The 288358-nt window shown below is 42.4% G+C and overlaps 3 protein-coding genes and 2 long non-coding RNA genes across 14 annotated transcripts in view; all 5 read left to right on the forward strand.

Moving 5' to 3' along the window:
- The first annotated feature begins 14839 nt into the window (after nt 1-14839).
- On the forward strand, nt 14840-22484 carry ZNF774 (zinc finger protein 774). 3 transcript variants are annotated; one of them, XM_027089128.1, is made up of 4 exons: nt 14840-15001; nt 16742-16854; nt 19500-19606; nt 20079-22484. In XM_027089128.1, the coding sequence occupies exons 2-4, from the start codon at nt 16748-16750 to the stop codon at nt 21317-21319; spliced, it is 1455 nt and encodes a 484-aa protein (XP_026944929.1). In that variant the 5' UTR covers nt 14840-15001; nt 16742-16747; the 3' UTR covers nt 21320-22484. The 3 variants fall into 3 exon arrangements, with proteins under 3 accessions (XP_026944929.1, XP_026944928.1, XP_026944931.1); XM_027089127.1 differs by having other exon boundaries at nt 14870-15150; XM_027089130.1 differs by lacking the exons at nt 14840-15001; nt 16742-16854 and adding an exon at nt 17085-17106.
- Nucleotides 22485-23747: 1263 nt separating this feature from the next.
- Nucleotides 23748-39433, forward strand: LOC113610826 (uncharacterized). The gene is made up of 3 exons (XR_003429234.1): nt 23748-25911; nt 38214-38318; nt 39179-39433. It is a non-coding gene; the product is annotated as an uncharacterized LOC113610826 (long non-coding RNA).
- A 67-nt stretch (nt 39434-39500) lies between these two features.
- IQGAP1 (IQ motif containing GTPase activating protein 1) lies at nt 39501-141713 on the forward strand. The gene is made up of 38 exons (XM_027089179.1): nt 39501-39632; nt 41436-41535; nt 75235-75391; nt 76851-76928; nt 81719-81795; nt 87739-87806; nt 88888-89001; nt 89594-89772; nt 90685-90769; nt 95104-95267; nt 96093-96168; nt 96986-97149; nt 97362-97522; nt 99082-99206; nt 101176-101339; nt 108326-108416; nt 108588-108755; nt 109691-109833; nt 114833-115003; nt 115713-115796; nt 115900-115971; nt 116067-116136; nt 116504-116712; nt 117422-117577; nt 117814-117977; nt 118631-118855; nt 122375-122515; nt 122608-122692; nt 123805-124037; nt 124641-124773; nt 125795-125897; nt 126633-126768; nt 127165-127252; nt 129916-130128; nt 131236-131402; nt 133274-133396; nt 137105-137213; nt 139387-141713. The coding sequence occupies exons 1-38, from the start codon at nt 39578-39580 to the stop codon at nt 139498-139500; spliced, it is 4965 nt and encodes a 1654-aa protein (XP_026944980.1). The 5' UTR covers nt 39501-39577; the 3' UTR covers nt 139501-141713.
- A 17667-nt stretch (nt 141714-159380) lies between these two features.
- Nucleotides 159381-261310, forward strand: CRTC3 (CREB regulated transcription coactivator 3). Of its 8 annotated transcripts, none has more exons than XR_003429243.1 (17): nt 159381-159661; nt 167143-167241; nt 219176-219295; nt 226810-226871; nt 228215-228277; nt 230381-230481; nt 237854-237889; nt 240839-240924; nt 242820-242869; nt 248316-248533; nt 248999-249297; nt 253226-253426; nt 253514-253594; nt 255028-255130; nt 259064-259255; nt 260396-260718; nt 261264-261310. XR_003429243.1 is itself a non-coding variant. In XM_027089266.1 (15 exons), exons 1-15 carry the CDS (start codon nt 159530-159532, stop codon nt 258704-258706), a joined length of 1698 nt encoding a protein of 565 aa, XP_026945067.1. In that variant the 5' UTR covers nt 159383-159529; the 3' UTR covers nt 258707-259036. The 8 variants fall into 8 exon arrangements, 5 of the variants coding, with proteins under 5 accessions (XP_026945067.1, XP_026945066.1, XP_026945065.1 ...); XR_003429244.1 differs by lacking the exon at nt 261264-261310 and adding an exon at nt 261204-261222; XR_003429242.1 differs by lacking the exons at nt 259064-259255; nt 260396-260718; nt 261264-261310 and adding exons at nt 255570-257092; nt 258660-259033 and having other exon boundaries at nt 159385-159661.
- A 136-nt stretch (nt 261311-261446) lies between these two features.
- The window catches only part of LOC113610843 (uncharacterized), a 27789-nt gene continuing 877 nt past the window's right edge, over nt 261447-288358 (forward strand). Inside the window, exons 1-5 of the long non-coding RNA XR_003429246.1 lie at nt 261447-265971; nt 269866-269983; nt 275777-275876; nt 286273-286353; nt 287664-288358. The exon at nt 287664-288358 is cut by the window's right edge and continues 670 nt beyond it. This is a non-coding gene — a long non-coding RNA (uncharacterized LOC113610843). The remainder of the gene's footprint in view (nt 265972-269865; nt 269984-275776; nt 275877-286272; nt 286354-287663) is intronic.

Consider the following 288358-nt stretch of genomic DNA (forward strand, 5'->3'; position numbering starts at 1 on the left):
GCCAGCCTGAGATGACAGAGCAGAAAAATAGAAAGAACCTAGGTCTTTGATGACATCAGTAAGCCACTGCTTGTGCCAAACTTGGAGCTTCCTTAAGACCAATGCAAGATCATGTCAGCCCTGGGTAAGGTGAGGTGTATGGTTCAATAAATATGTAGGTTTATTATAATGTCTGTAATGTCAGGATATTATATGAGAATCCAGCTATTACATTTTTCAAGTAAAACCTTATGAATTTGTCACTAAGCATATGAAAAGATATGCAAATTCACCAATAATCCAAATATACACATTAAAACGAAATATCATTATGTGACAATAATATTGGACAAAAAAAAAATGTTGGTAATACCCAGTCTGATGAAGATTCAGAAAAACAAGCACTTTTTTTTTGGCCACACCACACGGCTTGCGGGATCTTAGTTCCCAACCAGGGATTGAACCCCGGGACACAGCAATGAAAGCACCAAGCCCTAACCACTGGGCCACCAAGGAACTCCCAACAAGCACTTTCATAGACAGTTGGTAGAAGTATAAATTGAGCGAGCCTTTGGAATATGATTTAGCAGTATCTATCAATATTTTAAATGGGCAGAACCCTTCAATCAGCTTTGGACTTCTCAGTATCATAGGAAAATATTCATGCATATAAAGACATGTACAAACTGGATGTAATATAAAAAAAACTGGAATCCACCTAAATATTGTTCAATAGTGGAGTGATTACTTTGATTATGATAGAGGCATATTGTTTGATTCTAAGTACAGTCGATTCTCACTATTTACAGTATTAAAAAAGAGACCCAAAATGGAGTTACTTGTGCTAAGTCCAAGTCACCAAGCCAAAACTTAGTACCAAACCTAACTGCAATTTCAGTCTCCCACGGAAATGTCATCTTAACTGGTCAGTCTTAAGAACTTAATTAATTCTTGGAATTTCCTGGTCAACAGTAGTGTGGTAATCTCCTGGTAGACCCCTTCCATCCCCGAGAAAGATAAGGTCATCCACTTTTTTCCTTGTCACTACCCCCTTTTGTCTATAACAACCTTTCTTTTTCAGCAGCTCTTTGGAGCTCCTTTCTGTTTGCTAGATGGGATGCTGCTTGATTCATCCATCATTGAATAAAGCCAATTTGATTTTTAAATTTACTCAATCAGGGCTTCCCTGGTGGCGCAGTGGTTAAGAATCTGCCTGCCAATGCAGGGGACAAGGGTTCAAGCCCTGGTCCGGAAAGTTCCCACACGCCGCAGAGCAAGGAAGCCCATGCGCCACAACTACTGAGCCTGCAATCTAGAGCCCGCGAGTCACAACTACGGAGCCGAAGCCTGCGTGCCTAGAGCCCGTGCTCCGCAACAAGAGAAGCCACCGCAGTGAGAAGCCTGCGCACCGCAACGAAGAGTAGCCCCGCTCGCCGCAACTGGAGAAAGCCTGTGCGCAGCAAGGAAGACCTAATGCAGCCAAAAATAAATAAATTAAAAAAAAAAAAAGATTTACTCAGTCAAATTTTGTTTCTTAACAACAGTCATTATGTTCTAAAAAGCCACTGCAAACACTGAATTAGCAAATATAGAACCATCTCTCCTACCGGAAATACAGGGTTAGGTTCCTTGGAGCCTCTAGTCACAACATTTTCATCAACTAATCAACATATAACCTTGTTTTATGTGTGTTTCTATTTAAAGACACCTTATTAAATATATATTTCTTACAAATAATTGATTGCATAGTCTTTCAATGATTTAGAGGCAGAGCTTTTGAGGCTATTTGAGTTATACGGGCTCCTTTGCCAACGTCCTTGTAAAACAAGCCATTTTCATCAGCATTGTAAACCTGCTCTTCCACATAACCTTTTTGCTGTATAACATTTAGCAGGTTTTTAAAAAATTCTTCCGTAGCCTCCTGATCTGCAGAACTAGCCTTGCCTGTGAATTTAACATTTAGGCAATAGGCAACATGCCCTATTGCCTTTGAAATGTTTCAACCAGCCATCATTTGCTGAAAGGCTTTAACATTTTCCTGATTCAACGTGACTATAAATTTCTTTGTCTTTCAAGCCTCACAACAATGCTGTCAATTATGCTATTTTATTGCTTGTCATCTCATGAATCTATAAATTTAACTACTTGTCTACCTTTTCCATAGCTTCATCACACACTATAAATGCTACTTTAGCACTTTTTGGAGCAGCCTCATGTACAGATTGGCCAAATTCCGCTTCCTTTTTCTAGGTGTAAGGTATTGTTGATTCATTAACACAGACCTCACAGCCAAGGACACTATGACTCATGCCTGAAGGGAGCTTATCTAACCCACATATTTTCTCCATAAGGCACATCCCAGCCTTCTTGATCCTAGGAACACTACATAGCACTATGATTGGGGGCCATTTAAAAAGTGAAATCAACAACAAAAAGCACACACACACACACACACACACACACACACACAAACCTGGCATTAAATAGACCACACAAAGGACACTCGTTTACAGTACGAGAGCTGAAGCTGGAAGGCAGAGCATGGCCTTGTTCAACCTTAGCTGGGAATACGCTCATCAAACGACTCAAATTTTTTGCAGCTCTGCACGTGTCTGCAAATGACCCCATAAGTGCTATGAGTATTGATTTTGGAGTCACAAATAAATTTTCAAGAGTTGGCAAATTTACAAATATGGAATCTGTAGATAATGAGGATGAACTGTACCTATTAAAAAGTATAAGATAGGGACTTCCCTGGCAGTCCAGTGGTTAGGACTCCATGCTTCCACTGAAGGGGGTGCAGGTTCCATCCTTGGTGGGGGAACTAAGATCCTGCATGCTGCACTGGCTCAGCCAAAAAAAATTTTTTTTTGAAAAAAGAATAAGATAGATCAGTTTGTATTTGCATAGCAGGATGCCCATGGTATGTTTTTAAGTGAAAAAAGAGTTTCAGAACAACATGTATAAAGGTGAAAAAAGCAAATGCTTAAAAGGGCCATGCAGGTAATGTAAAATGGTGAGGTGGGCGAGGGGAAGACATCTGGGAAGAGTGGAGACTGGGGAAGAGGAGAGCTCATCCCACCTGCAGGAGGCAGCCCACTGCTCACTGATAGTCAAGTTTTTCCCGGTAGAAGAAGTGTGATGCCTTATCTTCCAGGTTTTCAAGATGTTCATGGGACTTCCCTGGTGGTCCAGTGAGTAGGACTCCTTGCTCCCAATGCAGGGGGCTTGGGTTCAATCCCTGGTCATGGAACTAGATCCCGCATACATGCCACAACCAAGAGTTCACATGCTGCAACTAAGAAGGCTGCATGCCACAAGTAAGACTCGGCCCAGCCTAAACAAATAAATAGAAATAAATCTTAAAAAAAAAAAGAAAGGATTTTCATGAAATATCCCAATTTAAAATGTTGACAACTTATTTCAAATTAAAAAAAATTCTATGTGAGTCAAACAAAACCCATTATAGGCTACATTTGGCCTACAAGCTGCCAGATTGTATTCCCCAGTGTGGGGTAGTATGTATGAGAAAAGTACAGATATAAACAGAAAAAAAGTCTGAAAAGATACACATCCACCAGACCATTCACAGTGGTTACCTCGGGGTAGAGGAAAAGAATAGCGTTGTTGAAGGCAGGGGGTGGGTCTTCATCTTTTCTGTATTGTTTGAGACCTTGGCCATGAAAGTATAGTTATATATTATCTACTTTAAAAGGGAAAAAAGCTCTATGAATTAAAGGGCTGAGTATTTTTCCTGTGGCCCCTGAGGTTGGGCAGTATTAGTGCCCTCTGCCTTAGATTGCAAAGATTGTATCTGTATTTCTAACTTCCCTTTTTTTTTTTTTTCTTCAGTTTCTGGCTGTGCCACACGGCATGTGGCATGTAGTTCCCCAACCAGGGATGGGACCTGCACCCCCCGCCCCCGCACTGGAAGCCCAGAGTCTTAACCAGTGGACCGCCAGGGAAGTGCCTCTAACTTGCTTTTTAAGTTACCATTGTTTTACTTATTTAGAGAATGTTTGTTTTCAAGCAATATAAACCCACTCAAAATAGTTCTGGACCGGGGCTTCCCTGCGGTCCAGTGGTTAAGACTCTGCGCTTCCAATGCAGTGGGGTGCGGTTCCACCCCTGGTCGGGGAACTAAGATCCCACATGCCGGCTGACCAAGAGCAAACAAACAAAAAAACAGCTCTAGACCAAAGGAGGATTTGGTAGGAAGGAGCAATCTGGTAGCATCCCGCGGCAGCAATGAAACCAGGCCCACAGGGGACTAGAAGTAAATGCTAAAAGCCATGTGGCTTGGCCCCAGAGCCAGCCTCCTTGGCCTCCTGAATCTGCTGCTTTCTGATGCTTGATTCATTCTTCTGCTTGGTAAGCCTGCTTCTTCAGCTCACGCCTGGGGTTTCTGTGGCCTCTTGCACCCTCGAGTAGGAGTCTGGTAAGTGGTATTTCTGGGAGAGAGAATTCGACTGTGGCCAGTGAGTTCTTGAGCTGGACCAAATATCCTCTCCCCGTTCAACCACCTGTCAAGGGAAAAATGCGATCTCCTGGTGCATAACTGGCTCCCGGGCCCCACCGCAGCAGGGAGGGCGTGTCTCAGAGATGGAGGGTGTGACCTGGGGAGGGGCCTCAAAAAGCCTCCACAGTTGCAGCTACAAGTTACACGTTTACAGGCCCTATAAATGCTGGATCTGATAGAACATGTTAGTTCATCAGGGAGATAGCAGAGCGAAGTAGCCAAGATCTGGGATTCTGGTAGGGGGACCACCTCTCCCGGTTTCCCCAAAATTTGGGCTTTTAGTTTTAAAACCAGGATAGTTTTTAAGAGTTTTCCAGGATGGGGGATAATCACTCCTCAAACTGGGAAAATTCTAAGCAAATCAGGATGAGTTGTGCCCCCTAGGTTTTGGAGTTAGATTTGGTTTTGAATCCTGGCTCAGCTGCTATAGCTGTGTGACACTGGGCAAGTCATTTTATCTCTTACACCTCAGTTTCTTCCTTGTAAAATGAGAATAATAATATTTCCCACCTCATAGAGTGAGATAAGCACTTAGTGAGCACTCAATAAAGTAGGCAATTAGGTAATCATACACATGATTAAAAAGTAGAAATACTATGAACGGAGAAAAATCTCACTCCCACCTCTATCCCTCAGGACACAGGTCTCCTCCCCAGAAGTAACCACTCTTAACAGTTTCTTGTGTATCCTTCTAGAGATAGTCTGTGAATTATAGGAATATGTATACTGATCTTTTTTTTATTAAAAATATTTATTTTATTTATTAATTTGGTTGTGCCAGGTCTTAGTTGTGGCATGCAAACTCTTAGCTGTGGCATGCATGTGGGATCTAGTTCCCTAACCAGGGATTGAACCTGGGACCCCTGCATTGGGAGCATGGAGTCTTAACCACTGGACCACCAGGGAAGTCCCAACTGATCCTTTTTTAAATATAAATGTTAGTAGACTACACATTCTGTTCTGCTGATAACATTTTTTTTCATGCAATACTCTATCTTGGAAGGCATTCCACACCAGAACATTTAGATCTGCCTCGTTATTTTTAATGATTACATAGTATTTCCTGGTCTGGGGATTTATAATTCCTTTAGCCAATCTCCTACTGATTGACATTGGGGTTGTTTCTAGTCTTTGGTTAATTGAAACATTATGGCAAACAATATAATATTATCTAGTATACACATCTTTGTGCATATTCATAAGTGTGTCTGTAGGATAAATTCCTAGATGTAGAAATACTGGGTCAACGGAGCTATTATTATCTTTAATTATTATTATTACTATTATTAATCTCTAAGAAGTCAGATGTTGGATCCACTCTTCCTTTCTGAAGGCAGATAGTAGCTGTTCACCTAAGCATAAAGAGATCTATATCTGTGCCCTTTGTGAGGAAGAAGTCATTAAGTCCTGGTGCTGACCTCTTGGAAAATTCTAGGATGCCTCTGCTACTTCTCTCCTTTCACACCCTCCTTCTTTCCCTGTTCACAGTGGCACATGACTCCATTCCCACAAAGTTCCTCAATTCCATCCCTCAACTGACACTGAGATGGTGTCTCAGCCTGGGTTCCTTAGAAAACAGGGCCTGAGGCAAAGTTTTTATACCGGCACCTTATGAGGGTGTGTATCCCAGGGAAACAGGGGTGAAGGGGAAAGGGGGTGAAGGAACGAGGAAGAGCAAATAGAAGAGCACGTGTTAGCGCCGTGCTAGCCACTGATTCTGCAAGCACAGTTTGCTTCCTGGGAATCACAGGACATCTTTGAGAAGCCAGGTAAAGCTTCTGCATCTCTGAGCATTCTGTGGGGGGCACCCTGTGGACGAGGGGCAAGGAGGAGGGATAAACTGATCGATAGGCTGCCGTCTCCCACTGGTCAAAGTTTGCCCCTCATTGTGTCAACTCTTCCTCTCTTATGAGTGGAGCTGCACTACTCGGGCAGCCACAGAGAAAGCTAGAACCCAAGACAGCAGGGTCAGGCTCTGTGGCCAGTGCCACTCTGCAGGTGAGTCAGTGTGCATCCGTGGATTCTGAGGTGGTCCACTGGGTCTCTTACATCAGCAGCAGTAGGGAACCCACACGGCAGAGGATAGAAGCATAGATGCTGGTATGAGGCCTGGCATTGTTGTTTCATGCCCTCATGTCACATGAGGAACATGGAACAGCCGCCACAGAGCAAGTCATTCATTGCTAGTGTTCTGGCCAGAAAGCAAGGCAAATGCAGGACTTGTAATGGCACATAAACTGAGTCTGATACAGGTGGGAACATTGCCATATTTCACTGACCCTGGGATGTACATTTATAACCTTTTAGCATCATTGAAATCAGGATGCGTCTTACAATTGACAGCATGTCTGAGTGTAACTAGCAGTTTTGTTCCCTTTCTTGGTAGTACATAAGTGGCAGGTTAGATGGAATACATTAATTTCTTTAGGCTGATGTGTATCAATGCGTCTCTTGATACCCTGGGACCAGAAATGTTCTCACAAAAGAGGCACTCCCACTTCCTATGGGAAAGACCCTTAACAGGGAAGAGCAATTAGCAAATTCATAAATCAGGGATCTCGAATTTCCATTGTCGATTAATAAACTGTCCTTATGGTTAATATGACCATTCGTTGTTTATAGGTATCCGTGCCTGAAAATGTTTGCTTAGGTCAAGTCCGAGCTGTGAAACAGAAGTTCTTTCATGCGTTCATGGTGAGTAATGGCTTTAATGAAGGCAGAACTCCATGCTAAAGATTAATAAATACCTCATTAGCCTTGACAAAAGAAGTGTGACAACATGACTCCACTCTTTTTTTTTAAAAGTGTGTATGCGTGTGTTTAACCATTATGTTCCAGGTGTGTGTTTATATTAACATCCCAAATTGTGATGCTCTAAAGTGTAGTCTTTAGAGACTAAATCCTCACTCCTCAAAGTGCGGTCCCTGAACCAGCAGTACTGGACAACACCCAGGAGATTGCTAGAAATGCAGAATCTCAGGCCCCACTCTGGACCTGCTGAATCCAAATATGTATTTAAAAATAATGCAAGCTCACGGGGACTTCCCTGGTGGTCCAGTGCTTAGGACTCCGCGCTTCCATTGCTGGGAGCCCAGGTTCGATCCCTGACCGGGTAACTAAGATCCCACATGCCGCAACTAAGCCGGCGCACCACAATTAGCGAAGCCCATACACTGCAACTAGAGAAGCCCGCGTGCCGCAGCAAAGACCCAGTGCAGCCAAAATAAACAAATTAATCAATTAAAATAAATAAAATAAAATGCAAGCTCCCACATCAACTGCTGAGTGGATAAACAAAATATGGTGGTATATCCATACCATGGAATATTATTCAGCCATAGAAAGGAATGAAGTACTGATACATGCTGTGATGTGGATAAGCTTTGAAAACGTTATGCTAAGTGAAGGCAGCCAGACACAAAAGGCCACAGATTGTATGATTCCATTCATATGAATGTCCAGGATAGGCAAATCCATAAGACAGAAAGTAGATTAGTGTTTGCTTAGGGAATGAGAGAAAGGAGGCATTGGAAGTTCCTGCTGATGGGTAAGGGGTTTCTTTTGGGGGTGATGGAAATATTTGGGAATTAGGTGGTGGTGATAGTTGCTCAACATTGTGAATATACTAAAAACCACTGAGTTGTACACTTAAATTTTTTGAATATTATGTTACATAAATTTTACCTCCAAAAAGTGTTAAAAATGAAGCCAAATGTAGCACATTGCCTGCAACCTTTTAAAAAAATCATATATTGCTTCCTTTTGTTCGCACAGGATAGGAAAAGAAAATGCTGCTTAAATCATTATGTTAGAAAGAAATGCCATCTGATATTTATTGTTCCCCAAGTAGTACAACTTAGAAACCTTTGGGATTTATTTTGGATCCTCCATGTAAGTGAATGTAAAGTAAAATTCCCCCATAAATAGAGTGCTGTCGTAACGTCATTGAAGGAAAAATGATCAAAATAATAAAAGGTGTTTAAAAATGAAAAAAAAAAAACAAACTCAATCCCCAGGTGATTCATATGCCTGTTCAAGTTTGAAAACATTGCTCTAAATCCCATCTCCTTGACTGCAAGACCTCAGTGTCCTTCCCCACCCTCACCCGGAAAACTCTTCCTTTTTTTCCTCAGAATCCCCAGATGTGGCACTATTTCACTTGTTTTGCGCATCCCACGTCCTCCTCCTTACCCCTGGCCTGTCTGCAACAGCCCTGAGTCAGAGAGCTGCTCCACCAGGCAGCATTACCATCGCCCACGGGTTAGGAGAGGACCGTCCTTGCTCCAGGTCTGGATTGTATGGCTTCTCCTGTGCCCTGAAGAGCACTGCCAGTGGCCAAGGTCAAGGTCAGCCTCTGTGGAACATGGTTCTCTGTTTCTCGGTCTACTGTCATGATGGAGTGGCAGAAAAAATAAGGCAGACACCTCGCTATTCCCTAAATTGTCTTCCTCTCTTCTCCTCCTCCCCAGGCACCTCTGCATCAAAACACTCCTCTCTCCTCCTTCAAATAAAAAAGGAAAAGACACCAGATGCCCACACGCTTAATAAGCAATGGAGTAGGGAAAGAAAGGGAGGAGTCTCCTCTTCTCCCCTGAGATATCTGAACTCTAGCTTCTGCCCAGCTAAAATTTTCTATCTCACACACACACCCACACACACTCTGACATGCAATAAAATATCAACAGTAGTTTTTTAGTGGGTGATAGGATGTCTCTCTTCTTTCTAATTATCTATATTTCTAGTTTTTCAAAAATGAATGAATGCATATTACTTATATACTCATAAAAATAAAGTGTTTTGTTAGAGGAAATAAGAAACTCCCCATGATGATGGAATATGTGTTTTCAACATACATTTTTAAGTAGCGAATTTCTGTCTTGCAAAAATTGGCCTCTGAGGGTAACAAAGCCCTCCTCATACGGTTCACAGTACACAGAAAAGTCTTTTATATGGGATGTAGGGTTACCAGAGACAGGAAATGAGGTTGGTTCCCAGATCTTGGCAGGAGGTGTGGTGGGGAGGCCCTCTAGAAATCTCAGGCTTCCCTCTAAATGAGGACATGCTGAACTCTATCTTCAGTAAAAGAGCGTGTTCGTAAGAGAACTACCCCATTATTACACCAATTGGTGAGAATCCATGCCTGATCCTTTTTATCACGTAGACCTAGGCACTAGATGCTTTGTTTTGAATCTCTAGCAAGGATTTGAATTGGTTAATTATCCTAGAAGTGATTCGGCTTAAAAGGGCTTAAAATTTTTTTACTATTCTTTATTATTAACAAAGTTAATTTAAGTTTCTCATTTTGTTTCTAATTTTATTCCCTTTTATGTGAGTTATCTGAACCTTTTTCACTAAGTTTAAATGGGTCATTCTAAAATATGGCATTAAAAAAATGTGTTCACTGAGGAATATTTAAAATACAGATGAGCAAAAAGTATTTCTATGTTTATGTGTATACACGTGTGTGTGTCTGTGTGTATGTGCGTACAGATGCTTGGATATGTTTTTTAATAGAAATGGTGCATTAGTGGGGAATTTTAAAATTTTGAGTGCCTGAACTGTATCATTCAAACTGGCTTAGTCAAGAAAAGAATATTTATTGACTTGTAAAACAAACCTAAGAAAAGTCAGGGTTATTTCTGGCCTCAGTGACCAAAGACTCAAGTATTCTCGGGGCTGCCTCCTGGCTTCTGCTCTTTGCTTCCCTCTCTCTGCGTTCACCTCATTCTCTCAGACTGCAGTTCGGCTGGTGGGAAACAAGGCTGCCAGTAGCCTGCAGCTTCACCTCTTCCCATTTTCACTTCCAAGAAGGAAAAGGTCTTTTTCCTTTGCTTCTAGCTTAAAAAGTCCCCGGGAAGGTCCCTGATAGGCTCAGCTTGGGTTACTCGCATACTCCCTGACAAATTGTCATGGGCAAGTTGGCCCAGTTCTGTGATTGCCTCAGTGTTGGTCAAGTGCCACCTCTAATCCAAACCCTGTGACAGAGGGACGGTCACGTAATCAGATGGCAGTTCCCATCTGAACCACTGGGTGTTGTTTCCTAAAGAAAGATCGGGTGCTATTGTCCCTAGAAGGATAGTGTGCTAGTAGACAAATGACAGATACTCACTACATACAAATGGGATTATATTTCAGTAACTGTTTTGTGACTCATAAAAAAATTTTCATTTTTCCATGTTCTACAACATAATTTCAATGATGATAGAATATAATGGCAGAATAGTGTTCTATTCTGGAATGCAAACATGACAACTGGAAGTGACCATGAGGACAAGACCCACACACTGAGGTTGGCAGAGCAGGAAGAGAGGACGCCTAGATTCTTGATATCATCTCAGAGTCGCTGCACCAGCGCTACACTTCTTCTTTTTTTTTGGGTTTTGGTTTATTTATTTATTTATTTAGGCCGCACCTCAGGGCATGTGGAACTTCCCTGACCAGGGATGAACTGGCGTCCCCTGCACTGGAAGCACGGAGTCTTAACCACTGGACCGCCAGGGAAGTCCAGCCCTACACTTCTTTTTTTTTTTTAATACATTTATTTATTTATTTATGGCTGCGTTGGGTCTTCGTTGCTGTGCATAGGCTTTCTCTAGTTGCGGCGAGCGGGGGCTACTCTTTGTTGCGGTGCATGGGCTTCTCATTGCGGTGGCTTCTTTTGTTGCAGAGCACGGGCTCTAGGTGCGCGGGCTTCAGTAGTTGTGGCACATGGGCTCAGTAGTTGTGGCTCGCAGGCTCTAGAGCACAGGCTCAGTAGTTGTGGCGCACGGGCTTAGTTCCTGTGCGGCATGTGGGACTTCCCGGACCAGGGCTCGAACCTGTGTCCCCTGCATTGGCAAGCAGATTCTTAACCACTGCACCACCAGGGAAGTCCTACACTTCTTGATACCTGAGAAAAATAACACCTGATTTGGCTAAACCACAGTGGTCAAGTGCTGTTCCCTTTAAATGTACTTCCAGGCAGCCATTAAAAGTAGGCCAGGAAATTTATCATCAGTGAAGGGGGATGGCAGTGATGATAAAAAACCCCAGAGAGGTTGAAAGGGAAACCGAAATAATGGAAAGTACAGCCTATTTTTTTTTTGAACTATTAAAGGAAACTGACCCATAAAGCATCCCTGAGTCAACCTGAGGCAGTTACAGCAGGGTGGAAATGGCAGCCACAGCTGAACTGAGCAGAAAGAGGGTTAGAGGTAGTACCCAAGGCTTCTCTGATGCTAGGTAGCATGAAGGGTTCCAGAAGTCCCTAAGAGCTCCCAGTGAGAGGGATGGAAGTAGCTGAAGCTGGAGCTAGGAAGCATCCCAAAGCGTCACCATATGACCTAAGGCTTCTGGGTAGCAGACAAAGAAGGCACCAGAGAAAAAAGACCACCAGGCTTGAATGGGGAAGGAGGGGATGCGACCAGTACAGAGGCCAGAGCAGAGATCTGGTTAGGCGTGAGCTGCACCTCAAGTGGAGTGAGCAGGAGCTGGTGGAGAAGATCAGCTGGAGAACTAGGGTCCTTTCTCCTTGCACCTAAATAACATCTTGGGAAGGGAGTAAGTGGAGGGAAGACCTTTGGAGGAGACAGCTTTCAGAGGGAATATGAATTTCAAATTGACTAAGATTTACCCAAAAGTAGACTTTTTTTTTTTTAACCCAGAAGAGACTGTTAACTGGTAAGCTGAAGAACTGCCCAGTAAAGAGAATCTCCTGAGAAATCTAAGTTCAATTATAGAGATATTTTTAAAATTTTTGTACATTTGGCTCATAGTGTATGCATTGTGACTCCCCCCAACCCCAAGTTCCCCATACATATAGATCTCTACTATAAGTTTCCTTAAAGAGGTGTCACAGGAGTTTGACATTATGTCACAAGGAAAATGTCCTAAAATCTGCTTTAGACCTGTGGGAGCCAGCTACAATGACTCTTGCTTCCTAGTGTTCATGTCCTTGTGTAGCCCTCTCCCACACTGTACCAGGGTTGGTCTGTGTGACCAAGAGCATACGGCAGAGGGGTGGCGTATCCCTACCAAGATGAGGTTCCTATCTCTCATAGATCACTCACTCTGGGGAAACCAGTTGCCATGTTATAAAGACAGGCCTGCGTGAGGAAACAGTCATATGAGTGATCTTGGAAGCAGGTCTAGCCCCAGTAGGGCCTTCAGATAACTGCAGCCCCAACTGACATCCAGACTGTAACCTCATGAGAGACCCTCAATTAGAGACACTCAGCTAATCTGACTCACAGAAACTGTAAGATAATAAATGTTTGTTGTTTTAAACTACTAAGTTTGGGGGTAATTTGTTATGCAACAAAAGATAACGAATATACTCCCGCTCATAAAAATTTCAGTTATAGCACCTGCCAAAAATCTTTCTCTTTTCATTCTCCAGGAGGTCCTTTCACAGTTTCGCTCCCTCCCCCACTTCCTCCTCTCTGCCACATTCTTTTTTTTTAAAAAATATTTATTTATTTATTTTGGCTTCGGCAGGTCGTAGTTGCGGTACACAGACTTCTTAGTTGTGGCATGCAGACTCCCAGCCGTGGTACACATGCATACAGAATCTAGTTCCCCGACCAAGCATCAAACCCAGGCCCCCTGTATTGGGAACTCGGAGTCTTACCCACTGGACCACTAAGGAAGTTCCTCTCTGCCACACTCTTAAGCACCCAAATCCCAACAGGTTATGGTCCTTAAAAAAAAAAAAAAAAAGTAAAAAAAAATAAATAAAATAAAATAAAGATCAAAACAAAACAAAAACAGGTTATGGTCCTCTCTCCAGGTGGCCACCTGAGGTACATGGTCTTGTTTTCTCTACTGACTTCCTTGTGGAAACCAAGCTTCTCTGCCCCCCTTCCCACCCTTTCCACCTTCTCCCCACACACCTGATAATGGTAAATAAGAGACTGAGGCAAAAGAAATAAGCCAGAGAGAGAGAGAGAGAGAGAAGGGGCAGGTCATAGGCATCAGCCAGACTCTGTGATTCTTCATTCATCTTCCCTCCACATTCCCTGCTGATTGATTGAAGAACTACAGAATCTCCCCTGATGGCAGAATACCAGAAAGATTTCTGAGAGGCCTAGAGATACCTTTGATTCTCTAGGGCCTGAGCTATGTTCCAGTCACATGAGGCCTGGAAACCTCTAGGTTTCCTGGACGTTCCTTGCTGTTCCTGCAAAGCAAGACCAGACATTTGTTTATAGTGGACAGAATTCCCTAAACTGCGATTGTGGTTATCTCACAGATGACTACAATTATATAGCAAATACTGAGACGCCACTGGTTATATAAAAAAAAGAAGAAAAGACAAAATATTACTTCATATTTAGTGTCTTTTATGGTTTATCTCCCCTATTGGACTGTGAGCTTCATGAAAGCAAGGATCACGTGTGATTCCTGTGGGTAACCACAGTGCCCAGAACAGTCTTGAGTACAGAACATTCCCAGTGAATATTTGTTAGAAGATGCACCATACATGTTTGTTGAAGGAATGGTTGAATTGGCATCAAAGGAGTCTAATACATTAGCCCATTGGCTGGTAATTCTAAGCTTTTTACAGTTCATCGCAAAATGTACTTTCCTTTTTTCAGTTGGAGCGAATCAAGAGTAGACAGGCATGTTTTTTTCATTGTGAGGAAAGGCTTTTATTATTTTTTAGGTTCTGCCCCAGCACCCCCGCAAAGAGAGCCAACACTGGCTCTCACGTAAGATCCAGGAGTCTCCGCAGTTTGGAACCCAACACCACATTTCCTAGAATACTTGACGCCCTCGCAGGCCTCCTCTGGCTATAATGGAAAAGGGATATGCCTGGGAACTGTGCTGCTAATAGAAGGAAGCAGAACGTCTGTTTTCCACTAACGGCTCCTGATTGGGGTTTGTTATGCCCAGTCTGAATTGACCTGGAACTTGGCCGCGGCTCTGGCCGCCCCGGGGTAAGGCGGGGGACCCAGCAGAGGCGACTGCACCGCAAGGTTATAGCGCTGAGCTGCTCCACGCTCTGGAAGGTGCCAGAGCGCGGGAGATGCTGTGGTTGGTAAAGGCTGCTCGGCGCTAGTCAGGTGAGGCCTGGAGGTTCGCATCTGCAGATCCATCTTTGGGTGTACAGTCTTTGGATCCTCTTCTCAGCTCTGAAGAGGCGGTTCCAGCGGTCGGGTAGCTCGGGTGAACTGGGTTTAGCCCTTGTCACCGCTCGGAACTGGGTGTCCCGGGACTCCCAGTCCTTTTAGGTCTTGCTCAGGACTACATTTCCCAAAAGGCTCCGCGGTGATTGAAAGCTCTATCAGCCTATGGACGGGGGAGACTTCTCATCCCAGAAACTGAGAAGCCAATGGCAAGAGGACGGGGGCGGTATTTTCCGGCTGCTGGCTGTCTTGTCCAGAGTCCCACCTGTGTCCCCACAGCCCTGTCACGATTCCCAGTCGGGTTCTGGGCGGGACTGCCACGGCGTTGCGGGCCGGGTGCGGCTCGGCGGTGGAGGACTCTCACTTCGTGCTCCATCCCGGGCTGGGCCCCGGGGCGGTGAGTGATCAGGGGAAGGAGACTGCGGCTGCAGCCCGGGCGCCGCTGAGGGGCGTGGATGGGGCTCGCCCGCCGCCCCGGCGTTGTCTCTGCCGGGTCCTCGCGCTCGCCTTTCCGAGCCCGCGGGTCTTGCTGAGGAGTGGGGAGAGGTAGCTGCGCTTTTCTCTGCCGGCGTCGGGATAGCTCATCCTCTTAATTTTTTTGCTCCTCGGTGGTGGTCCTCTGGTTTCAGTTTAGCTTTGCGACCCTTTGACCGCTGCACCTATATTAGGGCCTACAGCACCGCGAGGGAGGAGAATGGGTGTCGGCCCTACCCGTGCGGTCATGTTCCTATTAATAAACCCAGTGAACAAACTAGTGCTTCTCACAATGGCACTTAGTCACAGCACCTCAGCGGTCTAGGGCCTTTGAGGTCTCCTGCATGGGGGGGCAGGAGACCGGGTGGCAGGAGACCGGGTGGGAAACAGGGTTTCTCTAACCTTGGCTGAGAACTCTCCATCCCGCTGTCTCCTGCAGGTGGGCCCTGCTGTTGGGTTTTGTAATGAATGGAGAAATAAAATGTATGCTCAAAACTCATTACAGTTTTCACTTCCTAATGACATTATTTTTGTTTGTTAAGGTTTTAAACCAGAGAGATGAAATGTATTCCCACGGCTTTTAGGCTCCTAAAAACCCAGTACTTTATAAGTGACCAATAGCAATATGTGTGAATGCATAAATGTTTCCATGAAAAGTGTGTGTATTCTAGTAATGCACAGGTGCTCTGATTGGTGAGACAAAAGATGTGAAAGAGTAAAAGTTCCTCACCCCGGTATGATCCATCCTCCACTGAAATGCAGAATTCTTTGTAGAAGGTTCATCTATTCAATCAGCTGGCTGACTATATTTGTTTTTAGTGGAAACTCTTCAAGGGGGAAAACAAACAAAAAAACAAACATTATCCTATATTACTTTGTGACTCCTAATGCCTAACAGAATATTAATTATTGAATAAATTACTGATCCATCCAGTAACCTGACCATCTCCCCCCAAATAATTTTTTCATGATAGTGATGTTAATTTTATTAATGTGTTAATGATTGTTTTCAGCCCCCAAGCATTTTGTTTTGTGCTTATCGCCATTGAATTTCACTTAATTTTACAGCTTATCCATGTTGTTTTTTAAAATCCATGTCTTTTTAAGTCCCATTTCTGACTGCATTAAACCTTGAAATAGAATGATACCTAGGGCAGTTCCTTTTGGGCTTCTGCATAGTTTGTCCCTTGAAGTTGACACTAAATCTACAAGCCAGGAAAAGTCAGCTATTCTCATAACTAATATGAGTCTAATGAAGTCCGCAGTTTCCTACCTAGCTGAGGAAAATGTAGTTGGAGAGAATCCAAAGCTTTCCAGAAATTGAGTTATACCTGTGCACTCTCTCCTCTGTTTATCTTGTCCATCATGGACAATTTGTTCCTCAAAAAGTTAATGTCTCCAAAAGACTGAGCGTTCTGCAGATGTGTTTGGGAGGTCCAGGACTCATTTTGTGATGAGAAAGTTGGCCAAAGGAAAGGTTATGTTAAAACAGAATAAGGAAAGCATCCCTTCTGTGGTTGACAGCATTTACCTCAGAGCTATCTATTCTGGTCAGCGGGTTTTCTTTAGGTATGTTGGGGCCATAGTGGCTGTATTTTGGTTTTGAGACAATGGTGAGAATATCTAAAGAGCTCTTGATGCATACTGAGGTCTCTTGCTGTAGGAACTGATGATGTGGCTGGGGACTTCAGGGACGAGTGGATTACCTGGACACTGCTTAGAGAGTCCTCTTCAGGGATACCACCCAGCACAGTTAGAAGAATGGGCTCTCAAAGGGTAAGGATGCTACTCTCCTTTATCTTAGATATTTTGAGAGGGTTGTTGGTCTCTTAGAGCTTCAGATCTCTGTGAGAGTAATTGTTACCTCCCTGGCAGAAAAAGAATGACTTCCATTTTTATGGCACTTAGTAGTTTGCAGATTTATTTGATATTTATTGTCTTACTGATATCTCACCATAACTCTTTGATATATTTTCATCCCCCTTTTCCAGCTCAGGATCCTGAGACTCAAAAAGTTAAGTGGCAGAGGTGAGAGTTCAACCCAGGTCTTTGTGGAAAAGGGGGAGCTCTCCCCATGGCTTTTTTCCTGTCACTTAAAAAAAAAAAACCCTCCAGTGCTCTTTCTAAAATACTGTGGCAGGACTTCCCTGGCCGTCCAGTGGATAAGACTCCATGCTCCCACTGCAGGGGGCGCCGGTTCAATCCCTGGTTAGGGAACTAAGATCCTGCATGCTGCACCGTGTGGCCAAAAAAAAAAAAACGAAAAAAAGGGGGGAAAAAATACCATGTCAATGCCTTCTCCCTGCTTTACTTCATATCTAATACACAAGTGATACGTACTCACAAAAAAAGGCAAGCAAAATGAAAACAACAGTCATCCATCCCACTGCTGAAGAGTTACGATCCTTCCAGCCATTTTCCTAAGCATATATACAATTAAAAAAAAAAGAAAAGAAAAGAAAAAAATTGGGATCATATTGAATATTCAGTTGTAAATCTTACTTTCTTACACATTGTATTGTGAATATATTTTGACAATAAATATCTGTACATTACTTAAAATAACCACTTAGTATTTTGTTTTATGGAATACAGCAATTACATTAAATTGAACCATATATGTGACCATTTTTTGACCACTTTTTACCTATAAACTGCCAATTTCATATGGCTCAATCAAATGTAATTATTTCTTCGTTGAGGGACATTTAGGTTATTTCAAATTTTCAGCTATATTGTGATGATGATCTCTTAGCTAATTGTCTTTTTGAAAGTATTGTTTATTGAAGCATAATGAGTTAATAATTAGCTAATATATCTTTTGCACAACTTTCTTTCTTTTTCTTTTCTTTTCTTTTTTTTTTTTACTTTTTTTCATTTCCTTAGAATTCCCAGAATTAGAATTGCTGGGTTTGAGAATAGATTTCTAAGGTATTTGGTGTTTTTGAAAAATGCCTTCCAAAAAGATTGAACCAAGCTATTTATTTCTGTTAGCATTGTATGAAAGTGTCCATTTCTTCATATTCTATCATGGTAGGTGTCATAATCTAAGAGTCTGGATAAAATAATAGTGATAGCTAACATTTACTGAGGACTTAATCACTTAATCCTCACGACAACTCTGTAAGGTGGGTTTTATCATTATCCCTAATTTATAGATGAAGACACTGAGACACAGAGTTTAAGTAACTTTCCTGAGGTCACACAGCTAGTAAGAGGCAGAGTTAGGATTCAAATTCAGGCAATATGACTCTTGAGTTTGCACTCTTTACCTCTACACTATATTGCCTAAGTGTATCATTGTTTTAATTTGAATTTCTTTGGTTAATGTTGAGGTTAAAAGTTTTCCATATATTTATAAGCTGCTTGTATTTTTTTCTTTTCTGAATTGCCTATTCATGTTCTTTGTCCATTTTTTTGTTTTTGTTTTTTCTTACAAGTGTTTGTCTTTTTCTCATGGCAATACCGACTGCTGCCCTTCTGGGAAAATTTAAAAAGTAAACATGGGGCTTACCTGGTGGTGCAGTGGTTAAGAATCCGCCTGCCAATGCAGGGGACACGGGTTCATGCCCTGGTCTGGGAAGATCTCACATGCGGCAGAGCAACTAAGCCCGTGCGCCACAACTACTGAGCCTGCGCTCTAGAGCCCGTGAGCCACAACTACTGAAGCCACATGCCTAGAGCCCGTGCTCCACAACAAGAGAAGCTACCACAATGAGAAGCCCGCGCACCGCAGCTAGAGAAAGCCTGCGCGCAGCAAAAAAGACCCAACGCAGCCAAAAATAAATAAATATTTTTAAAATAAATAAATAAAAAGTAAACATTATAGTTATAGTTAACTTCCTTGATTCTTTCTAAGGGGGAGGTCATGGCAGCTTTGTTTTGATAAAATTATATCTCCACATGGGCTTCCCTGGTGGCGCGGTGTTTGAGAGTCTGCCTGCCGATGCAGGGGACACAGGTTCGCGTCCCGGTCCGGGAGGATCCCACATGCCGCGGAGCGGCTGGGCCCGTGAGCCATGGCCGCTGAGCCTGCGGCACGTCCGGAGCCTGTGCTCCACAACGGGAGCGGCCACGTCAGTGAGAGGCCCGCGTACGGAACAAAACAAAACAAAACAAAATTATATCTCCACATGGGTTTAGCCTTGTGCCTTGAGAGATGAGTTATTGTGCTTATTCTAGAATTTCTATCACCCAAGTCTGATTTTTTTTTTTAATGGGAGGAAAAGAGCTTTTTCTCAGCCTCTTGGGGAGAGCACCCTTTTTTATCACTTCATCATGGCTGCCCTTTTAAAGAGACTTAACACACGTTAGAGTTTCCTGGGGTGTTCTACTCCACCTAGGGAAGAAGCGGGGATTGCATTTTGCTCAGGCCTTGTGTGATGGCTCACATTAACATCCTGTGTTCACCTTCCTTATAGGATTTCTAGACCAAGTGCAATCTCCCAGCTAGAGCAGAAGGAAGAGCCATGGGTCCTACCACTCCAAAATTTTGAGACTAGGAAGATCCTGAGGGAAAGTCACACAGGTGAGATGTGTTACCCAGTGGGCAGAAATCTAGCGTTTCAGCCCTTGTTTAAATGAGGAATTTGGAATGCTGCCCTAGACTTTTGTTCTTACTATTAGAAGGTTAAATTTGACTTCCTGGGCAATCAGTCATTGACCAGATAAAGTCTTCATTTTAAGTAAACATTTCACTTTTGTCTAGACTCTAACATCTTTGAAAGGAGTTGCCCAATTTTGACAATATATGGTATACTCTTGATATGAAGGTCCCCTCAAGATTCACCTGACCATCTTAAAATAAAAAGGGATTAGGAATTCATGTTTTCTGTAAGCTCAATGATCTTCAATAAACTTTTCACAAAGTGAAAACGAGAGTAGTCAAACTAAATGTGGTCTGTTGCAAAAACACTAATTTTTATCTTTCTTGCTGCTTTCTGATGATCTTTCCTGATAAGTGATAACTTTATTCTCTGTTACTTCTGTTAATTTTTCAGACTTTAAGAATCAGGTGGTAAAACTCAATCAGGACATTTCTGAAACAGCAGAACAATGTGGAACTTCCTCAGAAAGGGCCAAGAAAGATATTTCTCATACTCCTCATTGGGGAGGAAACTGGGAGAGGGGTCTTGAATTAGAAGGGCAGCATGGAACCCTTCTAGGAAAGGGCCAGCAGGAGCCCTTTTCACAGGAGAAGGAATTAAACAAGCTCCTGGAAGGATATATAGGAAAGAAGCCGATGTGTGCAGAATGTGGAAAAAGCTTTAACCAGAGTTCCTATCTCATAAGACACCTAAGAACCCATACCGGTGAGAGGCCTTATAAATGCATGGAGTGTGGGAAAGGCTTCAAACAGAGTTCAGACCTTGTCACCCACCACAGAACGCACACGGGGGAGAAACCCTACCAATGCCATGGATGTGGGAAAAAATTCAGCGACAGCTCAACCCTCATCAAACATCAGAGAACCCACACAGGTGAGAGACCCCATGAGTGCCCAGAGTGTGGGAAGACTTTCGGACGGAAACCACACCTCATAATGCACCAAAGAACCCACACAGGAGAGAAGCCCTACACGTGCCTCGAGTGTCATAAAAGCTTCAGTCGCAGCTCCAATTTCATCACCCACCAGAGGACCCACACGGGAGTGAAGCCTTACAGGTGTAATGACTGTGGGGAGAGTTTCAGCCAGAGCTCGGATTTGATTAAGCACCAGCGAACCCACACAGGAGAACGGCCCTTTAAGTGCCCGGAGTGCGGGAAGGGCTTTAGAGACAGTTCCCATTTTGTGGCTCACATGAGCACTCACTCAGGAGAAAGGCCGTTCAGTTGTCCTTACTGCCACAAAAGTTTCAGTCAGAGCTCGCATCTGGTCACGCACCAGAGGACACACACAGGTGAGAGGCCTTTTCGGTGTGACAGCTGTGGGAAAGGATTTGCCGACAGCTCTGCCCTCATCAAGCACCAACGGATCCACACAGGAGAAAGACCCTATAAATGTGGCGAGTGTGGGAAGAGCTTCAATCAGAGCTCCCACTTCATTACCCATCAACGAATCCACTTAGGAGACAGACCCTATCGCTGTCCTGAGTGTGCCAAAACCTTCAATCAGCGTTCCCATTTTCTCACACACCAGAGAACACATACGGGAGAAAAACCGTTTCACTGTAGTAAATGTGACAAGAGCTTCCGACAGAAGGCACACCTTTTATGCCATCAGAACACCCATTTGATCTAGGAGATAGTCTTTAATGGTTCTTCTCCTCCCTTTCAAATTTCCATTGCTATTATCTTTAAGCGCTCCAAATAGAGAAAACCTGAAACTGGGTGTCGGCGGCTCAAGTCGGGCCCTGATCTGTTCTCTTTTTCCGTGCTTTAATGGTGAGGATAAACCTACAGGGTCCAAATAATGTTCTAAACACAAAAGGCATTCCTTCAGTGTTTTTGACTGACTCTTGGACAGAAAAATGTGAGTTTAATGCTTGATGCCTGGTTACTAAAAGAGAAGTGAGATAAATGTAGTCACATTCTCATCGTTAATGATTCATATTTGATATCTTATACAAAGCCCTTGATACAATGCCTGGCCTTTAAAAGACACTCAGTACAGGGTTGGTTGCTTTCATCAGCCTTATTACTCAATGAGGAATTTATTATTGCAGCCCCACAAGCCCAGAACTTGCAAGAAATTAGACTGGAACTAGAAGATTCGGGGTGTGAACACATAGATTTAATAAAACAGAAAACACTTTCCTAATCCAGTGCTATGCAGTCACCAGATGTCTCATTGCCATGACAAGGCAGAATTATCATAGAGGATGTCTGCAGTCTTGTGACTTGGAGACTAGAAGAATTTTAGAAGCTCTTTGTACAGCAGTGTATGAGGTACTCCCCCTGGAAGTTTGCTGCCATCTGAGGCATAGAAAATATCCTGTGATGAACAGTCCAGAGGAACCTGGATGAGGACTGTAAAATTCTGGAAGCAAAGTTGCTGAGAATGTTAAATGATATTGCAGGGATCCTTCCTGGCATTTAGCTGAAGGATGTAACCCTTGTTTTGTAATTTGCTGGGTCACTGGCCCTTTAGTTGTAAGTTAAGGCAAGTCTCTGATCCTTTTAGGGTCATTCATTTTATGCACTAGTATAGTCCTCTATTTAATTGAAGAAATGGAGGGAAGGCAGTGTGTTGGAAGGCACACCAACTTCGTTGAAAAGGTGAGGTGTTTGTGTCTTGGCCCCTTGACACTTAATTTGGCCAGACTTTCCCCTTCTCTCAGGCCCTACCTTACTTACCTCACAAGGTTACTGTGAGGATCTGATACATATACACGCACGTGCACACACACGCAAGCACTTTGTTGTTAAACTATAAAGTGTAATACCTGTAAAGTTTAATGTTACGGTATTGTTGCCAGTGTCTTTTCTTCCAAGGAGCTGTGGCTAATGTTTCCGAAGGTGTCCCACTTTCTCTCATATTGAGGGACTTCTTTTTTTACCTATTGAAAACCTAAGGCCTTCAAATGCTCAACTCATTATGTGACTCATTACGGGTCACGTGATGAACTAACGGAAGAGCCAGGATATCTCTGCAGGTCTCCTCTTCAACAACATGGAACAGACCAGCTCTAGGATTTGTTAGAGTGTCTCTGAGACACCACAGGCCTGGAGGACCCATATTATATCCATCAAACCACTCTGAATTTGGAAATGATGGAGGGATGTAGCCTACATGCCCGAGAGCTTTATAGGGTCCTGTGCTGGGGTCCTCGATCCTCATGGCAGATATAAGTGGTTAAGGAGGGAGTTGGGTGTTGAACACTCCAGAGAGAAGAGTGGGGGACTGAAGGTGTTTTCTTTCAAGCTTTCCTGTGTCAATACAGACTAAATTAATACATCAGCCTTGGAACACTAGTTCTCTTCCATTATATGGAGTACCACCTGAGTGCTGTAACTCATGTGGGGATAGAACTCAGCTGATAACCTAAACTCTTTCTTTAATAGGTAATTATCAGAAAAAAAAAAAATCTGGGGCTTCCCTGGTGGCGCAGTGGTTGGGAGTCCGCCTGCCGATGCAGGGGACGCGGGTTTGTGCCCTGGTCCGGGAAGATCCCACATGCCGCGGAGTGGCTGGGCCCGTGAGCCATGGTCACTGGGCCTGTGCGTCCGGAGCCTGTGCTCCTCAGCGGGAGAGGCCACAACAGTGAGAGGCCCGCGTACCGCAAAAAAAAAAAAAAAAAAAAAAAATCTGGTTAATCCAGAGATGTAAATTCTTAAAATGTGAGCCCAGACCAGTAGCATTATCATCACCTGGGAACTTGTTAGAAATGCAAATTCTAAGTCCCCACCCCAGACCTACTGAACTGGAAACTCTAGGGGTGGGGTCCAGCAATATGTGGCTTAATAAGCCCTCCAGGTGATTATAATGCATACCCAAGGTTGAGAACCACTGCTTTAAAAGGTAGCTCTTCTACTAAATGTAGACACAGTACTATTATTGCTCCTACCAAAAATGAACAGTGATTTTGTAATCATCAAATACTCCAGTCAATTTTCACGTTTCCCTAATTATCTTGTGTTTTTTGTTTTTATTTATTTATTTATTGTTTTGGCCTTGCTGCATGGTTTGCGGGATCTCAGTTCCCCGACCAGGAATTGAACCTGGGCCGCTGCAGCGAAAGTGCCGAGTCCTAACCACTGGACCGCCAGGGAATTCCCTGTTTTTATTTTTTAGAGACCAAATAAGGTCTCTACATTCAATTGGTTGATATATTCCTCACAAAATCCTCCCTCTTCTCTCTCTCTCTCACTTTTTCTTGTATTTCATTTGTTGAAAAAAAACCTTGTCCTTTAACTGTCTCCCACAGGTCTGTATTTGGCTAATTCCATCCTATGGGGGTCCTTTAACATGTTCCTCTATCCTCTGCTTTCCTAATATTGGTAGTTGGATCTGTAAACATGATCAGGTTCAGATTGGGGAGAGGGGGGGCAAGAATACTCCATAGTGATCTTATGTAACTTCTATCAAGAGGTACCTGGCGTTTTGTTTTTGTTTTCGTTTTTCTGTCTCTTTTCTTGTAATGTTAGCAGCCATCGATAAGCCCTGATTTCACTTCGGTTTGCCAAATGATGATATTTTAAATCCGTCGCTCCTTCTTCATTTATTAGTTGAAATACTTCTATAAAGAGAACTACCCCTAATCAACTATTTGGTTTTTCCCTGAGGTACAGTTTGTATAGGAACAGCACAACAGCTGCTTGATTAGGACTCCTTTGATTTTTTTTTTTTAATATCACTATATAAATTTTGGCCTCCATGCCTTAGATTTCGGAGTCCCTTCCAGTGAGAGACTCTTCTCTGACAGGACATTTATACATGCATACAACTCAGAATAACTTTTCTCATGGCCTTTGATGTTTTTCTCCTGCCTACCCCTCTCCAGTTTGTCTAGGTTCGCCAGAAAGCATTGTGCTGAAGAGCTCACTAAATACTTGAGTGATTCCTCAGGGATGGACTTGCTAAGTTGCCAATTAATATTTCCCGATACTATCCAGGCCTGAAAACAGGAGAGGAAATTACATTCCCATTAGCTGGGAATGGTTTTACATCCCTTTCATGGTAATATGAGAGTATACCATCTTCATTTATCTTATCTACCCAAGCATTGTTCTAAATCAAATATGATCAGTATGTTAAATAATAACAGCAATAAGGTATAACAATCAGATCAGAAGGTAAGGAAAAAAACTGGCAGGCAGAGGTACGGGGTAATTCATGTGAAATCCAGGGGTACCATCTCTCCAGGGGAGGAAGTGTTTCGGCCTGGGGCGGGGGTACAACAGGGAATGAGAAAGTTCGGACATTCTGAGAATCTGGCACTGGATTAATGTGAAATGTCCTAGAAGAGTGTCCTGCAAGAAGGAGTCAGTTAGAGGACATGGAGGGACACAAAAGCTGCATTATTAGCACAAGCAGGCATAACCCTCACCCCAGCTAGGAATGTGATGTGTGCTCATGGTCTGTGAGCAACCCTAGATTTAGGAGGCAGGGTGTGGAAGCAGCACAGAACCAAGGGTCTGAAGAGCCAGCCTCTGGTTTTGGTGAGGTTATTTACTAGCCATCTGGTTTTGGACAGGTCAGTTGATCATTCTAGGCTTCAGTCTATCTGAGAAATCAGAAAAAACATCTTTGTCTCTAACACTTTACAAATTTGGGGCTCTCACAGACCCTAGGATCGTCCACGTCGAGAGCAAGCGCTTCCACACGGACACCTTCAAGCTCTGAGGGGATAAAAGCAGGTCATCGATAGCCTGGCTCCCTCTCTCTCTCCCACTCCTCGGCCCTCCCCAGGCTCCGGCCCCTCCTATGCAGACTTCCTAGTAGTATTTAACAGACAGCTCACTGGCTTATAACATAAATAGTCTTTTTCTTTCACCCTGTTTCTCATATTGTACAGATGTGTCTACCTTATAAGATGTGAGCTCTTGAGGGGCGATGCATGACTTGCTTTGCGGCTCTGCTACCTGCCCCCTACCCCGCGCCCCCCAGCCATGAGCAGGGAATACTTAAATGATATTGGCGAGAGTCAAGATGACTGACTTTTCATAGTTCCCTTTGTTTCTACCCTATGACTGGGCTTCTTGCACATTCTCCACACCTCCTCTCTCCCTCACTTCAGAATCCACGTCATCACCAAGCCCTATCAGCTTTACCTCCCAGATTCCTCTCAACCCCATCTGTCAGCCGTCCCATCTCCACCACTAAGCTCTTGTCCCAGGGGACCACCATCTCTCGTCTGAATTCCTGCAGTGGCCTCCCAACTGACGTCGCAGGTTTGATTTGATTTTATATTTTTGTTTTTATGTATGTATGTATTATTTATTTATTTATTTTGCGATACGCAGACCTCTCACTGTTGTGGCCTCTCCCGTTGCGGAGCACAGGCTCCGGACGTGCAGGCTCAGCAGCCATGGCTCACGGGCCCAGCCACTCCGCGGCATGTGGGATCTTCCCGGACCGGGGCACGAACCTGTGTCCCCTGCATCGGCAGGCAGACTCTCAACCACTGCGCCACCAGGGAAGCCCTTATCCTCTTTTATTTTCATCAAAGGCTTTACACCTTCCTGATCTTTTCTTGTTTACTTATTTGTTTTGGTAAACTTCACTGGGGGGAGGGAGCCATTTCTCCTATTTGCCATTCTTTCCCTGGCACCTAAAACAGTGCCTGCTATGTAGTAGGTGCTCAGTAAATGTTCATTGGATGAATTAATGAAGGCGTGCTCACAGGCAAGGAACTTGTGCTAGAAAAGCAGCAGTGTGAGACAAAGCGGGACAGGTGAGTGAGGGTCACACCAAGAAGGCTCTTAGTTGCCAAACTGAGTTTGGATATTATTCTCTGGGGAATGGAGTGTCTGTCATTGATGGTTTTCCAGTAGAGGAGAAGCATGGTCAGCATTTGAGGAAGTTTGATTTGGCAGCCATGTGTAAGTCATATTCAAGAGAGAAAAATTAAAGACGTTGCTTCAATCCATGACATAAAGAGCTTAGTGTCTGACCCATAGTGAGTCTCCAATAAATGAATGTTATCACCAAGCACTGTGGCAGGCACTGGGAGATACAGAACAAAAAGGCAAGATCAATAAACCTTTCTACCTCAAAAGAATTCTTCCTAAACCCTAGTGTCACATTCCTTCCCTCCCCTTTTTGTCAAACTTCCATTAATATTAATATATATTATATTCTCAGGGCTGTCATGTCTAGGTTCTTTTAATCAGGCTTCCCACCTCCAGCGTGCCTCTGGCTTGGATTTCACTTTCCCCGTTTCCTGTATTTTGCTGGTGCCAAGTCACGTAGCTTCTGCCTCCACACTGCCCCCACCCCCTTAATTGTAAAAGCACCACGTGCTTTCTGTAAAAATTTCCAAAAAATACAGAAGCGCCCAAAGTAAAAAAATGGAAATGCCTTGTCTTTTCCTCATTCCTTCCCACAACCTCACTCCCCGGATTTCAACTCTGTGATAATCTGGCATCCCAAATCTTGTTCCTAGCTCCTCTTTTCCATCTGCACTCCAGTATCTGAACTAAAGGCATGGTTTTTCCACCTCTTCTCTTTGATTTTTCCCTTCAGTTCAGCTTGAAAAACATTTATTGAGTGCTATGTACCAAGTCCTACACCAGACACTGGAAGTACAAAGACAAAACAGTGAAAGAGGTCCACATTTAAAAAGCTGTTGTACTTGGGCAAGTTACTTACTCTCTTTGACACTTACTTCCTTATCTGTAAAATGAGGATAAGCTCAGTACCTTCTTTATGGGGTTGGATGAGGATTAATGAGATGATACATAGAAAACTCTTTGCATAGTACCTGGTACATTGTATCTGCTCTATAAATGTCAATGACAACAATGATAATGATGATAATCTTTGCCTTGGAGGAGTTTATAGGTTAATGAGGAAACTTGAAGAATAAGAATTACCTAGGTGAAGAAAGATGGGAAAATATTTTTGGAAAAGCAGGGACAAGCAGTTTAAATGAAATTAAAAGGTAAATTTAGAGAGCTGGAAGAATAAAAAGTAACAGCTTGGACTTATCCTCTAAGAATATTTCTCAAAACTACCTGCATTAGTCCTACTCGGGGGTGCTTGTTTAAAATGCAGATTTAGTGGCCCCACCTCCAGCAAATTTGGTAGATTCACACAGTGGAAATGTTGAATACATCAGGACAAATGAACAAGCTACAGTTATAAGCATTAACACAGATACACCTCAATAACACAATATTAAGCACAAAAAATAAGACACAGAAAATACATACAGTAAATGTCAAAATACAACAAAGACTAAAACAGGCAAAACCAAATATTATATTGCTTAAGTAATAAGGACACACAAACTGTAATGAAAAGAAAAGGATTTATTAATATAAAATTCAGGGTAGAGGTTAACTAGAATGGGGAAGAAGATGCTAAGTTTCTATTTCTTAAGCTGGGTGCTGAGCACAGAGTTTCTTTTTATTATAATTCTTTAATATACATTATTTATATACTTTTTATTTACAAGATATTTCACAAGAAAAAAGCAAATAGGAAAACAGAATAGTCTTCCAGAGACTGACCTTTTCCACTTTTTAAAAAAAAAAAAAAATTTATTTATTTATTTGGCTGCGCCAGGTCTTAATTGCCGTGTGCGGCCCTGCGAGATCTTTAGTTGCGGCACGTGGGATCTAGTTCCCTGACCAGGGATTGAACCTGGACCCCCTGCATTGGGAGCACAGAGTCGCAACCACTGGACCACCAGGGAAGTCCCTGACCTTTTCCACTTAAACCTCATAGAGTTGAGTTACAGTAAGAAAGAAGAGAGAAAAAAATAAAAAAAGACCATCCAAAATGCCTGGGTCTGAACAGACACCAGGCCAATCTCCTCCATTTTTTCTCAATCACACACTCACACTTTCTCACTTTTCCTTCAGCTAAAAAACAAACCCTCCCTTTATGTATATCAATTAGTGCAAATGACCGTTCAGAAGATTACAAGCCCACCCTCCTATAAATAGCCAACTTCATACCGCTGTCTGAATGGAGGATGCCCTGCTATATTAATAATGCTCTTGCGAACATCCTTTTTTTTTTCCTCTCAGAAAAAAATGTTTCCACATTTTAGATTATTTCCACAGGGTGTGAACATTTTACAGCTCTCGTTGCTTGCTGCCAAATCATCTTCCGAGTGAACTGTACCAATTTACAATGCTACCAGCAATAAATGACTACCAATTTCACCACACCCTCATCCTCAAAAAACATTTTTGCTAATTTAATAGACATGGTTCTTACATCTTGTTTTAATGTACATTTCTTTATCAGTGAAGTTGAACATCTTTTCCTATGTTAGCTTCTTTATTTCTTCTGTTGTTTGTCATTCTTGTATTTAGGGTATAGGATCAGAATCAAAGAACTCCACTATTTGAGGAAGTTACTTTTTTCCTGCTCCCTTCCCTTCCCCTCCCTGCTTTATTACTTTTTTACTTCATAAATTACACATGTTCATTTTAGAAATATCAGAAAATATAATTAAGCAAACAAGAAAGGTAAAATCACCTATTACCCCACCTTCCAGAGATAATCACTACTGTTTATTGTACATCCTTTTAAACTTTTTCTCTAACAAAGATATTCACAAACACATCACATAACCTTTCTGAGCCTGTTTCCCCATCTATAAAATGAGAATACTTTTCTTCAAGTTGATAATTAAATGAGCTGGTGTATGTGAAAATGATTTATATGCTGCAGGATGTTATATAAATATAAATGGAAGTTGCTGTGCTTATTCCGTAAAATACCCTTTATTCTGCTAAACAGAACGGTGACACTTTGTTCCTTGAATGTAGCCTGCCCTCTCCAGAACATGCTTCTCTCTAGAATGACTTGCTGCCTCAATTCTTCAGACTAAACAAGTATTCACTTATTTTTTTTAATTCAATATGTAAGATATACAAAAGGGGGATTCCCTGGTGGTCCAGTGGTCAGGACTCAGCACTTTCACTGTCATGGGCCAGGGTTCAATCCCTGGTCGGGGAGTTAGGTTCCCACATGCCATGTGGTGTGGACAGAAAAAAAAAAAAAGATATACAAAAGGTATAAAGAGTAGAGCAAGAGCAACCATGTACCTACCATGCAGCTTAAGAAATTTCAAAAAGGAAGGAAAGAAAGAAAAATGATTTTACACTTAAAGTTTACACCAATACACTAAAGTTTCCTGTGAACCCCTCCCCAAATATAGCCCTTCTCCAACCCATATTTCACTCTCCTGAATTTGGTATTTCTCACTCTTATGCCTTTATATTTATTTATGCTTTCTGTCTTTCTGTATATATTTGTATGGAGATATTGATATAGATCCCTAAGCAATGTATAATATTATTTTGCATAAACTTGTTTATATTGTATATGAATGAGTATCAAGGTAAGTATCCTGTACCACCCCAAATATTATGTTTGTGAGATTCATTCATGTTGGCACATATACTTAATTTCCTTGCTTTAATATTCAGTGTATAATCACAGCACAATTCATCTGTTTTCCTGATGATAGCTATTAGGTCATTTCTGGTTTTTGCTGTCACAGGTATTTCTGTGTATTTTGGTACGTCTCCTTGTGTACATAGATAGGAGTTTCTCTGGGTATACATACCTAGAAGTGAAATTCTGAAGTCACAGGGTGAGTGCATCTTTATCTAGATATTGCCAAATTATTCTCCAAAGTGGTCGTACTAATTTCCATTCTCACCAGAAGTATATAAATATTTCCATTACTATTCTTTCTTGTCAATCCTTAGTTTTGTCAGACTTTTGAATTTTTGCAATCTGATGGGTATGAAATAACATTTCATTGTGGTTTTAACATGCATTTCCCTGATTAGTAGGGAAGTTGAACAACTTTTACAGGTTTATTGGCTGTTGAGTGAATTCTATGTTCATAAAGTACCCATTCTTTAGATCCCCTTTAAAACATTCCCTCTCCAGGAAATATTTCTACATCTCCTCCATCAAGCAGATGGGTTCTCCTTTGGATCTCTATAACCCTTTCCATATCTTGGGTTTCACTCACTTTTTATTCCATCTTGTACTCTCATTTGTATACTTGTCTAAAGAGCAGAGACTATGTTTAACTCAACTTTATGACCACGTTAGTACCTAAGTACAACATTTCATAAATCTTTGTTGAATCAAATCATACTCCTTCCCAGCTTATAAAATCTTAGTCTCCTGTTGTCTATAGGGGAGAGTCGAATCTCCTTAGTATAGAATTTAAGACCCTTATGTGGGCTCTGGCAACAACTTTCCTTTCCTGACTCTTCTCCTGGTATGACCCTGCCTTCTGTCCCAGATACTGGGTTCTTTGTCCACAATGAGGTCCCAGTACTCAAATGTTTGGCTTCTCTCCTTGCAGTCAGGATGGCAGGTTGATCCCACCTGTTTTAGCTGCCCATCAGATTATAAGAGAAAATCTAGGGATCCTGAAGTTAGAAGCTTGCTTTTATTAATGAGCAGGGATTTTGCCCTGAATCTGTCATTTGTGTACTAAGAGTTCATACATTTCTTTACCTAGGTGGCTTGGGTTCAAATGAAGAAAACCCAAAGCACTTAACTTCAGCACCTTAGCCTAGAGTCTAGGCCTGGATGCAGCCTGTCCTACCTCTTCAGAGTCAGAGGCATATCACAAACAGAATATGTGAATACATGCCCAACCCACATTGCATTTTCCCAACTGATTCATTTTAATTCAGTAAACACTTATTATTTACCTATTACATCTAGGCTCAGTCCAAGGTGCTAGGGATACAGATATAAACATGACCGTTCTCTCGAGGCGAGGAGCACATAGAGTAGTTGAAGGAGACAGACATAACAGACACATATTTTCAATACAAAGAAGAATATGGGAGCCACAGAAGTGCTATCTTGAGAGTCAAGGAAGACTTCCTGGAGGAGATGTCACTTAGAGCAATTGGTATATGAATGAGTAGATGAATACAAGGCATGATCTTGAAATTAAACTTTCTTTAAGCTTCACGCATGAATTCTGCCACATAAGACACTCTGATTCATGGGATGTTACCAGTGATTCCTGAACTGAATAATGTGATTGGTACTTATGATTTGGAAAGCCCATCTCTGTATTGTGAGGAGGCAGTTCCAACTTGGCCATTTTCCTACCAGACTGGACATGGGTCAGTTAACTGACTGTTGTCTTAGGGAGAAACATGGCTACATATGTGTGTGTCTCTCCCATTTTTTTCCTGTGATAGTTTACATATATTTGGAGTCTCACAGTATTCTACATTGCCCTGTTCTGTAAATACAAATGGTAGTAGAAATGTCCCCAGTTTGCCTGTAATCTCATGAGAGGCCCAGGAAGATTTTTCCATACTCCACTTCTGGAGGAACCCATAGGAAAGTGGCATTCCACAAAGGAGGTGAGCATTCTGCCATCTGCATACCAATCAGAGGGAATGAGGAGTGACAAAGGAAGAGGGTATTTATAATCCCTCTCACCAAAAGGGTCTACCCATTCCCCAACCAAAAATCCGTGGTACCCAAGGAAAGAGAAGGTTATACCCTCTGCAAAGATGGGGTGTCTTTCCAAAGAGGTTCCACTTGGACAATTTTTTTTTAAAAGATTTTTTGATGTGGGCCATTTTTAAAGTCTTTGTTGAATTTGTTACAATATTGCTTCTGTTTTTGGTTTTTTGGCCGCGAGGTATGTGAGATCTTAGCTCCCTGACCAGGGATCGAACCCACACCCCCTGCATTGGAAGGCGAAGTCTTAACCACTGGATCGCCAGGGAAGTCCCCACTTGGACTTTTTGAAGCATCATGTGGCTTCTGCTCTTTGAGGAGGCTGCAGTGAAGTGAGTTAGGAAGTAAGCAGGGCACATACACACATGCACATGCCCCATACACCATACATTTTCACAATTTCCTGACTTTGTTTACATTGTTTCCCCAACTTGTGCTTTCTCATCCTTTCCACTGGCCTTCCCTGGAAGCCTTGCTTACATGACACCTCTTCTAGAAAATCTTCTTATATCACCTAGTAAAAATCAACTGTTCTCTGATCTGTACTCCCTAATCTGTCTTGATGTCTAAAAGTTCCTTGGGAGTGCTTTGCCATGTCTGGGCATCATGTTCTTGGCAAATGGGGCCTCACAAATCTCTCAACTCAGCTCACTAGGTAGCCCCTACCGTGAACAAGGATTGGCACATCAGCGCACAGTAGTGTTCATATACATGGGTTTTTTAAAAAAAATTTTATTGGAATATAGTTGATTTACAATGTTGTGTTAGTTTCTGCTGTACAGCAAAGTGAATCAGTACACATATGCGTATATCCACTCTTTTTTAGATTCTTTTCCCTTATAGATCATTACAGAGTATTGAGTAGAGTTACCTGTGCTGTACAGTAGGTTCTTATTAGTTATCTATTTTATATATAGTATATATGGGTTTTGGGTCAAACGCATTTCGAATCCTGCCTATGTCACTAATTAGGTGTGTAATCTTTGGAAAATTAGTTAACCTTTCTGAGTCTCAGTTTCCTCATCCTTAAATTGGAGAATTCTACTATAGTTGACCCTTGAACAACTCCTAGATTAATCTTCATGTAATATATAGTCAGCCCTCAGTATCCGTGGTTCCTCAGCATCCAGGGATTCAACCAACCACCAGCCATGTAGTCCTGTAGCTACTTCTGCTCAAAAGACTCATTGAATATATGGAGACAGACTTGTCAGAGCGGAGCAGAGTGCCCAGCTAGCTCATAGTTCTTCTAATGCAAAATTTTATCATCAGCATATTTGGCAATACTACCTTTGAACAACCTTATTCCCCTCTCCATACACCCAAATGTCCTAGGACATATGTATTAGTTTTCTATTGAAGTCTGAGCAAGCTTGACTGGATTTTTTGCTCAAGTCTTTTAAGACCAAAGTAAAAACGTTCTCTGAACTGGGCTGTTATCTTGAGGATCTGGGGAAGAATCTGCTCCCAAGCTCATTTAAATTGTTGACAGAGTCAAAGTTCCTTGCATTTGTAGATCTGAAGTCCTTGTTTCCTTGCTGGCTGCTGGTCAGGGGTCACTCTCAGCTCTTCAAGGCTGCTCTCAGGTCCTTTCCATGTGTCCCCCTCCGTCTTTAAAACTGTCAATTGCCCATCAAATCCTTCCTGTACTTTGAGCCTCTTTGACTTCTTCTGCTACCACCTAAAGAAACTCTCTGCTTTTAAAGGGCTCACGTGATTACCTGGATAATCTCCCTACCTTAAGATCAGCTGATTAGTAACCTTAATTACACCAGCAAGAGCCCTTCAAAACATTACCTAGATTAGTGTTTGAATGGATAACCAAGCATGGAATTTTGGGCATCATCTTAAAATTCTGCCTACCCCAGCATAGCTACAACCTCCTGAAAAGCTATCCCTCAAATTAATTCCTTAACATTTGATCTTTAAGAGTGATGAGAAGCTATAACCTCAGATTTTCCAGCCTTTTATAAAAGAGGCTATATGTATCAAAAGCCCTACATGTATTCATACAAGACAAAGAACCAAAGCAGTCCAAAGTGTTGCCATCTGTCCTAAGGAATCCATCCTTCTGGAAATTTTCTATATGAACTATATAAAAAGCAAATCTTAAAACTCCAACAGTAAGGATGCTACATTTGTTAACTATTCACATGGGGTTTATTTACCCAAATTTCTGTCTTTGAGAAGTTAATGATCTCTCTGGGAAGATTGACAGGTAAATAACTAATTGTAATTCTATGAGTTAAGTGCTATAATAGAGCCATATAAAGGTACACACTTCCTGGAATTTAAGATACTTTTGACTGTGTGGTACACCATCAAATTCCAACAGCTTTTTGGGACATTGAGAATATCTTATCAAATGTATATGTTTTAAAAAACTTGATTGACAGTAGCGTACATTTATCACTGGGATTACTTACTAGCCTCTTCTCTAAATCAAAGTTGGAGCCAAGCTTTTTGTGAAGAGTCTAACTCTATTTGGATCCACTTAGCCATTCCTAAAGCATGAATCCGTCATGGATTCCAGCTCTGAAAATTCTCTGATCTTTTCTGAGAAATTAGTTAAATTAACACATCTACAATGACAATTATGGTACTTTCCCAACTACTTCTCTACCTAGCAGCTGGCTAGTTGTTGTTTTTTTTTTTTGCGGTACGCGGGCCTCTCACTGCCGTGGCCTCTCCCGCTGCGGAGCACAGGCTCCGGACGCACGGGCTCCGGACGCACAGGCTCAGCGGCCATGGCTCACGGGCCCAGCCGCTCCGTGGCATGTAGGATCCTCCCGGACCGGAGCACGAACCCGCGTCCCCCTGCATCGGCAGGGGGACTCTCAACCACTGCGCCACCAGGGAAGCCCTGGCTAGTTTCTTTTATTACTGGTTGTAAGACTATCCTGATTTCAGAAGTATTAAAAATGTGAATTGGGACATTTTTTTGGAAGACATATGCTTTTAAGTGTTATGGAAAATAAATGAGGAAGTGGTTAATTTTGCTTGGGGAGGAGGTGACATTTGAGTTGAGTCTGGGAAGTTGAGTAGGAGTTTCCCAGGCAGATAAGAGGCTAAAAGGTATCCCAGGCCAAGAGAAATCTCTATTATGGTGCTTATCTGAAGCTATTCTGTTAATATTGCTCCACTCCCATGAATCTGTAAGTTCGTTGAGGTCATGAACCAATTCTATCTCCAAAGCGACCCATTAGCTCATTATTTTGCCATTTAATTTTTGTTTATTTATTCATTTCATATTTACTAACTTTATTCATATATATACTTACTGACAAAATAATATTTTGAGTAGCTCATTTAGAAAGTTTGGTAAATATAAAGAAGCAAATAAACAAATCCCACACACAAAGCCACAAATCCATTGTAATTCCCCATTTGGAGAAACCACTGTTACTATACTGGTGTATGTGCTTCAAGCCTTTTTTCTATTTATATGTACATCTATATCTATCTATATTTTTAAAGCAAAAGTGATATCATAATATATTTATTAGTTCATAATGTTATTTTCACTTAACCATCACATTTAAAATACTGATCATTGTTTGCCTACCCAGTCTCCCATTGAAGGAAATAATGCCAGCTCACAGTTTTCTATTCTTAACTGATTGATTCCCTGACCCCAGCTAATTGAACTAAAGGATTGGCATCTGATCCAAGAACAGCCCACCTGTAGGTGGTCAGAGACATACTCATGGGGTGGAAAGATGAGCTAATCCAATCAGATGCCACTGGATTATGAAATTGGGCAACTGATATCCTCGATGGAGCTGATGGTGTAAGGATACCATGGCCTTCCACCAAATAGAAGGCAGAGTTGTGAGGGAGCACAAAATATTAGAATGGAGGAAGCTGGTTGTCAAAGAGAGGAGGGTAGATTAGACCTGTGGAGAAGCCGAGATGCCCAGAGGGACAGAGCCATGCCTTCAGGCTTCTGTTAGTCCTGTTTTTTCTTGCTCCAGTTCTAGTCCATATATAGCTTTATTATAAATACCTCCCTTCCAGCCTATTTTCCTCTAGAGGTAAAAAAGTGGGTCTCTGGAATTCCCTGGCTATCCAGTGGTTAGGAGTCCACTCTTCCACTATAGGGGGCACAGGTTCTTTCCCTGGTGGGGGAACTAAGATCCCCCATGCCGTGCGGGGCAGCAAAAAAAAAAAAAAAAAGAAAGAAAAAGAAAAGTGGGTCTCTATTCCTTGTAGCCATTCAAGCCTGACCAGAACCACAAATCATGACTTTTATGGCTGTATAGAATTCCATTGTGTGGAGTTGCCATCACTGAGTAAAAAACAAAGAAACAAAGAAAAACAACCCAGTGGCAGGCATTTAAGACATTTCCAAAGAGCATCTTCATCACTAATTTTTGCACACTAAAAAATAACTTCTTTACGATATATTCCAAGAAGTAAAATTTGTTGTTTGAAGGATGACTGCATAACACAAAGTTGGACTTCAGAAAGGTTATATCAGTTTATAGCCAAACCAGCAGTGCGTGAGAAAGGTTGCTTTTTCACCCCTTTGCCAATAGTATCAATTAAAAAAACAAAAGAAAACATTGCTACTCTGATGTCAGTTATGACCTTAATGTGAATTTCTATGAAACTTGTATTTATTGACCAGGCATGTGGGTTTTGTCACTAGACAGACCTGGGTTTGAGTTCCAGCTCTGCCTCTTGCTGTGTGGCTTCAGTTGAGTTATGTAGTTCTCCATTTTCTCATCTGTAAATTGGAGATAATAATAGTTCTTTGTTGGATTATTATAAGGCTCAGATTAGAAAATAAATACAAAACACAGAGTCCAGTAAAGCCTCAGTACATTTCAGTTATTATAGTTATGAAGAATGACTTAACTTGTGACAATCAGATAAAGCTATTTGAGATATCTGAAACTCAATGGGATATTAGTTTAAATACCTGTTAGAATTGTATGGTTCTAGGAATAAGAAAGAATGCAAGAGCCCATTAGTTTCATAACCTTTATGATTAGAGAGGAAACGCATTTACACATTTGAATTTCATCCATTACAAAGGTCTTTAGAATTAAAATAAAAACATGTATATATCTTAAAAGCCAAGAAATATAAAATAAAATCCAAAGATAAACTGGGTAGGATTTGCAGATTTCTAAGAGTAGTCAGAGGATGAGGTAATGAGTTTTGAAGTCCATAACAGAATTTTAAAAGGGGCTCAAAATATCAGTTGGCATAGTGAGAAGAATGGCTCTGAAAGTCTGTAGCTCCAGAACTTATGTTTGGTAGAAAACCTCTGATCAGGGAATTCACTGGTGGTCCAGCGGTTAGGACTCAGCGCTCTCACTGGTCAGGGAACTGAGATCGCACAAGCCGCTCGGTGTGGAGTGGTGGTGGGGGAATGACACAAACAAACAAAAAAAGTCTGATCAAAAGTAATCTTAATTAACTAGGCTGAAACTGTCTTTCTTAGCAGTTCTGTGTGTTTCAACTCAGAAGCTTTAGAATTAAGCACAAAAAGGCTTTAATGGGGGTAAAAACTATGTGATTAATATGTTGGGGTTTAGAAGAAATATGTGCATATTTCACTTTTTAGGCACTTGCAATGTTTAAGAAAATTTGGCTTATTAGAGTGATGGTCTTATGACTCTTATTTTAAATGTATAATTGAGTTAGTTTTAGACTTAAGGTTTGAGTTGAAATTTTACTGCTTACACATGGAACTGGGTCATCTAAGAAAACTTTAAATTCATTATATTTGTAAGTATATTTGATTTGTAAGGATTACTAAGCCTTGAGAAGATTCTAGGCTAAACACCTGAAGACATTAAAAAGAAAATCTAATAGATTAAGTTTACAGACAATTTTAAATGTCGGAAGATGTTGAATTAACTAAGTTTGTGAATGGGACCAAAAATTATTCTAAGTTTCTGCAAAGTGATTGGTAAAATATGCTAGACTTATAAATAGAATAATAAAATTTGCAAGCTAAACTTAAAAGCTTAAGAAAGAACTAATTTCTGAATTTGTAACAAATCTTTGACCATTTTTTAATGGGGGTGTTTTGTTTTTACAGATTTTCAAGTATTTCACTTTACTATTTTGAAGGAAGAATGGATAAACTGAAAATTGCTAGAGCAAACAGCCTGGAGTCAGGTTGTGAAGTGGCTTATTTGGCATGGTAAGGAATTTGGACCATATCCTGAAGGAAATATTAGGAAAAGACTTTGAAAAGGAAGAACACGACCGTATCTGCACTTTAGAAAGAACACGCGGGTGACTGCAGGGAGTTGTTTGGCAGAGGGAGAACGGAGATGATGTAATCACAGTGGAGACAGACACAAAAGCTAGACACTTCAGTAATAATACCAATTGCATGTAGGGCGTGAGGAACTGAGCACTATTAATAGGATAATAACGGGAACAGGGTCAGTGTTCGACACGTTAACTTTAAAGTGTCTGCGGGATTCACAGGTTTAAAATGTCCATTACACGGCTGAAAATAATGAGTTGGGGCTTCTAGAAAGTCTGGTCTGAGATATATATTTAGGGCTCTTCAGCAGTTTAAGGTGAGCGTGGATAAAGTTATTCAGAAAGAGTGGGCAAAGAAAAAACGGAAGACGGCTGAGGACGGAATTCCATTGAGTACCAATATGTTAAGGGCAGGCCACAAGTTGCAAGGGGAAGACGCATCCCTAAAAGGGGCAAAGAGTCCTCTAAAAAGAAGAACTTGCAAAGAATAGTGGCAAGGAATCTAAGGGAAGGAAGTTTGGACAAACACAATTCTCCTGCTTTAGCATATCCACTTCTCAAATGCTAGCGGGGTTAAGCAGTTCAACTCTGGCGACTGCTGGCGAATCCGGGAGAAGGCTGCGTCCAGATTGCCAGGCTGTGCGGCCCCTTACGGGAGTTTGGGTCCTGCATGTGCCCGCAAGAACACACTGGGCCACTTCAAAAGAGGCCTTTCTTGAGCCCTTTGGTGCAGAAGAGTTTGGCTAGGCAGGCAGGGGAAGGTAAAGTGCCCACGTTTTTTACTCCAAGCTACGGACACTGGCGGTCTTTGCGAAGAGGTGCGAATGGGACGGCCGCCGGCTAGGGCAAGTATCCAGGACCGGGGCGGGTCTTGCCGTCGGGCGGCGCTGACAGCGAGTACAACTGGCGGGCAGGCTCCGCCTTCCTTCTTCCGCCTCCTGAGGGCGTTCCGGGCGCAGGGCGGGGCTAGGGGCGGGGTCAGGAGGCCCAGGCCCCGCCTCCTTCCGTCCGCTGCGGTCGGCGCGGCAGGGCGGGGCCGCTGGGGTGGGGTCTGAGGGTGGGGCCTGCGGCGCGGGGCGGGGCCACAGGGACCGGGGCAGCTCGAGCAGTCTGCAGGGGCTGCAGCCGCCGCCGCCTGCGCTTCCAAGGTTTTGCGGCTTCCTGAGCAGAGACCCGGGCTCGGCCGCCATGTCCGCAGCGGACGAGGTTGACGGACTGGGTGTGGCTCGGCCACACTATGGCTGTGAGTGTGGGCTCCGCGGCACTGGGGTCTCGGGGCGGGCTCGCTGCCTCTGAGGCGCCGTTTTCCCAGGGGCTCGCCGGGCGGGTGGGGCAGGGCTGCTGTGGGCCGCGCGGACCCGGAAGAGCCAGTGCGGCGAGGTGGCGGGCGGCGAGGCCCGCAGCCCTCGCCCTCTCGGTCTCCGAGGCGGCGGGGAGGACCCAGGCGGCCTCCCCGCCTTGTCCCGGGCGCGGCGGCTGGAGGGCCTCACCCAGCGCCTCCCGACTCCCAGCTCGACCGAGATTGGGGAGACGGCCTAGGGTGAGGTGGCAGGAGGACGGTGCAGGGCGTGTCCCGGGGACCGGAGACCCGAGACGCGGGCTCTGTTCGGGCTTCCTGGGAAGGTGCTGCCCGAGTGCTGCCTGCGAGGTAGACCCAGGGTCCAGACCTCCCCGGCCCTAGGCTAGCTGAGAGGTGCGGCCCTGGACAAGTCACTTCAGCTTTCTCGGGCTTAGTTCCCTCGTCAGGATCTCAAAAGTGAAAAAAAAAAAAAAAAAAAAAAACCCAAACCTCTGACTTCCTCATTTTCCGAACCTCATTTTCTGTCCCTGTCCTGGGACATCACTGAACTGCAGGCGGGATAGTTACCACTGGCCAAAGGAGAGTCCTTGAGAGTCTTGAGGTTTTCCGTTTTATTTTATATTCTTGCGAATGATGTTATGTTTTAGGATAATTTCACTGAGCAGTTACATGCGAGGTATTGTGTCACGTTTGTGACATTAAAGATTAGTAAGAGCAGGTCCCGCTTTCAAAGAACGTTTTAATCAGAGAGGCGGGCAGGTGTATTATCTAATGATAATAAGAAGGGATAGAAATAAAGATGCCGTGTGAACTAACTAGGCTTAAACAGTAATGTGGGTGAGAAGGAGGGGCTTGGGGAAGGCAGTAGGAACACAGATAGGACCTTTGATCAGAGCCTTGCAGGATGCTGTGTAGTTTGACAGGGTAGGGTGGGGCAAGAGACAGGACGTGGAGAGAAGAGCAGGAACTAAGGTACTGAAGAGTAGAAGAGCACTGTGTGTGTTGGGAACTGAGTGGTGTGGAGTGCACAGTGGTGGGAGGGGGAGGAGGGAGAGGGAGAAGAGTTACCAAAAGTAGTTGGGGCTAAATTGGGAAAGGCATTGAATGCCAACCGCAGGAGTTAGGAATTTATTCCATATCCTGGGTGCCCATTAAAGGAAGCAGATTGCTTTGAAGTTAATCTTATAGGCTCTTGAGACAGACTGCCTGGATTTGAATCCAGGCCCCATCATTTATTTATTAGCTGTGGGGCAAAGGTCAACCAGCCTCAGTTTCCTCATTTGTAAAACAGGAGTGATAATCACAGGATTGTTGTGGGACTTCCATGAAAGAATGCATGTAAAATGCATAGTACAATTACTGCCACTTAGTTCTCAATGACTGCTGGCTTTAGTGATTCATAAAAGAGTGGGAAAAAAAAGACCATGAACAGCTCTGGATTTAGAGAGAGTTTGGCAGATAGACCAGCACAAATTTGGACCAGAATCTCAAGTCAGTATTTTTCAAGTCACACTGAAATTTAGTACATGTTCATAATATTGTACTTTTAAACAAAGATTAGGATGAATATAGTTGAAACCCCATGGTTCCTGTCTTAGGAAAGTCATTGTATTGATAGTACCACTGGCTGTCCACATGTTACCCTGACTCTCTAGGTGACTAGCAGGAATTTGATGCTATGGCATTCTTTTATCTCTCAGGAAGGGTACAGATTCTTGCGCTTACATTCTTTCTTTCATGTTTTAGCGGTCCTGGATAATGAGAGACTTACTGCAGAGGAGATGGATGAAAGGAGACGTCAGAATGTGGCTTATGAGTACCTTTGTCATTTGGAAGAAGCAAAGAGGTAAAGGTTGGCTGGAGAGAAGATTGGGAGAAGGGAGCTGATCTGGTGTGAACAAAGATAAAGATCTCTGAGTATGTTGTAGGTGTGACTGTGAGAGGCAGGTAGTTTGAAGGAATAAGTAAGTACAGGTAGGATATTTTTTTCATGGGAGCAAGTAGCCTTGATGGCAGTTTATCATGAAACAGTCTGATGGGCACCTACGTATACTGAAAAATTTCCAGATTTGTGTTGTTCAGTTTTATGCTTATGGTGCATGTTTTGGGCACAACCAGCTATAGGGAAGAAAAGCAATTTTAAGGTTTGAAGTTTTTGGCCTTAATATTTCACCAGTTATTCACTGGTTTTGATTTATATATGAATTGGGTCCATTCTCCGCTTGGTAGTGCTCTGGGTATGGGTCCATGCATTTGGCAATATTCAAAGTCTGTTTACCAAAGGCAGCGTCCTCTGCATTCTTTGTGAAGTAAATGTACAACTGCTGTTTTCTTTTTTCAGATGCTCGAAGACCTTGTGGTCTTATTCTTAGAGTGTTGATTTGCTATCAGTAGTTCATTTCTTTTGTTCTGGTGCTTGTGTTTCTTTGCAAAGTCCCAGGGTAGATAGATGTAATTACAGATCATGTATCCTATAAGTGAGCTTTTTTTTTTTTTTTTTTTGCGGTACGTGGGCCTCTCACTGTTGTGGCCTCTCCCGTTGCGGAGCACAGGCTCCGACGCACAGGCCCAGCGGCCATGGCCCACGGGCCCAGCTGCTCCGAGGCATGTGGGATCCTCCCGGACCAGGGCATGAACCCATGTCCCCTACATCGGCAGGTGGACTTTCAACCACTGCACCACCAGGGAAGCCCCCTATGAGTGAGCTTTGGTGGAAAAGGCCAGCAAGGGATAATGAGAGATTTTGTGGTTAAAGTCTAATGAAAATCAAGGATGTTTCAAATGGTGCTAGTAATCAAGAGTGTTTTTTGTCTTGTTTTGTCTTTTTAGTTTTGAAAATCTTAAACGCTACAGGAAAGTCCAGAGAACAATACAATAAACATCCATGTATTCCAAAACTAGCAAATGTTAACCCTTCAGATTTTTTCCCTTTTCTCTCAAAAGACACAGTTGGAGTCCCCTTTGTGCACCTCCCTGGTCCCATTCTCCTTTGCATTCCTGGGGATACCACTAACATGCATTTGGTGCATCTTCTTGAATCCGGGCTTCTTTTCTGAGCTTAAAGCCCTTCCATTAGATTGGGAGAGGGTTGTGAGGAGATTAGTGATGATTTAGGTGGAGAGAATGGTAATAACACTTGTTTTTCTAAATGGAAGTTTAGACCGAAGGAGGTGAATGTGTTAGTAGAAAGGGGGATGTTTCTCATACAAAGTTTGTAAGGATCCCGTGAACAAAAATATTAAGTCCTCTGCTACTTAAATTAGGGACTAGATCTAGTTTTGGAAGGTAAACAATTTGAAAGCTGTAGCTAGTATGAGAGACCATCTTGGGCTCTGTGGAGTCTTGGTGTCTTTGTTGGGGTGACCTAGGGGTGAGAGAAAAGGGCTTCCTCCCCCTGTCAAAAGCTTTTCTGCTTTTAATATTGGGTTTCCGCAGTAAAATTCCCTTTTTTAAAGAGGGTATCTTGGCTAACATCCCCTTGCTACCACTAATTCAGTTTCACTATTATGATTATGATTATGATTATTTTTAATTTGGCCACTCCACATGGCTTGTGGGATCTTAGTTCCATGACCAGAGATCAAGCCCATGCCCTCGGCAGTGAAAGCACAGAGTCCTAACCATTGGACCACCAGGGAATTCCCCAGTTCCACTACTAATCTAGTTCAGCCATCTCATTTCAGTGAGGAAACTGACGCCTGAGTGTCCACAGTCTACTTGTAGTTTTCTTGATTGAAGAATAGTTTTCATCATTTTATATGATGGTTTTTAACCAGGTGTGTACATTAGAATCATCTGGGGAACTTTAAAAAAAAAAAGGCTATCTGAGCCTTACCACAGAGATTCTGGTTCAGTAGATCTAGGCTGGAAGGTCCAGATACCTGTATATTTTAAATGCTTCTAGCGGTTCTGATGGACCCCCCGAGTAGAGAAATGAGATTGAAAACATTTTAGAACTCTACCTTATGCTAGGTTATGATAGCCTGAATAGGATGATGTCCTTTATCACATTTCCTTCTTCAAGCGCTGTACTACAAGAGCACTTCATTTCCATCTACTCCAGAGCATATTCTTTTCTGTCAGGTGTTTTTTTCCCCAGAATAGAAGAATATCCCATTTCCTTTAAAATCCATCCAGGGACCATGATCCCCTGGGACGTTTTTTCGTTGGGTGCTTCTGCATACTTAGGAAGTGACTAAGGCAGTGAGACATTTGTGATAGTCTTTATTTTCCATACTTTTGGTTATAAGGGAGAGCATAATAGCGGCATATTGTCCTAGTACAATCTGCACTTTGGCCTCGCATCAAGGAAATGTGCCTGGTTTATTTTATGGAGGCAATCATATAAAATCTGGATGCAGTGATATTTTTTTTTGTTTTTGTTTAAAGCTTTGATTAGAAAATCAACTTTGGAAGCACCTATTTAGACTTTACAACTAGAGAGGGCTAGGAAAAGAAGCCTGGGAATGTCATACTGAAAAAAGAAGACCGGGGTCCCTCCTGGCCACCTGATGTGGCTGTTGCCACCCCTAAAAAGTGTTCAAGGTGCACCGCAGACAAATCACATGCTCTTCCTTATTAGCTGCGACTTCAGCTCCCAGTGGTGTCTTCTACCCTGGTGAGCTGGGTTGTACCTTGTGTGCTTCTGAGGCCCCTCTTTACCCTCTAGCACAAGTCCATTTTGCCTTTTTGGATTGGCCCCATCCTGCTTCCTTCATAACCTCCACCCCTCCCAAGTTGGAGGAGTCCCAAGGTCTGGAATTTACACCCACTCCAAGGCCAGGAAGAAAGATCGAAGAGATCCAAGGGAGAAAAAGTTCCCCTCTTTAGTTCTATTTATAATACTGCTACTCCTCCCACTAAAAGCTCCACCTTATAGCACAGTGGCCCCATTGTGTATCCTAGGGCACTCGATTTTCTCCTGTACCTGTAACAGCTCTTTTGTGGGAAGAGAGGAGAGTGTGTAGAGAGGGAGAGCATATAAATGTGTGCAGACAGGGAGTATAAGTAAGAGTGTATGTAGAGAAATGAGAATGTGTTGTGAATTTGTGTTTCCCTAAGAGGTTAAGCGGGAAAATTTAGGAGTGATTCTATAAAAGTATGCACTTTGGGAATGCTTGCGAAATAGAAAATATAGAGATTCTGCTTTTCTATATTGTTTGGAGAGTAGTTTAAATATGGAAATTAAGTTATTGGTCTAATGAAGTATCATCTAAGGATTCAGGGTTTTATGCTAAGGGCTGCAGAGCAGACCAAGGACTTTATAAAGCAAGACATCTTAAATTATGTATTTATGCTTAAATGTGGGTTTAGTTTTATCCTTTTGCCTGTTCTGATTGGACTTTACATTTGTTTTGGCTAAAGAGCAGTTGTATAGTAGAGGTAAATAGCATTTTCACTCAGTTGAAAGAGGTGAGGTTTAAATATGTGAGGTATGGTAGGTGCTCAGGTCTTGGACAGGAAGAAGTAATAGAAAGATCAGGGACTGCCCTGGTGGTTAAGAATCCTCCTGCCAATGCAGGGGACACGGGTTTGAGCCCTGGTCTGGGAAGATCCCACATGCTGTGGAGCAACTGAGCCCATGCGCCACAACTACTGAGCCTGCACTCTAGAGCCCGCAAGCCACAACTACTGAAGCCCGCGCACCTAGAGCCCGTGCTCCCCAACAAGAGAAGTCACTGCAATGAGAGGCCTGCGCACTGCAACGAAGAGTAGCCCCTGCTTGCTGCAACTAGAGAAAGCCCAGGAGCAGCAACAAAGAACCAACACAGCCAAAAATAAATAAATAAGTAAATAAAGAAAGAAAGAAAGAAAAGAAAGATTAGAAGGTTCAGGTGAAAAGAACCAAGAAGAGAACATAACAGGCAGGGCAGAAGAGGGCAGTCTGCAGAGGAGGAGAATGTATGAGTAGTACTAGAAATGGGAGAAAATTGAGTTAGGTTAAAGGTCACAGGAGGAAGGTTAATTCTAGCACTCCCTGAGTTTAATTTAGGATTCCTTCTTTCAGAGGCTTGCTGGTATGTCCTTTTGAGCCTGTCATGGGCCACCTTCCTCCTGCTCAGTGTCCATACCCCAGCTCACAGGGCAGGGCACACCCCTCCCCCCACAAGGGGTGGAAAATGAAGCCTGTGGCTGGCTGGAGACTGTCAAAAACCATGTGATGTTAACAAGAGCTTAACACTAAGTAGAGGCACTTTACCTTCTGTAATTTAGGGGAATTGAAAAAGTATCTTGGAAAGAAATCAGCTCTTGAGAACAAATTCTCTTTTGTGCGTATGTCTTTGTTGTTGGCATCGAACATTTTCCAGGATGGGCTCATCAGATCTCCTCTCCTCTAAGTGGAATCAGAATTCCAGTAACATCTGGATATATCTAGGTTGGCACACTGTGATCATGAAAAGAGAAATTAAAGACGTTTAACTAGAAGCTTGCCCACCAGCTTCTAGAATTCTCAAATAATGAAGGAATATCACTAAGAGATTGAGGAGGATCATTTTTAGATTGACCCAAGCTTTCCTTTTGCAGATGAGAAAACTAATCGCTTCATGAGACCCAGTATGATTAAGGGGCCACAAAAAACGTAGCTTTTTAATGGTACTTTGGGACTACAAGCTAGGTGCATTCATGTATTTATGATTATCAAGGAGAAGTATGGGGTGGGATTTATTCTTAACTCTTAAAATGGTGACATAGATGAAAATCTCGTTTTTTTAAAATTTTTGAATTTTATTTTTTTATACAGCAGGTTCTTATAGTCATCCATTTTATACACATCATTGTATACATGTCAATCACAATCTCCCAATTAATCACACCACCACCACCACCCCCTCCCGCTTTCCCCCCTTGGTGTCCATACGCTTGTTCTCTACATCTGTGTCTCAATTTCTGCCCTGCAAACCGGTTCATCTGTACCATTTTTCTGGGTTCCACATATATGCATTAATATATGATATTTGTTTTTCTCTTTCTGACTTACTTCACTCTGTATGACAGTCTCTAGATCCATCCACGTCTCTACAAATGACCCAGTTTCGTTCCTTCTTATGGCTGAGGTATATTCCATTGTATATCTCTACCACATCTTCTTTATCCATTTATCTTTATCCATTCGTCTGTCGATGGGCATTTAGGTTGCTTCCTGGCTATTGTAAATAGTGCTGCAATGAACATTGGGGTGCATGTGTCTTTTTGAATTATGGGTTTCTCTGGGTATATGCCCAGTAGTGGGATTGCTGGGTCATATGGTAGTTCTATTTTTAGTTTTTTAAGGAACCTCCATACTGTTCTCCATAGTGGCTGTATCAATTTACATTCCCACCAACAGTGCAGGAGGGTTCCCTTTTCTCCACACCCTCTCCATTTGTTGTTTGTAGATTTTCTGATGATGCCCAATCTAACTGGTGTGAGGCGATACCTCGTTGTATACCTCATTGATTTGCATTTCTCTAATAATTAGTGATGTTGAGCAGCTTTTCATGTGCTTCTTGGCCATCTGTATGTCTTCTTTGGAGAAATGCCTATTTAGGTCTTCTGCCCATTTTTCGATTGGGTTGTTTGTTTTTTAAATATTGAGCTGCATGAGCTGTTTATATATTTTGGAGATTAATTCTTTGTCCGTTGATTCGTTTGCAAGTATTTTCTCTCATTCTGAGGGTTGTCTTTTCGTCTTATGGTTTCCTTTGCTGTGCAAAAGCTTTTAAGTTTCATTAGGCCCCATTTGTTTATTTTTGTTTTTATTTCCATTACTCTAGGAGGTGGATCAAAAAAGATCTTGCTGTGATTTATGTCAAAGAGTGTTCTGCCTATGTTTTCCTCTAAGAGTTTTATAGTGTCCGGTCTTACATTTAGGTCTCTAATCCATTTTGAGTTTATTTTTGTGTATGAGGTTAGGGAGTGTTCTAATTTCATTCTTTTACATGTAGCTGTCCAGTTTTCCCAGCACCACTTATTGAAGAGACTGTCTTTTCTCCATTGTATATCTTTGCCTCCTTTGTCATAGATTAGTTGACCATAGGTTTGTGGGTTTATATCTGGCTTTCTATCTTGTTCCATTGATCTGTGTTTCTGTTTTCGTGCCAGTACCATATTGTCTTGATTACTGTAGCTTTGTAGTATCGTCTGAAGTCAGGGAATCTGATTCCTCCAGCTCTGCTTTTTTCCCTCAAGACTGCTTTAGCTATTCGGGGTCTTTTGTGTCTCCATACAAATTTTAAGATTTTTTGTTCTAGTACTGTGAAAAATGCCACTGGTAATTTGATAGGAATTGCATTGAATCTGTAGATTGCTTTGGGTAGTATAGTCATTTTCACAATATTGATTCTTCCAAGAACATGGCATATCTCTCCATCTGTTGGTATCATCTTTAATTTCTTTCATCAGTTTCTTATAGTTTTCTGCATACAGGTCTTTTGTCTCCCTAGGTAGGTTTATTCCTAGGTATTTTATTCTTTTTGTTGCAGTGGTAAATGGGAGTGTTTCCTTAATTTTTCTTTCAGAGTTTTCATCATTAGTGTGTAGGAATGCAAGAGATTTCTGTGCATTAATTTTGTATCCTGCAACTTTACCAATTCATTGATTAGTTTTAGTAGTTTTCTGGTGGCATCTTTAGGATTCTCTATTATAGTATCATTTCGTCTGCAAACAGTGACAGTTTTACTTCTTTTCCAATTGTGCTCCTTTATTTCTTTTTCTTCTTTGATTGCTGTGGCTAGGTCTTCCAAAAACTATGTTGAATAATAGAAAATCTCTTTTTTGTGAAACTTAGTACAACTGCCTTGGACAGACTCTATGGTAAGAAGTGGGTTGTCTTTAAAAGTGTTAAAAGTGATTCAAACCAAGAGTGCTTTTTTCATATTATTACAGTGTTACAAATGGGGGGATGTGTTTCTAGCAGCCAGGAAAAGCGACTCTACAGTGTAGCTGAGACACTTAGCAAAATTTACAGCTGAGAAATGTGAGCAGTTTCTGGTATATATTAGGCAGTCAACTAGTTAGTAGCTGCTGTGATAACTAAGAAAAGTCATATTACTGTAATCTCATAACACTTATGATGAAGTCAAACAAATTTTAAAAGCCTGAATAAAACGTCTTTGAAAATCTTGACTGTTGAGATACACAAAGTGAAAAGAACGAGGACTTTCAGTTTTGGCAGCTGCAAGTTCTGATTCTGGTTTTGCAAGTTACTTAACCTTAGGGAGTAGAGCCTAAGCTTGTACTTTACAGAATGGAGATACTGTGCATTTTAGGGAGTTGCTGAGAGGGTTAAGTGCCTGGCACAGTGTCTGAAATACAGTAGGCACTCGATAAATGTATTCTTTATCCTGGTCCTTGGGGCAAAAGCAGATTTAATATGAAGATGAAGAGGCATTCATAAACTTTTCTGGGGAATTTTCTGGGCATTTTCAAGATTCTAAATGTTGGTAGCTCTTAGTTTTTTCACTTCATACTTAAGCTGTTGTCTGAAAGGAAACACCAGAAACAGGATACCTCTAGGGATTGGAGGGTATGAGAAGACTTTTCCTTTTTACTTAATGCTTTTCTGTATATTTTAAATGCTTTTTACAATAATCATGAATTTTATAATAAAAAAGGAATGGATTAAGAAAAAGGAAAAACTTAGTATATAATTTTTAGATAATGATTATCATGAATTTAGATTTTTAAATTGCTGTATTGTCATCTTAATTACTATTTTCAATGGATACATAATGTCCATAATTTATTTAGGCTTATTCCAAAAGTTGTATTGCTTTGATTTCTGGAAAGAGTAAACATTTTCCCATATATTTGTTTACCATCTTTATTTTATGCAAGTTGTTGATGACGTTTGTCTGTCTTCTAGGGTCATGATGTTGACTTTTGTGAGCTCTCTTATAATATGGGTGTCAACCTGTGGTATTGCTACAAACATTTTCTCTTGATTTTCCATTTTATTCTTTCACGGTATGGAAGTTTTAAATTTTATGCAGTTTAAGTGTTAATCTTTCTCTTTGTAATTTCTTCTATCTAGATAGTTTAATTTCTGTAAGGCCTTGCTAAAATTTGAAGTTTTATATTCTGTTAACTTTCCTATGATATAGTTATTTAATTTTTTAAGCGTCTAAGTCTTTAAATTTCATGGTGTTTCTAAATTATTCTGATATTACTTAAAAATAATCTTTTACTACCTATTAGCAACTGACATCTAGGATGTTAAATATTAAATTACATAAAGTTCTGTTTCTAGACTTTTTATTCTTTTATGGTGAACTGTATTTCTTTTTAGGTGGGGGGGTAGGGAGTGCTGTACCATGAAGCCTGTGGGATCTTAGTTCCCGGACCAGGGCTTGAACCTGGGCCCACGGCAATGAAAGCACTTAAAGCACTCTTTTTTTTTTTTTTGTGGTACGTGGGCCTCTCACTGCTGTGGCCTCTCCCATTGCGGAGCACAGGCTCCGAACGCACAGGCCCAGCGGCCATGGCCCATGGGCCCAGCCGCTCCACGGCATGTGGGATCCTCCCGGACCGGGGCACGAACCCGTGTCCCCTGCATTGGCAGGCGGACTCAACCACTGCGCCACCAGGGAAGCCCTAAAGCACTCTTAAAGCTTAGAGTCCTAAGCACTGGCCCACTGGGGAATTCCCTTCATTTTTCTTGAAGAAATGTGTGACTTCATTTTCTTGTACTTATTAATGAGAAACAACATCTGAAACTAGCTTGATTTTTACTTCCATGAAAAGTAACATTTTTAAAATACTTTTTCACAGTTTGAAACTTGTAAAAATTCTTATTTCTAAAAGTTTCCCCATGTTACATATTAGAGTTGATACCGGCTCAGTAATTTAGCCTGTACTGTGGAGACTCTTCTTGATTTATATCTTTTTTTTTAAGGGATTATTAATACTGCTTGACTTTTATTTATTTTTATTTTATTTTTTGACATATCTTTTTTGTTTGTTTACTTTAGCTCTAGGAAGTTGTTATATCTTTAATAATTGGTTCTAATGCAGTAGTTCTGTCTTGGGGGTGCCTGTTGGTAGGTTAGATCTGCACAGTGTTTTATGGCTGATCTTCATTTTGTTTAAGTCAGCTTTCTAGATATGTGTCCTACATATATATCTTCTGTTTGACTAACTTGATTTTCCTCTTTGGTTCTGTTAATGGTAGTTGCTTTGTCTTATTGCAATTTTTATTTTGGACTATTAACTCCTTTTCCCTCTCTATTCTTGTTAATAGATCAAACGGTCTCTGATTAGCTCATGAAGAATAGTGTGACACATACAGGACCCTTTTCAGGTGGAAAAAAGGAGCTTGTAGCCAAGAGAGTTGTTTACTTTACCAATTCCCCTTATTTTCATTAAGTCTTGGAGTGGATGTCACCATAGGAAATCTGTGTTAACTGGATTGTCCACCAGTCAAGATTAGGAAAGTCTGGGTGGGCTAAGTGGACCATCAGTTTGACCTAATCTAGCATATATTTCTTCTAGTCTTAAATGTCAAAGCAACAATTGTTTATATATTTTGATGTTCCTAATTGAAAAAACAGTAAAAATATATTTGAGGGCCTAAGTTGGCATTGTTCTAGGAATGTGATTTTTCTGGCTTTGCGTGATGATCTGTCTCTGATTTCTGTATAATTCCTTCAGTTTCACAGTTTAGCAATGGGGATACCTTTTGGTAGCAGGACCTGTTTTGAACATTTTTAAGCCATGTGGTATTTGATGGACTCAGGGTTGTTTCCAATTGTGGCTGCTAAATAAACCCTTTCACAGGAAGTATTTATGTAAAAAAGTGCTAGTAGGCAAAGAGAGACCATCCGGAAGTGATTCATATGACTGGTGTTGTTTGTTTAATTTGGGACTTGGTTGCCTAGAGACCATATCTTTGAGCAAGCTGAGTGAAGTGCCACATGAATGCAGAGGTCCCATTGCCTACCTGATCAAATCAGGACTGCTGTTTGATTTTTCTTCTGACAGAGCTTCTGGTAATCTCATTGATCCCTGTGCTTTGACAGTGTGTGAATCAAAAAATCTTAAACATATAAATGAAAGATCTGGTTAATGGTTTATGTTGAAGAGAAAGTCTACTTGCTTAAGTTTGAATGTTTAAAAATTTTCTTCCATATAATTGTACATTGGGAAGAATTATTTTTCAATAAGGTATTTTATTATATAAACCTCAATACTTCAAATACCTTTACGCCAGCTAAGAGGAAGCAAAACAAAATAAAACCCCCAAAACCAAAAACCAACCCTGCGATTTGCAAGGACATCATGATATACAATATTACCTGTCTGACCCAAGGTCAGTGTCCTTCCCCTCTCTCCTCCTTCATCATCATCATCATCATCATCAGTACCATTTATTGAGCACTTATCATGTGCTGGGCACTGTGCTAAGCACTTCATATGCATTGTCTAATTAGCTGTTCTTGAAGTCCCATGAGGTGCTTATTCTTATCTACATTTAACAGAAAAGAAAGCAAAGCTCAGAGAGGTTGACTCGTCCATCTCTTAAGTGATAGATCCAGATTTCAGGCTTGGCAAAGACTCCAAAGCCTTTGCTCTTCCCTGGATCAGTCTGTCACTGCAGTACTACTTGTGCTTCTAAAAATAATAACTACAACAACAGTATCTACCAGTAATTAAACAGAACGATGATGTACTTTACATACAACATTATGGTGAGATAGGCATTATTTTTATTTTAAAGAAGGAAAAAAATGAGTTAGTATCACGTGTTTCAAGGTCATGTAACTGTGGAATTCAAGCCCAGGTCTGTGTGACACCGTCACTACTGCTGTCAACCTCTACAGGCACTAAAGGGACAGCATTTAAGTCCAAAGTTAAGTCACCTAGTTCCCAGACATTAAACAATTGCCTAGCTGTCAAGTGGGTGAGGGAATGTGAGCTGTTTCCTGCTTCTAATTGCAGTCTCTTTTACCTGCCAGTCTGCCTATATGAGGACAGTTCTCTGATTTGTCTCATGTATTTAAAAAAAAAAATTTATTTATTATTTATTTGGTTGCACTGGGTCTTAGTTGCGGCACGCGGGCTCCTTTAGTTGCGGTATGCAAACTCTTAGTTGTGGCATGCATGTGGGATCTAGTTCCCTGGCCAGGGATCAATCCTGGGCCCCCTGCATTGGGAGTGCGGAGTCCCAACCACTTCCCTGGAGTGCCACCAGGGAAGTCCCATGTCTCATGTATTTTTGTGTCTAACAAGTTGTTGGACTCTGTCTTACACTTTTTCTTATTCATTGCAGAGCTAAAGATAGTGATAGACATAAATAAGTAACAGTTAACTGATTGATGAAAAATTTGGGCATGAATGCTTACAAGAAATACAGTAAACATAAAATCTAAGTGATTTTTATAGGTGTCTAGAAACATAACTGGTCTGTGATAAATGTGTATATTTAACTTTTTTGACCTAACTCCTCACTAAGAGGTCTCTTGGAGTTGGAAATTGATGCAGTAGAGGTTATATGGTTACATACAGTGACTCTGGGGAGACTAGAGAGTGCCTGGTTGGTTTTCTTCTTTCTAGCACCTATTTTTGATTCAGTTTAGAAAGGCATTCCTTCTTCCCAATTGCTTGTTTTTTCAGTAGTGACCTCATGCAGACAGGAGTGGCATTGGAAATTGCCTTGGATTGTTTGGCAAGAATTGTATTTTTTGGTGTTGTGGGTGGAGGAAAGGCCTGCCTCAAGGCCTTTATTTCTTCCTTATTCTGAATACCTTCCTGTTGACTCATTGGAAATCATAACAAAAAGCAGAAGGAGCATTGGAGAGGCAGCTGCCAGCCCAGGGCTTGGCTTCTGTTGGGGCAGATGTCTGCGGACTGAGAAAACTCTGGCTTTAAGAAAAATTGGGAGACTTTTGTAGTAGAAGGAAATACTATTGTTGTGATAGGTATTTATCCATAAGGTAGAAAGTATCAGCCGGTTGCTAGGAGTCATTAATCAACAACATAAAAAACTAAGGATATTTTCTTCAATAGGATTAATTAGTCTTCCTTTAAAATTGAAGCAGAGGAACTGAAGTGTAAAAAGAGGGAATGGGGCAAAATTAGAAAAGGAAAAATTGAAAAGGAAAAATACCTATGATCATTAAAAATAGAAAAATGATATAAAAATAAATTTAAGGGAATTCCTTGGTGGTCCAGTTGTTAGGACCCCAAGCTTTCACTGCGGAGGGTTTGGGCTCAATCCCTGGTCAGGGAACTAAGATCCCGCAAGCTGAAAGGCGTGGCTGAAAAAAAATTTTTTTTAATAGAAAAAGTCTTGTGTTATAGCAGATCATTTTATTACAAATAACATACATCTCAGATGATCTTTAAAACAGCTAAAAGGAGACAAAAGTTACTTACCACTTACATGACTATTACAACAAAATGTTTTTCTGCCCTGAAGACATATTACTATGTCATTACTTTGGAGAGTGCTTTTTAATCATTGCTAGTTTGAAGAGGTAGTGCTAGACAGTGGCTTGACTTTGGGAGTTTTCCTTTAAAAACTTGAGAATTACCCACAAAAATGTGTTTTAGGTAGATTTGGTCTCAACTTTTAAAACTTTCTCTTAATCATTTAAAAATAGGTAATATATGGATATATGACACTTAATTCAGAGGCTCTGCTAGGATATTCAGTAAAAAAAAAAAAAAAAGAAAAAAAGTCTCCCTAGTCCTGTTTCCCAGGCACCCAGATCTTCCCAGATGGAACCACTGTTATGATTGTATATCCTTCCAGAGTCTGTGCATCTAAATACAAATACCTTTTGTTTCCTCTTATAGAAATGATAGCACTGTACATTCTGCTTTGCATCTTGTAACATGTTCCACATGAATATGTTATAGCGCTTCATTTTTTTTCTTTCACAGTTGCATAGTTTTTCAGTGTATGGGTTTAATCCATCAGTGGACGTTTCCTCCCCACCCCAGCTTCTTCTCTTATTAGTAGTGTTGTAGTTAGCAACTTTGTATGTGTGCCATCTTGCACTTGTGAGTATTTTAGGTTAAATTTCTAAAAGTAGAATTTCTAAGTTAATGGGAATATCTACATTTAGTTTTGATAAATATTGTCAGTTTGCTCTCTTTGGAGGTTGTACCAGTTTATATGTACATCAATGATACATGAGAGGGCTGCTTTCCCTATGATTTCACTGACCTAGAGTATCATAAGTTTTTTTGTCATATTTATGAATTTCATAGGTGAAGATGGTATTTTAATTGTAGTTTCATTTTCAGATTATCTTACTCTGAGTGAAGCCAAGCATCTTTACATATGTTTAAAAGCTATTTGTATTTCCTTCTCTGTCAGCTGTTTTGGCAGAATCCTTTGCTCATTCCCTGTTGTGTTATTGGTCTTACTGATGTAAGAGCTCTTTTTATACTGAGGAGATTGATCCTTTGGATTTATGTGTAGTAAATAATTATTCTAGCTTGTCTTTTAACTTTTGATTTTAAGGTGTTTAAAATAATTTAGAATTTTAAAACATCTGATTTTACTAAATCTTTTATTTTTATTTATTTATTTATTTTATTGGAGTATAATTGCTTTACAATGTTGTGTTAGTTTCTGCTGTACGATGAAGTGAATCAACTATATGTATACCTATATCCCCTCTCTCGGACCTCCCTCCCATCCCACCTATCTAGGTTGTCACAGGGCACCAAGCTGAGCTCCCTGTGCTATACAGCAGGTTCTCACTAGCTATCTATTTTACACATGGTAGTGTATTTATGTCAAACCTAATCTCCCAATTCATCCCAGCCTCCCCTTCCCTACCTATGTCCGCATGTCCGTTCTCTACATCTATGTCTCTATTCCTTTTATTTTTAGCTTTTGGGCTTTGTATCATTTTTAGAGAGTCCTATACTGAGATTATACAAAAACATTCCCCCAGGCTTTCTTCTAGTATTTTTAGGATATAAAGAACTTTAACATTTGACCCTTTGATCCATTTGGAATTTATTTTGGTGTGAAGAGTGAGGTAGAGCTCCTGCTTTATTTTTTTTTCTCTAGTTGGTGTTTGGATAGTATCTTAAATATTGAGCACCAGCAATGGCTCTCTTATGAAATGTGCTCTGGAATTTGCCAAACTCTCTGGTCTATGAACTGAGATTTAATTTTTAATTTTTTATTTTCAGAACAAGGCAGCTTCAACTTCTGAGATTTTTTGAAACATATGGCTTAAATATCCTTTTAGAAAAATTAGCTAGAAGTTTCCAGAGTTCTTTCCTCCTCCCTTCCTCCCTTCCTTCCTTCCTTCCTCCCTCCCTCCTTCCCTCCCTTCTTTCCCTTCCTTCCCTTCCTTCCCTTCCTTTCCTTCCTTTCCTTCCTTCCCTTCCTTTCCTTCCTTCCCTTCCTTCCCTTCCTTCCCTTCCTTTTGGCTGCCCTGGGTCTTAGCTGTGGCACCACGCGGGATCTCTGTTGAGGCATGCAGGATCTCTCTTTTTTTTTTTAGTTGCGGCATGCGGGCTTCTTAGTTGCAGCATGCAGAGTCAGTTGCGGCATGCATGCGGGATCTAGTTCCCTGACCAGGGATCCAACCTAGGCCCCCTGCATTGGGAGTATGGAGTCTTACCCACTGGACCACCAAGGAAGTCCCCAGAGTGCTTTCAAGCAAGTTGTATTATGTTTAAAAGATTAATAGTGTAATGAAGTTGGCATTGAGAAAACAGGTTTTGGATGAACAACTTTGACATATATACTGTGAAGAGATGAATAGACTTGTCAAACTAACAATTTATTCTTTGTGTTAAAGGAGAGTATAGTTTTGAAGAACTTTTGAAAACTGTGTAGCTGACTTCTGTATCACTATTTTTTTTTAAATAAATTTATTTATTTATTTATTTTTGGCTGCATTGGGTCTTCATTGCTGCACACGGGCTTTCTCTAGTTGCAGTGAACAGGGGCTACTCTTCCTTGCGTTGCGCAGGCTTCTCATTGCATGGCTTCTTTTGTTGTGGAGCATGGGCTCTAGGCGCACGGGCTTCAGTAGTTGTGGCTCACAGGCTCTAGGGTGCAGGCTTAGTAGTTGTGGCGCATGGGCTTAGTTGTTAGTTGCTCCATGGCATGTGGGATCTTCCCAGACCAGGGCTCAAACCCATGTCCCCTGCATTGGCAGGTGGATTCTTAACCACTTTTGAGGCATATTCTATTAATTTCCTCTCATTAAGGAGGAAAGCTTTTGGTGGTCAAATATGTTTCAGAAATACTGGATTAAACCAAGGTAAACAGATTATTTAGCTGGTGGACTGTTTAGACTGTCATGGGCTGTAAATTCTGAATCTCCAAGGGAGAGGATAGTGTAAACAATATTCCTCCAATCTAGTTTACTATCAGACTCTTTCCTCACAGGTCGTCTTTCTTAGGACTAGTGTTCCAGGGTATACTTGTTTGGGAGCTCTCTCAGAATATTGGATCTGTGGGACTGTTTCAGCTAAGAATTTGAGACCTGTTCATGGTCAGTTCTTAAATTAACTGTTTTATGTTTTATCTGTAGTTTCTTTCCTTTCTTCATTGAGTTCTCATGTTCTTGGTTGATAGAGCTTAAATTAAAGCCATTATTGTATTAATTGGGTAGGTGTAATTGCTGAACTTCGCCAGTGATCTTTAAGACATTGTGAAGAACAAGAGTGTGTTTTTTTTTTAAAATGGGGGATTGAAAATGTACTAGTTATTAAAAAGGAGAAGATACCACAAATTCTAGTCTAGTGAACTAGTTTCTGGCAAAATTCTGTAGCATGTATTTTGTCAAATAGATGGCTTATGGAGAGAAAAGAAGGGGTGCTTAAGAGTCAACCAGGACTCCCTGAGAAAGGCCCTGTCACAGTAACATCATTGCCTTTTGGACAGACTCACCAGATTGGTGAATCAGAGAAACGGAGTAATGTCTAGATTTCATTAAGGCATTTGAAAGTATGTCTTGTGATACTTTTGCAGACATATTGAATAAATGTGGACTAGACTGTAATGTAATTAAGATTTGTAGCCAGATGAGTAAATCATATTCAAAAAGAGCTGCTAAATGGTGAGTGACTGCTTAATGGGCAAAGGATTCCTTTTTGGGTGGTGACAATTTTCTGGAATTAGATAGTCATGGTGGTTGCACAACATTGTGAATATACTAAAACCCACTGAATTGCTTACTTTAAATATGTTAAAAATGGTGAATTTATGTTACATACATTTTAGCTCAGAAAAAGGAGCTGCTAGAACTTTTTTTTTTTTTTGTGGTACGCAGACCTCTCACTGCTGTGGCCTCTCCCGTTGCGGAGCACAGGCTCCGGACGCGCAGGCTCAGTAGCCACGGGCTGGGTTCACGGGCCCAGCCGCTCCGCGGCATGTGGGATCTTCGCGGACCAGGGCACGAACCTGTGTCCTCTGCATCGGCAGGCGGACTCTCAACCACTGCGCCACCAGGGAAGCCCGAGCTGCTAGATCCTTAATTCAAAGAAAGCTCAGTAGGTCATGTTACAAGTAAAACATTTGTGTTGGGACTTATGCATGCATCAGTGGTATGTTGATCAAATCTTCAGTTGTGTTGCTGGGATGGTTAATACACTGCATGAAAGATTTTGCTTTCAAAATACCTTGAATCTAATGATGATATTTAATAGTGAGAAATGTGTCATCCTGCATTGAGGTTCAAAAAATGGAGTGTCTAAATACAGGATAGAGAGAGAAGTAGCATTAGTAGGGACAGGATTAGTGGGGAAAAAAAACAAAATGAAACAAAACTGAGATGTTTATTAACTCACTAATAGAAATGTGGTATATGCAGCAAAGGAAACGATGGTTCCATTGTCCTCTGTACTGATGAGAGGCTACCTGAAGTTGGTTTTCAGTTCTGGAGGCCATACTTTAAGAGGGACCTTGCTAGTCTAGAGCAGGGATGATAGATATGTGGTGGGCTTCCTTCACACCCATGGCAGGCACTGCTGATAGATCAGAATCCTTACCTGAGGAGCCACTCCAGGCAGTGGGTGTTGGTCCACTAGTTGAGACTTGGTTGTTGCTCCAGGACTAGAGCATGTTGGATGAGCATGTCCAGGATTAAAAAGGGTCTAGAGATTATGAGGTATGAGGAATTATTGAACAGATCATTTAATATGGAAACAAGATTTAGAATATATTGAGACTTCCCTGGTGGCACAGTGGTTAAGAACCCACCTGCCAATCCAGGGGACATGGGTTTGATCCCTGGTCCGGGAAGATCCCACGTGCCGCGGAGCAACTAAGCCTGTGCACCACAAGTACTGAGTCTGCGCTCTAGAGCCCACAAGCCACAACTACTTAGCCCGCGAGCCACAACTGCTGAGCCCGAGTAACACAACTACTGAAGCCTGTGCTCCTAGAGCCCATGCTCCGCAACAAGAGAAGCTACCACAAAGAGAAGCCTCCACGCAGCAAAGAAGAGTAGCCCCCACTCACCGCAAGAGAGAAAGCCCGTGCGCAGCAACGAAAACCCAACGCAAAATAAAATAAATATAAATAAATAAAAATTTTAAAAATTTAGAGAGAATATAGAATCATAGAATCTCAGAAGATCAACCTCTCATCCAGTATAGGAATTTATTCAACTGTTAATATTTTGCCGATATTATTTTAAAATTCCTGAAAAATGGTAAAGGGGTTCAATTTATCATATGTGGTACCAGAGGAACAGAACTAGGCAATGGAAATCTGCTTAATATGAGGAAGAACTTTATAGCAATAAGAGGTTTCCAAAAAAATTCCCCAAAAAACTTGCTTTGAGAAAACCCATGTTGCAGATTTTCAAGCATAGACTGTATAATGGTTAATGGAAGATTATGTTCTAACCTAAGTGCTTTCTCAAGTTACTTAAAATAGTTTTTATTTTCATTTCCTGTTATTAAAAGGTATTTTTATTTTGAATGACTTGATAATATTCCATTGCTCTTTTTTTTTTTCTGACACGGCTAAAAAAGTCGGGAAAAACACCTCCAATACAATAAAACAGGTAGAAATTTTCTGAGCTCCTCCATTGTTCAGGACCCTCTGGTAGAACTGGAGAAGATGTGAAAGTATAACCCAATCCTGCCCTTAGGGGACTTATGGATTAATTGGACAGTCAGGGTATAACCATTTGAAAAGTTACTCACCATCAAAGGATGAAAGATCTAACTAATGTCACAAGGCAATATAGATTGCCAAGGAAATGATGCAAGCAGTTAATGTGTTAAAATTTATCTAAGGGAGAGATTATTTTATGGCTGAGTTTTGCAGTATAGTCTGAAATTATATGGCAGAGAAGGGACAGCATAACTGTATGTATGTTTGTCTTACTTTTTTGTGCTCCTTTAGACAGTCTCTTTAGTGAGACCGTCTTTTTCTACTTGTTGGTGTCTAACAGCAGCTCCTTCCACAGTGCTTTTCACAAAGTAGATGCTCAGGAATATTGTTCTGCTGAATTCGTGAAAAGTTGTGTGGAATGTGGGGGCTGTGGTGGTTAAGAGAACTTCAGTATTGGTGGTGATGAGAATTTAGGGTAATTTCTTTTTCTTTTATTATTTGGCTGTAATTGAGACCAGGACTGTGGTCCTCAAGCAAGAGAGAAAGGATGGTTTGTGTCATTCAGCAGTTATTTATTGAGCACCATGCTTCAAATAGAAATCAGAAAAGGATTCCACCCTTACGTCCTTAAGTAACATTAAGAGGTAAAGAGATACAAAGTGCTGTAAGAAACTCTAGAGGAGGGACTTCCGTGGTGGCACAGTGGTTAAGAATTGGCCTGCCAGTTCAGGGGTCACGGGTTCGATTCCTGGTCCGGGAAGATTCCACATGCCGCGGAGCACCTGAGCCCATGCGCCACAACTACTGAGCCTGTGCTCTAGAGCCCACGACTACTGAGCCCATGTGCTGCAATGAAGAGTAGCCCCGCCTTGCTGCAACTAGAGAAAGCCCATGTGCAGCAACGAAGACCCAACGCAGCTAAAAACAAAACCATTAAAAAGAAAGTCTAGGGGCTTCCCTGGTGGTGCAGTGGTTGAGAGTTCGCCTGCCGATGCAGGGGACACGGCTTTGTGCCCCGGTCCGGGAGGATCCCACATGCCGCGGAGCAACTAAGCCCGTGTGCCATGGCCGCTGAGCCTGTGCGTCTGGAGCCTGTGCTCCACAACGGGACAGGCCACAACAGTGAGAGGCTCGTGTACCGCAAAATAAATAAATAAATAAATAAATTTAAAAAAGAAAGTCTAGAGGAAATTTGGAGGAAGAAGAGATTATTTCCAGTGGTAGATTATGGAAGAGTTCATGGAGGAGGTGCCTTTTGGAAGTAACATTTGAATTGTCAGAGATGGGTGGGGCTGATCAAAAGTTTTATCAACCTTTATTCTTAGTAGGCATCTCCATCCCTAGCTTCCCATATCACAACTTGATGACCTCAATTTTCTCTACAAACTCCCTCCATTTTTCTGGCCCTAACAAATTTATCTCGTTTACCATGCAATGTTGACCTCCTTCCCTGTAGCAACGGGAGAACAATTTTTCTTCTTAAGACTCAGTCTTCTCTCTGTGGTCTGGATCCTACCCCTCCTTGTTTCCTAGGGTTCTTGTCCAGTATTATTTTCTTAACTATAACTTGAGCTGTTTTCTGCCAGTTCTTTCTCTTTCGCACATAAACATCCTCACCCATTCCAGATATACTCCCTCAATCCTAGACCCTGTCTAGGATTATTGTCCCTTCTTTTTTCCTTCAAGGAAAACTTGTCTTTATTCCTTATATACACTTTTAAAATCTTAACTCACATGGATGCGATTCGTGTGCCCTCCTTTCTCCCACTGAAATTTCTCTTGCTCAGGTCACCAGTGACCTAATTGCTATGCCCATTGGAAAATTTTCAGTACTTATTTTACTTAATCTATGCAGCATACGACACTCTTGTCTATTCACTTCATGAGATTTTCTTCCTTTTAACTGGGTATCTTTTTATACTTAAAAATTTTTGACCTGTATCAATATATTGCCGATCTAAGAAAAATTCAGGCAGCTCCTCCTCCAAGAAGCTTACTTGGACACCCACCCTTACCCCAGGTCTGAGTTAGATGCTCCTCTCTTGTGTCTCTATCGTCCCCCCTCCCCTGCCCACGTATCTTTAGTATAGCTTTTCACAATAAATTGTAAGTGCTTTATTTTTTTCTCTTCCCTAATTGACTGAGGCTTGGAGGGCAAGGGCTATATGTCCTTAGTGAGGTTCATACTCAACAGTTAACCCGCCTCCTGATACGTTCTCACTAACGACTAGATCTGAAAATTAACTTTTTGGCATGTTTTCGCTCTACAGCCTCTCCTTGTTCCCCTGGGCTCTGACAGCTGCTGCAGTAGGCAGTGACTCAGAGAAGTGGTTTTTTGCAAAGAAATATGTGCCTGTCTTCCACCTAGTAGAGGACTCTCACCTGTTTTTTTTTTTCCTCAAGAGCTGCCCACAACCAGCAGTGACTAGGCTGAGACTTGAGCTCACTTTGAAGTCTTTTTTTTTTTTTTTTTCCATTTAGTGTTAAAAGGTGTTTCATGCTTCATGATTTATGGTAAAGTAGAGGTGGGTGGGTGTATAGGTTGAACACAGTAATGTTTCACTAGGCTTTGCTTCTGAATACTTGGTCTGGAAGTAAGTTAATCCTATTCACTCAGGGACTTCTTTTTTTTCTTTTTAAATTTCATTGAGGTACCGTTTACATACCATAAAATTCTCTGATTTTCAGTGTATAAGTCAACAATTTTTAGTAAATTTACCAAGTGGTGCAACCATCACCATAGTCTAGTTTCTACCACTCTAATAAGACGAGGGACCCTTTTGAAATATGATAACAATTAAACATTTAATATTGGCAAGTAAACTTGACATACCTTGTCCAGTTCAGCAGAGTGAAATGATTTGTTCAGGGACAGGTCTGTTTTAGGTATCAAGAAACACAGAGGTTAACTAAGTTAACTTAAGACGAAGAAAAAAAAATCCCTTCTGTTTCTCACAATTCCTATAGCTGTTCAGATTGGTTTAATTCATATTCAGAAGTTTCTTTTAAAACAGATACTATCAAGATTTCTCATTTTGCTTGTATGGCTTGGAAGACTAGCGTTTGTCATTTCTTGCCTGGGTTACTGCTGTACTTTCTTTAGTAGCTCTGCACCCCTTAATAGTCCCCCCTCCTAATCCGTTGTGCTTGGAGTGATCTTTTAAATCAGATCTAATCATTTCTTTCCTGTTTGAAATCCAAAAGGTCTGTACCTTCTCTTCCTTTAGCTTGACATGTTCTCCCCCATGCGCGCGCGCGCGCGCGCGCACACATACACACACACACACACGTCCTTCAAGGCATAAATGTCATTTTCTCTGGGAAACCAGTTCTCATTCCCCTCCCTCTTCATATGGTGAGGAATGCTTTATTGAATAATAAAGTCTTTTTTCTCAAGACTTGTTTTTGCCGCACTGTATTGAAATTACTAGGCTGTTTCCAGTGCCTAGATGGTACTCAAATGTGTTAGCGACTTAGTAAAATCCTATTTACAAGGAAAGATGGCCCAACTTGGGAGGTTTTTAGCAGTGAGTAATGCTGACATTCGGCGGGCGTGGGGGTGGGGGCGGCGTTTGCTCTGCAAACTGGGTGTGGTGCCAGCGGAGCTGCTCCTGGAGGAACTGAATCTCAGTGGTTTGGAGTAGTCAGTTCCGGCATTGGTATGTTCCCCTTCTGTATTGCACAGAGCCGGGAAACCACTGAAGTCGTGTGGTCTGCAGGACTTGTTCAGCTGGTTTCACAGACACCTAATTCAGATTCCCACCCTGATTCTTTTCTCCATATGCTCTTGGTCTGGGCTTGTTTTAAGGCTTATCACACTAGAGTTCTCTGAATAGTCATTTTTTGTCTTGCTGAGTGGTGGAATGGGTAGGGTCAAGTATATGCTCTCTTTGACAAATGATATCAATAAGACAAAGTAGATAGGTATTACGCAAGTTACTGGGTGTCAGGCTCTAGAAGTACGTTTATTTCTGGGATCTAGCTGTCCCCCACGCGTACACAAACACGTTGCTACCATTATTTAGAGCCTACTAGTGCTTATACGTTATCTCAGTCTTCACAACAATCTTATGAGAGTAGGTGCTGTTCCTAATCCTGTTTTACAGACAGGAAACTGAAGCTCAAGAGAGGCTAGTTAGGTACGTCATTCTTGCTCATTCTTATTTCCTTCCCTCTTTCTCAAGGAAGAAGTGGGTATGTTCCTTCTCATAGATAACTGCCCATTGTGTTCTTCAGAACCTTCTTTTTTATTCCTTTATTTCTTGTGTCTTTAGTCCCTCTTCCTTATTCTTTTCTTGCAGGGCGCAAATATGTGCCTATTCTTCAGTTATTTAAAAAAAGAGACAGAGACATACCGCCACTTCAGACTAACCCTTTCTTTATCCCCCCAATTTCTCTTCTTCCCTTCTTAGATTTCTTGAAGAAGAACTCTACATTTTCTGTCCCTAGTTCCCTACTTCTAGTGACTTCTCTAGTTATAGTAATCTGATCCTCCTGCCTCATCACTCCACTGAGACTCCCCCCTATTGGGATCCCAGATGACCTTCTTCCTTATTTGCCATATCCTTTTCTCTTTGCCACCCATCTCTCTGCAGCATTTGAAATTGGTGACCTCTCCCAGCTTCCTGAAATTTTTTTCTTCCTTGCTTACCATCACGTGATTCTCTCATAGTTCTCTTTTTACCATAGTAACTGTTCTTTCTCTGTAATATTCGCCTCTTAAGTGTTGGTGTTTTTCCAAGGCACAGTCCTTGAACTTTAAAATTTGTCTCTACAGTCTTTCTCTAGGGAGCTCGTCCACTCCTGTGGTGCCGCTTCTCTTTCTTCTCTCTTTTTTTTTTTTGGCTGCATTGGGTCTTCCTTGCTGTGCATGGGCTTTCTCGAGTTGCGGCAAGAGGGAGGCTACTTTTCATTGTGGTGCGCAGGCTTCTCATTGCAATGGCTTCTCTTGTTGCAGAGCATGGGCTCTAGGCATGCGGGCTTCAGTAGTTGCAGCACACGGGCTCAACAGTTGTGGCACATGGGCTCTAGAGCATGCGGGCTTCAGTAGTTGTGGCTGGTGGGCTCAGTAGTTGTGGTGGCTGGCGGGCTCAGTAGTTGTGGTGCCTGGGCTTAGTTGCTCCATGGCATGTGGGATCTTCCTGGCCCAGGAATCGAACCCATGTCCCCTGCATTGGCAGGCGGATTCTTAACCACTGCGCCACCAGGGAAGTCCTGGTGCCACTTTTCAAATCTGGGTCCCTGGACAAACTTGGTCTCTCTCCTGAGTTTTTCAGACTTGTATTTCCAACAACCGGTAGGATGTCTCTACCTAAATGTATCATTGACCTTTCAAGCTGAACATATTTCAGGCATGAACTTATCATTCTGGCTTGCTTCTTGTGTTCCCAGCCTTGTTTAATGGCATAATCTTTTATTTAGTCATCCATGCCACAAGTCACCAAATCATCTTTTAAAAACAAAACAACCTTTTTCCTTTTACTGAAGTTCTTGCAAGTTTCCTATAGATGGTACGTGTTGCCAGATTTTCTTGTGGAACAGTGTGAGAACGTTGAGTTTCCCCACATACTGGACAATAATAAGTTACTATCATTCTTTTTTATCTTTGCCTTTTTTATCTGCTAGCTGAAAATGGTGTTATTGTTACTTTAATTTGCATTCCTTTGATTAGTAGTGAGATTAAGATTTTTTCCCATAATTGCTGGCTACTTATATTCTTTTGTGAATTGCCTGTTTGTGTTTCTAGTGCATTTTCCTAGGAAAATATTTGTCATTTATTTCAAGCATTAAAATATATATATATGCATCTGAAGATTATGGGAGGGCTTCCCTGGTGGCGCAGTGGTTAAGAATCAGCCTGCCAATGCAGGCGACGTGGGTTCGAGCCCTGGTCCAGGAAGATCCCACATGCCACGGAGCACCTAAGCCCGCGAGCCACAACTACTGAGCCCAGGTGCCACAAATACTGAAGCCTGCGTGCCTAGAGCCCATGCTCCACAACAAGAGAAGCCACCATAATGAGAAGCCCACGCTCCGCAACGAAGAGTAGCCCCCGCTCGCCACAACTAGAGAAAGCCCACGCACAGCAACGAAGACCCAATGCTGCCATAAATAAATAAATAAAGCTTTATTATTTTTTTTAAAAAAATAAAGATTATGGGAGAGGGCACTTCCCTGGCGGTTCAGTGGTTAGGACTCCACGCTTCCAGTGCAGGAGGGGTGGGGGACAAGTTCAATGCCTGGTGGGGGAACTGAGATCCGCATGCCGTGCAGACAAAAAATTTTAAAAATTTTAAAAAATGAAGATTATGAGAGATTATTAGCCCCTTGTTATAGGTTGCAAATTTTCCCTCCAGCTTATCTTTCAAATTTTTTTTTTTTAATTTCCTTGTAGAAGTTCAACTGCTTTTGTGTAGACAGTTTATTTCCCCCTTTTCAAAATGATTTCTGCCTCACAGTCTTGTTTGGAAAGGCCTTTCTCATTTCAAGATTATACAACCATTCATTTATATTTTTTTCCTCCTTTCATTTTTTTATGTTTTAAAATCTCTAATCCACTTGATGTTTAAAGTCAGTAGCAAAATGTGAGGTCAGGAGCTAACTTTGTTTTTCTTTTCTTTTCCAATTGTCTGTTAAACCTCATCTTCCTCAGTGCCCTTCTAACCCCCACTCCCAGCCATCTAACAGATTGTCAAATGGGGTCAATTCTTCCTTTGAAATTACTCATCATTTTTCTTTCTGTTTCTGCCATTGCCCTAGTTGGAGACCTTATTATCTCTCACCTGGATTCCTGAAGTAGTTGCCTAATATTGCTCTGTTGAATCTATCTTCCGTGCTGTTGTCCTAGTTACCATACTAAGTGTCAGATCTGACCAAGCTACTCTTCTATTCAAAAACTTTTGTGGTTCCCATTGCCTGCAGATTAAAATTCTGTTGTTCCAGGTACATCTCCTACTCCTCTACCACAGTGATTTGTCATTCCCTAAATATGCCATTTGTTTTCATGCCTTTTTGCCCTCTTTTTTATGCTGTTCTCCTTTATTTTAAATGTCTTTATTTCCCGTTTTCACCTTTCTAAATACAATTTATCTTAAAAGCCTAGTTCAAATATCATCTACTATTGTAGCTAGTCGTTTAAGCATCTCTGTTCCCAGAGAGTGATCTCCAGGTAGTTAGCGCATTTTATGCCACTGATAAGTGTTGCACAGAGTGAGCCGTTAGAAATGTTTCCTAAATGGATATTTAGCTGTCAGAGTAGATTTTTTTTGGAAAATTGATTTAAAATATGAATAAAACAAAGCTTTATCAAAATACACTAGATATGAAAGCTGTATCAGGACTATTTATAAGAATTATTATGCAATTATATTAAAGATAGACTTTTATATAAGCACTTTTCACACTAATTGTGTCAACTTCAATGTTTAATATTTTATAGGCCTCTCTCTTGGTCCTTGGTAGAGTAAGTGTTGTTAATGAGGTCATGCACTGTGGTTTAGGGTGCTTCAGGAGGCCCAGCTCCAGAACTTGAGCTTTTATTAGTATTAAGGAGGGTAGTAGCTTTTATTATTTTTGAATAAATTGCTGGAATGTAGCACCTCAGTTTGCACTTCAGAATCACACCATCTTGGGTTCAAGTGTGAGCTCAGCCACTTACTAGATGGGTAATCTTGGACAAGTTACTTTACTTTGAGGAGCCCATAGTTTTCTTATATCAGTAAAATAAGAATAGTAATACTACTTACCTTATGGGGTTTTTGCAAGGATCAAGTGAAATAATACATGTAAAGTATTTAACTTAGTATCTGCCAGGTGGTGTTAGAGATTTTTTTTTGGTGTTATTTATAGAAAATGAACCATTCAGATGTTACTGTTTTCCTGTTTAATAGTTGTGTTTCAGATCAGATGTCACTTAAAAAATTTTTTTTTTTTAGTAATTTTCATTTGAGTTAGATTTGTTAAAGCAGTTCTAGGGTTAAACTTGAGGAGGAGAAAATGTTGAAAGTTTAATCCCTTTTTGTGGGAGGAAGGACTAACAACTCTATTCTCCGTTTCCTTCATATAAGAGTTTTGTTGCTGAGTTCTATCTGTGGTCGTGGCTGCGAGACCTGTTCACAGATTGGGTGTGCTGGTCTCACCACTTGGTATAATATTCTCAGAACTTTTTTTTTAAAGTGACTTCTTTGTTAAAACATTTGTACTCGTAGAAACATTCGTACTTGAAAAATTTTAAAACCCCACATTGTTGCCACAGTGATTTTCTGAAACAGATCTGATCAGATCACCTCCCGCTTAAAATCCTTCAGTGTCTCTCATGACAGAAGGAAAGGTTTCTTAGCATGACAAACAGGCCTTGCACCATCCAGCCTGCTCTTTTTTTTCATCTTCACCTCGTACTTTCCCTTCTAGCAATGACAGTGCTGAACTACTGCATAACCCACCATTTTTTCTCGGCCCTCCCTGCCTTTGTACATGGTATTTCTTCTGCTTAGAGGCCTTCTCTGCCTTGGCCATTTGGTGAACTCCTCCTCGTCATTCTTTAAAACCCATTAATATTTGTGGATAATGTGAAGCTGGAAGAGAAGTTGGTATTTTGGGTAACAGAATTAGGATCCCAAAAGGTGTTGACATTTCGGGACAATGGGCTGAATCAAACATGAAGAAACATAGTAGAGATGAGTGCAAATAATGGATCTAATATGGAGCTGTAGAGATCGGGTTTATTAGCAGCTGCATATTTGGGGAAAAAAATACTAAGAATCTCTGTTGAGTGGAAAAGTGTTGTAAAATAATTTAATTGAGGCTTTGTCTGTGGTTTTGGAGTGTTCAGAATGAAGGAGTGATATTCCGGTTCCATTTCAGGCCAGTCAGACCACACCTGGAGCATAGTGTTCAGAGATGAATGAGAAAGATGTGAGGGGCAGGGAGTCATGTCTAACACTAGCAGTGATATCAGCTAACGCTCTGAGCGCTTACTCTATTCCAGGCACTGGTCTTAACTCTTTATGTGTGTTATCTCTTTTAATCCTCACAATCGTCCTGTGAGGTAGGTGCTGTTCTCTTTTCATGAAGAGTACTTGAAGGAAAAGGAATCATTTTACTGACAAAAGTGTCAGCATGTGACTCATCATATGAGGGGAAAGGAGGAAAAGCACAAATTTTTAAATACCCAGCCAAGCACTGTGCTAAGCACTGTATTTCACGTGTAATCTTATTTAATCCTCAACAACAGCCTTATTTGGAAAATATTGTTATTCCCTTCTAACGAATGAAGAAACTGGGTAAGTGACTTGCTGTCTTGATAAGTAACAGGGACAGGATATAAATCCACGTCTTTAAAAGTCCCTGGCCAATACTGGTCACATTATATTTTAATTCCATATGTTGTCTTGCTTCAGAAGGCAGCTTAGGGTGTCAATGGGGAGCTAACTGCTGGCTTAATAAAAACTTTTTGGCTACTAGAATCCTGAGATGAAATGGGTTAACTTGAATGTGTGATTTCCATGTCAGCATCAGTGTTCAGGGTCAGCTTACATCATGATTTGGCCAAGATGTTTTGGAAGCATTCAGGCATTAAAGTGGGGGAGGGAGTGGAAGGTGAGAGGGGAGTGGAGGAGTTGGGGTAGACTGGAAGAGCTTTAATGAGCCTTCCAACTGTGAAGTTCTATGACTATCAAGACAGTTTTAAACATGAGAATTGGTAATATGAGAATTGTGTTGACCAGTGACTTTTCTTTTGTGCATAGATTGATTTATTTGTTAAATTTCTGCTTTACTGAGGTATAAATAGCATGTAAAACTATAGGATATTTAAAATAAGTACTTTGTGGTGATTTGATATATGTATACATTGTGAAAGGATGTAGTTGACATATCCATCACCTCACATGTTTATCTTTTTTTTTTTTTGGTGAGGACATTTAAGTTCTACTCTCTTAACATATTTTAATTATACAATATAATGTTAGCAACTATAGTCACTGGTTTATGTTAGATCCTCAGACCTCATTCATCTTAAAGCTGAAAGTTTGTATCCTTTTACCAACCTCTCCCTAATTTCTCCACACCCTACCTCATGGCAAGCACTAAAGTTTGACTTTTTTTTAAGATTCCACATTTAAGTGATACATACAGTACTTGGTTTTCTTTGTCTGGTTTATTTCACTTGGTATAATGCCCTCAAGGTCCATCCATGTTGTCACAAATGGCAGGATTTCCTTCTTTCTCATGGCTGAATAATATTTCTTTGTAGACATATACCACAACCTCTTTATCCATTCATCCATTCCTGGGTACTTAGTGTTTCCATATCTTGGCTATTGTGAATAATGCTGCGGTGGACATGAGAGTGCAGATTTATATTCGATATCCTGTTTTCATTTCTTTTGACTATACAGTTATCCCTCCATATCTGCAGGTTCAGCATCTGTGGAGTCAATCAACTGTGGATTGAAAATATTTAGGGAAAAAATAATTCCAGAAAGTTCCAAAAAGCAAAACTTGAATTTGCTGCTTGGCAGCAATTATTTACATAACATTTACATTATATAGACAACCATTTATATAGCGTTTACATTGTATTAGATATTATAATAACCTGCAGATGATTTAAAGTATACAGGAGAGTGTGCTTAGGTTGTATGCAAATACGATGACATTTTATGTACAGGATTTGAGCATCCTTGAATTTGGTACCTGTCTACGTGGGTCCTGGAACCAATCCCCTGTTGATACCCAGGGATGTCTGTATACCCAGAAGTGGGATTGCTGGATGATATGGCAGTTCTATTTTTAATTTTTTGAAGAACCTTCATATTGCCTCCATAGTGGCTACACCAATTTATATTCCCACTGTTGGCTGAAAAAAAATGTACAACCTAAAAGTTGAGAATTACGTTTTATTCGGCAGCTTTAATGAGGACTTAAAGCCCAGGAGACAGCCTCTCAGATAGCTCTGAAGGACTGTTCCAAAGAGGTAAGGGAGGAACCAGGATAAATGAGTTTTTTTAAGAAAAAAAAACAAAAAACAAAACCCAAACCAGGTAGTCAGACCATCATAAGATTACTGCTATTAAAACAAAACAAAAAACCCAGACATCTCAAGTTAATGAATTAAGTGCTTTTCTACTTACAGAAAGATGCAAGAGTCTGGGCTTATTGAAATTATTCCTTTGATATTCACCTTATGTAGAGCCAGTATTCTTTTTTTCTCTCTCTTGAATCCTCTCAGGATATACCGTTGGGGCTGGATGTAGAGGTTCATGGCTTGGTGGCAGGCAACCTGTTTTTCTCCATCCTGAATTCCCCTTAGGGTGCACCGTCATGGGCCGCTGCAGTGGCTGATGGCTTGATGGCCTCAACGTTCTTTGTTTTACTGAAGTGGCAGAGGACATTCTTTGTCTACACCACCAATAGTGCACGAGGGTTCCCTTTTCTTCACATCCTCACCAACACTTTCTCTTGTCTTTTTGATAGTAGCCATTCTAACAGGTGTGAGGTGATAGCTCATTGTGGTTTTGATTTGCATTTCCCTGATGATTTAATGATGTTGAGCATCTTTTCAGGTACCTGTTGGCCATTTGTATGTCTTCTTTGGAAAACTATTCAGTTCCTCTGCCCATTTAAAAATTGGATTGTTAGGGGTTTTTTTGCCATTGAGTTGCATGAGTTCTTCATATATTTTGGATTTAACCCCTCATCAGATATATGATTTGCAAATATTTTCTACCATTCCATAGGTTGCCTTTTCATTTTGTTGGTGGTTTCCTTTGCTGTGCAGAGGCTTTTTTTAGTTTGATATAATCGTCCTTGTTTAGTTTTGCTTTTGATGCCTTTGCTTTAGGTGTCAAATCCAAAAAACGCATCTCCAAGACTGATGTCAAGGAGCTTACCCCCTGTGTTTTCTTAAAGGAGTTTATGGTTTCAAGTCTTGCATTCAAGTCTTTAATCCGTTTTGAGTGGATTTTTGTGCCTGGTGTAAGATAAGAATCAATGCATAGATTTATTCTTAAGTGTATTTATAAAGTTAATTTAAATGCTTAAGTTTTATAAGGAGGCTTTGTGTCTGAGTTGAGAATTACTAGTGGTCTTACAGTTAAACTGAAATATTTAAAACCCTATTAAGTGGACAGAACTTGGAGAGATACCAGCCTTTTTCCTGCATGGGATATCTGAAACTTGGTCCTGTTTAGACAGCCCTGTGGAGCTCAGCTCTGTTAGGCTTTGGGGGTGATGTGGTAAGAGCAATAGTGGTTTAGTGAGAAGGATTCTAAATTAGGAATCAGGGCCCTCTTATTGCACCTTTGTCACTAGCTAGCAGGTAACCTTTGATAGGCCTTACTCTTATTTGTAAAATGAGAGAGTTGTACAAATAGGTACAGCCTTTGGGTAAGCTTTTGAGCAATAACATTTTTTGTTTTGGAGTTTCCAAAGGAATTAATTCTAAATAAGGAAGAACATTGTGTACAAAGACGTTCCTTGCAGAATTATTTAATGGTTGAAAACATTTAGAAATGATATAAATGCCCAACATAGGTGACTGATTAGCATTTGGTAGAATTTTAATGTAACTCGAAAGTCTTGAGAAACTGTATAGTAACATGAAAAATATTCATAAAATGTTGAGAAATGTTTTGTAATTTTCCTCAATGGATAGATTTTATATAGAGGGGAAAACCCCAAAGGGATTTGCCCTAGAAGTGCATTCAGTTCCTTTCTCTCACATTTTGTGATGCTGTGAGTTTGTGGCAGAGGGGGAATCTCAGATGGGCTGTAGAGAAGGACAGGAGAATTTGTTGCATCTTCTCAGAATTATAGTAGAATCCAAACTGATGCTGAGATTAAGAATCTAGTAATATAGCATCCTACTTAATGCTGTTAATTTTTCAAGCAGTTTGGTCCTAATTTAACTAACTTTATTCTTATAAACAAACCAGGTGATTCTCTGCTGTGGAGCAGAGCTTAGAATGGAGGGTGAGCCACACAGGGAATTGGAGGGCAGTTTTGGGCTTGCGGCGGTTGTTTAGAGACACTTCTGTGCTTTGCCTGTTTCCTCTAGCTCTCCCTCTCTGCTTATTCCTTTCCACCAGATCACAGGTGGCTTTTCTTCAGGCCTGACACTTGTGTGATATTTAGGGTATTCTACTCCGCTATAGAAAGCTTGTGAGTCTTGTCATCAGTCAGGACTGTTTTATAGCAGTTAGACAAGAGAAGGCGAAGGTAAAGGATTGTGGGAGATGTGGCTGTGGTCCCTCCTTTTACTCTGATTTTAATCCAGTGATCTCAGAGGAGAGGAGAACCTAAACAGCCCTGGTAGCTGGCTCTGATTCAAGCCAAAAGCACTACTGTGTTGTTTATCCACAGTCTTCCCCATTTTGAGAGGAAAATAAGTAACTTTTTCTTCATACTATTATGTGGTAAAGGGATATTTTGGGCTTAAGATTTATTCTAGGTTTGTCCCTGTTAATGAGAACATAAGTTAGACTGTCCCCTGAGAGCAGGGATTGCCAGGAGCTGTTTGCTGTATCCTTTTTAGCAGTAAAATATTGGATGGACGATTACATGAGATGTGTCCTTAGACTACAGCTATTTTCCATACCATTGACCTATGTTCTTTTCCACATTGTCCTATGGTCGTAGGCTCTTGGAGAAGCATAGTTTGGATTTTGTAGCTGCTACAAATTGATATCTAATTTAGTTACTATGGTAACTCTTCTGGAAAATTAATTCGTTTCTTCTTTTTCCCCTTATGACATTTCAGTTCAACTACCTAAAAGAAAAGCCAGAAGAGAAAACTTAATATCATTGGGTGTAGGAAATAACCAGAAAATTCTCTGGCCCATTCATCTATCCAGCTAGTATTTATTTAAGTATCTACTATGTGTCAGACAGTATGCTAGCTGCTTTAGAAGTAGAATAGACTTGAAAGTGAGGTTGAGTTAACTATTCTATAGAACTTGAGAAAAACAGGAACACTGTTGCTTTTCCTTTTTTTTTTTTTTGTGGGAATCTTAGCTCCTGACCACAGATTGAACCCGGGCTCCAGCAGTGAAAGCACTGAGTCCTAACCACTGGACCTCCAGGGAGTTCCCTCATTATTTTTTAAAGATTCTGAGTGGTAATCTCAGTTTGAAAAGATAGAATTAATATAAGAAATTTTATTCTGAATTATAAAACTAATAATTTTAAAAGTATGTAAATTCAAGCTCTATTGTATATCTTTTCAGGCAATTTTATTAATGTAAAGAATTATATAGAAACACACATAAATGGGATTATAAATACATTTATATATTATTTGGTCTATTTTTCTATTGGTATGTTAGAGTTTTCTTATAAATTTTCATGGGTGTGTGTGTGTGTATAAAATATGGCATATTTAAATGTGGCTCAGTTTTATTTGTCTTTTAATTTAAATTTTAGGTATCAATTAACATTATAAATGTTTCATTCTTGTATTGTCCCATTTGGCAGTAAATCTAGCTTTTACTTCAGTCTCCTGTATCTCTGGATTTTTTCTTTCCCCATTTGGCTTTCAAAGATTTATTACTAGGGAAACAGACCAGGCATCATCTAGTGGTCCCCCTCAACCCCTGTAAAGAATGGTAAAGAATTTGGGGATACAGTAGCCTTGTAAAATTTGAGTAGCATACTTATAAATTAGGGGTTTTCAAACCGGGGTCAATGAAATCTCTGAAATTATATATTAAATTTAAGTATATATACATTTTGGGGGGGAAGGATCTGTAGCTTTCCTTAGATAGTCAAACGATTCTGTGATTCAAAAAAAAGTTTAAAACCATTGCCCTAAATGACTTTTTTAGTTAACTACATTTCTGTTGGTAGAAAATACATGCAAATAAACTTGGCTTTGTTTTATCTTGGGATTCCCTGAAATCTTGTGAGAGGTGTCCGAGGGGGACAATATAGTTTTCCGTTACAACTTCCTTTCCCCTCTAAAAAAACACATAAGAATTCACTTTTACTGCTTCCATTGGAGTTTCCTTAAGTATTTTAGGTGAGATGATTGACTATTTTGGAAACCCCAAAACAACTTTAAAATCTGAACCTAGAAATTCACTATGGATGCTGAATTCTCAAACCAGAAAAGAACCTCAGCTGCAAATGTAAGTTTCTGAACAGTTGAGAGATGGTGGCTTCAGTTACAAAAGGTTTTTCTTAGGAGTTCTTAAGGCGCAACTGAAGGAGTAAGGGAGACAGTCTGGGCTGAGGCTCGTGGGGCATTTAGGACCTGGGGAGCCAGCTGGCTCTCTTGCTGCAGGAGAGGAAAGTAGGGTGGAGAAGAGGGTGGCGTTTATACTTGGAAATTTTCCTAAGTTCCCTGCCTCTGAGATCTGACTGGGCCAGAACAAGGATGTGTGTGAAATTGAGTCTTCAAACACTATTGCTTATGTTCAACTTAAACTTTTCCAAGGAGAGTGGAAATTAAGCTTGAAATCTCTGAAGAGGGGAGGGGTTCATACCTTCCCTCTCTTTTGTCATGTCCTCCCTCCTTCTGTGCAGGTGGATGGAAGCATGCCTGGGGGAAGACCTGCCTCCCACCACAGAACTGGAAGAGGGACTTCGGAATGGGGTCTATCTTGCCAAACTAGGAAACTTCTTCTCCCCTAAAGTGGTGTCACTGAAGAAGATCTATGATCGAGAGCAGACCAGATACAAGGTGAGTCCATCCTTGCTTGGTGCTTAAATTTCTGTAAACTTGAGAGAGAAGTTTAGCATACTTTATCCTGTGAAAGAGTTACTGAGAAATATGTGTAAGTGTGTTTGTTCCAACAAAATAAAATACCTGGCAGAGTGGAGAAAATTTAGTGCAAAGTCAAGATACAGTAGTAAAAGAACTTCAGCTGTCCGTATTTCTGGCGCAATTCTAATGAGTAATTTGTATCTAGAAATTTTCATGGTCCTTGATGAATTTTTTATTTCTTAGAAGGTAGAGGAAGTAACTAGGGGAATTACTACTTTAAGTCTAATTTTAACCAAGCTCTGAGATTTGTTGGCAAATTGAAAGCAATAGCAACTTCGGGGGAAGAAAATCACCCCATGATATTAAAGTTTAAGGTAAAACGGGGCAGTGATCCGATTTCAGAAAATTGAGATACGTGATTGATTCTTGTGGCCCAGGGCCCTCAAAAAGAAGACTGCTTTAATTAAGTTGGGATGTTGACAAGGACCGAATTCCCATTGCTCACAGAGTTTCTGTGGGGAGCTTTCCTAAGAGCTCTTATCTGAAAAAAGGATGAGTATAGAAGATAGTGGAAGATTGCAAAACCAAGAGCAAATGTAAGAGGGGTCAACTGTAAGAATTGGGCAAGAGCTCAGAATGAGTTAAGGATGAAGACAGAATCAAAAGAGTTGGTTTTTTTGTTTGGCTTTTTAATATTTAAATTAAAAGGAAAACAAGGAAAGTATAGGTCTTAAGCCAAAATTAACATCCCAAATAGAAACTTTTCTTCATCAAAAAGCAAAGACTTATATGCTGAATTTTAAATAAGTGGTTATTCTGAAGACACCTCCTGAGCTGTTCTGTTGACTCTAAAAAATGTGTGCAGAACAGGCAGACAGAGCAGTCTCCAGCAACAGTAAAGACAATAGCCTACACCTCTAACCGTCTTGAGGGTAAACCTTCCTAAAAAACAACAGGTGTAGAGGTTAAGAGGGGAATGTTTATATGTGTAGTATGAAAATACCTCATTTGGGGAGTATCTTCTACTTGCCAGACACCACACTGAGTGCTTTATGTACATTTTCTTAGTTAATCTTTCCAACAAACATAAAGTAGGTGTTAAAGATGGGGAAACTCAGAATCAGTAGGGTGAAGTGACTTGCCCAGTGTCACCAATAGATAGCCAAGTCAGGAATTGAATCCAACATAATTGAATTCCAAAGACCATGTTCTGCTGAGCACACTGTACACAGGAAGATTCTCCAGATGGTTCTTAACTGAGGAGAGCTGAGATGTGGATTTGGCTTTTGGAGATTAGAATGTGTAATGATACAGACAGACCTTAAGTTTAAGGGGACCATGTAAAGTCTTACAGGGAAACTTTTATTGATACAGAGTATTTAGTATTTGCTTCAATATTGCCAAACAGTGCCTAATGGTCTTTTATTTGTTCTAGGCAACTGGCCTCCATTTTAGACACACTGATAATGTGATTCAGTGGTTGAATGCCATGGGTGAGATTGGATTGCCTAAGGTAATTTATGTGATATTCATTGTTCTGGCTTAGTTCTGGCTGTTTGGCATAACAGTTCTCATTCTACCTGTAAAATTATTCTCAATTGATTCTTTGGTAATATATCTATCTATCTATCTATCTATCTATATTTTAATACTAAAGGATCTCTTCAGTTTGTTTTAGGAAATAGCTTTGTTCTTTTTCTTTTATAGTTCTCATCCCTGCTTCACCTCACCCTAGAGAAATTCCCTATGATGTCAGTTACTTTTACTACACCAAATTATAAACATTATAATTCAGGGCTTCCCTGGCGGTGCAGTGGTTGAGAGTCTGCCTGCCGATGCAGGGGATACGGGTTCGTGCCCCGGTCTGGGAAGATCCCACATGCTGCGGAGTGGCTGGGCCCGCGAGCCATGGCTGCTGAGCCTGCGCGTCCGGAGCCTGTGCTCTGCAACGGGAGAGGCCACAGCAGTGAGAGGCCTGCATACTGCAAAAATAAAAATAAAAAATAAAAATAAAAAAAATTCACATACCATGAGGGAATTCCCTCGTGGTCCAGTGGTTAGGGCTCGGCACTTTCACTGCCAGGGCCTGGGTTCAATCCCTGGTTGGGGAACTAAGATCCTGCAAGCTGAGCAATGTGACTCCCCCCCACAAAACAAACAAATTCATATACCATGAAATTCACCATTTTAAAGAGTACAGTTCAGTGGATTTTATTCACAAAGTTGCTACATTCAGGTTTGACTTTAGGAAACATAAGGAAATATTTTAGAAATGTCATCTTCCAGCTTCAGAATAACCAAATTTGTAGGTAATATGAAGGGTTTATTTTACATTTCAAATTGTAGAGGCAGTATAATGAGATTTACTTCTTTTATCTGGTTTTGGAGGTGGCTGTAGGTTTTTTGTTTTTGTTTTTTTGACAGCTTTATTGAGGTGTAATTGATTACAGAAAAACCATACATATTTAATGTATACAATTTAATGAGTTTGGAATGATAGCTGTAGTTTTGATACGGGAGTGTGCATCCTTGAGTGTTTTGCTCAAGAGTTTATTTAGTGCTTCTCTTAATGAAATTGCCATCTCAAGTGTTGGGCTGCACCTTGCAGGCCTGCAAGCCTTGTAGTTGCCTTGAGAATGAGGGAGGAGTCCGGAGACAGCAACAGAGACATCACTGGTTTATTAGATAGGGGATCTCAGCTGTCCGAGTCAGGGTTCTGGAGTGACACCCTACCGTGGACGGCAGACAGCAGGCAGAACACGGCAGCAGTCTTTGCTACTGGGGGTGGGGATGAGGGGGAGGAGGAGTTTACCAGTTATGGGGGAATTGATGTCAGTTTGGCTCATCAGTTAGTTACCAGGGAAAGCAGCAGAGGGGCATGTCCCTCATAGCCCCTTGGGCAGAGTTTTTCCCTTTGATAAGCTATCATAGTGGAGCCATTCTGATCTAAAGATCACTAACATTTACTGATTAGGCTGTATAATTAAGAGGGAATGTCAGCCATATGAGTAGGGTATAGGTGAAGCAGGGACTGGTTGAGCAGGAGATGTACAGAGAGCAAGAGAATAGCCATCTTGGGTGGCCTGATCATACATCTAGCTACCTAGTCCTACCTTGAATCCGTAGAGGCCCTGATACAGTGTCACTGTTAGAGGCATGGACAGCTTTTTTTCCCCCCTATCCTCTGACCTAAGAATTCTACTTCTAGGAATTTATCCCCACTCCCACCCCACCGGCTCAAAAAAAGAAAGAAAAAATTAGACAAGCACAAAAAATGTATATGTAAGGATTTTTCAGCATTGCATATGATAGAAAAAATTGATAGCAAACCACATATTCCTTCACTCAGGGTATTAATTGTGTTACAGCCAGTCAAATACTAGTGCTGCCGTTGAAAAGGATGATGTCAATCTATATATATATAACCGTGATGTGTTAAGTGAAAAAAAAAACAGGCTACGATTATAAGAGCTTGTGTTCTGGCTAAAATGAGATCACTATTTTTGTCTAAAAATAAAGTGAGTATTCTTGGGAAAAATCTGCAAGGAGAAATAGTTTTCATTTCTGTGTGATGGGGTTAAAGGGTGGTTTTTATTTTCTTTATACGTTTCTGTGGAGTCTAAATTTCTGTAACCAAAGAAAGATTAAAAAGAAATGAGATGTGGAGTATCAGAAAGTGGCTGAAACCACTTGGAAATGAACACTTGGCATTTAGCAGAGTGCTTAGCTCACTGTTGCATACATACCTGTTGAACTGAGTAAATTCAGAGCTAAGTCTTTGCAGACTAGCTTGTGTCCTCTTTTTTTCAGAGCAAAGTGCTGAAGTTCTCTTCCTTGCACTGGTATATTTGAGAATTAAGCCCCACAAATGTCAGGAAATGCAATACGTCAAGTTCTTACAGCTACTGGGCCTTTCTATGCACCTGTAACTTCCTGTTCCTGTTTTTTATATAGTATGCCCAATGGGCAATAACAATTTAACCTCTTTTGAATGGTACTAAGAGCTTTGTTAATATTTGCTATTGCTAATAGTACTGTTACTACAAAATGCCTTTTTAATAATTTAATCTTATTACCTTTTTTGTTTACTAACAGTGGTGCATTGTCCTGGACCACAATCTCAACAAACTGTTGAGGCTATCAGGAACAATAGGATTATTATGGCTATTACCCTTGAAATGTCTGCTCTATATGATTTAAGTCCAGAAGACTTCTGAGTAATGTAGACTAAAGATACTTAGCCTAAAAATGTGTTTTTGCTCATAATATAACATGTGATCGATAATTGACAATAATAGTATTTATTGGGATATCTTCCCTAATCTCTTTATATGGTACATACAAATTATAGCGACTTAATAGGATAATTTTTTGGTTTTTATCCATTTGACTCTTTATTATAATTGGTGCTGTTGGCCAACTCCTACATGAAACATTTTGTTGTTTTGATTTTTAAAATTGTTTTTAATCTGCCTAATAGTCCTCTGTTTTCTTCAATTATTCTGCCTTCTACATCCTAGTGGCAGGCATTCCTTAGGATGCAATTCTTATTTTAGCTACATTCTCTCATTCTCATGGTTTCAGTTGTTTTGAAGACTCTTTGCTATAAGGTAAACACAGTTTCTTCAATTGGCTGCTGGACATTTCCCCTTGGATAGCTTTCTATCTCCTACAGTTTCTCATATGTAAAACTAAACCTACCTTTTCCCGCAAGTGAACCTCCTCTCCTCTGCATAAATGGTACCATGTCATTATGTTCCCAGTCATCCGGTCTCAAAACCTTGGATTTACCTTGGACTCCTAAATGCAGTCATTCCCCAAGCCTTCCTCAGTTATTTGCAATGTCTCTTTTATCTGTTGAAACAACCTCCCAGCCTGCTTTCTCAGCTTCAGTCTCTTCACTATTCGGTGTATCCTGTGTCTTGTCTCCAGTCAGATCTTCCTGAGGTTGTTTTTAGCCTTGGCTCCAAAGCTAGGACTTCTCTAAAGCCTGAATATCAAGTTCAAACTTGTCTGACTTTCAAGGTCCTCATAATCTGCCTCTATCCTCCCTCCCAACCTTATTTTTTTTCTATTGCTTTCTAAAATGTATTCTGTACTGTTTTTGGGAGGGTGACTGACTTTGACCATGATTTTCACCGTTCAGGAGAAGACATTTCAGTCTTAGGAAATGAGCATGGAAAGTTTGAAAAATTATCAAAAAAGACCCCCATTTCTCTTGGGGGTGCACAGTTCTTCCTCATCAGGAGCAATAGGTATTGTGGGGGAAAACAAGCATAAAAACAAGTAATTAAACACAATGTGTTAAGTTCTATAATAGAGTTAGATACAAAGTGCTATAGTACTCTTCTCACTGCCTTTTATTGCTCATCCAGATTCCTCTAATCGCTTCATAATCCAGTCTCACTTCTCTAATCCACTGTTACCCCTTTATTCCTCTAAATTACAGATTGAGTTGTATAGTACCACATTACCATGAGAAAAGGTCTTGAAATTCAAGGCAATTCTCCATCTAAACTTACCCTGTTCCTATCCTACCTCATTCGTTAATTCATCAAACATAGAGAGCTCCCTCCATGACCTTGACTCTGGGCTTAGCGTTGAAGATACAGCAGTGAACAATATAGACCTAGTCCTTGCCTTCATGTGGCTTATAGTCTATTGGAGGAGTCAGACAGATAATTTCAGTGCACATAGTTGATTAATTGTGGTACATGCTACCAAGGAAAACTCCCCATCTCTCTCATTCCCATATACATCCTCTATTCTACCTACTTTATCTGTGTATCTTTCTACTTCCCCCAAGCATTATAACACATTTTAATATTTTGTAGTTTTTTTCAATGTCTAAATGTAGTGATTTTACACATACTGAAGCACTTAGTAAATGTTCATTGTTGAGCTATTATTACTCAATCTAGGCCTGCTAGATAGCAACTAGGAAGATTGCAATCCTTCAGAGCCTCATACACTTGCCACTGATTTAAGCTGGACTGGAACTTGAGTTTTGTTTGCCCATGTCTGTGTCTGCAGTAAGTAACTCACTCTCACATACTTAGTAAAATTCAGTGGGTTGACCCAAATAAGTCTTTTCCAAGTAGTGCTTTTCACTGTGTATTGTATCATTTTGTTCCTTACATTACTTATAATGAAATGTCTGTTCACCCTAATGAGGTTATTTGCCAAATGCTGACAATGTTTTCTAATTGTCCAAAGTTTTACTTGTATTATTCATGATTGTTGAATGATTAAATGAACTCTAGTGGATGGATGCCTTACTCTACTTCTTTTATTTCTCTTTAGATTTTTTATCCGGAAACTACAGACATCTATGATCGAAAGAATATGCCAAGATGTATCTACTGTATCCATGCACTTAGGTAATCAGATTTTCTTGGTAGAATAAGCAGTATATAGATACAGAGAATAGATTGGTAGTTGCCAGAGGCGGGGATTTGGGAGTAGGCGAAATGGGTGAAGGTGGTCAAAAGGTACAAACTTTCAGTTATGAAATAAATAAGTCCTGAGGATGTAATGTACAGCATGGTGACTACAGTTAATGATACTGTATTATGTATTTGAAAGTGGCTAAGAGAGTAGATCTTAAAAGTTCTCATCACAAGAAAAATAATTTGTAACTATGTGTGGTGATGGAAGTTAACTGGACTTACTATGGTGATCATATCATTATGCTGTACACCTGAAACTAATATAATATGTCAGTCATATCTCAATTTTAAAAAAAAGCAGTTTAGGAGTCACATCTGAATTGAGTGTGTAGCTTGTTGTCCAGGGTATGATGAAAAAGTTTTTGCATTTGCTTCAGAATTTTCAAATAGAATAGAGCACTATTATCTTAACAAAATGGTGAGAAACAGCTGTGTTCTTCTAGGGAGAAAGGATTTATTTATTCCTATAATAACAAAAAATCTTCCTCTAAAAACATAATATAATCTTTCATTATTGATCTAGTGTTTCAGTGAACTATGCATTTCTCTTGAGATGTAGTCCCTTTCTTTTAAATTAAAGTCTCTTAAAAATTATTAAAACTATGTACATTTGAAAACTTTTATTGTTTCTCATTTTGTTTCAAGCTGATAAACTGATTTACTAAATACACTGTGTCTTGATACTCTTTGGTAGTACAGTTAAATTTTGGCAACATCTTCAAATAATACCAGCAAATATCAAATGGTTGATTGATAATTTATTAAGTTATCTAGGACCTTGACAAGTCATTTGTTCATTAAGTAATTTTTATGTCAATGCAAAAATAATAAATAGGAACTGAAACAAGGTATAATTTTATCACAGCTTCATAGTAAATTTGGAAGATGACTTAATTTCAGGTCCTCAGCTCTTAGAATGAACGAAGTACTAAATTGGAGGGAAGAGGTGATATGTCTGGATGGAGGATGGGATGGGAGAGGTGTAGGTGCTAGTAGTATAGTACTTCAGAGTGGTGCAAATTTACTTGATGGCCGTAGGCCTAAAGCAGAAGATGATAGAAGTAAGTATGAGAAGGGACATGAGGATGAGATTTTTTTCTTGGGCTGCTCTTCTTATATAGCATCCTGTATGTGTACTTAATAAATGTTAATTATATGTATGAATGTATAATATATACATTGACCCACAAGAAACCTGTTGTCTCCAGTTTCTGGATCAAATGTTTGCCAGATCCTTGGTATCACTGGAATCAGTGTGAAACCCATAAAAGAGAGAATATAACTGAGGACTAATAGATCTCTTGTGTGGACTAATGAATGCATTAACCTCCTTAGAGGGTTCCCTCACTAGGCTCTCTCCCTTCTGATCCATCTGCCATGCTGCTGTCAGAGCTCTTTCCAAAACAGCCCTAATGGTATCAGACGCTTCATAAAATATTTTGAGGCTTCCTTTCTAGCCTCACCTCCAGCCATTCTCTCCTGTGTACCTATGTTCTAGTATTTTCAACAAGCAGGCTATGTACTCTTGCCTTTGGTTTTGCTGTTTCCTGTGCCTGAAATGCCTTTCTTTAAAATTTATTTATTTATTTATTTTTGGCTGCATTGGGTTTTCGTTGCTGTGCGCAGGCTTTCTCTAGTTGCGGCGAGCGGGGGCTACTCTTCATTGCGGTGCGCAGGCTTCTCATTGCGGAGCACGGGCTCTAGGTGCGTGGGCTTCAGTAGTTGTGGCATGTGGGCTCTAGAGCGCAGGCTCAGTAGTTGTGGCGCATGGGCTCAGCTGCTCTGCGGCATGTGGGATCTTCGTGGACCAGGACTCGAACCCGTGTCCCCTGCATTGGCAGGAGGATTCTTAACCACTGTGCCACCAGGGAAGCCCTGAAATGCCTTTTCTCCTTGGTTTAACGTATGCTTTTCTCCAGGTGCCACCTCAGAATGCTACCATTAATATGTTCTCTTACTTTTTCCCTCTCTGGCAGAATTAGCTACTTACCATCTTTGTGCTCCTTTAGCATTTTATAACATACCTCTTACTTCAAGCATAGTGCTTGTTACATTGTACTCTGGTTACTGTTTGTTCTTGTAACTTGCTTTCTTGTGGATTCCTTAGGGACAAGAAGTATTTCCTTTGTTCTTTATCCATGTGTCTTTAGTATCAACACTTAGATGCCTAGCCTATAATCACAATAAATGTGTGTCAAAATTATACATTATAACAAATCTCCCTCTCCCTCCCCCAGCTCAAGGGGGTACTTTCTGTCCTATAAATGAAAAAGGAAATGGTACTTTGTCGAAGGGCTCTTCATGTTTGTCTCTGCTTATCCAATCAAGTTTTAGCTCAGTTCCCACATTCTTGGTGAAGTTTCTCAAATGACCTCAGCTCATTCCTTTTTCTAAACCTCTGGGGGGTTTTTTTGTTTTGTTTTTTTTTTGGTTTAGTTTTGTGTGTGTGATTTTCGTTTTGTTGTTTGTTTGTTATATATTGCTTCTTTCATATCTTTTCTCCCTATTACATTTATTAGCATCTTAGGGACAGAAGTCATGTCTTACTTTTTTTCCCCCTCCAAGGTACATAGCATAACATTGGACAAACAATGGTAAAATGAGAATTTTAAAAAAATTGTTTATGAATAGGTGATATATTGGAGAATTTTCAGAATGTAGCAATTTCAGATGCATATGTCTGAGCCAAAATCAGCTAAATTCTGAGTATTGTGATTGGCTTAGTGTTCTGTGAAGTCTATGTTGATAACCTTGTGAAGGCTGTACCTACAATGGATATCTGAACTTGGCAGGCACAGCAACTAAGCTGGCAGAATTCCTCTCTGCTAGTTCTGTAGCCACTACTCTCTGCAGTGTAACCTGAGTCCCAGGCCCTCAAATTCTCTGAAGAGAGATTGAAGAATTAACTGCCTTTCTAATGATGGAGTCAAAATGAGAAAGGGAGGAAGCCTGCTACTGTTTTCCATTTCTGTTCAATATGCAGTTCGTGCTTAGAAAGTATATATACAGCAGTGTGTTCTGGTTGGTGATTTATGATTTCTTTCCTCCCTTACAGTGTTTTTCCTGAAGGGTATGTAGGAAGTGTTTGTAACTGCTTGAGCCTCTTCTTTACCTTTACACAACAGTGTTCAAGGCAGGTTCCTCACTTCACTTACCTGTATTGGGTGAGGCACTGTTTCCCTTTTGGATCAACAGTGATAGAGAAGCTTTATCTTCTTGTTTTCTCCCTTCCTGCCATCTTTTTTTTTTCTCCCTCAGTCTTGACTGGCATTATTCCAGAGATAGTTACTGTACTTCAGTGAGACTAAATTACTCTTGTAGATTACATTCCACTCTCAGATAAGACCCTAATTCTCCATTATTTCAAATATATTTGTATACTTCCTTTCCATTTCCTCTGATGCTTTATCTTTCTAAGAACTGATTTTGGGATTAAATTGGCCCATAATCCTTTATCCTAAATTCAAAAAAACATGCTGAAAGATCTGAAAAATGAGTTTTGGTTTAGTTCAAACTCCTTTGTTGGCAAGATCTGATCAGTATTAATTGAGATTGCTTAGAATGTTTATCTACTTAATATGATTATTCATATGTCTCTTTGCAGAAAAGTAATGTATTTGATTAGGGGTGCTTCCCCAAGGCTTGTTGGGGGTGTTTTATAATGCTGTTTACACTGTAAAACTTTCTTTCATAGGTTACTCTACAATCAGTAACAGTAATTGGAATCCAGATAGGCTAACACAACCTCCTTTTCCTCATTGCTATAAAGTATATCTTAGATAGGAAAAGAAAAAGAAATCTGAGCTCAATTACAGGCTGACTATTATAGGTACCTAACAGCTTATTTGTAAGCAGACATAGGAGACTAGGAACAAAGATTGAAAGTGGTGTTTATTGTTAGGAGTTTTAAGTTTTAGCTGTGAGGTTAAATACTTTGGATGCTGGATAAGAGGTTCCAAGTGGCCATTATGATTCCATTTAAAACTCCAGCATATCCTTAAAATATTCCTAATAATTAAAATGAGATAAACGAAAGATGATGCCCATCTGTTTTCTGCTTACCACTCCTCTACTTTTTATAGCAGCTAGTGATATCATTGTAACACCTTTAATTTACTGTTGAAAGACATTAAAAGCTAACTCACTGTTCTTGGGGCTGTGAAAGTGACATGCCCAAGCTTTTGTTAAAGTGTGGCAGCCACTTTCTTGTTTTAAAGTAGGAATAAAAGAGGAAGAAATTTCTGGAGAAAAATATTTCTACTAATTTAGAATGCAGATGGAACATTGTGTGGGGAAAGTATATAAGGTAAAATGTGTATAGAAAGTTGTTAGCTGTTTGGCTTTGGAAACTTTATTGAATAGATGTAAAATCTTTGCAGAGAGGAACTTCATGTATTTCCATCTTGAGCATTTTATTCTAAAGAAAAGCCCTTAATCATATACATATGATTTATATTTGCACTTATCTGAGAAAGTGATTAGTTATTGTGGATGTATATATTCTAATGTATTTTTAGAACACTTGATTTTTTTTTTTTTAGATTATGCATTGGGGTTTATTATATGCAGTTTGGGTTCTGATCAGTTCTGTGAATGCAATATGCATGATACATATTTGTATTTGGATAATATTGAGGTTTATAGGTTATCTGCAAAAACTGTAGACTGCTCTATTGAGTTTCTGTGATTTATTTCTTAGATATTTTTTTATTTCCTCCCTTATTGATAGGCTGTCAGTGTCTTGCTCACGTTAATCCCTGTGGAGTGCCCTTCTGATTTCTTCTTCTTTTTCTTTTTTTTAAAAATAAATAAATAAATAATTTATTTATTTATGGCTGCGTTGGGTCTTTGTTGCTGCGCTCGGGCTTTCTCTAATTGCATCGAGCCAGGACTACTCTTCATTGCAGTGCGCAGGCTTCTCATTGCGGTGGCTTCTCTTGTTGCGGAGCACGGGCTCTAGGCGTGTGGGTTTCAGTAGTTGTGGCACGTGGGCTCAGTAGTTGTGCCTCGCGGGCTCTAGAGCGCAGGCTCAGTAGTTGTGGCGCAAAGGCTTAGTTGCTTCATGGCATGTGGGATCTTCCCGGACCAGGGATCAAACCCGTGTCTCCTACATTGGCAGGCAGATTCTTAAACACCGCGCCACCAGGGAAGTCACCCTTCTGATCTCTTCTAATTTATTGATTCTGACCTGCTAGAGCCTTAGAATCCAGTTAATCTAACTCATACAGACTTCCATCCATCTGTGAAATATTGATTAATATTTATTAATATATGCCAGACTCTGGGTAGGCATTGGTAAATAAGACTTTCATTGTCCCTGCCTTCATGGAGCTTAGAGTGTAGGATATTTTTATTTAAAGAGTAAAGATTTATAATATATACTTTATTTAAAACTCTTAAAGTACCTGAATTAAACTTTTCCATCAGTAATATGAATTCAGCTTAAGTAAGATTTGCTGTCTGAATCATTTTTATGAGACTTTTCTAAAATGTCCTGTTACTTAAAACTTACTGATCACAGGAAGGTAAACAGTGAAGAGACTTCACTTATATTTATTATGTTAACATTTATATTAACATCTAATCACACATTGGATTTGTGCTGGAGCTGGGACTTAAACTTGCATCTGCTGATTCCCAGTCCAGTGCTTTTTGCATTACATTATGTGACTTTTTAAGGACCTCCTTGTTATGTAAAACTAAAAAAAGGCTCTGAGGTAAAGTATTGTAACTGCAAAGTGGAATATGGTAGAGTACTGGGAGTCTCTGTGTTCAGAGTGTTTCTGTTCTTTATGCTGATTTTCCCCTTTGAACTTAGAGCAACAGGGAGGTTCAGCTGCGAGGCCTGACTCTTTTGCATATTATATCTTCTAGTTTGTACCTGTTCAAACTAGGCCTGGCTCCTCAGATTCAAGACCTATATGGAAAGGTTGACTTCACAGGTAAGAAGTTACAAACTTGGCAGGAAGTGCTTGATGTATGTGGAAATAACCTGGAGAGTCAACAGTGCAAATCTTAAAGACGTACGGCTTTAAAAACACTGTGCCAACAGAGATTAAAAAAAAGCATGAGTAACCTGCTTCTCCTGCTTCTCCTCTTCTTCCACTAAACTTGGAATTTCAAGCTCTGTTCTCTCAGTTATGACATGGGTATGATTGATAATTCTCAGTTTTCTTATATGTAAGTTAGAAAGAATATTAACATATAGTATGTAAAAAATAATACAATACTAACATGTAACATTAAAGGTTCATGTACAGTGAAAAATCTTTATAACAGTCTTGCCCCTTCCCTTCCAGTGAGCACCAGTTGTAGGCAAGGGAAGGGGAGCGAGATGATACAAAGATGACAATTTACTAATTTTAAAACTTCAGCTTATTTGGGTGGGTGTTTGCTATAGTCAGATGCTTGAAGAGATGGAGGCTTGGGGAGAAAAAGAACAATGGTAATATTGGTTAGGGGTAAGATAGAGTCAAATCTTTTGTAGGCCGGGGAGTTTTAAAAATTGTAAATAAAACTTTTATCTGTGATATTTTTCCTTCCAGAGAAGTTGTTCCCCAGACTTGGGGCAAGGGCCAAACCTTACATGTTGTTTTCTTTATCATTTGGCTTTCTGCCTTAGAAACGAAATTGTGTAATAGTAGCTAGTGATTTGGATTGTAAAGACAGATAACTGGCTTGTGATTCACTTCTTGTTCGAGCTGCCTTTAAAGCTGCTGCATTTGTAAGTTCATTATAGGGAATGCCATAAGTAGCAGTTTGGCAGAACTATTTTCAATAGAGCCAGTCTCATGTTATAGTTATTTCTGATGCTCTTGATAATACTGTGTCTATTGAGTGCATGTTATGTACCGGGTATCATGTTAAGTGCTTTCCATATATTATCTTATTTAAATCCTTCTAACAACCCTAAGAGGTAGACGTCATTTTATCCAATACATTTTGTAGTTGAGGAATGTTTCCTTCTCTGTGTTATGGAAAGGTGCTTAACTTGCTTGTTTGGGTCTTAATTTTTCCCTGTAGAAGAAGAAATCAACAACATGAAGATTGAACTGGAGAAGTATGGGATCCAGATGCCTGCCTTTAGCAAGATCGGGGGCATTCTGGCTAATGAACTGTCAGTGGATGAAGCCGCATGTAAGAAGAGAGGAATTTTGTGGGTTCAAATGGGATTGTTGCTACTACTTTTAATGATTAATACTAAAAAAAAAAAAAAAAAATGATTAATACTATAATGATGGTCTTAGACATTAGGAATTTTGCTAGCAAGTTTAGGTCAGTAGATATAGATTTAAACACTACTATACAGTTATCTATGCTATTGTTATTTGGAAATAAGTGAGTGACTTTGATTAAAATAAAAGCACTAGAAAGTGAATTCTACATTTCAGTGCCTTTTGGAGTTTCTTATTTTCTGATGGTGTTTACGTGATGATTAAGGTGAACATTTCCATAACAAATGCTCAAAGGCTCCTTTCAGAGTCTCTTATGAATATTTCCCTGTTAAGATTTCAGATTCAGCATTCCAGACATGGATCACAGGCCGAGCTGTGGGTTTGTGCATCAGAGGAAAAAGACTGGGCTTAAAGATCTGGGGGTCCTCTAACCCCTCCCTCTATGAAAAGGAGCCTCTTTCTGTGATAGGGGGTTGCAGTGTTTGAATGTGTAATGTATATCCTTTACTTTGTATAACCTTAGTGTTCTGTGTTTTGAATTTTTTTTTTTTTAGTACATGCTGCCGTTATTGCCATTAATGAAGCTATTGACCATAGAATTTCAGCTGACACGTTTGCAGCTTTGAAAAATCCCAATGCCATGCTTGTGAACCTTGAAGAGCCCCTGGCTTCCACTTACCAGGATGTACTTTACCAGGCCAAGCAGGACAAAATGACAAATGCTAAAAACAGGGTAAAAATGGAACATTTGATCTTTCTAACTGATTTATATTCTTTCACTGTTTGATATGACTCCATTTTAAAAATCAGTTTTATCGAGGTATTAATTTACATATAATAAAATTCAACCATTTAAAGTGTACAGTTTGATGGGTTTTGACAAATGTATATGGATGTGTAACCACCCCAAAAGTTCCCACGTCTCCCCTTTGCAGTCAGTCTGTACCTCCTCGTACTCCCCACCCCTGACCCCAGCAACTACCAGTCTGTTTTCGATCACTTTAGTTTATTTTTTTAGAATTCTATATAAGTGAAATGGAGTTACCCAGTATGTAGTCTTTTGGTATTAGATTCTGTTTTGACTTCTGCTTCCTTCTTGAGTTTTGTGCAAACCAGTGACAGGCTCTGCGATCTAGTCCCTGGATGTACCTGTTCTGCTCAGGTCTGAGGCAAGGATGCAGACTCACAAGTGAGCAGGGCAGGGTTCACCAGTGCTTCCTTCTCTTGCCTGACTCTGGAAGAACCCCTGGGCTTGTTATTTACAAGTGGATCTGCATTTTTTTTTTTTTTTTTTTGGCCTCTCCTGTTGTGGAGCACAGGCTCCGGACGCGCAGGCTCAGCGGCCATGGCTCACGGGCCCAGCCGCTCCATGGCATGTGGGATCTTCCCGGACCGGGGCACGAACCTGTGTCCCCTGCATCGGCAGGCGGACTCTCAACCACTGAGCCACGAGGGAAGCCCAGATCTGCTTTTTATGTGTTGAGTTACAGTTGTGTAGCATTCTGCTCTGTTCTTTATTAAGGATTTTAAGCCACACCCTTACTTGCTGTTGGTTCTGTAATGGTGGGGGAGGAGCACAAATATATTTCTGTGGTCTTCTTAGAGACCTGAGCTAATTTAGTTACACTTTCTTATTCATCTTCAGACAGAAAGCTCTGAGAGAGAAAGGGACGTTTATGAGGAGCTGCTCACTCAAGCTGAAATTCAAGGCAATATAAATAAAGTCAACAGTAAGTATGTCCCCACATCAGGCACCTAAAAGAATGTTACAGAATAATGTGGCAGCTGTTGATCTCTTCTTGGACCTATGGCATGGTTTAAGTTTGTTTATTTCAGACATTCATGGGTTTGCTTAGGAACTGTTACTCATTTACTTAAGTCTTTTGTGTTCATACGTCTTCTCTTTGGGCTACCATTGTCCTCAGACAGGCCCCCACTCCTCCATCTATTCATCTACTGTAACTTACAAACTGGATTTTTTGGCTACAGTTTCACTCTTTCACCCTGTGTTAGACACTTAAATCTGAATAGGGATTTCATTTTCCTGTTTTTATTTATTTATTTATTTTTAAATTTAAAAGAACAATTTATTTTTGGCTGCGTTGGGTCTTCGTTGCTGCACATGAGCTTTCTATAGTTGCAGTGAGAGGGGCTACTCTTCATTGCAGTGCACGGGCTTCTCATTGTGGTGGCTTCTTTTATTGCAGAGCACGGACTCTAGGCGCATGGGCTTCAGTAGTTGCAGCACACGGGCTTAGTAGTTGGCGGCATGCGGGCCCTAGAGTACACGGGCTTCAGTAGTTGTGGCATGCAGGCTCACTAGTTGTGGCTCGCAGGCTCAGTAGTTGTGGTGCACGGGCTTAGTTGCTCTGCAGCATGTGGGATCTTCCCGGACCAGGGATCAAACCCGTGTCCCCTGCATTAGCAGGCGGATTCTTTATCACTGCACCACCAAGGAAGTCCCTATTTTCCTATATAGTTTTGTTTTTCTTTTAAAGAGTAATACAAGTTATCCAGAAATAAACAACAAACAAAAAATTAGACCCCATCACCTAGGAAAACCACTCTTGATATTTTTAACATATCCTTCAAAACATATATTTAAACAAAAATGAGACTGTACTGTTCATATTGATTTTGTGTGTGTTGCACACTTTTGAAAAACTAATTTCTTGAAAGTGTCATTTTCATTTTGTTACTCTTCTTCAAAAGAACCTGCATTAGTTCCTTATTACTTGCCAGACAAAAGGCAGATCCCTAGCCTGGTGGAGTTCTTTATGTAGTATTTTATGCATATAACTCTATAGAAACTCATGTGCCTAATTGTCTCCCATATTCATTGTGTTTATTTCATGACTCATGAAAAATGGCTATGGAGTTGTTGAGAACTGGGATTTGATCTCTTGCCCTCGTAGTAATAGCTGTGGGAATTGGGTACGTGTGGCATAGAATCATTATACGAATGATGAGATAATGTATGTCAATTGCCTGGTATTTAGTAAGCAGTCAGTAAACAATATTATTATCACTTTTGTTAATCATGTAATCTCGCCATTGTAATGCCCTCATGCCTCATCTCTTACTTAATCCACATTATACCCATCATTCAAGATTCAGCTCAGTTCTCACCTCAGTGCCCATCCTAGCTCACAATATACTTGCCTTTCACATGTCCTACTGCATTTATATGCTAAACCACACAGTTTTGTTCTTAATTATGTATTGTCTTAATTGCTTGCTTTTTGTTTCTGACATATTTATAAACTTAAAGTAGAGTTTACTTCTGAGTTCTGCTTTTCAAATCCTCATAATTCCTAGAATAGGGTTAGACTCACCAAAAGAACTAAAAAACCTTGCTTGATTCAACCAGACTTGATCTTATCTTGATCAAGATAATAATAATAGTAAAAGTAATCAGTGTCCTCTTTGTTCCTTTGGAGATCCCAGTTTCTCACTTGAACTAATACTCTGAATAACTGGAGTGAATTTATAAGATTCTACCAACTCCATGTGATAGGGAGTTCTAAATCCTGACCAGGAGTCTTTGTATTCTGTTCCATTCTGGCTCATTTAGGATAATAGCTTTCTGAACAGAGTGATAGTTCCATTCACGTATGGGTGATTTGTTGTGCTGTATCTGTATGAATACTACTTAAGTCAGCAAGTATAAACCAGAATGCCCTTGTAGTTAGTTCTCTGTGTGAGAAGAAAGTCCAGCACATTTCCTGCTGCATACACCGCGTAAAATACTCTTTTATTTATTAAGGGATTTTTTCTCTACCATGTTGTCTGGGATTTTTTAGCCTTATAGCCCTACCTGGCTAATTGTATTAGAGTCCGTTATAAACTTATAAGGAGAGAAACATATGTATATATTTTTAAAGTGTTTCATGCATATTGTTCTCATGTGGTCAGAGGAGCAAAATAGTAAAAATTCCCTCAAATAGCTTTCAGTATAGTGAGGAAGGTAAATAGTCAAATGAATAATTTCAGGGCAACTTGGTTAGAACAATACAGTGAGTAATTTCAAGGCAACCAAAGGTGTGTGAAGTACAGTCATAGAATAAAGAAAAGAATGATGACTTTTCCTCGAGGTTTGTATCTGAACCTTCACTGGGGTTCTTAGGGTAGTTAAGAAGGTGAGGATAAGGCAGAATTCCCCATAGGGGGACAAGCTTTTCCTAAATAGTAGAGAAAGTCTGAGACAAGGGAAAGTTGTATGGTAGGAAGATAGAGGGACTTTAGGTCCTGGGAATCATCTTAATGTAATAACAGATAAGATTCTTTCCCTAGGGCTTGAGAAGCCATTCGCGCTGCCCCAGAAGAAAGCTGCAGGCCAGATAGTTAAAAATGAGAAAAAGTTTTTATTTTTTGTTAAGTAGGATAAGGAAAATTAGAGTTAGGTAATTAAAGCATAGTGGGAGAAAGTGTTTAAATAATGTTGTAAACTTTATAGTATTAGTAAATGTTCATTTAAATATTTACATATTTAAGTAGTAAGTTTACATTTCTAGTAAAAGCATAATTGACCAGATGCCTTTGCAGATGGATAGTCTGAGATTCTGCATTGCATACGTAGAGGAAACCTGCTTGTTACCTATATTGCTTTTGTTTTCTGTCCCCCACTACTACAAAAACTTCCTGAAGATGGAGATAACCTGTCTGCTTTGTTCATGGCTGTGTTTGCAGCAGGTGCCTTGGTCTGTATTGTTGAAAAATGCTTGTTTAGTTGGCTAATGGCCACGTAGACCTGCAGCCATGATTCAAGGAGCTGCTCACCTCCTTCGTGTGGTGATCAGTGAGCTGAATTGCAGGGGAATGTTGGGAAGAAGGAGACAGTCTCTTAGGAATCTAACCTTTTCATCCTTTCACCTCTTGGTGTTATTTTTTAGTTCTAGTTTGAGACTTTGTTTTCTCTTGCACTGTTTTGTTTCTTTATAACAGCTTACATTAATTTTCTTTTTGTTTCTTTACTAATGAAAACAGTTAAAATTGATAAATACTGCTATGCCCCAAATATTTTAATTTTTAGTATTTTATTATTGACTTTTTTTTGCTACTTTGGTGGTAAAATCATATGGTCATTCCTGGGTGGGACATGGGAGGGCGAACTCTATATTCTCTTCTAAAATAGGAAAGCTGAAAATAATACAATAATTATGATTTTCCAGTGGCTGTCATTTCTGAAATCAGAAAGTACGATATGTTGACTTTCAACTTAATAATACCTTATTTATTTTACAATATAAAAGTACTTTCATGTATATGATTTTATTTAATCTTATGAGGAGGCTTTCTTTGTTATCATTTTCAGATGAAGGAAAGTCTGCATTTTTACTGTTGGATAATAAAGCCCTTGTGTGACGTCAGGTTCTGTGACTAGAAGTAGAGAATATTGAGGTGGTGTAGAGAGCCCCTTCCACTCCACGCAGTCAGACCAGCCTTGATGTCTAAGCACTGCTTTGGGCAGAGTACATTCACCAGAGTACACCAGGATAATGAAGGGATTCAGAATGATGCTGTATAAGAAATGGTTGGAGGAACTAAGGTTCTTTAGTCAGGAGTAGACAGTCACAGGGAAGGGGGTTGGATGTATTCAAGTATCAACTCTAGGGTGGGAGCTTTAACAATTTTTATAAACAGAATTGTCCAGAGATGTAGTAAATTGCTGTGTGGGATACCTTCTCCTGTATAGTAGTTTAGTCTGGATAATGACTTGGCATTTTAGAGGGAATTTAGGCATGTGTTATTGGTGCCTCTTATATTGCTGCCCATATTGGTGCCAAGCTCTCTGCATCTAGAAGCTTTTTAGGCCTTTTTTAAGGCCTGGGGTGTGGTCCAGGAATCTGTTAAATCTGAACAACCTGGGAACCCCTGGATGTGATGACTTTAAGGTTCTCTTCCAACCCCAAAGTCTAATGCTTCTGTGATACTCCAGAATAAAAGCTATCTAATTATATTTCCCTGATCTGGAACTGGGATTGGTTTTCAGGAAGGAAAAAATATTCTAGGCTATAATGTTAACATAGTTTTTTCTTAAGCATTTGCCTTTTTTCCTCCTCAGTGTTTGCTGCGTTAGCGAATATAGACCTGGCTTTGAAGCAGGGATCTGCACTGGCCTTGTTCAAGATTCTGCAGTCACCAGCGCTGGGCCTTCGAGGACTGCAGCAGCAGAATAGTGACTGGTACCTCAAGCAACTCCTCAGTGATAGACAGCAGAAGAGAGAGGTAAAAGTACCCTGAGTTGCACCTGCAAGAGTTTATATACATCCTTTTGAATCCCATGCTGTTGTGTCAAGGTATATATGGGGCTTTTTTTCCCCCCAATATAACTTTTTCTCCTGCAGATGAATTAGGCTGTTTAATATACTCAGGTAAAGTACACATTGTCTTCAGCTCTCTTTTGCTTTTAGAGTTGTAAATCGTCTTTTAAAATAAACATTGCCCATCCCGGCAAGTGAATCTGACCACCCCTTCACTTGAAGTCCCTTAAATCCCCAACTAAAAGCCATTGGGGAGAACCTGAAATTTTTTATTCTTACTTCAGGAATTTCCACTTTTAAAAAACCATACCTGATGAGTTTCCTCTGGCCAACACTGGGAAAGTACTTAATGTGCAGTAAGAGTAGACTGTGTGGGACTTTATGGTTTTCTTTTTTGAGAACAAATATGAGGGGATTTCTTTTTTTTTTTTTCTTTTTCTGAATAAGGACAAGTATACATTTTACAAATCCTCAGCATTGGCCAGAGAAAGCAGCATTAATGTGCTAATGATTCTACAAACATTTTATCTCAGAACATTTTGATGCTCTTTACAAAATACATTTTTTTAATGTGCTTATATCAGGAGAGTCACTCTACCCGAGATTTGACAAGGGCATTCGGCTCTCGCTCAGGCTGCCGCTTTGGCTGTGTGTAGCCTGAAGCTGTCTCTTATGCCTGTGGCTCTCTGTCCCTAGTGACTGCTGTTGAGATATGAGAACTACAAGGCCGGGAGGCCTAGGCAGGAGTCATCTTTACCTAAGTGTTCTTTGCTTTTCTCATGGTGGTCAGGCTGAGGCCCTGCAGAAGGAGGAGCTACAGTCTGGAGTGGATGCCGCAAACACTGCTGCCCAGCAGTATCAGAGAAGTAAGAGTCCTCTCAGCTGCGTGTCCACTGAGATCCTGAGTAGGGGAGGAAAGTGGCTTTGTGTCATTGAGGGACCTGAGGTTAGATTCTGTCATTCTTCACCCCACCCCAAGGCTACTAGCTGCAGTCAACTACCAGGTACCTTTGGTGGCAGAAGGGTTCCTCCAGTTTTAAAAGTAGAACCGGAGTCAGCGTAGGCTCACTTTGGCTAGGAAGCTCGTGCTTACGTGGTTGGTTAGGGAAGCATCTGGAGGAGACAGGACTAGGGATTGATTGGCAAGATTTGTATGTTGAGAGACAGGAGAGAAGGGTGTTCCTAATATGGGGCAACAGGGGAAGAGGAAGTGTGAGCAGAGGGACAGAAGGTGAAAGATGTATTATGGAACAGTGGGTAGAATAAAATTTTTGTAGATGTTTAAGGCTGAGTTGTGTAAGATAAAGGCTTGGAAAGATTGTGGGAAGCTTTGAATGGCAGCTTAATAAGCTAGTTCTTTGCCAGGCTCCCCTCTGTAGGGGAAGGATGTCTTAGGTAGAGCGTAGTGGTGGCAGGCAGGATGATTTGGAGTGGAAAGAAAAAAGGGGTGAGGAGAAGAGGAGGCTGCTTTTTAGAGACAGATTTATTGAGATGTAGTTCACATACCATGCAGTTCACCCTCATACAAAGGAGGCTGTTTTCTAAAGATGAAAGTTCTACTTCAAACGTCATGGCTAATAGCTTATCCACAGAATATAACTTTCTTCTGTGAAAATTGGCATCTGCTTCCCCTCGGGCCTCTCAAAGCCATCTGCCTTTGTGACCTCCTTGTTTTCTACCCAGGACTGACAGCAGTGGCAGCGATCAATGCTGCAATCCAGAAGGGTGTTGCTGAGAAGACTGTTATGGAGCTAATGAATCCCGAAGCCCAGCTGCCCCAGGTGTTTCCATTTGCTGCCGATCTTTATCAGAAGGAACTGGCTACCCTGCAGCAACAGAGTCCTCAGGTGAGTTAACTGAACCTGTGCTGTTTGTGAGCAAAACAGAGTGGACGTGAATTTAAAATTTAATACACACTTCTTGGTGTAGTTAGGTAGAGGGGTTTTGTTTGTTTGTTTTGTTTTACTGGAAACTTAGTAAAAGTTTTATTAAACTTCTGACCTCCCTTGGTATTCCAGAATGTCTTTCCTTACTCTTTCCCCCCTCGCTTTCTGTACAGCATAGCCTCACCCATCCTGAGCTCTCTGTTGCAGTGGAGATGTTGTCATCGGTGGCCCTAATCAACAGGGCGCTGGAATCCGGAGACATGAATACAGTATGGAAACAGTTGAGCAGTTCAGTTACAGGCCTTACCAATATTGAAGAAGAAAACTGCCAGAGGTGGGTGCCCAGAGTGCTGGGTTGAATCCATTAGGTAGCTGTCACCTCTGTCTTTCGTGTGCCAACACTCTTATTTTCTTTGCAGGCATTGTGACTTCAGTGTGATTGTCTTTTATTTTTTCTATTTTGATACATTTTAGTCTTTACTATGCTGAAGGTTTTGTAGTAAATTACAGATATAACATTCCACTCCTAAATTTATAAGTATGCTTATTTAAAACAATGAGGATATTATATAGCCAAAATAACACTCTTATACCCTGACAAATCAACAGTACTTCTTTAATACTTTCTAAACCTAGTCCATTTTCGTACTTCTTGTTCCAAAACTGTTTGTTTTTTCAGCTGGTTTGTTCAAACCAGGATCCAATCCAGGACCACATGTTAACATCTGATTATTGTGTCCCTTTGGTATCTTTTAATCTAGCATTGTACGTTTCTTTATGACACTGACTTATTAAAGAGATGGGGCCAGTTGTCCTATAAAATGTCCCATCTTCAGTTCTGGTTGCTTCCTAATATTTGGTTTATTCCTGTAAATTGTAAATTAGGTCTAAAGACTTGTCAAGATTCAATTAAATATTTTTGGCGACGTGTGTTTCATATTTTCTCATATCAAGAGGCATATAAAATCTGCTTGTCCCCACCATTGGAGATACTAAGGGACATTAATCCCTCCAATTGCATATTTATTTTTCTCCCTTATCACCAGAACATAATTTTTTTTTTTTAATGTAACTTTTTTTTTTTTTTTGGCTGCCTCGGGTCTTCGTTGCTGCTCGTGGGCTTTTCTCTAGTTGTGGCGAGCGGGGGCTACTCTTCGTTGCGGTGCACAGGCTTCTCTTTGAGGTGGCTTCTCTTGTTGCGGAGCATGGGCTCTAGGCCTGCGGGCTTCAGTAGCTGTGGCTCACAGGCTCTGGAGCCCAGGCTCAGTAGTTGTGGCACACAAGCTTAGTTGCTCCGCGGCATGTGGGATCTTCCCGGACCAGGGCTCGAACCCATGACTCCTGCATTGGCAGGCATATTCTCAACCACTGCACCACCAGGGAATCCCCAGAATATAATCATTTTTGTACCTTTTGCAGCATCAAAATGTCCAGTTCCCCATTAACCATTCATCTAATATTTTTAACCCCAATTGATAATCCTTGCCTAAATCCATATACTTTCAGTAAGAGTTGCTGAATGGTGATTTGTTGATCTGTCATTTCTTCTGTGTTTGTTAGCTGGTGTATGGCCTTGTTTTCTTGTCTTTAGAGGGATTGCTTGAGCTGCTGCCACTGACTCCAGAGTTGGTCTTACTTGGAATTTAGAACATGTAATATAAATAGGCCGTTAAGAATAAGTGATATCCTTGCATTTTTACACTTTGCTCAAGGTAACTCCTCGGTCCCAAAGCTGACCTCTAGAATACATCAAGCTGTTGGGGTTCCTTAGCTATCTCTGTTCCTTGGATCCTTTGCCCCCATGTCTTCTCATTCCTGTCAACCAAAATAATCCTGAAGGTTCCTTTTCTTATGTTGCACTTCATTGTCTCTTTTGTTGGGGGAATGGAGCAGGTATCTCGATGAGCTGATGAAACTGAAAGCTCAAGCAGATGCAGAGAATAATGAATTTATTACGTGGAATGACATCCAAGCTTGTGTGGACCATGTGAATCTTGTGGTGCAGGAGGAACATGAGAGTGAGTAATCTACTTCCCGTCCCCCCAGATAATGTCACAGTTACAGATAATGTGATTCCATGAGCTGGTTCTAAACACTACTCCTGGGAGGATTTTTGGAAATTGGAAAAAAAAAAAAAATCTGTCTCAAAAAGCTACAGTTGTATATTGTTTTCGAAACACCAGGCAACTGCTATGATTAGATAAGTATGTAATAAGAACTAAAATTTTCAGGAGGCGAATTGAACATGATCTGTTATTTTTCAATGCTATTAGAAGAAGTGGTTCTGACACTGACCACCTGGAGTTAGGTCATATTGCACAGATTGAGGGCACAGTCCTCCCCAAGACTCCTCTCACTTTAGACACCAGCCTTAATCTCTGGGGTTCCCAGGTCACCACACTTCTGAAAAACTGGCTATATATTCAGGGGTTCCCGCTATCCCCTCAGGTTCAATAATTGGCTAGAATGACTCACAGAACTCAGGAAAGCACTATACTTACGGTTATAGTTTTATTGTAAAGAATACAAATCAGGATGAGTCAAAAGAAGAGAACAGGAGGGCAATGTCTGGTAGGGTCCCAAATTCAAAGCTTCTGTATCCTCAGGGTGTGTTGCCCTCCTAGCCCATTGATGAGTATCACAACCAGGGAAGCTCACCTGAGCTTTGGATATCCAGAGTTTTTAGTGGGGCTTCGTTCCATACAAATAATGGATTGAATTATGGCCAGCTCTTGGCCAAGTAATTGAATTCAATTTCCAGTCTGCTTCTCCTCCCTGGAATAGCTGGGCTGATATTCTGAGATCACATGGCTCAAAGCCCCAATCTTCTAATCACATGGTTGGTCTTTCCAGCGTGACCAGCCCCTATCCCAAAAGTTTCTAGGGGCCCACCAGCAGTCAGCTGGTTGGCATAAACTCAGGTGTGGTCCTAGGGGCCCACTATGGATAATGAAGATACTCCTATCGCTTGGGAAATTCCAAGGGTTTAGAGCCTCCTTTCCAGAAACCAGGGACAAAGACCAGCCAAATTTTTTATTATACAACAGAGTCTTTACAAAAGTAGTCCAGTTGGATGAGATACCTGAGGAGTGACTATTTCTAGTTTTAATTAGTGTTTCCTGTGAGAAATATTCAGTGATTTAGTGGGAAGAGTCTTCCCTTGGAGTAGGAGACCCTGAGCTTTGATTCTCTGTCTCTTACTTGTTTACTGTGTGGTGTAGGAGAGGAGATTCCTAAGACTCATCTTTTTTTTCTATAAAAATGTTGAACTAGGTGACTTTTTTTTTTTTTAATTTATTTCTTTTTTTGGCTGCGTTGGGTCTTCGTTGGTGTGTGCGGGCTTTCTCTAGTTGCAGCGAGCGGGGCCTACTCTTCGTTGTGGTGCGTGGGCTTCTTACTGCGGTGGCTTCTCTTGTTGCAGAGCATGGGGTCTAGGGGCATGGGCTTCAGTATTTGTGGCATGCGGGCTCAGTAGTTGTGGAACAGGGGCTTAATTGCTCCACGGCATGTGGGATCTTCCTGGACCAGGGTTTGAACCCGTGTCCCCTGCATTGGCAGGCAGATTCTTAACCACTGCGCCACCAGGGAAGTCCCACTAGGTGACTTTTAAGATCCCTTGAACTCTTGACTTTTTGTGAATCAAGAATGGTTTTGATCACACATTGGAGTATACTTGAAAGCTATCCTTTATAAAGCCAGTTTCATCAAAATCCTCATCACTCTTAAGTTAGGGCAAGTAAAAATAAAACAAAAGGACTTGAGATTTCAATAGGAATATGGATATAAGGGAGTTTACTTAGTTGAAAAAAACCACTAAATTTAAAGGAAAAAGATTTAAATGCTGCTTAATATTATGGATGACAAATTGTAGTTTGAATCATGGTAACTCTTGGATAGAGGATTTATGGTCACTTACCATGTTTAAAGACTGTTTTATTTATACAATTTCTTAATCTAAAAAATAACGTTTTGTCCATTCATATTTAGGGATTTTAGCCATTGGTTTAATTAATGAAGCCCTGGATGAAGGTGATGCCCAAAAGACTCTGCAGGCCCTGCAGATTCCTGCAGCTAAACTCGAGGGGGTCCTTGCAGGAGTGGCCCAGCATTACCAAGACATGCTGATCAGAGCAAAGAGAGAGAAAGCCCAGGTGAGTGGCACTAAATTGTTCCTTTTTGTTCCGAGAACTCCATCCCTCCTAGAACGGAGATAGAGGTAGGGGTGTTCTCTCAATGACTATTTCCTGGGCACCCTTAGATTCAGAGCACTGGAGGGACACATAAGAGTCATAGACTCTGCCCTCCTGAAGCTTATACTATTTTACATATTTGGTTTTTTTGTTGTCCTTTGTTGTTATGGTTATAGACACATCTCTTATGTCTCTTTAAAGAAATTCTCTATTGAAATATAAGATCCAGAAAAATGTGTCAGTTATTTAAGTGTATGGTTGTATAAATGTTCAGAAGTGAGCATACCTATGTAATTGGTGCTCGGATTATAAAAAGCATTAACAGAAACCCCCTTATATCCCCTTACATCCTTATTCACCTCCCCACTCCCCAGGAATAAACCACTATCCTGATTTATTCTAGCACATGTCTTTTGGTAAATATATGTATGCATTTCTATTAGGTATACATTTGGAAGTGGAATTTGTGGGTCATAGGGAATACATATGTTAAGCTTTAGTAGGTAGTGCCGTAAAGTTTCTTTTTTTTTAGTTTAAATAATGGCTTTATTGAGATATAATTCACATACCATACAGCTCACTGTTTTGTAGTATACAATTCAGTGGTTTTTTCGTCTATTCACAGAATTGTGCAACCATCACCACAGTCAATTTTAGAACATTTTCATCACCCCCAAAAGAAACCTGTGTAGGTAGTCACTCCTCATTTCTCTCAGTCTCTCCAGTCCTAGGTAACCATCAGTCTACTTTCTGTCTATGGATTTGTCTATTCTGGACATGTCGTATAAATGGAATCATACAACGTGTGGTCCTTTGTGACTGGCTTCTTTCTCTTAGCTTGGTTTATCCAAGCTGTAGCATGTATTAGTATTTTCTTTTTACTGTTGAATAATATTCCATTGTATGGCTGTACCACATTTTATTTATCTGTTCATGAGTCAGTGATCATGTTTCCACTTTGTGGCTATTAGGGATAATGCTGCTATGAATCTGTTCTCCAAAGTAATTGTAATACAAACCCATCTTTTAAAAAGTTTGTCTTGCCTCTCAGCTAGATTGTTGAGGAAATGGATGAGATTTACTCCTTTTTTAGTCCTCTTGCTGAATAGGAAGTTGCCATGTTGCTTTAGGAAGCCCTAAAAGAAATCCTTAATTCAGGGGGTCAGATTCCTTCTGGGAAGCCAAAAGTGGTAAAACAGATCAGGGCTTTTGTGTTAAGGGAGCTATTGTACACCGACAGCCTTGTGGGCTCTAGAAGTTTGGGCTGTGGGGGAGGAGCTGTGGATAATATAATGTTGATAGATCTCCTTTGATTCCATTGTCATGAGAGTAGTTGACATTACTGTGTCCTAAACATATAAGTGTAGCAAGTACCAGGTTCCTTTTAAGAGGGTCATTGCTGGGCTTCCCTGGTGGCGCAGTGGTTGAGAGTCCGCCTGCCGATGCAGGGGACACGGGTTCGTGCCCCGGTCCGGGAGGATCCCACATGGCCGCGGAGTGGCTGGGCCCGTGAGCCATGGCCGCTGAGCCTGCGCGTCCAGAGCCTGTGCTCCACAACGGGAGAGGCCACAATAGTGAGAGGCCCGCGTACAGCAAAAAAAAGAAAAAAAAAGAGGGTCATTGCTATGCATGTCAGTTGATCCTGTGGTGCAGGTTGAATCACAACCCCCATTTTGTAGCGAGGAAATCTAGACAAAAGCATTAACTGATTTTACTTACTCAAGTGAGAAGCGGTTGGCTGTAGGGAAGCTGTAAATAGAGGCCTGTCTTTGATATCAGTTTACTGGATCAGAGCTTCCCAAACTTGACTGATGACTAGAACGCTGGAAAAGTCATTTTAAAAATACAGATTCCTAAGCATTAATTCTATTTCTGCTAATTCAGAATCTCTAACCTGGGGCCTGGCTGCAATGATTCTCTGTAGGCCAGTGGTGGTAGTGTTATTTTTTGCTGCCTTATTAGTCCGAAAGGAGTCTTATATCCGATCCAACTGACAGAGGAATGGGCTTTGAAAGAATAGGCTAGGTCTGAGTCCATGTCTAAAAAAGGAAAGTAGATTGAGGATATAATTTGTACCAGCTCTCACGCATGTGATGGGCCTTACTGCTCCTTTTGTTTGGATCATAGGAGTTAAACTTTTATTAGAGGATGTGACTAGAGTTTGAAGCATTTCCTTTTGCTGTGGAATAACTTTTCAGAGTTCATCAAAGGCAGAGGAAGGGGAGAGTTAGAGGAAAATGTGCTTAACAGTGCCGTGCTCAGATGGGTAGACTATACTTTAGGTGTAATTGTCTTTTTTTAAGCCTCAGCTCAGCTTTAAAGTTCCTCTTGGGAGTAGTTTTAAAAATAATCATCTGAGTTCCAAATTTAGCAAGCAAAAGATCTTAATTTAAATTTGATCTGTTTTTCTTGTAATATCTTTATGTCTGGTTTTGGTATCATAGAATGAATGAATTGGGAAGTGTTCCTTCCTCTTTTATGTTCTAGAAGAATTTGTAGAGGATTGATATTAGTTCTTTAAACATTTGGTAGAATTCACCGTTGAAGCCATATGGTCCTGAATTTTTGGTTTTGTTTTTGTGGGATATGTTTTGATTACTGATTCTATCTCTATATTTTGTTATAGGTCTGTTCAGATTTTCTTCAAGTAAACTGCCTCTTTCTCTTTGCCTTTAGGGAATTCCATTATGCATATATCTTCTCTTTACTCAAATCTGCTGAATCCCTCTAGTGAATTTTTCATTTCAGTTATTATATTTTTCAACTCCATAATTTAATCTGGTTCTTTTTTAAAAAATGTATATTCTCTATTTGGTGAGACATTGTTCTCATACTTCCCTTTAGTTCTTTAGATATGGTTTCCTTTAGTTCTTTGAACATACTGAAGATAGCTGATTTAAGTCTTTGTCTACTAAGTTCAATTTGGACAGTTTCTGTTGTCTGTTTTTTTCCTGTTTGGACCATGCTTTCTTGTTTCTTTGCATGTCTTGTAATTTTTGGTTGAAAGCTGGACATTTTAATAATAATGGGTCAACTTTGGAAATCAGATTCTACCCCCTCCTCAGGGTTTATGGTTGTCCCTGTTTGTTTCTGCTGTTGTTTGTTTAGTGATTTTCAAGTCTGTATTCTTTGTCATGTGTGTCCACTGAAGTCTCTGCTTGGTTAGCTAGTGGTCAGCTAATGATTAGTCAGAAATTTCCTTAAATGCCTAGAACCAATAAAGCTCCCAGCCTTTGCTGAGGGCCTTTGTGTGTGTTGGGGCATGCCCTCGACTCTCAGCCAGGCAGTTTACAATTTTGCTTTACCCTTCACTTCATGCTTGCCCAGAGCCTCAAGGTCACCCAGAGGTCAGAGCTTACAGCCTTATCAGATCTCTTCTGAGCATGTGCATAGCCCATAATGCACTATGACCTTCTAGATTCCCATCCCAGGAATTTGTCAGAGCTTTTCAAAGCTCTCTGTGGACATCTCATTCTCTAGCTTTTCCTTTTAAGCTTTTTGGTTAACCTATTATTTGCCTAAGTTTTTACCCACTGCCCCAGGCATCTGTGATGTGAAGCAGTTACCTCTGTTTTGGACAAATACCCCTGGAGAAAAGGCTGTTTGCACTGGGCAAGCTCTAAGTCAGGTCAAATAAAGACAGCCTAGCTGTGGTCTTCCAGGGAACTACCTAACATGGCAACTAATGACAGTTCTGTGGGAATAGATAGGGCTTTGAAGGAGGTAGGTGTTTATGGGGTGGGGGCGGAGGGGGGTGGGCAGAGCACAAATGGGAATAGGGCAGTTTAAGTGCCATAGGCCTCACTGTTCTTACTGAGAGTCAACTGTTCTTGAATAAACTCTCTCTGATTGCTGCAAGCCTTTGGTTCATTTCTGTAGTTTTGAAAAAGTTGATTCTGATGACTTTTGTCAGTGTTTTTGTTGCTTTTATGTAGGAGTGGATATTCAGAGGTCCTTCCTCTACTGTTTTCACCATTGTCAGTTCTCTCTTCATTTAAATTTAGTGCCTTTGGAATACTTGTTAAAAGTAGATTACTGGTCACTGGGTAGTATTGTTTGAATGCCAAGACAGAGATATCAGGAATTCTCAAGGAACTCATTTTATAATTACAAATATGAATGATTTTTAAGTCTGGATTCTCCTCCCCCACCCCACAGTCTGAGTGTACACAGACAGGCATACATGCATGTAGCTAAAAATCAGCTGGTGTGCACTGACATGGCTGTACCAGTTGTTAGAATATTGAATACTTTTGTTTGGTACATTGCTCCTGTCCCAGGCCTCCCAAATGTGTTCCACCCCCAGTTCTAGCTCTTTCCCTGAACTTCCGCTATGAGCAACTGGAGAATTAACACCTAAACCAGCAAGGGGCCATGAGATCTCTGCTCCACTCTGATTGATCAGTGCTTGTGTTGATAAATATGTTGTATAGATTCATGTGTGTGTGTTTACATGTGTATATGGTAGGTATGGAGTGGTTTATATGTATATATAGCATAGTTTACATATGTGATGAGCGATAAAACATTATATTTATGTTACACATATATGTATCTATAATATGTTACATATATATTATCAGTACATATGTGTAATATTTTATCAATCATGACACACGCATCCATGCCACATATAATAGGAGAGACTTTTAAGGAGGTTTTAAGGGGTGAGAAGTGCCCTTTGCAAGTGTGTGTGTTTGTGCTTTCCGAATATATACACACATGTATGTATGGTAGCCATTCTTTCATCTCTTTTCCCTTTCTTTTCGCCGTGTCTTGTGGCTTCTCCACCTCTTTTACCTCTAGTCATTGCCCACTCGTTTGGTTCTTATCTCTGGTCCCTATCTCTTTACCTCTTCTAAAATGCAGTCAGTGTGCTTCTAAGTGTCAGTCAGAGTTGTTAGGGATGTTATTTCAGTATACTTTATATAGCATTTTCACATTAAATCTATTTTATCTCAGTATTTTCCACAATATGTCGTTTAGGGTTTTAACTCTCTACTGAGTGATTTGAGTTAATCTTTAGAGCAAACTTTAACAGGAGGATGTTGGGTTTTGTCATCTTATTCGATCTAATTGGAGCAGAGAGAGCCTGTTCTTTCCTCACACTGGGATGAGCAGGTGTATGTCACCGATCTTGCCTCCATCAGTCTGGTGAGGGGTATTTCTATATATCATTTTCCCCTGATGTACTGCTCCATTGTTGTTGTTGTTTTTTCCTCCTCTCACACCACAGCTCTGTACCTTGTTTCTTAGGGGGGAGTATGTATGGAAGTGTTTGCTTTAATCCTTCTGCTTTAGTCTGTCCGGGGCAGAGAAGACAGAACTCTGAATGGTCAGAAATCATGATAAGCTGCGCCTTTCTCTGGATGCAAGGAAGGTTGTGCCAAGCCCCCAAGCTTTGCTTACAATAGACTCTGCTCAGAGCCGTCTGACGCATGCATTAGCCTAAAACTGAGCCAGAAGTGGCCTGGTTCTGTGGAAATACTTGCTTTGGGGGTGCAAGGGTTTTTATGCCACTTGTCTTGGAGACTGCACCTTCAGCCGTCTAGCTTATGACTTCTCATTTTAAGTTGTTGCTGACTCATTGTATCGTCTCGTATTGAAACTATTGCTTAGCATTGCCAGTATTTATTCGTATGACTCTAGGGAATTGTGTGTGGCCATTTTCTATTTTCAGTAACAGAAGCTGACCAGTGGTAGAAAAGTGCTAAGTTCTGCAGCTATTAGGTGACTTGTTCTTGCATTCTATTTATCGGGTTACTCTTTTCCTTTCCCAAGACTATGAGCTTCTTAAATTGGGATGGTGCCTCTTATGATTGTAAGTTAAATGATCTTTCTAAAACTCTGAATTACAGAGACATCTTTCGATTTCAGATGCCTTCCTTTGGCCTTACCCTGTCTCCAAGGCGCTTTATAAATTGCAGGGGTTTGTGACTGCTTGGCTCTGCTGAGTGAAATATTGTGTATCTCTCCCCAGTAATGCAGGAGGAAAACCAAGCCTCCTCTAAGGTTTTGCACTTCAACTGCTGGGCCTGCAGAAGGCAGTGAAACTTTCCATTTTGCCCCACAGCCCAGACCCTGCCTCACCTGGCAACACAGTTATAGTTACTGATCCCAGCCGCCTCATTGGTGCCTTGGCAAATTATATTTACATCAAGTAGTCTCGATGGATTTTTGAGCTACTATTTATCCCAATTGCTATTAGCTCAAGCCTCAGGAACAGTTACTTTTGTTGGGTCTGTCAAGATTGCCTCAGACATGACTCTCAACCTGGACACTTTAAAACCTGAGGTGCCTTGTCTAGAAGGAGAAAAAGACTCCACTTCTATTTCACCTCTGTCCCTAGTATTCAGCTCAAACTACACTATGGACTAGAGAGGCTTTTGTTGGCCATGCTGAGAAAACTAATCACCATTTATTATGTTTCTGTGTGAAAATGTGTTTTTAAGTTTCCAACAACTGATATAACTTTCAAGTTTTAGAATATAAGCTGGTGATAAGATTAAATTGCCTATAGTGACTCCTGGCTTCACATGTGATAACATCTTGATAGTCCTAAAAACAGTAGTCATAGAGAATATTAGCTCCCTCTGAATATTGTTGGCAAAGGAGGCTTTCTAAAAAGTACTTCATGTCATGGTGCTTGTCACAGTATTTAAGTCCCTACGCCCCTTCCCAGTTGGGACGTTTTGCCCCTTCTAGCAGCTCTTGTCCTCCTGAACAACTTGAATCCATCTTCTTATATCCATCACCTACATCTGTGATATTTCTCTTGTAACCCTTTACCAGTTTTTTGGTGCCCGGCTTCTTCCAGTTGACTATTCCATGTGTCTTGTATGTTGGAAAGTTCTTCCTCTGTCTCTAATTGAGTCTCAGAAGCCGCCATCATGACATGTACCCTGATTTGATGACTATAGTATTGTTTTGCTTTTAATGGTTTGTAGGAAACCCAGGATGAGTCAGCTGTGTTATGGTTGGATGAAATTCAAGGTGGAATCTGGCAGTCCAACAAAGACACCCAAGAAGCACAAAAGTGTATGTATCAGTTGTTTTATTTCTACTCTGGTGGAAAGTGGGGGTGGCGAGGTACTCCGTATCTTAGAACTCAGCTTGACCAAGATAGAAAGATGTAGGGGGAACAGTTTGCTAGTAGGTGAATCTAGACACCTTCTAAACTATTCCAGTAACAATTCTCTTCTGGGATAGTTGCCTTAGGAATCTTTGCCATTAATGAAGCAGTGGAGAAGGGCAATGTAGGAAAAACACTGAGTGCCCTTCGTTCCCCTGATGTCGGCTTGTATGGCGTCATCCCCGAATGTGGTGAAACTTACCAGAGTGACCTTGCTGAAGCCAAGAAGAAAAAACTGGCAGCAGGTGAGTTTGCGTAAATAAATATGTGCCCTGAAAGTAAGAACTTGAAAATATCACAGGGCAGATGTAGAGCAAAGGGACAAGCTATAGGGAAATTCAGAAGTACAGTATTAGGCTTATTTTAAAGACCCAAGGAGATAATATTCCTATTTTTGAAAATATTCTTTTTCTTCCCCTTGAGGGTGGCTATGTTAATAAAAAGGTCAGTTTTCTGAAAACGTTTATCTTTCATAGGGTGTTAGTAGTTCTGATTACCTAAGCCTGTAGATATTTAAAAGTTTATCTGCAAAAAGAGGGGAATAAAGATAAGAATTTTCATCCCGTTTCATGGCCCTGTTTTTAAAATTAACTAGAGAGGCTGAATGGCTGTAAGTTTTTTATCAGAATAGTTTTCTGACACACAAGGTCTTACTTAGGTATAGGCTTCGGAAGGAACAGAGGCAGTCAAGGTTGATTTCCCCATTTGGACTTCATAGGTATTTTCTTTTTATACTGTGGATATGAAAGAGCTAAATGAGACATTACAAAGTCATAGTTTTAAATTTTTATTTATTTATTTATTTTTTGCGGTACACGGGCCTCTCGCTGCCGTGGCCTGTCCTGTTGCGGAGCACAGGCTCCGGATGCGCAGGCTCAGCAGCCATGGCTCACGGTCCCAGCCACTCCGCGGCATGGGGGATCCTCCCGGACCGGGGCACAAACCCGTGTCCCCTGCATTGGCAGGCGGACTCTCAACCACTGCACCACCAGGGAAGCCCCAAAGTCATAATTTAAGAGGGACTTAGGATCGCTCTTTACTCTCATAGACCCAGGGACAGGTTTTGGAATGGTCTTCATTCAGCTTGTAACCCTTACCAGAACAATCCTGTGGTATCAGACATGTGAATGTGGGGAGTGTGGCTCTGGGTTTCTTTCATCTTTCCTTTATTTTCTGCCAGGAGATTATAACAGCAAGTGGGTGAAGCACTGGGTAAAAGGTGGCTATTATTATTACCACAATCTGAAGACGCTGGCAGGAGGATGGGATGAACCCCCAGACTTTGTGCAGAATTCTATGCAGCTTTCTCGGGAGGAGATCCAGGTAGGTCTCATTTCTTCACAAAAGAAGAAGCTGAGGGAAAGTACCTGTATTTTAGAGGTAATATTACTTAGGAGGAACAGGGCATGTGGTCAGAAGCCCTAGACTAAAATTAAGGCTACATAACAAACTACTTTGGAGTAATTTTTCCAGTGGGAGTGCTTAAGGCCTAAATTAGTAAAACATCTGGATTATAGACCTAAGTCAGATGAATTGTGTGCTTTTTAAAGAAAACTGGATGATCCAGCAAAGAACAAAAAAAGTTGCTCTGACTTCTCATTAAATGCAACTACTCTTACTCTTTCCCAGTGTACATTTTTAATCTCTTTTCTGACTATTCCACAGATTCCAACTGTACTATGTTAGAATATAACCTGCACTTTCACATAAAGTTAGCATTTTTTCTTATAGCAGCTTTTAAAGTGCTTCTTTCTCATCCCGTGTCTTTGCTTATGCTGTTCACTCTTACTAGAATTTCCTCATTCAGCAGTTCCTGAATACCTCCTATATGTACCAGACCCTCTTCTAAACACTGGAGATATAGTCATAAACGAAACAAAGTTCCTGCTGTCGTGAGATGTCCCTCCCCTGCCATCTACATCTGTCAAAATTTTATCCTTCCAGGCACACCCATCTCAAAGTGTCACCTCCTCTACAACGCTTATTAAAATTCCTTTTCCTTCCCCACTCCATCTTCATTTCAAGCCCCCCGCCCATAGTCTTTGTATTCATTTAGAATTTAACCAACTTAGATTTGTTTCAGTCGTGTGTGTACTTACCTTATGCCCACTGTTAGTTTTTAAGGTGAGGTACTAAGTTTGCAGTCCTTGTATGTAATGGCCACTTACTTTGTCCTTGACGGGCTGTTGAGCACTTCCAACGTTACCTGGTGCTAAGCTCGTGGTTATCAAACTGGAGTTGTCTAATGTACATGAAAGGAGAGGGAAATATATTGAGGGAAGTTGTTCAGTAGGCTCCTGTGGGTCATGATTAGACACATGGTTAATACACACAAAGATTCCTAGAGAGAAGGGACAGTAAAGGACTTTTAAAAAGGTTATCTACTTCCATTGGGCTGTTATTCCCAAATCCTGTATAGAAAAAAATGGAATGTTCACATATGTAAAAACTGAAATAGTCCCTTTCTTCAGAACTCACCTATCAGAGGAATGAGTTTCTATCTTGTGTTTATTAAAGTTCTCCTGTGAGGGAAATTATAGTCTCGTACCTTCCCAGTGTTTCATCTTCACTGCTAATGGTTTCACAGGTGATTAAATTTAACTAAGCTCATTGAACTCTCTCTCTGTTGGGCGTTGAGGGGCTATAAAGATGTATCAGAGTCTCTACTTTCCAGTTATTAACAATATTGTGGTAAAAATAGCAGGCACAGAACTGAGTACTGCAATGTAAAACAGAGAGAAATAGATGCTCTAATAACAGTAAAATAGAGGAAATATTAAGGAAGCAGTTAATTCTATCCTGGAGAAAGACAGCGTAGATAACATTTTAGCAGATGAGAAACAGAGGGAAGTCTATTCTGGACAGAAAGGACAGTGTGAGGAAGGACATCGAGGACTGGAGGAACATGGGCCATTTCAGGGAGGACGAGTGGTCCTTTGACTGGCATGCGAAGTGGAGGAGGCAGAGAAGAGAGGCAAGGACCTGACTGGCCACTTGAAGGAAGCCAGGGTGATCTTCCAGCAGAGTGATTTTTAACTCTTTTTGGGTCGTGTACACCTTTGAGAATCTAACTAACCTCCACAGAGACACTCCTACTTGGTGTTTTGTGTATGGACCTAAGATTTTTTTAAAAAATAAATTTATTTTATTTATTTATTTTTGGCTGCATTGGGTCCTCATTGCTGTGCGCAGGCTTTTTCTAGTTGCAGTGAGCGGGGGCTACTCTTCGTTGCAGTGTGGTGGCTTCTCTTGTGGAGCATGGGCTCTAGGCACGTGGGCTCAGTAGTTGTGGCTCACAGGCTCTAGAGCACAGGCTCAGTAGTTGTGACGCACAGGCTTAGTTGCTCCAACAGCATGTGGGATCTTCCCGGACTAGGGCTCAAACCCGTGTCCCCTGCATTGGCAGGCGGATTCTTAACCACTGCCTGCGCCACCAGAGAAGCCCTGGATCTAAGAATTTTTTTTTTTTTTTTACATCTTTATTGGAGTATAATTGCTTTACAATGGTGTGTTAGTTTCTGCTTTATAACAAAGTGAATCAGTTATACATATGTTCCCATATCTCTTCCCTCTTGCGTCTCCCTCCCTCCCACCCTCCCTATCCCACCCCTCTAGGTGGTCACAAACCACCTAGCTGATCTCCCTGTGCTATGCGGCTACTTCCCACTAGCTATCTATTTTACGTTTGGTAGGGTATATATGTCCATGCCACTCTCTCACTTTGTCACAGCTTACCCTTCCCCCTCCCCATATCCTCAAGTCCATTCTCTAGTAGGTCTGTGTCTTTATTCCTGTCTTACCCCTAGGTTCTTCATGATCTTTTTTTTTTGTCTTAGATTCCATATATATGTGTTAGCATATGGTATTTGTTTTTCTCTTTCTGACTTACTTCACTCTGTATGACAGACTCTAGGTCCATCCACCTCACTACAAATAACTCAATTTCGTTTCTTTTTATGGCTGAGTAATATTCCATTGTATATATGTGCCACATCTTTTTTTTTTTCTTTGCGGTACACGGGCCTGTCACTGTTGTGGCCTCTCCCGTTGCAGAGCACAGGCTCCAGACGTGCAGGCTCAGCAGCCATGGCTCACGGGCCCAGCCGCTCCACGGCATGTGGGATCTTCCCAGACCAGGGCACGAACCCGTGTCCCCTGCATTGGCAGGCGGACTCTCAACCACTGCGCCACCAGGGAAGCCTGTGCCACATCTTTATCCATCCATCTGTTGATGGACACTTAGGTTGCTTCCATGTCCTGGCCATTGTAAATAGAGCTGCAGTGAACATTTTGGTACATGACTCTTTTTGAATTATGGTTTTCTCAGGGTATATGCCCAGTAGTGGGATTGCTGGGTCGTATGGTAGTTCTATTTTTAGTTTTTTAAGGAACCTCCTGGTGGCTTTATCAATTTACATTCCCAACAACAGTGCAAGAGTGTTCCCTTTTCTCCACACCCTCTCCAGCATTTATTGTTTCTAGATTTTTTGATGATGACCATTCTGACTGGTGTGAGATGATATCTCATTGTAGTTTTGATTTGCATTTCTCTAATGATGTTGAACATTCTTTCATATGTTTGTTGGCAATCTGTATATCTTCTTTGGAGAAATGTCTGTTTAGGTCTTCTGCCCATTTTTGGATTGGATTGTTTGTTTTTCTGTTATTGAGCTGCATGAGCTGCTTGTAAATTTTGGAGATTAATCCTTTGTCAGTTGCTTCATTTGCAAATATTTTCTCCCATTCTGAGGGTTTTCTTTTGGTCTTGTTTATGGTTTTCTTTGCTGTGCAAAAGCTTTTAAGTTTCATTAGGTCCCATTTGTTTATTTTTGTTTTTATTTCCATTTCTCTAGGAGGTGGGTCAAAAAGGATCTTGCTGTGATTTATGTCATAGAGTGTTCTGCCTATGTTTTCCTCTAAGAGTTTGATAGTGTCTGGCCTTACATTTAGGTCTTTAATCCATTTTGAGTTTATTTTTGTGTATTGGTGTTAGGGAGTGTTCTAATCTCATACTTTTACATGTAGCTTTCCAGTTTTCCCAGCACCACTTATTGAAGAGGCTGTCTTTTCTCCACTGTATATTGTTGCCTCCTTTATCAAAGATAAGGTGACCATAGGTGTGTGGGTGTATCTCTGGGCTTTCTATCCTCTTCCACTGATCTATATTTCTGTTTTTGTGCCAGTACCATACTGTGTTGATTACTGTAGCTTTGTAGTATAGTCTGGAGTCAGGCTCCTGGACCTAAGAATTTTAAACAGAGGAGTGATGTTACCTCACTTCAGCACGTTACCTAACCTCCTACCTCCCTGAAAACAAAACAAAACAAAAAACAGTGACCATCAAATTGGTTCTCCCACTCTCCACTTTCCTCCCTTTCAGTGAATCTGGATTTTCACTGAATCCTTCATCATTTTCTTTTCCCAAAAGAAAAGTCTCTTTTCCCAAACTTATCATTTATCTTGTCTCTTGATTTTATTCTCTCCCAGTTCCTTGCAGACCGTGTACTCCACCTCCTCTCATTTTTTGGATTATTCTAATATGTAACCTAGATCAGTGCTTTCCAGAATTTAGTGCAGTCTTTAACTGCACACGTTGTTGCCCAGGGGAAAAAAAAAATCAAGGCTCTGATACCAAGGATGGGGGGATACATGGTATATCCATATACCATGGATATTAGGTGGGTAACCAGGTGTTCTCACTAACCATTCTCACCACTCCTGCCCTCATTCAAGCCAGGTCCTCTCCCACTTGGATTATACGATAACAGCATCCTAATTCATCCACTCAGGCTAATCTGTCAGCTACTCCGCTAACAGTGCTGCTTTTCTAAAAATAAATCTGATGGCTTTATTCCTGTTTGAAAGTTTTCTGATTCTCCAGTGATTGTAGTAACAGTTCAAACACTCTAGGCTACTTCTCAAGACGATTTGTAGTCTGTCCACTCCCTTGCAGGGCCCTCCTCTGTGTCATTCCAGGGGATCTGGGCCTTGGTGTTGTCACCTGTTACTCTGTCTTCTTGTCAGCAATGACCCCAGATCAGCAAGCACACTTCCTGGCACAGCCAGTGTTAGGTAGGTGAGTAAAGGAAATAACATATTTCCTTTAGGTAAAAGAAGGTGAAGTTTTTGTTTATGACTTTTTGGGGGAATGTGAGGACAACTTGGCCTTGAAAAATAGATCTGAAGTCTGCATTCCCATTTCTTGGCTAAAGATCTAGTATAGCCTTGGAAAGCCTTAAGCATCAGTTTGTGTGATACTGTGTAAAAATTTGTGTCCATTCTCACCTGTGTTTGTCTTCTCATGTGACCATTGCTTTTTCAGAGTTCCATCTCTGGGGTGACTGCTGCGTATAACCGAGAACAGCTTTGGCTGGCCAACGAAGGCTTGATCACCAAGCTGCAGGCTTGCTTCAGGGGATACTTAGTTCGGCAGGAATTCCGATCCAGGATAAATTTCCTAAAGAAACAAATCCCTGCCATCACCTGCATTCAGGTATTTCAGAGCCTATTATGCAGACAGCAAGTGGGCTTCTAGAGCAGGAGTAATAAAAAGTCAGCTCCTACGATCGAATGTCTGAGTATGTCCTCTGTCTTCTGACCTCTTAGTCTTGTCCTTCTTCTGACAAGCACTTCCTCTCCTACCATTGGAATCAATGTGTGCTCATTGCTGTTTAGTGTGGTGAGTTGTCCAGCTCAGTGGCAGTTCTTCTTGGGCACCTCATTGTCTTCTAAGACTGTTCCTTTGTGTCAGATTTGAATATTGAGAGAAGCAACTGCGATTTTGCTTCAATGACAGGGAAGCACAATGTCACAGAAACAATCCTGGGTTAGGAATTATGGCTCCAGCACTGCCAGGTAGTGGTAAACCTCTTCTCTGAGTTTGTGTCCTCATCTATAAATGGGGATACTAATATTTATCTTACCTTCCTCACCTGATTCGTTGTAAGGAGCCTATGAGAGCATCTGTGCAGATGCACTTTAAGGTGTGAAGTGCTGTGCTCACATCAGGGAGGTGGAAGTTAGCCAGTGTGCTCTCCTGGTAGAGGTACAGCCCAGGCCCCTCTTCCCCTGTCACTGGTGGACGTGATCCTTTTTAAAGCTGCATCATGAATTGCACTTGGATGGTATCTCAAGACAGAATCTTTTAACTTCCTCTGACCCTTGGGAAATAATGTGTCGCATGTAATGTTTGATGGTTTCAGTCGCAGTGGCGAGGATACAAGCAGAAGAAGGCGTATCAGGACCGCTTAGCTTACCTGCGCTCCCATAAAGATGAAGTTATAAAGGTGTGTAGCCCAGGCAGGGTTTCTCAGCGTGGGGCGTGAGCATGATATGTGTGGAGATGAAGGGCTCTTCTAATTTCCAGGACCGCCTTTTCCTTTTCCACAGATTCAGTCCTTGGCAAGGATGCATCAAGCTAGAAAGCGCTACAGAGATCGCCTACAGTATTTCCGAGACCATGTGAGTACCCTTGGGTAACAAGGACCAGTAGAGTTAGTTTTGCTGTGTTTGTGGTGGACAGAAGAACAAAGGAATTTCTTTTTTTTGTTCCTTAGATGAACGACATTATCAAAATCCAGGCTTTTATTCGGGCAAACAAAGCTCGTGATGACTACAAGACTCTCAGTGAGTAACTGTGGCTCAGCAGAGGACAGTTGAGGCAGTGGTTGAGAGCCGTCAGGTTCTGAGTATGCTCCACGGATCTCTTTTCTTGTCCTGCAGGCAAGGCTTGGGGGGTAGGGTGCTGTTTGTGACTTAAGCCCCATTGCTCACCTGTGACTTGATGTCTTGTTGCTTGCCGTATTCGCCTTCCACATAACAACATAGCAATAGCATGACTGGGAAGACTGCACTTGGTGGTTGTCTTTGCACATCTCAAAAATAAACAAATATCTTACGTGTGAATAGAGCTTTTTTTTTTAAGACAGTGCTGATGTTTTCCATTTTATTGACGCTTCCATTCCTCGTCTGACACATGCTTTCTTTCTGTCAGTCAATGCTGAGGATCCCCCTATGGTTGTGGTCCGAAAATTTGTCCACCTGCTCGACCAAAGTGACCAGGATTTTCAGGAGGAGCTTGATCTTATGAAGATGAGGGAAGAGGTCATTACCCTCATCCGTTCTAACCAGCAGCTGGAGAATGACCTCAATCTCATGGATATCAAAATTGGACTGCTAGTGAAAAATAAAATTACACTACAGGTATGGTCCAGTGCCAGTAAGGGCCTTGGGGTACATTGTCCTGCTTGGTACCCCTGTCTCTCCCTAGGTGACTTGCAGGGAGGGGGTAGGAGGCTGGCTTTCTTAGCGAACGCCATACATTGTTTTTTTTTAAGTTAAATAAGAAATCAAGTGATTTAATCACAAAATTTTAAATAGAGAAAAGTAGATAAAAACCATCCCATAATTCCACCACCCTAACAATCATTTTATATCCTACATTTTTATTTAATATAGAGGATAAGATACTTTCCATATGTTAAGTCATCATAAATATTATTTTTAGTGGCAGTGTAATAATTTATCAGGAAATAATCTGAGTTACCTCTTTTTTTCTAGACTATTTGACATTTTCAACTTTTATTATTACGGAATAACGCTGCAGTTAATGTTTCAATGTATATGTAGCTTTTATTGTGTTTAAGACTTTGTAAGATAGATTCCTAGAAGTTGGTTTCCTGAATCAATGGACATTTTTATAGATGAGGTTCTTTATAGGAAGGTGGAAGTAGGAATGGATTTGATTGATGTACTGAAAATAAGGTACAGTGTAGTGATTCTAAAATATTTAGGGGATCTGCCAGTGCAGTAGACCTTCATGAAAGTTTTTAGGTGCTAAAAGACCTTTCCATAATGCCCAGAGTTTCATCTTTGAAAGCTTTTTGATTTATGTATATGTGTTTGTTTATAGGACGTGGTTTCCCACAGTAAAAAACTTACCAAAAAAAATAAGGAACAGTTGTCTGATATGATGATGTTAAATAAACAGAAGGGAGGTCTCAAGGCTTTGAGCAAGGAGAAGAGAGAGAAGTTGGAAGCATATCAACACCTGTTTTATTTACTGCAGGTGAGTGGCTCCTGGAATTAGTATTGTAAAATTTAGTTAATTTACTTTTCTCAAGAAAACCTTATGCATAGATCTCTGTGAAAGTCCTTCTGATTTCCACTGAGAGATGAGCAAAGGGCTGTCTTATTTTTCTTTATTACTCAGGTACTTTCTAATCCTTCAAGCTGAAAAATCTTGAATATTTGTGCCAGCCTTCATGTCATCTAGAAATTACTTATCCCTTGCTTTCGTTTCAGACCAACCCCACCTATCTGGCGAAGCTGATTTTTCAGATGCCCCAGAACAAGTCCACCAAGTTCATGGACTCTGTAATCTTCACACTCTACAACTATGCATCCAACCAGCGAGAGGAGTACCTGCTCCTGCGGCTGTTTAAGACAGCACTGCAGGAGGAAATCAAGTACGGACAGATTTCTGCAGGGCATACATGGGACCCCTCCCCACCGTCATAGGTGCTCATAGTTTGAGATTCAGGCCTGCCTGTGCCTTTTCTCAATACTGTGACATGTGTGAGATACTTACTCTAAAGAAGCATTTACCTTTTATAATGTAATAATATAGATTATGCACTCACACAAACTAATTATACTGAAAATACAAATTAATTATATGTTAATTATATATATACTGTATACCAATATGAACTAATAATATATACACAATATAAACTAATATGCTAATTATAAGCTAATATAATAAACACTAATATAAAGTGTCGCTGTTTCTGGGGAGGTGATAGAGATTTGCTAAATTAGTTTTAGGAATATTCTGTATTAAGATAGAATTTTTTAAAAACTGGTCCAAACATGAAGATTTCAGATCTTTAGCTAATGAAGGACCTGATCATGTTCCTATGATTGAGTTTGCAACAACAGCAGGAAGGTGCGGTATTCAGATGAGTGTTGGGGAGTGTTTCTAGAGAAAGAGCTTGTAACTCTTTCCTTCCAACTATCCCATTTCTGTTTTTAGGAGATGGGATCTTTAAGTAGGAAGGATCTTTAGGTTGGTAGATTTGTGATTAGTTTGAACTGAATTTGTATTTATGTTTTATAGGTCAAAAGTAGATCAGATTCAAGAAATTGTGACAGGAAATCCTACAGTTATTAAGATGGTTGTAAGTTTCAACCGTGGGGCCAGGGGCCAGAATGCGCTGAGACAGATCTTGGCCCCGGTGGTTAAGGAGATTATGGATGACAAATCTCTCAATATCAAAACTGACCCTGTGGATATTTACAAATCTTGGGTCAATCAGATGGAGTCTCAGACAGGAGAGGCAAGGTATGGTAACCACAACACCTTTTCTTTCATGTTTTTATTATTTTCTCTCTCTCTTTTTTAAACAGTGAACATTTCTTTGATTTATAAATTAGTAATTGTTTAAATAGGTTTTCCTTAGACACCCCTTCTTTAAGTAGTTGCCTTGGTAATTTATTCACTTATTTAGCAAATATTTATTGAGTACTTACTAAGTGCCAGACACTGTGTTAGATACACCTACAATAATACGATAACGAATGAGACATACAATACTGAATGAAGAAGACATGCTCCCTGTCCTCTGTTCATAGTTTATTGCGTGGGAGAGATGACACACAGGTACATAGAAATAAAGTTGCAAACTGAGGGGAGTTTCGTGATGTTTTGTAGAGAACTGTAATGGAGAATTCAAGAGGGAGCTAACTTAAAGGGGTTAGGGAGAGCCTCCCTGAGAAGGTGAACCATCACATGGTGGAGGCCTGAAGGGTACAGTGGGGCCAGCCTTGCTAGGTGCAGAGCCTTGCTAGGTGCAGAGTCTTCATGTCTGGATGCTGTCAGGTGGAAGGAGCTTGGGAGAGTCTAGGACCTGGAAGGACACTGGGCATCAGCAGAGATGCAGTTGGATGGGAAGACTCACACAGATCAGAGTGAGATCCCTGTGTTTCATTAAAGGGAAGAGGAGCTGGTGTGGGCGAATGATGAGCTGCCCTGGAATACTGAGAGTTGGACTAACTAAATTAACATAATCCAGGAGAGTTCTGTGCCAGGGCGGTAGTTTTCACCACCAGCGTTAACACATCCAAAGGAAAAATGTGTCAGTAGAATATGGGAAATGCTGGGAAAATACAGTTCAGAGGGCCAAAATGTTTAAAATATTTTTATCCAGCTTGGCTGAGGACAGGGGAGGAGTAGCTCTCCATATGATTGCTACTCAGAGTTTGATCTGTGGGCCAGTAACTGTAGATCATCAGTGTCGCTAAACACACTGTTTAGTTCAGCTGACATTTTTTTCCATAGCAAGACTTTCTCAATGAAGGAAGCATCCATTCTGAAGTTGATTACATTCTGGCTCAAGCTCCTTATCCTGTCTTGGACTGGTTGGTGGAATGGTCTACATGTTGAATAATGCTGCTTTCCACGTACCTGGACACCAGGCAAAGGGGGAGGTTACCCTGGATAGAGAACAGAAAATTCTGCTCACTCCTACAAAGGGCTTATCCCCTATTGGGAATCGTGTGGGAACCAACCCTGATTTGGTTCTCTGCTTTGTGTCAGCCTGTCACCCAAGAGTCAGATCGTTACTGGGTGTGATGGAAAATCCATTTTTGTTTTGACCTGCACCAGGCCCAAATCCTGGAATATGGTCAGCCAACTGCAGTAGTTGACTGGGAAGGTTTGACTGAAGCTCAGGGCATCCCTAGATGGGAGCCCCACGGACACAGGCTCAAGGGTACTAAAATACTTCCTCTGCCGGTCCATGAGTTGGTCATTTTTAGATCAAAATTCCAGTAGGTATTTCAAGATTTTTTCTTGTAGGTGCCTATCAGAAACGTGTCTTATTTTGCTTTTCATAAAATGGAAATTGATTTTAACACATTTTTTTTAATGTGGATAACTGGGAGGTGTAGTGGTATGTGGTGGGAGCCCATGCAGCATGTAAGCATCACGGATCCTTGAGCTTCAGCCACGAAACTCATAGCAAACTGGGACGTTGTCCCTCTTGGCAGTGTTCACCTCTAAAATCTTTGAAATTTAATATTCTGTTCTCTGACTACACCCATTTAGTTTAACACTTTCATTCTCTTTGTTCATTGCTACCTTTTTTAAAATGTCATATACGTATACAGTTATATTTTACTGATATAAAAGATGTAAAGTACATAACTTACAAAATATAAATGCCCTTATAAATTCAATACAGCCAATTGTTTGAGACAGAATGCTTTTGTTAATTTTTGCTGAATCTTTGTGTTCATAGTCTACCAGTGTTTGTAATTCAGCCACCATATGACGAATGGAGTTGTGTCCTTATTTGCTGGTATTAGTTTCCTATTGCTCCTGGGATGAACTACCACAAACTTGATGGCTTAAAACAACAGAAATTTATTTTCTCACAGTTTTGGAGGCCAGAAATCCGAAATTGGTATTAAAGGGGTGAAATCAGGGTGTCAGCAGGGCTGTGTTCCCTCCAGAGGCTCTAGTGGAAAATCCATTCCCTGCCTCTTCAGCTTCTGGTGGCTGTTGGCATTCCTGGCCTTGTGGCTGTATCACTCCAGTCTCTGCCTGCCCTCCCCCGTCGCCACATTGCCTCCTCTTTTGTGTGCACCAAATCTCCCTCCGCCTCTCTCTTATTAGGATGCTTGTGATTGGATTTAGGCCACCAAGATAATCATTACTGCTTTTTGACCTCATTGAAAGTACCACACTGGGACCCCTGCAATTCGTTTTTGTCTTTCAGCTCCCTCCTGTCCTTGTTTCCTTCCTGATTAAGCCTAGGCCCAGTGTTCTAGCACATCTACTATTCTCTTGTCAGTTCCTTCTGACTCAGGGCCTTCTCCTGAATGATCTCGTCAGCTCCTCTGTCTTCAGTTCCTATATGTAACTGTCAGCTCCCTCACCAGTACCTAAAGGGTCACCATGTCCCATTGATTGTGTCTCCTTAATATCTGTCAGATCTGTCTCCTTGGTCCCCACTGCTTGCATCCTTGTTCATGCCCTCATCATATTTTTTTTGGGGGGGGGGCCATGCCACGTGGCATGCAAGATCCTATTTCCCCAACCAGGGATCGAACCCACGCCCCCTGCAGTGTAAGCACAGAGTCCTGACCACCAGGGAAGTCCCATGCTCTCATCATTTCTTGATCAGGCTGTAGCACTAGTCTTCTAGCTCTTTCATCTGTGACTGTCCATCTTTAGTTCATTTCTCATGGTGGATCAGAGCAATCCTCCTCAAAATTCAGATCTGTCTCTTAATAGCTCTCTGTGGCTTCTAGGAAAGTCCAGACTTCTTAGCATCATATACAGGGCCCTCCATGATCTGGCCCCTGTTTACTCTTCCACCCTCATTTCTCCTTCCTCTTCCCTTTCTTCGCATTTGACCTTCCTTCCCAGAAGACCTTTCTTCTCCCTTTTTCCTGAGTTCATATGTCCCTTCCTTATGGAAGTCTTCCTTGATTCCTCCAGTCTGAATCGAAGCCTCTTCTCTGCGGCACTGTAGCACTTCTGGTTAGCTTCTTCTTTGTAGTGCAGTGTGTTTACAGATACTTATTTGTGTGTCTCTTCCACCAGACTGTGAGAGACTCGAGAAGCTTTCATGTCTCCAATACCTTTTATCCCAAGTGCCTGGCACATAGTTCAAGGCACCCAATTCACAGTTGAAAACCTGAGCCCCAATTCTGGCCCCACCATTTACCAGCTCTACGAGCACAACAAAATTATCTACTCTCTCTGGGTCTTTCTGTTTATGAAAGACACAGTCTCACCTCAGGCTGTTCCTGGCTGTTGGTCTAACATACATGGGGATAATTTCTGCTTTCCCAGCAAACTACCCTATGATGTGACCCCAGAGCAGGCTCTGGCTCATGAAGAAGTCAGGACACGGTTAGACAACTCCATCAGGAACATGCGGGCCGTGACGGACAAGTTCCTGTCAGCCATCATCAGCTCTGTGGACAAAATCCCGTGAGTGCTGTCAGCTGTGACCCCCTGTTGAGCCCAGAATTAGTGGCCTTCTGCTCCCTGGCCCTTCTCACTACGTTTTGTCCACCCCACAGTTACGGGATGCGCTTCATTGCCAAAGTGCTGAAGGACTCATTACACGAGAAGTTCCCTGATGCTGGTGAAGATGAGCTGCTGAAGGTAAGACTGAAAGCTGGCACATTCTTGCCCTACCAATAATAGCCCTTTGAGGAAAAAGTTTTAAGACTAGGCCTGACCTTAGACTTCCGTTAAGGACCTTAACCTAGATTTTGTCAGTAGCTTGCCGTTGATTGTGAGATTTTGAAAGTGTTTGTAAGTAGTAAATCATACCTCTTTTAGTTCCTATATAGTTCCTGTGTTCTTTGAATGGCACACAGACCTCAAACAAGTAGAGAAGATGGATTTTCCTGTCTTGAGATACATTTCTTTGAGTCCTATCTTTTCGCTGAAGAATTGCTCCCTCTGCTGGTGGCCAGGTGAATGGTAGCAAGCACAGTTGTTTCCACTAAGGCTGTTGCTGATAATTCTTTCTTACTCAGCTATGCTCCCTCCTTTTTTTTTTTCCTTCTTCTTCTTTTTTTTTTTTAATCTGAACGCTTTTTTCTTCTCTCCTAGTTCTGTGCTTTCCTACAGTGAGGCCTCGATTCTAGACTTTCTGTTCAGGTGAATTAATTTTATTTTCTTCTGAATGAAACTCTAGGGGAAATGCTGTGACTGTCCTTGAATTCTTCTGTGGAAGAGATGTGTGTTGAGTGACTTTAATTTCAGAGGCATGAACTTGTGCACCTTTGAAGTCTTCAGCATGAGGATGATGGGGGTTGGACAGGTTATGCTCTGCTAATTAGGTCGTGTTCAAGGATTTATTTTAGCTATGTTCATTAGCTTCTTAAAATGAAAGCCCATCTGCCTGAAAATGAAAAGTGCATGTGGTTGACAGCAGCCTTATTTGCTGCCATGGTATGTGAACAAAGGCTGCCCTAAAATGCTCAGTAACAGACTTTAAGTCTATCATTTTTACCTTCTGAATCTACTCTTTCATTGTCGTGATTTTCAGTTCTGTTCTCATTTTCTTTTTTTCTGCATCCAGCCAAGGGCTGTTTGGTCATTTTAGTTTCAGGCCTTGAGGGAAATTGTGTGTGTGTGTGTGTGTGTGTAGTGTTTAATTTTTTCTCACAGGACCACATTTTCTGGTTTTCTTTGCTAGCAAAGTCATTTATGGCTTACTTGGTGGAATGGTTTTTAACACCCATTTCTTTTTCCTCTGTTCCCAGATTATTGGTAACTTGCTTTACTATCGATACATGAATCCAGCCATTGTTGCTCCTGATGCCTTTGACATCATCGACCTGTCAGCAGGAGGCCAGCTTACCACAGACCAACGCCGAAATCTTGGCTCCATTGCAAAGATGCTTCAGCATGCAGCTTCCAATAAGATGTTTCTGGGAGATAATGCTCACTTAAGCATCATTAACGAATATCTTTCCCAGTCCTACCAGAAATTCAGGTAAGGGGAAAGGGACAAGGTACTTGAAAGATTCTGTGGGCGTGTTTCTAACTCTGAAGGTAAAGACAAGATTAAATACCACACCCAACATTCCCTGGACTGCAGTGTTGTATACATCTCATGTGCTCAGAGCTCCAGGGGATGATGAAGAGGATGTGTGAGCTATTAAAATGTATTCCTATGAAATAGACTGTACTTCACGTAGAAACAATGGTCTGCGTTAGGCACGTGTTACTTTGTAACCAGAGAAGAATTGGAGAGTGCTTTTAATATTTGTAAATTAAACATTCAATTGAGAGTTCGAGTTCGGGACGTTGTCTTAGAAAGTTGGTTCTGCTAACAACGCAGGTGTTTGAGAACTGTTTTAAATTATGGTTGAGCAGTTCTTGTGGGTAGAACTAAAACGAAGTGGAAAGAGAACCAACCAGAACCAAGCCAGTCCCAAGGCTGTCAAGCACAACGAACGTGCAGCAGTTTCTCTAGAATTAACTGTCTTGACTGGCTTCTTTTGAACTCACTGCCCCAGAGGTTTGTGGGATGTCCTTCGTCAACTTCTCACACATGTGTCACTTGTTGGGGCCTGGCTCCTGTGTTTATTTTCAGACGGTTTTTCCAAACTGCTTGTGATGTCCCAGAGCTTCAGGATAAATTTAATGTGGATGAGTACTCTGATTTAGTGACCCTCACCAAACCTGTGATCTACATTTCCATTGGTGAAATCATCAACACCCACACTGTAAGTATTTTTCTTTAATGATTTAATTTCATTGCTCTGTCTTAATTGCCTTCTCCGGCTGCTGCCTGCTATCTCTGGAAGCCAGAGATCTCAGTTTGATCTTACTGACATCACATCTGCCTTGTTGTTTATCTTCCTTTGCTTATTATCCTTAACTTTCTTGAAGTGATCCCCAGGCCACCTGCATCAGAATCATCTGGGCTGGTTATTAAAAATGAAGTTTCCTGAACCCCACCACAGGCCAGCTGAATCAAAATCCCCATGGCTGGACTTCAGAATCTCCATTGTGACCCCTGATATAGTGACTTGATAAAATACTGTTTTTATTGGTCCTTTTTTTTACCCTGGCCCTCTGTCTTACTTTTCTAACATGATCTAGAATACCAGCTTTTTCCTCTGTGTCACCTTTGAGTGATTTTTCCCTTGGGTACTTCTTCCCCCCTCCCCAATTTTTTATAATTCATCCCCCCTTGGGGGCATATAGAACAGGAAATAAGGAAATAAAATGAAATTTCAGGGATTGTCATTTCTGACGACGTCACCTGGGGTAATAGCTTATTAAGGCTTTGCCGAATACCCCTAAAATAATGATAATGTTGATCTGATGCACTTTTTTTCTGAATTAAAAGATATTATATACTGGAAACTTTAAGTAAAAGTATGAATGTGAGTCATTTGAACTGGTTGTAGGGAATATTGATGACTTGGATATTGAAGTCTGTGAGTTTCCTTGTTCTTTCTTATATAGGGTACGTTTAAATCCTTTATATCTGTAAGGTTGAGAGAGTACCAGTATTTCCTCTTCATATGTCGTAACATATGTCATTCATCACAGGCCAATGTGTTGCTTTATATATCATATTGTTTATTTGGGTTAGTTTGTTGAGGATTGGTTTTTCAGTTCTTTGAATATGGGAGTTTTGTTATCTAACCTCTTTTGTGCTGTTAGGCATTGTGGATGGGGACGGGGGCTAGTGGGTTGAGTGTGTAAATGCAATTGATCTCTGGATGTTGGATGCAGCTCCTGTTAGATCACCAGGATGCCATTGCCCCGGAGCACAATGATCCAATCCATGAGCTGCTGGATGACCTTGGCGATGTGCCCACCATCGAGTCCCTAATAGGTAAAGTTCTGACTTAACTGCCCAGAAGCTGAGAGAGGAGATTGGCAGGAGTGCTGTAATTATCACCTCCTCTGTTTCTACACTGTTCAAGCTCTGAATACACATCAGAGAAGAAAACAGATGTGATCCCTATCTGTTAGGAACTGAAGTCCAGTGGAAGAGATCATTTTAAATGCATAGATACATATAATCATGTAACTAGAAATTTATAAGTCCTATAAAGGAAATGAACAGAGTATTTTTTTTGATATTTATTTATTTATTTGGTTGCACTGGGTCTTAGTTGTGGCAGGCAGGCTCCTCAGTTGCGGCAGGCGGGCTCAGTTGTGGCAGGCGGGCTCCTCAGTTGTGGCATGCGAACTCTCAGTTGCAGCATGCATGTGGGATCTAGTTCCCTGACCAGGGATCAAACCTGGGCCCCCTGCATTGGGAGCGTGGAATGTCAACCACTGTGCCACCAGGGAAGTCCCTGAACAGAGTATTTTGAGAGAGAAATGTTACAGTGTTGAAATGATTTCTCAAACATTTGTTAAGTTATTTTATTATGGATCCTTTGCCTTTACCATTTGGCATGATGTTTTATTTCTCAGTAAAAGGTGTCCTCACCACAGTGTACATATAGGCTTATTCAACTACCTTCTTAAACTTGCATTATCTTTTACTTGAATTATTATCTGCTCTCCAATGTCTCCTCTGTTTACGGTATTGATTCTTTCTACCGTCCCAAAACTTTAGGAGAAGGCTCTGGCAATTTAAATGACCCAAATAAGGAGGCACTCGCTAAGACAGAAGTGTCCCTCACACTGACCAACAAGTTTGATGTGCCTGGAGATGAGAATGCAGAAATGGACGCTCGGACCATCTTACTGAAGTGAGTATTGGAAGGAGGAGGAACGGAGTAAGTGTAACCCAGTGATCCCTTCTGTCCCTTGGTCTTGGTGAATGAGTCCTCTTGTTCATCCCTAAAATGATCATCTCAGCCATTTAAGCCTCATATGTTTCCAGTCACCTCATGTATTATACTTGACACAGGGCTTACTTGCCTTATTTGCTAATAAGATGCTGAAATGAATTTGTAGCTTGGAAATCCTAACCTTGGTACTCACTCTGTCATAACTGTGTAAGTAAGCCTGGGACTTTGCGTACCTTGCATTAGGGCTGCCCAGTGGGACTCTGTGAGGTAGTGTTTGCTCTGCTCCTGTTGAGGTCCATTCGAAGGAAGTAGGACACCTGCTAATGTTTAAATGCTTCGCACACCTCCTTTCAGCACAAAACGTTTGATTGTGGATGTCATCCGGTTCCAGCCGGGAGAGACCTTGACTGAAATCCTAGAAACACCAGCCACCAGTGAACAGGTAAAGTTTGGGGGTTTACCAGGTACCACAGTAAGATGCATAGGTGCTCCTGTGATAGGCACGTGACAAGGCTGAGGAGGTGGGACATAGGTGGCGAGAGGTGGTCACTGGAAGGTGGGCCTGGATGTGGTGGCATTTAGGGCTTATTGAGAAAGTTGTTGGTTCCTAAATCCAGAGGTGGTTGTTTCTAGGGCACAGAGCTCACTGGCACTTACATGCAGTCTGTGTGTGTGCTTTAATTTAACCTGAGGCAGAATCAGTGAGTCTGCCCAGTAATTTATTGAATACTATATAGTTAGAATTTTAAGTGCCTTGGTAGATAGGAGAAAAGAATAGAATGTGGCTCCTAAGTTCTGTGAACTTAGTTGGAGATGTGTGACATATGCCCCTGAAACAGTTAGAAAACCACTGAAAATTCACTATGGTTTTGGCCCTAAAAATGCTAGAAATTAAAGCAAGAGTCCAGTGAGCAGCAAAGTATCAGGGAGGTATGGGACTTGAACCAAGCTCACAAAGAACATGCATGTATGACAAGAGGGACGTTCTAGACCGGGGGGTCCCCGTGAACAGAGGCACAAGGGAGGGCAGAGCATGATGTGACCAGACCTACATATCTAGAATGAAGGTGTGGGTGAGGGTGAGTAGTGAGAAATTAAACGTGAGGACAAATTATGTAGAACCCAAAACTTAGGAATTTTGCACCAGAGAGATAGGAGTAAAGGGCCTTTGTAACCTTTGGGACCATTTGACATTGATTAATTTTGCAGTGCTGTCAGAGCAGATGGTAGTTGAGTCATCTGTGTGTGTGACAGGGTTCCAGGTCCAATTGGGTGAGGGGTGGCACGGCAGTGGGGAGGGACGGATGGGTCACGTTTAAGGCTTCTGTTTCATGTTTATAAAATGAGAAAAGTAAGTCAAGTCATTCGTTTTCAATTTTTTGAGCATGGGAATCCTTTTCATTAAGTAACAATGTATTTGGAATCCCAACATATAAAAGAGGTAAAATTGGAGCTACTCTGGCAGCCCCAGGGATGGGCCCTTGGAATCCCACCCTCCAGGACTCGTGGCATCCCTGGGAAACCCTTAAGGCTGCAGGGAGGACTATTTGAAAACCAGTTTTAAATGAATTGTCAGCTTTTAGATGCTGTGACTAATTACTCATTAGTTGTGTGTGATGGGCAGGAAAAGAGGCATAACCAGTAACTGCAACTGGTTAAACTTGGAAGGAAATTTGAAGTAGGGAAGAAGGAACTGGTCTTTACTGAGAATCTGCTATTAGTTTGGTGCTTTCACCTGTGTTCTTTCCTGTAATCCTTGCACTATCCCTATGCGGTGAGTCTTTTCATCCTCCTTTCACAGATGACAAAACTAAGACCCCTAGAGGTTAAATAACTCGCCCAAGATCATTCACTTGTAGTGGCAGAACCAAACTTGAATCGGGTTCTGTCTGACTCCAGTTTATGCTCTTTGCGTTATCTGATGAAGAGTAATTTTGACATTAGAAGAAAAGGGAATATTGGGAAAGGAATTGCTCCAGTTCGGGAAAAATTACAAGTCTGAACTACAAACCTTTCCAAATGTAAACATCCCCAGTACAAAACAGTTCAAAATGTGGTACCAGAGCCTTAGCCATATGCTGGGATCTATCAGCATAGAGGTGATCATTGAAGTTTTGAGAGAGAACACTTACAAAGAAATGACCATGGGCCACTTGGAGGTACCAGCGCATGCTTAGGGCAAAAAGTGCAGAAAAAGTGCAGAGAAGATGATCAAGGCAACAACTAAGAAAAGGCACTGGATTGGGGATGGGCGGAATGGTAACGAGAATTGGTGAGAGAAGCCAGACTGCGAGGAAAGTGCTGAAAGACTGCAACAGCAAGTGTGGATCGTTTGTTGGGTGGGAACATAACAGACAAACGTTGGTTGGTGACTAGGAGACAGAGCAGATATGAGAAGGGTCTCTTTACTGGCGTTTGCAGCGTGTTTGAAAGAGGGGAGGCTTGAGCGTGATTCAGCTGGGACGAGGTAGCAAAAAGGATTAGCAAGAATTTACTGACCACTGGTATTGCATTGGTGTGGTTATAACGTTCATCAAGCCGGGTTTCAAATAAAATTAAATGATTTCCATGTCCCCAGTGTGATAGGGAAAAAACGAGGGATTTTGTACCCAGTGGAGTCCAATCTCCTGTCCAGGAAAGAAGCCCTAAGAAGCCAACATCTGACTTCATAGATGTTTCTCTTCTAGATGAAAAGAGAGCTGTCTCTGCTTCATGCAGTTTCTTTGTCAGTTGTCGGGGGTGGGGGTAAGTTTGTTCCCCTCTATTTCCGGAATAGAGTTGTTTGTTTGTTTTAAATACTTATTTGCTTGCTTGCGTCGGGTCTTAGTTGTGGCAGGCGGGCTCCTTAGTCGTGGCATGCAGGCTCCTTTGCTGCATGCATAAACTGGAGTCAGACAGTTGTGGCATGTGAACTCCTAGTTGCGGCATGCACATGGGGTCTAGTTCCCTGACCAGGGATCGAACCCAGGCCCCCTGCATTGGGAGTGTGGCATCTTAACCACTGCGCCACCAGGGAAGTCCCCCAGAATAGAGTTTGAGAGCTTTATAAATTCAAGTGTGGTTCAGTGTGGAGACCTTGCCACGAACTTCTTTTTCTTACTGTAGGAAGCAGAACACCAGAGGGCCATGCAGAGACGTGCTATCCGTGACGCCAAAACTCCTGACAAGATGAAAAAGTCAAAATCTGCAAAGGAAGACAGCAACCTCACTCTTCAGGAGAAGAAGGAGAAGATCCAGTCAGGCTTGAAGAAGCTAGCAGAGCTTGGCACCGTGGACCCAAAGAACAGATACCAGGAACTGATCAACGACATTGCCAGGGTACGGCATTTGGGGGACAGTGACGGCCTGGCCATGTTTAAAGCTGTCTCAGAGGCTTATGAGGAGACAGTAGCTGTTCCGGTGACAACGTACCTTCAGTTCAGTGTACCTTCAGGAGAGGAGATTAGAGTCCTCTCTTCTGGGGAATCGTTTCTGACTCTTCCAACATGAGGTCCTAGCCTGCCCTTTGATGGCTTATTCCATGGCCTAAATTAAATTAGTAGGGAGAAAACCTTAATTAGAGCTTCCTATGTCTCAGTTTGTCTTTGGCCTTAAAGAATTCCTCCAGATCTTTTTAATGATTACTGTGAAATATAAATTAACATCAAGTTGATCATCAAATCTTGATTTGTGTGAATCTTCTCAAGTAAGGGGCTCTGGCGCAGGCTGAGAAGTTTAGGCATTCTCTGCTGTCGCCCTAAAATCACACCATGCACAACTGCAAGCTTGGTAATTGTGATATTAAAGTTATCTTTTTCTCCCTCTCCTAACAACATATTTAAGAGGTTTAAACCAGCTTTGCAAGTCAATTATGAGAATGTGGAGGTCTGTAAAAGTAACACATTTCCCTGCCTCATTAAATAGAAATGGGGAAAAAAATTGATGTGATCTGAATTTCTTTGTTAATTTTTGAACATAAAATTGCTAACATTTTTAGATACCACATATAAGCAATATCACATGATGTTTGCTTTTCTATGTCTGACTTACTTCACTTAGTATGATGGTCTCTAAGTCCATCCATGTTGCTGCAGGTGGCATTATTTCGTTCTTTTTTATGGGTGAGTGGTGTTCCATTGTATATATGTGCCACATCTTTTTTATCCATTCCTCTGTTGATGGACATCTGGGTTGCTTCCATGTCCTGTCTATTGTAGACGGTGCTGCAGTGAACATTGGGGTGCACGTGTCTTTTTGAATTATGGTTTTCTCCAGATATATGGGCAAAAATCTTTAAAAAATTTCGAGGTGAGTAAGAAAAAAAGAATTGCTGTCTATTAAAAATGTGTGGTCAAGCAAGGCAAAGTTGAGCGCTGCTGGGTTCTAGTGTTAATGATTCAAGAAGCACATGATATTATTTTTGTAATTTTAATAATTATGTCTCAGGATATTCGGAATCAGCGGAGATACCGACAGAGGAGAAAGGCTGAACTGGTGAAACTGCAGCAGACGTACGCTGCTCTGAACTCTAAGGCCACCTTTTATGGAGAGCAGGTGGACTACTATAAAAGCTACATCAAAACCTGCTTGGATAACTTAGCCAGCAAGGGCAAGTGAGTATTTTATTTTGAAGAGTCAATGTCAGGGGAAAAAGAAGTAGAGGCAACTGAAGTGACATAGGAAAATTTTATTTACAACACACTGGATCTATTTATTGCAATAGTCCTTTATTTTTCTTCTCATTGTTTGTGTAATTTCCTAGTCCCATTTGTTATGGTATGGTGTAAATAAATAATGTGTGGAGGATTTCAAGGATGCCTATTTCTAAGCATCCTGTGTTCCAAAATATCTTCTTGGCTCTAGAAATTAAAGAATCTAGGAAAGGGATCATGTAGTGGCCCCCAAACCAGGTTGTGCCTCAAAAATCACTTAAGGAACATCATAAACAATTAGATTCCCTGGCCTCTACACCTCCTGGACACAGCCTCCCAGACCATGACTTTTTTTCAGCTGCCAAGGAAGATCTGATGCAGCCTCCTTGTTGCTGGCCACAAACCATTCAGCGTGCCCATTTTATAGGGAGGGAAATTGAAAATCCAGAGAGGCGACGTGATTAAGCACAGGTTCTGCGTATTAGAAGGGTTAGTTTATTATTTACTCCACACTTTTCATTTTGAGAATTTTGAAACCCCAGAAAGTTTCAGTGAATAGAACAATAAACACCCATATACCTTTCACCTAGATTCACTTGTACTTAACATTTTGTCACATCAGCTTCCCCTCTCTATAGCTTGCTTACTCTTGTGTCTGTGCTTTTCCTCTCCCTCCCTGAAGGCTTCATGGAGTGAGGCAGGGCTGTTGTGAAGTGGTGAAAATCAGGTCCACCTAACCCGTCTTGCAGAGTTGGTGCCTGTGTCCTTTTGAAATGTCCCCATCATTCTTTGAGCACTTCTTGACTTTGTGGCACAAGATGTTTCTGGTTCAATTTGTACTTTTCCCTCCCTGGGCTTGGAATTAGCTATTTCTCCAAGCATCCCTGGTTCCTTTTTTTTTTTTTTTTTTCTCGGTACGCGGGCCTCTCACTGTTGTGGCCTCTCCTGTTGCGGAGCACAGGCTCCGGACGCGCAGGCCCAGCAGCCATGGCCCACGGACCCAGCTGCTCTGCGGCATGTGGGATCCTCCCGGACCGGGGCACGAACCCGTGTCCCCTGCATCGGCAGGCGGACTCTCAACCACTGCGCCACCAGGGAAGCCCCTGTAGGCATGTTTTTGAAGACAGATTTCTAGAAATGTAATTGCTGGGTTAAGATTTTTGTGCAGTTGTGATTTTGATAGATATTTCAGTTGCCAGCCATAGGGATTTATTACCTTTTACACAACTACCAGCTCTTCTGCCCCAGTTCTTGAGACCCTTCCCTTGAGAGTCCCAGATATCATTCTCATTCATCTGTATTCTTCCTTTGCTTACTCTTCTTACCATTTCTCGCCTTGATTATCCCAACAGCCTTCTGACATGTTTCTTTTTCCTTGCTCCCATTCCTCTGTAATTGCTATGCTGGCTTAAATGCTTTTAAAAATTTCGTATTCTAAAATATTTTTATTTTTTCTCTGCACAGCCAAGGGACTTAGAGTGACTCCCTTGGGGTTCAGTACAGTTCCCTCAGGCTGGCATTAGAAGCCCTCACACTTACTTTAGGTGCTTAGGTTCTGAGAGGGACATAGAAGGATTCAGACACTGTCAAATTCATCCTGTGTTCTCAAATGTATAGTTTAAATCAAAGGCAAAAGCAATTTAGTAATGTTTCCCTGTTTTGCAGAGATATTGCTTAGGCGAATCCTAGCATTTATTTGCCATTTTAGAATTGGTTTGTTACTTACGCTTGTGTATGGGAAGTTTGTTTTCTGACCTCATATCCTTGAGTTACCAACAAAGATTCATAGTAGATAGTTACCTATAGAAAATGACATAATGTGATTTTTACAGGGTCTCCAAAAAGCCTAGGGAAATGAAAGGAAAGAAAAGCAAAAAGATTTCTCTAAAATACACGGCAGCAAGACTACATGAAAAAGGAGTTCTTCTGGAAATTGAGGACCTGCAAGTGAATCAGTGAGTATTTGCTTTTTAACTTTGTTTTATATGTTGATTTTTTTATTTGTCATATCTTTATCTTATTGACTTTATTTCTCTTATCTGGATAATCATTTTTATATTTTATATGTGTTTATAGTTGATTAATTAAAATAATTAATTAATTAATTATGTACAGAATTTGGCCTAATACTCAGAGTTAATTTGCCTGTCATAGAAGAGAGGTATTTCTTTTCCTTGTTTGTGGAACATTTGTCTCAGGACATCCTACTTTTCCTCTTTAAAGCAGGAAGCCATTCCTTCCATTTTTTTTTTTTTTCTGTGCCCAAACCAAGGATAAATAAAGAATAACAAGGAGAGGAGTGTACTCTATTCCACTCGAGGCATGAACCAGGGGCTTACCCTCATCTTCTTTTCTGGGAAGCACCAGCTTGCTTTACATGTGGTTCACGGACCTGACCTGACCTGACCATCCTCCCTCAGGTCCTGGCCCAGCTGCCATTAACAAGCATTTTATTGAGTACCTGCTCAGTCAACCCTGTGATCTCAGGCAGCTGAGCTTTCTGTTACTGTGTCTGTTTAAATTTTTTTTTTTAATTTTGCTTCAAAAAACTTTTATATTTTTCTGATTCTAAAATAATATGTATTCACCGTTGAACTTTGAAAATGTGGTAAAGCATAAAGAAAAAGAAAAAGCACCTATAATCCAACAAGCCAAAGATAGCCACTGAAATCATTTTAGTATATTTTCTTCTGTGCCTCTATTCACATAAAGATTATCTATGATTACTTACTTACCTTCCTACTTTTTTTTAACATAAATTGGGATGATACTGTTTATAGTCATGTATCCAGCTTTTTCCTCATAACATTGTGAGCATTTTTCACATAGTTTGAAAGTATCCTTTTTAATGACCACATAATATTCCATATTGTAGTTTTAATTTATCCATTTACCTGTTGTAGAACATTTTAAGTTGATTTTACTTTTTACATTATTACACATGTGATAACACCTTTATATGTACATCTTTGATTCTACCTCAGATTACTAATTTTTTTTTTGTATCATAGATGCCTAAAAATGTAATTTTTGGTCAGAGTATAAAAATATTTTTTTATTGTAAAAAACACAAAACATAAAATTTACCATCTTAACTATTTTTTAATTGTACAGTTCAGTAGTGTTAAGCATATTCACATTGTTGTGCAATCCAGAACCTTTTCATCTTATAAAACTGAAACTATACCCATTAAATAACAACTCCCCATTTCCCCTTCCCCCCCAGCCCCGGGCAACCAGCATTCTCCTCTCTGTTTCCATGAATTTGACTCCCTAGGTGCTTCATATAAGTGGGATCATACAATACTTGTCTTTTTGTGTCTGGCTTCCTTTACTTAGCATGATGTCCTCAGGGTTCATGCATGTTGTAACCTGTGACAGATTTCCTTGCTTTTCAAGGCTGAATAGTTTTCCACTGTGTACATGTACTACATTTTGCTTATTCATTCATCCATTGATGGACATTTGGGTTCCTTCCACTTTCTGCTATTATGAATAATGTTACAATGAACATGGAAGTGTAAATACCTCTTTGAGACCCTGCTTTCAGTTCTTTCTGATGTATGCCCAGAAGTGGGATTGCTGGATCATATGATAATTCTATTTTTAATTTTTTTAGGAACTGCCATACTGTTTTCCATAGCAGTTGAAAAAATTTTTAAATTCATATATATATTTTCTAGCAGTGTCTAAAATGTGTATGAAAGTGCTTACTTACCTCACTACTGCTTTGCCGTCATTGAGTAATAAAACAGTTTTTGATATTTTTGAATTAATAGATTAAAAGGTAGCATTTTAAAATTTTGCACTTTTTAGAATTCTGGTTGAGTTTTTTAGTGTGTGTTTATTTGTTTTTTAATATTTATTTATTTTATTTATTTTTGGCTGTGTTGGGTCTTAGTTGTGGCACACGGGATCTTGCGTTGCTGCGTGTGGGCTCTTGGTTGTGGCGCGAGGGCTTCTCTCTAGTTGCAGCGTGGGGGCTTCTCTCTAGCAGTGGCATGCGGGTTTTCTTTCCCTAGTTGTGGCGCAGGGGCTCTAGAGCACATGGGCTCTGTAGTTTGCGGCACGCAGGCTTGGTTGCCCTGCAGCATGTGGGATCTTAGTTCCCCGACCAAGGATCGAATCCGCTGCATTGGAAGGTAGATTCTTTACCACTGAACCACCAGGGAAGTCCCTGTGTGTGCGTGTTTAAACAGGGCTTATTATCTATGTTTTCTCTGATCATTTTTCCAATTGGGGACCTTGGTCTTTTGAGGTTTTTTTTTAGTTGACCACTTTATGCCATTTTTCAAATCTGTTTTATAATTTATTATCTCCTCCCTTCTTTTTTGTCATTATTTGCCACTACTGTTCAAGTGCCTCCTGTTATTTGACTCTTCTTTTTAATTTGCTACCATGGGCTTAGGAAACAGGTGACAAACCAAACCAGTTAAAATAAAATTATTTATCACATAAAATAAACATCTTTATAAAGGGTCTCCTATTGAGTAAAATGCATGTGTTTTAGTACATGGATTTTGTAACCTCTCGTTTAGCTTCTTAGTGGGTCCTCTTGCATCCTTCATGGTTCTCAGCGCTGTTCACAATAGATCAGTTTGCTCTGTAGTTGAGTTCTGGAAATCTGGGGTGACACACTTTGATCACCTGGGGAACAGCATACTCCAACCTTCTGGTGATTAAAACTTCTGGGCATGTAAGGTGTCCAGAGTGAGTGATACCCTAAATATTTTCAGTAATAGTAGTTTATATTTGATGGTACTCAGTATGTTTATTCTGTAGCACCTACTCCTTTCAGAAAACCTCCTCTCTCGGTTCTTTTCATTCTGACCATCCCCACTCCACCCCCCCTCCCCCGCCTTTTGTTTACTTACCTCTTCCAGTCCTCAGACATGCATGGATTCAAACATGCATCTTTTCCTCCTCCTTCTAGCCCAATGTCCTCTTTATTTTTTTAAACATTTTACTTGCAGAACATAATTAGTTCTCTCATTTACTTTTTTTTTTTTTTTTTTTTTTTTTTTTGGGGGCTGCATTGGGTCTTTGTTGCTGTGCGCGTGGGCTTTCTCTAGTTGTGGCAAGCAGGGCTACTCTTCATTGCGGTGCGCGGGTTTCTCATTGCAGTGGCTTCTCTTGTTGGGGAGCACAGGCTCTAGGTGAGCGGGCTTCGGTAGTTGTGGCACACAGGCTCAGTAGTTGTGGTGCACGGGCTTAGTTGCTCCACGACATGTGGGATCTTCCCAGACCAGGGCTCGAACCCGTGTCCCCTGCAAGTGGATTCTTAACCACTGCACCACCAGGGAAGCCCCCAATTTCCTCTTGATTCTCCTTTTATCATTAGGTTTCAGCAGTAGCCACATGGAAGGCCAACAGGATTCCTGACATCATCCCTTCAGAGGCCATTTGTGGCCTTCCTCAGTGGTTCCTCTTCCAGTGGAAAGCAAATGCTGCCAGGAGAGGCTGCCACCCTTCTCTCCAGATCCCAAAGTAGATGGTACTTAGAGTAGCAATCCCACACTGCTTCACCTGCAGAAGTACTTTGCACCTTTATTTTGTATGCCTTTTCACTCTTGAAGACTTTATTCATCTCCTTTCTGCATTTCACAGAATATTTTTACATGAGAACACGGAAATCATGCCCTTACGATGTTGTGTTTCAACAGGTTTAAAAATGTTATCTTTGAAATCAGTCCAACAGAAGAAGTTGGAGACTTTGAAGTGAAAGCCAAATTCATGGGAGTTCAGATGGAGACGTTTATGTTACATTATCAGGTGGGTTTGCACCAGGTAAAACCGAAAGCCTTGGGTGTGAGGTAGTTGTGTTCTTGTCAGGAGAATGGCTGAAAAGGAGACCCATGTGGGGAAAGCTGCCCACAGTCAGCAGTGAGTGAGCTGAGGAGTTTTGTGTGTCTGATTTGAGCGGTACAGGCTGGAGAGCTTTTGCAGGTGTGTAAATCTTCAGAAAGCATATCTGAAGCTTACACTTAACGTTGCCACTAAATTGAGCTTATACCTCGGGCTTGAACAAAATGCTTAGGTACATATCTTGACAGTACAAAATTATAAACCTTCTCAGTAGCTTGAAATCTTATATATTTTTTTCCCCTCTCATTTTGGTTTGATATAGGGGCTTAAAGGTGTACTTCTGACAAGATGTGTGTAAATTGGATCTTTGTAAAACTGAATCCCATTTTATTTATTTATATATTTTTTGAGGTTTTTTTTTTTAAGAGAAAACAACTTTTTACTGGAATCTGACTTAATAAATAGGGATCACAGACCAAATAACAAACAACAGCGTGAGCTACATCAGAATGAAAAAAGAAATGATGGACCTGGATTTCCAATCTGAATCTATTACGCAATATGATATTTTTTTTCTTGCCATGCCGCATGGCTTGTGGGATCTTAGTTCCCCAACCAGGGATCGAACCCAGGCCCTTGGCAGTTAAAGCACGGAGTCTTAAACACTGGACCACCAGGGAATTCGTCTGAATCCCATTTTAAATTCAAAAAGAATTCTGCAGTGAATCATTTTGTAACATAACTGTCCCTAATTTTTATTTTGAAATCTCTCTCTTTATTGCACTGAAAAATGTCAGGGCATCAGAAGGATTCCTAGGTAATGTCCAGCCTCTGTTAGTTTTATGAACACAGTGCTTCATCGTTGGTACCCACAGAGGGCTGCACTCCGTGAAGCTGGGCAGGGGCCTTTCTCTGAACGTGCATTTGGGCTCTTGCACACATTGATCTCCCTTAAATGGGGGCTCTCCCTCCCAACCCCTTATTCTTCCATCATTTGTTGAGGACTTTCACGTTGTTACAACCCCTAAAGCTTGCCCCACCAGCAAAGCCACAGTTTTTTTCTCCTTCACTTCCATAACCTGTAGAGACAACCCCTGTTCACCACAGGCATTGACTTATTTTCCTCTTAACTTCCAAACTGCAGACTCCTTAAGGACAGCTAGTATTTCTTTGTTTCCTTCTTAGTGACCAGTAGACCCTCAAAACACGTTAACTGTACAGATGTGAAATGATTTTGTGATGCACATAACTAACTCAGGTCCTTACACAGAAAAGATCCTATTATTCCCTCAGTTTTCACCAAGTTCATGTAGGCCGCCCAGTCTGCCTCAGGTAGTGTATTCCTCCATGCACAAATTCATTAAGTGCAGAATGACTGCCAGGTGCAAGGTATTATGTTAGGTGCAGGTGATGCACCAGGGTCCTCGTCCTCATAGAGCTGCTAAGATTTTTCCAAAAGATGAATTGGTTGAACTTTCGGGATCCCTTCAAGCCCTTTGACTCTTGCTTTGTCATCACCACTCTTCCAAAGTTTAGGGGTGCGACCACTCAGATTTCCTCAATTTGTTCTGGACAGTGGAGGGTAGTGGGGAAAGCAGGGGCTTTGCAGTCAGATCCAGATTCACCACATCCAGCTCTGTACTGTCGGGCAGGTCATGTAACATCTCTGAGCCTCAGAAGCCTCATCTTTAAATTTGAGATAATCATACCTGATAGGATTTTTGACAGGACTTGAAAAGACACTATCTAACGTGCTTCTACGTTGTGGAACACATAGTAAACACATAAAAAACATTTAGTCCTCTCTTTCCCCTTGCGTTCAGGGTATAAAAGCTTTGTCATTTGAAATAGAAATTAAGACTCTAGTAGATGGTGTTGAGACATTACTGGCCTTATCTTGTTTTCAGTTGTTAGTATATTTCGTCACGGATTGAAATGCCATCACCTTCTCCAGGTGACACATCACTTAGACGAACTAGGCTGCGGGCAGGCAGTTCCATAGTTGGGGACTTGATTCTCACCCCAGTTCATACCTGGCACACAAGGCATGCCTCATTCCTTCTGGATCCCTCCCTACATTGTGTCCTTCCTTTTCTTGTTCCACAGACCTGATTAACTGTCAGAATGATTTTTTGAACAGGACCTGCTGCAACTACAGTATGAAGGCGTCGCAGTCATGAAATTATTTGATAGAGCGAAGGTAAATGTCAACCTCCTGATCTTCCTTCTCAACAAAAAGTTCTACGGGAAGTAATTGATCATTTGCTGCCAGCCCAGAAGGATGAAGAAAGAAGTACCTCTCGGCTACCTTTCTAGGGGTGCTCCTCTACTCATAGGAAGCAAACACCCAGCCCACACCATTGCCTCAATCTGATACACCCCCAGTGCCACATGTTTAACCCCTCCTGCTCAATGGGACATTTGTTGCCCCTTGTTCGTAGGGAAATTGTATTTCAGGCTTAGTCTGACCCTTCTTATTCCTGCATTTTCTTCTGTCCCTTAGGAAAGAGTGAGAACTCCCCTGAAATCTCTCATGTTGTTACAGTCTTAGAGGTTGCATTACTATATTGTAAGCTTTCGTGTTTGTTTCAATTAGCAATAGGGATGGTGGGATTTGAATTCTTGTTATTTAGAAGTGGAAGCCATTAGCACCGATAACATGCATACATATAAGACACATAATTAAAATGTCAGGTTATCCATAGTTATTAGGTTGTCATTTAAAAGTAAAGTTCCTTATATTTCTGTCTCATCCGTAGAATGGAAGGATACGGGGAGTCATTGGTTCTCTTCCATTCTGTTTTCCTTTATGGGCGGGAGCTAATAGAAGTCACTGTTCTGTGTTCAAAGGAAGCATTTCTAGAAAGAGGGGGATATTGTTTTTAAGTTTCACCATTAAATTTGGGCAGTTCTGTTAGTGTAACTCTCTCCTCAGTGGATGGGAGAGTCCCACTGATAAAATTAAGCTATTTAGGTAAATTCGGAATGGTCTGGGCGCCTGCTCATTTGTGTTATGTTAGTGCAGAGATTGACTAGATTCAGACAGTCCACTCTGTCCCTGTGGCAAAGGAATGGGTAAGCCCTAGCGTAGAATGTAATTGTTTTCAAAACTGTTTTATATCTTAAGAGTGTCTTATTAAAGTGTAGATTTATTTCTTAAAATGTGGGTGATAGGAATTTTAAAGATTTATATAATGCTTCAAAAGCCTTTAGAATACTGTAAGAAAAGGGTTTTTTTTAATTGGCTTATCTGTATATCTGAACTCTTAAAACTTTCTTATAGCTAAAACACTAGGATTTATCTGCAGGGTTGCAGAGAGATAATCTTGCCTTAAATAGACTGAAACAAAAACAAACAAAACCAGCCAACTGATGTTATACTTGATATTAAAATCTATTTTTCCCTATTTCTTTTTCTTTTCTCTTGCTGCCCACACTGTGCCTTTATTTTATGAACTCCAGTTTTTTAATTTAATCACAAACAATCCAATTCTAAACATTGAGCTTAAGAAGCTTTCATTCTTAGATTAAGTCATATGCTTTTAAAAAAAATCTTTTTATTCAGGAAAATATATTGAAATCATGCTACTGAGCCTCTATTTTCTCTGATGTTTTGGTTCAGTATTCTTTTATCGTAAAACATAAACTAACATATAAAAATTTACTGATGTATATTTAAAGCCAATAAACTGTTTCATTAATAACAAATCATGTGATGTGTCCCAATTACAAATGTAAGTGTTGGAAATGTGGATTTCATGACGGACTGTTTACTCAGTCAGGTCCACGGGTGCAAATGTAATAGTTGTAGGAGTCTACACACTCCAGGCAGCCCACAGGCAGGTGAAGAGGTGAGGTGTGGAGTGCCACGGAAGGAGTCTCCACTACCTTCACCTTGTTTTTTGTTGTATTTTGGAAGACAATTTTTTAATAAATATTTTCCTCAGATTAAAAGATGTTATATAAGTAGCATTGCCTCAAAAACTGGGACCAACCAAATTGTCAACCCTTTTACCTTAAAAGATGATACTCATCCCAAATGCATGTCATGCCCCAAAGGCCACATTCATGACAGACAGTGAGCAAAGTTCACAACTCCTTTAACAAAATATGATGTTTCAATTATTTGTAAGGATATAGTTCCCTTAACACAACTTCTAATGCAAAATAGCACAAAATACACTTCAAGAAGTTTGATGGTAACTATGTAGAATGAACCGTGTTAACAGTGTTGAGGATGCCCAGACGAGCTCAAGTCATGGCATTGAAACCTTGTAGCTCTTATTTTAATTTATTAGCTATAGCAATCTCTGTCTCAACTCTCTCCTTCTTTGACGTTCTCTTCAACCAGCCATCGTGACATTTACCATGAATTTCCTCCCTCAAGAATTTGGACTGCCCATCAGATTGTTGCTGCACACAATTTCCTTTGTATCTTTGTATGAAATAAAAGGCCATTTGTTCGTTTTTGTGTTTCTTTTTCTCAGTGTCATTGTTAGCAGTTCCTGCAAAACAGTGTTAACTAGAGTGAGATTTAATAATTGAAAACCACAACAAAAACAACCCCTTCATAGTCTTTTTGAACGAACAAATGCAAGTCAGCTATCTCAAAGCAATTTTTAACTTGTGAGTTTAGCCTTCTTAAATGTAAAATGCTTGAAGTAGCCTCCACATAAAAAGAACTGGGGCGGGGGGTGGGGGGAGGTGGAGAACTAACATAATGTCACTTAGTTTTTTTTTTAATAATCCAGAATTGTTTTTAATCATTATTGGTGGACACTTCAATGTCAGCTAATGGCTGGAAGTTTCAAATTAGAGCAGCATTAAATGTTTTATGACAGTAGCACCCTAGGTCATAGTGTGTCCCTCAGGGGACTTCTATGTTACATACAAGTCACCAGAAAAGACTAGGGGAAGTTGGATATGGAAAAAGTAAACAGCAGCAAAAGGGAGGAAAAATGGTTTCCTTTTAAGTACGGCCCCGGGGGGCACCCTTACTTAACATACAAATTCATATGGAAACATCCTGTTGTGTTTTTGTTTTGTTTTTATTTTTTTGGCTGAGTTGGGTCTTCGTTGCTACGCGTGGGCTTTCTCTAGTTGCAGCGAGCAGGGGCTTCTCTTGTTGCGGAGCACGGGCTCCAGGTGCATGGGCTTCCGTAGCTGTGGCTCACGGGCTGTAGAGCACAGGCTCAGTAGTTGTGGTGCGTGGGCGGCATGTGGGATCTTCCCAGACCAGGGATCAAACCCACGTCTCCTGCATTGGGAGGTGGATTCTTAATCACTGCGCCACCAGGGAAGTCCCATCCTGTTGTGTTTTTAAATTGTGGCCAGACTATATTGGAAAATCAGTGACAATATGAAACAAGGGGGGGAAACGGAATAATTCTAAAGTAAACGTAAGTGCAAAATTGGAGGTGATGGTTTGTGTGCATGGCTGGAGATCCCACAGGCCTCTGAGGAAGAGAGACGTGGTAAGAACCTGGGCTTTCCTGGCAGTGGGCCCTTCTGGAAGTTACCCCTTCGGAGCCTGTGTCCTCATTCCGAAATGGGAAGATGCCATCGAGTATGTGTGTTACTGAAACCTGAAATACACGTTAACAACATGCTCTACATTGTCCTGCAAAGAAATCGAGGGAGTTAGGAAGGTGCTTATCAAGTATAACGATGTTAAGTAAGGAGACCAGGACGAGAGGAAAATAAGAGGAGAAAGGTGGATAGCACCTGGGGTGATGCTCGAAGAGGGTGGCCACCGTGAGGCCTCGCAGAAAGGAGCTGGGGTGCCTCAGCAGTGCTGTAGACGCCTTGTAAACCTGTGTAAACCAAAGAGAATCTGAGAAGAGTACACCCCTCCACACATTTTAAATTTGGCATCCAAATTTTTTGTTTAAATTGTATAAGTGTAATTGCCAACATTGTGAAATTCCAGGTAAAAATTACCTCACTCTTAAAGGTATCCAATGGAACCCCCTATTTTATTTTTTAATACTTGTGTGTTATTATTATTAATTGAAGATAGCACCCCACTGTGTATGAGAAGGAAACTCGTCAGTAGAATACTGCAATGGAACCCCTATTTTAAAAGGCACATGAACAAAGCCCTTCGTCAGTTGGAAACTTGACATCTTTTTTTCTCTTTAAAACTCATGTGTCTAGGGTTTCCCTGGTGGCGCAGTGGTTGAGAGTCCGTCTGCCGATGCAGGGGACACGGGTTCGTGCCCCGGTCCGGGAGGATCCCACATGCCGCAGAGCGGCTGGGCCCGTGAGCCATGGCCGCTGAGCCTGCGCGTCCGGAGCCTGTGTTCCGCAACGGGAGAGGCCACAACAGTGAGAGGCCCGCATACCACAAAAAAAAGTGTCTATTCCACTTCCCTCAGAATTTTATTCTAATGTAATATTTTTAAGCTTAAGTCTTACTTTTTTTTTTTTTTTTGCGGTATTAAGTCTTACTTTTGACCATCCTGTCATTATGTGTAATAAAAAAATGTGGGGCTTCCCTGGTGGCGCAGTGGTTGAGAGTCCGCCTGCCGATGCAGGGGACGCGGGTTCGTGCCCCGGTCCGGGAGGATCCCACATGCCGTGGAGCGGCTGGGCCCGTGAGCCATGGCCGCTGGGCCTGCGCGTCCAGAGCCTGTGCTCCGCAACGGGAGAGGCCACAACAGTGAAAGGCCTGCGTGCGTACCGCAGAAAAAAAAATTAAAATGTTTTTTTTCCTGTGACCATAAGGCTGTTAACTCAATCCAGAAACATACTTTGCATCATAATTATTGTTAATGCATTTTTGATCAAAATAATCTTATATATAATCTTGACAAAGAATTCTAAGACATTTGAAATGTATTTCTTAATAAAGTTCTTAAAGTGAAGGTTTAAAAAACTTATGGATAAGTATTATTACTTGCTATAATGAGATAGGGCTCATGACCAATTCTCTTCCTATTTTTCACTTTTATAAATGTAAGCTTTGAGAACCTTTGCTGTCGTAATAAGTATATGGAATGGAAGGTGTTTTGTGATAATGTCACCCATTTCTTAGGACTCCTTAGTTATAGCTCCCAAATCTCAATGAATTATAATAAAAAATTATCACATGATTAGCATGATTAGGTCCTCTAGTTTTGTTGAAAGCCAAAAAAAAAAAAAAAAAAGTTACCTAGTTTGGAAAATAGTTTATTATCCAGTCTTTAGATCATCCACTTCTTCAGGACTTGGGACTTAGGAAGTAGGCCAGGGGCTTTACTAAGACATCAAATGACTGTGAACTATACTCATAAACCTTCTGACTTAGAGACAACTTATTTAACTTAATATGCTAATGATGCTTTGGGAAAATAGAAATATTTTAATACTCCTTTGGCACTACAATTTTTTAACTTTTATTACAGAAAACGTCTAACGTACAAACAGAAGGAATGGTATAATGAACTCCCACGTGTCCACTGTCTAGCCTTTACAATTACCAATACAGGGTCAAACTCATATCTCTACAGTCACCCACATTCCCTTGGGTTATTTTGACAAATCAGATACAGTATCATTTCAACCACTTTGGTATGTATACGTACCAAATACTTTGGTATGTATCTCTAACACAGCGTTTCTCAATAGGGAGCAATTGTCCCCCCCACCATGAGACATTTGGCAATATTTGGAGATATTTTTTGCTGTCCTTACTAAGGGGGTGCTACTGGCATCTAGTGGGTAGAGGCAAGGGTTCCTGCTAATGCATGTCTTACAATGCAGAGAACAGCCCCATCAACAGAAAACTACCTAGTCCAAAATGTCAGTAGTACCAAGGGTGAGAAATCACACTCTTACACTTAAAAAAAAAAAAATCCCCAAACCATTATCACACCTAAAAAATAAATTTGAAATATCGAATATGCAGTCAGTGTTTACATTTCCCCAGACATCTTAACAATTGCTTAAACATTTCATATATGGGAGTCAGGTGCCAAACAAGATCCCCACATTACATCTATTAGTTGATAGGTCTCTTAAATCCCTTAATCTATGAATTCTCTTTTTTTAAGTCTTGTAATGTATTTGATATTGATCCTATAGAATTTCTATATTCTGGTGTTTCTTATTACATTGTTGTGGGTCGGACTCAGTTTCAACCTTTTGGCAAAAATATTTCAGAATTCCTGTTACAGCACATCAGGGATTTATCTTTTTGAGATGTAAAGTCTGATCATTAGGTTCAAATGTCAGCTTGACCCATTTGTTATAAAGTTTCCCATGAGCTTTTCATCATATATCACATGGATTCGGCAGCCACTGATAATGACTGACTAGATTTTTTATTGCATTAGGGGTTGCAAAATGGTGATATTCTATCATTCCTTCTTCATTTATCAGAATTTTTCTAAAAAGAATGTCCTATCATTAATTATTTGGTTACCTTGAAGACTATACAGGAAAGATAATGAATGCTGTTTCTCTCCCTTTATTTACCAGTTTTCAGAATAAGACTGTTCCCTAACATCTACTAAAGTTGACCAATGAGGTTTTGTTTTTTTCAATCACATGACTCCTAGATTTTTTTAAATAAACATTTATCTATTTATTTATTTATTTATTCATTTTTGGCTGCGAGCAGGGCTACTCTTTGTTGCAGTGCGTGGGCTTCTCACTTGTGGTGGCTTCTCTTGTTGTGGTGCATGGACTCTAGGCATGCAGGCTTCAGTAGTTGTGGCTTGCGGGCTCCAGAGCACGGGCTCTGTAGTTGTGGCGCATGGGCTTAGTTGCTCCATGGCCTGTGGGGTCTTCCCGGACCAGGGCTCGAACCTGTGTTCGAGCATTGGCAGGCAGACTCTCAGCCACTGCGCCAGCAGGGAAGCCCTAGATTTTTGATATATTTGATGTCTTTCAATCCACTCATGGCAGATATACATATATTTTTTTAATTTTTAATTTTTTACATGCTCAAATTGTCCCCTCTTGGGCCAGTAGAAGTACCTTCTAGTGGAGACTCTTGAGTTCTTTTGTCATGACCCCAGTGTTCCAGCCACATCTTGTTATTTTCTCACCACAGAATTCTTTTTTTTTAAATTAACTTTTACTGGAGTACAGTTGCTTTACAATGTTGTGTTAGTTTCTGCTATATAGCAAAATGAATTAGCTATACATATACATACACCCCCTCTTTTTTGGATTTCCTTCCCATTTAGGTCACCACGGTGCACTAAGTAGACTTCCCTGCGCTGTACAGTATGTTTTCATTAGTTGTCTGTTTTATACATAGTATCAATAGTATATGTGTGTCAGTCCCAACTTCCCAATTCCTCCCACCCCCATCACCCCAGAATCAGCTATTTCTCCAAGGAGCCCTTGTTACTTTTAGTGGGAAAGGGTATTTAGAGAACATAGTCTGGGTGCTAGGAGCCCTCATCACTATTAGGTTGGTCATTGTTTCTGAGTGTTTTCAATGGAGATAGTTTTTTAAGAACATTTCCTGAATTCATTATTTTCTTTTAATAAAATGCTTTTATTCTAAAATATGCAGCTCTATGAAAGAAAAAAATAATGATTAGTAGCATTTGCCAGTTCCATGGTGTAAATACCTCCCCATAGCTGATTTCAAGCTTGACGCCATTGGTCACTGAATGTAGAGTTGGGAAAAGATGCTAACCAGCAGCTCTCATGAGCTGGTGCTAAACTACTGATTTTATTCCAAGAATAATAATAGGGAGCAATTGATGGATTTTAAGAAGAGCAAGAAATGATCAGATTTGGTCCTTAGAAATGTGGAGCTGGATGGCGATAAGGAGTCAAAACTCAAGACAGGTTGTGCTAGCTATCTCCTGTTTGTCCCTCCAGATCCACCGTCTACCTTCCATTCTGTGTGCCCTGGGAAGCTGGCCTCATGGACTGCATCAGTGTCTCCCTCCAGCTTCTGGTTGGGTTTGGCCAATGACAGGCACCACAAGGAAAATAAAGGTCTAAAATAAGGTGAGGTTAAGATTTATTCCTCCAGGTCACTGTGAATTGGCTGCCTCTCCCTACCAAAGGCCAGAGCTCCTATCAGGCTGCTCTCTCTAAATAAGTACCTTCTCCCTATTGCAGTAAGCAATCCCTCCCCAATTCCCTTCAGGCCCAGAGTGCTAATGATTCCTGCTATAACTAGACCCGGGAGGTACTGCATTATCCATAAACCCTGCCCTGTTTCTTTATTAACTTTTCTTCAAATTACCAGTTTCAGCGTGCCATTTGTTTCCTGCTGGGACCCTGACTGATACACAAGTTGACCAATTAAGGTCTCAGTTAGAGATTTGGTGGCCTGAATTGGTTGGTGGTTGTTAGGATGAAAAGAGGTAGGTAAATTCTAGAGATATTTAGGAAGCAGAGTTGATTTACTGGATGTTGGAAGAGTGGAGCCTTGTGAAACACTGGGACAACCAGTGCTCTATAGGAAATATTCTATGATCAGGAAAGTTTGGGAAATGCTGTATCCCACCATTCTACTTAGAAGTCAAAACACACATGAATGTATTAAAAAGCTTTGAGGGGACTTCCCTGGTGGTCCAGTGGTTAAGAATCCACCTTCCAATGCAGGGAATGTGGGTTTTATCCCTGGTCAGGAAACTAAGATCCCACATGTCGCGGGGCAACTAAGCCCACACACCACAACTACTGAGCTCGTGTGCTCTGGAGCCCGCCTGCCGCAACTGGAGAAGCCCACACGTTGCAATGAAGATCCCTCACGCCACAATGAAGAACCAGAGCAGCCAAAATTTTAAAAATAAAAATAAGTAAAAATAAAAAAGCTTTCAGAAATCCCACAGTCAAGAGACCAGCTTAACTTTGTGTAGCCTAGCTTTCCCCAAATGTATTTGACTATGCAGTCCCACCCCTCCTACTTTTCAGGAAGCTCCTCTTAGCCATCTCTGACACTCATGTTCCATGGAACACACTCTGTGAAATGCTGGAAAAAGAGGAGACTAGAATAGAACCTGACTTTAAGCTCTCAATAACTGTTAAATATTACTTAGGAAACAAAAAATCAAAAATATGTATTTGTATATCACCTTTGCTAAAGAGTTTTGGATCCCATTCAACAATATGAGTTTGGTGAAATTATTTGTGAAACACTTTTGGCCTTAAATTGCAGTTATTTATTCTAAAATTTGCCCCATTTTCTAGAAAATAAATTTGATATGATTATGTAAAAATGTATGCTTGCTAAACTCACTATATTGCTCACAGTCACTGGCCTTTGTCCCTGGAGAAACACATTCCCAGTTCCTATAGGTACAGAGGCACTGAGATCTGGACGGTGAGGGGAAATCTGGAGGTAGGGGTTGAAAAGGCATACAACTGAAAGGATGATGTAACAGAAATTAAAGGATAATTCCTCTCACAAAAAGCCAACTCAGAAAGACTAGCTTCCAAAAATAAAAAGAACCAGTGCCCAAACACGCTTTTCCACTAAAAGAAACCAGGACTGCTTGGAGAAGTGGCTGGATCTGCGGCTGGGAAGAAAAAGTACAAGATAGCCAGAATATCTTGTTGTGCCCAAAAAGAAAAAAATACTAAAAAATGGATGGGGGCATATTAAAAGGATACAGAAGCCAGCTTAAGGGTTAAAGCTGGGATAATTTAAATATAAAAATAATAATAGTAATGGATTATAACCTAATTGGATAAAATAAGAATTCATGAGCCCATTCTAATATAAACAAATAAATGGGGAAAAGGCAAGAATCATTAATGAGTGCTAGACCTAGTTGGGTGCAAGTTTATTGAGTAACAAAATATTTATGCGGTCTCAGACTGTCTCCCTTCAAGAGTTGTATTGACTACTAATGGAAAAAATAGAAACTTTACAGTGGAGAAACCTGGCAGAGAGCATCTTAACTAAGTGATCCAAACTTAACATCAGTAATAGGACAAGTTGACATCGTGTGCATCCTGATTGATAAACTATGAATGCAACATTGCTCCTGTGCTATTCCTACCAAAAATGCATAATGTGAAACTAACCATGAGGACATACAAGACAAACCCTAACTAAGGGACATTCCACAAAATAACTGGCCTGTAACTTCAAAACTTTTCAGAATCATGAAAGACATACAAAAACTGAACAACTGTTCCAGATTAAAGGATACTAAAGAGACATGACAACTGAATATTGGGAGTTATCCTAGATTTTCTTTTGCCATAATATTATATTGGGACAGTTTGCAAAATATTTAAATAATATCTGCAGATTAGATAACAGTGCTATATCAAAGATTATTTCCTGATTTGGTAATTATACTGTGGTTATGTAAGAGAATACCCTTGTTTTTATGCAATAAACACTGAAATATTTAGGGATAAAGGGGCATCATATCAACTTACTCTCAAATGGTTTAGGAAAAATGAACATATATATAGAAAAAGAAATAATAAAGCAAGTGCAGTAAAATGTTAATATTTGGGAATCTGGGTAAAGAGTATATGGGAATTCTTTACATATCTGCAACTTTTCTGTGAATCTGAAATTATGAAAACATTAAAAGTTAAAAAAAAAAGGAAAAAAAGAAATGAGGATCTTTACCGAAGTGCATCAGGAATTGGCTGCAAGAAATGGAAAACAGACTTCCAGTGATTTAAACAAATAGGGTTATCTTTGTTTCACATAAGTCTAGAAGAAAACAGTTGCAAGTGTTTGTTTAGCTACTCACAATACTAACACTGATCAGGTTGTTTTCTATTTTTCTGAATATTGGATTTGTTTTTATGCTTTCTCTTTTCATGGATGCAAGAAGGCTCCATAGCTCCAGGCAGCATGTCTGTATTCAAAGTATAAAGGAGAAAGGGCTAGCTACAGCTAAATATGTCCCTTTTATCTGAAAACCAAAGTTTTCTGGGAAGCTTTCCAATTGCCTTTTCCTTAAGTCTCAATAACCAAGCTGGTCATGTGGCCAGGCCCATCTGTGAGGGAGCCCTGGAAGTGGCATCTGCCTTTCTGGTCTCTGCGAAAGAAGAGTGGAGGGAGGGTTTGCCATACCAAGAAGTCGATTACTTTCCACTTGAAAACCATAGCCCATAGTAATTCTTTGATTCACTCTGTGATTTCATTCTTAATGGCAGCATTTCTTAAGGTTTGACCCATAAACCACCTATATAAAAATCACCTTCTGTGATTTTGATCTTCTATGGGCCCTGAGCATTCCTGGACATTCTGGCTGGTTATGCCACAAATACAAAGCTCTGATCATTCTTTACTGGGGCACTTCTCAGGGCTGTGTTTGCAGCAAGCAACTTTGAGGGATGAGGCAATGCCTTCTTCTGAATCAAAGAGCAGGTTGGTTCCTCTCTTGTGACAGAAGCCACTGCATGTGTAGGCATCCATCTGGGCCCTTCTGCATCACCCCTGTGGGACTTGGTGTGCAAGAGGAATTGACACAAAAATGATGCTCATGCTGTTTGCTGTGCAGTGTCTCTGACCCAGGCATCTCATGCCTCCTGCCAGCATCCATGAAGTAGTAACAGGTTAATGTACTAGTTTGTAAGTAGGGTAAAATCCCAGCCTGAAAGGGTAAACTCTACCACAGGTAAAGTTAATAAGGAAGCTTGACTATCTCTGTCTGGGCTCTGGGGGGTTGGGGATGGGAAGCCCCTTGAAAAGCCAAAAACTTGGCCCTACATGGGTTTAGGGGCTGAATTTATGGTCTCTATGTAATAAAATTCTCAGGTCTAGTAATTGATTCCCATGCAGCTCATGGGACAAAACAAAACAATATTTGAGTCCTATTTCCACTACCCAGAATCCCCATGGGGTAAGATAATTGAACCTTCCTAAAGATGAAAGCATAGTTAAAAACATTAGGAAACAATCCATCATAAACAAGAGCCAGCAAATACAACAAACAGGATTAGAGCTCCCCAAACTTGAAATAATAGAACTACATGCTGAAAGGAAATATAAAATTAGTATAACTAAAGGCATAAAAGAAGGAATAAAAAGATAAGAAACAGGACTCTGAGTAAAGAGTAGGCAGATTTGAAAAAGAACTAAATGGAATTTGTAGATGGGAAAACAGTCCTTGAGGAAGAAAAAACTCAATGGACAGGTTAAACAGCAGATTAGACATGGCTGAAAAGAGAAGTTAGTAAAGTGAAAGATAGATCTGATGAAATTACTTAGAATGTAGCACACACACACACACAAAAAGAGTAGAAAAATATAAAAGGGAGGTAAAAAGACATGAAGGATAGAATGGAAATGTTTAATATGCATCTAACTGAACTTCTACAGGGAAAGAACAAATATGGAGAAGAAACAATATTTAAAGAGATTTTAGAAAAATTTCTGGAACACTTGGAAGACATGTAGCAGGGTCTTCCAGTTGTTCTTCAGTATCTTTTCTCCTGGCATCTAAAAGTTATGGTCCTCAAAGTGAGGTCCCAGAGCAGGCAGCATCAGCATCACCTGAGAACTTGTTAAAAATGCAAATTCTGGGCTTCCCTGGTGGTGCAGTGGTTGAGAATCCACCTGCCAATGCAGGGGACACGGGTTCGATCCCTGGCCCGGGAAGATCCCACATGCCGCGGAGCAACTAAGCCCGTGCACCACAACTACTGAGCCTGTGCTCTAGAGCCCGTGAGCCACAACTACTGAGCCCACATGCTGCAACTACTGAAGCCCGTGTGCCTAGAGCCCATGTTGTGCAACAAGAGAAGCCACCACAGTGAGAAGCCCACACACCGCAACAAAGGGTAGCCCCCGCTCGCTGCAACTAGAGAAAGCCTGTGTGCAGCAACGAAGATCCAATGCAGCCAAAAATAAATAAATAAATAAATTTATATTAAATAAATGCAAATTCTCCCCACCATCCAAGACATACTGAGTCAGAAACTCAGAGGTTTCTGAGCTCAGAAGAATTTGAGCCTCAGAAGGTGGTCAGCAATCTGTGTTTTAAGAAGCTCCCCAGTGATTCTGATGAATGCTAAAGTTTGAGAACCACTGTTCCATCATAATAGAATCCTGATTTTTAGTTGGACATGTCTACCTTGTATCTAGGTATGGCCATGTAACTAAGTTCTGTTCAATGGAATGGATATAGAAGGAAGTTCATGTAGCAGCTTATGAGAACCTTCCTTAAAGATACAGAATGCATGTGCCCTTCTCCCTTTCTTTTCACCCTCCTGTGTATTGCTGCTTAGCGTGGAGATACTACCATCTTGTATCATGAAGGTGAGGGTGTGAATGGCAGAGCAACAGGATAGTACCTTGACTTTTACACAAGAGAGAAATAAATTTTTGTATTGTCTAAGGTTACTTTTTGGGAGGTTTTCTGTTACAGCTAAATCTAATTCTAAATGATATAGGTATTCAGATTGAAATATACTGAGTTCCAAACAAGATAAACAAAAAATCCATATCTTGACATATTGTTACAAAACTGCAAAGTAACCAAGGAGAGGAGACAGATTGTCTACAAAGGAACAGAAATTAAGCTAAGAGCAACAGCAACAAAAGAGACCAGAAGACCAAAAAAAAAACAACTCTAAGTTCTGAGTTTGACCTGAAAATAACTGATACTCACAGATAACGAGCAATTCTCTTACAATCTTTATTTTTTTATTTTATTTTATTTTTTGGTTGCGTTGGGTCTTTGTTGCTGCACACAGGCTTTCCCTAGTTGCGGTGAGCAGGGGCTACCTTTTGTTGTGGTGCGCGGCCTTCTCATTGCAGTAGCTTCTCTTGTTGCGGAGCATGGCCTCTACAAGCATGGGCTTCAGTAGTTGCAGCACACAGGCTCAGTAGTTGCGGCACGCAGGACCTAGGGCGCGTGGGCTTCAGTAGTTGTGGTGTGTGGGCTCAGTAGTTGTGGTGCACAGACTTAGTTGCTCCATGGCATGTGGGATCTTCCCAGACCAGGGATCGAAACTGTGTCCCCTGCATTGGCAGGCGGATTCTTAACCACTGGGCCACCAGGGAAGTCCTACAATCTCTATGAAAAATGAAGAGGTATGAGAACAACTTAGACAACTAGGGGTCAGAAAACTATAGTCAATGGGCCAAATCTGTCCCACTGTTAAATAAAGTTTCATTAGAATTCAGCCATGTCCATTTATGTATGTGTTGTCTATGGCTGCTTTCATGATACGATGGCAAAGGTGAGTAGTTACAAGGGGACAAGACCAGATGACCTGCAAAACCTAAAATGTTTACTATCTGGCCCTTTACAGCAAAAAGTTTACCAATCCCTGACTTAGACAAATTATACCTCTCAGTGAGTGTGGATTCCCAGTTTCCCTTCTATTCCTCTTAGGGGATGCTCAGATGGCGGTAGCAATGGTCAACAGGCCTGAGGAGCTTCAATTTAAAGCTCCCAGTTTTAAATTCTACTCCTGCCAGAGCTGCCATATCAGCGCTTGGAACCAACTTAGGTTACGGTAGCACATAGGGAAATAATTTTGCCACTCTGCAAGCCAGGTCACTTGGGTCCTGATTCTGGGTCCAGGTTCATGGTCCTGAAATTCTTAGTGTGTCCAAATTATGCAATCTCTCCTTGCCTGTGCCTTTACTTTTAATTTTTTTTTTAAACCCTCCCAGCACTTCTATGTATAACTTTTAAGTTTTGTCCAGCTAGGGGCTTTCCCATAGCAGGCCTAGCCATGCTCCCCTCCCCCCATCCCATGGACCAATGGTAATTGACAAAGCAGAACATAAAAAGCTGAAACCAAAGTGCCTGAGAACCAGGGGAAAGGGGAAAAACTAATAAGAAGCAAGATGATTTACACCAAAGAACTTCAGAAAGAGGACTAGAGGCACCAGAAGAGGGGAAGGATAGAGCTGAAAATACAAATGTTGGTCAAAAGTGTATACGAGGAGCAGTTAGACACACAGATCTCCTCCCCAACTGCTCAAAGCAACCTGATGACTCCTTTCCACCAGGAGTGTAAACAGGAGGTTAACTCTGGGGAAGCAGAGCCAGAGATGTTCTGGACTCAGGGTGAGGCAAAGAAAAAGCTAGAGTGAGGTGCTGTCTGAAAACAGAGAGAGTAACAGCAAGTCAACACATCAAATAGTGAGACCCTTAGCTCTTCTTTTTTCCCACATGACTCTCAGAATGCCAGCAGTTTATTTATACTCCTGGATAGTCAACTGGAAGATTCTTTAGGCGGGAGAAACTGAACTGCCCAAGAGAAAAAACAAAACAAAACAAATTTTAAAAACTCCCCAGGGACTTCCCTGGTGGCGAAGTGGTTAAGAATCCGCCTGCCAATGCAGGGGACACGGGTTCATACCCTGGTCTGGGAAGATCCCACATGCCACAGAGCAACCAAGCCTATGCACCACAGCTGCTGAGCCTGTGCTCTAGAGCCTGCAAGCCACAACTACTGAGCCCACATGCCACAACTACTGAAGCCTATGCGCCTGGAGCCCATGCTCCGCAACAAGAGAAGCCACCACAGTGAGAAGCCCGCACGCTGCAATAAAGAGTGGCCCCCGCTTGCCGCACCTAGAAAAAGCCCATGTACAGCAATGAAGACCCAAAGCAGCCAAAAATAAATAGATAAATATTTTTTAAAAAATAAAAATAATTGATATTTGTACCATCTTTCTTTTTTCTGATTTTACTAGTAATACACACTTGTCTTTAGAATTGCATATAATTTAGAAATGTGTAAAGTAGAAGGTAAGTTTCCCAGTAGTCCCTACATCCCCAAAGACAACTGTTGTTAACCATATCTTGATATGTTTACAAAATTTTTTCTATTTAAGTATAACAGGTACTGGTTTGGTTGCTGTAACAAAGACCAAGATAACAGGGCTTTAAACAAAACCAATGGTTATCTCTCAGTGATGTTATAGTCTAGAAGCAGTTTAGAGCTAACATTGTGGTTCCCCAGGGCTGGGAACCCAGGTGCCTTTGCTACCATCATTCTGTCATTCTCAACACATAGTTTTCATCTAATGGTCTAAGATAGCTGCCCTTGATCTAGTTACGACATCCATATTCCAGCCAGTGAGAAGAAGAGGAAAAAGGCCATTCTCCTTTACATTTAAGGGCATGATCCCAAAGTTGCCTATATTTCTTCTGCTAACATCTGTTGGGTGGAACACAGTCACATGACCATACCTAGTTGCAAGGGAGAATGGGAAATGTAGTCTTTAGCTGACTTTCGCTGGGCAGTGAAGCACCCAGCTAAAGCTCAGTATTTCTTTTAATAAAGGAAGGAGGGAAGAATGAATATTGGGAGACAATCAGCAATCTCTGCTACAGAATATATAAAATATTTATTTAAAAACATTTTAATTTCCAGAAACAAGGAATCTATACATATTTAGTGTCTCTGTCTTAATTATGAATGGAGTCAGGATCACCAGAGGTTTGAGGAAAACCTCTAGATGGAGACCAAAATGAACAAACTGAAAAATAAACTCAGACAAAACAGAGACAGAAAATACAAGGAGTAGAAGAAAATGTAAAAACAGAAATAACCTATAATTAATAGCACACCCATGAAATGAGTACAGGATGCTATTTTTTTTAATTTCAGAAATCAGGAAAGAGCATTCAGAAATTTAAAATACACTAACAGAAATAAAAGTTTAACAGAAGGGTTGAAAGACAAAGTTGAGAAAATTTATCAGGAAATAGAACAACAACAACAAAAGACAGAAATAGAAAATAGGAGAGAAAAGATGAGAAAATTAGAAGAGCAATCTAGGAGATCCATTAACTGACCAACAGAATTTCCAGAAAGAAAGAACATAAAGAAAATAAAGAGAAGAAAATTATCAAAAAGATAAGACAATTTCCCAGAACTAAAGGGCATGAGTGTCCAGGTTCCACACACATACCAAATGCCAGTGCAATGAACAACAAACAACAAAATCCTCACACCAAGGCACGGCATCATAAAATATCAGAACACAAAGTCTTCAGAGAATGGGGGGCGGGGGGGAATGAAAATAAATAAACAATAACAGCCCTCAAAAAAAAAAAAAAACCGAAACAAACAGGTCATCTACAAAGAAAAGGGAAACAGAATGTGAGTGGCCTTCCCAATAGCAACACTGGACATGAGAAAACAGTGAAGCAACGCATTCAAAGAACTAAATGAAAAGGATTTCCGATGAAGAAGAGTATTCTTAGCCAAAACATCAATTAAGTCTGAGGGAAAAATAAAAACATCTGCATACACACAAATTCTCAAGGATTTTATCTTTTATGTATTCTTTCTTTCTCAGGAAACTATTGGAGAATGTCCTCCACTAACATGAAGCAGTACACGGAGCAAGAGGACAACTTGGGACGCAGGAGGCAGAGGTCAGAAGACAGGAGATGAAGGGAGCCCTCAGGATGATGGTGAGGTCAGCCAGCAGATAGCAGTGCAGCAGGCCTGGAGAGCAACCAGTCCAGGATGCAGCAGGAAAGCAAAGTGCTCTAGGAGAGAAGTTCCCCCCCAAAACTGATCATTCATGGGTTCAGTAATGTCTTTCACAGTTCCGGGAACTTTTTAGAAAGAAGACCAGAGGCACCAGAAGAGTGGAGGGACAGGGCTGAAAATCCAAATACTATAAATCAGAGTTTGGGAAAGCATTTCTAATGAGTTGAGAGAAATCTAAGCAAATAAAAAACAAAGGCAGTACTCAGAAAAGTTGTATAAAAATGGAACTATAGTACACTGTGTAAACACTTAATATTGACTTACCAAGAATTATCATATAACTACATTGAAAGAATGGGAGCAGGGAAAATCATATTTTTGTTGGGGGGCACAAAAGAGCCAAAGCATCCTTTCCCATAATAGAAAATGAATAGTCAACATCTAAAACTGAAAAATAATCACAAAACAGCAGGAAAAACTTATTACAGTGGGATTGGGCATTACTTCTTTTTAAAATTGTATGCCTTGTAAAACAATTGTTAAAAAAATCCATATGGGGCTTCCCTGGTGGCGCAGTGGTTGAGAGTCCGCCTGCCGATGCAGGGGACATGGGTTTGTGTCCCGGTCCAGGAAGATCCCACATGCCGCGGAGCGGCTAGGCCCGTGAGCCATGGCCGCTGAGCCTGCGCGTCCGGAGCCTGTGCTCCGCAACGGGAGAGGCCGCAACAGTGAGAGGCCCGCCTACCGCAAAAAAAAAAAAAAAAAAAAAATCCACATGTATTTATTTGATTAAAAAATTAAATAGAAAAAGATTAGATTAACCATAATAAGAATACAAGTAGGATGACTATCTTCCAAATTAGATAACAGAAACATGGAAATAAAAAACAGTCATTCAGTGCAATAGAATTCGATATGATAGATCCTTGCGTTGGTGAATTGGTGGATGAAAATGGAGGATTTAGCTCAACACCCATTCCAGTGTCCTCCTGTGCCTACCTATATTTCAGAAGCTGAAAGGTTACATTTCCTAGATGTTATTGCAGCTAGAATTCTGGATGCAGTTTTGGCACTTCCAAGCCAATTTTCTCTCTTATTGGATTTGTAAGGTGGCAGTGAAGCTGAGACTGTGTATGTGCTGTTTCTATTGGTGAGGACTGTTGGACTTTTCTACAGTGGCTTCTTCTCATATGGTTCAGGAGGTGGCAAGTGTAGTGACAGCTCTCCAATTCAGTAGGTGGCTTCCAGATTTTAGAAGAAGCAGTGGCTCTTTTGGTGCCCTGGTTCTGCAGCATGTCTCTCAAGGTCATTTCTGAAACTTTCAACCTGGAGTCTGCTTCCTCAGCCCTCCAAACAAGTCCTTAAGCCATTTTATACCCTATACCCTTTTATACTTAAACTATCTAGAATGAATTCTGTTCTCTGAAACTGAACCCAATGTAACAGGAAAGCAGAAAATAAAATATAAAGAAAAAGGATGGTAGATAGCACAAAATAAAACAGAAGAAATAAATCCAATTATGCTTAATAAAACAAGCTAACCTCTAGCTAATAGAGATATGTTCTCATATTAAATTTTCTAAAAAAAATCTCAGACATATGAAAACTACAATGAAATACTACACAGTAATTAAAACAAATGAATCAATGCAAATGAATTTCAAAAACAATAGTAAATGAAAAAGGTTGCAAAAGGTTATTCAGCATGATGTTGTTTTTGTAAATTTTAAAGCCAAATTTGGTATTTCATATGCAGTTGGTGGAGCCGTACATCGTATGTAGTAGAAGTGTAAAAACATGAATGTGAGTGATACGTACCAACTTGAGCCCAGTGACAATCTCTAGGGAGAAAGAATAAGGGTCGGGTTTTACTTCTGTCTAATTTTCTATTTCTTTAATAAATACCAAGTAACTGAAGCAAAATGTTTTGATACATTTAATCTTGATAGTGCAGGGAGTAGGTGTCGCTAACATCATTTTCTGCACTCTTCTGCGTGTCCCTAATAGTTCCTAATTTACAAAACGCAGACACACTCTCAGAGCCGTCCAAGACATCTTTGCACACAGCCACATCTATACGGAGAGGAGCTCCTGGGCTGCAGGAGAGGGAGAAAACCGTTGAGGCTGAAAAGCTAGTTATAAACGGGGAGTTGACGTCTGACAAGCTGGAGTCTGCAGAGGCCACGGATGCTCAGAAAGAGCCTGGAAAAAGGGCCAGGGCCGAGGAGCGAGGAGGGTGCCCACGGCTCAAGTTCGGCCAGCTCGGGAGATGGTTTTAGAAACTGAGATCCAGATTTAGTAACTTTTTTCTTGGGTGGGCCTGAGCGGACTGTCAACGACACAAATCCAGGGAGGAAGCGGGCTGGGAGGCGGAGGACGGAGGGCAGACGTTAGGCCCTAGAGTGTGGGAACTGAGGGAGAGGATTGCTCAAGCGTAGGTCGCCCCATTTTCACCCCCTGAAGGAAATCAGCATAACTGGAGGGAAGCCGGGCGAGAAGGATGTTAAAACTGTTCTAAAGTTGTAACGTAAATCCAAAGGCCAGGACGTCCCTACGAGGGAGCGTTTTGGAAAAATGGTACCCTAGCTGCTCCCTCACGTCGGATGCGTTTTGCTCTGCTGACGGGGTTTCCTCAGTGTCTGCGTGGCGGGTCGCGAGCCCGGCTCGGGACGCCGGGGAAAGCCCTCCGGTGGCTGGCGCCGAGCCGGGTCGGGGCCGGGCGGCGGGCGGGCCGCGCCGAGGGCGGGGCCGGGCGCGCGGGGGCGGACCTCGGCGCGCTCCCGGCCGCTCGCTGGCGGTGGGGCCGCGGCGGCTCCTCTGCCGGGTCGCGCCGGAGGACGGGCTTCGGGCGGCGGCCGGGGCGGCCTGCGGACGGACGGGTGGGCCGAGGCGCAGGGCCCGCGCCCGCCGTCTCCCCCTCCTGCCGGCGCCGGGCCCGCGCCATGGCCGCCTCGCCGGGCTCGGGCAGCGCCAACCCGCGGAAGTTCAGTGAGAAGATCGCGCTGCACACGCAGCGGCAGGCCGAGGAGACGCGGGCCTTCGAGCAGCTCATGACCGACCTCACCCTGTCGCGGGTGAGGGCCCGGGCCGGCGCGGGCGGGCGGCCACGGCCGCGGGCGGGCCCCGCGCGGCGGGTGAGAGGTCGCGGGGCCGAGGCGATGGCGGGGCCGGGCGGGGTCGCGCCCGCGGAGTGGAACCCGGGAGCGGGGCCGGCGCGGCCGCGGCCTCGGCGCTTGCCTGCCTTCAGACACCCGCTGGAGGTTTGCTGTCGCCGCGGAGGTGGGAGAGTCGCGGGGCAGTGTGTACGGGGAGATGGGAAGGGGCCGAGCCCGGGAAGGCGGGCCGCCGAGTGAGGGCGGCCTAAGGGGGAGGGTGACCGGGAGCGCGGGGAGGAAATCACAAACAGCTCGGAGGCGGGCGGTGCGGCTTCTGACTGCTCCGAACATCCACCGCCCGCGAGTCCTCCCGGACTGCTCGGCGTGGAGGGCCCGAGGCACCCACCCGCTCCTTCGGGAGAGCACCGCGCACCGGTGAATCCAGGGTCGGCCCCGGGCTGGTTTGGGGTCTGTCTGGGTATCGAGATGTGATTCCATGTCGAGTGTGGGACTTCGCTACTCTTCCTCCATGGAGGTGCTGTATCGGTCCGGTTTACTGACTTCAGCCCCGATGGTTCATGAGAACTGGGAAGGTGTACCGCGTTCCTGGTGACGGAGGAGGGTCCAGGAGGAATAAGGCGCCAGCCTAGACAAACACTCGGCGAGGTTAGGTAACTGTCGAGGGAGGCAGTGGAGGATGGAGAGCCAACAGGAGTGTCCGCGCAGAACTGCAGAGAACGAGGGTCAGCGTGAGCGGGGCAGGCAGGCCTTGAGGATCCTGAATGCTGACCTTGAAGGACCATCAGGAGGATGGGGGAGGATGTACAGAAGCGGGGGCGGGGTTGTGGGCAGCCTGAAGGAGAATTGAGAGGGGAGTCGCAAACTGGTGGTCCCTGGCTCGCTGAGCTACAGACGCGATATTTTTTGGCCATTGGTGCTTGGGAAAACTTCTGGAATCTGTCGCCAGAATTGGGAGATTTTTCATAGAAATCAAAGTTGGAGATTTTAATGTACAGTCAAAATTTCGTTCTTTCTCTCTATTTTAAATATATATATTTATATACATTTAAAATTGGGAGACCCGATAACACTCATCCTGATTTCCCATGTGACAGCTAGCTAGCTGGAGCTGGGTGATGGCTGCCCCCTCAAATGGAGCATGTATTCTCTGGTTGGCCACAGTTCACCCCACAGCCTGTCATGTCCCCCACTCCTGAGGCTAGGTGTCACTTGCCATTTATCATATTTTTGATGGTGTTTTCTTTTAGCGAGGTTAAGGAGAAAGTGAAATATCTCTTGTACTTACATTTCTATCATGATGAGAAGAAATATATATAGATAGTGCTAAACCCTATAGCTCAGATTTTCTTGAGTTTAGCAAGCCTGACCAACTCTGCCCCATATGATAACTCAATTCAGCCACCACTTTTCTCTATTCTAATTGCTATAAAATTATGATGTCATTTTGTCCTTCACCTTGTACAGGGCATTATTTACATGTTAATTCTGCCTGTGTTCTTTTCTACTCTCTACCAATTGCAAGTAAAATAATAAATACTGCTTGGCTCCACTGTGTTCATACACACAAAGGCAAACGATAACACTGAATTTGCCTAGTAATCTTTGCTTATTTAAAATTTTAAGGGTAACTTTCATAATGAAATTATAAAACTGAAACACTTCTTGTAGAGAACTCGTAGATCCCCAAGCATATGTTCCAAGGGTCCAGAGATCTCAGATGGAGAAGAATCTATCCAGTTCATTATTGATAACCAGATGGCAGACATACTGATTTTCCATTACTAGCCCATGGTGGGCATGCTTATAAATGGAACAGACATCGCTAATCAGTCTAGGTACTCTTTCCTTTCTGAGTCTGTTGGGCTTCGACTTTTTCTCCATATAATCAGAGTCAGTCCTTCAGAGTTGGAGTTAAATCCTATTTGTTTAGTTGGTGGGATAGATTAGATTATGGAGAATTTTTCACTCTAGCTTTAGGGGTGCAGCCTTACCTGGAAGCAATGGAAATTTTTTGAGAAGAGAATGCTAGGAGGATCAGTTCAATGGTGGTACCTGGGATGATAAGGAGAGGGAAAAAAATGGAGGCAGATATGCCTGGAAAGAGGCTGTTCCTTTGTTCATTCATTAATTTGTTGGTACTTGAGTCCCCAGTGGGGGTGTAGGGGTGGGGGGAGGTGAAGACGTGGTACCTTGCTTCAAAGATCTTATTAATTTGTTTAGCAAATACTTTTTGAGTCTCTAGTGCGTGCTGGGGGTTCGGATGGACACTGGGGATGTAGTGTCTCGTCATAGATTTTAGGGTTTAATGGAGAAGACATTCATTTGACAAGTCAGGACACATTTTGATGAATAGTACGAAAGGGGAACAGTTGGGAGTGTATGGTAGGGAATCCTCACCTCTTCTAGTGGCATAAAGGGTTAGTAGGAGTGGGGAAGGCATGTGAGGGTATATGCTCGTGTGTTGAGGGAGGGGAGAGTGTTTTAGGCACAGGGGACAGAGGTTCAGCAAGGGGATGAGGAGGGTAATTTGAGATGAGGCATTCATGGGGATTTGGGACTTGATCCTAAGGACAATGGAAAGTCATTGAAGGGGTTGAACCAGGGGAGATTTGCATTTTGAAAGAATGCCTCTAGCTCCAGAACGTAGGATAGATCGGAGGAAGAGGTAGCAGGGAAATGCTTTGGAGTCTAGGAGATGTGATGGTGGTGGCATTGGCAAGGGTGGTAGCCACAGGGAGGCAGAGAGGTGAACAGATTGATACTTAGGAAGTAGAAAGGACCAGACTTGGTGAATGGATGAGGGAGATGAGGGAGAGGGAGGACTCAAGGATGATCCCCAGCTTTCGGACTTGAGCCATTCCAGGGTATCCTCTGCTAAGAGGGAGCGCTGGCAGGAGCAAGGCGGGAGCTGACTCAGTGTCAGGAGATGCTGAGTTTGAGGTGCCTGTGAGGCATTTAAGTAGAGATGGGCCAGCAGATAGTTGTATATGTGGTCCTGGAGCTCAGGAGAGAAGTCTAGGCTAGTGGGAATCTTTGGTGTGTAGCAGCAGGAGTAGATTCTGCTGCCTAGGAAGAATTTCTAGAAAAGATCTTAGAAATTGGTGGCCTAAATTCTAATTTGGCCCTCTGATTTTTTTTTTTTCTTCAATTAGGGCCAACAGTGAATATTGTGATTTTACATTAAAATCTGGACTCTGGCTTCTTTTGAAAAGAGAGATCATCTAACAACACTTACCCTACATTTCCTCATGGCAGCGATTGCCTGGAGTTGAATAGCTGCTGCCCCCCTTAGACAGGGCACGGTGTGTCCTTCAGTTTGCCACAGTCCCCGTCACTCCCTATGGTTTCCTCACAGTGATTCTAGGCTGCTTCGCTTATCTTCCATACCTGGCACCCGTAGGCTTTTGAGTTTGTAACCCCTGCTATACATAGAGTGAAACATGGAAAGGGCCTAGGAGAAGCCCAAGGAGCTCCACCATTTAAAGGGGAGATAGAGGAGGAGGAGCCAGCAAAGAAGACTGAAGAGCAACCAGAGAGGTAGGAGGAGAGCCAGGAGGATTATGGTTAAGAGGAGGGGATGTGGACCAGCCGAACCCCATGCTGCTGACTTGGTCTGATGTGATAAGGACTCGTTCTTTGGTCCAGTCATGTGGAGGTCGTTGGTAACCTTGGTGGGAGCCACCACGTCCACAGTGTGCTGGGTGGAAGGGAGGTTGTGAGGCACTGAGGCCTTGAATAGAGGAAGTGGGACAGGGTTGGGAACTTGTACAAGAAGTTTGGCTTTGAAGGACAACTGGTAATGTGGAGAAACCACACGATCAATAATAGCACATCAACCTGGAGTGTTAATTTTGCTGGAATATTTGGGGAAAACTGTTACTTTTATATTAAAACAAACAATAGATATGTTATGGCATAGTGAGGCCTCAGAGAGGAATAGAGGAGACTAGAAAGATTAGATTTGGGCTGAATATGGAGCGTTATCTCTTTGCCAGCCACTGTGCTGATCACTTTACGTTCATTATCTCATGTAGTTCTCACAGTAACCCTGTGGACTGCGTATCTGGAGCGATCCTCATTTTGCGGGAGAGCAAACAGACTTGAGACATAAGGTTGCATGGCTGGTAAGAGGCAGAGCTGGGGTTTGATTATGGTTGTCACACTGAATGTCTATATGCTGAACTGCTTTTTCTCCCCCATTAGGATATCTAATTGTACCAGTGGCATTTGTTGAAAACGGTTTTCTTTCTCCATTGAATTGCTCTGACATTTTTGTCAAAAATCAACTGGCCATGTATACATCGGTCTATTTTTGGACTCTCTCCTGTTCTATTGATCTGTTCATCTCTCTTTTGAACAACAGCACATTGCCTGGATTACGATAGCTTTATAGTCAGTCTTGAAACAAGGTAACTTAAGTCTTCCACCTTTACCGTTCTTAAAAATTGCTTTGGCTACTCTAGGTCATTCACACAGCTACAGATTTTAGAATTATCAGTTTCTGTGAAAAGGGCTGCTGGGATTGTGTTGACTACTACAACACTTTTTCAAAAAGGAATTAGTGAGACTTAGATCTCATTTCATATAGACATTGGAGAAAATTCCACTAAAAGTGTGTGACTATAGGCTAAAAGTTGCTAACTCAGGGTACTGGGTGAGGCAGGTCAGGAAAATGAGTGGAGGGGCGCGGAATGAGATGGCAAATGGTAGCTGATCTTGGGCCATAGTGGAGGAGTAACAGGGTACAGTGAGGACACGGGCAAACTGGAGAACCCAAGCCCTATCTAAGGGGGCAGGCATTTCTCAGCTCCACACACTGTTGCCATGAAGAATATGGGTTCAGTGTCATTAGATCTTTCAATCAAGACAAGATGGAAATCCAGATGTTTGTGGCTTCTTGCAATTTAAAAATTTAAAACATTGAGTGGGTCAGACAGAACTCTGTAGGCTAACCATGTCCTGTCGCCTGCCAGTCCATGACCTCTGCCTCAGGCTAATCAGCCTTTTGTCCTCATTTTCCTCATCAGTAAGCATGACGGTATTGAAGACAGTCTCTAAGGTTCTTTCTAGCTCAATGGCTCTAAATTTCAAAAGAGAAAAGTGTCAGAATTACTCAAGGGTTTAGGAGGTAGTTGAGGTTATCAACAATAATGATAATATTTTGAGCAGTTGTCCAGACCTGTACACTTTACACACCACTGTCATGTCTGTTCTCTGTTTTAATCCTTCCACCGTCTTTGTGAAGTAGGCAGCAGAATAATCTGTGCAACCACATGGGAGCTCCGGTTTACAAAGTCAGGTCTTCCTGTTCCAAATCCATTGCTCTTTTTACTGTAGCACAACCGTCTCTGAAGACTCCAGAAATGGGCAGTTTGGTAGGGACAGCAGATATGGACGACCGCTAAGAGAGCCTCAAGCTCAGTTGAAGGCAAATCTCTAGCTAGATTTAGAACTTAGCTTGGTTGAAGTGTCAAGGCTTTTGGGTAAGAGTTGAAGCCTTTGTGAGAACTCCCTGCAGGTAGGAACTTTGGCACGTATTCATCTTAGTAAGCTAGCGTCTGGCACAGTACCTGACACACAGTTAAACGTTTTTATGTAAGTGACTAAGTGGATGGATTCATGCAAGAAGGAATCAAAGGCTTTAGATCAAGGGGGCTGAGAATTTTGTCGAGAGACTTTCAAGGATAGAGAGTCAAATGCTTCTGGTTGAGAATGTCAAGATCAAAAGCTGAGACTTTATAACTTAGCTGATAGATGGGAAAAGCTCATCATGGCTTCCTTCTCATATTTGGCTCTCAGATCTGGGTTTTGATTAATAGAGTTTTACTGTGCAGTATGTTTGAGAAATCAAGTACAGTGGGTATAAGGAAGTTAAGGCTGCCAAAGGGTTTTATATGCCTTTAAAACTTCCAAACAGATACAAGTCCTTATCTTTGGAGATGCATATTGAAATATGGAATGCTAGGATGCCTGGATTTCTTTCAGTGGAGTGCAGTGGGTGATGGAGGAGGTAAAGATGAATCAAGATTGGATGTAAGTTGATCATTGTTGGAGCTGGAAGATGAAGAGATGGGGTTTCATTTTACTTGTCTCTATTTTGTACGTATTTGAAAATTTTCATAATAAATGTAAAAACAAAAAATCAGAGCGCTTCATAGGTGCAGCGATGCTTTTGGTCAACCAAACTTCACTTTTCTCTGAGCTTGTGAATAGTATGATCATTGAGGGAGAAATGAAACAAAGGAAAGGTACATGGCAGAAATAAGAATGTGGGTTTTGAGTTAGCCATAGCTCAGCCTCCTCTAGCTGTGTGACCTTGGGCAGGTGTCTGAACTTCCCTGAGTCTGGGTCTCCACGTTCGTAAAAGCAGGATCATGTGGTCTCCCTTGGTGATTGCTGAGAGGGTTAGGGATAAAGTGGGCAGAGCGTCTGAGGACAGCATCTGGCTCATCTTAGGGGCTCATATCTGGTAGTTTTTATTATTATTAGACAAAGACAGAGAGTAATGAAAGGGTAAAAACCTGCCTCGGAGTTCCTATCTACCCTTTCTTCCCTACATGAATTACAAGTGCCAAGGGTTACATAACCACAGAGGTAATTTATTATTTTAGAAGCAGAACTCTTAAAGACCAAATTGGACCACTCTGGGGTTTACAAGAACTGTAACCAGTTTACTGCCTTTTGAAAAATGAAGCAAGGAAGAACTTACAGAAGAAAAGCATATTAAAACAGTGGGATACCATTTTATACCTGTTCAGTTGACCTGCTTCTTTTCCCCAATTAATGGTAATATCCAGTGTTAGTGAGTTTGTGGTCAAACTGTTTTCTCATATATACATTGGTATACTCTCTGGGAAAACATCTTGGCAGTGTGTATGGAGAGCCATCAAAAGGCCCAAACCCAGAGACTTAGGAATCACTCTTTGCAGTGTGTTCTAAGGAAATAATTCAGAAGAAGAAATGTCATATAGCCATTAAAAATGCTTATGTAACGTCATAGAAAAGAGTTATGATGTAAGCATGCAAGATTGTACCTATGTTGTGGTCACCACTGTGCAGTTATTACACATAAATGTAAAAGGAGACTGGAAAAGAGCATGGAGAAGGGAAGATAGTCAGTGTGTTAGAGTCATGGACAGTGGCTTAGTTTTTTTTAAGAAATTCTTTTGTTGCTGTGCCTCCACACACATAACACTCAAAGACCGTGCAAGAGTACCCCACTGTCATGGCTGAGACATTTAGCACAGGGGTAAATTCTTTCCAAAAATAGACTAATCAAAACCCAGAAAGCACTGGAAACCTGAAGGTTTTAAGTAGAGAAGAAACTGAAGCCAAGACTTTCACTCTTGAACCATTTCGCTACACAACACCATACTTTGATGCTTCTTTCAGATCTTTGCTGTCATCTCTCAACAACTTTGAAATGTCTTTGTTCCCAGGTTCAATTTCAGAAGCTTCAGCAACTGCGCCTTACACAGTACCATGGAGGATCCTTACCCAATGTGAGCCAGCTGCGGAGCAGTGCCTCCGAGTTTCAGGTACCTGAGATACTTACTTTCTTTGAGCTGAGTGGAGTGTAAAAAGAGAAGCAAAAATTTTCCTTGAAAAGATTAGATCTTGGCTTCCCTGGTGGCGCAGTGGTCGGGAGTCCACCTGCCAGTGCAGGGGACATGGGTTTGAGCCCTGGTCTGGGAGGATCCCGCATGCCACGGAGCAGCTGAGTCCATGCGCCACAGCTGCTGAGCCTGCGCTGTGGAGCCCACGAGCCACAACTACTGAAGCCCACGTGCTTAGAGCCTGTGCTCCGCGGCAAGAGAGGCCAGCACCATGAGGGGCCCGTGCACTCGCCACAACTAGAGAAAAGCCTGCGTGTAGCAACGAAGACCCAATGCAGCCAAAAATAAAAGAAAAAAAGATTAGATCTTGAAGATAAACTGGGCTTAGATACAGTTCAGTGTTCTTCTGGGAAGTCCATTGTTATTCTTTTTCCTAGTTACTGCAGCATAAGATAGTGTTATTTCACAAATGGTCTAAGGCAGCACTGTCCATTGGAAATATAATGTGAGTCACATATGTCATTTAAACATTTCTAGTAGCCACATTAAAGAAAAAGAAACCAGTATAATTAATTTTAATATTATTTAAATGATTTAAATAATTATTTGACCCAATCTATCCAAAATATTATTGTTTAAACATAGAATCAATATTAAAAAACATTAATGAGATATTTCACATTCTTTTTTTTCAATTAAGTCTTTGAAATCTGGTGTGTATTTTGCACTTAAAGCACATCTTAATTTGTATCAGCCATGTTTCACTACCTTCATGTGGCTAGTTTCTACCATGCTGGACAGGACAAATCTACAGCATAGATAAGTGGTCTGTACTGCACTTATTTTTAAATTTAAAAAAAATTTTTTTTTGGCTGTGTTGGGTCTTCGTTGCTGCGCGTGGGCTTTCTCTAGCTGAGGTGAGCAGGGGCTACTCTTTGTCGAGGTGCGTGGTCTTCTCATTGCAGCAGCTTCTCTTGTTGTGGAGCACAGGCTCTAGATGCATGACCTTCAGTAGTTGCAGTTTGTGGGCTCAGTAGTTGTGGTGCGTGGGCTCAGTAGTTGTGGCTTGCAGGCTCTAGAGCACAGGGTCAGTAGTTGTGGCGCACGGGCTTAGTTGCTCCGTGGCATGTGGGATCTTCCCAGACCAGGGATCGAACCCCTGTCCCCTACATTGGCAGGCGGATTCTTAACCATTGCACCACCAGGGAAGTCCCTATATTGCATTTAGATTAGTGCAGTGTCATAGGGTGCTTTAATCATTCATATTAGTGAAGAGCCTTGTTCAAAACAATGTGGAATTGGTGATTTAGACAGTGGTATATGGTACTGTTTTTAAGATCTGAATTAGATTTAGATATCCTAGTCTTTGAATAATTAGGAGGCTGACATTCTAATTATACAATTTAAGGTTCAGTGTTAAATTTCTTTGTTGTGAAATCTGGTTCACTTTGTTTGATGATGTCCCGTAAAGCAGAAATATTATTTAAATGGATACTTCCATTTGGGAGTGCTAATAGGAACTCTTAAATGTAATGTGATTAGAAAAAGTACTATATGAACATATTTGTACCTTAGTACACTGGAATCTTGTCTTTAATGAGTTTGGAATCTCACTATAATACTGCCTATATTAGAAATCTACCTCTGTAGATCAAACTATCTTACATGTTGGCTATTGGGTCATTCAGTATCCAAATAAAGTAGATCTCTGCTTTATGCTGGATTTCATGCTTCAGAAGATAGAACTTTGTCAAGATATGCTGTGTTTGAAATCCCGATTTTGTGGTACTTTCCTGTCAACTTTAGAGGAATATAGAATGTACTGTAGTGTCCTTTTCCTTGTGTATTGGGGGATGGGATGAAGTGACAGACCCAGGGCTTCCCGGGATTCTTTCTCTGAGTAATTTTTAAACTTTGAAACAATCACAAACTTACAGAAAAGTTGGATGTACAGTAAAAATAACTGTATTTTTACCCTTGAGAATAAGTTGCTGACCTAATGCCCTATCAACCCAAAATACTTCACCGTGTATTTCCTACAAGCAAGGCCGTTGTTCTACATAATCTGAATAGAACCATCAAAATCAGGAAATTAACAGTGATGCATTATTACCATTTGATCCTGAGACCCCATTCAGGTTTCACCAGATGTCCCATTACTGTCCTGTACAGCAAAAGGATCCAGTTCAGAGCACATACATTGTCTTTAGTCTCCTTCAGTCTAGAACAATTTTTCAATCTTTTATTTTTGACATTAAAGAAATTATTTTTGACTTTTGTGACCTTGCCACTTCTAAAGATCACAGGCCAGTTCTTTTTTAGAATATCTCTCTGTTGGGGTTTGTCTGTTTCTTCATGATTGGATTCAGATTACGCATCTTTGGCAGGAATAGCCAAAGGTGGTTCTGTTATTGTATCCCATTAAGTGGGTGATTTTTCATTTTCATGATGTTCACTTTTATCACGTAGTTAAGGTGGTGTCTGTCAGTCTTCTCCACTCTGAAGTTACTCTTCTCCTTTGTAATTAATAGGTATTTTGTGAGGAGATACTTTATCCTGATTCTCATCAAACTTTCAATTTATACATTTATTTATTTATTTCTATATTTGTGGTTTTGTGATTTCTTATTTTTTTCCATGGTTTATAATCTATAACTATTATTGTTATTTTGGTCCTCACATTATCCCTGATTAGGCCAATAGGAGCTCCTTCCCAGGATTCTTGTCAAACAGAAAAAAAGGGAATCCCAGAAGCATAAATTTTTTTTAAGCAAACATTTTTGAAGTGTAATTTATATGCAATACAATTGACCTTCTTTAGATTTACAGGTTATGTTGTATAATTACCACCACAATCAAGATACAGAACAGTTTCATCATCCCCCAGAAGTTCCCTTAATATCCCTTTGTAATCTATTCCCATCCCCTACCTCCAGCCTCTGGAACCACTGATATGTAGTTTTGCCTTTTTCAATGTATCCTATAAACAGAATCAGAAGTAGAGTTCTTCTTTCACTTAGCAATTGCATTTGAGACTCATCCATGTTGTGGCATGTATGAGTTTCCTAGAGCTGCCGTAACAAAGTACCACAAACTGGGTGGCTTACATTTTGAACAGCAGAAATTTATTTTCTCACAGTTCTGAGGCTGGAATTGTGAAATCAAGGTGTCTGTAGGGCCATGCTCTCTGGGAAGAATCCTTCCTCGTCTCTTCCTAGCTTCTCTTGGTTGCCTCCAGTCCTTGGTGTCCCTTGGCTTGTAGCTCCATCATTCTGCTCTCTGCCTCCATTCCATATGACCTTCTTCCCTGTTTGTCTGTGTCCAAATCTCCCCCTTCCTTCTCTTATAAAGACGCCAGTCATTGGATTTAGGGCCCACCCTAATCCAGTATGACCTCATCTTAACTTGTTTACATCTGCAAAGATTCTCTTCCCAAATAAAGTCACATTCATGGGTACTTGGGGTTAGGACTTGAACAAATCTTTTTTGGGGAACATGATTCAACCCACTACGTTGCAGTTATCAGTAGTTGACTCTCTTTATTGCTGAGTAGTATTCCATTGTATGGAGGTACTATAATTGGTTTATTCATTCATCACTTGATGAGCATTTGGATTGTTTCCACCTTTTGACAATTGTGAGTAAAGATATTCACATTCAGTTTTTGTGTAAACACCTAGTAGTGGAACTGCTGGATCAAATGTAAGTGTATATTTAACTTTGTAAGAGACTGCCAAACTGTTTTACAAAGTGGCTATACCATTTCACATTCCAGCAATGTTCCAGTGACTCTGCATTCTCTCCAGCCCTTGGTATTTCATTTCTTTTTTTTAAAATTGTGGTTAAAAAAACACAACATAAAATTTATCATCTTAACCATTTTTTTGGACTTTTTATTTTATTTTGTTTTTTTCACACACACACACTGTATTTTATTTTTATAAGAGATAAATAAACTGACACCAAGCATTGTAAATGGATGACCACAACAAAAACAACAATGATTGCAATTACCAAACACGAAACACATTCATACTATGTCATAATATTGACATTCAGTCCAGTAATCCTCCACTGTAACAGCGCCTTTACTTTGCAGTGAAAATTGATTTGTATATTTTTTGCCTCTGAGTCCTTGTGGGATTATTATTTTTTTTATTCAAACAGAAAGTCACAAATATTATAATCATCCTCATCAGTTCACTCAGTCCCATGTAATTAATTTTCTTTTTCATCTTGATCGTGTGTTAGCACTTTTATGAATTCATCAGTTTTCCATTAGAGTTCTGAAAATGCTTATTCATTCAGTTCAGCAATATAGTCAGTTACCAGAAACCTGTACTTGTCAGAGTCTTTTCCATGAATTCCTTGAAGATGAAACCCTTTTATAGAAACATTTTTGCGAAAGCTTCAGAGTACACCCAGAACTGTCTGTAAATGACAAAAGACTTAAAAATGACCACGGTTAAAGATTTGGTGAAAGTTCATAATAATGCAATTGACAAGGAAATTTAGTTATTTCTGAGATATACATTTTAAAGTAATAACTAGAATTATGACTTATTATACCAGAACATATAAGATTTTTAGAAAGTTCATGTAATGTCTGAAACATTTACATTAACATATTTCCATATAAATAACCCAAAGAAAGTTTAGCATTAGTTGTTTTTTTTGTTTGTTTTTTTATACTGCAGGTTCTTATTAGTCATCAATTTTATACACATCAGTGTATACATGTCAATCCCAATCGCCCAATTCAGCACACCACCATCCCCACCCCACTGCGGTTTTCCCCCCTTGGTGTGCATACGTTTGTTCTCTACATCTGTGTCTCAACTTCTGCCCTGCAAACCAGTTCATCTGTACCATTTTTCTAGGTTCCACATACATGCGTTAATATACGATATTTGTTTTTCTCTTTCTGACTTACTCCATATGACAGTCTCTAGATCCATCCACATCTCAACAAATGACTCAATTTCGTTCCTTTTTATGGCTGAGTGATATTCCATTGTATATATGTACCACAACTTCTTTATTCATTCATCTGTCGATGGGCATTTAGGTTGCTTCCATGACCTGGCTATTGTAAATAGTGCTGCAATGAACATTGGGGTGCATGTGTCTTTTTGAATTATGGTTTTCTCTGGGTATATGCCCAGTAGTGGGATTGCTGGGTCATGTGGTAATTCTATTTTTAGTTTTTTAAGGAACCTCCATACTGTTCTCCATAGTGGCTGTATCAATTTACATTCCCACCAACAGTGCAAGAGGGTTCCCTTTTCTCCACACCCTCTCCAGCATTTGTTGTTTGTAGATTTTCTGATGATGCCCATTCTAACTGGTGTGAGGTGATACCTCATTGTAGTTTTGATTTGAATTTCTCTAATAATTAGCGATGTTGAGCGTCTTTTCATGTGTTTGTTGGCAATCTGTATATCTTCTTTGGAGAAATGTCTATTTAGGTCTTCTGCCCATTTTTGGATTGGGTTGTTTGTTTCTTTAATATTGAGCTACATGAGCTGTTTATATATTTTGGAGATTAATCCATTGTCCGTGGATTCATTTGTGAATATTTTCTCCCATTCTGAGGGTTGTCTTTTCGTCTTATTTATGGTTTCCTTTCCTGTGCAAAAGCTTTTAAGTTTCATTAGGTCCCATTTGTTTATTTTGTTTTTATTTCCCTTACTCTAGGAGGTGGATCAAAAAAGATCGTGCTGTGATTTATGTCAAAGAGTGTTCTTCCTATGTTTTCCTCTAAGAGTTTTAGAGTGTCTGGTCTTACATTTAGGTCTCTAATCCATTTTGAGTTTATTTTTGTGTATGGTGTTAGGAAGTGTTCTAATTTCATTCTTTTACATGTAGCTGTCCAGTTTTCCCAGCACCACTTATTGAAGAGACTGTCTTTTCTCCATTGTATATCTTTGCCTCCTTTGTCATAGATTAGTTGACCATAGGTGTGTGGGTTTATCTCTGGGCTTTCTATCTTGTTCCATTCATCTATGTTTCTGTTTTTGTGCCAGTACCATATTGTCTTGATTACTGTAGCTCTGTAGTATAGTCCGAAGTCAGGGAGTCTGATTCCTCCTGCTCCGTTTTTTTCCCTCAATACTGCTTTGGCTATTGGGGGTCTTTTGGGTCTCCATACAAATTTTAAGATGATTTGTTCTAGTTCCGTAAAAAATGCCATTGGTAATTTGATAGGGATTGCATTGAATCTTTAGATTGCTTTGGGTAGTATAGTCATTTTCACAATATTGAGTCTTCCAATCCAAGAACATGGTATATCTCTCCATCTGTTGGTATCATCTTTAATTTCTTTCATCAGTGTCTTATAGTTTTCTGCATACAGGTCTTTTGTTTCCCTAGGTAGGTTTATTCCTAGGTATTTTATTCTTTTTGTTGCAGTGGTAAATGGGAGTGTTTCCTTAATTTCTCTTCAGATTTTTCATCATTAGTGTATAGGAATGCAAGAGATTTCTGTGCATTAATTTTGTATCCTGCAACTTTACCAAATTCATTGATTAGCTCTAGTAGTTTTCTGGTGGCATTTTTATGATTCTCTATGTATAGTATCATGTCATCTGCAAAAAGTGACAGTTTGACTTCTTCTTTTCCAATTTGTATTCCTTTTATTTCTTTTTCTTCTTTGATTGCTGTGGCTAGGACTTCCAAAACTATGTTGAATAATAGTGGTGAGAGTGGACATCCTTGTGTCGTTCCTGATCTTAGAGGAAATGCTTTCAGTTTTTCACCATTGAGAATGATGTTTGCTGTGGGTTTGTCGTATATGGCCTTTATTAGGTTGAGGTAGTTTCCCTCTATGCCCACTTTCTGGAGAGTTTTTATCATAAATGGGTATTGAATTTTGTCAAAAGCTTTTTCTGCATCTATTGAGATGATCATATGGTTTTTATTCTTCAATTTGTTAATATGGTGTATCACATTAATTGATTTGCATATATTGAAGAATCCTTGCATCCCTGGGATAAATCCCACTTGATCATGGTGTATGATCCTTTTAATGTTTTGCTGGATTCTATTTGCTAGTATTTTGTTGAGGATTTTTGCATCTATATTCATCAGTGATATTGGTCTGTAATTTTCTTTTTTTCTAGTATCTTTGTGTGGTTTTGGTATCAGGGTGATGGTGGCCTCATAGAATGAGTTTGGGAGTGTTCCTTCCTCTGCAATTTTTGGGAAGAGTTTGAGAAGGATGGATGTTAGCTCTTCTCTAAATGTTTGATAGAATTCACCTGTGAAGCCATCTGGTCCTGTGCTTTTGTTTGTTGGAAGATTTTTAATCACAGTTTCAGTTTCATTACTTGTGATTGGTCTGTCCATATTTTCTGTTTCTTCCTGGTTCAGTCTTGGAAGGTTATACCTTTCTAAGAATTTGTCCATTTCTTCCAGGCTGTCCATTTTATTGGCATAGAGTTACTTGTGGTAGCCTCTTAGGATGCTTTGTATTTCTGTGGTGTCTGTTGTAACTTCTCCTTTTTCATTTCTAATCTTATTGATTTTAGTCCTCTCCCTCTTTTTCTTGATGAGTCTGGCTAATGGTTTATCAATTTTGTTTATTTTCTCAAAGAACCAGCTTTTAGTTTTATTGATCTTTGCTATTGTTTTCTTTGTTTCTATTTCATTTATTTCTGCTCTGATCTTTATGATTTCTTTCCTTCTGCTAACTTTGGGTTTTGTTTCTTCTTCTTTCTGTAGTTCTTTTAGGTGTAAGGTTAGATTGTTTACTTGAGATTTTTCTTGTTTCTTGAGGTAGGCTTGTAAACCTCCCTCTTAGAACTGCTTTTGCTGCATCCCATAGGTTTTGTTTTTATTTTGTTTATTTATTTATTTTTTGCGGTACGCGGGCCTCTCACTGTTGTGGCCTCTCCCGTTGCGGAGCACAGGCTCTGGACATGCAAGCTCAGTGGCCATGGCTCACGGGCCTAGCCACTCCGCGGCATGTGGGATCTTCCTGGACCGGGGCACGAACCCGTGTCCCCTGCATCGGCAGGCGGACTCTCAACCACTGCCCCACCAGGGAAGCCCAGAAGGCAGGTTCTTTACCACTGGACCACCAGGGAAGTCCCCTCCATAGATTTTTAGACTCAGCTTTTTGACTTCTACAAAAAGTCGTGTTGGGATTTTAAGTGGGATTTCACTGAATCTGTAATCAGGTTGGGGAGAACTGATGTTTTAATACTGAGTTTTCTAATCCATGAACATGGAACAGAAGCAGAGATTTTTGATTCAAGTTAAGTTGCTTATAATTAGTTATTTAAACACAGTCCACTTCCTTTTATGTTTATAGATCATTTTGGAGTTTACAGAATGTTTTCACAACTCTTATTCTACTTGATCCTTAATACATTAGTTGGTAAGCATAGCACTATATTAATATTGGTTAAAGACCAATTTTCTATCCTAATGGAGGATCTGAAAGTACATTCTTTTCACCTAACCCATTGGGCCCTTATTCAGAGAACACAAACTTACCAGATGAGTAAACCAAAGTAAGCTTTTCAGGCAAACTTCTGATAGTCCTTAGCAACGGACAGGTCATTGGTCAGGGGTGGCTAAGGTTACAGCCCTCCTATTTCTAGGCAGGGCCTGGCCTGTGTACACTGAAGGCAGAGAGAGGAAGTGGCATTATCTTCTTCTCTGAGGGCTAGGGCTGTCTATTCTGGTTAGGGGAGGGCCTGCCGTTCTCCAGTGCGTTGCAGCCTGCGTAACAGCGAGGGCGCCTGTTGGCTGTGCAGCCTGATTGTCAGGCAGCTACAGAGAGAGGGACAGAGGGCATCTCTTTGTATAGTGCTGTCTGGGTACAGTTGTAGCCTTTCACATCCTTCACATAACCTCCCTAGTTCTTTCAAATTATATCACTAAAAACTAATCACACTTTTTTACATTTCTGACTACTACATTTTTTAAAAATTGGGTCATCTTGTTTATAACTGAGAGTTTATAATTTAGGGAGCAATCTGGCGGCCAAAGGGAGAAAGCCCTATTGCAAGCAGAAGGGCTTGGCCAGATGCAAAATGGTGATTTTTCTGAGACCCACCACCAATACAGGTGGGTATAGTGAGGCCCAGAGTTTGCATTGCAAGTATTGTTGGAGAAGCAGAACTTAAAAATCGAGTCTTTGACTCCTAGTTCAATTTTAGTGGCTTTCCTTTGCTGAATTTCCTTTAAAAGTTTTATAAGATTCTTTAAAAAATGACTGGCAGGGAATTCCCTGAGGTCCAGTGGTTAGGACTCCACGCTTTCACTGCCGAGGGTGCGGGTTCTATCTCTGGTCAGGGAACTAAGATCCCGCAAGCTTCACAGTGCAGCCAAAAAAAAAAAAAAAGATTGGCAAGGTACATTGGTTAAATTCAAACAAATGGAAAACAGAAGTAGCAATATTAACCTCAAAATACTGCTGCTAATAATAGCCAACATTTGTTGAGTATGAGCTATGTGTCAGACACTGCATTAAGCTCACTACATAGATTATTTAATTTTCACAAAAACCCATTGGGTATATGTATTTGGTAATTGTCATAGCATTATTTGAGTTGTATGTGATATAATAACATAGCAACAAATTGCAAAAAGCAAAAACTAGTAAAATTAGGAGAATGTGACAGCACAATTGTAGATTTTTAATTCACTATAACAGTTGAGTCAGTACCCAAAATATAGAGTGATATCATTAGCAAATGAGAATTACTATATACAAAATGATTTTTGATAAAAGTCCCTTTTATTTTCTACTCAATATAAAATATGTAAAATCATATATCATTTCTTCAGCCTTCTGCCAGTGAAGCCCTGGTCCTTGAAATACTTTTTTATAATTTTTGTTGAAATATAGTTGATTTACAATGTTATGTTACTTTCAGGTATACAGCAAAGTGATTCATTTACCCATATATAAATATATATATATATATATTCTGTTTTTACATTCTCTTCCCTTATAGGTTATTACAAGATATTGAGTATAGTTCCCTGTGCTCAAAAATTTATTCCTATAATTTTTTTCTCTAAAAAGGTAAGATAACCTTTTTTACATATTCATAGACAAATTTTAAAAACAACATTTTTTTCCTGATTGTAAAAGTGATGCTTATTATAGAAAACAGGTAACATTCCTGTTCACATTTTGGCTGTTTTCTTTCAGTTGTTTTGTTGTGACTGTAAATATTTTTAACAAAATCAACATCATACTGCATGTATAGTTTTGTATCTTTTTGACGTCATGAACACTTTCTTATGTTTAAATGGTCTTCAAAAACATCATTTCTAGTGATTTATGATATTCTATCACATGGATGCACCACAATTTATTGAACTGCTCCCTTATTGTTGGACATTTGGGTTGTTTTCACTATTCATAGGATGTGTGTGTGTGTGTGTGTGTGTGTGTGTGTGTGTGTGTGTTGTATGTATAAATCGATCATATACTAGGCCAAAGAATTTCTCAGTAAGTTAAAAAACTGTTCCACCGTGATAATCCCAAACTCCTCCAATTTCTGTAGTCGAAGTGCATCTCTCAGAGCTCCTCCAGGCCCTTGTCCTTCTCACTGTGGGCTATGGGGCCTGACAAGGGGGAAAGGGCAGCAGAAGCAGGTTTGGATGAAGGGTGGAGATCTGTGCACCCACCACACAGCACAGGGAACACTCTGAACTTCGAGGAACTGAATTCCAAGGTGGTGAGAAGCTTATGTAGTGAAACAAGAGAGGCTGATTCTCACTGAGTATCCTTGCAGATTGTGCAGGGCAGAAAGATGAGATGACAGGGATCTGTCCGTCTTGTACTTCTTTTTTTCTGAAGGAAGAGCTGAGGTTCCTGGATGCTACCTTGTCAGCTTGGAGTTAAATGACCGGCGGGCCTGCAGCCCATCCTCCTACTGAGCGTCCTCAGGCAAACCATGGAATTCTCTAAACCTCATCTGTGAATCATGATAATGACAGTCACTTGATGGGGTTGTTATGAGCATCTAGTGAATGCAGAATAAAATGCAGAAGAGCTTTGGAAACTGTCAAGTGTGAAACAACCATCAGTTATTAACACAAATAGTGCTCAGGAACAATTTTGAAGTCGGAAGTTTGTATTTATCACTTTCTACCTCTATTTTTCCTCTGCTCTTCCCGTTCTCCCGACCCCACCGAAACCTGTGCTGTCCAGTATGGTAGTCACGAGCCAGATTTACATCTTTAATTAAGATGAAATAAAATTAGAGATTCAGTTTCTCACTCACACTAGCCACACTTCAGGTCTCAGTAGGCGCCACGTGGTGGGTGGCTGCTCCTGCGGTTGGCCCTCTTTATGCTGTGCCCGAGTCCCCACTTCAGCCCTGGGTTAAGGCTTCACCTGGCCCTAAAAACCAGGTGCTTTCAGATGATCTTCCCCTCCTTCCTTTCCTTCATCAGTCAGTGAGATTTTTGTGTCTTGGCTAAAGTGCTTGTTTGGATTACAAGAACAGTTTTCTGGGGGAATTCCCTGGCAGTCCAGTGGTTAGGACTCGATGCTTTCACTGCTGAGGGCCCGGGTTCAATCCCTGGTCTGGGAACTAAGATCCTACGAGCCACGCAGTGCGGCCAAAAAAAAAAAAGAAAGAAAAGTATTCTGATTAAATTTCATATAAAAAATTTAAGGATGGACCTAGAGATTATCATATTAAGTGAAGTAAGTCAGACGGAGAAAGAAAAATACCATATGATATCACTTACATGTAGAATCAAAACTATGATACAAATGAACTATTTACAAAACAGAAACAGACTCACAGACTTAGAAAACAAACTTATGGTTACCAAAGGGGAGAGGGAGTGGGGAGGGATAAATTAGGAGTTTGGGATTAGCAGATACAAACTACTATATATAAAATACATAGGGACTTCCCTGGTGGCGCAGTGGTTAAGAATCCACCTGCCAATGCAGGGGACATGGGTTTGAGCCCTGGTCTGGGAAGGTCCCACATGCCTCGGAGCAACTAAGCCCGTGTACCACAGCTCCTGAGCCTGTGCCCTAGAGCTTGTGAACCACAACTACAGAGCCAACGTACCACAACTAAGGAAGCCCGTGTGCTTAGAGCCCATGCTCCGCAACAAGAGAAGCTGCTGCAACTAGAGAAAGCCCATGCGCAGCAACAAAGACCCAACGCAGCGAAAAATAAAAAGATAAGTAAATAAATTTATTTTAAAAATAATAAATAAAATAAAATAGATAAACAACAAGGTCCTACTGTATAGCACAGGGAACTATATTCAGTATCCTGTAATAACCATAATGGAAAAGAATATGAAAAAAATATATATGTGCACATATGTATAACTGAATCACTCTGCTATATACCAGAAACTAACACAACATTGTAAATCACTATATTTCAATAAAAAAAATAAAAAATTTTAGCTTCCACTTCACTACTCTGAAGCACATTTATCAATATTTCAAAAGAGGATGCCTGCAAAATCACGTCTCCAGTTGGCAGAATTCCACACAATAAATGATGGAAGTTAATCTGAAAGGCTGTGAGGAAGGGCTTATCCTTAAATAACTGGATGCACACATACCACACACACACACACACACACACACACACACACACGTGTGTGTGCACACGCAGGTGGACATCTGAATCAGCATACTGACCCTGGGAGGGCTTTGTGTTCTCCTGTTCCTTACTTTGTCTAAGAGAGGATTAACTACTCTTCTTTTTCACTTCTCATTAATTGATAGATAATCAATAAATAAATTCAAAAATTTCTTGAGCACCTACTGTGGTGGCAGAAACATATTTCTGTATGAAGCTGAAGAAAGATGGAAATGAGTAAGTTGGCCCCTCCACAGAAGATTGTGGCCCGGTTAGTCCTTGTTGAACACCCCTCAGCTGTGGTCCTGAAGTCTGGGCAGACTGCATTTGGCCACTGCCCCCATGGAAGTAGGGCTGCTCTGCCTTAAGCCAAGAGTGATCATCATGAAGAAAAAGAAATAAAAGGAATACAAATTGGAAAAGAAGAAGTCAAACTGTCACTTTTTGCAGATGACATGATACTATACATAGAGAATCCTAAAAATGCCACCAGAAAACTACTAGAGCTAATCAGTGAATTTGGTAAAGTTGCAGGATACAAAATTAATGCACAGAAATCTCTTGCATTCCTATGCACTAACAATGAAAGATCAGAAAGAGAAATTAAGGAAACACTCCCATTCACCACTGCAACAAAAAGAATAAAATACCTAGGAATAAACCTACCTAAGGAGGTAAAAGACCTGTACTCAGAAAACTATGAGACACTGATGAAAGAAATTAAAGATGATACAAACAGTTGGAGCAATATACCATGTTCTTGGATTGGAAGACTCAATATTGTGAAAATGACTATACTACCCAAAGCAATCTACAGATTCAGTGCAATCACTATCAAATTACCAGTGGCATTTTTTACAGAACTAGAACAAAAATTCTTAAAGTTTGTATGGAGACACAAAAGACCCCAAATAGCCAAAGCAGTCTTGAGGGTAAAAAACAGAGCTGGAGGAATCAGACTCCCTGACTTCAGACTATACTACAAAGCTACAGTAATCAAGACAATATGATACTGGCATGAAAACACAGATATAGATCAATGGAATAGGATAGAAAGCCCAGAGATAAACCCACGCACCTATGGTCAACTAATCTATGACAAAGGAGGCAAGGATATACAATGGAGAAAAGACAGTCTCTTCAATAAGTGGTGCTGGGAAAACTGGACAGCTACATGTAAAAGAATGAAATTAGAACACTTCCTAACACCATACACAAAAATAAACTCAAAATGGATTAGAGACCTAAATGTAAGACCAGACACTCTAAAACTCTTAGAGGAAAACATAGGAAGAACACTCTTTGACATAAATCACAGCAAGATCTTTTTTGATCCACCTCCTAGAGTAAGGGAAATAAAAACAAAAATAAACAAATGGGACCTAATGAAACTTAAAAGCTTTTGCAAAGCAAAGGAAACTACAATCAAGATGAAAAGACAACCCTCAGAATGGGAGAAAATATTTGCAAATGAATCAATGGACAAAGGATTAATCTCCAAAATGTATAAACAGCTCATACAGCTCAATATTAAAAAAACAAGCAACCCAATCCCAAAATGGGCGGAAAACCTAAATAGACATTTCTCCAAAGAAGACATACAGATGGCCAAGAAGCACATGAAAAGCTGCTCAACGTCACTAATTATTAGAGAAATGCAAATCAAAACTACAATGAGGTATCACCTCACACCAGTTAGAATGGGAATCAATCAGAAAAGCTACAAACAACAAATGCCGGAGACAAATGTGGAGAAAAGGGAAGCCTCTTGCACTGTTGGTGGGAATGTAAATTGATACAGCCACTATGGAGAACAGTACGGAGGTTCCTTAAAAAACTAAAAATAGAATTACCATATGACCCAGCAATCCCACTACTGGGCATATACCCAGAGAAAACCATAATTCAGAAAGACACATGCACCCCAATGTTCATTGCAGAACTATTTACAATAGCCAGGTCATGGAAGCAACCTAAATGCCCATCGACAGATGAATGGATAAAGAAGATGTGGTACATATATGCAATGGAATATTACTCAGCCATAAAAATAGAATGAAATTGGGTCATTTGTTGAGATGTGGATGGATCTAGAGACTGTCATACCGAGTGAAGTAAGTCAGAAAGAGAAAAACAAATATCGTATATTAACGCATATATGTGGAACCTAGGAAAATGGTACAGATGAATCAGTTTGCAGGGGAGAAATGGACACACAGATGTAGAGAACAGACATATGGACACCAAGGAGGGAAAGTGGGCTGGTTGTGGTGATGGGGTGAATTGGGAGATTGGAATTGACCTATACACACTAATATGTATAAAATAGATAACTAACAAGAACCTGCTGTATAAAAAATAAATAAAATTCCAAAATTCCAAAAAAAAAAAAGAGTGATCCTGGAATCTCAGAGACCATCCCAAAATGGTTATGGCTTGGGTCACAGATGAAAGAGTCTCTGCAGAGACCTCAGAACAGCCTCTTGTGCCATCTATTGGTCTTCAGAAATTCCGTCTATCTCTACCTTCAGCTCCCTCCCAGCTCCTCATATTTCCTGACCATCTCTCCTCTAGTTCCCTCTCCTGGAATTTTGGCAGTGACTTGCAAGGTGAACTTGTCCTAAGCCTCTGCTTCCTCTGGGTACCACGCAGGAGGAGGCTGTGGTGTGATGAGGAGTATGGCTTGGGTGTCCGGCTGACCTAGGCTTGAGTCCTGGCTCTATCACTCTTTTGATCTGTGATCCTGGGCTTTGGCTTTCCCTCAACCTCTCTAAGCATTTTTTTGTTTGTTTTTTTGGTATATAAAATAGGGATAATAATAATTATCCATATGATAAACTGAGATAATGGGAGGTATGGAAGCACTGACCAAGGGATTTGGGAGCTGGAGTGAGTTAAGAGAACTAGGGTGTAAAGATAACTGACTCCTTCCCAAGCCACTAACTAAATTCTGTTTATGTATGCTCCTTCATCAGAGTTTGTGGCATAGTCATCTGCTCAAAACTTAAAAGTGAGAGGGAATTTTGTTCCCAAGGTCATAAATCTTAGCCAGCCCTGCTCTTTGATACAGCATGGTCTCTGTCAGCCCCAAAACAATACCCTTTTATCCAAATACTATTAGGTAAAATGAGATAGGGCCGTGACCTTGGGCTTCTGCGTGAGATGTAGAAGACCACATTTGCTAGTTATTTTAGCGTACGTTATTTCCAGGAAAGATTTTCACTGATTACTAATATCTATTTTATGTTATGGCTTAGTTTCTTTTTCAGCGAATGTTATTTTTCTGAATTTGTCCCTAAACTCTATTTAGGAGTCTGTACCTCCCAAACTATGTGCACTTTACAACTGTGATTTTTTTTTTTTTTTTTTTACTATCTATCTCTGTGCTTGATTTGCTCCCTGGTTTACCTTTGATTTTGACTTCCAATGAGATGTTCTTCTCTTCTGCCTAAGGAAACAGTGAGAAGCACAGAAAGTTAGGGGCTTACTTAATAGTTTTGGAATGTGCATCTGTCCCAAAATAGGAACTGTGACCAAGAATATGGTTGTCGTATTTTTAATACAGATTTGAGTAGTCCTTTTTTTCCCTTTTTATCTAACCATACGTGTTGAATAGAAAACTTAAGAGTGAACGAGTAAAGTAGACAACTCATGAATCTCTAGTCATCCAGAATAAAGGCCTTTGATATTATATAAGGGGCAAGGGAACATTGGCTCCACACACTGAATTAGGAACATCTGCATCCATGAGAACTTGAACAAGAGACCTGGAATGTTGCCACTTTCATTCTGCCTTTCACGTGCTCCTAAGTGTTCATGTAATGGAGGGTCAGAAATAGCGTGGATACTCCAAATAGTGCTTTAAAGACTGAACTGTATTACATCAATTTAAATTTTTTATGCCGGAAAAGTAGGAAAAGATGGGAATTTCTCCTGAGAAGTCCATCTATTGGATAAAATCAGAGGTCTGTTGGAAAAGAAATACCACGAGGACTGAAGTGCCAATGGACATTTTGCTTTAGAGTAAAAGCTTTAGCGCAACACAGAGGCTGCATGGTATGATGGCCGAAAGGTAGGACTCTGATTTCAAATCCAGCCTCTGCCACTCTCCAGCCTGGTGACCTGCGACAAGTCACTTACCATCTCAGCCTCAGTTTCCTCACCTGTAAAGTGAGGATGGCAGTAATGCTGATATCAGAGTTTTGTCGTGAGGAATAAGTGAGTTAATATATATAACACTCTTAGAGCAGTGTCTGGCACAAGGTGAGCACGTTGCACGTCTTTCCTCTTGTTATTGGTTTTGTTCCTACCCCACCCCCATCAGGCCGCTACCACCACTCTAATTACTTCTACCAACTCGTCTATGGCTACCTTATGGCCATACTACCTCTCGGGTTTTGGCATCGGCTTGGGTTGAGTTCTAGCTCTGACTATTTAAGTCTAAAAGTCTCCATGTCTGTATTTGTAAAATAGCAGTGTTAATAGTGTGTTTCCCAGGGTCCTGGTGAAGGTGACACCAGGATAGTGCGTGTGGGGCACTGTGCCCCTGCCTGGAGCCATCGGTGCTTGTTGCTGTCTTATCGTTACTGCGGTGTCTCGCAGCCAAGGTGTCACCCACAGAGCACTGGGCTCCGTGGTGAGTTGTGTCAAAAGCAATTTGTTCTTATTAATAAGCTGTCAGTGCTTGAGTATTATTTTTAAAAGGTAATTGGAACTAAGTCAAGGTTATCCCCACATAGCATTGCTGTTGGCTTCTGTATTGAGAAGTGGGCAAGCGCTTGGAGGGTGGGAACACCCCGGGTATACCTGCTGGAACACAGGTCCTGCATTTGAAAGTTGAGTGCTTTGTGTGAGGCAGAAAGCAAGCGTGAGAACCACTGGCCCGGGGGTGCTGGCCTTTCTGCCATAGAGGGTACTGTTCACAGTCTTCCATGTTCATGGCAAACCTCTGTTCCTGTGCTTGTCAGACCAAAGCGCCACCCTCCCCAAACCCAACCATTTTTATCCTGTCCAAGCATATGTAGGTACCAAAGAAATACTTGTTTTTACTCTTAAAATCACTTTCCTTATACATTAAACAGCTACTGTGACTTGCCCTGACTTTACCCATTAATAAATATCTACTGAGTGCCTGTTAAGAGAAAGCTATTATTGGGCTTATGAAGATAACTCAGAGAATGTCCGTTTAAGAAGCTTATAATCAATGAGAGACAGGTTGTGTACACAGAACTGTAGCAGAAAAACATTGGTTCTAGTGTTCTTTTTCCTTTTTAGCTTCCATTTTTAAACTTTTACATTCAGGAAAAGTAATACATTGTTTATAGCTTGGTCCTTAATTCTTTGTTGTTCAGTGTAAAAGTAATACATACTCATTGTATAAAATTTAGAAAATATATAAAAATGAAAAAGGAACAGAAAACATTATCTATATTTCATCAACTAGAAATAACCATTTGAATGTTTTTAGTTATTTTTCATCTTTTATGTGGGTGAAATCATTATCTGTATTTATATCCTTTAAAAAAAATTTAGCCATTATATAATCATTATTTCCCTAAGTTAAGATACTTTATAAGTATAATTTTAATAGTTTAATAATATTTCTTCACATATGACTTATAATTCATAACCACTCTCACTATATGTTGGATATTTTGGTTGATTCTGATTTTTCTTTATTATACATAATATAGTAATAAAATCTTGGTGTGTGAGTCATCTGTATTTCTGAAACATAGATTCTCATAGGTAGAATTATTCAAAGAGTAGAAATATTTGTAATGTTATTAATACATATGGCTTTGTTGCTTTTTGGCAAAGATATTTAACCTAACAAAAATTTTGACTCTGATTTGAATATTTATTGCCTTAGCCTGAATGTTTATTACCTTAGGTCCTTAGCCTTTGCAGATCTAACATCCCAAGTATTGACTATTCAAGAATGACTCCAAAGGAGGGGGTGGAAATATACATATGTGTGTGTGTGTGTGTGTGTGTGTGTGTGTGTGTGTGTGTGTATCTGAATCACTTTGCTGTACACCAGAAACTAGCACAACATTGTAAATCAGCTATACTTTGGTTAAAAAAAAAACTAAAAAAAAAAAGAATGACTCCAAAGTTCATGACATAAGTAGTTTGCATATTTACTGAAGCACAAAATTTAATCACAGGGGCCTTGAGGCTGGTGTACACAGTTGAGTCCCTTGACTAGTGAGTGACCAAGGCTGCCTAGCACATTTCGCTGGGGCTTCATGGTTCTTTCTGCAATACCTCTCATATATTGCTTTAAAAATTAATTTTTTTAAACGTAGAGAACTTTTGTGAACACTGAAAAAGCCATTAATTTATAGTATACAAACATGCATAGAAAATCTGTGACTGTCAGAGAAATGTGACTCAAGAAAAAACAAGTGTGTACAGATATTTTCATATTAGAAAATTGAAGATTTACTATCTAATTGTTTGATAGCTTGTATTAACCTGTCACTTCTAGAAAATAAATACAATTTCATTTTTAGTGCCAGCTGAAGAAATTATTGTCTTTATAATAAGTCATGTGACTTATTATATATATATATAATAAGTATATATATATATCTTTATAATAAAATATGAAAATAAGTACATTAATGAAGTCATCAGACAATGAGCTGCAACAGATATTTCCCCACTTGCATTAATTTTAAAAGAAGCTCTTTGTATTTTGGTGGGAATGTCTTACTCTAGCTAGGAAGGAAAGTGTGTGGAAAACAGTTTAACCAGTGTCTAGGAAGGAGTCAGAGAACACACGAGACATTGCTTAGACCACTCACAAGTTAGTCTCTGTTTCATCTTGTACTTCTAAGTGGAACCACCCACCCTGCCAGCCCCCAGCATCACAGTCTAGAGCAGCCTCCCCGCCTACCCACTTTGTTTGAACTATTCCCCTTGAGGTTGCTTTTTCTTCTTTCGGTGACAGGGAGGTGGTGGTAGCTACAGTTGCTTCCTATCTGGCCCCCCAAATGTTTCTTGCTTTTATTTCACAGTCCCTTGGCAAACTGTCACCCCCAACTTTTCCGATCCTAGGACCTGCCTTTTCTTCCCTCCCCTGATAGGGTCTCAGACATATGTGAAATGGGGCCCCCTCTTTGTTGGGACTCATGTTTCTGCACCTTTCATATAGTGATCTGGCCTTGTGGCCCTGCACAGTATGTTAAAGGACTGGAATCAGTCTGTAACGTGCCGACATCTCCCTAATGATACAGCTGTGGACAGAGATGGAGTCACATCTGTCCGGTTTCTGGCTTCTGGTGTAGCCTTCTTCCCCAGGCTCTGGGGGCCACGTGACCTCTGGCTAGCCAGCCTCTTGCCGTCTCTAAGACCCAGCCGGAGCTGAGCAGACGGACTGAGGCTGCCTCACACTCTGTAATTTGGCTTCAAGTCACCATTGTTGGCCTTGTGCCTCGGTTCTGATAACTGGACTCTTGTCTGGTTCCTGAGTGCCAGAATCCCATGGTAACCTGCCTTGTATCCCTGTGCCTTGTTTTTATCAGCCTCTCTCCCAGGGACTGAAGTCCTGCCCTGCAACAGTGACCGATGCACTTTCCTGATGTCAGCCACCCATTCTGCCTTTCTGGTTGGATTCCAGAGCGCCCTAGATTTCTCATTGTTCTACAGTGCCTACAGTCAGGAAGCCTCTGTTCTGGACACTTATCTCAGCAAATGGCAACTGTGTTCTTCCAGTCACTCAGGCCAAAACCTTGTACTCATCCTTAGCTCCTCCTGTTCTCTCACATCCCACATCTGAACCGTCAGCAAATTCTTGGTTCTACATTAAAAATATAGCCAGACTCTGACTGCCCTGGTCTGAACCAGTGTCTTCTCTGCCCTTCATTCTTACAAAGAGCCTCCTGACTGGTGTGCTGGCTTCTGCCTGATCCCCTTTCAGTTATTCTCAACACTGCCATCTGAGTGATCTTTTAAAAAGATGAGCTAGATTATATCACTTCTCTTTTCAGAATCCTCCCGTGGCTTCCCATCTCACAGTGTAAAACCAAAGTGCAAAGTGCAGTCACTGCCCCATAAGGCCCATTACCTCTCTGCTCTTACCTGCTGCACATCTGTCCAGCACCCTTTCTCGTTCGCTCTGCTCTGGCCTTTTTCTCTGCGCCTTGGACCCTCCCTAGCATCCCGCTGCCAGGAATGCTCTCCCCCCAGAAATCTGAATGGCTTACTTCCTCACTTCTCTTAGCTCTTTATTCAAATATCTCCCTTCAGTGAGGCCTTCCCTCTTTAAAATCATAACCCCTCACCCTCTTCCCTGTTCTATTTTTTTCTCCTTCTCATTATCCAACATACTGTATATTTCTATTTATTTATCTTATTTGTATTCTGTTTCCTCCATTGGAATGTAAGCTCCATGAGGTCAAGGGCACTTTGGTTCACTGTTGTAATTCTAAAGTCTGGAACAGTGCCTAGCCATGGTATGAGTTCATTAAATATTTACTGAATGAATGAATCAGGTAGTCGAATATTTGCCGTGTGTAAGCGCTGTTCCAAGCATTTTATAAGCAGTATCTCATTTAATTCTCACAATAACCTTATGTGATGGTACTTTTGTGAATCCCATTTTGCTGATGAGAGAAGTGAGTCTAATTAGAGACGTTAAGTGACTTGACCAAGAGGATGTGAGCACACACAAATAATTGGATAGGGCAGCATGTTAGAACAAACGTAGACTTTTTTTACTTGACAAATCTGCATTCAAGTCCCAGCTCTGCCAATTATTGGTTGAGTTAAAACCTCTTCAAGCTTTTTTTCTCAGTTATAAAAAATGGACAATGCTTCTACTTCTCAGGTAGAAGGACTGCATGAGATCATGGGTATGTTATTTTCAAACATATTTTCTTGATTGCTGGTAAGGTTGACACTTTTTTCATATATTTATTGGCCATTCAGATGTCTTCTGGGAATTTCCTGTTTATAACCTTTGCCCAGTTTTCCTTCTTTTCCCCTTATCAAGTTGCAGGAGTTCTTTGAATATTAGATATACACATTGTCCTATGTGTTACAAATAATTTTGCTCACACTGTCATTTGTCTTTTGATAATGTTTTTGGAATACTCTTTTATTCATATATAGGAATACGTCAGAGATATTGTAGGTTCAGTTCCAGACCACTGCAATAAAGCAAATATTAATAAAGCACTCACACAAATTGTTTGGTTTCCCAGTGCGTATACAAGTTATGTTTACACTATATTGTAGCCTATTAAGTATAATAGCGTTATGTCTAAAAAAACAATGTACATACCTTCATTAAAAATACTTTATTGCTAAAAAATGCTAACCATCATCTGAGCCTTCAGCAAGTGGTGATCTTTTTGCTGGTGGAGGGTCTCCGTATTGATGGCTGCTGACTGATCAGGGTGGTGGCTGCTGAAGGCTGGGAGGCTGTGACAACTTCTAAGAGAAGACAGCAGTGAAGTTTGCTGCATCAGTTGACTATTCCTTTCCCGAATGATTTCTCTGTAGCAGGCAATGCTGTTTGATAGCGTTTTACCCACAGCAGAACTTTCAGAATTGGAGTCCATCCTCTCAAACTCTGCTGCTGTTTTATTAACTAAGTTTATGTAATATTCCAGATCCTTCATAGTTATTTCAATAATCTTCATAGCATCTTCACCAGGAGTAGATTCCACCTCAAGAAATCCCTTTCTTTGCACATCCATAAGAAGCAACTTATGTTAAAATTTTATCATGAGGTTGCAGCAATTCAGTTACATCTTCAAGCTCCACTTCTAATTCTGGTTCTCTTGCTATTTCCACCATATCTGCAGTTACTTCCTCCACTGAAGTCTTGAATCTCCCAAAGGCATCCATGAGGGTTGGAATCAACTTCTTTTAACATTGATATTTTGACCTCTTCCCATGAATCATGAATATTCTTAATGGCATCTAGAATAGTGAATCCTTTCCAAAAGGTTTTCAATTGACTTTTGTCCAGATCCATTAGAGGAATCACTATCTATGGCAGCTATAGCCTTATGAAGTGTATTTCTTTCTGTTTTTTTCTTTCTTTTGGCCGCACCATGTGCACCATGCGAGATCTTAGTTCCCCAACCAGGGATTGAACCTGTGCCCCCTGCAGTGGAAGCACGGAGTCTTAACCACTGGACCACCAGGGAAGTCCCTGAAGTGCATTTCTTTTTTTCTTTTTTTTTTTTTTTTTGCGGTATGTGGGCCTCTCACTGTTGTGGCCTCTCCCGTTGCGGAGCACAGGCTCTGGACCCGCAGGCTCAACGGCCATGGCTCATGGGCCCAGCCGCTCTGCGGTACATGGGATCGTCCCGGACCGGGGCACAAACCCATGTCCCCTGCATCGGCACGCAGACTCTCATCCACTGTGCCATCAGGGAAGCCCTGAAGTGTATTTCTTAAATAATAAGACTTGAAAATTGAAATTCCTCCTTAATCTATGGGCTGCAGAATGGATGTTGTGTTAGCACGTTCATACCTGCAAACACAACATTAATCTCATTGTACATCTCCATCAAAGCTCTTGGGTGACCATTTACCTTGTCAATGAGCAGTAATATTTTGAATGGAATCTTTTATTTATTTTTTTCTGAGTAGTAGGTCTCAACAGTGGGCTTAAAATATTCAGCAAACATGTTGCCAACAGATGTGATGTCATCCAGGCTTTGTTGTTCCATTTATAGACCACAGGCAGAGTAAATTTAGCATAATTCTTAAGGGCCCTAGGATTTCGAGAATGGTAAATGAACATTGGCTTCAACTTCAAGTCACCAGCAGCATTAGCCCCTAACAAGAAAGTCAGCCTGTCCTTTGAAGCCAAGCATTGATTTCTCTCTAGCTATGAAAGTCCTAGATGGCATCGTCTTCCAATAGAAGGCTGTCCCATCTACACTGAAGATATGTTGTTTGGTGTAGCCACCTTCATTAATTATCTTAGCTTGATCTTCTGGGTAACCTGCTGCAGCTTCTCCATCAACACTTGCTGGCTGCTTCACCTTGCACTTTTATGTTATGGAGGTGGCTTCTTTCTTTAAACCTCATGAACTAACCTCGGCTGGCTTCAAAAGTTTCTTCTGCAGCTTCCTTACCTCTCTCAGCCTTCATAGAATTGAAGAGAGTTAGGGCCTTGCTCTGGTTTAGGCTTCTGCCTAAGGGAATGTTGGGAATGGTTTGATATTCTGTCTAGACCACTGAAACTTTCTCCATATCACATAAGGCTATTTCGTTTTTTATCATCCATGTGTTCACAGGAGTCGCACCTTTAATTTCCTTCAAGAACTTTTCTTTTGCAGTCACAACTTGGCTAACTGGTGCAAGAAACCAAGCTTTTTGCCTTTTCCGGCCTTCATCATGCGTTCCTCACTAAGCTTAAGCATTTCTAGCTCTTGATTTAAAGTGAGAGACATGAGACTCTTCCTTTCACTTGAACACTTAGAGGCCATTGTAGGGTTATTAATTGGCCTAATTTCAATGTTGCTGTGTATCAGGGAATGGGGAGGCTGAGGAGAGGGAGCGAGATGGGGGAACGGCTGGTCAGTGGAGCAGTCAGAACACGCACAACATTTACTGTTTAAGCTTACTGTCTTATATGTGCATGGTCCATGGTACCCCAAAATAATTACAATAGTGACGTCAAAGATCACTGATTACAGATCACTGCAACCCATATAATCATAATGAAAAAGTTTGAAATTGCGAGAATTACCAAAATGTAACACAAAGACACAAGCGAGCAAACGCTGTTGGAAAAATGGCACCAGTAGACTTGCTCAATGCAGGGTTGCCACAAACCTTCAATTTGTAAAAAATGCAATATCCGCGAAGCACAATAAAAGCACGGTGTACCTGTAGTTAGCGGTCAAGTGTTAGTGATTGATCAAGCTAACGAGAATACAGATTTATTCATTCAGCAAGTGCTGACTGAGTGCTAGGACTTTGTGGGATTCAGTTAGGACGGCTCTAAATCCTGCCTTTCAATTTGTGTGACTGGTGGTGGCTCTCAGCTTCGGTTTTAGCAGGTTCTTGAAAGAGAATGTGTTTTCTCAGAGTCAAGTAGACCCAAACATTTCCCAGACCTTGGCCACATAATCAGAAATTTCAAGAGTCTTGAAATTTGTGGGTGTGGCTCTAAATGATCAGGTCTACACTGTCTTCTCCGTGGGCAGAGTCTTCTTTCCCCCTGCAACTCCGCGGCATGAATAGAGCAGATAACGAGGACTTCAGACTTGCCCTGTGGGGTGAGCTCAGGGCAGCGTCAGAAACTAGACGCATAGTTCATATGGTCAAAACCTGGGAGGCTCTTCTGAAATCGTGTGACATAGTATCAGGCCGCCAGCTCTGCAGGTCCTCGAAGGTCAGCATGGTGCAGCAGTGGGGACTGAGGGCAGCAGCCACATACCGCCCACCCCAGCTGCAGGTCTAGGTACGTCTGAATAGTAAATGTCCCGTGAATGAGTCACCAATGCTCCTGGTTTCACCCTCCAGTCCAGGTTTAGTTTGTGGAGACGTCTCATACAAGAACTGTCTTGTGAGCCTCTTGAGGGTTAAACAAATGGGTCTCTCAGAAACCTTTAATAATACAAAAGTCCTTTTTTTGAAAAAAAGCATCTTCAGTAAATCTCTTCCATAAATCTCTACAACCTGCCATCCAGTGCATCAAAATAAACACAATTTTCACGCTCTGTTTTGGTATCTCAGCGTGCGGTCAAGAGTGCAGTCCTTGGAGTCAGTCTGGGAATCTGATTACCAGTTTCTCCACTAACTGTCACTGGGACTTTAGACAAGATCCCTAACCTCTCTGTGCCTCAGTTCACTAGTCTGTGATGTGGCTACTAAGTAGTACCTAAGGGACTTCCCTGGTAGCTCAGTGGTTCAGACTCCGCGCTCCCAGTGCAGGGGCCCGGGTTCGATCCCTGGTCAGGGAACTAGATCCCATGTGCATGCTGCAACTAAGGAGCTGGTGAGCCACAACTAAGGAGCACGGCTGCCGCAACTAAGGAGCCAGCCTGCCACAACCAAGACCTGGCACAACCAAATAAATAAAATAAATATTAAAAAATAACAATAAAATAAAAAAATAGTACCTACTATAACATCGTTGTGAGGATTAAATTAGTTAGTACACGGGTGTCTTTAGAACAATGCCCAACACATAGTCATTGCTCAAGAAATGTTGCAAAGTTCCTGGTACAAACTCTCCTGTTGAGTGAAATACTAGAAGCTAGGCATACCAGCCTTCTAATTTAACTTCAATAAATTGTTGGTATCATTTTTCCCTCTTTCATTGCAAGTACCCTTTCTAGGGCTAGAGAACTAAGAATTTTTGCTGTTTATATAAAGCTGCTTAAATTCTGGACAGGCTAGTTACGTCTTACTCGTTCTTCACTGACTAGATGAAAACACTTTTGTGGAAAGTCTTCATTGGCTTCTCGTGGGATCAGCTAGGCTATGTGTTGATCCCCTGACCCAGTGCAGCTTCTAGGAAAGGTAGAGGGAATATCCATGTAAAGAAGACAGACTTGGGTGGTGTCAGAGCCAGCACCAGGACAGAGCCCAGGTCTCTGGATTTCCTTGCATTTTGATTTCATGTTAAGTTCATACCGTATTAATATGAAATAATCTTCTTACCTTTGTCCTTGTTCCAGCCTCTGACTGCTGAATCATAAAAGAGAGTGAGAAGAGGCACTACATTTAAAGCAGTGATTGTCTCTAACTAAACTTAAATTCTCACACTTTTTGGCAGTAGAAACAACCAAAGTTTTGTTCTGATTTCCTGCAAAGTTTCACAATAGTCAGGAGTCAGAATTGGTCCCTATGTTATGAAACAGCCAGTTTTTATACTTTAGACTTTAAAAATGAAGCTTTAGTTGTTTATGATTACTTTGGATGTTTTCCAGGAGTCAGGATAACATCTGTAGAAGATTCTACACAGGCCTTGATGTCAGGTACCAAGGTGGTTTTCCCATTCAAAGGCAATAGTCTGTGCTTCAAGGAACTCCCTGGGTATAGAAATTGGCTGCCTCAGCAACAGCTAGCTAACTAACAAATTAGCCCTCTTCTGTCTTTACCCCCAGCCTCTTGGGGACGTGACCTCAGAAAGCTCTCCCCTATCCATGTTCTCCTGGAACCTTGGCAGAGACAGTCACCGTGGTAACTACCTTCTTTTATGCTAGTTTGCCTGAGTACAAGGGAAAACACTTCCCCACAGGCGTTAATTATATAGAAGTTTAGCGGTGGTGAGGAGAAGAGTACAGTTACTGAGTACCTGACTATGCTTTGTGAACCCCGTATCATTTAATCCTCTCATTAGCCCTCTGAGATAAGCATTATTATCCCCATCTTACTGACATTTAAACAGTAACCGTACCCAAGGTCACCAAAGTGTTAAGTGTTGGAGTCCGGACTCAAACCCAGGTTTATCTGTCCCAGGCTTTTGCTTTTATTTTGCAAATTAAACAAGTATGGACACACTAAATCAATTCATTTTCAGTTAGGAAAGTGGTTTTTTGTGGGTTTTTTTGCGGTACGCGGGCCTCTCATTGTTGTGGCCTCTCCCGTTGCGGAGCACAGGCTGAGCAGCCATGGCTCACGGGCCCAGCCGCTCCGCGGCATGTTGGATCTTCCTGGACCGGGTCACGAACCCGCATCCGCTGCATCGGCAGGCGGACCCTCAACCACTGCGCCACCAGGGAAGCCCAGGAAAGTGTTTTATTCTTTCTTTTTCTCATCTGGGTAGATGCCTTTTTCTAGTCCCCGGGGGCCAACAGACGCCCATTTCAATGTGACTTTTGCTTGGTTCCTTCTCTTAGGTTATATCTGTTTGTTCACCTGTCAGCCACCTGAGAAGTCTTTTGCCTAGTTTAATCCTACTTTCCGCCCTTCCCTTGACTATCTAGGAAATCTCTCATTGGGTTAGTCTTAAGTCTCCCCTGAACTGAGATTTTCATACTGGAACTTGGTCAGGAAAAGCTAAAACTGGGATGCTAGAGCCACAAAGAAAAAGGCGGCTCAGATAACAAAAAAAAACACAAGACCAAAGGCAAGCAGGGTCCGAAAGATCAGGGAGCTAGTGAGGAAGGGGGGCAGGGGTGGTCAACAAAAGCAGATATGGCCACACAGGTCGTAACTCTTCCCCAGCTGCCGTGGCTGCCACATCTGCCAGGATGCCTATGACCTAAAGAGCTCAGGGACTTGCTGTTGCATTAGAGCCTGTGCTTATCTCTTCTCAGTATCTCTCACCCACCATCTTGTCGTTCATGAAATTGCTCGACATGCTTTCTACCAGTCTGTGCCTGTTGGTCTCTAAGTAGTTTTCAGGGTTAATTTAGAATTAATTAATTTAGAACTATCATTTGAAAGGTTTGAAGCGGCTTATAAATTAAAATGTAACTCAAAATAAAGCAGAGAGAAGGACATTAAAAGGGCAACATTTATGGGAAGCAAAGCATAGCCTTGACTGGGCTTCTGCCAATAAAGGACGGCTCTAATTTGGAACAGAGATCTTTCCATATTGACTGCTTGCCCTGGCAGATGAAGCAGAATTTTTAGAACCAGAACAGACCCTGTAGCTCTTTTGATGCAACACTCTTATGTTATAGGTCAGAAACTTGAAAGCAAGAAAAAGTAGATGATTAGCTTAATGTTTCTCATCTAGTAGGTAGCTGATACCAGAATCAAATTCTTCTTACTTTGTCTAGAGTTTTTTAGCCACTCCATACCATTTGACCAGCACATTTACCCTTTATTTCTGAGTGCAGTGGAAAAGGAAATTTACTCCTTACTTCCTCCCTCCTTCCCTCCCTGCCTTCCTTCCTTCCTTCCAAACAAGATTACTACTGTTAGTATTTTAGTGCTACCACTTCTACCACTGCCTCTCCTGGTGAAAATGTACCGAATTTGTACCAGGCATCAGACACTATTGCTAAGTACTTTGCATACATTGTTTACTCTTCCCGATAACCCCGAAGGTAGGTTCTGTTACTGTCTCTATTTAAGCGGGGGACAGAGGAGGCTAAGAATTACGAAGCTTCCCTAGATCTCACAGCCATAAATGGTAGCACCGGATTTCAAGTCCTGGCTGTTTGATTGTGGAGTTTGTGCTTGTAGCTACTAGCAATCCTTCCGGCAGTTTTTTTATTCTTTTGTTGAATTACTAAAACAGAACTGTTTTCTCTAAATGCAGAAGTTGAAACCTGTTGAGGAAATTCAACCAGAGTATTTTTTGAAGAAAAAAGAAACCATTTCCTGATTTCTTCATTTGTTAACCCTGTGACATCATTAGGGCTGGTACTAGCCGCCCTCTTGCCTTCACACACCAGAATGGAGTGAGATAGTTCTTTAGGAACTTCTGAGGCTGTTTGGATGGCCAGAAGCTCGACCTGCCTCTTTGATTCTCTCTGCCCTACATCCGGCCCTTGAAGCCTTACCATCCCAGCCACTGAGGAAAGGCACATGGCAAAGGCCCCACATTCAGTCCCTGCAGTAACTGTAGACAGTCTTCTCTTGATTCCGATCTGCTTTACTACAGACCCTGTCCTGCCCATTGTCAAAACTTTGGCTCTGAAACCCTGACTTTTAAGCTACCTCTGACCCTTTGGACTTGTTTGTATTTGCCATGGATAGAAAAATCAGGAAATAGGAAATTCACCCAGCAAGGAGATCTTTGGGAGTGTGTTTGTCACTATAAGCAATGATACATAGATTAAAACAGTAATGAGATACCATGGGCAGGAGTGGTTGGCATATGGACTCAGGCTTTAGACAGCTTCGGTTCAAAGCCTGCTTCCACCCTTGCTGAGCTTTGCACTCAAGAACATAAGCTTTCTAAGCCTCAGTTTCCTCATCCATAAGATGGGGATAACATTAATACCATCTCAAAAGGTTGTTGTAAAATTAAATGAGATGATGTATATGAAGCATATAGCACTGTGCCTGGAACATTGTAAATGCCAATAAAGGTTAATTATTATCAAAGTAATAATTTAGCCTTTTTGTTCATTAAATTAGGAAAAAATTTGAGTTAATACTCAATGTTGGTGAGGGGATAATAAAATTTGTTCTTGTATATGTTATTACAGACATTGTAAATCGGTGTACATCATTTTAAAAAAAATTTTATTTATTTCTGGCTGTGTTGGGTCTTCGTTGATGCGTGCGGGCTTTCTCTACTTGTGGTGAGCAGGGGCTACTCTTCGTTGCGTTGTGCAGGCTTCTCATTGCGGTGGCTTCTCTTGTTGCAGAGCACAAGGTCTAGGCACGCGGGCTTCAGTAGTTGTGGCGCACGGGCTTAGTTGCTCCGTGGCATGTGGGATCTTCCCAGACCAGGGATCGAACCCTTGTCCCCTGCATTAGCAGGCAGATTCTTAACCACTGCACCACCAGGGAAGTCCCAGTATATATCTTTTTGAAAGCAGTTTAAGAATATGCATGAAGTGTTAAGATATTCATATTCTTTCATGAATTCTACTTTTGGGACTCTAGCCTAAGAAAGTAATCCAAGGTGTGAAAAGAAAACTTTAGGTCTGATAATGCTGCAGTATTATTTGTCATAGTGAATAACTGACTTGAATAAAATATGATACATCTGCTCAGTATTAAAATTATGAGTTAAAGACTCTGCAGCTACATGGAAAAATACTTGTATTACTATATTAAAGGAACAATTTAAAAGGAGGTACAAAATTGTATGCACTGATGGTTGGAGGAGTATATGAAGTTTCTACACAGCTGCTAGGACATAACTGGTTTTTCCCTAGGGACTTTTTGACACTCCCACTGAGACATTAGTTTTTCTTGTTTTTGTTTTTTTAATGTGGCAAAAAAAAAAAAAAAAGAAAAGTCAAGTAATGACCAAAATACAGAACCGAATCTCGTGTCTGAGTCTTCTCCCTGTTGCCAACCTCTAATCTCAGGCTGAGGGTAAACGATGGAGGATAGTGAGGGTTGAGGCAGGGCTCAGAGATGCTCTGAGGAGTCACTTGTGTCTTACATGGGCTTCTTCTCAGATTCTCAAACTTCTCTTTATAGACCTGGGGAGGGAGGTGGGGAGAGGGGTGTGTGGGCATTAGTGTGATTTCTTATTCTTGACCTCACCACTGTCAGGGACATCCTCAGTGAAGTTCTTAACAGTTTCTTCAGCCACACATACATTATATTGATGTTTTAACACTTCTTTATAGTGATTATTTGGGAGAAGGAGTACTAAATTTTAGAAGTTAACCAAGTAGGCTGTAAATAAATCATTGCCTTTTTTTTTAACTTTTATTTTTAATTTAATTTATTTATTTATTATATTTTTGGCTGCTCCGCAGCAACAGCAGCATGTGGGATCCCAGTTCCCCGACCAGGGATCGAACCCACGCCCCCTGCACTGGAAGGGCAGAGTCTCAACCACTGGACTGCCAGAGAAATCCCAAATCACTGCTTTTTAAAAACTTACAATAGTAATCCATCCTCATACAAGTTCAAACAATCCAGTAATTAATGGGGTACAAAGTAAAAGTCCTGGCAAATGAGAGGTAGGTTAGTGATTAGAAAGAGTCTGGGATGTCTGTGGTCTCTTGTGCACATTACTTGATTATAAAAACAGCAATCTTTACTTTGGCTGATAAAAGTCTCATGTTTCCACAGGATGTAGCAAAACGTTCCCTGACCAAAATGTCTCTGTCAGGAGGGTCTTGTCAAAATGTCCAGCTTGGGAATACAGCTATGAAAAAACATGCACAGGGAACAAAAACACTGAGTGGAAACAGTGCTTGTGTTTGGGTGGTAGGATTATAATTCTACCTCCCCTCTTCTGTGTTCCTAATTTGTCTATAAAGTGGTTATAGTTCTTTTGTAATGAAAGTCCAACTTGACAGATATGTATCAAACACTATCTATGTGCCAGACATTGTGCTTGATGCCAGAGATAGGGCAGTGACCCAGACAGGCATGGTCACTGCTTGGAGAAACTTCAGTCCAGTGGGAAATTGCAAATGATTTTACAAGTCATTGTGAGACCATGTGATAAACCCAGGGCGGAGGGGTTTAGAGAGCGTCTGGAACACATCTGAGGGGTGCCTACCCCAGACTGGGGGTAGGGGGAGCTCCAGGGAAGATTTCCTGGAGGAAGAGATGTCTGAGCTGGGACTTGAGGGCCATGTGACTGAAGGTTGGAGTGGGGAGTGTTCCAAGCAAAAGAAACAGCATCTGGCAAAGCTTGGAGGCGAGAGAAAACGTGTCCTGTTTGAGGAACTGGAGGTTGGTGAGACTGGAGCATAGATTGCATGTGAAGTGGGGGTGGTGAGAGGTGAGACTGGAGGGTAAAACAGGGACCAGATTGCGAAGGATTTTTCTTTCTTTTTAAGGGATTTAGATTTTGTCCTAAGGGCAATGTAAAGATACTGGGGAAATATTTCTTTATTTGCTTGTCTGCTTGCTCACTTATTTATTCTTCCAAATTAATTTTTATGTAAAAGTAATACATGTTTGTTTAAAAAACTCAAATAAAATAGAAGTATATAAAATGAAAAGTAAAAGTCTCCCTTTCTCTCCTTGACACTCTCCCCCAGTCTAATCCCCAGAGGTACTTATTGCCAAGGGTTCCTTTTGCACCCTTCCAGGAGTTTTCTGTGTATATGCAAGCATGTATTGTGTGTGTGTGTGTGTGTGTGTGTGTATATATATATATATATATATATATATATATATATACACTTTATCTTTATACAAATGGAACCATGCCATAATAAATAACTTCCACCTTGAAGGCAAAACTTGAATGTCTTGGACATCATATCCGTACATAAAGATATGTATTCTTTTCAATGGCTGCATGGTATACTTTCACATAGCTATCCCATCATTCACTTAACCAGTCTCTTATTGAGGTCTAGACACCTAGACTGTCTAGTTTTTCACTATTACAAAGCAAACTGCAGTGAACGTTCTTGTTATATGTATCTTTGGGTATTTATGTAAGGGTAATACCTGTAGGATATGTTCCTAGAAGTAAAATAGCTGGGTAAGAGGATGTGTACATTTACAATTAAGGTAGATATTACCGAAATAGTCTCTATAGAGGTAGTTACACTTTCTGCTCCCACCAGCATTTTGAGAGTGTCTGTTTCTTCATATTGTCTGCACCACAGAATATACCTACTTTAAAAAATTGTGGTAAAAAATAAAAAAAAACCATAACATAAAATTTACCATCTTTACCATTTTTAACCATAAGTTCAGTAATGTCAAGTATATTTGCACTGTTGCGCAATCAGTAGCCAGAACTGTTTCATCTTGCAAAATAGAAACTCTGTTCTCATTAAATAACTCCCCATTTTCCTCTCCTCCCAGCCCCTGGTAACCACCATTCTACTTTCTCTCTGTGTGAATTTGACCACTCGAGGTCAAATTAGTGAAGTCTTACAGTATTTGTCTTTTTGTGACTGGCTTATTTTATTTAGCATAATGTCCTCCAGGTTCATCCATGTTGTATCATGTGACAAGATCACCTCCTTTTTACAGGCTGAATAGTATTCCATTGTATGTATATAACACATTTTGTTTACCCATTCATGCAGGGAAGGACACTTGGGTTGCTTCCACATCTTGGCTATTGTGAATAATGCTGCTGTAAACGTAGATGTGCAAATATCTCTTTGAAATCCTACTTTCAGTTCTTTCCAATATACTCTTAGAAGTGGGATTGCTGGATCTTTTGGCAATTCTGTTTTATATTTTGGGGAACAGCCATATGGTTTTCCATACTGTCTATACCATTTTATATTCCCACCAACAGTGTACAGAGTTCTAATTTCTCCATATCCTCTCCAACACTTGTTACATTCTGTGGATTTCACAGTAGCCATCCTAATGTGTGTGAGATGATATCTCATTGTAGTTGATTTGCATTTCTCTAATGAAAAGTGATGTTAAGCATCTTTTCATGTACTTACTGGCCACTTGTATATTATCTTTGGAGAAACATCTATTCAAATTATATCCATCTTTCTAATCTTGGCTAATCTATTGGGTAAGAAATAGCATCTCATTGTTTCAATTGACATTCCTTTAATTATGAGTGAAATTTATTCATTCATTCAACAAATAAATATTGAGCAGCCCCTACTTGTCTGGCACTGTTCTAAGGTGCTAAGGACAATAACACAAAAGACAGGTTGAGCATCTCTATGTTTCTTTGACGGTTTGTATATCCTGTTCTGTAGACTATGTTTTTAAGTCTTTTGCCTGTTTTTCTGTTGAGTACTCTATCCTTTCATTGGTTTTTAAGACTTCTTTATTATGTATTAAGGAAATTGGCTTTTTGTGTATTGGGTTTCTGTTACTGTGTAACAAATTACCATGAGCTTCTGGCTCAAAACCACACGCATTTTATTATCTGACAGTTTCTGTAGGTGGGAAGTCTGGTACGGGTTATCTCGTTTCTCTGCTTCAGCGTCTCACCAGTCTGCAGTGCAGATACTGGATGAGTCTGTGGGCTCATCATAGGCTGAACCAAGAATGCACTTCCCAGCTCCCTTGGGCAGAGTTTATTTCCTTGTGGTTGCAGGACTGAGGCGCCAGTTTCTTGCCTGCGACTCCCCTCAGCTCCTACAGGCCACCCACACTTGCTTGGCACGTGGGCTTCTCCAGCATGGCCATTAATGTCATGGCAGCTTACTTTTTCCAGGCCAGTGAAGAGGAGTCTCTCCAACGCCTCTGCTAGCAAGACAGAGGCTTTCAAATATCAGAACGGAATCACTCCATTGCCATATCCTATTGGTGAGAAAAAAGTCACAGATCCTGCCCACACTTAAGGGCAGGGAATTACACAAAGGCATGAACCAGGAGGTGGCGATCATCAGGAGACACCTTAGAGTCTGTCCACCACAATCTGCCATATATATTCCAAATATTTTCTCCATTTAGTAATTTTTTTTTTGTTTGGGAGTTTTCTGTTCTGATTTTTATGAGGCAAATGTAATGATCTTTTTGTGACTTCCATGTTATAATCTGTATGTTTAGAATCGCCTTTATCATGTCAAGATTTCTCAAACACTCACCCAATTTTTTTAACCCATATTAATACTAATACTCTAATACTGTTATTACTTTGGGATTTATTTTGTCTTGAGCCTTGAGACAGAGATCCCACCCTTTTTCTTCTGTGTCCAACCTGTTGTCTCAGTTCTTGAATAATTCATTTTTTATATGATTCTTTCTGTTTTTTTAAATTAATTAATTTTATTTATTATTTATTTTTGGCTGCACTGGGTCTTCATTGCTGCGTGTGGGCTTTCTCTAGTTGCGGCGAGCGGGGGCTACCCTTCGTTGCGGTGCACGGGCTTCTCATTGTGGTGGCTTTTCTTGTTGCAAAGCATGGGCTCTAGGTGTGCAGGTTTCAGTAGTTGTGGTGCACGGACTTAGTTGCTCTGAGACATGTGGGATCTTCCCGGACCAGGGATTGAACCTGTGTTCCCTGTGTTGGCAGGCGGATTCTTAACCACTGCGCCACCAGGGAAGTCCCTTTCTGTTTGTTTGGTTACATTGATATGGCTGCCCATTTCCTCTGTCCATTTCCATATCAGTGTAGTTACTGTAGCTTTGTAATATGCTCTTCAATTTTAATTTTAGTTGTTTTTTGAATATATATGTATTTATATTCATGTGGTTCAGAATTAAAAATAATCAAGAGTGTGCAGTGAAAATACCCCTTCCATCTCTGTCCTAGTCACCCAGTTCACTCCCTACAGGCAACCCCTGTTATCAAGTTTGTTTATTCTTTCAGGGATATTTTATGCAGTATTAGGAAATGTGAATATATAATTCACTTCACCCCACCCTTTTACCCAGAAGGTAGCTAACCATACACATTCCTGTACATTGCATTTTTCACTAATATATCTTAAAGATCTTTCTATATCAGCTCCCCAAGAGCATCCTTATTCTTATTTTGTTTTGGTTGGTTTGTTTCTGAGTACACAGTATTCTATTGTATGGATTTACCATAATTTGTTCAATTAGTTCTCCAATGATGAACATTTAAGTTACAGACTTTAAAAAAAAGTTACAAACTGAGTTTCAATGAACAACCTTATACACATATAATTTTATACACATGCAAATATAACTGCGAGAAAAATTTCTAGGAGTGGAATTGCTGGGGCAATGAGTATATGCATTTATAGCTTTGATAGGTGTGTCAGTTCACACTCCATAGAAGTTGCACCAGTTTACATCCCTACCTGCCATGTATGAAAGTGCCTGTTTGCCCACATCCTCCCCAGCTCAGTGTTTTGTCAACTGATCTTTGTCAGTCTTATAGATGAAAAATCATGTCTCTGTGTTCTTTTAAGTTACATTTCTCTTACTATGAGTGAGGTACATTTTTTCTTATGTTTATGTATTATGTATTACCTTTACTGTGAACAAGCTGTTCATTTCTTTTGCTCTTAATTCTTTAGGGTGGTTGATCTTTTTCTTATTGACTTTTTAGGAGCTCTTTATATATTAAAAAAGTAGACATTTATCTGTGTTATAAGTTGTAAATATTTTCCCAGTTTGCCGTTTGTCTTTTTTTGTGATGGGATTTTGTTTTTCCATGCAGACATTTACATTTTTTTATGTATCAAACTTTAATGTTTTTCAATGGCTTCTAGGGCTTTGTAAAAAGTCTTCTTCTCTTTGTTTCTTTTAATACTTTGTGCCTTCATCTTTAGATTTAAAATCTTTGATCCATCAGGAGCTTATGCTAACATAGGGTATGCAATGTGAATCTGACTTAATTTTTTTTCAGTTTGCTAGCCAGTTGTCCCAACACTGTTTATTGAATAATCATCTTTTCTCCACTAATTTGAAATGCCACTTTTATCATATACTAAATTCCCACATGTGTTTGCTTATATTTCAAGACTTCCCGTTCTCTTTTATTGATTTATGTGTCTATTCATACACCAGAATCACAATGTTTTAACTGATTACTGTAGCTTTATATTACATTTTAAAATTCTAGTGGGATTTATTCACTCTCAAGCTTCTTTTCAGTGATTTTTCCAAGCTATTCTTGCATAGTTATTTTTCCAGGTGAACTTTAAAATCGGCTTGTTAGGATCTATTTTTAAAAATCCTGTCATTAATGGGTTTTATGTAGTTGAATGATGTGATCAGATTTGTGTTTTAGGAAGATTACTCTGACTGCATTGTGAAAGCTAGATTGGAGGAAACAAGATTAGAGACAAAAAGACCAATTATAAGGCTGTTGCAGTAATTCCGGGGAATGGGTAGATGGGAAATTGAGGATAGTAGTAGGTTTGAGAAATGTTTGGAAGGTCAGAGTGACCAGACATGGAGATGCCTGGGATGGGGAGGGGCTGGTAGGAGGTGCTCAAGGAGGACCCCAAACTTCCAGGGCTTGGCTGTGGGGTGGTGCCATTCCCAGACATTTGAAATACACGAGATAGAGCTGGTATGGGAGGAAGATGGCAGATTCGTTTCTAAACATGCTGGGTTTGAAATGCCTGCCAGGTAGTCCTAGAAGAGTTGTCCAGTGGGCTGTTGAACTACAAGTCTGAAGCTTTGGTGAGAGGTCCCTGCTGAAGATAAAGAGTTATACGACAGAGTCCTGAAGAAGGCCAGCACTTAAAGGATGGTCGGGAAGTTCAGGAGTCAGCACAGAAGACTGGAAAGAAATACCACAGTGGTAGGAAGGAAACTGGAGAGCATGGAGTCGCAGAAGCCAGAAGAAGAACATTTTCAAAAGAGAGTGAATTGTCAGTAATTTCAGATGGTTCTGAGAGGTCAGGTAACTTAAGAGCTGAAAAACGTCCAGTTGCATTTAGTAACAAGGAAAGTCAATGGTTATCTTGGGGAGAGAAGTTTCAGTGTAGTAGAGGGGTCGGGGGCTGAGGGGTGAGTGGGAGTTGAGGAGGTAGTTGAGGCAACTCCTTCATCAGGAAACTTAGCTGTGGAGAAGGGAAGAGACACAGGGGTGAGAGGAGAAGAACAGAGCATTAAGTTCTATTTCAAACACCACCCCCACCCCCCAGGGGAGAGGCTTGGCTGTGGTTAAATGGAGATGAGAGGGAGGCAGTGAAAGGGAAGAGGGTAGTGATCGTAGGCTTTGAGGACCAGGTAATTCTGAGATAGATATAAGGGCTTAGAGAAATTGGCCAAGATGAACTGTCTAGAAGGGAGTGATCCAGTTATAGCCTTGGTATATGTTCTCTGATGGTTTTTACTTTTGTTGAGTTTTCTAATATTTTTGTTTGGCTATTTTTTAAAAATTAATTAATTAATTACTGTATTTATTTTTGGCTGCGTTGGGTCTTTGTTGCTGCGCGCGGACTTTCTCTAGTTGCGGCGAGCGGGGGCTACCCTTTGTTGCGGTGCGCAGGCTTCTCATTGCAGTGGCTTCTCATGTTGCAGAGTGCAGGCTCTAGGTGCATGGGCTGCAATAGTTGTGACACACGGGCTCAGTAGTTGTGGCTCACGGGCTCTAGAGCGCAGGTCCAGTAGTTGTGGCCCACAGGGTTAGTTGCTCTGTGGCATGTGGGATCTCCCAGACCAGGGCTCGAACCCATGTCCCCTGCATTGGCAGGTGGATTCTTAACCACTGCACCACCAGGGAAGTCCCTGTTTGGCTATTTTTATATCTTGAGAATTTAGAGAAAGAACTTCTAAGAAATTGGAAATCAGGTTTAGAAATTTAATTGGCAATTAAGTTAAAAAGGTACAGAACAGTGTATTAGTGTGCTACCATTTGTGTAAAAAAGGGTGGGGGTAGAAATAATATGTATTTGCTGTACATGCATAATCAGTAGTTGGAAGGAGTCACAAGAAACTAATAATGTAATTACCCATTGGGAGGTGGGGACTGGAGAGAGGGGAACAAGGGGTGGAGGTTGTCTCTTCACTGTCCATCTTTTATTTAAGAATGTAAATATATTTCTTATTTAAATAATTTGATCTAAGCGGGTTGGTTGTCTTTAAAAGTAATGGTTCCAGCAGAGCCTGAATTTTCTTAGTTACTGATGGCTCTAAGTGGGGTCCATCTGTTCTTCCATATCTAAGAACCACCAAGAAGCAAGTTCTTGCTTTATGCCTGTGAGGTGTGGACCTTTGCCTTTTCTCAACTCTTCCCCACTGGAGAACAGCAGCGCTGGGGAAGTGGGCAGTCCTAGATTTTGGTTTAGGGAAAAAGACTGTGCCCTGGCCTGGCATGTCCTGGCCCTACTATCCATAGTTCGACTGAGTGGGCTATTAAGGGTTCTGCACCCAATTCCACCATGGGCAGAAGGGGGTTCCCGACACCAACAAGCAATTCTCCTACCATTCAACTCAATTCTGACACCATCTTCCCAGAGACAGCATCAGGTGACACAGGTTAAGGACTCAGTCCTATATAAGACTGCCCCGCCTCTACACTTCAGACACCAGTTACAAGTCTAGGTCCCCGAGTTACCTACAACTTCTGTCCAACTTGGCTGTAAATCGGAGGTTCCCATGACCTCCTCCTCCTTTGGATTCAATTAATTTAATAGAACAGCTCATAGAATTCAGGGAAACATTTACTTACACTTACCAGTTTATTATAAAAGAATATGATAAAGGATACAGATGAACATCCAGATGTAAGAGATGTGTAGGGCAAGGTATGTGGGAAAGGGGCACAGAGCTTCTGTGCCCTCTCCAGGACACACCACTGTCTTCACATCTCCATGTGTTCACCAACCCAGAAGTTCTGCAAACCCTGTCCTCTTGGGTTTTTATGGAGGCTTCATTACAGAAGCATGATTGATTACATCATTGGCCATTGGCGATTGCTTCAACTTCCAGTCCCTCTCCCCTCTCTGGTGGTGCTGAGGGGGACACTAAAAGTTTCGACCCTCTAATCACAGGGTTGGTTCTCCAGACAACCAGCCCCTACTGTTAGGTGTGTTCCAAAAGTCACCTGATCAACATAACAAAAAACACCTTTGCTGCTCTCATCACTTAGGAAATTCCAAAGGAGCTCTGTGCCAGAAATGAGGAGGAAGACCAAATATGTTTTCCTTATTAAAAGTCACAACCCCACAGCTGTAAAGCTGGTCTATAGGGAAGAGAAAGGAGAAAGTGGGCAGTCATCATCCTGACACAGGCAGAAGTCTCCCACTGGTTGTCCCCTTCCCAGCTGTGGCACATCCCACTGACAGTTAATCCTATGACTTGTCAGTCTCTCCATGACCACAAATTATTTCCAGAAACTCCAAAACTTTTCAAAACATATCAAAAATTCCCTAAACACAAACAAGTGAAATACACAGAAAATGAAAAAAAAAATTTTTCTTTAGCATTTCTCAATACGTTTCTTGGTGGCTTTAGAGGAAACATCTGAATTATGGCATTGAGGAACCATTTTACTTTTAATCTCTGTTTTATACTCCATGCGGATTGCACACCTCCACCGTTGGAGCATCAGATGAAATACAGTCACCTCAAAACTTTGAAATCCCACAAAAATAACCAAGTTCACTGATGATAATTTTCCTTATCCATTTTTTAGGGTACCAGGTAAAGTAGTTAGTTAGGGCTGTGTTAATGGTGCCTAATCTGAGAAGCTGAACCATAACATTCTGGCAGTTGAAGCTGATTGATCGCCGTTCCCTTTTCTGGGTTCTCACTGGTGGGTAGATGACTCAGGGAGCCGATGGAGGATCAGATCATTAGCTTTATTACCTTTATTACTAGCTGCTGGGTAGCTCCCAGAGCCCTTTTGGGCGGGGCTCTGGGATCAAAATGGGACATCCCTCCTCACGCCTCCCTCTTCCTGGAAGTGAGGCCACCTGCGTGCCCGCGTAGGCAGGGCTGACCAGGCTTACCTCACCAGTCACAGGCCAGAGCTGGAGAAAGGCCCACCTTCCTTGTAAGGGAGAGACCCTGCCCTACTGTTGGGAACCAAGAAGCTGTTGGTAGCACATTCACCCATCCAAAGGAGGGGCCCGGTTCAGGATGGCAGCTCTCACCAGCTCACGTCTGAGTGGTTGGATTTCTCTCCCCTGTCTGTAGGCAGAGGGGAGCACTTGCAGGTGAGAAGAAAAGACTCCCTCCTTATGAGCCCTGCCAGTTTTTGTATTAGGTGACAAAAGGAATGCCAAACCCACTTAACCTGGAGTCTCCAAACAAGCACCCAGACTCATTTGCAGTTTGAACTCAAATTAAATGGAGAACCTGGTCCCACAGACAAATCCTCCTACTTTTGGTAACTTGGTTCCTCATGGAGAAGAATGACCTTATAATGATGAATTTTTAGAAACCTCTCATCTGGGCAGATTCCCCCAAGAGATTCCCCCAAGGATACTTTACAGCTCAGCCTAAGGGAAGATATACCAGAAGCAGGGCTGTATGAAAAAGGAGTGGCCTGCCTGGGAAAGTCATCGGGTCCCATCTCCTGTGGGGTCTAGTAGAGGCTGGATGGCTGCGGCAAGGGTGCTGCATAGTGGGATTGATAGGCCTGTAAGGGCGTTCCTAACTCTTGTGACTGACTGTATGAATCCAGGAGGAACAGGACACTATGTGTGCCTCTTCATGAGCAAGTAGTCGGGTGAGGAAAAGTACCCAAGGCTCTTTTAAATCAAAAACAGGATGTACATTTCGTTGTCTTTTTTAAAACTCAATATGCTTTGTTTAGAATTGCCATGTGCTGTTATATCTAACTAAATATTCCAGATTATTTTATTCCCTCTAGAAACATTTTCTTTTATGATATACCTTCCTAGTTCCTTTGTGAAATTATACACTTATTTTGTCCTTTAAAGTCATGTGAAGAAAAGTATTTTAGTAATAATTTTTGCAGGCCATATGGTAAAACACTTAGCTTTCATCTCTTTTTTTGCATGTCTGTAAGTTATTGGGTTAAAGCTGAAAAAAAGACACCCTTAATTTACTATAGTGTCACAATTTTAATTTTAAAAAATTAAACTTTTTATTTGAAAATGTAAAATATACCCTAAAGTAGAGAATAGAATAATGAACCCCCTTATACTCATCACCAGTCTTAATATTTTCCAGTTTTATTGAGGTATAATTGACATATAACATTGTATTAGTTTAAGGTATACAACATAATGATTTGCTCTGTGTATATATTGCAAAAAAATGATTACCACAATACACAGGGGAACAAGGTCATGAGGAAAGGCGGGCTTGGTGTGCTGCTGCCATTTCTTCCACCTTCAGTCTCTGCGCCTTTCGCCGAGCTTCCAACAGCACCGTGTTGGGACAGAGCATTCGGAGGTTCACAGCCTCAGTGGTCCGTAGGAGCCGCTATGAGGAGGGTCCAGGGAAGAATTTAGCATTTTCAGTGGAAAACAAGTGGCGGATACTAGCTATGATGACTTTGTACTTTGCGTCTGGATTTACAGCACCTTTCTTTATAGTAAGACACCAACTGCTTAAAAAATAATCCATGAGACAGATATGAAGAGGAGCATTTTGAGATGTGCTGTCTCTTTGAAAAAAGGATCAAACTCTTGAACTCAGCATCCTAGATATGTTTGTAAATAAACTTATGGCATAAATCCTTAATATCTCTTCTCTGAAATATAGAACATGATAATTAAGCATGTGCTTACTTTTATTTGGGTAATATTGCATTATTAGTTTCTTAATTAAATATGTATGTGATTTTTTAAAAAAATGATTACCACAATAAGTCTAGTTAACGTCCATCACCACACACAGTTACACATTTTTTTTTTCATTGATGGGAACTTTTAAGATCTACTATCTTAGCAACTTTCAAATATGTATTATGGTATTATTAGCTCTAGTCACCATGCCATACATTACATCCTCAGAACTTGTTTATCTTAAAACTGGAAGTTTGTGCCTTTTGACTGCCTCCACCCATTTCCCTCAATAATTTTCAACACTTTGTCAATTTTGTTGCATTTATCTCCCTTACTTTTTTTTTTTTAATTCCAAATTACAGATCTCTTTTAAACTCAGTGAAGTATCTTACCAAGTTTAATCAGGGTGGTGTATCTGGCGTGATTCACGATGCAGCGAGACTGAAAGGAGAGGGAAGAAGGGCAGTCCGTGCCTACACATGACTCTTCCTCACCTCTGTCTCATACGGCAGGAAGAGGCAGGTGATGGGGTAAAGCCACGTTCAGGTGCTTTGACTCCTTTCCTACCGGACCTAAAATACCTATCTGACCCCTCTGGCCTCTGAGGACACCATTGGCCTTACTCTACTGGCCAGTTGCTTTCCTGTTTAACCTGCCTCTAGGCCAGGCACCTGCTGCCCTGCCCTGTCACTGCTCAAGTCTTAGCTCACAAAAACCAGTTCCTCCCTTCCACAGTTCCTTTCCATCATTCCATCATCACATAAGAAGCAAATCAGCTTCTTCTGGAGGAAATAAATGGGCAGACCCAATTTACCCAGAACTGATTTCTCTAGTCATGATCATATTAGGAGCCAAAGGGGAGCTGCACTCAACAGAAGGCCTCTCTTTCCACTGAAGACATTGCACCAGGCAGGAAGGCGGGGATGGGAATGGACAGTTTAAAACTTCTACCTCTGTGGGTGCTTGTGTGGTATTTCCTGGAAAGACAGTATAATATGCCTGCAGGGGCCTGGGGTCTGCATTAACCTCTGCCATGCCCATGCCCATCCCTGAGGATTTGAAGTGGAAATTCTTTTTATTATGGAAAATTTTAGCTATCCCCCAAAGTAGAAAGAATAGAATACTAAGCTCCCATATAGCCATCACCAGTTTCAATAATTCTCAACATTTTGTCATTTAAACTTTTTGATCATGCATCCTAGTAGTAAAAAAGAGTTTTGTATCCCCAATCTGGTTACGTTTTTGTTTGTTAGTTATATATACATACCCCTGTACTGTTATATTATTACACAAAAAAAATAGAAAACTGAGTGGTGGAAACAGGGCTTCTAATATCTTCTCTACACCCTATATACATCACACACTCTGCTTATTTAGAAACATAATAATAATTCATCAAACGTGTGTTGGAACCCACTGTCACAGACACCATGTGGGGGCCGAGAGGGAAGGTGCTGGGGCAGAATAACAGGTCTCACCGCTTGCAGTCCGCTAGGTCAGCAGAATGTCACCCACCAACCTCTCCAGGTGAGATGCCTGTGCGAGCCCCACCTGGGATATTGACCTTCTCAACTGCCTCTTCCGGGAACAAGAGCCCCGCTATGAACCCTAAACCCTGCACTCTGGGCATGTTTTATGCTTTGTTGTTATTTCTTATTTTTACAGATTATTCCTCCTGGTCCTCTGAGATAATTTTGACTGCTTTGATTTTTTTTTTTCTGTTTGGACCTTTGCTGCCTTAAAAAACAAACTGTTTTATCAGTCATATTTTAGAGTAATCTTTATCCTTAGTTTATCTTATTAACTTTTCTTCCCTTTTACCTTTCATTTAAAAATAAGGACTAGGAAGGGGCAACACATGGGATACAGATATGGTGACAGGCCATGTCACAGGTTAGAAGGTTTGGGTGCCAGCACCTTCTCTGCTCTGCTCTGCTCTTTGTAGCTTCTTTTCATCCTCACAGCAGGACTCATTTGGTCCTTGGGAGAAGATTGGATCCCAAATTCAGTTGGCAAAAAAGGCATGGTCTCAATGTTAAAAATAAAATAAAAACTACCCACTCAGGTGATTCAGGGGCTCTGAGAGTCAAAGTACCCTGTAAAACTGGACTAAGACCAGCCTGAAGATAGTGTAGCATTGGCCACCTGCTGGGAGAAAAGCCTTACCTTATTCCCAGAAGTTAGGAGCCTTACAGTTTTGTGAACTCAAGATCTAGCCCACTGGCGTGGCTGAGCACCAGCTGCTGCCCAATTTTAACACTGCAGAGGGCAAAGGAAGAGGCTGGGGAGCTGAGGTCAGGGAGGGCTGGCAGAGCGCTGGCACGTCTGATCCTGGAGATTTGTAAAGTATTTTGAATTATATTTTAAGGTTGTTTTGTTTTGTTTTGTTTTGATGGTGATATAATAGAGTCTCTAACCAAGCTATGAAATCCTTTTTATTCTGCTCGTTTTGTAAGGCAGAATTAAAATGCTCCATTTAGCCCCCAGGGAGTGAATTAATAGCCTCTTCTTTGCAGTGGGCAGGTCTTCCTGACTCCCTCCCTCCCTTCATCATGAGAACCAAAGGAAGCCCTGGCTGTGGCTGGAATGATCCTGGAATGTGGCTGGGTTCCCAAGAGAGGCACAGTTGTCCCTTTGTTAGACTCTTTTTTAAAAGAGGGGACCTATAACGTCGTCCATTAACTATAGCCTGCATATAAATAAGAAGCGCTGCAAACTCAGGGAATCTGCCTTCCTGCCCTTTTAAAGTCTCCAGTCTTCCCCCCAGAGAAATGTATTCAGAACCAGGGGTTAGTCTTTCATGATCGAAAGAAGAGCTAAACAGCATTGTGGGCGGGCTGGAGGTCCTGTAGAGCAAATTAGTGAGTGCGAGGGTGACCTCAGAGCCAAGCATTAACACACCACGTCTAGCAGTGCCTTTATGATCTGTTAAACTTCTACCCAGTCTCCTGTTCCACCTCTAGCTCTACTGGGGAGGAGGGAAACAGATGGGAGCTCAAATATATACAGTAATTTAGACAGACACCATGTAGCATTTTAATTCTATAGGAGGAAGCATGGGAAGGTCAATAAATAGCCTTGGGACTTGTAGCTAACCTTTATAAAATATTGTTGGACACTTACCCCAAATGAGACTGTTGGATCCAATATAAAAGATAAGTATGCTGTTTATACTGCAGGATAGCCAGATACCCTAGCAGGGCTCTTACCCTTTAATTGAATCTTGGGTCATCAGTAGATTTATGAGAACATAATAAAATTTTGTCTGGAACATTTCTGGAAAAATATTTTTTATTTTTTCTGTATATGTCAGCAAAAATCCACTTACAATCTCAAAAATAACTGATTTTGTGTGGGTGACTGAGCAAAGGAGGCAAAATGGTGAGGTGAAGAGAACCCTGAAGGAGACTCAGAATCCTGAGTTCAAGTTGCCAGGCTGTGTGACGGTGAGAAAAAATCACTTCATCTCCCTGGGTCCTGGTTTCTCATCTGTAGAAGGAAAGCACGGAGCTGGATTCCATTATGGTCAGCAGTCCTTTTGCTTATCACTCTGATAAGCCAGCAGCCCTGTTCCCTTGTGTTGCTCATCCCCACCTTATTTTCACCTGCTCTGGGCTGAAAAGCCAGGTGGTCCAGTTTATTAGGCTCAGGTAAGGTGTAATGGAGAACCTGAGGGGCTCCCTTCCAAGTGCTCTCCTGGAGGGTTCTGTTTTTGTTGCTTAGAGACTCTCTTTGCTTCCTGGTTTGCTGCTGAGATGGGTGAAGTTGTCACATAAATGACCCCTGGTTCAGGCTAGCACATTGTCCTCATACCGTAAAATAACGGTATCATCACATCCAGTGCAACTCCTGTCAGTATGTGTTTCTAGTATTGACAGTGGTATTCCAGAATAATATCTGTTGCTCTGACAGGATTTTTTTTTCTTGCGCTTTAGTTATCATAATGTCTACAAATGATGCTACTGAGAGTTGTCTTATGTGGAATTGTTTCTGTTTGAGATAGTGATTGGGCATCCCCTTGTAAAGATACTGAGGTTATGGTATTCTGGATCAAGACTTTTCAGAGGAACCATTAATATGCTTAATCTCTGTCCTCTCAAATGTTTTAAATATATTTTTAAAAACTCAGTAGAACTTCTTACAGTGCAGGAATGTACTTGGCCATCCTACTAGCATTTAGAAATCTATATTTCACTTGAGAGAAGTTGCAAATTACATTGCTCCTTTTTTTAATAACATCGTATAGAAATACAGCTGTAAGTAAGAATTGATTTTGCTGCAAGAAAGAAGTGTGGCTTGGTCATTCACATATAAAGAATATGCTATAGCATATATACCTTTAATAATGACAGTCTCCTTGAGTTGGCAATAAGCAGCTCTCCAATTCTCAAACTTCAGCTCATTCCATGACTAAACATGGGCTTAGTAGTAGGAATCTGCTTGTGGTTTGTTAGTCATGTAAGATCTGGGGTTTCTAATTAGCCACAAACTTAATGATCTGCCAGTGATGCGGTACGTCTGCTAAAAGAATCAATGCAAATGTAGGTCACATTGATAGATCAATAGTGTCTAATTAGAGGAAGTAATCTTCCTCCCAGGAAAGGTAAGGAAATCCAGCTGCCACGTTCAGCCATTCACCCCAGGCTGCAGCTTTCACAGGTGATGTGAGGTGACTGCATATGGTGCTGCATGTAAAGACACCTGCGTGAGGTCTCGGTCCTTGGGGGGAGTGCTCTGGGAGTGTGGTCCTGTCTGCCGTTGCCCTGCAAATCCTCAACGCTGCTTCTTTTGGAGGATTCACGTGTCCTGTTTCATCTCGGAAAGAGTTCCGCTATCAGCATTAGCCATGTTGCCCCCGCCCTATCAGCCACCCTAATACCTGGAAACCTGAACCAATTTGCCATCCACGTAGAGGTATTTTCAGAAGCAATCAGGAGCATGCAATTCTGCAAAGCGGGGAGAGCCTGAAACGGGGGCTCTCTGCAAGTGGACATTCAATTCCCAGAAGTACCTTGAACCGCTTTGAATTCGCCTCCTCCCCCCAAAGCCCAGCCACAGAAACTAAGTAAGAATGCCTATGGCTAGCTACTTGCCAACTCAGGAAGCACCTGTACCCTCCCGCCCCGGCCTCATTGTCCTTCACTGTTGAGGTCCGTGGAACCTTGGTGTTTGGCCTGTGCTCCACCTAGTCTACCCTCTCTCAGATTTGGGGACCTAAGCCCAGAATCCACCTTTCCCCTGCCTTGGGTTACCACTCGGTCATTCCTCTCCATGCTCAGGCCCTGGCAATTCAGTCACAATGTGAAACAGAATTCTCTGGCCACCCCTTCACTGCTCAGTTTCCTACTGAGAGCCTCCTGGTGCTAACCCTCACCCCTGCATTACCTCAGGCAGCCAGCGAGGACACTGCCACTCCCCATGTGCGGTTCCCATCCGCTTTCTAGTGCCTGGGGCCCTGCAGTAAGACCAATGCTGGCCCGGGCCTTGAAGCGGTTATTGGACCTCCCATCCCTATGTATTTCAGAATAAAAACTGTTAAGCCTTCCAGAACAAACAAACAAACAAAAAGATAAGGAAATCCAGCTAAATTCTGATTTTTCCCACACTGAATACTTTGAATGTTATTGGACAGTCTCTCAAATAGAGTCTTCCTCTTCTGTGTTGCCCTTTTCTTGCTTGTATCCTAAGAATGTGCTCGGTCTACCTATGGGTAGTCCAGCACCGGATCCCAGATATCAGTGTGGAGGAGCTTCTGTATACGGGTGTGCAGGAGTCCTGTATTCTCTACTTAGTGTCTGGGTCCCACGTTTTCAGATCGGGTGGTGCTTGTCAGAACCTGAGCCTGAGGCCCTCCTTAAAACATGTAGGCACCAATTTGCAGGCTCTTTTGACTTTCCACTTCCCTCGTTGCTCTTCGTGAAAAGCAGGACTCTCCATCTCACTGCAGTCTCTCTGCCATCACTGCCATATCAGTCAGCTTTGCTACAGTACCAACCAATTCAAAAACTCTGGGACTTTCAGCAAACCTTTGTTTTTCACTCATATTCCCTGCTGTGCTCTCCTCCCTGTATCTTCCCCTTCTGCAACTGAGGTTGAAGCAGCATCCGCTCTTTGGGACATGGCATTCTCATGGCAGAAGGAAGGGTGTGAGAGTTTCTGTTTGGACAAGATGTATATCACGTGTGCTCATGATCCATTGATTAAAGCAAGTCACAAAGCCCTGCCAACATTCTTTTTAGGCATTCATCCCAGATTGCAGCTTTCAGAGGTGACATGGCATGGGCAGCAGATGGGTGTGGGAGGCTCAGAATGCTGGAGGATGCCCCTAATGATGATGTCACTCCTGCTGTCCACAGAAGGGCTCTGCAGGGTGGCCTCACCTTTAACAAGATGCTCTCCAGTGTCCCACCACCTGGATATCCATCCTCCTTCTGATGCCCAGTGTATTGGCCTGCTGGACCTTCCCTAATAGAATACCACAGACTGGGTGCCTTAAACAACAGAAATTTATTTTTTCATAGTTCTGGAGGCTGTAAAGTTCAAAATCAAGGTGTTGGTAGTTTGGTTTCTATTGAGGACTCTCTTCCTGGCTTGCAGATGGCTGCCTTCTTGCTTTGTCCTCACATGGCCTTTCATCTGTGTGCGTGTCCTCCTGGTGTCTCTTCCTCTTCTTAAAAGGACACCAGTCCTAAAAAAAAAAAAAAAAAAAAGACACCAGTCCTATGGATTAGATCCTACCTTATGACCTCATTTAACCTTAATTACTTCCTTAAAGACCCCATCTCCAAATACAGTCACATTGGGGATTAGGGCTTTAATGCACAAATTCTGGGGGACACAATTCAGTCTGTAACACCCAGTTTCCTTGGGATAAGGCAGCTTTCACACACATAATTTAATTTCGTTTTCTCAACAAGCCTGTGAGGAAGTTATCAGATGATCATTTCCACTTTACCGATAAGGAAGACAAACGAAGTAACTTGTTAGTAAGTGGAAGATTCTGGACTGAGACTGTTTTCTTTGATTCCAAACCACAAGTTCTTTGAACTGTATAATGGAGTTTTGGCCTTATGAATGTTGGAAATGAAATACTGTACGCTTATTGAATTAATAACTGTAAGGATTACATAATATATGGAAGATTGTTTACAAAATGTTAAGTACGGAAAATAGATCACAAAAATAAATGTGCTATGGGTACCACCATGTAAAAACTATGGATAAAACTTGAAAAGGAACAGAAGAAATGAAGTACTTGACCTTCAGGGTGGTAGGGTTTTATTCCTTTTTTGTATTAAAGTTAGCTTAAGAAATACATTTTTAAATAACAGAATTTTAGCTCTTATCAAGGACGAGATTGGAAGTTGGTGGGAACAGGAGAACTGTGTGTCTGTTTGTCCCTAGCTTTTTGGGATCCAGAGACTTAGGTCAACTACCAAACACCATAGTGTTTAACAGACTCCTTCACTGTGAAACCTCCTCCAGTTCCAGCTTCCTGGGCTGAACTGCTGTAGTTCATTTGATGGGCAAGACCCTGTGAGTTGAGAGGGCTAAAGTCAAATATAGTGTGGAAGAAGATCAGCTACTACAGCGGCAGAGAGTTGAACTTGTGCCACGGTGAGGAAGAGAAGAAAATTTCAAATGTGGCCAGAGATTTCCCCTACACACACACACACACACACACACACACACACACACACACACACACACACACACTGAGTCCGAGTAATAATAGAGGATCTGGGCCAGCAAGGGTTAAGGCAAAACAGGCAAGTGTAAATAGAAAATATATGTGTAGTAGGAAGTTCAGAAGACATTCCAAGAGCTTTCTGCTTTTTGGATCCCTCCCCTTTATTTTTAATTTTATTATTTTGGCCACGCCGTGCGGCATGCGGGATCTCAGTTCCCCTGCAGTGGAAGCACAGAGTCTTAACCACTGCACCGCCGGGGAAGTCCCCTTGGATCCCCTTCTAAAGACCCTCGGTGCCCCTTCTGTAGGCTGGCCTCTGGGAGCTCAGTCTGGCAGTAGTTGTGCTCTACGACTCCTAGAGGAAAATGTTATTTTCAAGTACAGTTAACATTCGTGTGATTTTATTACCAGAGAGTCCTCCCTTTTCTTTTATCCTGGAACAAAGTAATCTGTCTCTTAAAAATTATGTCTGCTGTGTAAGCAGGTCCTGATAAAGTGTGCCTTGGGTATTCACCCTCTTGATTAACAAAGGTGTTTCAACTTATCACTCCCTAGATTAGTGTGCTGTCTTGTCTGAGATCAACATCCATCTTACCTATCACAATGGATGTTTTTCTTCCAGTACCAGAGGTTGTTCCTCAGTAAGATCTCTTTATTTTAGGAGTTAATAGATTTGGATTGTAAAACTAGAGAACTGAGACAGGCTGGGACCTGGGACCCTTTGCTGACAGAACTGTTCAACTAAACTAGTCCAGACATTTTATCAGTCCACTCGGGAGAAATAGGAGTCATTCCCAAATCCGATATAAGAAAATCTGTGTGTTTATAACAAAGAAAAATTAGCGACCAATTCTTAACTAAAAGAAGCTCCCCCAGAAAGACATACTCCGTCAGAGGATTCCTTTCATAGTAAGCTAGGTATTTGACATATGATTCAGTTTACATAAAAGAAAATCTGTTTTCATGTATTTCACAAACATCTCTGGCATAATATTGTATACACATTGCCCCATTATGTGAGGTAGAATGGTCCAGCCTAGGATTTGGTTTTTGCTTGTGACCACCTAGAGGGATGAGATAAAGAGGATGGGAGGGAGACGCAAGAGGAAGGGGATATGGGGATATACGTATGCATATAGCTGATTCACTTTGTAATACAGCAGAAACTAACACAGCACTGTAAAGCAATTATACTCCAACAAAGATGTTAAAAAAAAAAAAAGGTTGCCTTTTATCATGCCAAACTCAAAAATGTTAAGAATGTCACCCAAGCCTCCATTAATAAAAGATTTTGTATTTATTGACCATGGATTTATCTTGAATCTGTTTGTATTTTCATTTGTACCATTTGGGGTATAAATGAGTTGATAATGAGTTGTGTGTTTCCCAGTTGTATTCAGGTAGTATTCTTTTTTCTCGCCTTGACTCAGGGGTCACAAACTCAGATGTCTAACATAAGAAGTCAGCTACTCTCAATTTCAGTCCCCATTGCCAAGTGGGAATTTGGGACCAGTGTGGCCAAGATGTTCAGATTTTTCACTAGAAGCCCCAAACCTGAATTTTTAAACATTGTCGAGTCAATCAAAAATATAAAAAGACACCGTATAGAGCAAGTAGTCCCCAGTCCCCAGGAGGTATCCCATTTTATTTCTGGATGCCACATCTATGTTTCTGAACACTGCACGCTGTAGGTACTCAGTTCGCTTCTGTCTTAAGTACACCTCTTTTATATTTCATGCTTATCTCCTAATTCCTGGGATTTGATGTATGAGTCCATAGTCTCCAAATTGTGACAACTTTTAATATATCATTCTTTCAGCTTTCATCTTCACACACTAAAGACTATTTTAAATTATTCTGTAATGATGTAGAAACAGCTCCATGTGCTGCATTTTATTTACCTTGACTCAAGGCACAGTCATAGACACCAGTAAAATTATAAAGTCAGCCTTGTCATCTGTTGTTGTGATCAGTTGGTGTTCTTGAGGGTGAGTGGCAATGTCACGGTCACAGGCCAACTCTCTCCCTTCTCTCCACAGCCGGCGTTCCACCCAGCTGACAGCGTGCGCGGAACCCGCCACCATGGGCTGGTGGAGAGGCCGTCCCGGACCCGCTTCCACCCCCTCCACCGACGGTCTGGGGACAAGCCAGGACGACAAATATCCTTTTTCATTGTCTGAGGAGAGGATAAGTTTTGAAAGGTTTTCAGGATGTATCTTCCCTGTCATTCCCCTTTGGCCTCAAAATCTTCATTTTATCTGATGAACAGAGGCAAGAAAAATAAGTGAGTTGGAAACCAGAAACATCTCCGCAGGTAAAAATTGGAAGGATCATTGTAGATGTTTACTTTATGAAAGTGTCAATAAAGTTCAGTTTAATGAAGTAACTGAACATAAACAACATGTAATTCAGCCCCACTGCAAGGCCTTCTCAGCATTTTCTTCAGAAATCAGCAGTCAGAATTAAACGTGACTTTGAATCAGGTTAGATAGATTTAATCTGTCCAGCCAAAACAAACAGACAGATAGGTGATTTGTTTTTATTTCTGTTGACCCACTGACCTGCTGCTAGAACTTACAGAAGAAATTTTATATGATTTTCTATTTATGGAGTTTCAAATTCAATAGATGACAACTAAAATATAAAGCTGGTATTTAGGAAAATCTTACGTAGTGATATTCACTCACACCAAATCCTATGCTATTAAGTAGGAAGAAAAAAAGGAGATTGTGAATTCATCTGACAATTTTATTTTTGAGGCCAGAGTGGGGTGTGCTGCTCGGGGTCCAGCATTGTGCTCAGGGCTTTTGGAAACAGACCTGAGCTGGATTTTGTGGGAGGAGGGCCTGAGTTCTCACTTCACTCTTCTCACCCGCAGGGGTGGAGGAAGACGAGAAAGGCGGGGTAAGTCTTACTGCAGAGCTGGATTCCTGGCAGTGATGGTAGAGTTCGCTTCACCAGCCTAGAAACCAGGAAGTGGGGGGAGGACGCTTATGTTTACTGAGCACCTACCCATGCCAGACACTGTGCTGGGCAGTTCATATGTCATTTAGTCCTCAATACTTACTGAGCAGTTTACTTTTTTTAACCCCCATTTTCCAATGAGGAAACTGAGTGTCAGAGTAACTTGCCCAAAATTCCACTGCTGAGGTTGGAGGGGCCCAGATTCAGCCCAGGTCAAGCTGACCCCCCAGCCTGAGCCCCTCCCTCGCTACAGCACTCAGTGGTCCCCAGGACCACACTCAAGAGAGACCCCCTGGGAGGAGTTGCGGGGGGGGGGGGGGGGGGGGGGGGGGGGGTCGCACAGAGGAAACCACTGCTTCTCTTGCCCTTGGGCTTCTTGCAGTTTTCTGTCAATGTGAGGCGAGGGTAATGACCCCAATGAATGTTTACTTCTCCTCTCTTCCACCCCCAGGGACACACCACATTTGGTCCACTGAGATACCTTGACTTCTAATTTTGTGTATCATGTGACCATTATCTGGGAAAATGAAGTTGATAACTAATTTTTCCAAGTTCTTTCTGGGAGGCGAGAATTCTACCATTTAACCACCAATACCCCTCAAATTCCTTTCTGGAATGTGTAGTAACTTTTACATAGAATGCAAAAGGAAAGGAGAATTCAGGCAGTACTTCAGCTCATTCACATGTGTGCGGGTGGAGCAGTTCCTGGAACCATTGTCTAAATTGCTTGGAATTTTCAAGTAAAAGAGTGTTTCTTGATGTAACTAACATTGTATCTTTTTCTAATTTCTCAATTCCCTCTTTCCCTTGTAGGTGTTCTCTCTGAATATTATAATACATATAGATATATTTATAGCTATTTCAAATCCTTTTTGCAGCAAGTATAGTCTAAATATATGCATATACTCACAGCTTTTTAAACTAGAGGACTGTCTAGAAGAGGAGGAGATTGAAGAAAAGCAACGGAGAAAAATGTTCATTCACTTAACAGTTAGTGTTAGGCACCATTTAGACACTATAGATATCATGGGAAACATAACGTAGTCCCTGCCCTCAAGTTGCTTGTAGTTCAGTGGGAGAGGCAGCTGGCCAAGCAAACGGTGTCAGCACAGTGTGGTGAGCTGCAGGTGATGCAGCTTAGGGGCTGTGCAAGCTCAGAGTAGCACAGCCTGCACCAGTCTTGGGGAGATGGAGAAGGCATCCCAGAGGAAAATCTGAGGCTTGAAGGATAGGTAACAAGTGAGGGGATAGCATGTTTATTTATTTAACAGGTATTCACAGAGCCCCTTCTCTGTACAAGGTACTGTTCTAAGCACTGGGGACTCAGAGGTGTATGAGACAGACGTGTCCCTGCCTTCTTGAGTTTACAGTCCTGTGGGAGATGACAGACAACAAACAGGTGAAAAAAAAAAAAAAATTATTAAAGGAAAATAACTTCAGGTGGTTGTGATATGCAGGGAGGAAGACAGCCGGGAGGAGATGTTTCAGGCGGAGTGAACAGCTTGTGCAAAGTGCCGGAGGGAAGACTTCACTGTCTGTTCAGGTGACTCTATCTCTTTTCAGGTAATAAGTCATAGGTTAGAACTTGACTGTGTATATGGGTCAATTCATGAGAGCAGCAGCAAAGCAGATCAACTCCTAAGGGCAGGAGAAGCAAGAACCAAATAAATATACAGATGAATTAAAGTTGTTCATCAGACAGTGCAAGTCTGATTCACCGACCATGAGATGTCTCTCTGAAGCACCTAACGGGGGTCCTGGGACTGACATCTGCTGACTCAAAAGAGTTCTTTAGCGTAGGCCTGCCCATGAATAAACAGAGAGTCTCTTGAAGAATCAAGGGACCTTGAGCTCCTAGTAAAATATAAAAGTGGAATGATTTTATGTCGAAGATATGAATATATTCAGGAGAAGATGGGGAAGAGGGCTGCAATTCCATCTTTCCTTTCCTGGCCTGCATTCATTTGATTTTGCAATAATTTGCTTAAAATGGTTGCCTTTCTCACCGATCTATTACTTCCTTAATGAAGTTTTATTATTCGGAAGTATTAACACCGGTTTGAATCTTTGCTAGAACAAAGAGAAGAAATGTATTCAGAATTTTCTTCTTCCAGCTGTTTCTTGGCTTGGGTGTTATTTTAGAACGCGCACAGTGACTTAGAGAAGGGTTCAGTCCTATGATCTCAAATGAACATTGTTAACAGTGTGGGCACCACAAGCAGCGGAGATCTGGCACAAGGGCATTCCTCCCGTGGTGGGCAGTGGGCAGCCACCGTAGCAGGGAAGGCTGGCACAGTGGGCTCTGGGCTCTGCTGTTGGCATGGCGGCCGCCAGAAGCAGAGACCAGGGCACTGCCCACCTGAGATCTGGCCCAGGACTGTACTCAGGGCAGCAGAGAGGCGCTGCCTGGTCCCCAGCTGGGGGCCTGGGCCTGAGAACTCGGAGGAGAGGCTCTCCTACCTTCCTGCAGCTGCTCATGTCTTCAGCAGCCCTTCTCACTCCTCAAAGGCAGCAAACATGTATCCCAAACACCATCCTGTTGAATTTCTGAGCTATTAACATAAATTTACAGCAAATATAATATTATCTCAGACCTGTGGATAATACATTGAAGAAAAGGGGGACACACTGAAGAATCATAAGAAACGCCTCCCTCTAAAAGAGATGTGTTTTTAGGAAGAAAGAAAAACAAACGTTTAGAAATTTTCTGATTTACATTCCCAACAAGGTTTGAGAGTATATTGTGTCCAGAAAACTAGGGTGAACAGTCACGAAGAGATGCCTTAAGACCTGCCAAAGTTAGGAATGGCTTTCCTCTTTGGAATAGGCCTTGCTTTGATTCTTTTCATACAATGAGATGAAAATTTTAGGATGTCAGTTTATAGAACACTGTTTCTTTGAAATGCACTGCCTATTATATTTGAGAAATGTCGGGTTCTCTGTATCTTCTTGAAGCTTCACAGTTTATATTAGGGGTCTGAGAAGCCTGGCAGTTAAGAAACTTGTCTTTAATCCAGGGTTTCCAAAACTTAGTTGATCACAAAATCCAGTTTTTACCTACCACCCATTAAGGATTTCCATCTTGGAGGATAAGGAAATGCTAGTTTTTAGAGTTTTAAGGGGAAAATAGTCAGACTTCAAAATCCCACATGCCGCCTATTTGTCACTCGCATGCTGAGGTAAACAGGAGGACAGTTTCATACACACAGGGACTCAAAAAAGATCTCACTCATGTACCTCCCTTCATGTTTGACTTTTAGATGTATTCTGGCAGGACATAGTTGGAGGTAAAAGGACAAGAGGAAGTTGAGCGATGGTGAAGACATGGTTGAGAAATTAGGAAGGAACCAAATTGTGGTCAGTTTTATATGTTAAATCTGACCCTGGCACTTGTCTTGGTGGGTGGGTTCTATTAACCCACCAGACCTGGAGTTCACTTACCCCACCAGCTGCGTGGACCATCATGAACCTGCCCCACAAACTCTGTGCCTGGAGGAGCACGGAGTTGCAGAGGGCAGGAGAGAACATGGTCGCCCCTAGGCTGCTCAAGAAGGCAGTTCCTGAGCCCTGCCCTGGGTGCCCTTACCTCATGGGAACAGGAAGCCAAAAGAAGAACCCGGCTGTGCTCACCAGCCACGAGCAGGCAGCACAAGAAAGAGACAGGGTCGGACTTGTTTGGAGCTTCTGAGGCTCAGTGACCCCACCCATGGGGAAATGGGCCAGCAGGTGTCCTGTCATATCAGCAGAAGGGCTACTCCCCTTCCTTTGGGAAAGAGTGTGTGAGAACTTTCCCTCTGACCCTCCCCGAGCTGAGAAGGAGCAGGAGCCCCCTTGTCGATGGACTGAGGCAGGAGCACGAGGGGAAGGATTCTCCGCTACAGAACTGCAGGGACTTGGGGAGAGAGAGCAGCCCGGGATGACTGGCATTTCCACCTGGAGCACCTGGGTGGATGGCACCCTCCATTACATACGATGGACTCCTAGCAAGACGAGCAGGCGAGAGGCAAGATGATGAGTGGGGTTTTAGGTAGAATTTGAGGTACTTTTGGTGGAGAAGCTGAGTAGGCAGTTGGAAATTTGAGCCTGAAGTTCATGAGAACTGTTGGGAGCTGGAGGTATGGATTTATGAGTTACTGGACTGTGGATGATGGATGGAGCCAGAGGCATGGGTGGGACCGACCAAGGTGAGCATGGAAGGCAGGACACTCTTCCCAAAGTGGCTGTGCCCGGAGTCCCCAGCCTCTCGCCCTGCTCCCACTCTACATGGCACGCATGATACTGAGACCCTTCTTCCCATCCTGTCCTTTTGAGAGCAATGTAAGCAGATGTGGGCTGAGAGGCTGTGAGGCCACAGAAACTCTGGACCATCAGGGTTGAAGGCAGAAGAGGAGGAGCCAGAAGAGGAGTGCACAGGGGGATAAATAAAAAGGCCCATTATAATGTGGGATTGTTTGTTTTTGGATTTTTTTTTTTAATGTTGACCATTTATAAAGTCTTCATGGAATTTGCTACAATACTGCCTCCATTCCATGCCTTGGCTCCTTGGCCGGGAGGCATGTGGGATCCCGGCTCCCCAACCAGGGATTGAACCTGCACCCCCTGCGCCAGAAGGCAAAGTCTCAACCACGGGACCGCCAGGGAAGTCCCTGTGGGACTGTTTTTTGACTTAGGCTTAACTAACGTAGTGCTGGGTGAGGAGCTGATGTGGCTTGTTAAAAACCCTGTCACCTCTGCTGCTGTTCTGTTTGTTTGCTGGCAGCTAGCAAGCACTCTAGAAATGTTTGTTGAATTAAATGGTAAATTCAAGTTTGCAAATAAGGTATTTTTTCTGTCTTTAGGATGTTCTTTAGGACATATTAGTGTTGTAGAGTAATTAAAGCCACCTGAACAAAATTTTCTGAAATCTTCAGAAGAACAAATAAACCTTTTGTAGGTTTTCTTCTGTTGAATTTAGCTGTAAGCTATTGACATTAGTGGTTACTAACATTAGTGGTTCTCTTGGTGCCAACAATTGTTGGGTTTTTGAATATCCATTAAGTGAGATGTGAATGGTGAGAACTGGGAGAGCTCAGAGGTCACATCTTTTAACTTTTGAAGCCTCGGCCTACTCATATTAAAATTTCAGGAATTTACTACATTTCCGTGTTGTTAATACACATCAGAAAGGCTAAAATGCTGACTTATACCTCAACATTGAAATAATCGATGTTTGATCATTGCACTGCTATTACACCACTGCATTCTAATTTGTATTACAGGTTCCAGATAAGTGGACTTAAGGACTTTAAGGGTGGCAGTGTCCTGAGGGAAGTGGTAAACTTCTGCTTCTGAAATTTATCTTTTCTGGACAGAGATTCATCAAACTCTGCAGGAAAGAGAAAGGCTCAATGCCTTCTCCCTAATGGCTCTGCCAACTGAGATACTGCTGTGCTTCCTCTCAGAGGGCCTTCTTATTTCTTTATCACCTTTTCCTCTTCTGTCTCCTTCTGCAGTCTGTTCTCATCTGTACTTTGCATACATTAAGCCTAATATTTGGTGTTGAAGAAATGTCTGGTCTCTCTTTTGAAAATAGCTCTGTTTTATTGCCTTGACTAAGATTCAGATTAAGGAAGAAGGTAACTAGACATGACAAAACTAATACACAGGAAGTGAACCTTGTGATCTTAATGCTTCTGGCAAAGGAAATATTTCATGAAGAGTTCATTAGTGCCCATGTTTTACTAATGCCAGATTCTGCCTGTAGGATAGGGTCCTTCTCCGTTGGTTCCCATTTCCTTCTGAGCCCTAGCTCAGAAGCCCTGGCTTCCTTTATACAGAATCATTGAAGATTTTTTAGCAGGAGAATAATATGATTTAAAATGTTTTAAGAAGGCTATTCTATATGTATAATTAACTAAATTAACCAAAACGGCTCTACTGTGCTCAGCATGTATAGTGTAGCATCACATTTGTTTTTCCGTATTTCCATTTCACCTGGAATATGTTCTAAGGCAGGCTAGACCCAGTGAAGAATACAGAAATTATAAAACGGGGCCCCTGACAACCCAAGGAAGTTCACATTTCTCCACAAACCTAATGCCGCTCTCTTTTAGTTATAAGAAACAGAAACCCTCAACTTGGAAAAAAGGAAATTTATTGGCTTATGTCACTAGAAGCCCAAGGGGCTAGATCCAGGGGTTTGTACAATAGCATCGAGATTCGGCATCTGTGAGGGGCTCCCTCTGAATTGACTTCCAGGGAGGGAAACCCAGGTCCATGTGGTCCTCGGGCTCACCACGTCAGCTGGGGGCACTCCTTTTCCCCCTTGTTTGTATCATGAGCCCATCCCTGAACCAGTCGCAGGGGAATAAGTTACCTTGACTGGAAATATTGGGTCTATGTACATTTTGTGGGGCAGGCAGGCCCACACAGAATGACAGCCTTACCAGGTTTCAGATCGGGGTGGAAGCAGTTCTTGAAAGTAAAAGATGTTGGGCAGGCAGAAAAAAAAAAAGAAACACCCCATGTGAATCATGCAGAGATGGCACTGGTTAGAAGATAGAATAGATTTTTCCAGAGGAAGTTGATAAGACAAAGCATGGAGGAAGAGATGTCGGGTGTAGAGATAAAGATAAGAACCAAAAAAGTTGTTGAACTCCCCACGATTCCAGCCTCTTAGTTCTGCTTCAACTTTCCATTCATTATATTTTTCCTTTATTGAAAATTCTACTTTGATGGTAGTACATTTGGAGCTAATTACGCCTCGCAGCCCCTGGATGAGAGTTGGCCAAGGTAAGCAAGCCTTATTTTCAAAGATAGGAGGGGCATGTGCTATTTTTGGATGGTTTCGCTTTATTGTATCCACCTTGAATGTTGTTTTAGAAATTTCTAATCTAAAGCACAGGCTCTTGTTTTCTCTTATAAAACTTAAGTCTTTCCATGTATAATCATAGACTTATATGAAAGTCTAAAATTAAGTTATTTAAATCAATCTAGATCTTCATTTTAAAGACCAAATAGAAACACATTTGGAATACAATTACCAACATACTACTCTGATTTTTTATTCTTATATTTGAATATATAACGTGTCTTGGTAAGCTACTGAAAGAAACATAAGACTTTAGTAAGCTCCTAAAACTAATTTGCATAGTGGATTTGACCAAGGGTCTCCCTGAGTATTTTTGTATATAGAGAATATATACCAAAAAGTTGAGTGTTTTTGAATACTGAGGGTGACAGAATATAAAATTAACTGAAAAGATTGTTACATCCGGTGGATGCATGGTATCATTTTCAGATCACCTAGTCAGATTTAAGAGGCATTTGAAATGTACGTATTGAGAAAATTTAGCTCTCTCGGTTGAGATCTATTCTCCATCCATTCTCGGGGCAAACACTGGCAGCACTTCCTGTGGATAATGTAGTCAGGACCTGGAAAAGGTCGATATGAAGATGAGTGACAGCTGGCCCCTACCTCAAGTAGGTTTTCAGCAGCGCTTAAGAATCTTGGGATCCACAGTTGTAGGATAAGCACAATATTTTATTTTAAATCATAAAAGGATACCTCCAAATTGAGATTCTAAAAATTTGTATTCAAGAAAAATTGTCTTAGGCTTTCCAGAGCGGGAGGATTAGTCAGATTCATAGTTTCATAAACTGGGCTACTGTAACAGTTATATTCCTCTTCATGGGAGTCTGTGTGGGGTTGCAGCATTTCTGCTTCCAGTCCGGCCAGGCACCCACATGCACACACTCCACGCACTCGGGGTATGTGACAAGGGGTAGTTTTTCAACATCTGGAGTAAGACCTCACATCCCCAGAGAGGAACTGGTCATAGATTTGAAACATTTCAAAAGGCATTCAAAGGTGCTTGTTTGACCTTTTTAAAAAAACCAAAAAAAAAAAAACCCAAAAAAACCTTGTTATGTGCCCAGCTATCTCATTTGCTCCTGCTGTTCCCATGGATTTGTGATAGTTTTAATCATGGAAATCAGAAATCACAGGAACTGGAGAGGTCAGCCTTGCAGCTGGGTTAATAGAGGAGCCAGTTCTCAAACCCAGGCCGGAGGTTCTCCTTTGCTCCCCGTGGATTGAACTTCTTTTTCTTTTTATGTTATTCTGGTTTTTAAAGGCAGCAGCCTCCTTGGAAGGAAGAGAAGCACCCTGGGTTCAGGCTAACATCTGCACTTAACAGGTACATGGCTTGTTTTCTAGTAGAAATAAACTTTAAGCCAGTCGCCTTGATTGTCCTGATGTTTTCTAATATATCATCCATTTGCCAGAGTACGTTTACATCAGTTGTGTTTATATGACGTGTTTAAAAAAAAAAAAGGAACCCAAATCTCCCACCAGGTCGTGAACGTCTGCTCAGGACTCTGCAGCAGTGTGAGAACATGAGGTCTGAGTGGATAACAGGGTCTGCCTCTCTTAATCTGTGACCTTGAGCAAGTTATGTAGCTTCCCTATGCCTCAGTTTACTCATCTGGAAAAGGGAGATAACGGTGCCAATATCAAGGGGTGGTTGTGAGGATTAAATAAGATACATAAGGAACTTGGGAATCGTAGGTATTCAATATACATTAGCTATTAAATGATCACTTTGAGCTGGACCCCAGTGGTAAGTGTTCTACACAGGTCATTTTTTTTGATCCTGATAACATTCTACAAGAATGAGTAGTATTTTCTGTTCTAAGAGGTTATAAACGACTTTTCCAAGGCCACTTAGCTAATATGTGATGGAACTGGGATTTAAAAAAAAAAAATTAGTGCAAAATTTTAACATATACAAAAAAGAGTTGGAAAGGAAAATAGTTATAAGAATTCCGTGTGCCCATCCTTCAGCTTCTATTTCTACCCCGCCGTCCCCCACACCCCCATCCCAGCACCGGCCAGATAAAGTATTTCACCTGTAAATATACCTAACAGTATAAGCCTGATAGGAACCTTTTTTAAAAAAACATAACCACAATGCCATTATTACACTTAACAAAATTAACAGTAATTTCTAACATTATTTAATACCCAGTCTGTATTCAGATTTTCCCAGTTGTCTCTCTGCATTTGATTGATATTCTCCTGAGTCTTTTTGAATCTGTAAAGGAGCTAGAATCTGAACCCAGGGCTCTCTGATCCCAGAGTCCACACTCTTCCTGTTTTTCATGTAGGTTCTGAACCGCCTCTCCCTTTGTCTGAACACAACACAGCCATGGTGCACAGTCAAGCCACACGGCTTGGTGGCCACAGGAGGCCATCACCTGGAACAGCCCACAAAGAAGCATTTTAGATTAATTTCAGGTCTCTCACAAGTTCTTTTTATGGCAGACAGTTTGACCCTTGGATGAGATAAGTAACTAATATCTCTTAGAGTCGAAGCTAAATATAAATTGGAGCTGTCTGGGAGAATTCCAGAAATTTGCTATAGTTCAACGGTTCCCAAAATGTTTTGTCTTAAGACTCCTTTGCAACCTTAAAAGCCATTGAGGCCCTCAGTGTTTGTTTGTGTGAGTATATTTGTTTATTTCGCTATTGATATTGGAAATTAAATTGAGAGATTTATAGAAGATACTTATTAAATGCATTTAGAAATAAAATAACAATAATAAACTCATTACATGTCGATAAATATCTTTTTTTAAGAAGCACAGTTATATTTTCTGAAACAAAAAAAATTTACTGAGAAGAGTGGCATTGTTGTACCTTTTACAAATCTCTTGAAGATAGCTCGATTCTCCGCCTGTGCATTCAGCCCGCGGTGACATCACAGGTCACAAGGCTGCTGGAAAACTACTGTGCTCATGAGAGCGAGAGTGAAAGGGCAAAGGACACATTAGGGTTATTTTGAAAGTTGTCTTGACCTTGCATTCTCCCTGGAAGGGTTTGAGAGTCACTGCTATCGGTGATCCTTCGTATAGGAGGAGTTATTCTCAGATGGGGAAAAGCTAGTGCAGCCACAGAGAATATACTGATCACAGCGATCTTCTGAGTTGTGAGGAAAACTGGGAAGTTTCTTAGAGGAAGCCGTGAATCCAGGGTCTGCCTTGTTGAACCAGATCATTATGCCATTAGCTTCAAAGGAAAAGATCATACAAGTACAAATTACAGTCTTTTGGGTATGGGCCATCCTCAGAGGCTGTTACTGATCTAAGGGACTTCAGGTAGGTCCAGACCCCTCAATTTATGGATGATTGCAAATCTGTTATTCTTGCCTTCTTTCCTGTTGGTAATTTTCAGCAAAGAACATTGCATTTTCACTAAGGAAAAATGGATTTTCAGCCAGACTCTCTCCTCCCCCCATTAGGACCAATTCTGACTCTGCTCTTCACACGAGTGCTCTGAGCACCAAGCCCCAGGACCCCTATGGAGGAGGGGGCCAGTCGGCCTGGCCTGCCTCATACATGGGTAAGACATGCAGGCCCGATGCTAACAGCATCTGTGCCTTCTCATTCTGTCCTATGGGAACCGGGAGAGAGAAAAGCTTAAACCGCAAGTGCATTTCCCCGATTCGTGGTCCTCAGGGAAAAACTCCTGGCAGGGGAGATGTGTGTGTGCTCACGATGGAATAAGAATGGAGCTTCTCTCCTGCCTCTTCCTCTGCAAATTCTCTCTTCTTGGCATCTCTTGACCCTCCAGCTTCCTCTACTCCACACTCTTCCATTTTCAGGCCCTCATCATTTTTATAGGGACTCATAACAACTTGCTAACTGGTCTCCTTATTTCCAGTCTTATGTCCTCCCAATCCAGTTTTATGTTGGGTTCTCTGAAAGTCCTTTTTTCCCATCCAGAATCTGGACAAACTGAGAAATAAAAGTAGAAGTGATGGGTGGAGGTAAATACCACCTTTCTTCCTGACAAGAGGAAGTGACTTCTCTCTGTGGGTCTGTGGCTGTTAAGACTGAACCCCAGAGGGAGACTGACTCCCCCAGTGGCCAGCAGCACTGGCCCAGGGCGCCCCCCGCAGGAGCATCGAGGTCAGACTGCAGGGCAGGGCCGGCAGGGAGGCTGCTCTCCGAGGGAAGGCACGCCCCTGGCCAGGAGAAGCGCGAGCCAGAGTGGAGCCGGCACACCCCCCACCCCCCCCCACCCCCGCCTCACTTGTTCCCCTCTTTGCTGCAGGTCATCATTCCACCTCCCTGGGGCCAGAGTGAGTAAAGGGGTGGAGAGAGGCCAGCGGGGACCAGGAGTGGGGAAAAGATTCATGCTGTCTGCTTCCAGAATGAACCCACATCTGATCATATTCCTCTCCTGCTTAAAATCTCAGTGCCACCCCCTCACCTCCCAGAGAGAGTCCAAATCTCTCAGTTTGGAATGACACAGACTCCAGGATCTGGCCCTTGCCCACCTCTCTCCCTTCTCTCCTCACTCACCAGCCCCTCCCCACAAGTGGGTGAACTACTTCGGTTTCTATTAGTGTTCCATCCTCTTCCCATCTCTTCCTCTCTTAACTTACTCCTGGCTCACCTGACCAGGGCCCTCAGCTTTGTCCCCACGTCTGTGGAGCCATCCTTGACCTTCCTCCCTTTGCCAGCCCAGAGCTCCCCATGTCCTTCTAACATCCCAAAGCTCCTACCTATAGATGGCCATCTCGGCACCTGTGTCACTTGACTGCCTTTCTCGTGAATGTGCTTCTCTCCTTCTGCTCCCTGGAGGTTTCTTACAGTCAGCGTCTTATGGTCTTACCTTCCGCACAGTGCCTGGCACAGAGGAGTCCTCAGTGAGGGAGAGTGTGGAGAAATTACTCAGTGGCTTATGTGTACAGAGCATACTCTAGTTGCTGAATCTAACCTGCATGTGAACCAAGTCTGGTTCACTAAGACAAAGACCAAGCCTGCCTTTCTGGAGTTTATAATCTAGTAGGAACAATGGTCCTGAACTATCCATTCCTTATGCACACTGACTCTTGTCCATAAATAGGGCTGTGTGTTTGGTCTTGAAATGGGATTAAATAAATCTTTGGCCAAGATAATGCTAGCTTTTCTAGTTTTCTTTACTTTTTAGGTAATTTAAACCCTAAATAGTCTCTTTTCCTTCTGAGGAGAATATTCCAGGTCTTAAGTCCTTGCATATAGTAGGGATAGGATTTAATAATCCCTATATTGTTGTAATAATGCTGCATTTGTTCCCTTGGTGAAATTCAGAGATGCTACATTTACCCGAACAGTTTGTCAAGTATGAGCTCTTATAGAATTGGTTAGGACCGTCTAGCTGTTTCCACACATGGGGATATGAGAGTAAAGCTGGCAGTTATGTTGGAATTGGATATGGGTCCACTGCTTACCACTTAGAGAGGTAGGATATATGGGAAGATGGAGTAGTTTAGCTTCCAGATAGGTAGGGTTATAGGTAGACTATAGGCATGTATAAGCCTAAACAAGGTGCAGCAAGCGCTTAGTCTCCCCGGATTGGGAGGGAACCAGACTGATAGGCTTTAACCTGGAGCTCCCCAAAAAGAGCTGCATTTCTGCTTCTGACATTCCTTCATTCGTGTCACCCTCTGTTTAAAGTTTCCGCTTCTCTAGAAAGGGCCAAAGGCCTACAGAGAACAAGGTAACAAGATCTTGAGGCCTGCATGCAGAGAGAAAAAAAAAAAAAACACAAAACTATAAAGAAAGTGATTAATTGAGTGAAATATTTATGCCAAGAGTGATGTAGCCTCTGAGGGAAGAGGTGAGAAATGTCAGAAGGTGTGAGTGAGGATGAATAAGAAAAGCAGAAGAATGTCAGTGTTGATCCTAGTAGACAGAGCAATACAAAAAGCAGAAAGAAAGAAATCCTGGAGCAGAATTCCTGGGTCACTCCTTTTCACATCCGCAGTTAGAAACCGTTGGGCCCCAATATCTCTCAACCGTGGAAGGTGGGCCGACCTCCAGCTTGGATGTCTGAACTGTGTGCCTCCTTCTGCAAAGTTGCCTTGCAAGTATAGCAGAACTCAGAAACACATCCAAATATGGATGTGTTTACATGGGAAAGCCAGTGTGTTTAAAATATTATTCAAGTCTCCAGGGATAGGAATTATTTCTGGAGAATTATATTTGTTGGTGGAAGCTGTTTTAAATAGTTTCATGTACTTTTCCCCCTGTCATTCATTAAAGTTTTTCATTTTCTTTCCTTTTGGACTTTAAAAATATCGGCTAGCTTTCCAAAAGGTATTTCTTATTATAGGACCAACCAAATAAAGTAAAGATTTAAAAAGTGATGGGAAAATATAATTGAAACCCAGAATTAGGCTCCATAGCAGAAGCAATAACTGCTCTTTCCCTGGGAATCTTTCCTGAGCATAATGATGTAACCTCAGTTAATGTTCCCATTATTTATTTGCTTTTTTTTATGAGCAGATGATAAGGGAGCATCTGCTCACAGCTTAACTACATAAACAATAAACTATGATACATTCATGAGCAGAGGTTTGTGTCCCAAGAAAACAAAGCCATTAGACTGATACGTAGTTAGTAATTTTCATAATGGTTATTGGGTTGCACGGCAATTAGGCATCCATGGTAAGCAGTTGATGTAAATTCTAGAAATAAACTTTTATACATCCAAACAAGATTTTTATAATTTCTCTCTTCTTGTTTAATTATCCAGAATTTATAAAGAGAAATATTGATCATTTCCCTAGCAGCATGTGCAGTTTAATTATTGTTTCACAGGCGCCCCCCCCAACACACACACACACCCCCAATGGGTAAGCATGAGGGCACTCTGTGACACTTGCCCCGTTTCCCTGTCCCATAGCCTAGGGACTGTCCCTGTCTCCCCTCCACTCCTCACCAGCGAGTGGAGGAGGGGGCTGCGGTGGTCCCTGTCCTTTCAGGGGGCAGTCTAGAGCTACGGGCAGAAGAGGGCATGACGGTTGTCGTCTTTGCACCCAGAGCGGTAGATGCTGAGTGTCACCAGCTTTGAGAACTATAGCCCTGAGCTCCTCCCCAGGAAAAGAGGCCTGCCTCCCACCTCAGTGACCTTGCCAGAGGCAACACCTTTGACCAGCGCAGTTAACTTTTTTTTTTTTAAAACATCTTTATTGGAGTAGAATTGCTTTACAATGGTGTGTTAGTTTCTGCTTTATAGCAAAGTGAATCAGTTATACATATACATATGTTACCATATCTCTTCCCTCTTGCATCTCTTTCCCTCCCACCCTCCCTATCCCACCCCTCTAGGTGGTCACAAAGCACTGAGCTGATTTCCCTGTGCTATGCGGCTGCTTCCCACTAGCTATCTATTTTACGTTTGGTAGTGTATATATGTCCATGCCACTCTCTCACTTTGTCCCAGCTTACCCTTCCCCCTCCCCGTATCCTCAAGTCCATTCTCTAATAGGTCTGTGTCTTTATTCCCGTCTTGCTCCTAGGTTCTTCATGACCTTTTTTTTTCCCTTAAATTCCATATATATGTGTTAGCATACGGTATTTGTTTTTCTCTTTCTGACTTACTTCACTCTGTATGACAGACTCTAGGTCCATCCACCTCACTACAAATAACTCAATTTCATTTAACGTTTAAAATGCAAGTAACCCTGAAAGAAGCTTGACTGCACGGATAGGAGGAAGAGGGGGATGGCAAAAGCATCCCAGATCTAAAGCGGGGCAAGAGTGTCACCCGGATGACAGGAGGGCCCAGAATGGGGAGGCTGAAGCCAGAGGCTTCTTAAAGGACACACGCTGGTTAAGGGATCTACCCCCTGCCTCTGCCTCTATTCAGCAAATCAAGGCTGTGCTAGGAGTTATTTTAGATTCGTCAGGCATGGGAGTAGGGAGAGGGAACATGGTCTCCGTTACACTGGGTCAGCCCTCAGTGGCTCTGAGACTTCGAGGTTTCTTGGAACACAGTTGCAGCCTTGGTCATGGCTGTTCCATCCCCTGTGGAACTGATATGAGTTTCCTCTGTTTCTAGATATCCAGTCACAACTCGTTCCTTTTTACTTTTATCCCTTTATTTATAGTTGTATCATATGATATTTTTTATCCAGTAGTAAAAATCCAGCCGTGGATATTTTGGTTATACATTAGCTTGATGCTGACATATCAGTTATTGCCACCACCATCCTTCTAGTTACCTAAACTCTAAACCAGGAGTTAGTTGTCTTTAAATTATTCTCATTCCCATACCCCTCACACCCATTCAGTAGCCCGGCCGTGTTCCTTCTCCCTGCAGGGTATCTCAGGTCTGCCGCCTCTTTTCTGTCCTCACTGGCAATAAATACCCTACTTCTTTCCTTCTTGCCTGGACTATTACAGTGGTTTTTCCACTTGGTCTCCCTGCCTTTAGGCTTTCTCCTTTCAATCCATCTTACACTGCTGCAAGAACAATCTCTCTAAAGCTTAGCTATAATCATGTCACTTCTCTAACCAAAACCTTCTATTCCCTGCATCAAGCCAGATTACTCACAGACACCTTCAGTCCAGCCTCATCTCCCCTTCCTCCCATCCTGAGCTCCAGCAAGACTACACCATTCTCTGCCCCTGCTGTACCCTCCCCCTCTTCCTTCTCCTCCTGTCTTTACACTGGGGCATCCCCTTCATCCTCATTCCTGAGTGTCTAAACTCCCAGGTGAAGCAAGTTGGACATTCTGAAGGCACACAGGCCGGAGTTCTGCTTCAGACTTCCTAGCGTGTGATCTTGGGGGTGATAATAGCCCCTGCCTCATGGGGTTGCTGTGGGGATGACCTGAGATCATCCATGTAAGTGCCTGGCACGTAATAAGAGAACAATCACAGTGGCTCTTGTTATTATCATCCCCGTCATTGTCCTTCAGTGGCTAACTCAGGTGCCACCTCCTCCACGAGGCTTTCTTTCTGTCCCAGTCTGAGAGGATATTATGTGGGGTGTCTGCTCCCCACTCAGGCAGTTCCACAAGGTAGCCATCAGTTGAGTCTGTTCCAGGGACAGGTCAGACTTACTACTTAAATGGAAAACTGGCCTTATTTATTAAACCCAGAGTGATTGGTGCCTTAATGATAAAGAGATGCTTCAACATACTATACCAGATTGCTGTGTCAAACTTCGTTTTTTATCTGTAATAGAATTGTCACTTTTTAAGTGATCTAAGTGGTTAAGTTCCCGATATGAGGGTCCCAGGGAAACCAAACCAGGAATCAGAAGCTTCTCCCCCTCCTTCTGATGTGCTGATCGTAGAGCCACACCTTCCGTCTCTCCGCACCTGTCTCCTAGTGTTCTGTTCACACTGCCTGTCTTTAGTAGGCGTGTTAGATCATGACTAAGCTACAGCCTAGCCCAAGTCTCTCTAAGAGACCATCTGCAGTAAAGTCCTCTGAGCTGATTGTTTAAAATGTAGATTCCCGGGCCCATTCTCACAGCTTCTGAACCAAAATCTGTGCAGTTTGGGCCCACAAACTTGCATTTTAGCAAGCTTACCCAAATAGTCTTTATGTGCACTAAACAGAGTTTTAAATCACTAACTTGGATTCTGTTCTGTGGGCCTGAGAGAAATGCTGTCTTTATGAGTGTTCTTAATTTTTAATTTTAGTGCTTCTGGGGATTCTCAGTATTGTCCAGCCCCAGGGTGCCACTAAAATTTTATATCTTCTGCCTGTGTTATAGAATTTGCTTCCGTGTTCTATCTTCTCACCTACACTGTATCGTCTGGCCACACCTAGCAGTCAGTGCAGGAACTTAATTATGTTCAGTGTATGGTTATTAGACATTTGGCTTAAGTTTTATAGACTAATCAGGTTAACTTATAGGTTAAGCTTATTCAGAAACATATTTAAACCTGAAGTAAGTTATATTTAAAGGCTTAAAACTTAAAAATTTGTCCTGATCTTAACTGAAAACTCATATGGTATATTTGATTGCTCCACAGAGAATGCTAACGTGTTACATTCTTGGCACGATTCTTTGGTTTTAGCTTAGAGCAATAGGATATACTCTACTTGTCATCTGCAATATATTTTATGGATCAGAATTCCTTACAAGTCAAATTTTTAAAACTTTGTGAATAGCTATCATATATACGATTTAAATTGACTGAGACTCCAGATAAGTTTCTTTTAAAAAAATATTTATTTATTTAATTTTTGGCTGCATTGGGGTGTCTTAGTTGTGGCATGCGGGATCTTCGTTGTGGCACGTGGGCTTCAGAGCACATGGGCCCTGTAGTTTGCAGCACACAGTCTCTAGTTCTGGCTCCCGTGCACAGTAACTGCGGCGCTCGGGCTTAGCTGCCCCACGGCATGTGGGACCTTAGTTCCCCAACCAGGGAGCAAACCTGCGTCCCCTACATTGGAAGGTGGATTCTTAACCACTGGACCACCAGGGAAGTCCCAAGTTTCTTTTTAAAATGACTGTTTGTAAGAAATATAAATAACAGTACACAGCATGGAACTTCCAGTTTGTTTCTCTAGACACGCATGGTGAGTGTGAAACAGTGATGTAGACTTTTTTAGTTACCTCCCCTTCCCCCCACAATAAAGCATTTGGAAGAGAGTTTCGATCTATATACTTCTTTTCTTTGTGATTTGGTTAGAGGTTCTCAGACTTTGTAAATTGTTCTTCTTTCAGGACACAGGCAGTAAAAAATTTTAAGATGGAGATAATTTTAAATAAAAGTAGATAGGCACCAACTTTAGACTTAAATTAGCCATATCTATTTTAATTTTATTATAAATGCTAATGTACACTGATTTGACCATCAGTGTACCGAAATTGCTTTGGAATTTTCGAAATTCTATTTTGAATCAGAAAGACTTACTAATTCATGAATAAATAAAGGTGAAAGCACCACATAAAAGTGTTTTTTTTTCTTTCCCACTAGGTTTCTGTGATGGTGAGAACGACGTACATGGGGAAGGTATGAATTGATTTCACCTACCTGTGCTGAGTGAGATACTGACTTTAGTATTCATAACCTTCTTTCAACATCTGAACTAGTTAATACTCATGTTTTCAGGACTTCCCAAAATGCTGACAACTGCTGATGGGTTTAATTTTCTGAGATGCTCTATAAAATTAAGGCTAGCCATGATCAAGGCCACGAAAAAGGAAATGTGTGGTTAGATTACAAGGCTCCTCATCATCTGAGTCCCACAGTCCCACAGTCACAAGGTTGTGCAGGGAAGCAAAAGTTGTAATCACGTGAAAATATTAATAAATTGGTCACTTAAGCCATTAGTTGTTCCAATATCCTTCCTTCCTCAGCTGTCTTTCTCTGCCTGTTTAGAAAGTTTTGTGAGTCAGTAATTGACAGATATAAATAATGTGAGGAAAATGCAAACTGATTGCAGAATGAAATTGCAAATCTTGCAGAAGATAATGAGTTTCATAAAGCTGATTAAAGTAACGTTGGAGGGCTTCCCTGGTGCCGCAGTAGTTGGGAATCCGCCTGCCAATGCAGGGGACATGGGTTCAAGCCCTGGTCCGGGAAGATCCCACATGCCGCGGAGCAACTAAGCCTGTGCACCACAACTACTGAGCCTGCGCTCTAGAGCCCGCGAGCCACAACTACTGAGCCCACGTGCCACAACTACTGAAGCCTGCGTGCCTAGAGCCTGTGCTGCGCAATGAGAGAGGCCACTGCAATGAGAAGCCCATGCATCGCAACAAAGAGTAGCCCCTGCTCGCCGCAGCTAGAGAAAGCCCACGTGCAGCAACGAAGACCCAATGCAGCCAAAAATAAATAAATAAAATAATTTTTTTTAAAAAAAGGTAATGTTGGAGATCTACTAAATGACTCTCGAAGCCATTGACAAATGAGGGTCTGACACAGTTCATTTATTCATTCAGTACCAGGCACTGTTTTCTTTTCCCTAAAACTTTATAATCTGGAATTTAGTTTTCATAATCTAGAAGTGAACAACTAAATTAGGTTTGTGTATCGCAGCGGTCAGGACTCGTGGGGAATATGATAAATGAGGAGCATCTTGCGTCAGAGCCACAATTCTCTTTCATCATCTTATATACTCGTTTCTGGGCAAGCCATTTTAGGCCATGAGTCAAACCATGAAAAGTTGAAACAGCAATAAATATCTAATCCACTAGGACAGAGATAAAGAAATGGCTTCAAGGTTGTTTGCATTCCCCCAATGACTTCTCTGAAGAATTCCCAACCAATCTTGGATATGAAGAGACTAAAAGCAATGAACTACTCTAAGGAAACAATCCCCTTTGCGGTGCTGGAATACACTCCAGCCATACTCCTGTGACCAAACTCTTACAAGAAGTAGGCTTGAGTCATGAAGCTACCTCACTCAGCCCTTGAAACTTTTCCTATCATCTAGCAGTACATTACAGAAACATTTTTTAATTCTTGCAAATTTTTCCTATCATCTAGCAGTACATTACAGAAACATTTTTTAATTCTTGCGTCATTGTATGGCTTTATAAAGGCTCTCAAACCTATTATTCCTGTCCTCCAGTTTGTTGAGAGAGGGCTGTAGGGCCAGTGTTTACCAGGTACTATTTTAAGCACTGCCCACCAGTGCATAAAATAAAGGCCCTGCCATCATGAAACTTACATTTCTGAAGCAGTTTACGTTGACAGTTAGACAAGTTAACAAGGAAGCCAAGAAAAGGAAGAAAACAAGAAGGTTGACAAAATAAGCTTTTCCAAAGAGAGTGGTTTGACGATCAGAATTAAGACACACCTGGGATCATTGATAAAGCCTGGAATATTTGAGCAGAAATGACTGCTGTTGTGATGGTGCTGAGTAGGTCATCTGTAAAGAGCATTGCCTCATTCTCAGAATTTACTCTGAAATTTCAGTCTGTTTGAAGTGGCTTCTCTCTGGAGTCTGTCATCCTGTGTGGGGCTAAGACAGGACAGTCATGACAGTCACCCTGGAGCTTACATGGTCACCAGAACCTAACAGCACTCATAGTTCTGAGCGTCACCTGTCTCTCTAATGAATCCCCTTCCTAACATCAGATCCTGAGGGTTGGCCCTTTGTCTTCTTGTGTCTCTCTGAGAACAAGAAGTTTTCCCTTTTTTATGGCTCAGCACTCCTGTTTTACCTGGCAGAAAGCCCTGGATTGGTCCCTTGATACAAAGCCAGGCTGTTTTACAGGCTTTAAGAGCCAGGAGAGGGCCCTTCAGCTGCCCAGCCTTAGTCCTCTGGGTTCTCAATTCCTCTTTATCCCCCACTCCCAGCCTATGACCAGGTAGCTTTACTGCCACCATGTCTTCCATGTAATATTCCTCTTCTCTCTTTGTTATCTTCCCCATTTCCTCTCTCCTGGATTTCTGTGGGTCTCTCCTCATCCCTTTTCTTCCATCCTCTCCTCGCCAAGTTTGAGGGCCCTTCCTGATCTGGCCTCGACCTTCCTACCCTTCTCCTTTACTTTCCCTACACTCCAGTTGAAAAGAGCAGCTCTGCTCAGTAGTCGTCCACCACTTCCTCTCTCTCTAGGCCTTTGTTCTTATTCCTCCCTCTCTGGGGATGTTCATTTCCTGTGTCTCTAAAGGGCTCGCCTCAGTGCCGAGCCCCAGAGGCCAGCGTGGGCTCTTCCTGGTCTACCCTTGAGCAGCACTGAGCTTTCACTCTTGTGGGCCTCCCCCGGCTTCTCCTTCCGGACATGGGTATTCACATTTTGTCCTTTCCCCTGACTAGAGTATAAAGTCCTCAAGGGCTGAATCCATGTCTTACTCACCTATGCCACACCCATGGTAACGCTCAAAACACCTTCCCTAGTAGACAGGCAATAAATATGTGTTAAATCAATCATTTTTACAAAGATAATTGGTTCGGCCAAAGGTGGGATGGCTTCCTTCTAACACAGTGAATGTGCTTCTTCTCCCTTTTAGTTGTGTCTTTCCCCAGCCCACTGAAGGAAGAGAATCTGCTAAACATTCCCAAGCCACTGCCAAAACAGCTGTGGGAGACCAAGGAGGTGGGTGGACAGCTATGTTTGTTGTCACTGAATATTTGTACTTCAGAGGTCATCGTCAAATTCTGCTGAGGAGAAAACAAGACGAATTGGGAAAAAAGGCAGAGCGGATGTCTGGGGACAGAGATAGGAAGAATGTACTAGGGAATGATGGTTCAAATAAAAATTATCATTGTTGATGAATTAGTACAGCCATCTCTTGCCTTCCTAATTTTCTGAATTTACTCATTCAGAAAAACCTGTTGGTCCTTCACATCTCATTTGTATTACAAGAAGCACTGAAACCTGGTTACAAGTCACAGGCAGATTTTTCTGTTTTGTAGCCAACACTGCCTTCCAGTCACCAGCTTCTGTCCAGAATTGCTGGTTTACCAGATACTACTTTCTTGAATCAAGGCCATTGGACCCGAGTCTTCCAGAAGTCAGAAAGGAAGTGCTCTGTTAAATGGTTTCTAAGAGCCTTTGAGCACTTGTCCCTGTCTCTACCATGGCTCTCTCTGTGAACTCACCTGCTGTGGAAGAGAGGGAGGTCCCAGCAGTACCTGAGTTGGCCTTTCTTCCCATAGAGAAGCTGTTGCCTTTGAAAGAAAACAGTGTGTCTGCCCTGGCCCTGAGATGTGCTGTTGCAGTTGCTTGTATTGTCTCGTGCTTGACCATCGCCACCTGTTCAGGCTTCCTTTAGTCACTTCCAATTTCTTCTGCCAAGTCTACCAAAGTCATCATTAGCATTAGGGTGGGCTTGAATGGTCTTTTGTAAAAGCAAGATGTTTTGATGTTTAGTCTTTTGGGGAATAAAAGAGATTTAAAATTCACATACTTAAACATAGGAGAAGTAGCCCACTGCTATGGAGGCCCAGGTGGTTTTGGAGGCTTTTATCGGAGGACAACTGTATCTTCCCCACAAAGGGGGCAGTGGCATCCACTCTTTCCCAAGTACCAGGGAAGATGTGCTCTCTCTGGGAAGAGGTGTTCGTCTCCTCTTTTAGTTCTTTTTTTGCCACACCACACGGCTTGCAGGATCTTAATTCCCTGACCAGGGGTTGAACCCAGGACCAGGGTAGTGAAAGCGCCGAATCCTGACCACTGGACCGCCAGGGAATTCCCCTCATCTCTCTTAGTTCTTATGGATTTGCAGTTCTCCATAAATCATTTCTGGGTGAAGAGTTGAGTCAATAGGTTCATTCATTTTATATATATATATGTATAGCACCTGTTGCCAGGCATCCTGGGTGCAGGGATACAGCAATAAACAAAATGAAAATCGCCCCCATCCTGGAATTTAGATTCTAGTTGAAATATTTTTTTTCTTCTGACATTAATTTCCTCTTTCTTCATCCTGTTTTATTTTTCTCTTTTCTTCTATTCCTCTCAGGCCAACTGGAAAATGAATGTTTATTTAAATGCTCTGTATGAAAAACATTGGCCTTTTATAAGAAAATAATATTCATCTAGAAGATAAATTAAGAAAGCATCAAATTAAGAAAATTTGTTAATATTATGCCTCTGTTATGCCTGGAAAAGTCTAGTCAAAGCTTAAATGGCGGGCTTCCCTGGTAGCGCAGTGGTTGAGGGTCTGCCTGCCGATGCAGGGGACGCGGGTTTGTGCCCCGGTCTGGGAAGAGCCCACATGCCGCGGAGCGGCTGGGCCCGTGAGCCATGGCCGCTGAGCCTGCGCGTCCGGATCCTGTGCTCCGCAACGGGAGAGGCCACAACAGTGAGAGGCCTGTGTACCAGAAAAAAAAAAAAAAGCTTAAATGGCTGCCTTGTGGGGATGCTGTTTATATGTGCTGACTCTCATTTGCACTGACTAGAGTCCCAAGATACCTGCAAAGACGCTTTTTAAAAACTTGAATTTGGCTTGTCAGTGAGTAAGCCCAGCTTTCTGTGTCTCTCCCCAGATCCAGTCCCTGTCAGGGCGCCCTCGATCCTGTGATGTCAGAGGTGGCAGGTAAGTAATGTTCTTTCATTTCTCGGCTCGGAGGGCATCCTGAAGGTTTTCCCAAAAGGAAAGTCTTACTGCTTCATCAGAGAACTCTTGAGAAATTTCACTTGTTATACATAAGTTGAAAGTCAACTGAATTTTCACAAAACAACAGCTCCCTTTTGGTACTCATATATCATTTAAAGTAATTATATTACATAATTGCAATAACAAATAAAACCGCCATAAATACATTAGAGAATAACACAGCTGACTCTCAGTAAACACACAACTCCACGGGTAGAAGCAGAAGCGTGCCCGCATTGAGAGGGGCCCACCAGCCTCGCACCTTTGGCAGCTGTGGGCCCCTGGCAACTTGCTGACACAGAAGTTAACTAAGAGAGTTTGTACAAATGTACTGAATGCCACAGAACCGTACACTTAAAAGGGATAAATTTTATGTATGTATGTTTTACCACAATTTTTTTAAATTAATGGAAGATGCATAAATAGGAAAATTTGCAATATAAAAAGAATTTCTATGGAACAATTAATTAACGTATTTAGGAGTATACAACTTTACTCCCTGAAAGATTTGAGACAGCTTTCAAAAATATGTGTAGTACTAAAAGATTAAGATGTTCTTGAGGAAATTGGGACCAAGGAAGAACACGGAGGCGACAGTTAAGGAAGCCCACACGTTGACAGACACTGTGAAGACGCAAAGACAGAGCCCATCAGTGCCATCACTTGAGTGACACAGACGCTGGGCGATTCTCGCGCGGGTCTTCGCAGAGAGGACCAAGCCCTTGGGACGCACAGGCGGTGTCCGGAGAGCACCAGGGGAGCCACCTGGGGCTGTTGACCACAGCATCCCTCAGGGCTGCCCCGCGGGCTTGGAACCAAAACCCGCTCAGAAGCGGCAGCTCTTTCCGGGGCCAAGATCACGTGGCTTGAAATCAGGACCCTTGCCTGATCTAGCTGAGTACACGCACGCATTTCAGAGGGTCTGCAGAGGAACTAAATCTACATCAGGCCATCCTATTTATCATTCTCCCCAGTAAAGCCTTTTCTGGGTATCTAACTGCAGTGAGTTCAGGGCACTCCATACTCAGTAGCTGGAGTGCAGGCATTCTTTTTGGCTAGTTAAATATAAACGCATGTAATGAACAGCCCGCTGAGCCGAGATGATCGGAAGTTCAAAAAGCCAGCCAGGACACGTGATTGGAGAGAAGACCAGCACCCCTAGAGGTGTAGGATGTCCCCACAGATAGGGCTGAGATTCTTCTCAAGGGCTCATTTTGGCTCAATCCTCAGACAAAGGAGTGATGGAGGCCCCGAAGGCCTACATTTCAGAAGGGGGCTACGGTACTTTAAACCCCTTGTCCCCACCCCCGAGAATCTTGAAGGAGCTGTTTCTTAGATAAGGAAAGTTGCTTTCTTGTTCTTATGTTAGAGATAGAATTCTATTCAGTGATTCCTATTCATTCAGGTATTGATTGACCCCCTAATTCTAGGCACTGGGGTAGAGCAGTGAACAAAACAGATCAAGTCTCTGCTTTCAAGAAGCTAATGCTCTAGTGGAGCGAAATAGGCAAAAACAATTAAGCAAATAAATGTATGTCATGCGTTGGTAAATGCAGTGAAGAAAAAGCACAGTAAGGAGAGAGGCAATGAAGGGTGTCTGGGATAAGATGATATGTCACCAGAACCTGGATGAAGGGGAGGGAAGGGTAGAGGGGACAGCAAGACCCTGAGTGCAAAGACCCTGAGGCGGGAGCATGCCTGCAGAGTATGGAGGCTGGTGTAGCCTGACTCAGAGTAAGGTCAGAATCATCAGAGGGTTTTGAACGAGGGAGAACATAATCTGCCTTATATCAGATCCAAGAGATGACTCCAGCAGGTCGCAACTATATTTGGAAAGTTACAACTTGTATTCCTCTCAATTGGAGAGAAATTGCTTTGAATGTCACTGACGACCTGGGTCGTGTTTGTCACAGTTACCTTCTCCATCCTTGCTCTGTGCCGCCAGACGCTGTTCAGCCTCCCTCCCCCCCCCCTCCCCCCGCCTCCTTCTGCCTTCACTCCGACCTAAGCACCCATGGAGCTCTCTTCTCTCAATCAGAGAGCCCATCTGCCCTCATAGCAAGCAGCTCTGGGTTCTCAAGTTTATTTCCTAGTCCTTGGCCTTAACACTGCAACCAGCCATCCGAGAGACAAAGTATCACATTCAGTTTTTCTACAACCAAAATCATCCTTCTTCCTCATCCATCAAATCGGACACCTTTCCTGCTTCCCCATTTCTTTTCAAGCCTCCACAGTTATCCCAGTCCTACTTTTACTAAGAAAAGAGAGACCATCAGGAATGAATGCTCAGCTTCCCTCCCGCCCCTACTTCCCCCCTCGCCATCCATTCTTGTTTCTAGTCTTAGGGACACAGGTGTCCCTCTGTTCAAGGCTGTTAGCCTCACCCATGTCCCTGACCCTTCCTGAGGCCTCTCTCTCCTGCTTATCCTTCCCTCTTCTATGTTTTCAGCCTTTCCCTCTCTACAGGGTTTTCTCTCTGCGTTTAAATATACTTAAGGATTCTGCACTAAAAAGTCCTTCCGTGACCCTGCATTCCCATTTAGTTACTTCCTTCTCATTTCCAGAATTCTCAGCCACACTTTCTGAAAGAGTATTTACTCTTGAGGCCCCCTCACTGCTTGTCTATTCCTCAACCCACTGTGGCCGGGCTTCCACCCCCACTGTTCCGATGGAGCTGTCCTCAGGAGACATCCCATGACAGGTCCTCCCGTATTACAGAAACTCAGTGTCTAAAGCAGAATTCGTTGTCTGACCCCACCACCTACCCTTATCCCCAGTCTACTGGTGTGCCTCCGTGTTCCCTGTCCTGGTAGGGGTGGTTCCACCGGTCCCCATGGCAGAAAATCGGGAGTCATTCTTGAGTACTTGCTTAAATATCTCCAGAAGCCCTCCCTGTCTCTCCACCTCCATGCCCTCATTATGTCTAGTCTGATTTTCAGCAGCAGCATAACTCACCTCTCTGCCTCCAGGCTCTGCTTCTCACACCCTGTCCTCCCTCCCCCAAGTCTGTCCTAAGAATGATGATGTCTTTTCCCTGCTCTCAACCTTCCACTGGCTTCTTGTCATCAACGCATCAGTGTAAGCCTCATGTGCTTTCTGCCTCCTCCTCCAGGCCCATCTCCCATCATATCCACCCCTCCTAAACTTGACCTTCCTGCAGCAGCTAAGTTCCTAGGGCACACAATATAGTCACGTGCCTCTCTGCTTTGCCTGTGCTGGGAACTCTACCTGAAATGATTTCCCTGTTTAGAGTGTCTGAATTCTCGAGCCTTCCAACTCAGTTCAGACGTCCTCCAGGAAGCCCCCTCCAGCCTGCTGGTCATTCCCTCCATACCTTATACCATCAGGTTCTGTCACTGTACAGTAAGTCCCCTACACACGAACCTTCAAGTTGCAAACTCTCAAAGATGTGAACATGCGTTCACATGTCCAGTCACGTAAGTTAGTTCACGTATCTGGTGTACATGGTCACGTGCGTGCATCCTCTACAAGTGGTTGTGCTTTTGTGTTCTTTACAGTACTGTTTAGCGTACAGTCCTACAGTGTCTTTACTTCAAGCCCAGCATGTCTGGAAGCAAGCGTAAAAGCAGTGGTATATAGCCAGTCGTGGTAGTTGGGTATCTAGGCTAACTTTGTTGGACTTACAAACAAATTGGACTTACGAACGTGCTCTCAGGATGGAACTCGTTCGTACGTAGGGGACTTACTGCTCTACTGAATGGTATTATGTTGCAAGTTGTTTTCTTTATGGCTCTTTCTCTCTGCTCTGTCCGAGTCTCTTGAGGCCCTAATGCCAGTGGCTGGCACCCGGGAGGCGCTCTGCTGGTGTGTGCTGTATTGAGTCCGGTGTCCTCAATCGAATTCATAATCTCTCCCTGCCGCCCCATTCCTGGCTAACGGCACTTCCTCCAACCATTCTCCTCCTCTTCAGCCTCTTTGTTCTCTTCCTAGATCATACCTGAACCACACAGGCGCTTCTGACTGGTTCCCCGCCCCTCTCTTTCTGCCCCCTTAAGCCATCCTCCACGCTGCAACCACAGTGGCGTTTCTAAAATGTGATTCTGATGCTCCAGCTTAATCCTGGGCTCCCTGTCTCCTGCCTTCCCTGACCCAGACTCTTCAGAGCATCATGTCATCATGCCCTTGTTTTCTCCCTTACCTGCCTCCCCCACCTCATCTCCTGTCCCCTGTTCCCCACTCTGCCCCGACACCTTGGCCGTGCTGCGCTGCTTGCAGTTCCATGTGCACAGGGTCATGTGCTTGGTCAAGGCTTCCCTTCCCCACCCATCCTCACAACCCCAACTCCTGCTTCTGCGTTCCCAGCGTCACTTGTATCAGACCTGGCCCAGCGAGCTTCCTGCAGTACTGCAATCGCTTGCCTTACCGGTCTGTCTCTGGCCTGCCCGTGAGCTCTAAGAGCAGTGCCCCCTCAGCCTGGGCCACGCAGCCCCTCCCTGGGCCCACACTTCAGAGGTCTCTGCTCCCGTGGAGTAAGGAGTCCAAGGAGCCACAGGGGATGCGGAGCTTGGCCAGAGCTGGCCCCTAGGCTGGGATATCCATAAGCGTGCCCTGCGGTGCAGAACAGGGCTGCGGGGAGAGATGGTGGCGTGGACTGAGGGTCGGGGCTGCCTCTCTGCACGTTCTAGTGTGGAGCTCCAAGGAGTCGGAGAATTCTGAACTTGAATCTGGCCTTCCAGGCTATTACAAAGGTACAATTTGTCAAGACAGAAACATAGAACATAATTCATTTAAAGATTTATTGATTTGATTTATAACTTTAAAAAATTTAAACTAGACGGTGTACTAGGCCTCCGTTTGTACTCTTGCTCCAGGCCTGCACACTCCCTGCTCATTCATCATCCCACCTCCAGCAGTTAGCCCAGTGCCTGGGCACAGAGTGACCACCCAACAGATTCTGACAAAGGAATGGTCACATCTCTTTCTCACTTTAAAGTTTATGAAAACTGTAATTGAAAAAATACATCTTGGAAGGCATCTGGTTGATACAGAGATACTTTTTTTGGTAGGAAAGATAATTTAGCAATGTAGCAAAAGGAACGGAATAAATAGAAAGCAGTGCCTCACATTTTATATAGTGCTTTATAATGTTCAAAGTACTTTTGCATTAATAATCTACTCTTATCTTGGAAAATATTCCTGTAACGTGGGCATCCTTAGTCCAACATACCAGGTAAGCAAATCGCACTTCAGAGAGGTTAAGCCAAGGATGCAAGTTTTCAGAACAAGGAAGAGGCAGAGTCTACACAAGGACTTAGATCTTTGGTTCCAACTGCTTTTACTGAACAAGGAAAAGTATCATACATGTCCTGTTCCCCAGAGCAGCGGAATGCATTTTAGAAAGTAATACTTATCTTTCTTTTTTCAGCGCTTTTCCACACAGTGGTCAAAACATGGGCCTCTCACCCTTTCTGGGAACCCTGAACACTGGGGGGTCGTTGCCAGATCTAACCAACCTCCACTACTCAGTGCCCCTGCCCACCTCCCTGGACACCAGTGACCACCTCTTTGGTAGTATGAGTGTGGGGAACAGTGTGGGCAACCTTCCCGCTGCCATGACTCACCTGGGCATAAGAAGCTCTTCTGGTAAGTATTCCCCACTCCATAAGGACCTTGTCTGTGTCCCCTGGTGGCTTAACCATAGGTGGTACCTGGCCAGGTGGTACACTGGACAGAGGCTTCCAGGGGCCCTGCACGGAATTGGTTGTCCAGCCCTGGGGTCTGTTCCTTGGGTGGGAACAGAGTACACTGAACATTCACCTCTGCTGCCCCCACCCCGCTTACCTAGTCCTGCTCTCCCAGTGTGATTTACACAGTCTCCTTCCTGAGAAAAAGCCATTCTCATCTTGATGGCATCGTCCCTCTCAGTCTGAGTGTACCTTTTCTTTGCCGTTGGTACCATTTTCAGTAGGAGAGTTGCCCAGAGCTCCTTCTCATACAGAATCATCATCAAATACAAATAGTAGGAAGTCGAGTTTTCTCTAATCTTTGGAAAACAGAAGATTTGGTCTGAAATTATGACAAGTAACTTGTGAATGTGTTGTCTTCTAGGTCTGCAGAGTTCTCGAAGCAACCCCTCCATCCAGGCCACGCTCAATAAGACAGTGCTTTCCTCTTCCCTAAACAGCCGCCCACAGGCATCTGCTCCCAACGCCTCTGCGCTTCACTCTTCGCTCCGTCTCTTCTCCCTTAGCAACCCGTCTCTTTCCACCACAAACCTGAGTGGCCCCTCTCGGCGTAGGCAGCCTCCCGTCAGCCCTCTCACGCTTTCTCCTGGCCCCGAAGCGCATCAAAGTTTCAGCCGACAGCTCTCTTCAACCAGCCCACTGAAGCCATATCCTGCCTCGCAGGTAAAAGCAAACGAACAGCGAAACAGACTGAAGCAGTTAGGAATTGGATTAGGTCCTCACACCGAGCACTGTCTTGTGAGGTCTGAAATGCGGTCAGTTCTCACTTCTGTGCGAAATCAAATGATTCAGAATGCACTAATGATTTTCCAACAGCAGATTTGTTGTGTTGATTGCTCTTAAGCAAACGCTGAACAGTTTGCAGTACTCTGGTGAAGTTGGAGCTGGAGGGAAGGGTCGGGTGTAGAGGGCACAATCCAGGCATGTCTGAAATAGCTAAGGGAAGCCAGGTTGGGATTTTAAATTTGGTATGGAAAATCAATAATTGACTCTATGAGCACTTTGAGCCACAGAGGAAAGCCAAGGAAGACATTTAAATACCTTCCTGAAGCTTTGATATTGGATTAGACCTCTTCCCTAATTACAGCAACAGATTTCATCAACAATACTTCTATTGTTGATGAAATACTAGGTACAATAGGATCATATCTCTGTAAAAGGACCCAAATAAATCTGTTTAGAAAGAGGCACATTTTGAAGTCACAAGCCTGTTACAGAAATTTAGGGTGGGAAGGTCATATTTTGACTTGTTGACTTTGTTTCTATTCTAAGTTCTTAGGGTGGCTCTTACTACCATCATGAATGAATATGTTCTTAACCTGTTGGTCACTCCCTAGATACATTATAACATCACTTACCACTTCACTATAAATGAGTAATGATTTAGCAAGAAAGAGTTGACAGAGCACAGCAGAAGGAGTTAGCAGGTCCAGTTATTAGTCACTCTTTACCAATTAGTAGCTACGGGATTTTTATTATATGAGTAATCCCTTTCGGAAGAGGGTAAGAGGGTATTTCATAATTGGTTTTTTAGTGCTTATTTTCATGTTATTGGATTGCCTTTAATTCTATTTTGCACGATTATTTTATAGGATATAAAAATATTACTCCTTCTTTCTAGTTACATTTTAAGGAGAGATAAAAAGCATCCTTTTAAAGATATTTTTGTTTGCTTAATATTTTAAAATATTCTTTTAAAAATCAGTGTTATTCATGCACATAATTTAAAAAGTCAAATACTTCTAAAGGGCTTGTTGTGAAATTACAGTTGTCTTCCCCTCCCTCCCCGACTAGCCATATTTCTCACTGCCTGGAGATGGCTACTTTTGACCATTTTAGCTACTCTCTTTGGTATATCAGCATTATTTCATGCTTATTTTGTTCTAGATTTTTAGTGTTAAGTACTATCTAATGACATCCTACCATGGAAGATTAGGGGTTAGTTCTCTTTAAACTCCCCCAATCCCCTCACTCCCCACTCCCCACACGTATTTCCTACTCACCCTCCTCATCTTCACAATGTGGTTTATTATAGTTTTGTTTAGAGCAATACTCAGTGTTTAGTGTTTTCATGGTTATAATAATGCAATCAGAGTTGAACCATAGTTTACTGTGAAATAACAAAATGAACAACTTTTTCTCCTGGGAATTAATAAATGTCTTACTTTTTTCTCTGTATGTATTACTTATTCAATCCCAAACTCTCAGGGTTGGGTAGATCTCCTCTCAATACAGTTAAAAATGAATCCTCTAGTAGCTTTACAAGAAAGAGTACATGTGACCTGGTGTGACTTCACCGTGTCTTCATTCTGCCCACCATTTAACTAATAATTGGCTAAGCATAGAATTCAAATTTTAAATAATTTTCTTTTGAAATTTTGAAGGTATTAATCCATTGCCTTTTAGTTTCTAGAGTTGCTATTGAGAATTCCAATGACATTCTGATTCTTTTTTTTTTTTCCATTCTGATTTTTAATACTTTGAATTAAATCTCCTTTTTTTTCCCCTCGAGAGGCTTGTGGGATCTTCTTTTTGTCCCTAGTGTTCTGAAACTTGAAGATAATGTGGCTTGATATGAGTCTGGCTGTTTGGTGAGTTTCTTCAATCTGGAAACTCATTGCCTTCATTTCTGGGAAATTTTCCTTAATTATTTCTTCAACGATTTCTTCTCTTCAGTTTTCTCTGTTTTCTCTTGAATGTATGAATGTTAGATATCCTGTACTTTTCCTCTAACGTCTTATTTTTCTCTCCTCTTTTCTCTCTCTGTCTTTTTTCTCTTCTTTCTGGAAGAGTTTCTCACCATTATTTTCCATGCTTATGTTGAGGTTTTCATGTCTGCTCTCATACTTTTAAATTGCCAAGAATTTTTTTTGTTCTTCTTCTCTGAATGTTCCTTTTTTATAGCGTCATACTTATTCCATGGACACCATATCATCTTTGATCTCTTTGAGGTTTTTAGTGGTAATTTTTATTCCGGTTTCTTTTATTTTTATTTTTTGTAATACGAATTTTCCAAATTGCATAGAAGTAGAGAACATAATATAATGAATCCTTTATACCCATCATCTAGCCTCAACAATCATCAGCATTTTTATAATCTTGTTTTATCTGTATCCCTACTTTTTTTTAATATGTATATATGTTTTGGCTGTGCCGCACGGCACGTGGAGTCTAAGTTCCCCGACCAGGGATCGAGCCCACGCCCCTTGCATTGGAAGTGTGGAGTCTTAACCACTGGACCACCAGGGAAGTCCTCCATATCCCTACTTTAAAAAAATGTATATAGAGGTACATATTACAAATAGCTTAATATGTATTTCTAACAGATAAGGATTTTTTAATAGCTCTAAATATTATAATGATAATGTTGTTTTTCATGACTACTTCTTCCTACATAGACTTCTCCAAGTTTCTTTTCTCAGTTTGTCTGCTTGGGTCTCTAACTTTCATTCACATGCTTTCCTCATGGTCTGGTGATCCTTGGCACCCTGCTCGTGTTTATGAACAGGATAGACACACACAAAAACTGATTGGAAGCTCTGTGTAGGTGGGTGGGCTTGTTGAGTATGGTCTTCATGGTAGAGTGATCTAGCTCAGCCATTTCCTTAGGGAACCTCTGGTGTCATAAGTTGGATTTTCTCCCAGCCTGGTCAGATCCCCGAAGGATGCTATCCCGATCTTGCTCCTGGCATGTGCCTGGATCCCAGCACTCTGAGAGCTGAGTTGGGAAAGAGAGGTGGAGGACTCAAGATGCGATAGTGGCCTTTCTCATAAGCCCTGTGTTTTCAGGAGTGCCTTGCCTTCTAGGGTCTGGTGCACCCCAGCCAGAGACCCTGAGCTGTACTCTCTCCAGAGCACAGCCCTCAGTCTCCCGCCGTGCAAGGGTCCTGGAACCTAACTGCTGCCCACGAGCTCCTCCAGGTTTAGCTCCATCTTCACCCGCTGCTGCCTGCTGCCCCGGTTCCAGACCCCTTTAGGGATTCTGTGATGTAAACCAGAGTGTCTCTTGATTTTCCCCACTGCCAGCTTAGCATTTGGCTTTCTCAGCTCTGCTCAGCCTGCTACTACTTGTCCATCTGCTTTTCATTTTCCAAATTTTGTTGCCATTTTCTTCTTTCTCATTATCTTTGTCCTCGTGTTGTTACTTATCCTTTCATGTTGTTTATGTTTTAGTGTTGTTTATTAATGTTTATGGTTGTTTAATGTTGTTTTAGGGGTTTTAGGAGAGTTTTGGGAGACAGCAGAGCTAAATGCTTTTTTCAGTCTTCCATTTTTAACCAGAAGTTTTGGCTGTGAAAAAACAAACACGATTTTCACTGAGAAAACTGAGATGAAACTGGTTAACTTGGCTGGGTTTTGTTTTGTTTGTTTTTTAAGACAATAGAAATTGTCGTTGAATGGAAAATGTTTTGTGGGGAAGTGAGATTTGAGATATACTTTGAAGGATACAGAACTGGGCTTCTCAGAGCATAGTATAGACTATCAGGGTGAGGAAAATCTCAGGGTTTTTCCTCACTTTGACATTTCCTAATCATAAAGGACTTACTGCTAGAAACTCAGAAGCTAAGTAGTTGGTGGCTTTGTTTTTCAGATGGTGTCCTCAGATCGAAGCCCGCTCTCCTTCCTGCCCACAGAAGCTCAAGCCCAAGTGTCATCCCCGCCTCCTTACCCCACGCCCCAGGACCTCCCCCAGCCTCTGCTGCAGCAGCCCCACGCCCAGGAGCCCGCTGCTCAGCAGCCCCAGGCAGCCCCATCGCTGCCCCAGTCAGACTTCCAGCTCCTCGCGGCCCAGGTGAGTCCCACCGGGAACACCAGGAGGAGGGAACGCTTAGGTCGCCCCAAGTTCCAAGCTAAATGGTCCCCTCCTTCTTTCCTGAAGGGCTCCTCTTTGACCAACTTCTTCCCAGATGTGAGCTTTGACCAGCAGTCCATGAGGCCAGGCCCAGCCTTTCCTCAGCAGGTGAGTGGTCGCCAGGGCCTGCCTCTTCCTCGGAGCAGGAACTGCCACAGTCAGGCCTCTTCTGTGCGTGGAACCCACACCAAACAGACTCGGTACTGCACTTCTCTGACCTCAGGTGTGCTCATCGGCTAGGAGAGCCTGGCACCGCCCCAGGCCCTAGAGGCTGGTGCTGGCTGCCTTATTTAATTGTCAGGCCTTAGCAGAGGACCTGTTTGAACAAGTGGTAGAAGACTTGTGATGACACTCTAGCCATAGAATTGTAGAGTCATTGATGCTGGAAGGAACCGTAGCAATTCACAGATCTATCTATCATGATGAGGAGACTCAGACCCAGGGAGGGGCTGTGCCTCGGCCTGAGTTGCTGTGCCCTGCACAGTGTGTGGCCTCCTGGGAGCTCGTCCTGGCTGGGGCAGGGGTCAATCCTGAAGGTACTTTCATTCAGGCTTTTTCTTTTGCTTTTCAGTTTCTCCCTAACACAGACCATTTTTTAATTTCCCTAGATTTTATAATATTCAATAATTATGGTTTGGGCTCCAGGATATATTATGGAGAGGAGGAAGAGCACTTTCCAGAACTTAATAATAATAACAGTAAAATAAATAAAGACAGATGTTTCCTGAATAGGCCATGGGGAAGCCTCGTGGTAAGAACCAATAGTCCCTGCCTCCCCAATTTCTAAAGAAGCCATTTGAGTCTAGGTGAGTCAATGTGTTTCTGAAAAAATGATGGAAACTCCTACTTTTGAAAGATTTTTTTAAATGGTTTAAAAATTAATTTCAGGAATGGCACCTAAAGTAGGCCCCAGAAACTGGGAACTTCATGGTGATCTGTACATATTGAAGTTTCTCTGGTACTCAAAGGTTATATAGTTAATAAATTTTCATTAACAAAAAAATAAAAAAAATAAAGTAGGCGCCAGTTCTAACCCATCCTCATAGAGGCTTTCTCACAGAGAGGGGCTTGCCTGTGGTTCCTCCCTCTGAGTGAGAGAAGGAGAAGGTTCTGCTTTCTCATTTTTCTAGAAACCAGAGAGGAAAAGAGCCCATCACTTCCTTGGTTACAGACAGGGCCTTTGAAGGGCTCCACAGGTGGTAGTTTCCAGAGGCCTTTGTGTGCTGAGCAGGGGAGGTGGCTGAGACCAGAGGGCCCGCAGAAACCATGGCCAGTGGTGTCTCCTGGGATGGGATAGAGGGCCAGGCAGTGTGCAAACAGGGACAAGTGTGGCCCTCAGGGACCCCTCCTCTACCGCAGCATCCCCCTGCCTGAGCAGAATGTTCTGTGTAGCCTGTCACAGCGGCCAGGCACTCTGGGATCCTAGAGAGAAGGGACTGTAAGAGAGCGTTCACGTCTGGTTTTGCTCCGGGAGCACACTGCACTGTTCTGTCCTTGGAAACAGAGACCGTCCCTTACAACGTGACCTTTGTTGTTTCCAGGTGCCCCTGGTGCAACACTGTCCCCGAGAACCACAGGACTCCTTTCATTTGAGACCAAACCTGTATTCCAACTGCGGGAATTTCCCAAACACCATCCTGACAGGTGAGTGCTGCTTCTTTTATTTCACTGTGTTTCTACAGATACCACTGTAAGATAGTTTAGACAACATAACATTATATGAAGCAGAAAATGAAACTTTACCTTTCTGAGATGCAGGTGTCCAGCCCCAGAGACTGTGAGGCAGTAGGGAAGGGGCCTGGTGACCCAAGTCTTTTCCGAACTACGTAACTTCCTGTGATTGACAACTGTTCCAAGGGAGAAAACCTGCAAAACTGGGAGTTGTGGGACTGACTGAAAAGAACATAGATTCCAGAGCAAAACCGTAGGCCCAGGAGTGGTTGGGACACAGGTGATGACTGTCCTGGTTGGGAAGATGACAGGAACGGCATTTTGGGGGTTGTCATCAGTTGTGTCCTCTTAGTGACCTGGGCCCTCACGCCTCCTAATCCACATTGTTTTCCCCTCCCGCTGCCCTTTCCAGAAGACTCGAGCACCAGCCTGTTCAAAGACCTCGGCAGTGCTCTGGCAGGCATGCCCGAGGTCAACCTAAACGTGGACACTCCGTTTCCATTGGAAGAAGAGCTCCAGATCGAACCCCTGAGCCTGGACGGACTCAGCATGCTAAGTGATTCCAGCCTGGGCCTGCTCGACCCCTCTATTGAAGAGGCACTTCGAGCTGACCGACTGTGAACAGAAAGGAACGGGGCGGGAGGGCTGTTTCTGAGACAGAACGGAATAGGACGGAGCCAGCTGCAGCCCTGGGCGTTAGTTATCACGGGCTCTGACACGGAAAGAACCAATTCCTTGGCTCCCAGCTCGCAGACAAGGTCCCATCTCAGACGCCGTGGCTCATTCTAGACCACAGAGCTGGGCGCCGCCCCTCAGGCCTGCGGCACAGGTCCTGTTGCTGCAGGCAGGCTGCTCTGGGGCTTCCGATGAATTGGTCGTCACCACAACCGTTACATCTTTTACTGGCCATCTAATGGGTGTGTAAAAATATAGCGAGAGGCCTCAGTAGCCTTGTGTAGTGCTCAGAACCACTGATCTCAATCAACACTGAAGAAAGGACCCGGAGTGGGGGGCGGTTAGGGGCCACAGGCCTTCGGAAGTTCGCTCAGCATCCAGCAACGGTACCACAGCCCCACGATGCCTTCTCTGATCCAGCCATCGTGCCTCAGCAGCGGCAGGATGTTCCAGGGCAGAGCGGAGGGCCAGGGCTCTCTCAGAGGCCTCAATTCTAACATGAAGAAGGCTTTTTACCACAAGTCCAAGAACAGACTTGAGTTAAGCAAACTGAATTCTAATTTGTCCCCCCCCCCTCAGTTTGTAATCTCTTTTCTGCTGCTTCAGAACCCCTTTTCCTATGGACAAGAGGAAAAGGAAGACTATTTTATTCAGTCACTGAAAAAAAAAAAAAAAATCCCCTGGTGATAGATGAGCCTGAAGAGAACGGTGCTTCTTCTTAGAGGCTGGGGAAGAGAGAAAGGGGGCTGCAGTTATCTCAGAGACACACGAAGTCCTCCAGACAAGTTCTGGACCGTACAGGCCTCCCTCTCTACAGACCAGCTGGAGGGGGTGGCTGGAGGTCTAGATTGGGCCCACCCAGCAGCTGCGCAGCAGCAAAGGGAAGCTGTTTCTCTGTGGAATGGGGGTGGTTCATATAACCCCACTAGACCGTAAGCTCCTTGAGGGCAGGGACTGTGCCTTAGTCATCATCGAACCCCTAGCACCTAACAAGTGCCTGGCGCTGGGCAGGTGCTGCAGAACCGTGCGTTCAGTGCACACGTGAATGAGTGAATGCATGCACGAATGAATGAATCTGCTTTGCTGTGAGGCAGTCTAATCTTTCACTGTTTCTGTTCCTTACCAAATCTTCTCAGAGCTTCAGCTTTTCTAACACTTGTGCCTGTGGTTAAGTTAAGCACGCACTTTAATATGCTTTTAACACTAGGTGACCAAATCCACGGTTAGACTGCACGCCCTGTTCTCTCCCAGAGTATGCAGGTAGGTGGAAACTGTCTTCTGAGTGCATCCACAGTGGGTCAGCAAACTGAGGCCTCCCACCTGCCGGGACCTCGGGGGTCCTGGCCACCGCAAAAGATCTTCCCTCTCAGACCCAGGTTTTGCTCTCGATTGTGTTAGGAAGAGATTCATTCTCTGAGGTTGAAGAAATAGTCTATAGTAAAATGAAGGCCTAATTTATGAAACCATCATTAGTCATCAGTTTCTTAGCACAAAACAGTATTACTATATTTCCACCACCACCTGCCCCCTCTGACTTAGTCCAGGCCAGCCCTTGACCAGAAACCTGATGGGTGGGATTGGAAGCCGGCTGGGGAGGAGGGTGGGCAACGGGGCCAAATGCGGGCATGGGTAGACAGCACAGAGAGGACAGACACACTGAAGGAGGGATGAAGATGCCGGAGCCTTTGCCCAGACAGCCGGTGTCCTTCCAGGAGACACCAGGGGTGTTGCTGAAGGGTCCAGACTGCTCCCACCCAAAGAAGCAAGGCTGCACCTTGTGGGTCTGAATCTGACACGTGTGCCTGGTGGCCGGAGGGGTCTGTCACAGCGTCCTGGGCTGTTAACCTCTCTAGACCTTGTCCCATTTCCTTCTGTCTTCAGGGGGATCCCTTCCCTCCAGTCTTTCCAGTAACCTCGATCGTGCACTGCTCCATCTTCACTGGAGCCCAAGTCTTCCCACCTCACGTTCACCCTGAACCCCTGCTACTGAATTAGGAAGTCAAACCAGAGTCCTCCCTGCCTGAGCTCTGGCTCAGCGAGAGGCAGTTGGCCTCCCCTTCGAAGCCATATTTCCCATTAAACTTCCCAGTCTCAGAGGGCAGTGACTTTTTGTTAAAGTAAAAGGGCCTTTCATCGTACCCAGCACCCCAGTGTGCCAAAAGAAGCCAGATCCTGGCTGCCTTTCCTGTGTCAGAGACCCCCAAATCCGATCTGGCCTTTCAGACAGGGAGAAGTGCTGATGTTCTCAGAGGTTTTTTTTGAACAATGGAGGTTCCAGGATAATCTGCTCTTTACACAGTGCCTTACCCACGGGGATCACTAGTGTCAGGGTCCCAACTCTCTTTGCACAGCAGCCCAGTCTTACAGCTGGAGACCCTGAGACCTACAGGACGAAGTGTGCTCCCCCTGGGCATTCGCCAGGGACTCGTGGAAATGGAGGCTCCTGGGAAAAGTGACTTGTTTGGGGTAGTATAATGATGACAGTGAGGTTTAGCACTGAATTCAATTTGTCCTGAGGTCCATCCATCCCATCTTTTCCTGTGAAAAGGTTTTGGGCATTATATAACCCACGTTGCTTACATGGTGTCAAGGACACCCATGGACAGGAGTCGCCCTGACCTTCTCACTGCTGCCTTTGCAACAAACCAGGCGTGGTCCTCGGCATCTGAAGTGGCTGCAGACTTCAGAGTAAACTATTTTTCAGTATTTAGTTTTTCACAAGAAATCGATGGTTGTACTACTCTCATTTACTAGCAGTTAAACAGCATAGCACTAAAAACCTATCTGTATTTTCTATTTTTCCCTTCTGTACGTTTGTGGTTTTCAGGACATACAGTGTCAGGAGAAACTTTGACGATGTCAAGATCAACATGAATTCTCCATTGTCCTGTTTCATTTCTCCTAAGTCTACTGTATATTACCCGAGCTGAAATCTATATTCCAGTCCATTTGCATATTTGAAGACATTTCCAGCTCCGCCTCTCATCGGCTCTTCTGATTCATGCACAGACGGTTCCGAGCGTGTGTCTTCCACTGCTTCGTGATGGAACCATCACAGCGACTAATCAGACTTCCCGCCAGTATCCTAGTTCCCAGGTTCCTTGTTAAACAATATTTAAAGATTGGAATTTGTACAAAGTAGCTTCCAAGTTTTATAATGCATCATTTTACATCTTTCGTAATTAAAAGCAGCACAATAAGGTTGTTTGTGCATTTGGTGTTTTTCTTCAGCCTCGGGTGAGGTGAACTGGCGGAGAGCCCTCCTCGCTCAGCTCAGCCTGCAGTTAGAGATTTCTGGTCCGTGGCCCGCTTCTCACGTGTTCTTAATACTTGCTGTTGCGCCCAGTCCTGAGAGAAGTTCAGAAGGAAGTGGAGGCACGCTGTTCCTTTGAAGCCGCGTGGACCCAGGACAGAGACATCATTGTAGGGGCTCAGGATTCTGCTCCCCCTGCTGGCGCCCCTTCCAGACCCCCCGCCTGCCCTCCCCTAAAACCCCTCCCCTTCTGAGGTTCAGGCCACTGATGCTACTCTGCCTCATGTACCGGATCTTTAGCCCTTTCTCCCGTTTCACCAAAGACTTGGACTCTGTTTTCTACCCCCAGACCCCCTCCCCATGTCCCAGCAGGGCCCACAGCCCTGGCCTATCCAACAGCAAACAGCCTCAGCTGCCTTCAGAGACCCACTTCCCCAGCCACATGCAGGGCTTGTCATAAAGGTGACTCTTCTGAAATCCTAGAAATCCCTTCTCTGACCCCAACTTCCTGAGCCACCATCTCTACTCTGGTCCACACACACCCTGTTATTTGACCCCACCGAGGATTCTGTTCCTTGTCCCTCCTCTCAGTCTGCCTGTCCTCTCCTGTCCCTTCCTTCCCCGGCCTAGCCCACGGGGTCAGAGGCCTTCATGACACCCTCACCAGCCCTCCTCTGCTCTGATCCTGAAAATTTCTCTGCCAGGAGTCCCGCCAGAACCAACCACCACACACTGTCCCTTAACCCCGTCCCTCTCCTGCCACCCAGGGGCACTCCAGACCTCTCCTCTCCTCAAGGCCCTCATCAGGGCCCTGCTCTCCTCATGACCAGGAACTCCAAGCCCTCAGGGGGCAGCTCCCTCCGCGTCCCAGCTGCTCCCACCTGCTCCCCACTCCATTCTTTTTCCTGGTAAACTTGCCCAAATCTATACCCATCCTTCCCACCTTCCCCTCTGCCTTACCTGGTTCTCCTTTTTCATGTGTGATTGATCTGTGCTCCCTCCAAGGATTCCCTGCCCTCCGCCAGGCCTCCTTCTCATCCTCTCCAGTGGCTCTTTCCCCTCAGCCTGTAGATGGTCTCCTCCTTGCTAAAAACAAACAATGAAACAACACTATCCTCCAACCACGGCCCTGCCTCCCTCCCTCCCTTCCTGGAAGAGTCGCTCATGCTCAGCTCCCTTCTCAACTCCTCTGGCCTGTCCAGTCCCTCTCCTCCTTGGCCCTCCCCTGACATTTGAGCCCTGAGGCCGCTCCCTTTCCCCCCAGATCCTCTCTCCAGCTCTAGTAAATCCTTTTCCTCTTGTTCTCTCAGGGCATATCCATCTCCGATGTGTACCCTCCTCCCCTGCCATCTCCTCTCTCAGACCCACTGTCCCCAGGCCGTCACCTCCAAGCTGATGACCTCCCACATCCAGCCTCCTACCCCACGTGCCTGTCAGCGCAGGCCCACCCGCACTCCACCCCGTGCGGCCCGCTGCACCATCCTTCACAGATCTGTGGACACCGGCAAGCGTTCAACATCACCTGGGACACCGGCCTTTCCCACGGGGCTCTCGACTCTGCAAGGACAGGGGCCGTGTCTTCTACCTGAATTCTACAGCCACGGTGCCTGGCATGTAGTAGGTGCTCAATACAGTAAGTCCCCTACATACGAGCGAGTTCCATTCTGAGAGCTCATTCGCAAGTCCAACAAAGTTAGCCTAGGTACACAACAAACACAATCAGCTATATCGTACTGTACTGTAATAGGTTTATCATACTCTTCACACAAATAATACATAAAAAACAAAAACAAACAATAGAACTTAAAAAAAATTTTATTTATTTTTGGCTGCCTTGGGTCTTTGTTGCTGCGCGCGGGCTTTCTCTAGTTGCGGCGAGTGGGGGCTACTCTTCATTGCGGTGCACAGGGTGCGCGGGCTTCTCACTGCGGTGGCTTCTCTTGTGGTGCACGGGCTCTAGGTGCACGGGCTCAGTAGTTGTGGTTCGCGGGCTCAGTAGTTGTGGCTCGCAGGCTCTAGAGCGCAGGCTTAGTAGTTGTGGCGCATGGGCTTAGTTGCTCCGCGGCCTGTGGGGTCTTCCCAGACAAGGGCTTGAACCTGTGCCCCCTGCATTGGCAGGCGGATTCTTAACCACTGCACCACCAGGGAAGCCCAAAGAAAACATGTTTAATCTTACAGTACAGAACCTTGAGAAGTACAGTAGTACAGTACAACAGCTGGCATCCAGGGGCTGGCATCGAGTGAACAGGCAAGAAGAGTTACTGACTGGAGGAGGGAGAGGAGGTGGGAGATGCTAGAGCTGAAGGATCGTCAGCAATAGGAGTCGAAGGGCGAGCTGCAACGTCACTCACACCTGACGCTGATGGCACAGGTTCCTTGCTGCAACCAGATATATGTTTGCATCTTTGAAAGTTCGCAATTTGCAGGTTTGTATGTAGGGGACTTACTGTAAATATGTTCAAACTGCTAACTACTGTCCGCCCTCTCGGATCACAGCCTCTAACTACCCTGATGCTCAAGCTGGAGAGCGAGCCCTTCCGCATAGCTCTCCTCCTCCCCTCAGATCCAGCCTGAGTCCCTAAGGGCTGTCTCAGCCCCCATTCTCCCTCTCCTGAGCCTGGCAGTAGCTTCCCATTTGGCTCCCTCCTCCTCCCTGGCCCACTAGGCAGCCTCTGCCTCCCCTCAGAAATTAGCAGAGTGACAGGTTTTACTTTTACCTTTGTGTGCCCCAGGGTTCTTATCTTAAAGCGAAACAATAAGTACCTCCAACCCCACCCTGGTTTCACAGCTTTGTAGAGGGTGCAATGAACTCATAATGAAAGCACTTAGAATTGTGCCAAGCACATCGTAAACACTCAAGAAATGTCAATTATTATAAATATCACTTGTTGCACGAATTTGCTGTCCTTTCAAACAAAGGATGCACACATCTTTATAAGTGCTGAATTTGTATAATGCTTGCTTTGAAATACCAAACCTTTGTATGGGGAGGAGTGTTTTAAACTGGTCGTATTTAGGTCCTGTTTGCCTAACGAGCCCTTTACCATTTGTAAGTATGGAAATTTTACCCTAAGCCAGTTATATGGGCCGGTGTCCCCATGTGGACACTAGATGGCGCTGCAGCATAGAGTGGCTGTTGGGACCTGGAAAAAGCCGGCAGTGCCACCTGACCTTCTCCTCTCCAATTTAACCTTTAGCCTGGGGTGGCGGTACCGTGGCTTAGAATCGAATCCTATGATGGCAGAGTGTATTAATGTCTCTCTGGTGACCGCTCCACTGTGGACACTCAGACCCTGCACATCACACATCCCTCACAGCAGCCTGGACGTGAGGCAGGCCAAGGATGGCTTCTCGGGTTTCCGGATGAGGAAGCAGGCCCAGAGCAGCACAGAGTCACCCGGCGACACGTGGAGCACAGACCCTGCACGCGGCCGGGTCCCCAAGGTTCAAACGTGCTGGTGGAGCTGGGGAAGCGGCGCCGCCGGGCCTCCGGTGCCCGGGCCACGCACCCACGCCTCCCAGGGGCTGGACTGACCCCCTCACCCACCCGGGAAACAGACGGTCCGGCAGCACACGCAGGAAGCACGAGCCAGAAGGGAGCGCCCGATTTTCTCTTTTCCAGAAATGTATTTTCAGTTTTTAAATAAAAGGCTTTGCTTCTACAATAATAGTGAACGCACATTGTAAGAAATTCAAGGGACTTCCCTGGTGGTCCAGTGGTTAAGACTCCCAATGCAGGGGTCCCGGGTTCGATCCCTGGTGGGGGAACTAGATCCCACATGCTGCAACTAAAAGAGCCCTGCAACTAAAAGAGACCACATGCAGCAATTAAAAGATCCCGCGTGCTGCAACTAAGACCCAGCAGCAGCCAAATAAATAAAAAGAAAGAACTTCCAGTAACACTGAAGAGCACAAAAAAGAAAATTTTCAAGTGCTCTGGAAGGCCAGCACCCCCAGAAGCATCGAGGGAGACATCTGTCTATGCACCTATTCAGAGAAAAGGACAGGTAGATTGATGGAAATTTTTACCAAAAAGTGTTCACACGGTACGTGCTCTTTTTGGGAAAAGTGTTTAACAGAAAGGAAAAAAAAAAAAAAAAGAAGAAGCCTAAATGTAACTAAAGAAATTGCCAAGCTGCAAATAATTAAAAGGAAAGAAAAATACCCAGGGACTGAATTCATTCTTGAAATATGCTTCAACTGTAGATGGCATCTCTTGACAGCCTGTGGATTTAGGATGAGGAAATGAGCTCACCCACTTCCTATCTCTTCCCCCCTCCCAAATGTTGTGAGTTCTTATTTTTACATTGTCAAGGTTTGTAACTACCTGCATCCTGTCCTGTAACCATCCTTCCCACCATTGTTTGGCCCCTGCTCTGTGCGTGCGCGGGTCCCCTGCTCACTGCCAGTCCTTTTAGAGTGGGTTTCCCAGCCCTCCATTCTTGAGTTCTTGACTTTGATTCACCTCATGTTTGACTTGACTTGTCCCCAAGAAGTCTGTTCAGGGAGGGCTTTGGTGGTCACAGCCAAGAGGGGTGGCTGCTAGGAGCAAGGTTGGAGGCCTCAATTCTGAAAAGGGGGTGGGCGGGCTATAAAATCGGCTGATTTATGCCCAGTGAAACTGGCATAAATCCCCAATGTAGGAACAAGCACTAATACTTTCCAGTGTGACTCCTTGCTGGACAGAGTCTTCAACTTGTATTTGGTTGCACATAGTTGAAGTCTTAGAATTTGGAAATAAAGAAAATGACTAGGGTGGGGAACCCAGAGAGTATTGTTTTCTTTTTTTGGGCCGCACCATGCAGCATGTAGGATCTTAGTTCCCCAACCAGGGATCCAACCCATGCCCCCTGCATTGGGAGCACAGAGTCTCAACCACTGGACCACCGGGGAAGTGCCTTGTTTTCAAAGAAAGGACATGCCAGATTTCTGGCTCAGGGGGCCTCTGTGACCAGGCCACCACCACTACCCTAACAGCACCCGCCCCCAACACACACACACACACACACACACACACACACACACACACACACTTCATACCTTTGACAGCAGTGCCTAATCCCATATTCACCTGGAAAAACCCAACTTCTCCTTCAAGACCAAGGTCAAATGACACCTCCTCTGTGAAGCCTTTTGTATGTTCTGGATTATTGCTTGGCAAATATTTACTTCTCTGCCTTCCCACTTTGGCAGTGGTATACCTCCAGGCCCCTTTGCTCCTGGGCTCTGCTATGTGACTTGCTTTGGCCAATGAGATATTTGGAGACAAAACGTGGAGTACAGCCTTGGCATGAGCTGGTGGAAGAGCCCACCCACTCGTGTTTCTGCCATTGCCACAAGCACACCTTTCCCTGCATGGCCTAGTGGTTCCAGGAGAATGAGAGGCAGGGTAGACCTCCATGTAATCCATGCCCAGGAGCCAGTCTAACCAGGCCCAGCTGAAATTGTCAGGGCTGCCCCAGTCAGTGTGCAGACACATGAGCCAGAAATAAATGCTTGTAACAGTAAGTTATTGAATTATGGGGTCATTTGTTATGCAGCATTGTTGTGACAATAGTTGACTGATACACGTTCTCTGTTCATTTCCTCTTTTGTGCTTGAGATGCACTTTGTGCCCACAGCTTTACTTATTAACTGTAGGGCTGATTTTGTAGCAGAGTCTGCCCTCCCTCTGGCCTGTGAACAGTTTGAAGAAAGGACTGCCTCTCATTCAATTCTGACTCCCCAGTACCCAGCTAGATGGCACCCAATATCATTCTTTCCATCAGCACTCTGTCCAGGATAGCCAAGTCCAAGTGGAGAGCCCAGGCCTCTGCTTCCAGGACTCACCTGCAAGTATGGACAAGAAGGTTCCAAAGCCCTAATCTTCGGTACCCACTGCTGGGGAAAACACTCAGGGCATAGCTGCTCTTACCTGGGAGCACCAGGGACCACAGTGGCTGCTTTCCTAGCCAGGTAGTGTATGAAAACAGGGAGAAGACCCTGGTAAGTAGATGTAGGAGGGTGGGAGAAAACTAAGCTCTTTGTCCAAATAGAAACAAAGAGCCTTGGGGTATGGAAATCCTGGAAGCCTTCCTTACAAAGTGCCCGAGTATCCAGGGGCAGTGAAGGCCATGTCACTAATATAATACAGACCCACCCTGGGAGAATGAGTACTGAGAGCCAGGGTTCTGGCACAAGGAGAGCAGCTGTGGACTGGGTTTTCCAAACTCTGCCCATCAGCATCTTGCGATGCTAATCCTGGTTCCACCTACCCTACTTTCCTTAAAATTGGTCATCCAAACCAGAACACATTGGTGAGTGAAAGGAGACACTGTTAATAATTGTGCCAGGACAACCAGCATAAGCAGGGACATATGGTCAGCCTGTGTATCGGACCAAGACCTAGACGCAGTACTGCTCAGGGGCCAAGGGTGTAGGCTCCAGAGTTAAGAGACCTGGGTTCAAATGTGCCTCTTTGTGGCTCTGAAGCCAGGGCAAGCGAGTGGCCTCTGTGTGATTCAGTTTCCTGATTTATAAAATAGAGATAATGGGGTTGTGCCTGCTCCTGGTAAGCGCTTCCTAAATGTTAGCTATCCTTTTAACTGTTACTCTTTTCACTAAATGGGTCCTTTATTGCTAGATCTCAGAAACACAACAAAAGAATTTCTTGAGAAGAACAAGCCCACATTCTGAAAGGAGCCCTGAATAGTTTTCGCCACGCACAGGGCTCCTGTGGTACCTCCACCCTCCTCTCTAGGGAGCTGGTGTGACTGACACTGACCAGTCTGGCCAGGGCACCTGCAGCCAAACTTGGATCTTCTGGACGCACCAGCTTTCCTGATTCAGGAGCCTCAGGACTAACCTCAGATGATGCTTATTCCTCACCTGCTCAAAACCTGGCCTTGTAAGTACTGGATCTTCCTCAACTGCTTTCTGCAGGGCCTTGGTTTCCCTCCAACAAGCCTGGCACACTGCCAGGGGCCCATTTACTGGTTGCAGGAGGAGCCAGGCAAACCGGAGGCTGCTGGGCCCTCCCCTCCCAGAAGCCAGGCCAGCGCACACAGGGCCCCCTGGCATGTTTGCTTGATCCACTTGGCCAATCAGATGTTCCCTCCCAGGACTTTGAAGCTTGAATGGGAGATCCAGGTGGGGGTGGAGTGTCAGTGAAACTGAGCCACATTAATGGCAGTGCCTTGGAGAGAAGGTTCCCCAGGCCCCTGCGTGGCCATTATTCTGCCATCGGGAGGCCTGGTTGTTCAGCAGTTCTCCCAGGCTGTGTGCTGCCTCACTAACTTTCTCATAAGTCCCCTGGAGCGAAGAGTTGCTTCAGTTCACCAGCTTGTGAGGCTGAACTTCCCAAGAAGCAGCCTGGGAATCTCTGCAGCTCTGTGTCTTCCCCAGCCCAGGGGGCTGGTCTGCCATCTGGGCTCCTGCTTCTGACTCTGCCTTCTCTTTCAGATCAGCCGGTAGCAGTGGGAGTTGGTAAAACGTGTCACTTCTGGCTCCGGGTTCTTTCTGAAGAAAGAACTCCCTGGGCATCCATGGTTACACCAGCACACCCCTCTAGCCACTGCAAATAGCGCTGTTTAATCACTTCCCACCCGGGGGTCCTGAGAACCAGCGCTCCCCATGGCAAGGCCTGGCAAATGCTAGTTCTGCAGAATGCTGATAAGGGGTGCACAGAGCAGTGCTCCTGCAGGCCTGGGGTACTGGCTGCTTAAGCACAGTGAAAAGCTGTCTTCACTGAAGGACTTCGCAAGGGGCCCTCACGTGCCAACCCACCTCCAAGAGGTTGACTAAGTCAGCATTGCTCAAATGTGTTCAACCCCTGGGTCCTTTTTGTCAGGACCATCTTGTGAATCTGATGTTCTGTGGAACACACTGGGAAAGGCATGGAGACAGGTAGAGATGGATGAGAGCAGGAGAATCAGACTTTGAGAGGACCAAAGAAGGAGAAGGGAAAGGATGGAGCACAGAAAAGAGCACAAGAAAAGGATGAGAGGGCACCCAGAGTTTCCAACATGGAAGATCCAGTGGGCCCAGGCTCCGGGAAGCCTGAGAGTTGCCTCTGACCAATTCAGGGATATTATTATTACATCTATTGATGGCCAATATTAATACAAATAAATGACTGCCCAAGAAGCCACACCTGAGACTTTAGTATTAACTGGAGAAGGGGCTGCGGCCTGTAAAGAGCGCCCCCTGGCATTCTTCCACCTCCTTGTGGTCAGGGTTACCGGGCGCCCAGCCCAGGACGGGTTGATCGGCAGCCTCTGGTCTAGAAGCTGATTTCATTCATTCATTCATTCATTCACTCATTTATCAATTCAAAAACGTCTCCGTGGTCATCTGGTTTGTGTGAATGAGCGTGTGGCTTGACAATGCAAGCTTGTTAAAATGTCTTGGGTAAAATAAACATTTTACCAAATGATTTTAGACCTGAAATCTTGGAGAATATACAGTTTAAAACCCGAAGAAACAGACTTCCCTGGTGGTGCAGTGGTTAAGAATCCGCCTGCCAATGCAGGGGACATGGGTTTGATCCCTGGTCCAGGAAGATCCCACATGCCGCGGAGCAACTAAGCCCATGTTCCACAATTACTGAGTCTGCACTCTAGAGCCCGCGAGCCACAACTACTGAAGCCCATGCGCCTAGAGCCTGTGATAAATAAATAAATAAATAAATAAATAAATAAATAAATAAATAAATAAAACCAGAAGAAACAACAGGAGAAATCAGTTATGTGATTAGGTAAGAATTAATGGTGGAGAGATTGAATGAAGATGGCAGCCTGAGCACCTGTTTCAACCCGATCGAAAAAATATGTATTTTTTAAAAATCTATCAGGACTTCCCTGGTGGTGCGTTGGTTAAGAATCCACCTGCCAATGCAGGGGACACGGGTTCGATCCCACGGGACGATCCCACATGCCATGGAGCAACTAAGCCCGTGCACCACAAGTACTGAGCCTGCGGTCTAGAGCCCGCAAGCCACAACTACTGAGCCGGCGCACCACAACTACTGAAGCCCATGCTCCTAGAGCCCGTGCTCCACAACAAGGGAAGCCAACGCAATGAGAAGCCTAAGCACCGCAACGAAGAGTAGCCTGCACTCACTGCAACTAGAGAAAGCCCGCGCGCAGCAACAAAGACCCAACACAGCCAAAAATTAATTAATTAATTAATTTTAAATATATATATATTTTTAAAATCTATCATGGGCTAGAAACTACAAAGGGATATCCTCATTATCAGAAACTATGAGGAGTAAAGGATGCTGAAGAGTGAAAGGCAAATAGCTGGAATTGAGTTGAAGGTGAAAGTCTAGCCATAAATGTTCAGAAGAGGATTCTGTAAAGGGAGGGGCTGGCCTTTGGGGTGCACCAAGGGCAGGGCAGGCGGGCACAGGAAGCAGGAGAGGCCCAGGCGGCTGACAAGGTGACCGGGGGCGTGTGGCTCCTCCCCCACCCCACTGCACCAAGCAGCTGGCAACAGATGCTGCTAGCAGACAGCAGAGATATAAGGACAAACCAGGGGGACTTATTTAACACACGGGGCCGGACTGTTTCCTTAAGAAACAGTGAGCCCTTTATCAAAAGATAAAGACTGACAGCCAACAGAAAAACCAGGGTGAAGATGCCATCAGGCAGGTCACAGAAAAAGAAATACAAATAACTAATACTCATATGAAAAGATTCTGGATCTCACTGATAATTAAAGAAATGCTAATTAAAACAACAAGATACAAATTGTTCACCCCTGGCAAGGATTTGGAAAGATTGCAGATGCTCAGGGCTGGTGAGGGTGTGGGGAAGGGCTCATACACACGGCTGATGGGATGTAAACTGGTAAACCTTTCTGGAGGACAATTTGACATCAGCCATCAAACAGAATTATTAAGGCACTGGAAGAAAATATGATAAAATATTTTTTATATTCTTGGAGTGGGGAAAACTTTCCTAAGCAAGACAACATCTAGAAGCCCTAAAGGGAAAAGTGGACAGATTTGACCTCATAAAAATGTAAAACTTCTGTAGGGCTAGAGACCATATCAAAGACAAAAGGCAAATGATAGACATTAGGTACAACATGCATAATAACCTGAAATATGCAGAGTCCCTTCATATCAAAGGATGAAGCTTTATTTTCCAAGATATAAATGGTCAAAGGACAAGAACAGGCAATTTGCAAGAGAAGAAATTCAAATGGCCACTAGTTGAGAAATGACATTTATGCTCACTAGGGATCAGAGAAATGCAAATTTTTAAAGTGATAATATCTAACAAGAAAGGCGTGCTCCTGTATAGTGTGGGCTTTTGGGCTGGTACAATCTTTTGAAGGACAATGGGGAGAACCCATCAGCATATGTAAAATGTGCAGATAAACTTCTATGAATCTATTCCTTAGAAATACTTGCTCAAAGGTTCGTGGAAATGTGAACAAGTATGTGCATCACAGAACTATTTGTATTAGAGAAAAACCAAAGATAATCTAAATAATCAGAGAGTGGGAAGAATAAGGGGAGTCCACTTTTTATATTTTTGTATTGTTTGAACTTTTTCTATTTAGTGTTTTTTCAATTAATGCCATGTGTCTGATTTTCAAGAAATTATTTAGAGTGAGCTGAAATTCCAGCACCTCCCATCCCTAAATCCCATTTAAATGTCCTTGAAATCAACCCCAACAGGAGCCCGAGTGCCACAACTAAGGAGCCGGCGAGCCACAGCCAAGAAGCCCGCCTGCTGCAACTAAGACCGCGCGCAACCAAATAAGCAAATTTTTTGTTCTTTTTTTAAAGAGGAGCATAGCTCAGAATCTGAGTCCGTATAATCCAGCCCCCGCTAATGGGAAGAGATGAAGACATGGATTCCCTTCACACAGCCCCTCTCCCACCTGGCTGGGGAGGCTGACGTGCGGTGAGTATGCGGTCATAACTGCGTGGAGGAAGCTGGCCGGTGGCCGGTGCCCATATCTGGACTGAGCGCTCTACTCAGCCCAAGAGAGGGAACCAGGACAACAGCCCCATCCTCCAGCCTCAGGTCTGAAATTGCTCGGAGTGGAATAAGGAAGAGAGCTCACCCGTCTCACCCAAAGTCGTGGGGCGTTTACAGTGAGGACACAGACTTGGGAACCCAGGAGAACAACCTGGATGCAGGTCTTTGCTCTGTCCTCCCCCAAGTAGCACGAGTGACCCAGCCCTCCCCAGGGTGCTGCCCTTCTCTCTGCCTTCACCATTTGGTCTCCTCTCACTAATGACTCTACCTCCTCTCTGTGTCATTACTCCTACTCAGGGCTAGTAGTCAAGATACCTAACAACTACTAAAGCATGGGCCTCTGCCAAGCAGAACAGACACCAGCCGTAAGAATGGGTAGAGGTAGCAAATTATCCCAGAACTCAGTGGCCTAGAACAACAGATATTTATGATCACACACACGTATGGGTCAAGAATTTGGAGCTGCTTACCTGGGTGGTTCTGGCTCGGGGTCTCTCGTGAAGTTGTGGTCAAGATGTCGGTTGGAGTTGTAGTCATTTGAAGGCTTGACCAGGCCTGGAGGATCTGCTTCCTAGGTGTCTCACTCACAAGGCTGTAGGCAGGAGGTCTCAGTGCATCACCAGTGGGCCTCTCCATCGGGCTGCTTGAGCATCTTCACAACATGGCAGCTGGCTTCCCCAGAGGGAGTGACTCAGGGAGCAAGACAAAGTCACAATGTCTTTTTTTTTTTTTTTTTTTAGTATTTATTTATTTATTTGGCTGCACCGGTCTTAGTTGCGGCACGAGGGATCTTCACTGCAGCGTGCAGGCTCCTTTAGTTGCGGCGTGTGGGATATTTGGTTGCGGCATGCAGGCTCTTAGTTGCGGCATGCAGGATCTAGTTCCCTGGCCGGGGATCAAACCCAGGCCCTCTGCACTGGGAGTGCAGAGTCTTAACCTCTGGACCACCAGGGAAGTCCCAAAGTCACAATGTCTTTTATGACCTAGCCTTGAAAGTCACATGCTCATTTCTGCAGTATTCTAGGGTTACACTCATCAGCTATATTCTGTGTGGGAGGGACTACACGAGTGTGTAAATACCAGGAGGTGAGGATCAACGGGAGCATTTTGGAGACTGGCTACCACAGTACCCTATCACTCCCTGCTTAAAGCCTCTGATGGCTTCCCACCGCCCTTAGAATCAAACACAAATGCCTGGCCATGGCCTGCAAAGCCTGGCATGAACTGGCCCCTACCTACCGTCCAATCTCATCACGTCCTTCTTTTCTTTTGGCTGTGCCACTCGGCCTGTGGCATCTTAGTTCCCCAACCAGGGATCAAACCTGTGCCCCCTGCAGTGGAAGCTCGAGTCTTAATGACTGGACCATCAGGGAAGTCCCTCATCATGTTCTTCTTTACCCACTAAACACACCAACCTTCCATATATCCCTCAGCTTCCCCAATTCATCCTTTATATTTTCTGCTCCCTCTGCCTAGAATTCTCCTTACCCAGATCTTTGCGTGGCTGGGTCCTTCTCATCTTTCAGGTCTCAGCTCAAATGTCACCTCCTCAGACAAGCTTTCCTGACCACCTTATCAAAAGTAGCCCCTGCCCTACCTGTCACTCTCTTTCACATCACCTTGTGTTTTTGGTTGTTGTTCACTGTTACATGTGTGTAGATGCTACGTGAGTGATGCTACATAATTTGCATTTTATGGTTTGCCATGCAGTCAGTTGCAATGTCATGCTACCTTTCCTTAGGAGATGCCCATCCACATCCCTGTGTGCTAACTTCTTCCTAGCACTGACCTCTATCTGAAATTATCTTGTTTATTGCTGTTCTCCCTTCATGTACCAGCAAGAGTTCTTGTTTACAAGCAACAGACTCCTCTCTAGCGGGTCTAAGCTGGAAAGGAATTTGTTAAAGGATATTAGGTACCTCATAAAATCTCCAGGAAAACAGAGAACCAGGCAAGGAGGTCATCTGTGTGGATAACCCCCATTGCACTCACACCGTCATTTGCCCTGGGGGTGCACTTGATGTTGGACACCACCATTGGGGTGCCTGCTCCTGCTGCCTCTGAGAGCCGGGTGGATCTGCTGTCATCCTCTCTAGGGAAGATGCCTTGGCACCTGCTTCTCAGTGACACTTAGCCTCATGCAAGTGCATCAGATTGGTGGCGTCTTAAGTCACATGCTCTGCCCCATCTGCAGGTGAGGCTGGGAAACGATCTGGCTTCCGCCATGGGGAGGTGTGAGTTCATTGGGTGGGGAATTCTCAAAATATAGGAAGCGTGTTCCTTGGTTTTGAAGCCAAAGTGAGTTGATGACGTGTATCCTCCACAATCTACCCCCTTAGTTACTTAACCTCATCATCAACCCTTCTTCCATACTTAATCTTACAAACAACAACAGAACCCAATAGAAAGCTGAGAGCTGTGTCTCAAAAAGAAAATAGTTACTTGCAGAGAAAATTCATGGCTTCACTCCAAAACTCAGGGCTTTCTGCTGTTCTCTGACCATCTTGCTCATGTACCTATTTCTTGCTTGCCTAGAGCAGCCCTCTGGGTAAGTGTTATAAGAGCCGGGACCTTGTTCATCTCTATATCCTCACAACCTAGAACAGTGCCTGGCATATCACAGGTACCCATAAATGTTAAGCTGGTGAATTGTGTCCATGAAGTTCCCTCCCAGTGAACAGGGCTGACCTGTGTGGCCAGTAGGGAACTGCAGAAGTGGCAGTGTGTGACTTTCAAGCCTCAGCTGCCATGGCTAGCAGCCTCCTTTGGTGGTTCCAATTTCAGGTTTGAGAGAGGGAGAATCCAATTGGCTCATGTGGCCTATTTGTATCAAGCCATAGATTATCTGTGTGGGGGGGCCTATAAATTGGGGTCTCTGAGGAAAGGGGTCTGCCCACTTTGGCCATCAGAAGGGGCTATGGCATCCCAGACACTGCGGTTGAGACGTCTAGTACAATGGGGTCACATCTTACATGAGGAATTGGATTCGAAAATCTCCATGTAAGACTTTATCCCATATAGTCAGAGTCACTCATGAAAACCCTTTAAATTACCCATAAATTTCTCTACTGTATAGTACCATCTATTGAAAATCCACTTCAGCCAGTTTTCCCTTCACTAGGGAAGAGATAGCTGTTTCTTTGGTTGGGCAGATGAAGTAGTTGGTTTACCTTATGGGTCTTGTTTGAAAAACACATCTTTAGATATTAGAGTCATGATGAGATGCTCACATATAAGGGGCACGTGGGACCCTAGACCACGGAGAGAACCACAGGTTCCCACCACATCTCCGATCTCTGCTCATTGCGGGGCACGCGCTCTCTGAGTAGAAGGGGAGGCCCTATTTAAATCGTCCTGTCTTCTCCCCTCCCCTCCTCTCCTTCCCGATTTCCTCTCTCTCCTCCCCTTTTTTTTTTTTTTTTTTTGCGGTACGTGGGCCTCTCACTGTTGTGGCCTCTCCCGTTGCGGAGCACAGGCTCTGGACGCTCAGGCTCAGCGGCCATGGCTCACGGGCCCAGCCACTCCGCGGCACGTGGGATCCTCCCAGACCGGGGCACGAACCCGCGTCCCCTGCATCGTCAGGCGGACTCTCAACCGCTGCGCCACCAGGGAAGCCCTCTCCTCCCTTTTGAACGAATATATATTACAAGGTTTAATGATTTAAAAAAAAAATCTACTTGCTCTCATTGGATCTACACGTGAATTGCAAGGAAGTCTGAATATAAGAGGAAGAAAACTAATCTGATGTCAGTGAGAAAGCCCGGAGCACAGAAGTAAAAGAAGAAAGCAGTGAAATTGTATTGCTAATCCTATTCTCTGAAAAGGATGTCTCACGTGAAATGAAAGAAGATTTTAGAAAACAGCTATTACCAATTCTCAGGGTGATCAGACAAGGACAGTGCAGGGCAAGTGGGTGCCCGTCACATTAGCTTGTCACTGGAAGCTGTGATTAATAGGATTAGAGGAGATTGGATTATTAAACGAGATAGGCAAGAGAAACCTCTGTGGCAAATGGGGGAAATTAATGGAGAGATGGAAGCAAAGCTCGGGGAAAATGCCGGACATTTAGGATAAAGTGTGAAGATTTAATATGGGGCGGGGGGGGGGGGGAGTTCCTGAAGTTTATAAATAAATCAATGGAACGGGATCAATAATCAAAACTTGTTTGTTTTCTCTCTTCCTATTTCCCTCTCCCTCCCTTCCACCCTCCCTCTAGCACTCTCTCCCTCTCTCTCTCTCTCTCTCTCTCTCTCTCCCTCTCTCTCTCTCTCTCTCTCTCTCTCTCTCACACACACACACACACACACACACACACACACAGGTACACACACACAAGGGCAGAGAGTTTTTTCTGTTTTCTTCACAGCTGTCTCCCCAGAACTTAAAACAGTGCCTAGCACATAGTAAGCCCTTAACATTTGCTAAATTGTTACAATGAAGTAAGATGTACCATCTTGTACCAATTCAAATGAGAAGCCAACCCGACTCTAAGATATATTCTGGTGAAATTCCTAAACTTGATGGAAAAATAAAGGCTTCTCCCAACTTTCAAGCAGAAGAAACAAAGTCAGATGACTTTCAAAAATGTTGATAACCAGCACAGCTTTGAACTTCACGTGGCAACAGCCATTGCCTGAGACAATAAAGTGAAAACTACAGGATCCTTAGGGGACGAGGGCCCCCCAGGACTCCCAAAGCCAGGAAGAAAATTAAAGGAAATCTCGGACCCGGAAACTCAGGAAAATGGACTCGCCAGCCTTTGGTGAAATGCAGAGACTAAAGTACACCTGAAAAGGGAGAGCCCTTCGTTCTGCTTCTGATGCTTATGGAGCACCTTCTGTGGGCCACTGGGCCTTGGGTTCTCATGGGAGGAGGCAGTCAGTCAATGAACAAACGACTGAATCAACACTTGGGAGAGCAGCGCTGGCCTTGCTGCCTTAATTTGGCAGGGCTGGTGGGGCTGGCGGGGCTGGAGGGGGCAGCCTCAACCCTCCCCCTGGGACAGCTGGGGAGGCTGCAGCCCAGCCCACCACTGGCAACTGCAGCTCTGTGACACTTCAGGTCACCTGGGTGGTGACCAGAGGGACAGTCTCCCCAGACCCTGTGATCCCTCTGCACAGCCGGGATGGGCTTGGGCTGGGCACCCTCCCTTCCCTCCTGCGCCTGCAGAATTGAGGCAGGGACACAGGAAGAAATGGAGGGGGGGGAGATGGCAGCGGCCTCATCGGAGCCCAGCCTAGCATGTTCGCTGTGATGAGAAAAGGGCAGCCTAGGTCCCTCTCTCAGATCCCTGTGGCTCCCACCCTCGTGAGCTCCACCCTGGAACCAGCTTTATTCCTCTGCCGCGAGCCAGACCGGAAGTGAGCCTGCTCGCTCCCACTTCCTCCTGAGCCTCTGCTGTCCCAGGGCAGGCATAACCCAGGACCCGCCCTGACTCCATCCAGGCAGCGTCACAGCCAGCCCCACGGCAGGAAAGGGGCCACTGGGGCCCACCTGGAAATGGGGGAGACCCCTGAGGCCCAGGACCTCGGCCCCCTGTGCTCTCCTCCGCCCATTCCTGGGCCCTGGTTATACCCACAGGCACTTGTTTGTGTGTCCCTTGTCCATTCCAGGATTTATTGTCCATTCTAGGATTTATTGAGTACCTACTACACACTACAAGCTGGTGGACAGAACAGTCTCAAAACCTGCTGTTGCGGGGTTTTTACTCCACAGGGATGACAAAGGCAGAGCCCTACATGGATCAACCGTTCCTGGCTCTCTGAAGTTGCAGAACAATCTTGGACACCTCACCCAACCAGTGCACAGTAAGAAAGTAGGCAAGAGTTTTCTACCTTGGGGACAAAAATAAAAACCCAGTCACTTAAGTGTCACACCTACAGCAGCATTGACTTAATGACTGCAGTTAGAGAAAAAATACCGTTGTCTGAACAGAGACATATTTAGCAAGTTTTGTTATACTGACTGTCATGCTTAATTCCCTTCCCTTTGGAGAAAAAAACAAAAAGCACTGAATGCCCCCTTCCCCAAAAAGGGTAAAAATAAATTATCAGAACAGAAACAAAACTGAAGCCGAGCTCCCTTCAGTCCCAAGCACTGTCTGGTGACTGAATCACCCAGATTTCAGATTATTCTGAAAAGGACAGGAAAGTGGTGCTTTACCTCCTGGGCCAAGAAGCAGCCAAGCTGGGGGTGGAGGGACATGTGGGGAGCCACGGTGCCATCGCCCTGTCCCTTTGTCTTTCAGTCTATGACTCTGTCTCTCTTTTTTTCCTACTGTGTTCTGTGTCTTTGTCCATCACTCTGCTGCTTGGTCACTGTCTCCTGGCCTCTGTTGGTCTCTGCCCGATGACTGTCTCTCTCAGAACACGAGATCTCTCATCTCTACTTCCCAGTACATCTGCTTTTTCCCTTCTCTCTTTCTCTCTCACTCTCTTTCTCTCTCTCTCCCTGCAGACTGGCTTTCTCATCTCTGCTGAAACACAGCTGGTCTTTTCATGACCCTAAACTTTGGTGCCTATACTAACTGACCCGTCTCTAGGTGACCCAATTCCTAATCCCCAGGCCAGGGAGGGCAATTGGCTCAGCTGCCTCTGGAGTGCTTCCTCTGGGTTGGCCACCTCTCTGTTCTGTGGCTCTGTGAGTGTGTGTGTGTGTGTGTGTGTGTGTGTGTGTGTGTGTAGGGCAGGGCCCATTCTTGGGAATGGCCAGGGGTGTGAAAGTTCTCAGATGAAGAGGCAAACCCTGGGGACACACCTCAAAAAATTCTTCTGTGTTACAAACCCCACAGAAAGAGGTGTTCCTGGAAATCCTTGGGGCAGACCCCACGTGTAATGTTCTCTTTTGCAGATGTTATAAATATATAAATTCCTAATGCTTAAAAAAGACATATTTCACATGTGACTGTGAAATAAGATAGTGAAAAATACATCCCTGTTCTACATGATTCAGGCTGAAAAGTTTTCTAAATGCAGTAAGTTATATTACCATCTTCATGCAGCCTCTTCCTAATTTGAAGACACTATAATTATATACCATGCATTGACATTGCTGGAAATCTATCTAAAAACTTGGCCCAGGAAGGACTTAACCAAAATATGCAGTTTCCTTGATTTAAACTGGCCGAGATTGCGTCTGAAAAATTCTACACATTGTCAGAGACAGCTCTGGGAACAGGGCTTTTCCCTACCTGCTTTATCAAGACCTCCTCACATCTCTGTGAAGGACCAGAAAGGCCTTCAGCCTTCAGCCAGGAGTAGCGGCGAAACGGTGGGGGGTGGGGGTGGGGAAGGGCTCTAGCTTCGGGGCAGGGGTGACTCTAGCTTCTTCTAGATTCTGTGTGCTGAATAAACTACAGAAAGGGGATGTCTGCATTAGCTTCTCTGTAGAAACTAAATACAGCAAAATTCTCTCATCCTGAATCACAGAGAGATTAATTGCTGTTTAAGTGGCTGTTTCTCATCCAAGGCATTTGGCGGTTCTCTCTTGTTTCCTGGGAATTTTTTGAAACCATGGTTTGTCTAGTTTCGAATTGTGCTGTGAGAGTGCCAGGCATGGGCTGGTGCTGAGTTCTGCCGTCCTAGCCCAAGCAGAGAGGCTCTGGTTTGACCTGTTTTACTTATCTTCCTAACTTAATTTTTATTTGGTCAGTTGTACAATAAATATTGGTTAAATAGCAATAGTCTCGTAATCCAGCCCTGCAAAGTTCAAACTCTTAAGCCAGTTCTTTTGGTATTTACCTCCCTAATTCTCAATCATATGCTTATATGATTACTGACTGATTTTTTTTCACTTTGGACCATCATCTGCTGATTTCCAACCTCCTATTCTAGAAGATGAAGATGAAGCTGTCTTATCACACACCTCTCTGCCTGCACGCTCCCGCACCCACATATCCTACACTTTCCTTTTCCTTCCTTATCTTCTCAAGACAGTTCATCACAATTTTAACTAATTCAATAGTGTTTATATTATTATGACTGCAGAAGAGGCTATTTTTTTAACATCTTTATTAGAGTATAATTGCTTTACAATGGTGTGTTAGTTTCTGCTTTATAACAAAGTGAATCAGTTATACATATACATATGTCCCCATATCTCTTCCCTCTTGCATCTCCCTCCCTCCCACCCTCCCTATCCCACCCCTCCTAGGTGGTCACAGAGCACCGAGCTGATCTCTCTGAGCTGATCTCTCTGTGCTATGCGGCTGCTTCCCAATAGCTATCTAATTTACATTTGGTAGTGTATATATGTCCATGCCACTCTCTCACTTTGACCCAGCTTACCCTTCCCCCTCCCCATATCCTCAAGTCCATTCTCTAGTAGGTCTACATCTTTATTCCCATCTTGCCCCTAGGTTCTTCTGACCTTTTTTTTTTTTTTAGATTCCATATATATGTGTTAGCATACGGTATTTGTTTTTCTCTTTCTGACTTACTTCACTCTGTATGACAGTCTCTAGGTCCATCCACCTCACTACAAATAACTCAGTTTCGTTCCATTTTATGGCTGAGTAATATTCCATTGTATATATGTGCCACATCTTCTTTATCCGTTCATCTGTTGATGGACACTTAAGTTGCTTCCATGTCCTGGCTATTGTAAATAGAGCTGCAATGAACATTCTGGTACATGACTCTTTTTGAATTATGGTTTTCTCAGGGTACATGCCCAGTAGTGGGATTGCTGGGTCAATGGTGGTTCTATTTTTAGTTTTGTTTTTGGTTTTGTTTTTTTTTGTGGTACGTGGGCCTCTCATTGTTGTGGCCTCTCCCGTTGCGGAGCACAGGCTCCAGACGCGCAGGCTCAGCGGCCATGGCTCATGGGCCCAGCTGCTCCGCGGCATGTGGGATCCTCCCGGACGGGGACACGAACCCATGTCCCCTGCATCGGCAGGTGGACTCTCAACCACTGCGCCACCAGGGAAGCCCTGAGGGCTTGTTTTAGAAGGTGAAACACCCACTCCCTCCCGGGAGGGCCTGGGTGTCAGTAGATCTCAAGATTCAAAGGAGGGGGAGATGCTTCAGATGACGGGGAGGTAGGTTTCGCAGGTGCCATGGCAAAATGAAAGGTAAAGGGGAGGAGAAGCTGATGGCAAGAAAGCAAGATGGCAGGAGGCCAGGCAAGGCTAACGTGACCCCTGACTTAGTACAACACCCCCACCGGACCCTTTGGCAAAGCCCAAGGACCCCACAGTGTGGTGTGATTAAATGTCGGGGAACCAGAAAAGCAGCCAGAATGCTGAGGACTGAAGGGGTTCCAGCAATGGAGTGACAAGGGAGGTGGGGAGGCCCCAGGGAGCAATGCCTCAGTGGGGGCCGAGGCCCGGCAGAACAGAGGCGGACGGACCAGGAGACCAGAAAGTAAAGCACATAGGTAGACGATGCTTTCCAGAATCTTGGCTTCAAAGAGGCTCCAGGAGCCCCGTGGTTAAATTCTCTTCCAAAGGCCTGAAAACCCTGTAATACCACCATTGAGCTATATTGCTTTCTTCTCTTTCTGGAAAAAAAGATAAACAAAGCATATTGTGATGGTTTATGATTCAAAGTCTCACCAAACTCTGTGTTCCCCTTTCGCACGAAGACATATTTTACATCATTGGTACAAAACGAATATGCAGCGTTTTCAAAAGTTCCGAGGGAAATTCTCGTCCCAAAATTGTGCCAATGACTGAACAGAGAGGGGCCTGCCTCGAGGAGGAAATGGAGCTTTGATCGGAAGGTGACCTCCCCCTTCCCTTTGAAACAGGTTGATTGGTTGTGGACACTCTGGGGCAGCTCCCCTAAAAGTTAGGGGATCCAATTCTCCCCACATTATTTTTTAAATACACCAAGGAGAAGACGGAAACCAGTGTGGTCACAACCAAACCTGCATGATGTTGTTTAGAGAGAAAAGGGAATGTAGAATAAACCTTCTGGACGGGTCTCTAGGTTTCTTGGTGTCTAGATATTTTCACCTCATTTCTCATTTTAACAGAACTAAAAATTAGGCTGAGCATAGACAAGGGGGGGTCCTTCTTGTTTATGTGGAAGGGGAGCAGAGTGACTGGAAGTAGCCGGATGGGGAAGGGGAGGCAAGGGGGAGACTTTGATGGGAAGGACTTGAGCTTGTTTAAAGGCTGATGAGAAGCACACAGTTGAGAGGAAAGAGGCTGAAGACAATGAAAGGTTCTGAGGTTGCAGAACCAATGGGAGGAGATGGATTGAGAGCTCGGGAGGTCTGGCCTTAGACAGAGAGAAAAAGGTGGGCGTGGGCGTAGCGAAGTTTGGTGAGGGGTGGGGGGAAGGAGAGCAGGAGGTTGAAATAAGTCCCGTCGGAGGCAGGCGTGCTCTCTGCTCCGTGCAGCAGGCAGGGAGGGTGTGTGTTCAGAGCCACCGCGGGGAGATGGGGGTGGAGGTGGAGGTGGAGTTTGGAAAAGCCGATGTGGGCAAAGGGAGAAAAGAGCTGGCCAGGGAGATAGGTTGGGGTGTCGGGATAGGAAGTTGGGGGCCCCCCAGCAACCATTCCCCCTTCTTTCACCGTGGTAGAAGATTTAATGGTCACCCAAGGGCCAGAAACAAGGGTTGGGATTTTGTTTCTGTGTGTTTGCTTGTTTGTTTTTTCCCTTGCCCGACCATGTCCACCACGCACCTCCTTTCCAGGTCCTGGAGTAGTCTCAAAACACATTCCGAGAGAGACTGGTGTCTGCAGCCCGAGCAGTGAGTATCAGATACCGATCCAGGCTTTCCGGGGACCCTGCACCCACTTGCACAAGGGTTCCAGCACCATCAACAGCCCAGCCTGCGAGGCGCCACTCGGGGCTCGGCTGGGAGGGAAGGAGGCCGCTCAGCTCCCTTGGGCGAGTTTTGCCCCACACGCTGTTGGTAATATTCATGTATGCCGACTTTACTTTGTGTTAATCTTTTTTACACAGCTTTTCTGAAACAGGACATACAACAAGGCATAAAAATACAAAACACCCACGGCCCTATCACCCGGCGTAAGGAGAACAACACAAACATACTAACAGGACGGGCGGGGGGCTGAGGGAGCGCGCGGCGGCCGCGGAGCGAGCGAGCGGGCGGGCTCGGTCCGGAGTGCGGGGGATGCGGGCGGCGGGCGCGCTGAGCTGCCGGGCCGGGCAGGGCCGGGGCGTGGGCAGCGGCCCCTCCTCCTCGGGCTGCAGGTAAGGGCGGCCGCGGGGAGCGTCCGAGGGGAACGGCTGGTCCCGGGGTCTCGGGGCCCGGGGTGAGGGGAACCGCCGGAGCGTCCCCCACTTCGGAACACCCCTAAACGTTATTGACCCCCAGAATTTAGAGGGGAGTACCCCAGAACCCATGGTCCAGAGAAAGGGAATGCCCTCCGAGAGGGGGACAGGCCCTCGCCCGCCCCTTCGTACCAGTTGGAGAGAGCTCCCACCCGGGGAGTCTCCCTCTAGGCTGCTCGGCGGCTCCACTGGCGCCTTCACAGACTCAGGCCTCCCGAAAGAGGCCAACAGAGGATTCGCACTGCCTCTCTCCTAAGGCCGGCGTCTACCTCAGAAGCTTAGGCCCTGACCCGTTACTCTGAGCGAGGTGGAAGACCCACGTTCCGGAAAGAAACTGTTCTGGGAAACCTGAGCCTGTGGGGTCCCAACTGGCTCTCTGGCCTCTGTGCCGTGTTGCGCGTCAGGGTCACAGGCGGTGGGATTCTAGGCACTCCGGGGCAGGTGGTGTGCGGCTGCCGCCCTCATGCAGTCAGCAAACATTCCGGCAGCTTTTTCTGTGCCATGAATTGGGCCAAGGACATGGCCGTGACCAACACCAGGCCCTTGCCTTCCTAGAGCCCGGAGTGTGTCAGGGGAGACAGCCAGGTAACCCCACAAATATAAGCCGGATTTACTCTAGGGTAGCGAAGCCCGGAAGATGTGAGAGCTCAGGGGAGATGCAGCTGAATGTGAGGTTTGGGGGAGGATCCCTTGACTCCTGAAAGCCAAGTAGGAGCCAGACAGAGAAGAGGTAAGAAAGTGGATGTATATCCTTAGTGCCTTTTCCACCTTTCAGCCTGGCGGAGACTAAACAGACTTTCCCCCGTCTGCAGAAATAGATGAATCCCTCTGTGTTATCCCTCCTTAAATGCACTTCACGGGGTGCCAGTTGCTGCAGAGACTTTACGGTATTTGAGCTATAAAGAGAATCAGGGGAAAAGGAGATTGCTTGTCAGGTTTGATTTCAGAGAGATCTCCATTGGAATCCACGTCTTTCCTTGTGTTTGAATTTGTTTTCATGATTATTATCAAAGATCGTGTTCCCTTTCAGAGCTGAGAACCAGCCTTGCTCCTGGATTAACAAGATCATTCAACAAATATCGCATACCTACTACCATTTACCAGACACGGTTTTAGATGGCAAGGATACACCAGTAAACACTCTTCACTGGGGTCACCGTTCTCATAGAGCAGGGAAGACAGAAATAAAGAAACAAATCAAATAAATGAGATAATTTCATTAAAAAAAAAAAAAGTACTAACAGAGGTGAATCCCCCAGTGTCCCTCTCTGACTGCATCCCCTCCCCCTGCCTCGAGGCACCCACTACCTCGAGTTTGGGGTGTATCCTTCCCTTGCTCCCCACCATGGGAGCCCAGAGAGGACAGCCGTCTGCGGTGGGTCACGTTGCAGGTGGGTGAAGGGGCTGCATTGCGGCGTTGCCATAACAAATAGGAAGAGAAATTATGGAAGCAACAGAACTCTCCTTTAGAGATAAAAATAGAGCAGTTTCAGAGGCAGAGACCAAGAGCTCTCTGTCACTGATACAAAAGCTCTGACACAAGGAGTGACAAGTTTAGTGAGTGGCCAGCTTAGGACACAGAAGCCTATGAGGGGACAACCCACAGGGCAATGACAGAGTGAGGGAGCTTGGACCAGGACTGACCCCTCCCAGCTACTCCTGGCCAAGGGTTCCCCGATATCCAGGTGAGGAGTAGTGACTGTTTACTAGCAGAAGGAAGTGGCAGCACAGCTTGGCTCTTCAGAGGTGGTCCAGGATGATCTGGCTGCTAAGTTGCGCTGAGTCCATTCTCTGCTGAGGGGTTAGTTTTTCCTGTTAAGTCAATGCTCAGATGGTTCTACCCACCAGGCTCACATTTGGATCAGGAAAATAAAATGGATCGTTAGGCCATCTTGGAGCACTTCCTAAGGGACAGATGAACGAGAGGCTGTTGGTTGACATTTAACTGTAGTTCCAAATTTGTCAACGTCTCCTTGCAATATGTCCACATCAGCCTGGAACTAGACTGGACTTGGAGGCCCGAGGGGCTGCCTGTTTTCCAGGCTGTGCTGCCAGCACTCTCCCCCTCAACCCTGTCGCATGCTGGGCACAGGCCGCCTGCTTGCATTGTAGGGTCAACTGCCCAAGCTCCTACCAAGGGTAGTTTTCTTTTCAAAACTTCTTTCTCCTCTCTTCATTCTTGGTATAGGTCACATGGTATGACAGCTTGAGCTGCCATAACAAAATGCTATAGACTGGGTGCCTTAAACAACAGAAACTTCTTTTTCACAGTTCTGGAGGCTAGAAGTCCAAGATCCAGATTCCAACAAGGTAGGTTTCATTCTAAGGCTTCTTTTCTTGGCTTGTAGACGGCCACCACGTCCCTGGGTACTCACATGATCTCTTCTTTATGTGTGCAGGGGAGGGGGAGGAGGAAGAGAGAGCTCTGCTGTCTCTTCTTCTTATAAGGACACCAATTCTATCAGATTAGGGCCCCACCCTATGACTTCATTTAACCTTAATTACATTTTAAAGACCCCATCTCCAAATATATACATCGGAGGTTAGGACTTCAACATATGGATTATGGGAGAGCACAATTCAGTTCATAGCGCATGGACACCTAACCAACTGCTCATAATCTGATCTGCGACTCCACAGAGAGTAGAAAAAGTAAACCTTCTATAAGCATTGGAAATGTTCTGTGTCTGGGTGGTAGTTATATAAAGGTGTGTGTGTGTATGTGTGTGTGTGTGTGTAAAAATTCTTTGATGTATATACGTAAGATTTGTGTACTTGACTGTGTTATGCCTCGATAAAAAATTCTTTTGTTTAATGAGCACACACACAAAAAAGAGAATCCAATTAAGGCTCTGAGGCCTTTGGGAATGAAGAAGGTAGCCTCTGATGTCTTTAGGCTAAGTGACACCAAGGACTTAACCTGTAGGAAGGGAAGGAACTTAACTTTTATTGAGCATTTTGGTTAGTCAGGGTGGTTCTGGATATAAGAAACAGAAGTTCACTCATGTGTCAAGTATAAAGTGTCCTATATGAATCCCAAAGAATCTGAAGAGCTAGGCGTCACAAGGGACAGAAACTTGGGGCATTCCCTCATTACTAGCTCTCTCTCTCTCTCTCTCACTCTCTTTCTCTCTCTCGCTCTCTCTTGCAGTTTCTGCCTGTGCCTATGCATCTGCCCCATTCCACTCTTTGGATCCATTTCCTCTCCTTTTTCCTCATGGTTCTAATATGGCTGCCACAGCTGCTTAGTCAATATGAGTCTCCATCCTCAGCTTCCACCATGAACTATTCCTTCCCTTTGTGTCTCTTAGGTCAGCCTCCTGAGAAGGGCATTTGGTTGGGTTCCAGCACACCTCTTTAAGCCAGTCTCCAGGTGCCAGTTAAATGGCTAACGTTGGGTCCAAACATCTGGAACCAGGAAGAAGGAGGCCATAGTACAGTTCAAGGTCATTTAAGAGCTAGGTCCTGAGTTAGGATAACTTCTTTTCAAAAGAGCTGTGGAGGGGCAGGCAACAAGTGATGAATATCTCAGGAATGGGTGTCTATTTAGTAGATGTTGGGATTTTCAGGATTTTTATATATTTTCTTGTAGTGTCTTTGGTTTTGGTATTGTGGTAATGCTGGTCTCAAACAATGAGCTGGGAAGTATTCCCTCCTCTTCAATTTTCTGGAAGAGTTTGTATAGAAGTGGCATTGTTTCTTCCTTAAATGTTTGGTAGAGTTCACCAGTAAAGCCATCTGGGCCTGGCGTATTCTTTGTGAGAAGGTTTTTTTAGCTGCAAATTCAATTTCTTTGATAAATATTGGGCTATTCAAGTTATCTATTTCTTATTGAGTGAGCTTTAATAGTTTGAGTCTTTCAAGGAAATTATCCATATCGTCTAAGTTATAGAATTTCTTGATATAAAGTTGTTCATAATATTCCCTTATTATCCTTTTAATAGCTATACAATCTGTAGTGATGTCCCCTCTCTCATTCTTGACATTGGTAATTTGTGTTTCCTCTATTTTTTTCCTAGTCACTCTGGCTAGAGGTTTATCAGTTTTATTCATTTTCTTAAAGAACCAGCTTTTGGTTGCATTGATTTCCTCTGTTGTTCTGCTGTTTTCTCTTCATTGATTTCCTCTTTGATCTTTGTTATTTCCTTACTTTGGACTTAATTTGTTCATCTTTTTCTAGTTTGTTAGAGTAGAAGCTTGAGATCAGTGATGTGAGATCTTCCTTCTTTTCTAATATAAGCATTTAGTGCTATGAGAACACAGGTCCTTGATGACATTCCTGTTCAAGTCTCATTTGAGGCCAGCCTAAATCCAGACCACCTGTTCTCAACTCTCTCAACATTAGAACCACCTGGAGGGTTTCTAAAAATACCTGTGCCTGGACCCCACCCTAGGCCAATTAAATCAAAATCTCTGGGAATGAGCTCCAGTATGACTAGTTGTCAAAACTCGCCAGGTGAGTCTAAGGAGTAGCCAGGATTCTCAATCACCACACTAGGGCAGTGTTTCTCAAACTGATAAAGGCAGTTTTGGTTTTCATTTCCAGTTTTATATTTCTATTATCCCATTGACCGTAACATTTTGTAAAATACAGTGAAAATGAACCATATGGTTTCTAGAAGTTTCCCTTATGAAAAGTGGTGTTTCCATTGCCTCATAAACTCAGGTGTTCTCATTATTCTTTATCATTATCAACAATGGAGGAAAGGAAGTTTGTAGAAAGATGATGTAGGGTCAGGCCTTTCACGATGGCTGTTCTCTTGCTCTTGTACATCCCCTCCTTGACCAGTCCCTGCTTCACCTACACCCTACTCACATGACTGTCCAATCCTCTTAATCATAGGGCTTTAATAGTAACTGCCTACGTGCTCGCCCCCACCCGCCCCAGCCGCTGGTTTCCCTGGTAACTGATGAGCCAACCTGATGTCAATTCCCCCTATAACTGGTAACGTCCTTCTCCCCATAGAGTTGCAAAGACTGCCCCTGTGTCCTGCTTGCCGTCTGCTGTACACGGTGGGGTGTCACTCCAGGACGTTGCTTCGGACATGTAAGATCCCCTGTCCAACCTATCACCGATGTCTCTGTCACTGTCTCTGGGGCCTTTCTTCAGTCTTGCAGCTGGCCAATTACAAGACTTTCAGACCTGTGGGGTGCAGCCAAACAGATGATCATGCATGTAGTTGCTTCAGCAGTGTAGTTCTGTCTCACTGTGGACCATTCAAGTTTTTGGATGATGTTGTATTTTAGTGATGTTGCACTGTCTAGATCTCTTGCGTATGCGTCAATAACTTCTTTTTATTGTTTAAACCTACTTGAGTTGGGTTTTCGGTTATAAGAGAATGATTCCAACTGAAGCACCCTATCATAGATGTATCCATCCATTCTGCAATCACTTGTTGACACATTATCCTCTCTTTCTCACTCTCCTTCCCACACAAAAGCTGCAACCATCCCAGACAAGGGCCATGGTTTGTTTGATGATGACTGTGTGATCACTCTGTACTCTCACTGTGGCTCCCTTTACTACAGGACCTTAACCAAGATGATACAAACTTCCTTTCCTCATTGTTGATAACGCTCAAGAAAAATGAGAACACCTAGGTTTAATAAGCAATGGAAATATCATTTTTTAAATAAAGAACACCTCTAAAAGCTACACAACTGCCGATATGAATTTTTGCATATTTGCATTGTTCTTTTTGATGTTCGAATCATCCCATATTTGACCACAGGGAGCCCCTTCAGGTCGGCTCCTGTGTCCTTTTAATCTGACCCCATGGACTTTGATACCTTCCTTGTTCATCTGTCCCAGCCCTGGAAAGGCCGTTTCTCAGGATCCCTGGTTCCCTTTAGCAGAGAATGATATTTAGAGAGTAAGATCTAGGCAAGATAGATACACTTTTTAAACACAGAAATTACATGAGTTTTCAAAAGATCTGTTTTTACCATAACTAGTGGCCTTTTCATTAAGTCAGTTAATGACCTGAAATCATTGGGATTTTGGGTGGTTTTGGATTAAAGCAGTTTCTCAACCTCAGCACTATTGACATTTGGGGCTGGGAAATGCTTTGTTGTGGAGACTGCCCTGCGCCTGGCAGGGTGTTTAGCAGCATCCCTCGCCTCTACACACTAGATGCCAGTAGTACCCTCCCAGCTGTGACAACCAAAAATGTCTCCAGACATTGCCAAATGCCCCTTGGGGTGGCAAAATCATCCCCCATTAAGAACCACTGGATGGCCTGTGGCTTCTGTGGAAAACATCCTGGAACAAACCAGAGAGACTCTGGCCCTGTGGCAACATCCTTAACAGTTTCCTGCCTCTATTTCCCTGTGTGTCTATTGGGACAATGGCTACAGGATAAAACAACACATTGTGGGAAGCAGTCTGACCTGCAAAGACTCATCGGCGTGAAAGTGAGGAGCAGACATTACATCATAGGCAGCACCACACTGAAGCCACATGTCGGTTTTTGCTCACTCTGCTGAGATGGTACAGCTTCTGATTGAACTGACTCAAGTCCTGAAGATTACTCAAACTCTTGTGTTCCCACCAGGCCTCTTTTTAGTGTCAGCCTTATATAAGAGCTTTCATTTTACTGTCACCAAGAGAAAGTCCCATTCAATTCATACCAGATGCTGAGTCGTCGTGAATCAATACAACAGCATCCAAAAACCACCAAAATGAATCATAAGGACAAACAGGACTTTTCCCCCAGCAAAACAGTGACTAAAATAGTGTTTTGCCCTTTTAGAAAAAAAAAAGTTACAAGGTTAATAAGACACGGCTTCAGGCCCTGCTTGTGTAACACACGTGTCTGTGGGCGTGAAGTGGTTAAATTGCGTGTCCTCAGCAAGACAGTGTATGAGGCCTGCAGCTGAGCCAGACAGAGGCTGGCGAGAGGAGGTGAGACTTGGACATCAGGGGCCCTAGACTGGGAGTCCAGTGATGACCTGAAACTGTTAGGCAATCCTCCTCCATGTGAGTGGCAAGGATATCTGAGACTCAGAGTTTAGGAATCTCTACCGTGGAGGAGAGGCTCTTGGGAACTGTG

Source organism: Aethalodelphis obliquidens, unplaced genomic scaffold (genome assembly GCF_003676395.1).
Source record: "Aethalodelphis obliquidens isolate GAN/ISIS:26980383/991018 unplaced genomic scaffold, ASM367639v1 scaffold65, whole genome shotgun sequence".
Classification (NCBI taxonomy): domain Eukaryota; kingdom Metazoa; phylum Chordata; class Mammalia; order Artiodactyla; family Delphinidae; genus Aethalodelphis; species Aethalodelphis obliquidens.

Bases quoted from the DNA above. Each gene is read 5' to 3' on its own strand.
- ZNF774 (XM_027089128.1), top strand. From the start codon at position 16,748: ATGATGTGGCTGGGGACTTCAGGGACGAGTGGATTACCTGGACACTGC. The intron at 16,855-19,499 runs GTAAGGATGCTA...CCTTCCTTATAG, and splicing joins GAAGAATGGGCTCTCAAAGG to GATTTCTAGACCAAGTGCAA. The intron at 19,607-20,078 runs GTGAGATGTGTT...TTAATTTTTCAG, and splicing joins CCTGAGGGAAAGTCACACAG to ACTTTAAGAATCAGGTGGTA.
- IQGAP1 (XM_027089179.1), top strand. From the start codon at position 39,578: ATGTCCGCAGCGGACGAGGTTGACGGACTGGGTGTGGCTCGGCCACAC. The intron at 39,633-41,435 runs GTGAGTGTGGGC...TTCATGTTTTAG, and splicing joins GGCTCGGCCACACTATGGCT to CGGTCCTGGATAATGAGAGA. The intron at 76,929-81,718 runs GTAATTTATGTG...ATTTCTCTTTAG, and splicing joins GTGAGATTGGATTGCCTAAG to ATTTTTTATCCGGAAACTAC.
- CRTC3 (XM_027089264.1), top strand. From the start codon at position 159,530: ATGGCCGCCTCGCCGGGCTCGGGCAGCGCCAACCCGCGGAAGTTCAGT. The intron at 237,890-240,838 runs GTATGAATTGAT...TCTCCCTTTTAG, and splicing joins GAACGACGTACATGGGGAAG to TTGTGTCTTTCCCCAGCCCA. The intron at 242,870-248,315 runs GTAAGTAATGTT...TTCTTTTTTCAG, and splicing joins TGTGATGTCAGAGGTGGCAG to CGCTTTTCCACACAGTGGTC.